This window comes from Cyprinus carpio, chromosome A21 (assembly GCF_018340385.1).
Source record: "Cyprinus carpio isolate SPL01 chromosome A21, ASM1834038v1, whole genome shotgun sequence".
NCBI lineage: Eukaryota > Metazoa > Chordata > Actinopteri > Cypriniformes > Cyprinidae > Cyprinus > Cyprinus carpio.
In genome coordinates, this window is record NC_056592.1 from 16,140,449 (window position 1) to 16,394,171 (window position 253,723).

The following is a 253,723-nucleotide window of genomic DNA, read 5'->3' on the forward strand; positions in this document are numbered from 1 at the left end:
CAACTCGACATTAGCCGCCGCACTGAATCTAAAGGGGTCGACTAGCTGTTAGCAAGCTAACAAGGCATAGAAGAGCAAGAAGTTTGGACTGCATTAAGTTCATTTTCTGTTGCGTTAGAATTGGATTATTTGGGGAGTTGTGTGGTTCTTTTAACGATTACAGGTCAGTATCTGTTCTCTCCAGAGTTATGGTTAATACTGAGTTAATATTACCAATTTATTTCCAATTGCATTTGTTACTCGAAATAGTTGTGTGGGTAACTTACACGTTGTGAATTTTACTGTTTTTCTTTTGCCAAAGGTGAATCTTTTAAATGCACAGTTTGCAACTGTAAAGGAGAGCAGCCTGGTATTGACTCAAATCTGGAGGTTATATTTTAGTAAAGCAGATTAGTAAAACTAAAATGTCATTATTCACTGAATGTGCAACCCAAATCAGTGCTTATGCAGATTAAACAACACTATGACAGTATTTACTATTGCCAAATCTCCTGATCAGTGGATATTGTGGTATGACTTCAGATCACTATACAGTGTTTGGATGGTATGGGTTGTGAAAAAGAATGTGCTTGTTAGTTTCTAATTAGATTTTTTACTTAATCCAATCATTTAATATATAACTCATAATATAAATACGGTATAGTGCTGATGAAGTAATTGGAGTCTTAAGGTTTCTCATTGAGATTTAGATTAACCTTCATGTGTCCTGAAATTTAGCACGTCTCGTCAAAGTGGGTTGCAGACCCACCAGATAAACAAACAATGTGCATGAGACTAGTCAACGTTGGTCAAAATTTTTGGGACATGCTTATTTAAGTGTAGTACACTGACTTTCTGTCTGAACAGGGTCTTTGGGAAATATAGGTGCTGAAAAACAGCGTTGTGGAAAATCAGTGCAGTGGTTGCGGTTGGAATATCTGTTAGTGCACAGCAAAACATGTTGCGGCAGCATGAGTTGTTCAGACTCAGAGTGGTTTGTCTCTGGGATTAGGGTGAGAGGCTCTTGTTTTGCTGGTTGAAAAGCTGCATCTGAATGGAAAAGTTAGAAGATTTAATAATGAGAAATGACGGGCATTCTTATCCTCCTCGCTGAATAGCCTGAGATGTTGAATGTCTGTGCTCACGCAGGTATTTATCTCTGGTTTGAATGTGAATGACGGAGTCAGATGGAAATGAAAATAGGTGGCACACAATTTGTGTGGCTCAAGATAAATATCAAATTGAGTTTTTCATTAAAGAAAGGAAAAAAACCTTACCAGCAATGCAGAGAGAACCAGAGTATGACCTCGAGTCAATAAAGGAAGATTTCAGACTACCTCTGGCTAGCGGCGAAGAGCTGAGAGTCTGCTAGTTGTGTGGCTCACTCAATATCAGATCTGCTGTTTGTTTTTGATTCATTGCACAGTGCATTTTGTCATGCACACCATAAAATATTTAAAGGTTCAACACAAGTTAAGGTCACCTGACAGCATTTGTCTAGGGCTGCAAATGATTATTTTAATAATCGATTAATCTGTCAATTGATACTGATTAATTGGATTAAAACTAAACCAAATTATATATAAAAAAAAAAAATAGTTATTACGTCCTGCCCAGTGTTGTTCTCCAAACATGGGCAAAATCAATAATACATGTAGTCTAGGGATGCTCCGATCAGGATTTTTGCAGCCGATACAGAGTACCGATTTCTTATTATGGTGATCGGCTGATATCGATCCAGATTCTGATGCGTCAAGCTTTATATAACTGATATGTAAGCTCTTTTGGTCTCCATTAACCTTTTTTCAGATAAAGTAATACTATAGTTGCCTCTTTTATGTCTTATTACATTTGTTCACAGTAATTATGTAATATATGTAATGTAACTATTGTTTTAACAGTACTAAATCAGAGCCTGGATTCCAACTTTTGGTGGTTCTTATGGGGTTAAATTGAGGGGGGAGTTAGGGTATTTTTTTTAGACATTTTTAAACTACAATCATCATTCACATTGTGAGCAAGATACTTAAAAAACTTTGATTTCAAATTCTGAATTTTTGATTCATATTCACATTGTGAGCAAGATACTTAAAAAACTTTGATTTCAAATTCTGAATTTAATTTATTTTAACTAAAAAAGACAAGTAAACAGTCAGTTATAAAATAAGAATAGATAAATAGCAAGCAACTAATTAAAATTAACTGTGCTTTAAGTTTTTTAGGTAGGTATAACAGTAATATTCAGTAATATTCACAGAAACTGAATAATCTATTTAACTTTAAAATAACACTGGTTAGTCTTTCATGTATGAATAAACATTAATGACAGACAGCAGCAGGTTTATTTAGGTTGCTGTCTCTTTAAGACCTCGTGCACGGTCTAACTGTTACACAAGTTTTGTTTCTCAACTATTTGCATTTACTATATAATAAAATTATCGGCCGATACCGATCTCCAACCAACCAATCGGTGAATCCCTAGTGTAGCGTTTTAAACATACATTTAGACCCTGTTTACACTAGTGTGTTTTCGTTTTAAAACATTGTTTTACGATCCTTGTCTTCACTTGCGTTTTCACTGAATTTCAGAAACATTCTCCGCCCACACTACACAACCGAAAATTAGGGGTGCACGATATATATCGGCCGATGATTAATGCGCATCTCGTCAGTAAAGCCCGTTCTCTAATCAGCGGTAAATTCCAACAGGTGCCCGATTGCACATAGAGCAGCGGTTACTACACAAAGCCGTTGATCACAGACAAGCTGCGCAAATCCACGTTCATTATAAGCTAGAATTGGCGCAGCTTGTCTGTGATCAACGGCTCCGTGTAGTAACCGCTGCTCTATGTGCAATCGCGCACCTGTTGGAATTTACCGCTGATTAGAGAACCGGCTTTACTGGCGAGATGCGCATTAATCATCGGCCGATATATATCGTGCACCCCTACCGAAAATGCTTGTCGCATGACTAGGGCTGGACAATAATTCAATATCAATATGTATCGCGATATAATTTTTTTCAATAACGGTGATATGGTTTTTAAACACATTTCAGATATTTCGATATACCAGTGTTTCCCATACATTGATTTATTTGTGGTGTTTGACTTCGTTTAATAAATATGAGCACTGCACGTTTCAAAATCAAAACACGTCGCGGGTGTTTTTCAGAAATGTTTCGAAGGCATTTTCATTTTATCTGATAAAGAAGCGTTCATAAGTGCAGCTCCTTTGATTATAGCCGTTACTGGAGAAACCGCTGGGTCTACCACTCTCACAGCGCCTCCTGCTGGCAGACATTGCATTTAAGCCCGGCTCCAGCAACATGCTTTTTTTTTTCCTGCAGCAACTCAAGAGCACTCTTCATACTCTTAATACTGACTAAAGTACATTTGTTTCAATCTATATCCAACGTACTGCAAAAACAGTTAAATTTTGAAATATTTTTAATATTTAAAATAACTGTTTTATTTTAAAATGTAGTTTATTCCTGTGATCAAAGCTGAATTTTCAGCATCATTACTCCAGTCTTGACATGATCTTCAGAAATCATTCTATTATGCTGATTTGCTGATTATCAATATTTAAGAGAGTTGAGTACTTTTTTTTTCAGGATTCTTTGATGAATAGAAAGATCAAAAGACCAGCATTTATCTGAAACAAAGCTTTTGTAACATTACATTTTGATTACATTTGATTTGATTACACTATTCCATTCAAAAGCTTTGAGTCAGCATCATTTCTTTCTTTCTTTGGAAAGAAATTATAGAATTTTTTATTTAGCAGAGATGCTTTAAATTGATCAAAAGTGATGATAAAGACATTTATAATGTTAAAAATATTTCTATTTCAAATAAATGTTCTTAAACTTTCTATTCATCAAGAAACCTACTCAGCTGATTTCAACAAATTATTTTTGAGCAGCAAATCAGAATATAAGAATGATTTCTGAAGGATCATGTAATCAGAGTAATGATGCTAAAAATATAGCTTTGAAATCACAGGAATAAATTACATTTTAAAATATTTCCAAATATAAAACAGTTATTTTAAATAGTAAAAATATTTCAAAATGTTACTTTTCTTGCTGTATTTTGGATCAAATAAATGCAGGCTTGGTGAGCAGAAGAGAATTCTTTAAAAACATTAAAAATCTTACTGTTCAAAAGCTTTTGACTGGTAGTATATATTAGCCTGCAGTTTGAAGTTAAAGATATTAATTTTAATTAGGTGAGACTGAAATGATTTTTTGACAGTGATTTCACATTTATTGTTTGCATGAAGGCTAAATACAAAAAATAATGTTTTTTTTGTTTGTTTTTTTTTTCAAAAATATTAAATGGTTTTAAATGAGGTGTCAGACTTGGCAAATTCATTTTTCATAAATTTATATACACTGACATCTGTTGTAGGCGTTCTTGGCAGTTTTTACGAGGCTTTTTATAGTGTTCATATCGATATCGGAATTATATCGTATCGACCGAAATTAAGAAATATATCGTGATATAAATTTTGGCCATATCGTCCAGCCCTACGCATGACCATTCATGCAGGTACAACAATGAGCATGATGTTATTGTTTACATGGTCGTCCAGGATACGCAGAGCGAATGTGGGCAGACACGACATCGTTTTCAAAAGTCTCCGTTTTGGTCTGTTCACACTGAAACACAACCCCAGAGTTTTTTAAACTAAAATGTTCCAAGTGCGGATATTCTGACCCTTTCACCTCAGGTTAAAACCTCCTTTACTAGCAGATTGGACCCGAGTGATACTGCAGACTGTAGCGCATCTAATGCTCTTGAGCTCTCGCTGTGCAGTGCCATGGGCTCACCTCTCATGACTGGATAGAGCCAGAGGGTGGTCTGCCACGAGCAATCAGACAAATTAAGCAGGGCACTGGGAAGCGGAGTGCGCTTAGAGCTGGATTTTACTCCTGCAGCACATCAATAGCTTAGCTTTCTTCTCTCGTTCTCTAAATAGCAGTGTTTTTGATACATGAAACATTAAGACAAGTGGATTTACATAACTGATAAAGGAAAATGCTTTGAAACCCAGTAGTTGCTGTTTACTGACATTACAACAAAGCTTTCAAATTACTAGTGATTGTTGTTTTTTGTGTAATGCTATCAAATCTGCAGCATAGAAATAGATTTGATCAAAATATCCCTGTGATCACTGGATTTCAAAAGGTATGATCAAAAAATACCCTTGTGATCATTGGCTTTTTCAAAATGGTATGATTTTAAAGGCATAGTTTGACAAAAATTTAGTTTATTGTGTTTGTTCCTGTATACTTTCCAATTTTCCCAGCAGTTATTTTCCATACTATGGGAGCGGTGGCTTTTTAAACTCTTAAAAAAACACATCCAGTCTTATGTGTCTTCTGAAGTCATATGATTAGCGATGCATGTATAGATCACTATTTTTCTAAGATTATAACTTTTTGATGTTGTCAGTGTGCTTTTGTGAAGTAAAACAGGCCTATATTTAATCTGATAATAGCCAAATGTTCATGGGATCATTTTTTCTAGTTGGCTTACCTATTTGATAACACACAAAAATAAAGTCCTCAGATTTTCTCCAGAGCTTTTCCATCACATTAAGGCAATATATCACAGGGTGGCTACGGGTCCTTAAAGTCTTAAAAAGTCTTACATAAAGTTTTTTTTCTAATAAAAGGCCTTTAAAAGCCTTAAAATGTCTTAAATTTAGATTCGATGGACCTTAAATATTTTCCATCCCCTTACTGCAAAAGAATTTCTTTGTTTTGTTACTGAATGATTCAGCGTTTTGAACAAATCAGTTAATTGAACGACTCAATGACTCGCACACTAAAAGTATGATTGTTTTCAGTTGGATTAGTACAAAAATTGGATTTGGGCTTAAGTGACTTACCGCCACCTACTGGTGCGTTTTGTGTATGTTTAAAAATTATTTATTGTCCCCCCCAACGTTTCTTATTTGTATACTTTAAAAAATTGTATTTAAAACCTTAATCTCATAACCTCATTTTTATTGCAGTTGTAATTGTGCAATATAAATTATTTTAATTTTGTTTGGTATAGAGCCTTAAGGCTGATGTTATACTAATGGCGTCAAAACTACGGCATAGCTAGGTTGTGCGTAGCACATGCAGGCTATGGTGTAGCCTGATGTGCACCTCTCCAAAAATGTCAGCGTGTCAAATCTACGCAGACCGCAAGGGCTGTGACTGGTCTGCTAGTACCCCTCCCTCCATATATATTTGAGTTTTTGTGTGTGTTTTGCACTTTAATGTATTTTAATGTTACAAAATAGAACAAAGCAAAGAACAAGTGTCTTATCATTTATCAAAATGTAGCATTACATCACTTTGTTGTCCGCGACAAACAGTTGTTCTGGCCATGGTACAAGTCCTTGTGTAGATTGAAATAATGCCATCTTCTGTTGTTCCGTTTTCATCTCTATTTTTGTAGTTTTAAATAAATGATCCTTTCTTTGATATTTATTTGCCGCCATCATGGCTGATGCTTCTCAGACAAGCTGCTGCTTGTTTCAGCACTTTTGCCGTGGGTCTGCGGGTTACTCAAGCAACATGCCCGTGGACACTGCAGACTAGCGGTTTGCATGTGTACTGCACCTCGGTTCCACAACTTGCAGTGTCCCCTCAGCTTTCTCGGCTGCAGCTCAATCTCATTATTTTCTCTATTAATCCAGCATCTCGGCTGCAGCTTTCTCTCATGGTGGGGGCGTTTTGTCCAGGTTCTGAGAATGTTCAACATCTGTATTTATTTTATTGTTTTACAATTGTTTTATTTTCTTTAGGAATCCTGCAAGAACTTTATTTTTCATTGATTTTAAGCAGATGTAATTTTTTTTGTTCAAAATGTTATGACATTGTATGTCACAGCTGTAAACTTAAACTGTGAACCTTTAAAGCAGGGTCTAAAAATATATATGGTCTTTTTATAAAATACATTTTATACATATACATTTAACTAAAGAATCCTGCAAGCACTTGAATTTTTCCACCTTTACTTGTACTGCACAAAGAGTGGTTCAATAACGTTGAATGTTACAGGGACTGATTATTGCAAATGCAGATCCCAGTGTGTTCTGGTTAAACAATTTTTATTTATTTTTGCTAAAGTTTGCATATGATGGTGTGTTCATAATGACAGCTTTCCTAAAAAATATATCCTATTCCTAAAATAAGAAATATCCAATATATTGCCTTACTTACAGTATCGCAATGTATCGCAATATATCGTGTCGCAACCCCTTTATCATGATGCGTATCGTACTGCCAGATTCTTGCCAATACACAGCCCTAGTTGATTAGTTGACATGAGCAGCTTCGTATGAAGAGCGACTCCTTGCCAAGGTCTAAAAACACAACCTCATAAAAATCGACACCCCTCCAAAACACCCATGCCAGCAGAGTTTGAGCCGGTGACAGAGATAATGTATTGAACAGGCTCTGGAGTACATCCTTTATCACTTCTTTTTATATTTCTTGACAAGTGAACCAAGATGGTGCTGGTTTCTGTTCTTGTGAAGTGTAAGTACACTTTGGGTCATTGACTGAAAGTTGGTTGAGTTTCTGCTGAGTGCCAAAGCAAAAGTTTTATTGACCGTGGTAATTTAAATGCTCAACTGCTGCCCTTGAACTGCCTGTTTCATTTCATTTGCTGTGACAGGCTTGCTTTTTATGAGCCATTTTTAGGGATGTTCTTTTCATTTAACTTATCATGAATATTGTGAAATTACATTGACTGAAAAACATTAAATATTTTAGGTGTTACTTTATGCCTTGAAAATAAATTAATTTAGTTTGACTTTAGCCTAGGGCCTTATGAAATCCTTTTCCCCCCCCCCCCCCCAAAAACCCAGTTTTTTTTATTTACATTTTAATGGTTTAATTATTAAAAATCACATCTAATCAACTGAATTCATAACTTTATTAATTTAATAAATTATTATATTTTTACAATAATAAGGCCCAATATCACTTGAGTTTTTCCCTTCTAACAGTGGAAGCACTACTCCTTTTAGTCATAAAGATAATTGGAATTGTAAAAGGTTTGCCTTTATTTGTGTACATTCACAAAAACAAATCTTTGTGCTTTTGTAAAATAAGCCGTTATAAAAAAATAAGATGCCGCTTTCTGCCCTCTGGTTTCCTTTCTGCAGCATGAAAATGAACCGAAACTCTGCATACTTGGCTACTTGTTGCACAATTTTTCTTTCATTTTCTTAATTTATTAAGTAAATATATATTTTTCTTGTGTAGGCATATTATTCATTTGCGAAACAAATGTTAATATTTTTAACGGGTCACAGACACTTATCCTTTCTAATTTCTAAATTCTAATTTAAAATAATCTTGTCGGTTAACAGTTAATAATCAGTTAACAAACGTTGGTTGTCAATTAGGAAATATATATATATATTCAAGCATTTATATGCACCCCCCCGCCCCACCTGTTGATCACACATTATTTCAGTTCTACAGTACACCACCCCTTCTAGTCCAGATGAAATTTCATTAAGATAAAGCTCAGTCCAATTGAGCCAGTAACTAACAGATTATTTGGTTGCATTTAAACACCTATTTAGAACCACAAAGAATTCCTTTTATATAATATTAATTTTCCACTCTTTTTTGCACTGCGGGAAGTCTGCACCATAATGCCATTCGCTACACTGCAGCGTCACCGTTGTTGTGCAGCATCATGACAGCGCCGGCAGCCAACAGCCGAGAAGCTCACCGGTGGTTCTGTAACGCAATCACTCTTAATGGCATTGAAACGTTTGGAATTCTCTCTAAATCTAAGGCTGATACATTTCAGAGACATTTCAGCAGTTAACTCTATTGCTCTGCTACACCGGTATTATCAAAATAATGGACACTTAGCAGAAACTCAACCAGCTGTTTTTCCACTGCTAATCTTTTAATGTTGAAAGGAGGCGAGGTAAAGGCATTTATTTTTCCTCTGAGTCCCTGAATTATCCTTCATTTTCTTTTCATAAGCCCTCTTACCATTAAAAGGTCCTACAATCTTTCAGTATCCATTAAACGTGAGTGTAATTGTGGGGTCGGACTAATCTTTCGAGTCTAATCTGTAGTATATCACAGAGAGAATGGGTTTTCTTTGTTTAAGCCTGATCCAATGAGAGAGAAAGTAATGCGCAATAGCAGTCAGGCCCTGTGTTTATGAGCTGATGTTGCCTCATTTAACCTTAGTGACATTGGGGTGGTAAAACTTAGAAAATGAGATGTAAAAAACACCAATCAGAGCCCGAGTGATTTGTGGAGGCCCCAGAAGAGCACTCGAGTGTGATCAAATCTTGGCTAGGGTTTCAAAAAACCTCATTATCTGTACTCCCACAAACACAAATTATCACTCCACCCTGAAATGAATTCTTACATACACGCTTAAATCACGCATTCCTCCTTCCATTTAGCTACCATTTAGCATTTCACCAGCTCTAGTGCTATAGTATCCCACACGCTTGTTTATACATCCAGGTACATAGTTGGATTTCATGTACCTTGTCATCCTGCTCAAGGAGTAAGGGGACGGCCCCAAAGAGTGCTCCCCACCTGTGTCCTCCTCTGCCCTCTCCGCCAGCCCCCAGGTCTCCTCCGACGCTGATTCTGTTGGATGTGCAGGGAAGAGTAATTAATCTCCAGGAGGAGTGTGTCAGATCGGAGTGTTGCATAACAATTTGTCTTCTTCGCCGCGTCGCCTCTCCGTCAACACGCCAGTGTTTGTGTTCGCTTCGCCTCAGTACCGGCTTCTCGTCATCCGAGCAGGGGTACATAATTGGCGGCCTCTTGAAGTCGATTCATTTATCTTTTGGCACCCCCTAGACACCTCAGCACGGCCAGTGTTTGTGTTCGCTTCGCCTCAGTACCGGCTTCTCGTCATCCGAGCAGGGGTACATCAGCAGCTGGATGCTTATCTTTTGGCACGCCTGAGACACTTCACTTCATTAATAGGTGCCAGTGTTGCTGTGATCGTGCCTGGAGGTCAGATCCGCATGCAGTCCACAGTGCTCGGAGATGAAAATAAACAAACTTGAGTTAAGATATAATCTAAAAAAGTGTAATGTCACCTGTTTTTCTCTTTTATCAGTTTTAGTTTAAGCAGTTCCTTTAAAACGTTAACCTCTCGTATTTCTTCTTTATTTGTCTCTTTTAACATTAAACAATTTATTATTAATTATTATTATTATTACATGAAGCCCGAGCACCGATGGTGTGAGGACCCTTATTATTATTATTATTATTATTATTTTCAGTTGGATTTGGTTCCTAAAACACCACCAGTGTGAATATAATGTGGACCTAGAGACTATCGCAACTAATAAGAGGTTTGAGTCCAAAAAACGCTTACTAAAAAAGATGAAACATTTTATCTGTTTACTTGCATGTCATGTCGCCATTAACTGACATCAGAGAACCATGAACATACAGCATTTCTTCAACAGTTCTTCTGTGTAACACAAAAGAAGACTTATTGAAAAATTTTGAAAGTCAATGGCTTTTATTGTTGTTTTGGACCTCATTGACTTTCAATGACTTTCAAAAAACAATTAAAACAATAAAAAATATCTTCTTTTGTGTTTCATATAGAATAAAGGAAGTCTTACAGGTTTGGAATGACATGAGGAGAGTAGATGATGACAGAATTTTAATTCTTGGCTGAACCATCTCTTTAATACTGAGCAAAATAGATGTTGCTATTTACATTTCTTGATGAAATTGCTCAAACCCACTACCATGTCTGAGAAGTATTAACTTTTCCATACAAGTTCCTCTTAAATTGTGCCATCTGGTCAAGTTTTTTTCCTTCACCACTTCAACAAACTTGCAGATTGAGTTCATCTGGAGAGATCAGACAAGTTTCTCCGTAACCAGCCCATTCTGGGTTAAATTTGTGTTAAGAAGGCCTGCACATTTCCTGACAGATGGACAGCAAAATAAACCAAAAACAACAGCCCTAAATCAAAACTCTTAAAAGACACCGGTTGTAGGACCTGGGTCTGTTAAAATGGGTACGTCTGTCAGGGCTCGCAAAATTTCAAAATCCCTGGTAACCCTTCGGGCAGGCATTCTTCAGGTTTTGGTAGCCAAAAAAGAATTTAACTAGCCCAAAAAAAAAAAAAAAAAGATATTGGCTGAACTTTACTGTGGACAAATCAGCATGATCAGCAAAAACTAGTAGCATATAGGGATGTAACGATTCACTAAACTTACGATGCAATAAAATTCACGATACAGATTACACAATACAATTTTCTTACAATTTATTTATATATATATATATATATTTTTTTTACAAAATGAGATTTAAGACAAATTATAAATGAAAAGGTGTCCTTTAATTATTTCTCAGAAAAAAATGCTGCATATCTATTTGTGTAATTGAAATGTTAAATAATAAAACTAACTTGAAATTTTAAAACAAATCCCAAATCAAATAAAAAAAAAAAAAAAAAACTAAAAAATCTCTTCATATAAACAAAGGCTTTGCCTGTGCTCTATTTAAAATCAGAGGCAACCACTGCATTTTGAATTACTATCCAGAAAAGATTCTAAATACGTGTTATTTGGATTTTGTATAATTTCAAAAGTTGAAGCAAAAACAGAATGGTCTGATTTTAGCTTTGTGAATGAGACGCAAATGTCCCTCTCTGACAGCAGGTGGCACTAATGGAACAGCAGGTATTTATAGGTTGCTGCCCCTTTAAGACCGAATGTACAGATCCAATATAATGATGCACAGAAGATTTCTTTCTCAACTGACTGTGTTTATGAGAATACTTGCAGAGACAATTATTTTGAGATCATTTTGTGTATGTGTTCATTCAGAAGCAAGGATACACGAAAGAGGAATCTATTCTGTGTACACGCATTGTCTGAAATGCGTCTCTCTGTGTGTGCTTTGAATGAGTGCACACAGAAACCAGAACGCTAGCTCCGAATGCTCTCAAATGTTTTAAAACATTTGAATGTTTAAATCGGCAAGACTTAGAAACAAGTGCAAATGATCAACAATGATCCGTTTCACCCCTACATGCGAGTGAACAACGCTAATCAAGTTAGGAATTTTATATCACTATTCAAGATAGCCTGTCGGGCAGGGCGGTGATACATTTTGGTAGCCCGACTGGAAAACACAATAGCCCGGGGACATTGGGCTAGTGATTTTTTGATCCTTGTTTGTCATCTGAAATTTTAAGGATTGTTACAGACAGCCACATTTCGACCCTGTTTCCATCAGCGGAAACAAACCAAAACAAACCTCCAAGTTAATAGGATTTCTGTGTTTCTTGCTGATGAGATGACACCTGCATTGTGAGGAGTGTGAGCATGTAGCTGTGTTGGCATCTGTTTGTGTTCTCTGATCTGGTCACACTTGTCTTTGGCGGGGCTCCAGGAAGGCTTTGCTCCTCTGGCAGCAGCGGTAATGCTTGGATGCTGAAGCATCTTTGTTTCAAGCCTATAAAACGCAACAAGCGGATTGGAATACAGTATCAAATGCACCGAACTGAAAAAACTGCAACGTTTCCAGCACACCTGCCTGCTCGTGGTTTCTCAGCGCAGTCTGATTGTGAAAATGCGCTGGAGACACGAAAGCTTTAATCTGTGCATGATCCTGTAATCCAGCAGGCATGAACTGTGCAGTGGTGCCGCTGCAGGTGGGCCACAGCATCTGTAATCACCACAGCTAAACAATCTCAGCTATGTTTAACATCCGACCTGATAAATGAATGAACCTCATTCACCAGAGCCAGGTATAACAATGACTCATTAGTGCTGTTTGCTACGTTGCTATTGCTCATACATGGGATTATGGTTTTTCAAAACCCCTAACTCTAAATATTTAATGTCAGCTCATAACTCATCCTGCACCATTTGTGCTACATACATTAATGAGACCTTCTATTTCTATGACCTTTCATACCAACAGTTTAGATGGTATGCAATAGAGCCCGACCGATATCGGTTTATCGATACTGATATTAAGGAGTAAAAAAAGATATGTTGGCCAATATTCTTTATGTACATTATAGTAAAGTACCAGTCAAAAGTTTGGACTTTTCCATTCGTGTGTTCAAACTTTTGACAAAAACTATATATTAGGGCTGGGTTTTGACACAAATTTCACAATTCGATTTGATTCTCATTCACAAGCTTTCGATTTGTTTTGATTACCAATTTGATTCGATTCAGTATCGATTATTTTGGATGTTTCCTTCGAACTGGAATCATGCCAGAATATCCTGTGAAGTCCACTTTGCAGGGCAGTTACGGTCAAATAGAACAAACATCTGAAGTGATAAGAGAAACATACAAAATGAACATATAAGAAGACCCGAAGAAACACATTTAAGAAGCGCTTCATAATAGCTTTGTGTCTCACCAACTAGTTGACAATGTAGCACTAAATCACCATTCAACAGACTCAAGCCACCAACGCACAAACTAGTTAGCAACTAATGAGCTGATGAGTGGAATCAGGTGTGTTAGATAAGAGAGACAGACAAAAGGTGCAGGGCAGGGGGGCTCCAGGACAGGTTTGGGAAGCACTGTCCTGTGGGATCTGTCTTTGATTACAGCCGTTACTAGAAAAACCGCTGGTTCTATACAGTCTATGGTTCTATCTCACTCACAGCGCCTCCAGCTGGCAGACAAACAGTTTGCATTGAAGTCCGTCTCCAGCCACATGCTTTTTTTTTCTCTGCAGCAACTCGGAACACTTTTCATACTCTTTATACTGCTAAAGCACATTTGTTTCAATCTATAAGAATAATCAGCTTACAATACCAGTCAAAAGTATTTGGACCGTAATATTTTTAATGTTTTTAAAGTTTTTTTTATTTTTTTTTATAATGTTTTTCTTTTAAAGAATTCTTCTGCTCACCAAGCCTTCTTTTATTTGATCCAAAGTACAGCAAAAACAGTTACATTTTGAAATATTTTTACTATTTAAAAGAACTGCTTTATTTTAAAATGTAGTTTATTCCTGAGATCAGAGCTGAGTCTTTTACTGTTCTTGCTGTATTTTGGATCAAATAAATGTAGGCTTGGTGAGCAGAAGATATTTTTAAAAACATTAAAAATCTTACTGTTCCAAAACTTTTGACTGGTAGTGTATATTAGCCTATAGTTTGAAGTTAAAGATATTATTATTAATTAGGTGAGTCTGAGATGATTATTTGACAGTGATTTCACATTTATTGTTTAAATGAAGGCTAAATACAACAACAACAACAAAAAAAAGGTTGAACATTAACTTATTTGTGCTGTTTTTTTTTTTTGTTTTTTTCCTAAAATATTATCTGGTTTTAATTGAGGTGTCATAGACTTGGCAAATTCATTATTCATAAGTTTTGCACAGAGATCTGTTGTGGGAGTTTTTGGTAGTTTTTATGAGGCTTTTTTAATTGTGTTCATACCGATATCGGAATTATATTGTATCGACCAAAATTAAGAAATATATCGTGATATAAATATTGGCCATATTGTCCAGCCCTACCGTCCCCTCTGTGTGACGCTTAAGTTTACTTCACTATTTTACAATTAAATCCTAATCTAATGACAAACTATATATCGTTGGAAAGGTCTAAGACTCCTAAGTAGATATTTTACCACTGTTTTCTGTTAAAAATGATGTAGGAAAAGTAATAGATTAATTTATGACTAGAGTGCACCTCAAAAAACTACATCATAATTTTGACCTTTGTCAAAAAAAAATTTCTTCTTCATTGCCTTTTTCTCTATCACACTTTAGAAATCATCAGAAATTATATATCAATTGAAAACTTAAAATCTCAAAATTCATCCTTTGAAAACCATTTTAAAATCAGACATTGCATTACCATGAAAATGGTACATCAAAATGTTTTCATTCATGAATTATAAAAAAATTAAGTTTGGATCATGCACTTTCACGTCTGTGTTCAAAAATGTGAGTGACAGTTAAGGGGTTAATACACTTAAACTTTAAAGCATTTCATCCAGAAACTATGTAATTACACAATTATTTATTGTGTTATCAATTAATTAAGCATTTTATCTGCATTTTATGTTCTGTAAAAAAAGAAAATTTCATTTCGGTGGCATGTTTGTGACATATATGCCGATACCGATATATCTGCGACAGGTTTTATGTAAATTGAAAATAAACCACTAGCATCAATTGTTTTAAATGTTACAAGTGAACTATGTGAAATGTAATGCTACAAGTGTACTGTATAAAAATAGATATTCATTTTGAGATTTACATTTGACAGTGTTATTAAATTATTAGTTAAGTAACTAATTGATTTACTTTAAGCAAGTGTTAGGAGCCAGTCATATAGAACGTGTTTTTGTGTTTAAAAACTAGGGTAGTGGAATTAAAACAAAAAAAAAACTTGAGCTGTGCATTTTTAGAACAGCTTGTCATGTGCGTGTCACTGCAAATGGCACGAGACACAAACGCAAAAGTCAATAATAATTGTTTCTTTATTGGTGAATATAACACTTTTTTTTCCTGGGCTTTCTAGTTCAAACAGTTGAGCGAGGTGGTAGCAATGCCAAGGTCATTGATTTGATTCCCAGGGAAAACAAGAACTGATCAAATATAAATGTGTACCTTCAATGCAATGTAATTTTAAATCTAAAGGTGTCCATCTAGCATGTTTACATATGAAAAAAAAGAAATGCAAAGCAGTACAATGGCCTTAAGGCCCATTCTCACAAAGAATGATATATTAGCATCCACAACATCGCACAAAAACATTGTTTATTATAGATGCATTTTGCAATTATGCCATTTGCTGCTTTAAATGCTTGAGGCCTTTAAAGTCGGGTGGATTCTGATTGGCTGTCAGTGTTTTTAGTGTTTATCAGCTGGAAAAAAAATCATTCTGAAAGTGATTCCAACAGTGTTGTTCCTCTGTGTTGTTATCATTGTAGTTGTAGAGTGGACTTACCTGTTCTCATGGAATTAAAACAGTTATTAAACCTTTACAGTTATAATCATCTCATGGGTTGTCTAAATGGTTTCCTATATATAAAACAGTAAAGCATATGCATAGCAGCGCCCTGGTGACCACATGCACATTTCAAGCATCATGGATTTTTTGCGGCAGAATTTGTTGAAATGTTGTTTGTTGTGTTGTTTGTTCATCTTGTGCAGTTTTTAGTTGGAGTTTGGCACTCTTGTCAAAACTGACAGGTAAACAGACTCAGAAATATCAGCACACAAGGCTGGGCTTCCACTCTTCACTTACAACCTTGTAAGGCTACTATTTGTCTCTCTCTTGTCTGAACATGTTTTTGTGTATGTGAAAAGGTATTAAAAATCGAATGCATCAGTCTTCGCAAATGAAAGACTGATGAAATGTCATTAGGTCATGCTTTGGCGCAGCCACGGCGTTGTTTTGCTTTCCCTTCAGGCAGTTGCTGCCTTTTGTTCCTGCTTTATGTTTGCTTGACTGTATTTAGGCATCAGTGTAGATTTTTTTCAGTCCGTTTGTTTTCATCAGGCCTCAATTTCATTCTGAGACAGAAATTTTTCACTAAAACATGTGCCAGTGAACAGAGACTGATCATCGCATTTTTAAATGGGCCTCCAACCAACAATTTTACATTCCCCTAATAATAAGTGATTCAATTCCCTAATGAATCCATTGGTATTAGAAGAACACTGGCTGCTTCATCTGTCTTTATATTAGAAGTCGACCGATTGATCGGTTTTGTTAATTAATCGGCACCGATAGTTAACTGCCGGAACTATCAGCAAAGATCCATGCTGATAGCTTTTCCGGGTTGTGTCTGGGTTGCTGGAGTGGCTGAGGAGGTACTGTACGCTGTCATTAGAAAGTAAAAGAGCGTCCTCTAGAGGCTGAAATCATTGACACCGCGTGCTGTTTATTTTTACACGTGACACTACATGCTGCACAGAGCAGGACAATTCAGATTTAAAACAGACAATGAAATGTATCTAGTAGACAGTATACCACAGAACATGTTTTCATATTACTATGTAGGCCTAATTAATTAGTTGACTAGATGTAAAATTAGTACAGAAAGATCAGCAGTTTGCTTTCAAGGCTGAGAGGACGCAACATTATTATTACCTCAAGCAGTTAAAACAATGTGACCAAAACACACACAAGTCTGACCCAAATGTTTAATGTCACGATCGTTATCATATATTAGTTTATATGCAGCTGGTTATATTAATGCATTTCTTAGACAGCAAAATTGCAAGTTTAATTAAGCTGTGACTTGAGAAAGCAAACTGATATGTTCATTCAGCCGACAGAAATCCTGCCGTGCCACTGAGCGCCATTCACACAGTTTTCCATTAAATTTTAATATATTTCTCACAAAATCAATGTTAATGTACATAACGACTTCACCCTAGGCTGTTAAATTGTGTATTGTGAATTTTTCAGCAAATCATTTGTCTTTCTTGGCTCTAGTAAAGTCTGTATGCTTCATATAGAGAGCTTTAATATAATATTTATTTTCTTTTCTTCTGTTTTTTTTTAAACACCGAACTTCAAGCTCATCTGTGCCACTTTGTTCATTCTTGAAGTGAACTTTTGTAGATTTGGTGATTGAATATAATGTTTTAGACTGATGCTTGAATTGAACGCGGTGTGTCCGGTGAGTGTGCGATACCTGTGAGTTGTCTGCGCACCGCGACTAACATGTGACTAACGTATTTCGTTACTTTGATTAGATAATCAATAGATCTAAAATAGAAGCAAATAAAGTGTGAGAGTATACATACAATATGTACGTAATTTAAATGCTATGGCCTTTGTGTAGATATTTAAAGAAGAAAATCTTTAAGCATGACTGTTAAAATGAAATGGTAACACACTGTTTGTAACGTTAACTGAGGTTGATAAAAGCTGTAGATTTATTGTTCCTTGTTAGTGTTCATTTCAACATTTATGAAAACATTTTTACATTTTTAAATTGCTTCTGTTAACATTAATGAACTGTAACATTAATGTTCAATGTATAATTGATAGTAATATTTTTATTCATTTGCAAAGTATGGTTCAGTACTGTTTTATTGTTTTACTGTTCTATTATGTTTTTCTCGTAGTAAAGCACAATTTTAGATATCAGTCAATATCCATTTTAAAAACAGTTGATTAATTAGTATTGGCCAGTGTGGTCCAACCTAGTTATTGGTATTATAAAATCCACTGTCGGTCGTCCTCTAGTTTTGTAGCTGATGTCAGCATGTTTTGTGTTTTAATTAAAATAACTTGCATATTCATCATATACCTTGAGATCATACCTTACCGATCAAAAATTTGGGTTCAGTAATACTTTTTTAGCAAGGGGATGCATTAAATTGATCAAAAGTGACAAAGACATTATGTTAGAAAATTAGCATCAACTCATATTAGAATGATTTCTGAAGGATCATGTGACTCTAAAGACTTATTAGACTTAGTTATGCTGAAAATGTAACTTTGCCATCACAAATTTTTAACAAATTAACGCATCCTATATAATATATATATATATATATATATATATATATAATTATATTATCTGATAATACAAATTAATTAAAAATCTTAGCAACACCTAAATGTTTTAATGGTAGTGTAACCTAGTTAAAAATCTTTTATTTACTGCTAATGCTCATAGTTATAATTTGCTTGTGAAAATGTTTTAAAATGCATATTTTATATAATTTTTATGTATTTTATGATAAATTATTTTATAAAATATTTTAAATTATTCTAATTGATTATGTTTTTGCTGTGCTAATAGTTAAGTAAAGATACAAAAAATAAACAGTGATTTTCAGTTGTTTTTATAGGTAGGTCTAACATTAGTTTTTAGGTACAGAAATTTAATAAAGTAATCAAATGTAAAACAGCATTGCAAATTGGATTGTATTATAGATTATTCTTTATTAAAGTTATAAAAACTTTTCAATCAAGAGCAGTGTTTTCTTTGTTGTTCCTGTTCGATTAATATAAAGACTGTCACTTTAATAGAATGCACTGATACAGTAGGCCTACGTTCAGCCGGCTATGTCTGCTATATGATACTTACCAAGATGGGCATTTTGACATAATTTTTGTGTGAATTTGTCCATTTAAACACAATACTTCAGAGAGAGATTAATATTTGCGCGTGTTTTGAGGCGCAGGTTTGCGCGCTTCGGATGAGCGCACGCACAAATCTCACTGCTCGCGTCCTCTGGTTCTTAAATGTTTAAACTGGCAAAGCTTAAATGTGCTGTTCAGGTCTCATCTGTGCGTGCGTGTTATCACCAACCGGGTTATAACGGAATAAATGACTGCTCATATTCCAGCATACGGCATTCGCATTGAACAAGAGTGAATGGTTTGTCCACTTTTTTTTTTTTTTCTCATCGCCGTTGTTGTAATGTCTGGGAAGACAGAATTCACATCCATCAACAGAAACGTATATTAGCTGAACCCTGTTTGTTTTACGTGTTATTTATAGCAAACCATATTACAGATGCTTTGTCAGATTTAAGTTGAACCGTGTATGAAAACCGAACTGTTTGATTTTTTTTCAGTGAACTGTCCCATCCCTAATATATATATATATATATATATATATATGTATATATATATATATATATTCTGTGTATATATTAGGACTGGGCAGTATATCAAATTTGTACGAAATATCGACATATTCTTTATAAGCAATATGGTATGAAGCAATACCGTTTATATTGATATACAGTAGTTTGATACGAGCGCAGCTGAAAAATATAACTGAGTACACAGACTGAGCTGCTGTGGAGAGTGCCTGAACTCCTCGCTCTTCAGAAATATTTTATTCGTAAGACATGGATTATATGCATCACAACCCATGAGAAGTTCACAGAGCAGCCCGCTGCTTTCAGGCATTGTGGCAGCATTGTTTTCCTTAGCATTTGACCTCTATCATCAGAATATCTTAACATTACAACCACACCCCACTGGCACGGAGGCAGTTTTGATTACTTTAGCAGAGGAGAGGAATTGAGTTCAGAAGTCAAGAGCAGTGGAAAAATGACTGCCTTGTTTTTCTCTCCCATTCACATTGTCTTGGTGGAGAGCCGACAAAAGGCCGCTTTGTCATAGAGAACGGCATTGAAACACGGAGCAGAGACAAGGGAATGGCAGAGCTTCAAGTCCAGCTGCCCCTGAGCTCCAGCAATTCTCCATTACTTCAGGATAGAACCCAGCAAACCTGGCTTCAGTCCTTTGTGCTTGTCATTCTACATGATCCTAAAAGTGTTTAGGATAGACCTACACTACTCAGCCATCATTGAGTCTGTCCTGTGCACTTCAATAACTGTCAGGGTTGGTTCAGCTACAAAATCAGACATCAGAAGACTACAGAGAATGGTTCGGACTGCTGAAAGGATTTTTTTTTTTTTTTTGGTCTGTGTGTTGTTGTCTCTGTGTACTGGAAGCTTATGTCACTAAAACAAATTCCATGTATGTGCAAGCATACTTGCCAATAAAGCTCTTTCTGATTCTGATTCTGAGTATGTGTCAAAAGTTTGAAATAATAAAGATTTTAAATGTTTTGGGAAGAAGTCTCTTATGCATACCAAGGCTGCATTTACTTAATTAGAAAAATAATAAAAACAGTAATATTGTGAAATATTACTTACAGTTTTAAAGAACAGTTATATTTTTAAATGATATTTATTTTTTAGCAGCCATTACTCTAGTCTTTAGACTCACATGATTCTTCAGAAATCACTCTAATATACTGTAATAAGCATTCTAATATACTCTAATATTTCTGATTCTTATCATCAATGATGAAAATCAAAAATTCTAATGATACCCTATCATTCAAAATTGGGGTGAGTAAAAAAGTAATAATAACTATAAGAAGAATAAGAATTAATACTTTATACTTAATACCAATTAATACATTTGTAAAAGTTGTTACTTTTTAATGTTACAAAAGATTTCTATATCAAATAAATGTTATTTTGAGCTTTTAAAATAATCATTAAAGAAACCTTTGATTTAAAAAAAAATAAAATTAAAAATAATGTTTTCCACAAAAATATTGAATTGTCTTCAACTCTGATAATAACAATATAATAATAATGTTTCTTGAACAGCAAATCAGCATATTAAAATGATTTCTCAATGATCATAAGACACTGAAGACTGGAGTAACGATGCTGAAAATTTAGCTGTGCCATCACAGGAATAAATTCGATTTTTAAAATAGATTTACATTAGGGCTGCACGATTATGACAAAAATCATAATTGTCGATTATTCCCTTGAAATTGTAATTGCGATTATTAATTACGATTATCACATTTTACATTTAATGATGTTTATACCATTGTTTGATGCAACTGCATGCCATATTTTATATGAAAACAAACAAGCTGAAAACACTTACTGAAAAAACCTTTAGTGCATTTCTATAGTAATAAGCCTCAAATGTCAAATATACATCGGATTGGTTTCTTTAAAAATATAAAAAAAGTTGTAAAAATATGAATGGTATTATAATGTTATACTAAAACTAAAAAAAATGGAAAGACCCTTAAGATAACATGTAGAAAGAAAAAAACATATCTTAAGCGTGCAGAATAAAATAAGTGGACTTTGAACGATTAATTGCAGCTTTGAACGATTACGTAATTGTGGCATCCATAATTGTAATCGCGATTAGAAATTCGATTAATTGTGCAGCCCTAATTTACATAGAAATTAGTTCTTTTTACTTATAATATTCACAATATTAATGTTTTTACTGAAAAATCAATGCAGCCTCACAGGTTTAATAATAATTAAAAATCTAGGGGGTGTCTTAATAATCTTCCTAGTAGTCAGGGCACTGATCAGGGAGTTGGCCATTTTAAGTCTCAATCACGAAATTCTTCCAGTGCACTGGAACGTTTGCTCCCTGAAAAATCCCACAATGCACCGCAAAAACTAGGGAGCATCAGTGCTCACTATTCACCCTTACCAGAAATTACGTCACATTTCTGAAGCTCGAAACATAAACCATACGAGCCAACTTAATAAATATAATGATATGCGATAGAAGATTTGAAAAGAATTTTTTTTTTTTTTTGTAAATTTCAACATAAACAAGCATCGCTAGACAGGTAATGATCACATCTTGTTAACATTTATAATTAATATTTGGCTGAAATGGTGTAAGAACAAAAGAGGATAAAAAATAATATTAAAAAGAAATTGGTCCTGCCAAGCGGTGACGTTCTACTATGTTGTCCGTTGACGTTGTATGTAGTCATGTCAATGGAAATTGAGTAACCACTGTCCCAATGCGCAGTGAGCCAGAGAACTTACCGATCGAATTTGTGTACACGATATACTGATTCATGAGCTCGAGAGCTGATTGAGACACACTCTTAATTATTCCAAATGTTTGACCGGTAGTGTACATTAGTGTAGTGTATCATCATTGTGTCTCTCCCTCTGATCTCTTCATTAGCTTTATATAATTATCACTAGGGGCATCTCTTGAGACATCATGTTTATGCATATTCAAGATTGATTAGTGCTCCGCTAAGTCCCCTGCTCCTAACACATTTCTATTCATGCAATTTTCCTTCCTATAGAACACCTTTAATGGCTGCGCCTTAAAAATGAAATTATTCTGAATAGCCATGTGTTTTTTTACCGCAATCATCTCCTTACAAATTGCTGACACACTGGCTGCTTTCATTTCCCCATCTGAATTTTTTACGTGCTTGCCTTTGTTGTTCCACTTTCTACTGCCTGGCACCCAGAGGCAAATCCGATACGTAGCATCAAACTCGCGTGGGTAATTTTTCCTTTCCTCTGCTGTCTGTATTTGTTAGGATAAATGTAGGCCGAGAGGAAGGGAACAAGCCCGGGTGTCTCTTTGTAGACGTCTCCCTTAGCTCACGAAGATGACAAGCAGCATTTCTCACAATATCTTTTACTCTGTCAAGCACACGCTGTCCTGGGCACAGATGGTGCTGGGAAAGCAGATGGGTCAGTCATTTTGCTCCCCGTTGAAGGATTGGTTTTATATAAATGAGGACTACAGGGTTTGATATGAAGAAGATTGGATAAGATTAAATTTGTGTTGTTGTGACTGTATCATCAATATAAAATGATATAAAAAGCACAAATGGATTTTTTCCATTCTATTTGCTAAATTACCATAGGTCAGCAGTGATAACCTGATAAACCAGATCACCAGAGTGGATATACGGGCTCCTTTGGAAGATTAAGTTAAGATGACCTGCTTACGGTCATCAGCAGGCCAGTTCCCATAATTCCTCCATGAGCCACTGCCATTAGCTAATAGAAATGGAGGATAGTTTGTCAAGGAGGCTGTTCAATGCAGCATGGAGTTCTCGTTTAGTAGCCCTATTCAGATGGTAATTGTTTCTCATGGGGACGTCTGTAAAAATTCATTTGCATGGCTTCTCGGTGATGAAGTGTATGTGAATTTTGGGATCCTATGAACCTGGAAATGCACTTCTCACGTAGACAGTCTCATATTCAACATTTATTTAAATATCCTATTTAACTCTTTCCCCACCAGTTTTATTTTAAACTATTTTATATGTATATATATATATATAATATATATATATATATATCTATATCTATATATATATATATATTATATCTATGTGAGTGTGTGTGTATATTAGGGCTGCTGCACAGTTATCGCGGAATTGTCACTGCATTAATTAATTAACACCAACATTTATTTTATCGCACATTAATGCAATTTTTATTATTATTATTTTGAAAGTCTGTTGCTCACTGGCTCTGCAGACAAACCATGAGTCACGGGAGGAGTGGGATGTTGATCAGTACTGGTTTGGGATGGGCGTCATCACACGTCTCAACCAATGAGAGCATTTTGGGTGGGCCTAAAGATTGCTGCATCGCTCACATGAACAGTGATCTGTCGATTTGTGCTACACTGTCAGATTTTGCTATCTCCCATTAAAACAGTAGGTAGTACAATTTGACAACGAAAAATGCTACTTGTCAAATTATGGTTATTAAAGTCAAAACACACACCAAAACAAAAAACCAAAAAACAGTAATTAAAACAAATACAGTACTTATGTTATTCATGGTTGTGGCTAGAATTGATTTAAGCTACGACACCAAAATAAACACAATAAACACACCTATACAACTATACGATTTTATTAACATCAACAACTACAAACACATAAACAAACAAAAAAAAAAAACATACATAATAAACATTGGAAACAATTACATGTATTTACATATATATATATTTATATTCATATAATTTATATCATATATATAAAAATATTTAATAGAAATGTAAAAACTTTCTTATATATACATGCATGTGTGCAAATACATGCAAACAAGCTTATTTAATTTGTTTTGGCCTGCGAAAAGCGCAACAGTTACAACTAAAATCACACAATACCCCAAATCTAAACATTAAAAAATATTTTAAAAAATTTCACATTACTCCAAAGCGCAACAGTTACGACGATGTTCACATTATGGCTGATATTTAAATTTGACAATATTTTGTATAAAGTAAGACATGAAATCAGTTGATTTTAAATGCTACAAATTAATTTGGGCATAACAATATCATAATGAAAAGAAGATTGTTAAAGGGTCTGTAAAATCATTTGTATGGATGAAGATTGTTAAAGATTAGCATAAAAGCATAAAATGATGATACATAGAGGAAATGAACACACCACAACTAAATATCCAATATCCAACAATACTGATAAATGAAAAAATCTCTAATATCAGCTGATGATGTATATGACATGAATATATCATGCATCCCTTGACTATACTCATGCAAAGTTAAGCAGGCATGTGTGCTGCATATTTATGTATGTATGCAAGTCTCTGAAAAATCCTGCTGGAGCTCACGCTCTTCAAATATGCTTTGAGAAGCTGTGGTTTGAAGTTCATGCCATCGCTGAGCAGCTATGCATTACTGTCTATTGAGCAACTGATTAAAATCCATCGTACCATAATCATCACACCACTTAGGATGCATGAGGGATCTTAACAGCCAAGCTTTAACTGTTCTAGCTTTATTTTTCACCACCCACTAGTCAGGTGCCTGCTGTTTGTGAATACCAGCAATGATGGGCGATTCTTGAGAGCTTTAGCCAAAGTACTTCTTCTAAAAAGACTTTGTGGTTAATAAAAAAAAAAAAAAAGTCCAAATTGAGGGGCGATCTGTGAAAGAATTAAAAAGCAAGCACTCGCGTACCCCTTTTAATCTGGGGAGGTTTTATTCATGGCAGTCTGGAGGTGGTTCTTCAGTTGAATTCCTCTCCAGAGATGTGCACCTACCTACACAAAACCCTCCTACTGTGAAGCGGTTATTGGGTGATGGTAATCAGTGAGCATATTTAGCCTTGATTCTCATGCATATCTCCCATCATACACACCTGCTTCTCTTCAAAATATAAACCCTCCAATCTGTTATGGTATTCTCTTCAAGGTTACAGTTTGATTAAATGGTCTTGATCTACCACGTCTGCTTTAGAACATTATGTATTAAAGGAATAGATCAGCCAAATTAAAACTCACATCTTTTGCAATCACATTCCCCTCTCTTTTCTCTTATTTCTTTTTCATGTTCTCTTATCTGTACCTATCAAAGGTGGAAAAAGAAAATCAGTTTGTTTCTTGGCTTGTTTATCTGCCTTTTATCACTAATTAATTCAAATTCATCTGCATGTTGTAATTCAATCTCATTGATGCAATTTCTAAGTGTGGCTCTGGTTTTGTACAATAATCTAAAAAGAAGAACTTTCCAGATGTGTTAAACAGATTGAAATTAAAAATCCGCTTGATTTTATTTGCGGTACATGAAAGGAAAAATTAAGGAATGTCAAGCCCTTTAAAAGTAGTTTATATGACTTATTCCAAGTTTCTAGCTTTGTGTGAGAAACTTAGAAAAATTGAATTATTGTTATATATAAGGTATAAAAAAAGTTGCTGCATTTTGAGCGGTCGCATGACAAAAGAACCAAAGGCATGTTTGTCACACAAAGCTTTCAGAAGACTTAGGCTACATCACACAAATTTGAATCATTATGAAATATTGTATATGATGCCATACTATGCCAAACTATTACAACTAATTATTATAAAAACAAATAATGAAATAATTAAAAAATTTATATAAAGTGTTTTAAATGTATTTTTATTAAAATGTAAACATTTATAATTTTTAATGTAAACATTTTTAATACGTTCAGTATTTTTTCTTTACCCTTTTGCCAAATTCTTTTTACCATTTTACCATTTTTTTATACCTTATGTTAATAACAATTTATGTAGATTATTTTTTTTTATAATCTTTAAAAATTATTTTTTAAGTGGTGCTTCTAGTCCCCCATACTGGTCACTGTATGTTTGCATTAATGCAATGCAGAATCACGACAACTTTAATTTTTGGGTGAAGTGTACAGATCCAGTGTGAGAGAGTTACGGGTTAGCTGACAGACTGTCTTTTGCCTCATTGGGCCTCTGTTGCATTGTCGCTACATCTTGCATTCACTGATCATACCCATGTGTTTTTAAGCCTTGCCAACTCAAACATTTGGTTTTCTGTGATGTACTGAACATTATTGTTGTGAACTCTGTTAACATTATCTGGCTGGCTGACATAGACGAGGTCTGGTGAAGTTGCAAGAATGACTTGTGATAGTCTTGAATGAAATGAGAATAGATGGGCCATAATTTATGTAATCAGCAAACTTAGGGTGGGTTTCTTTGCTCCAGCGTAATGCTCAGGAAGGGTGCTACATCTCAGCGCGCTCACAAGCCACCACCTGGGTTTGGGAAAGGACCTGGAATCATGCCAGGGTCCGCCGTGGAGAAGGCCAAGCCAGCGACACATGGATCCAGAGCTGTCAGGGCTCCAGCTCCTTCTGCTTTGTCAGCCTCTTCAGCTGCTGATCCAGTCAGACAGCTGTGAGCTGCATTCCAACCCGGATTTAGGGGGTGAAAACCATTACTTCTCCACTGATATCCAAGATGGGTATCTTGCACCGAGAAAGATTGGACCAGCTCTGTGCAATGACCCAAGACATAATGTTTACTAAACGTATTAATTCCATCTGTTCACATTCCAGTGGGCTGCTATAAGGGTAAAACAGTTATTACCACTAGCTGTAGAGTGAGAGATACCTCATGAAATTGAAGTTGGGTGGCTTTTAGTCCATGTCTGTTCACACTGAGGTGTCTATATGCTGGTGTACTACAACAGAAGTTGGCAAAATAAAACAGATTTGACACATTTTGGAAATATAAAACATTTTACACATTTTTACATTTACACATTTTAAAGAGCATAGTTTTTTCTTTTTAATTTTTTAAAGTTTTTTTTTTGTTTTTTTTTTTTTTTTTTTTTTTTATGGGATCTTTAAGTGAACATTGTCCTTTTTTTTTTTTTTGTGTTTATTATTTTTTTTTTTTTTTTTTTTTTTTTTTTTTTTTTATTTATTTATTTATTTTTTATATTTTTTTTTGTTTGGTCTTGTTTTTCTTGCTTTTTTTCTTGCTTTTTTTTTTTTTTTTTTTTTTTTTTTTATAGTGCTTTGTTTTTCTGTTTTGTTTTGTTTTAATCTAGATTTAGTTTCCACTTTGCATATTATGTCACCATTTCTTGCACCAAACACTGTAATTTAGAATTATCAAAATCTTCATACCTCAAACCCACCTTTAGAGGACCCTAAACAGGGTGTTTTTTCTTTGTGAATCAATCTTTTATGATTGGTTAAAATCTCGTCATAAATTTGAAATTCCTTAATACCTAAAACCCCAAACTCTTTTTTTTTTTTTTTTAAGACACAAACCTTTTAAATGCGAAGTATTGAATGGTATAGAAACTCAAAGCCTTGAGTTGCTGTCAGCTGTCCCCTGGTCACAGAATAATGAAGCGTAATGGAAATCTCGCTGCGCTGTTGATGGAATATTGAAGTCGTAGCCCAGGGACAATGTTTGTGACATTTTGTCAGTTTTTAAATGATTTTCTGTCTGATGCAGAAAAGCATAAATGCCTTTTTCTAAAGGTAATACTTCACTGTTGTCATTGTACAGAAAGAGCTCTAGATAACAAAACCACCTCAAAAATTTTGAGCAGCTGTTTAGTGAATGCTTTTTCTGTTACGTCTTGGCATTTGTGCGCATGGGGGAGCAGGGGAAATAGCTATATTGTGGTATGTGGTTCTATAGTGATATCCTGGCTTCAGGGATATGAACTGTGATAAAGAGTAAAGCAACTTCTGTTTTGGCAAGGGGCACAGGAAAAGAGATGAGGGGCCGAAGGCATGAATTTGATAAAGTTACTTTAAATGTGCAGCCATTTTAGGAGGGATTTGTCCTCCTCTCCCTGTCTTAAACTCTGTTCTGTCTAAACTACCTTATGACAACAAATCATATTCGGAAAATAGGCAGATGTTGGGCAGATTGACACACAATTTGCAAGGAATTTGATGCTGATGGGTCAGTGACAAACAGGAGTGTTCAAGATAAAGAACATTTTTCCAAGTTTAAAAATGAATGTGCAAAGTTTATAGAAAGGTATTCTATGCATTCATTTCGGCATTTTTATACCATTTTTGGCAAAAATGTCTCTATGAAAATGATTCTGGAAATGTTGTGTGGTTAAACCATAAAATAATATTTATGAATTAATAGAAATATATATATATATATATATATACACCGTATCATTCCATAAGTGTATGGAATATATACACCGTATCATGTGTTCCATAAGTGTATGGAAAAGGTTGTTTTTTGACAGCTACAGCTTAATTATTTTCTTAAAAGAAATTTACAACCTGAACCAACTTTACCTTGTCACAAACAGATTAAATTAGTTGATATATTAAGAGACTTATCGACCTTGACACAGTCATGATGTCAAATATATACCTACATGTATCTGCCCAATTAACTGATTTGACAGACAAAAGTTTTTAAATTTATTTATTTTTTACAAAACTGTTTTATTTCTCTCCCTAGTAATCGTAAGTGATTATGCCACACTACCTATGGTTTCTTTTTCAACAAAGTCATACTTGTAATGAGCCTTTTTATCTCTGCAGTACATTATATTCTCAGCCATCACCGCTTTGCTGAGGTAAAAAAAAAAAAAAAAAATGTCAGAAAGCTGTCTTTAGATGATTAGCTTCATGTAAACTTTTTTTCTAATTCCGAATTGGGATTTTGCATGTTTGTTTTCAGTGATTTTGCTCGCAGCAATCCTTATAAAGTTTCTTGTTCAGTCTGTGAGGGCTCAGGAACTCATGAGCTCCCTTAATAACCCACGGATTTGCATTTGTCCAGAAAGCGAGCTTGCTGCATTTGTGTGAGCCGGTGAGGAACGGCCTCAGCTGTTCAGACAGGCACCAGTGAAGTGTGAAGTTGTTATTTTTGGCTCCATTCCTTGCACTCACCTACACTGCGTTTTGATGCTCTTTTAAAGTAGCTCTTGCCAGCCAGATATATAAGGGGTCTTGGCCCCGAACAGCTGCAGTAACCATTCTTTCTGTCTGTGCTCTCACCTGTCACCCCTCAGGACCGATGAACAAAACCTCCTCATAATATACCCACCACTAAATGCACAAAATCTCCTGATTAGAGACCGGTCATTAGAGCAGAGAACAAAACATTATGTTAACCGTTTTCGGCCATCTGCTGGATATCTTGCCTCTTGGTTGGACAGATCAGCATTATGTTAACCCTTTTGGAACATAGCTGGAAAAGCATGTTGGTTCTCTTGCCTCTTTGCCAGGATGACAGACTGCAAGATATGACTTTTTTTTTTTTTTTTTGGAGAAGGAACCGGTTGGCATGAATCCAGAGCTGCCACTGTGTCATTGCCAATCCCTCGGTGACTCCAATCCAACTGCTCAGATTCAGCACTTTTCCCCTCCCGCTGCTGTAATGTGGCCTTGCTAAGATAATGTATATTTTTCTAGATAAAGCACACGTCTCAGCACTAACATTGATGTGAAGTTTACTCCATTTGTGAGAGCTCCTTGTTCTCGTTTTCTCCCGTCAGGGACTACAATGCGTACTGTAACTCATGCATGAAAGCTCAATTTAAAGAGTTTTTGCAGGCCGCGAGTTCCCTGACTGCTCTGGTAAGAACCAGATAAATTGACCTGTGGTTGCCGGAGCCGTGGAGCATCAAAACAGGGCAAACTCTCCCTGAATTATTCATATATTATATCTCGAAGCACACTGACTTGCTTTTTGGGGGCAGTAACTGGATTTAGATACTCTAAATGATCTCTTAATGCACTCTGCAGCTTCAGCCAGCCAGTGAACAGCAGTGACTCACCCAAGTTTAGTTAGTTAGTTAATCTTCTTATGGAGTGCTATGGTTATTTCAAACCTGTTATGACTTACTTTCTTCTGTGGAACATAAAAGACGATATTTTGAAGTATTTGACTTCCATTGTATGGACAAAAAAAAATGAAGATAGGAAGTCATACAGATTTGAAATGACATGAATGTGAGTAACTAAGGACATTTTTTAATCCTTTTTTTCCTTTTTTTTCCTAGGAGTGTAACGGTACACGTATTAATACTGGATTTTTTTTCGTACATGTCTCTTGGAAACAAAAGAAAAAGACCATTTAACAGTCATTCACAATCTAACATGAAAATGTCACACACCTCTAGTTTGAACTACTTCACATGTGGAACGTCTGTGTGTGTAGTAGGGCTGTTTGATAAATCCAAATTGTATTAAAATTGCAACTTAAACATATAAAAAGCGACATTTCTCCACCCCCCCCCCCCTTAGTGAGCAATGTGTTGTTGTTTTTTTAGCATTTTCTTTAAAACGGGTTTCGATGTTTTTTTTTTTTTTTTTTTTTGTACAGATTTATTGCCCACATTAAATTTTGTTGTGCCTTCTCTCTGTTCTATAGACATGATTAGACATTTTTACTTTTTTTGTCTTGTCTATTCTAGTCACATGTTTTTCTTTTGAAATATTATTCAATAATAATTATTATTATATTTCAAATTCATAAACACCGAAATGCATTTATGAATGTAAAGAGTGTATGAAAGGAAATATTGAGTCAAAATCAGGATTAAAATTGAAATCGCAATATAGATCAAAATTTTTTTTTTTTTTTTTTGAAATTTTAGGGTCCATATTGCACAGCCCTATTGTGCAGAACAGAACTCCCTATAACACCCCTATGTAATACACGTTAAATCCATCCACCCACTTTAAGTGAATGAATCCAAGCAAGGCCTGTTTTCTGCAGAAAACCTGGGAGGTAATCTGTCTGAAACCCACCAGCGTGTCCCTTATACTCTCCCCTGCTTGCTCCTGTTATTGCTTTGTTAATCGATGTGCTCTGATTCGTTTCGCAGGAATGCCTGCAGCGTCTCGGAAGACTCACCTGCAGATCCCGAGCCACTTTTGATGAGATTGTGGGAGGACCACACTGTCAACCAGAGGTAGGATAGGAGCCAGTCAGGGTTTATTGCTTTACCTGTAGGAACGTTGTTGTGTGGCTTTGGTTATTCATTCAAATATATTCAAACAACCGAATTACTATCAAAAAAAATAACACTGAGAAAACAAGATTTACAAAGTCCTCAAGTGGTCACATGGTTTCTGTTGTCACAGTCATTTTCTCATGCCTAATTTGCGACTAATAGGGGCAGTGTGTAATTTTTTTTAGTTTACCCAAAAGAGAAAAGATTATTCACTAAACGTTATGTTGTTTTAAATCTGAATGACCGATTTTCTTCTGGGAAACACAGAAGATATTTTTAAGACTGTTTCAGCTCTTTTTTTTTTCTTCCATAAAATGAAACTCAGTGGGGTCTAAAATAGGGGTGAAACGGATCGGAGTTCATACGTGACGCGTACAAAACAGGCCCTACAGTTCAGCATGCATGTAATTCGTGGATAAGTTAAAAGGTTAATTAATCATAGAGTAAAAAGTTAAAAATTTGCATACATTTCTAAGTTTTGCCAATTTAAACATTCACATGATTTTTTTTACCGGCAAGCGCAAACTGGAAAATTAGCTTTGGTGAACTACTACGAACTAATGAAACAAACTCCAAACGAACTTCAGTTTGGCCAGATTTTGTTTGAAATGACGGCACACACCAGTTCTTTGACTTCACTGGAAATATATCAGGGACTTTAGTTTGCAGGTATGATTTCCTGGCCACGCTCTGTTGTTCCATTAATTAAAAAAAGGCAAATTGACGCATTCTGTCTGTGTTTTGTTAGTAGGCCTTTAAGGGAAAATCTGTAGAGGCCTGTATCAAAGTTCATCTTTGGAATTGTGATTCGACAGGGTTTGAAGTAGGGCTACACGATTAATCGAAATTAAATCGCAAAGATGATAAATCGCGATTAGGCAGAAGCTGCGATTGTCATGCGTATCTTTCAATGAAGCACACTCAGCAGAAGAAATCCAGGAAATCCCTATAGCGGTTGCTGAATAAACAGGAGATTTAACTGCTTTCATTGATTCAACGTTAATAATAAACACACGACTGTAACAATACGGTTTATCTGAGCTGGTCTTATTATAATATTTATTATAATAAAGTATATAATAATGCAATGCTAATTGACATAGCGTTTATCACTGCTTAGAATACTATAAAAATATGTTGCGTGCCTTAATCTGTGTAAGAAGCTACATCATCACACAGAAGGATTTATTTCAAACACTCAACTGACGTTAGCACATTTGGAGTAAAAATGTTATTAAATGTGGTATTTTCACATGCTTTCAGATGGTACAGCATTTACTACATAGAGCCATAGTTCACTGAGAAGCTACACAAACAGCTTTCATAATCACAGAACGATTTCTTCGATTTCATTATCGCGCAATTATATCGACTGCGATTATGAACACAATTGTGCGACACTTGTCAGTGAACTTCGGCTCTGTGTAGTAAATGCTGAAAGCACATGATGGACATGATGGAGATTTAGTGAAGTGAAGTGATGTGACATACAGCCAAGTATGGTGACCCATACTCAGAATTAATGCTCTGCATTTGACCCATCCAAAGTGCACACACACAGCAGTGAACACACACACACCGTGAACACACACCCGGAGCATTGGGGATCCATTTATGCTGCGGCGCCCGGGGAGCAGTTGGGGTTTCGGTGCCTTCCTCAAGGGCACCTCAGTCGTGGTATTGTCGGCCCGAGACTCGAACCCACAACCCTAGGGTTAGGAGTCAAACTCTCTAACCACTAGGCCACGACTTGCCCGCTACTGATTACAGAATCGGCTTTACTGGCAAGATGCGCGTAACAATCACATTCGATTAATCGTGCAGCCCTAGTTTGAAGCATGAAGCATTTCCCTTCTGCATTCAAAGAGAGACAGAAAAGCACACGAGTCCACTGATGGCAGTTACCAGTGTTTCTGATAAGCCAAAGATTTGGAGAAGAGCCTGACTGTATCCCTCACACTGCTCACATTCCTGCCTGTGGGAATCCATGAAAAATGAAAACTTGGATTCCTTAACAAATTGAAATTCTGCCAATATGTTGCTTTGCTGCGAGCTATATTTCGTAATGTAGGTTAAAATGCCTCAAATTGTCGCTGCTAAACATTTTCAGGTGTTTATCATAGTGTAACGTACCTGCACATGCATGTCTCATACAGCTACTTCGGGCCTGATGGTGATGTGATGCTCACGGGCATCATTGATCTTTACATCAACTCCTCTTTTGTTTTTCACCTTATGGAAGTGAAGGTGGAAGATGAATTATAAACTTTCATAAATAATTGAGAGCCATCGGCAGAAGTGAATTATTAATAGGTGAAAAAGGCATCGCTCTAGATGTGTAGAGATGGGCTAACATGAGCTTGTTTAAGTTTCATGAAGCACAGAAGTGTTATTTTCTCTCGTTAATAAAAAGTGTGATTTTATCTGCTTTCATTGACTTTCATTTTAAATGTAATGTGTGAACTGTTTTCAAGAGTTTTCCTGAACACATATCCGCCATTCATTAGTCGATCAACAATTTAGCCCCGCCCTCGAGGAAACGTCGTTGGTTCGGCCAATGTTAAGTGTGTACAAATGGCTTACTTCTATTTGTCTCTGCACATTTCTCTGTTTAGACATTTAAATTTAGAGCACATATGTATGTATTGTTCCATTCAGTTTTGTCCTTAAATTTTTTTTTTACTTGGTCTTAAAGTCTTAAATTTACCATCATAAAACCTGCAGAGACCCTGAAAAATAACTGGCTGTGCTGTGTGGTTTAGTTGAGGAGCTTTGCCCTCGTTTTAAACAATTTGTGTCTCATTCATTTCATAACAAAATTAAAACGGTAGTATGACTGTTATAGACAATTTGACATATATTATAAATGTCAAGGGACATTATAATGAAAACTAATATAATAACACAAAAAAATTATTCACAGGACCTGTATACCACAACTTAAATACATTCATGGTTACAAGTTAAAAATTCTAATTTAATAATTTAATTAAGTTGCAAACATTATTTTGTTGAGTTCAGATGACATAATAATGTTGATCATTCCATTAACTTAATATTGTAAGAAATTTAAACTCAAATTCCTTCGTTAAATTGAATTTCTTAAAAAAATGACTCAATGAAATTGCATTTTCTAGTTCCCAGCATGCTTTGCAAAGGACTGGATAAGGAGAGTAAATGTGTTTTTATGTGTTTTTTTTTTTAGTGAAGGGAAAGGCCTGTTAGTGTTTAATATAACATTTAATATTTAATATACTATCGTTTTTGTGGTTACCATTGTGCTGAAGAGTAAATACTACATTGACCATATTAGCAATTACTGCGCTAATGCCAGTGACAAGTTATGTCTTACTTGTTCATTAAACATACATGCTAGATAAGTTACATTTAGTGTGTGCTATGATAGCTGTGGATTTGAATTGAAAAAAAGATCATATGAATTAGTTCCAGGCCCACAAATCCATTAGTTGGAGCAACTTAACTTAAAAATTGATTTATGTTACAAATTAAGTTCTTCTTACTCAATGTAGTTTGTTGGTTGAACATAATTTAATAAGAAGTTGTCATAACTCAAAAAATGTATGCAAAATATTGTGTTATTTTTTTTTGTGGAGCTAACACATTATTTTTTTTTTAGAGTTAAGCTGTTAATGCTATACATATCAACGATGGCATAGGTGTACTTCCTCCATAATTTGCATGAATTAACATGTTTACTAACCTTACCTGTACTCTCAGTGATGATTTGACATCACACCTGTCTTATCTAACATAAGAGAAAAAAATTATATATTGTGAGATGAAGGCCAGGTGAGCAGATTTCAGATTTAGAATGTGAAAAAAAATCCTTTCTAATATGTTTTGCTGTTAACATACATGCATCAGAATCTAGGCTGCGTTTCCCAAAAGCTATCATAAGCCTAACCAATGGTCTCTATGATCTACTTTGGGAACTGCAGCCTTGGTCTATGCCAGATACCAAGTAGTGGCTTGACTTTGACTCAATGTGAAATGACTCTGGAATTGCTTGGCAAGGTCTGGAGATTTTCTTCCTTTGTGGAACCTAATTTTACCTAATGAAAACTTAATCGTGAATCAATTCATGTCTTTTCTGACCTGTGACTAAACACTTGATCCTTAGCTGGATTGTTTGAGGTGAAACACTGACTTCATTTGTGTCTGCTTTGTGTGCACTATTACACACCTGTTTGGCAAGTTTAAAAAATACAACAATGGAAATAACATTTGACATTTGCAATTTGTTTTATTTAGCAGATGTTTTTATACAAAGCGACCTACAAAATGAGGATTACAACAAGTGATTTATCTTGAGGTTGTAGCATAAGAAGTGCTGTAATACAGAGTAGGGCTGTGTGATATGGGGAAAATATCTAATTGTGATTTTCTTTTTTTTTTTGACAGATATTGCGGCTGCGATTTGATTTGCGATTTTACATTTGTTGTCAATAATGTGCAGCACAGTATGAGTATCATTACCTGCTGAAAAAAAAATCACAGAAATTCTTACAGTTTCCATTAAACCATTACAAAATTCCTTTTTGTTTTTGCCATTATTAAAATAAGAATTAATGTTGTTCTACTGGTTGACATCTGCCAGATTACATCCCACCAATAGAATCCATCAAATAGACACCATTATAGTTTACATTAAAACCAATACAATTCCCATTATAACCCTGAAATCCATTCAAATTTCTATTGTGTTTTGGGAGGTTCTATTGTATTTTGGGAGATTATAATGGTATAACTACTTTTACAGAATTAACTTTATTACTGAATTTCACTGGAAAGATTTGTTTATTTTTTTTATAAATAAAGAACTGTATTTCTTTAGTCAGTTATTAAAGTAGGCTATTATATGTTACATTGTATTTGGGATTTTAAGAACAAGTGAAAAATGTTCTGAATGTTTCATTTCATCCAAGTGAAATTAGCAAAGTAGTTAGACAATTTATGGAGCCAGGCGCTAGTCGACACAGGTTGTGCTCGTGCGTCAAGCCTCATCCATATTGTCAGATGCGCTGATGGAGATTTGCGGTGCGGTTCCACACGCGAGTATAACCGAGTGTTATGAAACAGGCTGCGAGATTGCGGCAAGTGTGAACGGCTCATCCGTGACGCAGGATTCGCACCGTGTGGGGCAGAGAGGAGCGAGTATGAGAAGCATTCAGAGACATAGGCTGTGTATGCGGTCTTCTGAATTGGGAATAGCAAACGTGAATAATAAACTTATTTCAAATTAATCTGTTGGGGAGATAAAACGTGTAGGATAACGTTCATGTACTAACAAAACTTCTCCAGTACTGAAAACAGAACCGATAAGGGAGCTCTTAATATGCATTGTGACGCAGCTCTGGCAAATGACCCGTTTTGTTCCTTGTCTGTCATTTCAAAACTTAAGTTACATATGTTTTTCTTTAGTTGTAATTTGTCTAACTAACGATCTGACCCTGTAGACACCATAATCCCACTCTGTCTCTCTCCCGCTTTCTGTTTGTTTTTTTAATGGTGGGCGTTTACACAGTTGGCTTGAACAGTTTTCAAATCGTGGTATACCTTGAAACCGGTAATTGGCACATGCCTAGTCTCAAATCGCAATTGCGATCCGATTTCGATTAATATCCCCCATAGCCCTAATACCAGAGTACCATAATTGTTCAAAAGAGTACAGGCTAGAATAGAGCTGAATGTAAGAATTATAGAAGAGGATAGCTTTTATAGAATTGTATAGAAAGTGTATAGAAATATATACACATGCTACCATTCAAAAATTTGTGGTCAGATATATTTTTTTTAACAAATTATTACTTTTATGCAGCAAGAAAACATTGAATTCTACATTTAAATACATTTCTGATATTACAAAAGATGTATATTTAAAATAAATTATGTTTATTTGAACTTTCAGCATTGATAAGAAGAAGAAATGTTATTTGAGCACCAAATCAGCATATTAGAATGATTTCTGAAGGATCATGTGACACTGTAGACTGGAGTAATGATGATTACATTTTAAAATATAATCATACAGAAAAAAAGTTATTTTAAGTTGTAATAATATTTCACAGTATTATTGGTTTTACTGTATTTAGATCAAATAAATGCAGTCTTGGTGAGCAGAAGAGAAATCTTTCGACTTAACAGTAGTGTGTGTATATATAGTATTAGTGCATCAACAAGATACAGTCAAGTGCTCATGAAAAGCATGACTCTTAGATGTTGCTTGATAATTGTTCAGGTAGGATTTGGTGGTCTGTATATAGAAAAATAATTGGATTAATCATAATTATATGCCCATAGTGTCTGTACAAACAAACAGTGGGCATAGTGCAAAGAACCTGCACTAACAGATGGAATCCACGCTGCATCGGCTGCGGTTTGAACAACAACAATTTTAGTAGATAAGCATATAAACAACCACAAGGAGTTCTTTTAACACTCATTCTTTTGCACTCATGTAAATACGGTTAATTATGCACCCGAGATCATTTGCTCTACACAATGGCAGTGCTAAGAGCACTAGACTTGTGCCGTCCTCGCCTTTTGTGCGAGTGTTTTTAAATGTAAATGCAAACCTACAACTGTTGCGGCGGGCACCTGGATCGTGTCTATGAATACTAATGAAACTGCTTTTTGAGCAAATTCACCGTGATGCTTAAACATGGTTTACTCTCTTGGTCATCCTGTTTTTGCTCTCTCTCCGGATCAGCAGTGGTCAAGGTGAGGTTTGTGTCCCATTTTCAGAATGATTCTCTGTGGATGTAACATTGTCTGGGCTCAGTATATGGCCTGTGCTGCTTTGTCAAAGGAAATGAAGGTGAGACTTCAAACAGCTGACAGCTGCATATTGGCCAGGACCTCTGATGACTGTACCCGACACACTCCAGAGTCGCCCTGCCCTGCCAAATCATCACAATTCCACACTTCAAAGAGATTTTTCTGACAAAGCAGCATCCACACATGGTTCGTCCTGGGTCCTGTGCTGAGTTGAGTTGCGGAGTGCAGGAACCGGTGGGATCTCTCACACCGGCAGCTTAGCATCTGGCATTAACATTCAGTGTGAGCCATACAGAAAAGCAAGATAACCTACGATGCTTTTGTTGTCCTTTATCTCGGCGTGGAATTAATAATCTTACACAAACTTCATTACCAAAAAGACTCTACCTACAGAAATATGTATTAAACCAGTGCCTGTTTATGTTTTCTAAAGTGCAGATTCAAAGAAGAATATGGATTAGAGTAAATGTTTATGTGCATGTAATACTGGGTTTATGAGTATAAGCAATAAGCCATTATAAAGGTTGTTTCGAAGGTCTGCCACTGGAGCTATGTTCTCACTTTGGATATTCGCTGTCCATTCATTATAATGTTTGGAGAATGATGACGATGATCATTAATAGTGATGATAATAATAATTATATTATTATACTATTTATTAAATAATTTCAATCAACACCTTTTAAAAGTTTTCGTTTTTAATCTATACTATAATTATGATAATTATGACTGTCAGATTGATTGACTGATATTATATATTTTTATTATTAGTAGTAGTATTATAAACAAAACGATCACAAAATCGAATTGACTGTTTGATCTCAACACCAAACCATCGTTCTGGCTGAAATCCGATACAGTTCACCTCCAAATAACAGCATTCCTTCAGTAAAGCATGGAGGTGGTAATATCCTGTTATAGGGATGTTTCTCTGCAGCAGAGACTGGAGCACTTGTCAGGATAGAAGGAAAAATGAATGGGGCAAAATGTCCTGTGTCCTGCCAACTGGTGTTTTTACTGTGTATATGTGTACACGTCTCCATCCTCACTCAGTCCTGGTCCCTACACTTCCCTCTGTTTGTCTTGCACCACTGCCCTCTAACTGCTGATTGATCGAATCTGCCTGGAGACCAACACCCTTCTTTCATTTCCCAGCACCTTGGGAGACAAGAAGCAGGTTGCTTGCCAGCTCCACACAGCCTCCTTTGACCTGTGGAGTCAGCACGGATGCAGAACAGCAACAGGAGTGGTACTTCGACCCACTTTAGCAGACACAGAGGTACTTTAACTTTAGCTCATGTCCTTTTTGGGCGCCCTAAATGGAACAAGCACCTGGTATCGATCAGTCTCTCTCATGGGCTCCACATGCTTGCACTTTGTTGCTCGTTGCAGTCGTAATGCTACTAACATTCTCAGACATACGCACTCATTCACAATTAAACATCCACTGGTTTTCCTGGCAGCCCTCTCATGTTCCTTTCGTGGTCCCAGAACAATAAGCCGTCTCAACAATCTGAGTGCGCTCTCTTCACGATTCAGGGCAATCATCAGCAGGCCACATGTGCTAGTATGCTTCAAGTGCTCGAATGTTCTCCAAGTTGGGTGGAGACCGAGAAAGGAGCAGTCGACTGGGATGCTGGGTGGAAATGTATTCCCCCTGTAACGTTCAGCAGAGATGCTACTGCTGCTCTCTCACTCTTTTCCTCCCCAGCTGCTGTTCAACTCAATTATGTGATTCGCTGAGTAGTCTGTTCCGCTCTCATAATGTGCGGTACTATTAGGAATTCTCTGCATGCTGTGGGGGGAATGAGGCCTACAGGCCTTGTCCTCGGAAGCCATCTTTCAACCCAGAGAGCTTGGCGCTGACGCAATCCCTGCTTTTACCACTTAACCCTATATATTTTCTTCCATCTATCCACCTTCACTGTGCTTAATTATTGTCATGAGAGATAATCTTTAGGATATCGAACTAACCTTTTGAATTGGGTTCACTTTTCTTACTTCCTTGTGCTTCATCCAGAACACCTCAACTTAAAGTTACTGGTGTTTGTCCAAAGATGAACCTGTTTGTTTTCAGATAACTGTAACTATTGGGTCAATAATGTTATGCTCTTCTGCTTCCTTTTTTCTTTTTTTTTTTTCTCTCGGTTGTACCTATTAACTTTAATTAAATATTCATGAGTTATGATAACATTATATTAACTTTATTTTATTTTTTACATTTTGTGATTTAATCATTTGAATGTTTTAATCATAAATGAAAAAAATGTCAGTGCATACCCCTTTCCTGAATATAATGAAGAAATTCATTAAAAAAAATTATAATCTTATTCATTTTCATTCATATCTGTTCATATTTGTCACTCATATTTGTTGTTGTTACAAGATATTCTAAAAAATACTTGGAAAAAATGATTAGGCCATACTTCAATTAGGACATTTAAATAATTTTTATAAACATGCCTTAGCAAAAAATATTACTGGTTTGCATCTTGACACAAGACAAGAGCACTGGCACATTTTAAGATCAATCAGTGGAAGTTTCTTTCAATTGAAACAACGCAGAATTCAAATTAAGTCTTGGACTAGGCTTAAACCTTGTCTGTGAAACTGGGGGTTAATTTATTAAATTATTAAAATTATTATTTACCTTTTATGAAGAGGCAAATTTATTTCAGGATTTAAAAATGTCATACATTGTAATAAGACATAATGATATTTATGAATTAATAACTATTTTTTTTAAAAGAACATTCATTTTCAATAAAGTTGTAAAATGTCATGTGGCCTGACTCTGCTTAATAAAATTCATGAATTTATGACATTTGACAGAAAAAAAAAACCTTTTTACTTTTATTATTTAAAAAAATATTTTATTTATTATTATTATTATTTTTTTTAAATAATGACTGATAATGCATATTTATAGATCATCAAAGTGTAAATGTTATTCATTTTTACTTGATGATCACACCATTGAAACCTGGTATGTTTTTACAGTCAAAGTTATATGAAACCAACATCATTACAATGAGTACATTTCTAAAAATTTGACATTTTTAAACAATATTTTTCCACCAAAAAAAAAAAAAACCAACCTTTTATTTGCTGTGGACATCTTTATAAGTCATTGACCCAATTACTCTTGCTCTCGCTCCAGAATGTGGTCATCTTCTCCATCACTTGTTCCAGAAGGGTTATCATCCACCTTCCCTCCCTACCCCTCTGTTTGCTAAGGGAGTGGAAATGGCCCTCAGCTGGATCCGTATCCAATAAGTGTCCATCATCTCTTCCTCCCTATCACATGTGACTTGGTCTAGTACATTAAGACCATTCCCAACCTGACTTCTCAAGGGGTGATGACTCCATTTAAGCACGCTGTGCCGATGAAAGTAACATCAACGGCTCCTGTGTGTATAGATTCCCCCTTATCGAGAAAACATGTCCTCCACAGTAGCCATGAAAGCTGGACTCGACATAGCACCCTTACGTTGGAACCACTTAGTGCATTTTAGCCTCAAATGTCAGACAAATAACACAAATATGATTTTCACAAATAACATTATTATAAACTCAGTGATGTCCGAAATTTGAATTAAGCTGAAGAAATAACATTCGATCAAAAAAAATAGATTAAAATCAATTTGATCACCAAACTCAATTCTCAAACTGAACATTACAGCTCAAAACTTACAACTTATTATCGAAAAACGAGCCACATGCTTGACTGTCAACATGAGTGTGATTTTCTGCAAAATCCCGCAGTAAACCTTGAGCCAAGTCTCCCTGATGACTCACTGCGTCTCTGTGATTAGTTGCTAGTTGGACTTGATATCCTGCTGTGCAAAATACTATGGCAGTTCCGAAGTGGCTTTTGCTGATTTTTCAACAAAAAAAAAAAAAAAACAACTTTCAAAAACAAATATTATTCTATTATTCCCTATCCCTTACAAATAAGCTCACACAATAACATAATAAACTCCAATGTTGACATTTTAAGATGCTCATCTCTGCAAGAGTCTTTCTATGTCTGACAAATAGCGCTGCCAATTCCAGAAGAGATGCCAGCCAGAATTCCCCACTGAGAGCTTGGACACACACGCTGATGATCAAGGCAGAGCAAATGCTACACCTCACCTTCAAATGGCACTCGGTGCTCTGGCAGTTGGGAAGACGAGCAAGAGAATAAAGCAGAATAAATCAAGATAGTTTCAGGTCGATCTAGTTGGATTGGATATTGAAAAGAAAAGAATCTTTGTTCCAACTTTAGTTATTCCAGCATGAGTCAATGCTCTGGCAGTCAAACCGGATATCTTCGAGGCTGACCATAAAAAGGTAGCTACCAAGTATTAAAAACAACTGTTTTAGTCTTGAATAATGCTTACAGCTCTAAAAATTGTCTATATTATATTGTGCTATATTACTGGTCAAAAGTTTGAAATATTTACAGTGTGTTTTTGTTTCTAAGTATCTTATTCTCACCAAGACTGTTAAGTAATATTTTGAAACATTACAATTTAAAATAATTGTTCTCTATTTTAATATATTTTAAAATGTGATTTATTCCTGTGGCAAAGCTGAATTTTCAGCAGCCATAAAATATACCCTTGGTGATCTTAATCATTCCAATCCAAAAAAAAAAAAAAAAACGTGTATATAATGCCCACTTTGCACTTTTCATTAGTTTGCATCAGTTCTCTTTGCATAAAGTCAAATTATTATTTATTTTTGTAATTAAAAATCTTATTTCACATGGAAATGGGTTACAAACCGAATTTCACATTGACTTTGATTTGGTATTCTCCATCTCGTAACGTAGCAGCAACAATCTTTACAAATATGCAGCATTGGTTAATGTGACTGTATATAGCCATTACTTTGCTTCTAGTGAAGCAAAGATGCATATATTAGCACTCATCATTAGCACTATCCCACACTGCTCCCACACAAAGCTTACCCTGTGGCCCGGCTTATACCTGTGACTTTCACCACCTGGCTTACTTAGCAGGATTTGGCATCAGGAACGGGATACAAAGGATGGCAGGTGCCAGTGGAGTTGTGTGTGGTGCTGCCCTGTGAACTGATCGCTGCACTGTGGTGCACCTAACCTGTGGTGAAAAGGGAGACCTGTGGCTGAATGAACTTCAGAAGTCACTTGTTCAGATCCAAGATTAGGACGAGTTTCACCTTGGAGTATCTAAATGTAGCTGGACAAACCACTAGTGCAGATTTAATTTAGGTCACGAGTCCTCTGAGCTTAGAAGTGTAGTTTTCATCTAAAGACAAGGCTAATCAGACATTTAAACATGTTGGTCCGTTGGTCTTGGGCACAAAGTCTTTTGCTCAAAGTTTACATGTTTAAAGTGCTGATAGAAAAAACAAAAGCAGGTAGATGTGGAATTTTACTTGTCGTGTTTGATTGTATGTATTATGTACATCATGCTTCAGCAAAAAAAAAAAAAAAACATTTTTTAAAGGTGTTTCTATTAGGGACGGGTCATAGTAGTTTACTAGCTGTCGTGGGTCTCATTAGCAACAGAGATGAGACAAACTACAGGAGCGAGGTGAGCCGCCTGGCCGGGTGGTGCAGTGACAACAATCTCTCTCTGAACGTGGAGAAGACGAAGGAGATTGTTGTGGAAAGGGAGCGCACACTCAGCATGGTTCCTCTGACCATCAACGGTGCGACTGTGGCGAGAGTGAGCAGCACCAAGTTCATGCAACATCACAGAGGACCTCTCCTGGACCGACAACACTGCAGCACTGGCCAAGAAATCTGTCTCATATCCGCAAACTGAGGAGAGCCAGAGCCCTCATGAACCTTCTATCGACATTCTGACAGCTGCATATTGTGTGGTTTGCAGCGTGCCGGAAGACTCTGCAACGCATGAGAGCAGCTGACATTGGTGTCTCTCTCCCCTCCCTCCAGGACATTTTGGAACCCGTCTCACTCGAAAAGCCCTCTGCATTGCAGGTGATTTCACCCGTCACACAGCTTCTTCAGTCATCAGGGAGGAGACTGCGAAGTCTCCATGAAGGACAGCTTCATCCATCAGAGGAAGCTGAATCGCTCCCGAACTTACCCCCCCCGTCCCTCTTCTGCCTCAGGCACCACTGAACTATGAAACCCCCCTCCCTCTAACAACGAATGTCATGCACCAGTCACTTTGAGCAGTGGTGGCTCACTAGATTCAGGCACATCATTACCTCCTCACAGGATAACTGCTCTGAGCCCTTTTGTCCTTTGTCACTTTTAATCAGACTGAATAAGCTATATGCACTAAAAATCTTTTTATCTGCACTGTTTGTTCACTGGTTTGCACTCTATTATTTGCGCTGCTTTTATTTAACCTTATTTTTATTTTATTTTTTCTATTATGTCTTTTTTACATTTCCCTTATTGTATAGTTTTTATCTTATATTTTATATTTTATCTAGATTTTTAGGCTCTACTGTTAGTGTTATCTGTATGCACCGGGGGTCTGAGAGTAACGCAATTTCGATTCTCTGTATGTATGTACTGTACATGTGGAAGAATTGACAATAAAGCAGACTTGACTTGACTTGACTTGACTTGTAAGCTGTATTGGATTTCTGCCAGACATATAGTTTGGTGTTGAGGCCAAATAATTCAATTTTAGTCTCATCTGCCACAGAATCTTCAAGATGTGTTTTGGCAAAGCTCAGTCGTGACTGCATGTGGCCTTTCTTTAGGAGTGGCTTTTTACTTCCAACCCTCCCATACAAGCCACATTTGTGGAGAATTTGTGATATTGTCACATGCACACAATGATCACTCTTTGCCTTAAATTCCTGCAGCTGCTTCAGAGTTGCTGTAGGCCTCTTGGTAGCCTCTCGGACCAGTAAATACAGCTGGATAAAACAAAAACTGTTTTAATTTCAGGCTGCAAAGCAACAAAATGTTATAAACCCAAAATATGTCTGTGTATATATATATGTGTGTGTGTGTATATGTGTATATATATATATATATATGTATATATATATATATTTTTATATATATATATATATATATATATATATATATATATATATATACACATATACATATATATATATATATATATTAGGGGTGGAACGGTTCAACTTTCGGTTCGGTTTGTATGTGCTGTGTTTATGGAAAAACTATACTTTCAAATAAAAATAAAGAAAATAAGAACATTTTATCTAACTACAAGCAACAGCACAAATAAATACAAAAGAGGAAAGATACAAATAAAATAAACAGTGACTTTAGGTTTTTTTTTAGGTAGGTCTAGCATTAGTTTTTAGGTATAGAAATTGAATAAAGTAATAAAATGTAATACAGCATTGCATATTTGACTGTATAAATTAAAGATTAATCTTTAACCAAGTTACAAAAGCTAACCAATCAAAAGCATTGAGTGATTTATTTGTTGTTGCTGTCCAATATGACATATCTGTGAGTGGCAAAAGTATGTCAATCTCTAGGATTAGCAGTTAATTTGAAGGTGAAATTAGAGTCAATCTATTCGGAGGTGTTTTCGATCAGTGGGATGACTATACGCAGGGTTCCCACAGGCCTTTGAAATCCTTGAAAGTTTGTGCATCTGAAAAAAAAAATTTCATCCGTGTAACATATTGGTGTGTGGATGTATGTGTGTGTGTGTGTGTGTGTGTGTGTGTGTGTGTGTGTGTGTGTGTGTGTGTGTGTGTGTGTGTGTGTTGTAGATGTATATATATATGTATATATATGTATATATATATATATATATATATATAATTTATATATTATATATGTGTATATATATGTGTATAGTTTAGGTGAACCAACAAATTCTAAATGAGCACGTTTTTATATATATGTATATATAGTGTGTGTGTTTAGGTGAACCAACAAATTCTAAATGAGCACGTTTTGTATTCCTCAAATGTTTTCTTTTATTTGGTTTGTATACATAAAATATATATGAAATTATAAAATGTTTTTTTATATATGTATTTTAATATTTTCATTATAATATTATTAATTCAATGTATATTTTAGAATATATAAAATTATTAATTTATAGATAAATTTATTCTTAAGGCTGATCAGTCAATTAGTTGTTAGGCAACTTGCCAACTAGTCAGTTATAAAATAAAAATGCAGTTTTTCACGTCCCTAGTTTCTATTCACAAACTGCTGAACTGCAAAATGGCAATGTTACAGTGATTGAAATTTGTTTCTTGCAGCTCAGGCGAAGTACAACAAGGCCAATAAAACACACATATACACACAAATAATTACATTTGCAAAAAGTAGTTAATCTCAATACTGTGATTATACAGTTGTTTCTCCGTTTTTGCCAAGCTGCAGTCGTGTGAGCATCAATTAAGGTGTAACATAAATGTTTGACCCTTCAGAAATCGATGGCCCATCTAATTGGTAGTCAATGTGATGAATCTTGAGGGTGGCCAATCGTATTTGTTTCCTCTGAAATCCAATAGAGTAAATTCACTCTCCCTCTGTTCCTCGTTCATGTCAGCATGATGCATTGCTTCTGGCTTTGCTATAACTTCTAAAGCAACATCCTCTCTCACTCTCTCCTTCCTCTCGCCTCTCTTAACCTAAATCCCTCCTTCCCTGTCTTAAAGTGAAAGAGGAAATCTTTGTGTTCCCTAAAGCTATGGGGCATATAGAATATGCCAAAAAGATTAAGGCACTGGGTTTTTTTGTCTTCCTGTTGTGAAGACCCTACACAATAGCCTTTGCTCTCATTTCTGCTTATTACCAAGTAGATTCAGCCTGAAGTTCTATTTAGGCTACACATTCCCTTTTGAGCCGGTGTCATGTTTGTCCTCAGTGGGACAGTTTTTCACATTAATAGGGCAGAGTTGTTTTGGTAAGGGGTTCCCTTACGTCACTTTTTTTTTTACCTCTCTTTAAGTAAAAGGAAGGTTGAGGTGGGATAGTTGGTTACAGCGATCATGGAAGATGGATTATGTCTAAGCTTGCACATATCCTTATGGCTTTAGCTTATTACTTTTTCTGTACATGGGTTTTTCTACCAAAACCACTTTATTGGGAGTTTTTGCACTGGCTTTTGAGCAGTGAGCCATCTTCTCAACCATTGAGTCCTTTTGTTTGGATTCGCAGAGAACCGGCTATATGACAAATCCTTCATGGTCTGGAAAATGAATCTGTGTGATGCACATACATGATCTGTAGTAGTAGAATGGTTGGAAATATCTTTTTAAAGGTTCACTGTAATCTTTTCTTTATTAAAAAATAGTTTGTTGCGATTACATTGTCTTATAATTTGACTGAATTACTAATATACATAATATTCAGGCTTGAAAACTGAGGTTTTCTTTTAATGCCATTTGCAAATGACCTTCTTTTTCTTTTATAGTTCCTGTGTGCAGTCTTTCACTAATGCAAACACAATATTGTACTAAAATAGTCATTCAGGTTCAGTCATTTCTTTTTAATCAGCATACTAAAATGATTCGAATGGTTTCTAAAGGATTATTTAACACGTTTGTATGTGTGTGTGCATAGATAGATAGATATAGATAGCACAATTTAATTGTTATATGTGATCTAGATACCAGTGTATGTGAATGCTGTATAGAACAATAGACCGACAAATTGTCATTGCCATTATTTGCAATCATATCAGCCAAAATGTCTATCTCTACCAGTAACCTTAAGAGAAAAAAGAAAGGACTACTGCCTTATCAGAGACAGTTTTTTTTTCCCCCTTTAGTGAAAACTGAAGCGTCTTTTGTCCTGCCTCAGCACAAATGAAGCCTGGATAACAAGAACAATGAACAAGAACTGACACGGACACTCCATTGTTGTCTGTCTCTTAAGAGGAGCTTTACATAGACATCTCATTGTGTTTCAGACACTGGACTCCAGTGCAGAACTTCACGCCTGCGCTGATGGCATTCCAATAGGCTCTGTCATAATAAACCCCATCTAATCACAGCTAATAAAACCTGGTGCTTTGACACAGTTCTCTTTTAAACAAAGGGTTAAAAAAAGACATGTAAGCAGTTTGCGCAGCTGTCCTGGATCAATCGAGCGTGACCTGTGGGAGATTAGACAGCCTGTTATAGCCTTCCTTATAACATTGTGGTATTGTGTCTCCACTGATTTTGATGGACAGAATAAGAAAATACAAATATCCCAATGACATCAGTACAACATTAGAATCTAATAATTTAAAATATATGAAAAAATATAATATTATATTATGTTTTTTTCTTCTAGCCACACTATAACCACACTAGAAAACTATATAACATGACTGGAGATGTTATACAATCAAGCATCCCTTATCCCCTTTTAGATATGTTTATTCAGGGCTCTAAACTCATTCCTCGCACTGGTCGCTTTGGTGTGAATAACTTTCTCAGTTGGTCGCACGAGAACATGATTTGGTTGTTTGTTGTTGTTGTTTTTTTGTTTTTTTTTGGTACAACATGGGATTAATTATTGCATGCTGATGAATATTTTTTTCTTTTATCATATTTTTTAAGATTCAACCCACTCTTTTCATCAGTATTATTTATGATTTGAATTTTGTGAACGGGAGTTCGCATTCGCGAACTTGGTGTCACGGTTTACAAGAAAAGATAATTACACCTAGAAACCTTTCACTTTTTAAGACTAAAACAAATGCTTGAAAGATGGTTGGATTATTATTCTTAATTGAAAAGCACAACAACTAAACAGTAGGCTACAATGACAAACTAGCTTATAACGCTTATTAACAAAAACGTGTAAGACAAGGCATGGCATACACCACATGCTGTATTATATATTGACTAATAAATTATAGAACGTTTAGCAAACACTGAGTAGTCAAAAAAAATAGAAAATAAAGCCTCCATAGTGTAATTTGAGGTAAAGACAACAGGCTTTTCAAAATGAAAACAAAAAGAAAAGTAAAACTAAACTGGCTGTCGGTGAAAGTGCTTGCATTTTATTTAATTTTTTTTTTCCTTCATGTTCACCACCTCTGGTTTAAGAAGTGGTCTTTTACTTCACTTTTGCTCGAAAACCTAATCCTCCGTCTGCCATCGTTTCCTCATTATTCGCGTCATTTTTGCCACATGCACCTTTGTGCCATTGCCAGACAAAAAACAACAGCTGTGTTTAAACGCAATAAAACGAGAGGAATGGAAATGCTTGTGTTTGCTCCGCACACTTCATATCAGTTATCAGAAATGATTGCCTTTTATTGGTATAAATTATGAGTCTAAAGATTTTTCATGCATGCCCACCCAATCAGAAATTGGGGAATAGGTTAACTAATGACCAGCGGCTAAACATAAAGATATCCGTTTGTGTCGTCTCGCTTTCTACAGTTGCCATATGTGCAATTGTAGAGAGAGGGAACGGTGAAGGCCAATGTTATGTGTCAGGTGTGTGTTCAAGTAGTTGTAATTTTGCTTACAGTTGCCACTGTTAGTACATAGTTATAAGCATCTAAAGATTTATATGCCCTCAGTTTCTATTTACTATACACACTCTGATCTAGTAGAACACCTGCTGAATGCAAACTGCATACACTATTCTGTGTCAGCCGCGACACAAGGATGCGCTGTTTTCTTTCAAATCAAAGTGTAAATTCACGTAGAAAATGTATCCTTGTGTCACGGTTGACACAGAAGAGCATACGCAGTTTGCGTTCAGCGGATGTTTTCCAAAATGGCGCTACGGTGATGTGGGGAGAGATAGAGGAGACGACTTGAATAAAGTCGTTATTTTTGTTTTCTTCGTGTACAAAAAGTATTCTCGTCGCTTCATAACGTTACGGTTGAACCACTGATGGCAGATGGACTATTCTGACTATGTCTTTCATACTTTTCTGGACCTTGACAGTGTATTTTACTTGGCAGTCTATGGGACATCATCCAGAATATCTTAAATTGTGTTCCGAAGACAAATCCATAAGACGAACAAAGCTTTTACGGGTTTGGAATGACATGGGGGTAAATGATTAATGACAAAATTTTTATTTTGGGGTGCAGTACCCTTTTAAGCAGTTGGACCTAAAATAAAACAGGTGAAAGTGGTGTCAGGTCAGTTTGTATTTAACATTAATATTGTATAGAAAAGATTTGGAATCTGAAATAATGATATTTCATGGTAATATTTTAAAAATATTACTTTGCAATGAGGGGGAGTGAGTTATAATGCAGATAATATGCTTTTGAATGCGTTGCACCAGAAGGATTGTTTATAAAATGGAATATTTGATTTAGTTGAGTGGCTCTTTGAAATTGATTTTTTGCGACTAGCCTTCAGTGTAATCTCATTCTCAACATCCTAAAGATGAATTCACTGTTATCTTTGGAGGCAATTTCAGGGTCAAGTCAAAATTTTCTGACCGGAGATAACAAGCAACACGTCTGAAATGTATTTTTCTGACCTTTGTGGCTCCAGTGTCGTCTGAAATAAAGGTGACATATCTATCTCTCTCTCTCTCTCTTCTTGTTTCTACTCTCTCCTGGTCTATGAGAGCCCTCGGTAGTTAAAGGGGCTAAAAATAGCCTGGTTCCCTTCGTGTTGTGCAACCTAATTAAGAAGAGAGGGACGGAGGTGCTTCCGAGCATCTGGGCTCGATATGTAATGGCTGCCCTTGTTTTTATTTGCTAGTGGATGCACACCGCTACCAATTATCCCCTGTATCATGGCTTACCACTGCAGACATCCTTAAAGAAGCTGACAGAAGTGTTTCTGCCCGTTCCCAGCGCAGTCGCAAGAGCTTCGGTATAAGTGTTCCTGTGACTCAGTGGTAGAGCATTGCGTTAGCAGCACAAAAGGAGATGGGTTCGATTCCCAGGGAACACACAGACTAGTAAAATATATATATGTATATTTTTAGCATCTGATAAATGCACAAATGTAAATGTATATGCAGTTTCCTTTAGCATAGAATGTCATTTTGAACAAGTAGAATGACTTTATTTTAGGAATTCAAGAAGTTTGGTGGAAGTCCAGGTGGATACATACAAAGTGAGTAATTGCTTCCACTCTTAAATTTCTTCTAGTGTCCCTTAGCTTAAAGTCCACATGGGGCTTGAAGGCTAGTTAAATCAAAATATCTCTCAATTTTGCACTTTTAACCCTGCAGATTGTCGTTTAAAATTAAACTGAAGCAGATGACATTATAAGTGATGGGGTCAAGCTTGCATTGTCTTCTCTCGTATGAGTCATTGAGGCACACTGGGGGAAGAGATTGGGCTGACAGCTCATTGATTTCTTTCTGGGCCTGTGTCAAACATGTGTCTGAAATGCTTCTTTGTCTTAGTGCCATCTGAGAGGTATTTGGATATCAGCGACTGATGGAGGGGCATGAGAAAAGGATGGAGCTGCACTGATGCATCTCACGGTTAGCTTATGGATAAGAGGACCCCTGTAGACCCTGCTTCTTCTATGGTGTTTCATCCATTTGCAGTACATGTGCAGTTGCTCTTTATATTCTGCTCACTCTTTTTTGTTTGTTTATCACCAGGATTGCCCAGACTCTGTGTAATTAGCTAATTCTGCATGATTGTAGACTCATTTGGATTACACCTGCTAAAATGATTGTTTAGAGATTGTTAATGATGTTCATTTCTTTCTTTTTTCTTATTTTTTTTTCTTTTTTGCTTTGTCTTTTGAGCATTTTCTGTCACAGCAATGGTTTAAGCAACAGTCATATGAAGAGCTAAAAAATAAAATACTCAAGATATATCAGTAAATAATATAAATATATCTTTAATAATTGTTAACTAATATTATAATAATTTAAATCTGTTTTAAAAAAATCAATTTTAATTTTTTTCAATGTAGGGGTGTAACTATGCGCGTACCGTGTACCGAACGGTTCCCGGGCAAAATTCCAAATGGAAGTGATCATCCCTGTCCCCTTGGAGTGGGGACTTTTGGAGTGAGCAGGGCACGTTCATGCCATTATGTAGTCGTTTGGGAATGCACTTGGCAAAAGGAGCGATGTCATTTCCTCATTATCTTCAGCTGGGATGTTCCTGTGACAACTCTGCACGGTGTCCGTCAGCAGATGACGCTGTTTTAAAATAAATGACTTTTTTATTGTTGTTAGCATAACTGTTGCAAATAAACATTTTTTTTTATTTATTTTAAAAAAGTTTTTCAAATATGCTATATAATATATAAAAAATTATATATATATAATTTTTTTTTTTTTATGCTGGTGTCCATCAGCGAATCTGCTGACGGACGCCATGCATCGTTGTCACAGGAACATCCCAGCTGAAGATAATGAGGAAATGACATCGCTCCTTTTGCCAAGTGCATTCCAAATGACTAATTATAATCATTTAAATTAATCATTTGCTACAATGCACTTATTGTGTTACATGCATGTTTTTACATTGTACTTATATTTTAAAAATACCTGCGTGTAATTACATCTGTAATTAATTTATAATTATTTATAATTAAGCATCATTATAATTAATAATTTATAATTACACTGTTGACCCATCCCTTACACCAAACCTGTCCCTAACTTTACCCATATTCCCCCTCAATAGCAGCAAAAGTGTTTTGCAATACAATATGAACGCAATAAGAACATTGTAGGGCTGCTTGTTTATGGCAAAAATCATAATCACGATTATTTTGGTCAATATTGTAATCACGATTATGAGGGGGCCATATGACCAAAACTTTATATGAGTGATTTATTTAAAGATAGTGATACTTATCAAATATGTATTTCCTGTAAATAAGGTTGCTATGACATCTACATTGTAGAGACTCTTTACGTTCATTTATTACATGACCGACGAAGGTATACATGAATAATCACTAAGCGCTGTATTTGGACACATTTTTTAGTACCTTGAGCTAAAAGATGACTTTACATGTCCGTGTTCTGTCCCGTCTCCAAGCGCTTATATCTTCCTGAGGAGCAGGACAAGTTCTCTTTCACGCTTTTAAAAACATGAATAAATATACTTCTATAAATCAAGCACGTCCCATTTTGCAAAAGTAATGTTGCATGATTTAACTGATTTGCACGTGAAATTGGGCTGTTATGGAGGAACGAAAGCGCATCGCTGGAAAAGGGGGTGGAATGGAGCGCAACAATCATTTTATCTCGATTATTGTATTTTCATAATCGTTGGAGGCCAAAATCGAAATCAAAGCCATTTTTCAATTAATTTCACAGCCCTAGTACATTGTACATATTTTTTGATGTAAGTACATAGTAGTTAAGGCCACTTAATATAAAATGGGACCAGAAATTTAACTGAATCACCAAATTGGCGTATTGGAATCATTTCTAAAGGATTATATGATTGTGACACTGAAGACTGGAGTGGCTGCTGAAGCTTTAGTTTTGCTATCATAAATATAAAATAAATTTTGCAATACATTAAAATTTATAGATATTTTGCTATGTAAAAATAGTTCACAATATTTCTGATTTTTTCTGTATTTGGTCAAATGTCATATTGTGATCATATTATGTTTATTTATTTAATAATTAAAAAAAAAAAGTATAAATCTAACGTTTAAAACCATCAATTTTTATTTTGGAATTTGCTCAAATTATACCAAACCAAGTTGATATTAAAAAAAATGTACAAAACTAGCATTGGTTTTATTTTATTTATTTATTTATTTACAAAAAAATTTATTTACAAATGTTGCCTACTTATAATAATAACAATAATAATAATAATGTTTATTAATGACATTTAATGGATGAATCACGAATTTTCAGATTCCTTTTATTATCTGAGTTTTTGCATGATACTAACTTCTTGATTTTGTTTACTTGTTCATTAAAATTCATTTCGAGCTTTTTAGTCCTGCATGCAGAGCCCCACCCTACCCATAATCCAAACTCTCCAGAGTCCACACCATTACCCTAACAGCCTGCGGCCTCCACTGTTCACCCTCATTTTTAAGAGACAAGCCTCCTCCCTACCCATAATTCCATTTCTCCTGTGGTAAAGACAGACAATTGGGCGCACTATTGCATGTCTTTGCTGGCCAGTTTCTCAGGGTCAGTGCAGTCCCAGTGAAACAGGAGATTAAATCCACTGATTAGGATGGACATTAGAACAGCAGTGCTTTGGATGCACAGATACAGCTGAATGCAGCCCATGTTGTGCGTGGGGTGGGGAAGGATCTTTTGGCAAGTCAGCCTGTCCTCGAGCTTAGCACAGGCAGCAGGACGGTGGCAGCACACTGTGTGCAGACAGACTGGAGTGTTTACCAGTACAGTTGTATCAAAACTTGTGTGTGTGTGTGGATGGCGGGTGTGAGAGCGCCCAGAATGGAGCTCAGCACACACACCGTCTGGCCTGGCAAGGGCAACCGCAGTCTTCTGATGGAGACTGAGTGCCCTTGAGATTGGAGCCGCCAGCAGGGAAGTTTGATTTGTTGCTTTCTGCTGCTTCCACTGTGCCTTCATACATAATAGTGACTTCGAGTGCCCCCTCTATTTCTGCCACCAAAGTAAGCGAAGTCCTAACATCTCAAGTATTTCGCATCTGTCAAGATTTCTTGAGCTCCTCAGACATCAGGCTTGTTTATTTATCAGTATCAACCCATTAAACAGGATTTTCTAAGTGTGATTGGCCATAAAATTGAAATCCGGCTATGGTTATACCTGGACGGGAGGTATGTCTAGCTTCCGCATTCCCATATTTTTGTGCCCTCTCTGTAATGGCCTCTAATTGATTTGAACTGTTAACTGATCTGCAGAACCTTTTTATTTTATTTATTTATTTATTTTTTTTAAAGTCACATTTTGCACATCCCACATAAACAGGAATTCAAATTCCATCGAACCTCACATTTGGTCCAGCCCAGATAAACAGGATTAGGGATTTAGGATTATACTTCCCCGACCTTCTCCAGATTGTGCTGTGTCTAGACCCTTTGGACATCTAATGCTGTTTGTCAGTTCACTGTTTGAAGCCCTGAGGAGTTTACCTACCATTTGTCCCAGTGGCGTCTTTACCCTTTGAACCAAGCAATCTGCTCAATGGAGAAGCTTGTTTTTATGTAGCTATTGTTTGATCTCATCCTATCAGCCTCTTTATCTTTTGCTCTGTTTCTCTGACTGTCTGTTTCTCTTTCTCTCTCAGTCCTATCCAGTTTCATTCAATCTCTGACAAAGCACTAATAGAATCGTTTAACACCTATAAGGGGACATACACATTTGTAGCATTAGTAGCATCATATTAACTTGTAGAATTATGTTCTTTATATGAATTAGTATTATAATAATTTATATTATCTTTTATAATAATACAGTGCACAGCATAAATGAGTACACCTCCTCTGAATAAATGTAAAAGTTGTATTTTCTTAATGATCACTAATGGATCACTAATGGAAAGATGGCAAAATTGAAACGTACTAAACATATACTTAATAAAACAACAAAATATATGCCAATATTTTCTGTAAGATAAGTAAATTAGCCAATTTTGTTTAAATGAAGGATTGCAGAATTGAGTACACCCTAGATTTAATTCAGAAAATGTATAATATTCTAGTACTAAGTATGTCCTCCAGAACTTAAAGTACACTGCTCTGACCCTTCTTGGCACTGAGTGTACAAGTTCATGACAAATTTTCACATCTGTCCTGTTTAACTCCTGGACAACCTCCTCAAATGCTCTGGACTTTAATGGGGAGTTTTGCTAAGCTCGTCTCTACAGAATCCCCCACAGTAGAGATGTAACGATTCACTCAACTATTACAAAATGAAATTTAAGACAAATTATGAATTGTCTTAATTGGGTGTACTTTTATTATTGCTTGGACAAAATACTGTACATTTCTTTGTGAAATTGAAAAATGACTATAATATACTAATATAGCACTTACCACTTATTGCTCTTTTGTTGGTTTTGATTGCTTCTATTGTCCTCATTTGTAATTTGCTTTGGATAAAAGCATCTGCTAAATGACAACATTTAAATAGAATGTAAATGTAAATAACAAAACTAAACTGAAATTTTAAAACAAGCCCCTTCCCCCTCCAAAACAAAAACAAAATAAATCTCTTCATGTAAACAAAATAAGGCATAGTCTGTGTTCTTTCCATTTAAAATTAGAGGCAACCACTGCATTTTAATTGTGATCCAAACAAAGATGTTGCATGCAGTTTTTAATTTAAATTAGATTGTAGAATAAAAATTTTTTTGAAGCAAAATCAGAATGGTTTGACTTTAGTTTTTTGAAACTATACATAAAATTATCTGCATGAAACAGTGGACTAGCTGAACAACTCTCTGCCAGCAGGTTGCGCTTAAAGTGTTTCCTTGGTTTCTGCTGTAAACAAAGCAGCGCTGCACTTATTAACTATAATATGCATTATACAGAGGCAAGATGAAAATAAAAAATACCATATAAACTTTTCTAAAGACAGTAAGTTCCCCTCAGACATGCAGTCATTTAAACTTCTACCCCTAAATGAATCGCAATTTGTTTAGCATCGCAACCGATTTGAATCGTCACATATTTGAATCGATTTTCAAATAAGTTAATGTGCCTTCTGAAAATCTAAACAATTAAGACAGTAATATCTATATGTTTTAAATTGACATAATTTATATGCTTGATTTATCCCTTTTCATAAAAATGGTCTAAAGGCTGAAATGCTGTTGTATAAGATTTTTTTTTTTTGTGAAAACCTGTATCTGAACTGTAAATCATGTAATTTTATGGCTCAATACTGTATATTTTGACCTTAGACATTGTCCAACACCACTCATACGGTGTTGATTTTATTTGTGCAGCTCTTAAAATGGGTCATAAATTGCCTTAAAATTATTTACAAAAACCCTGCAGATACCCTGTAAATAGTGAAATAAAATTCCTTTCTTCATATTTGTTGATATTTGTGTATTAAAAATATTTTTGATTGACATTTAAACTGATTTTATTTATTTATTTATTTATTTATTTATTTATTTTAAAAAAGGTCCTTTTTTAATTTTGGCTAGTTAAATTATTTCCGGGCTACCAAAATCTCAAGAGTACCTACCCAAAGGGCTACCGGGGATTTTGAAATTTTGCGAGCCTCTTCTGTTTCAAGTTTTTGTATTACATCACACAGTGGTGTATGAATTCATGCCAGCATTGATAAAGCACAACTCCCTCACACTTTCAGCACTCATTCGTCCCTATATAAAAGCTTTACTACCACTGAACGTCACTGTGGGTACCAAGCACTTCACACTGTACTCCTCCTCTAACAACACCAGAACATTTTTGATGCTTTTGGATCCAAAATGATTGACATGGTCTCTTGAGACCAGAGTATGGATTCCCAGAAGTCTCTATTTTGTAAATATGGGCCTTGAAAGAGGTTAAATTAGTTTATTTTGCTTTGCTACAGTAGGTAATTCTAGTGGTGACAACAACCATGTCACTGTTTTCAAAGCTTTTGCCAGCTCTTAGACACTTGCAGGTTATTTGTCCTGCTCTTTTTCTAGCAAAAATTCACTCATCACTAAATGAAAACTTTAAGTGAAGACCTGATTATTTTAGGAGTCTTATCACAAGTCCATTGTTTTTGAATGTCGGTGCTACTTCTGCTATATTTTCACACTTAAAACAATAATTTGGTATTCCTCTTGTACCATTGTCCTCTTTTATGCTAAGAAATAAGATACCTGGCAGTTCTCTCCCAAGTGGTTCCATGGCTGCCAGCATTAAGTCTGAGTATGATTCAGTGGGCTACATACACTTTTAATTGGCAGGAAATTACTTGTCTTTAAAAGTTTTGGTTCAATATACTTACCTGTTGATCAAAAATAGCCTTAAACCTATACACCTATAATTTTTTTTTTTTAAGTTACTTTCAGTAGGGTGTACTCATATTTGCACAAACACAAAATGTTATCACTTTGATAAGAAAATCTCATTTTGATGAATAATTTTGGCATTCTTATTTGGTAATTGAACAAGCAGGCTTGTTGGAACATTATATCTGCAAAGAACCCTAACATGTCTTCTAAGTAAAGAGTAATTGCTGAATTTAAGTTTTAGAGGGGGTATACTCATTTATGCTGTGCACTGTATATCAATGAAATGATGTGTAAATAAAATATCTATAGGTAATATAATTATGTAATTGATAATTATTGAAATTCAATGACATAAAAATAAAACAAATTAATTTGAATAAGATTTAAAAATACAAATATTTTTTTTTACACATGAAATGTAACATACATATTTACAAAATGAGCGCTGCATTTCATTTCTTAGAAATGTTGCCTGCTTTAATAATAATAATAATAATAGTTTTTACATAACAAGTCCACTTATTATTTTAGTCAATGTTTCTTGCAAACAAAACAGTTGTTGTTTAATTTGGCATATTTTTTCACACTCTCAGTCCCCACTAGCTGTTTCTGCTACTGTACCTTTAAGACTTGTATATGTAAATGTGGTCTATTATGATTGGTTAACCTTTATTTCAGTCACAAATTAATCATTTTAAATGCTGGAAATTGAATTAAGGCATCACAAAATTATATGTGTAGTATAAAACAGTATAAAAATATAAACTTTGATATATCATAAAAACCTAAAAAACAAACATTGCTCCCCGAGTTGTGATCTCAAAACCTACGCTATTTCAGAAAATCATTACAGTGCTTTTTTTTAGTTTACCTTTCTTATAGAAGTAAGAAGAAGTGTGTCTATTTATTACATGAAACTCAAATTTCAAAATAGCTAGGAAAATCAATGAAATGGCCCCATTAGAACTATCATTAACTAAATTCATTTCCTCTGTGGGAATATTGCATGTTATGATATCAATATTTAGGCCTAGATCACATTTTTGAGACCAAAGGCAAAAACTCACAAAGTCATAATGTCACAAATCAACAAAATAAACCAAAAAGACCAAAAATACGGAAATATGCCCTCTTCTGCTAGTGTGGCATCCAATATTCGTTATTATTAGCTATTTATTGACTATAAATCTGAAAGCAAGAATGTGCTTTGAACACACAGGGAGTGGGAATTGCTGGATCTCCCTTTCAGACAGATTTAGATATTTCTCACTAAACATGGTCTTTGAACTTTAGAGGCTTTTGTTTGCAGCCCTTTGCCTTTGAAAAATTAAGATTTCAGCAAATTGTCTCCTCATATCTTGAGTTTTGGATTTGAGATTAGAACACAACATCCTGCTGACCCCAAAAATAAGCTCTGCATGTATTTATGTATTTATGAGGCAAAAGCAAGAATCCAAAACATTAAAAATTTACAACACGTTTAGTTCCTTTAGTTCCTTGGTAAGTCAAGTCACTGACCGGTATGAATGTAGTCATTTAATTGTGGTCAAGACGGATAACATAGCCACTTTCAGTCATGGTAATTGCCACTAAGTTGAAAAGTAGTTTATTATAAATCATTGCTTTGATAGATGTGTTCATAAATAAATTTGTTTGTTGGGTTTGTAGAGGAAAAGAGTCTGGTGTCTGTCATATTAACACGCGTTCTCAGATCTGTGGCCAGCCGTGTGCAGGTCACATTCACTTTGATAGCCATGATTAGGGCTGCACGATTCTTGCTAAAATGTGAATCACGATTTTTCTACATGGGAATTGAGATCACGATTCTCTTACACGATTCAAATTTTTTCAACAAAAAAATTATTGCACTCAAGTACAAAAAAAAAAAAAAAACCCAGGGCATTCAATATAATGAAGTGCTGGAGTAACAAAAAAATTGTTTCTTTTCTTTATTTTAGACCCCTTAAAGTGAACAACATAAAAGCTTTGTTGAACATAAGAGAATATTAACAATAATAAATAAAAATAACTAAATAGAACCTGTGCTTTTTCCTGGGGCTGAGGCTGGGCGCTGGGGGCAGTTGTGGGGCAACTTTGCTGGAAAAGAGAAAAGATCACTTAAAAATCTCAATATTCTACACTTGCTAACAAAAGTAACATGTCAGCAGTTAAAAGCTAAGGTGGGTTAGCTAAATCCAATTTCAATTATTTGCAGCTTTAAACAATGTAACCTATGTAAATTTCTTACTCTGTGAAACAATAAAGTGTATCGTGAATCATTTAAAGATATACTTACCATAGCAATGCTAGTCATCTCATTCTTCAGTCTGTCCTTGACACTGACTTTGTTGTCCTCGCCGACATAGTCCAGTTTAAACAGTGGATCCAATACTGTGGCTATGTTGAGTAGCTCCTGAGTGTGTGGATCACTATACTTTTCTTTAAGGTAATGCAGGATTTTTGAGAAGGGTCTGGCTGCAGACTTGCACTTGCACTCTCAGACTTGCACTCCCAGACACTTGTGCTTCCGCTAGCAACGTCACTTGCAGTCTTTATTATTATTATTTTTTTTTCTATTTATTGATAACTTTTTGTTTGAATCTTTCAACATTTTACAACAGTATCCAGGTGGTGAAGACAAGAAAAAAAGAAACAAAATTACAATGTCACTTGCAATTGCCACCTGCACTCACCGCTACCTGTGACAACACTTGCAATCAACACAAATCGTGCATGTTGCCAATGGAGACAAGACGCTGTGGTGGAGATTAAACGATTAAAACTAATTTAGTAATATAACGTACTGGATCCTGCAAGAAAAAGACGAGACTGGGTTCCCCATCTTCTGTTGGGCACTCCTTTTTTAAGCTGGTGTTCAGGCAGGTTCAGCTCCTTTTCGGCAATGGCAAACTCCCTCCTCTGCTTCCAACTGTGGCTGAAGTAGGCCACAAGCTTTTTGCAAAGACCCACAGCATGGTCAATCCGTGAATCATTCATTGCATTCTCTACAAATAAAAATATGCTTTATAACCCTTTTCCTTAAAATCTATTAAAAATTAAATATAACTTTTCTTGCATAGCTATTAAAAATGCAATATAATGGGACAAACATAAAGCAGGATAAACTTAATAGTGTGTTCTTATACTTTATTTTTTATTATTTTTATCTAAATGTTAAATAAAAGTAATAAGTTAAAAAGGAACAGGTTAAAATGTAGAAACACAATACAATCATCAATGTTCATTTAAGCCTCAGAGTAAAAATGGGACCATTTATACTTTTATTTTTTCTGCTTGTGTCTGGTTAATGTATGTATATATTAATTTAGGGCTGCACGATAAATTGAAATTAAATCGCAATCGCGATTAGGCAAATGCTGCAATTGTTATGCATTATCATCTTGTCAGTAAACTACAGCTCTGTGTATTAAATGCTGCTCCATCTGAAAGCAGGTTATGGAGATTTACTGCTGATTAGGGAACCTGCTTTACTGACAAAATGCGCATGACAATCGCATTTGATTAATCGTGCAGCCCTACTTTTTATAGTACCTTATGTGTTATGTGTTCTTATTTTATTCTGTTTTCTGTCATAGGTCAATTATTTAATTAAAAAATATGATTTAAATGAAAATATCACTGGGTGTTTAATACACAGCTCGACTATAACCAGATGTAGCCTATGGCCAAAACATTGAAGCCTTGTCCAGTAAATCAACTAAACAAACAAACCAGAAGAAAACTTTTTCAATACAATATACTTAAAAAACGAAACCTAAAAAAATTAGAAAAAAGCCACACAAATGCTGTTTATAAAATTAAAATGTGAAGACTTGGAAAACTATCTATGGAAGCTTATTTCTTCCATTAAAAGTTATTACAATGTTTTTTTTTTTTTCTCAAATTTTGTTAAATATAAACTCAGAATTGCATGATAGTCACAGATCAGCTTTTTTTTAAATTCATTTTCAATCCATTTTTAATTCAGTCTTCTGTAAAAGAAAAAAATAACTGAACTGCGAAATGTAAAAGTGTTTGGAATTTTGTGAAAAATTGCTAAATTGTAAAATGTAAACTCTGCTATGTAAATGTAAATGTAAAAAGAATTGCAGAGAAAAAAAAGTCAAAATTGTGAGATCAGTTGTGTGACGAAATAGTGTGAAACTTGTGATTGTATGGTGAAATAGCGTCAGAATTGTGAGGTGAAAAGTCACAATAACCATTTTTAGATCTTCATTCCACGGCAGAAATAAGCTCCAAAACTATAAGCCTGTCTAAAATAGAAGAAAAAAAACTTTTGAATAGCACTTTATTTTTCAACAACTCCCCACTTTTTACAGACGCAATCATCCTGAAGTCAACAACATTTTGAATGTTGCTCATCTACTGAGGCTGAGTTCATTCCCAGTGGCCTGCAGCTGGCGATTTGTCTCTCTAACAAATTAGACTATTTAGCTTTTTCCCTTGGGTATTTTTTTCTCTATTTTCTTTCTGTGCTCTATAAAGACACATGAATTAACAGAATGGCACATATTACTTTTCAGCATCATTCTTTTTTATGAAATTCACAGATATTTCACTGATAGGCAAAATCAGGCTTTAGTTTGCTCTTATTGTAGGTTTAGGCCAAGTTTGTAACAAAACAGAGGTGGTCAGAGACAGCATTAGTCTCAGTCTGACTACTTCCATTCATGAGCAGGAACGGACCCCACAGCAGTGACCATCATCATGTGCTACAAACAATGTCTGTCATTGTGAGCATTGAATAGCACTGTACCGATTTGGGAGGGGTTCTTTTGATTTTAAGGTCTGCCTGCGGTCATAGATCGGTAGAAACTAGTCCTTTGAGTCGAGCTGTACAGGGCAAACGGCCAGTTATTGTCCTGCTGTCCTGGCACACAGATGCACGCCACTTGCTCCAGGAAGTGTCCTGTGTCTCTGAGCAGCAGTGAATCTGGCCCTGGTGTTCCAAGCTATTCAAGCATGTCGTCCTTTTTATCATCCCATTCTTCCAGCAACAAATCTGTACTATCGCTTTGCTTTGACATAAAACAAGAAAGAGGAGACAGTGCAGATAAACATTTGATGGTTCCATATCTTTTTACCCATCAACAGATCCGTCAAAAACACCTGTGTATATTGATATCCTCTGCTTTTTCCACTCCAGACCTATAACTTTTTTATATGGTGCCGATCGATTCCGGATATCATGTATATGTCGCTATTCTGATTTGTTTCCCAGTCTCTTGGTTTTATTGCGCTCATAACTGGAAGCACACAAATCTCATTTTAACACTTCGACAGCAATCTGTGGAATTATAATGTGTCTAAACTAACTTTATCTTACATTTTGTATCTGTGTTTTGAAATATAGCAGTTGTCAAGCATTGTCTAGGCTCACAATTCAACCAACACTCAACAGGATTTGAAAGACCCAGAGCTGACAGTACAGTATGAGCTTTTAGGAATGAAGGTATGCTGTGCCCTTGAGATAGTAAGTGTTATGGAAGCTATCCTGCCATCAGAAAATGGCTTTTGAGACTCCCAGGCAGGGTGCATTTTTCACACGTCTTTTGGGTTTTGAGACTGAAAAAAAAGGAAAGAAGGATCTTGGACAGAAGAAACTTGCTGGCGTGGGTGAGATGGTGACGGATTTCTAAATGTCAAGGTCATTATTTTTCCATGTCACGACACTTGTTTCAACACCTTTTTTCATCCCTTGTTTAATCTATCAGCATTTTATTTCTTTCTTTTTAAAAACCAAAGAATACATAAAAAAATATAATATAAAAATTGACATCTACAACATGACCTTTAGTATAATTAAAGGGAAAGTTCACTCAAAAATCTATACTGTCATCATTTACTCAACCTCATGTCTTTGAAACCTACAGTCAGGGGAAAAAATTATTTGATCCCCTGCTGATTTTGTATGTTTGCCCACTGACAAAGAAATTATCAGTCTATGATTTTAGTGAAAGGTTTATTTAAACAGTGAGAGACAGAATTACAACAAAAAATCCAGAAAACTGCATTTCAAAAAAGTTATAAATTGATTAGCATTTTAATGAGTGAAATAAGTATTTGACCCCTTCGCAAAACATGACTTAGTACTTGGTGGCAAAACCCTTGTTGGCAATCACAAAGGTCAGACGTTTCTTGTAGCTGGCCACCAGATTTGCACACATCTCAGGAGGAATTTAGTCCTACTCCTATTTGCAGATCCTCCTAAATTATTAAGGTTTTGAGACTGAAGTTTGACAGCTCAAACTTGGGATTAAGGTATGGAGACGGACTAGGCCATTCCAGGACCTTAATGTGCTGCTTCTTGAGCCACGCCTTTGTTGCCTTGACCGTGTGTTTTGGGTCATTTTCATGATGAAATACCCATTCACAACCCATTTGCAACGCCCTGGCTGAGGGAAGGAGGTTCCCACCTGAGATTTGATGGTATATGGCCCTGTCTATCGTTCCTTTGATGTGGTGCAGTTGTCCTGTCCCCTTAGCAGAAAAACACCAGCAAAGCATAATGTTTCCACCTCCATGTTTGACTGTAGGGATGGTGTTCTTGGGGTCATAGTCAGCGTTCCTCCTTCTCCAAACACAGCGAGTTGAGTTAATGTAAAAGAGCTCAAATTTGGTCTCATCTGACCACAATACTTTGACCCAGTTCTCCTCTGAATCATTCAGATGTTCATTGGCAAACTTCAGACAGGCCTGTACATGTGCTTTCTTGAGCAGGAGGGGGCCTTGTGGGCGCTGCAGGATTTCAGTCCTTCCCGGTGTAGTGTGTTACCAATTGTTTTCTTGGTGACTATGTTCCCAGCTGCCTTGGGATCATTGACAAGATCCTCTTGTGTAGTTCTGGGCTGATTCCTCACCGTTCTCATGATCATTGAAACTCCACGAGGTGAGATCTTGCATGGAGCCCCAGACCGAAGGAGACGGTTATTTTGTGGGGGGGTTTTTTTTCTTTTCTATTTGTGAATAATGACACCGGCTGTTGTCACCTTCTCACCAAGCTGCTTGGCGATGGTCTTGTAGCCCATTCCAGCCTTGTGGAGGTCTACAGTCTTGTCCCTGACATCCTTGGAGAGCTCTTTGGTCTTGGCCATGATGGAGAGTTTGTAATCTGATTGATTGATTGATTGCTTCTGTGGACAGGTGTCTTTTATACAGGTAAAAATATTAGATTATCTCAGCTCGTTACCTGTATGAAAGACGCCTGGGAGCCAGAAATCTTGCTAACTAATAGGGGATCAAATACTTATTTCACTCATTAAAATGCAAATCAGTTATAACTTTTTTGAAATGCATTTTTTGTTGTTCTGTCTCTCACTGTTATAGACTTATCATTTCTTTGTCAGTGGGCAAATGTACAAAATCAGCAGGGGATCAAATAATTTTTTTCCCTCACTGTATGACATTCATTCTTCTTTGGAATATAAAAGAACTTTTGAGAAAATATTTTGAAGAGTGTTTGTTTTTGTCCAATGACAATGAATGGGGTTGGTTGGACCCCAGTGTTATTCAAAGATGCTCACACTTTTGGAATGACATGCAGCTGAATAAATGATGACAAAAATGATTTTTTTGGTGAACTGTCCCTTTTAATATTCTAATAATATTAATTGCAATTAATTATTTAATAATGTAATACTGTTGGTGTTTATCAATTTAGTTTCATTCTCACATAGTGAACATTTTTATTATCTCATAATAAAACTCCCCTTTTCTCTCAAGTGTAACAATACTGGATGCTACAAAGCCATTTCATATCCTTAGAATTTTATTCTGGGTGTGGGCTCTCTCGCCTCATGTCATCTGAGTCATACTGTTCAGAGTATGCAGTACACAATGGGGTGCTTCAGCCGTCTTTAGTCAGGACTTCTGCATATTAAAGAACCAGGCTCTGAATAGGAAAGCTCTTTGACTGTAATCCGACCTCTGACGACACGCTGATAGCTGTTCACGTTCCTCTGCCAGACACAATGAGAGGCCAGTGACAGGTATTGTGGCCTGAGAGTAATCCTGGTGTAAAGGAAAGGAGATGTGGAGCTACTGGGTGCAAAAACATTATTCTTGAGTGTCCCTTGTGGAATGCAGCCTTGATTAGCCTTTTTTCTTTATAAAACCCAATACCTCTCCACCCTACAGCTGAAACACTTCATGTACTTCTCTTAACACCATCGGCCCCTAAAATTTCTGATGGGGATTTTGGAACTCACAAGCAGACAGGAGAGTCAACAGCTGTGTTTCAGGATTGTGAATGTGGCAGGATTTTTACATTGTACTCCAAACAACCTTTTGAAGTTATAAAATTGCCTTCTCTAAGGCTCTATTATTTCTCTGTCAAGATTTTCTTTTCTTCTTCATCGTCTTGTTGAAGGCATATTATTGTGTCTTTTCCCTTTTTTGCGGTATTCATGCATTTTTATCCCTGTACCCCTGCAAGGCTTTGATTCTTTGTTCTCCTCTCCCTTTTCACACAACCCATACATGAAGTGAGTCTGTGATGCCTTTGAAAATTGACCTGTATTGCTTCTCAGACATGTTGTGTCTGGTTACTTCCCCATTGTTTGCTTCTCCTTCTAGTTAAACAACATGTAGGCCATTGGTGACATGCATGTATAAACTCTGCATCTTTTGAGATGTCATTGAAAGTCAACAAAACCGAAATCCAATGTGAGCATAGTAGATGTCTGTAAATGTCAGTCATATTGTTTGTTTAGGTGTCTACTTAATGTGAATGGCTTTAAATTGACTTTCATGTTTACTAACTTTTCAAACTTTCTATTATCCTTTTGTCTGAAATGGGGTTTTCTGTAGTTCAGAATGTCTTTGAAAGTTGTATAAGGGATATTTGAAAGTTTTAGATCAACATCTGAAGTTACACTTTCATGATCCCTCTTGCAAGGTTTTATGACTGTCATCACCATTAGCCTTCAGTACATCTTCCTGCTTTGCAATTGGAACTAGTTCTATCCTCATTCTGCAGAGGTCTTTACTTGGTTAGCACTAATCTGAATCCTACTCGACTCATTCACCTGTGCCACACTTTGCGCTAAACCCTTCATTTAAGATGAAAAGATTAAATGACTTTTGCCCTTTGAAGTGCATGAAGGATTGTGAGGATCACTTTTTAAAGCCCTTACTAATCAATACAAGCCGCCTCCATTATCCCCTAATCCTGGCATTGCCTTTGTAAATGCCTCTCTAGACGCTCTTGGTATTCAGTGAAAAGAAACCCAGGTTGTAGGACTCCCACGGCATCGTGTGGGTTTGGCTTTTGCAGCCAACATTCAGAGAGGGGTAATACAAGAGTTTCTCATCTGGCCTAGTCAAAATTCATGGCCTTTGGATACACAGTTGCACCATAGAGTTAAATATAGGATTGTTCAGTCCACAAGTAACAGAATTGATTGCTAAAATGGTGTGGGCTAGATTTTTTTGAATTAATTGCATTTGTACTTTTGTTAAATTCATGCTTTTTCTTTTTAGGTGAACTCAAGGAGGCTAGAATGCTCTGGGCATGATCTGTCTAGAGCATCCAGTGCCGAAAAACAAGAAGCCACCTTCAAGTCCAAAACCTAAAACCTTTTCTGCACAGGATAAGGAGATAAGGACTCAGAGAGGGTAGAAAAGGGGCATAGAGGTGTTGGGCAGGGGGCCGCTGGTGCATGTGGGGGCAGTGCACATCCCTTGCTGGAGAGTGGAAGCCCACCTCACCCATGCCGTCCCCTGCCCAACCCAGTCTCACCACCCTCTGCAATGGTGACATGAGCGCATACCTTACGGAGAAGCCCAATTTCAACCCATCTATTTTGTCTCTTTGGAAAAAACATACAATAGACTTATAAATAGAGGACTGTGTCTATCCTTATTGCTGTGGTCGCAAGGTGATGATGCTGATGTGTGGACGTGTGAGACGGCTCTTCCGTCAGCTCACGCTGCAGACCACCCTGCTGCTGCTCTTCATTTTCTGCATGGTCAGTGTCCTCATTTCAGCCTATTTCTTGTATGGCGTTAAACGAGAGCTCGAACCCGCAGGAGTTGGAGGTGTGGTGGTCCCAGAAGAAGGTACTGCTGATTGGGAAGATCCCCGGGAGACTCCTTCCCCTCCGTCAGCAAGGGTTCTGCCTGCCAGAACCGCCAAGCCAGCAGACATGTCTCGAACCGACCCTGTGGTACTGGTGTTCGTGGAGAGCTTGTATTCCCAGTTGGGCCAGGACATCGTGGCCATCTTGGAATCTGGGAGATTTCGATACCAGACCGAGATCGCACCTGGGAAGGGCGATATGCCCACACTCACAGACAAGAACCGGGGTCGATTTACGCTTGTCATCTACGAGAACGTCCTCAAGTATGTCAACCTGGATGCTTGGAACAGAGAGTTGCTGGACAAGTACTGTGTGGAGTATGGCGTTGGCATCATCGGCTTTTTCAAGGTGAGCCATTTGTGTTGTACAGCTTGACCTTTCACAGCAAATACACTAGTGTCACTAATGGGTGTTAATGTCTCTCTTAATTCCAGTGGGTCAGTCACCTTGCACTAAACGATCTCACAACTGACATTTCCCAGTCTGATTCAGATGTTAGCTTGCAGAAATATTGCCAGCAGAGGGAGGTTGGGGCATTATGCTAAACATTGCAGTTATAGCACATTACTGAACAAGAATGTCCTTGTTGATTGGCTCTTGTTCTATATGGGGGAGCTGCTCTTCAAAATCAGTCCGATGAAATAATCGGCACTAGAGTCTGCACATTTGACTATTACTCATTGCTGCCTGTCATTGCCAGCTTGTAAACCTCCTCTCCCAGTTCTAATGTATTGTTTGCCTAAGGCCAGGCCGCTTTTATTACCCTCACAAGCTTGAGTGCAGCACACTAATTGTTAGTGGAGGTTAACCCAGTTGATGAGATTGAGATTGTCTCGATCACCTGCAGCAGAAGGGCGAGGACATCAACACATCTTAAAAGGAACCGCATGAAAATTGCGCTCATTAATTTTTATTGACTCAGGCTGATACGATTCTCCTCAAAGCTGTTTTACCCCAGGCTCTTCTGCTTACACACTAACAGGAGCAGTTCAATCCCTGATTGGCTGGAAATGCTGTTTTCTTGTCCAGGCAGTTAACATCCTTGCCTTGCTGGATTTCATTGATTGAGAGTCTTGATAACAGACCTTGAAGGTACATGGTTCAGCAGACCAAAACTTTTTGTCCCCTTGAGTGAAGAAGCACTTCCTCCAATTCACTCCAGTAATGGAACATGCATAACTACCTTCACATCAAGCCTTGACTTGCACCTGTCAATGCCAAATGCATTTATCTCACAAGAGTTGGAGTATGTCTGAACACACACAAAGAAACATCACAGTGGACACCAGCAGTTCTTTTAGATATGCTTGCATGCATATACGTGTTCAAGCTCTTGTTTACCCTCCTATTAGTTTTCTAACCTAATCCATGAACTCTTATGTCTTCCTAAAAACAAACTCACCTACTACAACCTCCAACCAAAATAACAATTCTCCGGCCTCCAACCAAACGCCTACCAATACTACCCTGATGATTTTAAGCCATCATAAGGTGCTTGACGTGAAGGCTAATACATCATAATTTCCAAACACAAGAAAACCCACACTCTCTTAACTAAAAACTGTAAGGTGAGCCACCTTTTCTTTACCTAATTCAAATGCAGCATCACATGTGTCATACGAAAAAAAAAAAACACCACATCAGAAAAAAAAAAATGATTGTTATTAAACAAACATTCATGACAAACAAATAAATATATATTTAAATTAAGTATTCCTATTTCATTTAGTGCCAAAGATTATTGATAAAAGTAGTTGATTGTTTACCCAATGTAACGTTATTTACTTTGTTAGAGAATTGTGTTGTTAGCTTTGCAACATGCTAACATCAAACTACTGAAATTAATATATCCTGTGTGCGTCATAGTTACTGCCTGTTCAGAGTCACTTATGAAATTATGAAGCGACTTTCTTAGAAAGCAGTTGCCTATGTTGGCAGTACCCAACAATCTGGATTAATTTTTTTAACTGCTTTTTTGGGCTCAGACTAATTATCTAACATGGTTCATGAATTGTTCAGTGTCAAAGTAAGTTAAATGCTGATAAGCTTAGAAGGAGCCTTTGGCTTGCAAGTGTTGCTGTAACAATGTGGACCGGAAGATGGGATTAGGCAGAGAGGGAGAGGCTCAGGGAAGTTATTGATTGAGGCCACTGGTATGTGAGGATCTCCCATCCTTATTCTCCAAGTGCTGAGTGACATCACCACCTACTCTCAGTTTGTTTCAGTGTGTTGCCATGAAACCAAACAGATGAAAATGTGCATGATTCATCGGCCATTGCCCGTGGACATCACATTTCTCCAGAGGGTCCCAACTTCTGGTGGCAGAATAATGGCTGTGTTAAGAGATGAGCAGTGTAAAGGCCTCTCTCCAAATTGTAAAGCTCATTGTGTTTGTTCCACTCAGTGTGCAGTTCATCACCAATTGATCCAGCTTCACTGGGTCAGCTGGGCCGAGAGGAGAGTGGACTGCATGCAGATGAGTATGGTGTTTAAACAAATTTGGGCACCCATAGTACCACAAGGCCTCTAACTCAGGAGAGCACTAGTTTACTTTAGCTTAGAGAGTAAAGGAAACAATAAATTACTGCTATATTATAGGGGCCATATAAAAAAATATCCTTCACAGTACAGCCAGACCATTTATGAAATATGCTATGTCCAATTTCTAACTCCAGGTTACACTTACAAAACATTGTAGTAAGATACAAAATGGTCTTTGTCAACAAAGTGGTCTCCTAGCAACCAAATTGAGGCTGTGCTATGCTAGCTTCTAAGATTTCTGGATATGAACACGTTTCTATATTGAGTTCCATTGCATAATTCCAAATAGGAAGTTGGAAACTTGTGCTGAATTTAATTCAACGCAAAATCTAAACTGGTTAAAATAGGTTATTCAAAAATGATATAACAGCCGTGAGTACAATAGGCATGGATAATGGTCATGTAAAACAAAATGACTATGACTAACAGTATTAATGGGGGGGGGGGGGTTGCTCCTTTAATGTGGATTTTTATCCAAAAAACCTAAACACTAAAATAACTCCTCTAAAAACAATTCATAAAATACTGCCCATCCAAACATCTCTCCTCTCCTCTCTCTTCTTTCAACACTTCATGAAAGGCTAATGAGAACAGTTTGCAGAGTGCCCAGCTCAAGGGCTTTCCTCTCTTCCTCCACTCCAATCTGGGTTTAAGGGACTGTAGCGTCAATCCCAAGTCTCCACTGCTTCTCATCACCAAGGCCCGGGAGGTGGAGCACGGTCCCCTACCTGGAGACGACTGGACAGTCTTTCAGTCTAACCACACCACCTATGAGCCTGTGCTGTTAGCTCGGGGACGGAGTACAGAGGCCAGTGGAGCTCCTGGAACCCTTCATTCTGCTGTGGTTCAGGATTTGGGTCTTCATGATGGCATCCAGCGGGTACTCTTCGGCAACAACCTGAACTTTTGGCTGCACAAACTTGTACTGGTGGACGCAGTGAGTTTCTTGACTGGCAAACGTCTCTCACTGGCTCTTGAGCGCTACATACTGGTGGATATCGATGACATCTTTGTTGGGAAGGAGGGCACAAGGATGAAGGTTTCTGATGTCAAGGTGAGCGCTGTTTTGTTTAAAAAAAAATGTTTGTGCAGTTTTTCTTCAATGGTTTCCTAGTTTATCAGTTCTATCACATTTATATATTTTTAGTTTGACTCAAGTGTAGCTATCTGAAGTCTGGGATTAAAGGCCATAAAACCACACAGTATACATACACTTAGAACTAATGCACTTCTCCACTTTTCTTTATCGTATTACCTCTCTCACCCTCTCCTTTTCTGCTTATCATACATGTGATCCAGACTTGCGCATAGAGAGAAAGCAGGGCTCAATAGTAAGACCAGGACGTGTGTGAGAGAATTTCAGGCCAGTTGACTAATTTATGCTGCCCTATTGACCACTACGTCATATTATAGTTAAACACGTGCATGCTTTTATGCTTTGAGAACTTTCTGAGATGTACTGAACATTGTGAATTCTGCTAATTTAACTACATCAGTGTCACATTTGCTAGCTTACATGGATGAAGTTTTGTTGAAATAACAAGAATGATTTGTGATAGTCTTTGAGGCATCAGTGAGAAAATGAAAATAAATCACCAGTGCCCCATATTTCATCATTTTCCAGGAAAGTTGTATGCATTTGTAGCTGTCAAATAGTGACATTTATAGCTGTGTAAATTCCATCAGTTATTGTGATTTAAATTTGACATTATTTTATGTAATTTTACACAATTATTTAATTTGTTAAATGTATTCAAAATGTTTAAAATTATTTTATTTTTTTTGTGCTGGGACTTGATAAAATGATGACCTACTGGCTGACTGGACCAGCAGAAAGAAAAAAAAATCTTATTTGTGAATGAGACATAAAAGGAAATATGTACAAAAAGGAAATAATTTAAAATGAGGGAAATATACATATGGGGAAAGAAGAGGCCGTGAAAAAGGCATGGATGAAAACTCAGAAGAGAGATGCGATGCTAATCAGTCTGTAGCACCTCAGAATCAGAACATTGAGAAACTGGTTTGTTAGATCCATATAATTCACCAAAGTTTTCATGACGTGACAGCACTTTTCCTATCATCAGTTGTCTGTTTTTTCAATACTCCAACCTCTGCTGTTCTTTTTCCAAATATCTCCTCTTCTTTCCATTTCCCTTTTTTATTTTATTATTTTTTTACGACTCGCTGTTCAAAGGGCATCCAAAGACTCGCCGCAAGCATGAATATTTCAAACGCAGTTTTCTGCGTCCTCCTTGTGAATCTCTCATCTTCGGAGCGCCCCGATGCAGTCTTTTGATTGAAAAAATAAACAAAAACCAAACATAATCAAATCCACCTCTTCCCACTTAAAAACTAATCACAGTTAAATATGAATCAGGCGTTTGATTGAGTCACATTGGAGAGACAGGCAGTCAAAAACAAGCGCAGTAAACAAATCAAATGAGAGGCAGATGCGGAGCTAAATCTGAGAGGGGTAATGAAGAAAACACAGGAGACAAACAGACAGCAGAAATGCTTACGCTGTCCCTCTAGCACTGTGTTACCGTTGTGCTTGTGCGCATATGTGCGTTGGCGTACGTCTTTTGGCTGTGCATCTCTTTTGTGTTCTCGTCTGTTGTCTTTGTTCTTTTTGAATGCATTTAATGTGTTTACTGACTTTTAAACAACTTTTATTAAATTTCTAAACTCCTTGTTTCAAAGGCCCTACTGGAGACGCAGAATGAACTCCGAACCCATGTTCCCAATTTCACCTTTAACTTGGGATTCTCTGGAAAGTTCTTCCATGCTGGTAAGCTAATATCACACTGTTATCTTAGCAAAATGCTAACAACATGCTCTTTTGGTATGTGTGAGCTTTAATCAAGTGACAAACACTGTTTGTGTGAGTTGCTACTCATATAGAACATTTGTAATCAGTCACTTATGAGCTTCGGTGATGGTTAGGATGCAATTTTAGGAGGTGGAATTTGAAATAGAGTAAAGATGTCTACCATTTGCGTCCATGTAATTTTATTTTAGGCACAGATGAGGAGGATCTTGGAGATGACCTGCTTCTGTCCTACAGTAAGGAGTTCTGGTGGTTCCCCCACATGTGGAGTCACATGCAGCCACATCTCTTCCACAACCAGTCCAGTTTTGGTATTTTTATTCTGCTCAACATAAACATTCACATATAAAATAATCTAGATGAAATAACCAGAGAGATGATCTGAGTGTTCTTGAAAAATATGTATGTATATTTTTCTATGTATATATATAAATGGGGCTATTTAGGGCCCAAGCACCAACTGCTCCTTTTATTTATTTTATGTTTGTAGATAATATTTACATCTTTTTTTTTTTAGATTTCTTCCTTAAGCAGATACAATTTTATTTTATTTTACACTGTTTGTCAGAAAGAGAATTGTGATACATTGATATTTGATTGTATAATAACAGTCCTGCTTTATATGCAAGATTAAAAGTGTGACCCAAATCACATTGATTCTACATTGAAAGTAGTATGCCAAAAGTGCCTGGATAGTATATATATATATATTTTTATATTTATTATTATATTTTTTTTTTGTGCATCCATTCATGTGCATTCATGCTTGCTGTTTTATCTCATATTGCCTACAAGCACTGTTTGTGTCTTTTTTTTATTTCTTTTTGTTGTAAAAGATTAGCAAGATGTTGTAGGAAGGAGCTGCCTCAGCAGTTTTTAAATGTGCTTGCTTCTAAGTTAAAGCGCAATTAATTTTAAATTAACCAATAACATGCAAACCCACACAGTATGTGGCATCAAAGCACAATTTTACAGCACAAAATTATCAAAAACACTTTCTCATCACCAGGGACGTATATACTTTTTGCACCTAGTAGAGGTATAGAGGAAATTGGGATAAAGTTATGCACAATTAGTGGTTCATATGCTGAAGCACACTATTTTTGGGTATTAATGAGTTGTTTTTGCTGTTCCCTTTCAGGAGCATGGCATTCCCACAAACATGGGTTATGCAGTGGCTCCCCATCACTCTGGAGTGTATCCCATCCATTTGCAGCTGTACGAGGCCTGGAAGAAAGTGTGGGGCATCAAAGTGACCAGTACAGAGGAGTATCCCCACCTCAAACCCGCACGCTTCCGCAGGGGCTTCATACACAGTGGCATCAGTGTAAGAACACCTTTAATGGATAAAGTAAAGATAAAAAGTGGCAGAAATTCGCAGAATGGAATTTGGAAATAACACAGACTTGAACATGCATCCTTGGGACAAAATGCGTTGCTAACATATGCATTACCAATTCACCAAGGCTCCAGTTCTTCTCTATAAAAAAAACAGATGGCACATTTTTATTCAGACTGTAGCCTGTACAGCTGTATGGTTAAATGATAGTATGTTGAATTCTTATTCCGGCTGGAATAAGTACGATAAACCCCAGGCTATTTTGTGTAGGGTTTGAGCTTTGAATCCCAGTGGGGGGTTAAGGGCAAACTGTTTGTGAAAGTACAATTTTCTTTATTTCTTTTTTTATCAGCTGTGCATCGCTTCAGTCTACAAAACATAAAATATCACTTTCTGTGTGCATGTGAATGTAAGAATGTATGTAAACTTGCTACAATAGGCAGAAAAAAAATAACCTTGGGAATCATCTACGTGTGTTTGTGTGTGTGTGTGTGTGTGTGTGTGTGTGTGTATATGTGTGTAACTATGGTGTGTTTTTTTTTTTTTTTTCAAGGGCCATCTAGCATTTCTTATATATATATATTCATTTATTAAAGCACTCAAGGGCCATCTAACATTTCCTTATCCTGACATACAGTTATTATCCGTGGTTCATATCAGGGAAAGATGCTTATGAAGAAGCAAAGGCAGTCATCTCATCACGCAGTATATACATGTATTATGTAAACAGTCCTTTCAGAATGAGGGGGAAAGCATAATGTAAACCATCTTCATTCTACCATCATTGACTGTCAAATAAGATCATGTATGCAGATCACTTTACCACTAAATCAGTTTTCTAAGATCATAATGTAAGAGCTGAAGCATTCCAGCTCGTTACATGTCAGCTCTAGTGGACGTTCTCCAGTTATTGTACTTCATTTTTCAACACTGAGGTCAGACAGTCATTAATTTCCCACTCCAGTCAAAAATGACTCTCAAAAGAGATTACGTATTATGGGTGATGAAATACAACATGTTTCTTTATTTGCACATGTGGAGCTGTGAACACCTAAGCTAATTGGCCTTTTAACCAGAAACAAACATTTCTGCTTAGATGTTTTTTTTTTTTTGGTTTTTTTTTTATACAGCAGTAAGCCGTCAAGAACTGCTTAACAATGTTAAAATCTCAGTAACAGACAGTTTTAAGTGGCTTATACCTTCTAGAAAAATGCTAAATATGTGTAGATTGTGATTTTAAAAATTTGTTCTCATTTAGCATATATAAAATTGAATTTGAAATACATACACCATGTATTTTGACAGATGTACATGTGTGTGTGATATGTATATATATGTGTAAACATCTGTTACTATACATATTTTGTTTATATACATATATATATATATGTGATATATATGTGTGATTACATAAAAAAACAAATGTCCTCTTTACTCACACTAATCATTTTAAATAAAGTGATTACATAATAAAGGAAATGTCTTTGTTTTTCAGGTGTTGCCCAGACAGACCTGTGGTCTCTTTACTCACACTATCTTCTACAATGAATATCCTGGAGGCTCTAAAGAGCTGGACAAACTCATAAATGGAGGAGAGCTTTTCCTAACCGTGCTTCTCAACCCAGTAAGTAGTGACTCAGTGTAATTCACACACTGTTTTAGACATGATAAAGAACACAACAATGACTTTTGGGCCAAGATCTGTTGGGTGTTAAAAGTTATTTACGTTATTCACTGGAATACACCTAGCTCTCAAATCTCATTTGCATATTTGCGTGTTCAAACTTGCCATATCTCTATGGCGTGTTGGGAGTGCCATATTAATCTTACAGAAGTTAAAATGGTTTTATTGATGCATTTAATGAAAGATTTATTGATTAATATGTCACTCACAATCCTTTATAGCTGTTAGTACGTCTTGTCAGCTTTACAGTTGGACCATTCCTTTAAAGACTTTTTAAAATAATGCACACATTTTTTGGTTCATATATTGGTCATATATTTTGTAATTTTGCAATCTAACTTTGAAACTTTTCTTTTGTTAAACAGTATTAATTCTACATAATACGAATGTACGCATCTATTTGAAAAGTTTGGGGTCAGTAAGATATATTTTTTTTTAGTATTTATAATTTTATTCAACAAACAATTAAATTGATAAAAAGTGACAGTAAAGGCATTTATAATGTTGCAAACAATTAGTATTTCAAATAAAAGCTGTTCTTTTGACATTTTTATTAATCAAAATTAAACTGTTGATAATGTTGATAAGAAATAGGGATGCACAATATTAGATTTTTGCAGATATTTTTCAAATCAGTTTGGTCTGTAGCTGATGCCTCTCCTGTGCAGACATGCTAAACAAATTATTTTTAATTTTGGTTAGTCTGTTTACTCTATCGCACACCGGACAGTCATTCTGTACATATGTTCTCAAATTAAATGCAGTGATCCAAAACAGTGAATCTAATCATCATTAAGGCAAAAGTTTGCTTTAAGAATGACCACACTGCTGACATAATCTTATCTCTAGCACACAGTCTGAGCACATGTGAGCTATTCATCTTATCAGCAAGGAATATAATTTTTTTCAAATCGGCCAAAGTTCATATTTTAAGCCTTCATCGACCGTTTCCGATAACATTCCGGCAATATCGTGCATCCCTAATAAGAAATGTTTCTTGAGCACCAAATCAGCATATTAGAATGGTTTCTGAAGGATCATGTGACACTGAAGACTGGAGTAATGGCTGCTGAAAATTCAGCTTGTTTCAAAGTCAACCGTTCATTTATCTGACAGACTGGGCCCTTAATGACTTCTTACGCTTTATTTCAAACCAGATCAGCATCTTCATGACCCACCTGTCCAACTACGGGAATGACCGTCTTGGCCTGTACACCTTCAAGAACCTGGTGAAGTTCATACAGATGTGGACCAACCTGAAACTGCAGACTCTTCCGCCTGTACAGCTGGCACAGAGATATTTCCAAATCTTCCCTGAAGAGAGGGACCCCATCTGGCAGGTAACAGAGGAGATCTGTTGGGGGTCTGTACTGTCCAGGGATCATTATGGGAAACAAATACAACTCTATTTAGTGGGAGTGGATCAGCAGAGGTTGAGAGTGTTGAGCGGTGTTGCTGTCATTTGTGATGAAAGGTTTGGTATGGCTGTCTGCACATTGACTTTAATTTACAAAGAGTGAAAATGGTTTTCTGTGTAGCCTGCCAGGAAATCCGAGAATGCTATTTTTGAAATTGGTTCCTATAATTCATTTGAAAGTTAGAGGCAATGCAGAAGATCTGTCTTTCTCTCTGTATCCTTTCTCCCCTGCTCACCCCATTTCAATTTATCCAGCTCCTTTATTTCTTCATCTCACTCTTTCTAACTCGCTTGTTTTGTTTCACCCTTAGAGAAAGAGAAAGTGGGAGCCTGAAAGCTCTAAATCCCTCTTTTGATCTCTCTCGTTTCCTGTCAAGGTTGAGGTCCCATCTTTTCTGTCATCTCTCCAGCGTTCCACAGCTTGCCCTGCTCTGAATAATCTTCTTTCCTCTGCAGTTGTTTTCCCAAGAAATCTGCAAGCTGCTGTTACATGCAGAGGAAAGATACAACTTTGGAAAGAGTTTAGATTTTATTTTATACTTAATACAGCATGTCCATGGCTCTTTCCCAAAATCTATTGAGCTGTTCTTCTCTCTTCATCCTACATGGACAGCTATTTTCTAGAAGAGGTCATCTGCCACAGTGCTGGTAGATACGGCAAGTTTATGATAGATAAGGAAAGATCATGTCTTGGATTGAACGTGGGGTATACTGTATGTCAGATGTCACCTGACAAAACTCGCATCCGCTTGTCGGAGAAAGTGTTAACAGCAGTACAAACTGATGCTTATATCTGTGGACCTTTAAAGTAATCAGCTAACAGAGCTAGTTGTTTTTATTTTATTTTATTTTATTTTATTTTATTTTATTTTATTTTATTTTATTTTATTTTATTTTATTTTATTTTATTTTATTTTATTCAGTTTTAATATAAGTATGTTAGTGAGAAGAAGAAAAATAAAATCGATACCTCTAGATATCAATCAGCATATGTGAGGGACATCAGTTATGATCATCTTTGGTATCGTCTTGAGTAAAACAGCTCAATATTGAACAGAAGTGCAGGGGTTCTTCTTTCAAATTTGAATCGGATTTGATCTTTTGACACTGCATGGATATACATTATTTCCCTGCTGTTTTAAGATGTGTATACTAGCCATCCTCCTGCTGCTTTTATTTTTTATTTTTAAAAAGCAGACTTGATATTTATCTGTTACGTGTCCTAATTAGGAGCGCGCAAAGCTCTGTGCTGTGTTGTAGTAAAAATGCCACTTCCTGCACCCAAAACAAGGTGTCTGTGGATGAGTGTCCGAAGCAAGAACTGGTGAGACAACATTTGTCCTGAACCATTTCACAGATGACAAATGGAAGGAGAATTTCAGATTGACACGACAGTCATTTATGACACTTATGATATAACAACAGCAGCTGTTTTGTGCGTCATACATCATTACGTCATTGCACGTGCAACTCTCCAGTTTCTGTTTTCAGTCTAATCAAGTGTTTACATGTCCTATCAAAGATTAAAAACCTCCCCTTACAATCCAATAAAATTTCAATTGGATTTAGCCAATTCATTCCAATGTGACTTCTATTCGGAATGTGCTACAAGTTCAATTTGTTTCTACGAATTTATTGACAAATAGAAATTTTAAAGTAAAGAGCTTATATTTACTGTTAGCATAATACTGTGACCCCATGAATACATTAGTAATAAATTCACAAACCAAATGTGTTAATTCAGATTCAGTGTAATATTCCATTTAGCATTGGCAAGAACTCAAGCGAGGCTCTTCGGTCTTTAGTGCCGAGGTGCTATAATCTAATTGGGACGGACAGGTGTTGGCTTGCTTGTGGTTTGCAGTCTCGATGTGCCGTTTGACCATCTCGCATTTGTGCAAGATTTTAATTTAGAGGCAAGGGTTAAAGCTATTAATTCTGTTGCCAGCTTCTTCAGCTGTGATGGATGAAGGGCTCAAAATGGTTGCTGCAGGACATCTTTCTCCTGAGATGCTTCAAAGCTCCTGACAGGGTTTGGTTTATGCTTCTGATTTCTATCTGGTTAATCCCATAAAACGACCACCTCTGGGATGTTATTAGGGCAAGTTTAAAAGCTAAGTCTAAATTAGTCTAAAATCTGCTTGTTATAGGCTATATCTAAATTCCTATATTTTCTGAACATATCCTAAACTTTTGACATTCTTCTATTTTGGTGTACCCTACATATGAATACTAATACTTCCCTGCATAAAATGTACATCTCTGTAATTTTGTAAAACAGTTTGTTTCTCATATTCATGCTGGCTTGGTGAATGAGAACAATTTTTCCAGCTTCTTTATAATTTCCTGCTGGTTATTGAGGCACAACGATTGACTCACTGCAGTGTTTTTTATTGTGAATGTGCTCATTTTAGTGATATATGGGTAGCACTTCACTTTAGCTCATTTCTTACCCCTACAGGACCCCTGTGAGGACAAAAGACATAAAGACATCTGGTCTAAAGAAAAGACCTGTGACCGTTTCCCAAAGCTGCTTATCATCGGACCTCAGAAGACCGGTGAGTGTTTTGTGCTCACCACACATCCACACAAATGCACTTGCGCCATCTAGCTGTGTTGGCCAGAAATGCTCTCTTTTAAAACCATTTAAAGCAATTTTCCATCTAGAACTAATGTAACTAATAATGGTGCCTTCCAGCACATATCAGCAAATGTAAAGCTGTAAATTACAATATTACAATTTTCTGTAGGAATTCCTATTCTTCTTTTTCTAACTTGTATATATGTATGTATGTATAATAAATCCCCCTTTTTAGTGGCTATTGATTTGCTTACCAGAATTTTACCAGTAATAGGGATCCAGTATTTGTCAATTTTAAGATTATTAGAATTTGGAGATTATCTGTCTAGATCTAAATAAATTCTACAGAAAATATCAGATATCAGACTTTTTTTTTTTTTTTTTAATTTAATAAACAAATAACAAAAATCAGTAATTTTGCCTGCATTTTGTTTGCGGTCACTAAATTATATATATATATATATATATATATATATATATATATATATATATATATATATATATATATATATGTATATATATATATATATATATATATATATTAGAGCTGAATAGACATTAGAAAAAATAGAAAAAGGGGTTTAAAATAAGCATTAGTTGATTTCAGGAAAAAAACTGAATAGTGAAATTACTGAAATATATATATTATGAAATGATACTCTGAATATGAAACTAAAACCACTGTTTTAGTCACTGTTTTAATGAGTGTTCAAATGGCTGATTCATTCATAAACAAAGCAAGGGACTGAATCATTGGTTTCCTCGATTCATTGCCTCTTCTCAGTTTATTTGTAAACAGCTACAAAAATTATTTATAAAAGGGGGTGGATTAGTGCTGTGATTGACTTGCAACAGGTGTGTATTTTTTTTTGTTTGGTTTTTTTTTTTGGTTTTTTTTTTTTTTTCATCCAGTGCTCTTAAATAAAGCGTGCACAACAGGGTTGGTGGGCTTTTATTTCCTTACAGGCTCAGGCTCAAAGATGTATGCAGGCTTTCTACTGCAACCCTTTCTTCTCCTCGGGAAATGTGAATTCAGTTTTACAGCGCTGACTAATTAAACTTCTAAAAATGTCTTCAGGGAGCAATAGCCCTCTCTAAGAGTGGGTAGTAAAATGGCTGTGTTAATCTTTCTCAATAAAAGTTAGATTAGGGAGACCGGCATTTATTTATTTATTTATTTTTCTTTTTTGCAGTATTACTTCACTTCCTAGACTTATATATTAGCTAGCATGCTCATTTCAGTAAACTTTCACTGAAACTTTTTTCTTTGGCTCAAATGAAATCAGGGTTTATACTGCATACTGTTCAAACATATATTTACTTCTATAGCTTTCTATAGAATTTTAGGAGTCACGGTGAGGTCCAGAAGTCTGAGACTACTAATGAAATTGTTTTATTATTATCGTTATTATATTTACAGGATTTTTCTCATTTAAGTTTGATTTTCAATTGTTTTGTTAAAAATTATATAATTGACATATGCTGTCTTGTGTCTGTTCAGGAACTACTGCTCTTTATCTGTTCCTGGGCATGCATCCTGATTTGACCAGTAACTACCCCAGCAAGGAGACCTTTGAAGAAATCCAGTTCTTCAACGGCCGAAACTACCACAGAGGCATTGACTGGTATGTGGTGATATTGTGAAAGAAAATGTCTCCTCCATACTTAACCAGCTTCAGTGGTTGCAGTCTCCTTAGAAACATGCTTGATTTAAAGCCCCACCCCGACATATGTTAGCTTTGAGGTTGCTTATTTGCTAGTGTGCACATGCAAATAAACATTTATCAGATTGAAAACCCATTAACACCAAGGACAATAACTCTAACAATAACTTTAGCGATAACATTTTTAATAATTGTTTTTATTCTATTAGAATAGGGAAATCCATAACACAACTATATAATAACTTGATAATGTCATAGAGGAACAATATGGTTGGAATCACTTTCAAACCTTTTTTTTTTCCCAGCTGATTAATGATAAAAACATCAGCATTTTAAGTGGCAGGCATCAAAACTGCGCCATGTGCATATAATGAACAGAAAGTTTGCATGTGTTGATTTAGATGCTAATATAGTTATTGTTAATGTTATTGTTCTTGGTGTGAACAGGTCTTGACACATTTTAAAAAATATATGATCTAAAAATTTTATTTAAAATACTGAATCTTCTTTCATTCATGGGATGTATCCAATATGTCCAATATGGATGAAAATATCCTTTTATCCTAAAACAACCCATCTTTAATGCGCCCTAAGTTTCTGTTTCTATAGGGACTACATCAACACAGACAAGCAAACCACATGATTTCATGAGTTCTTTTCAGCTTTATTTTTTTGTAAACTGCTGTGAAGTACATTGATTGTGAAGGTCTGGCATGCTTTGAAGTTAAGAGCATTAAGAGACATGGAGGCTAATGTTCCCACGAGAGGAAGGGTCATTTCAAAACTCAACGCTGCCTTCACTACCTTCTTTCCCTCTTTCAGTAGTCTAAAATGTGACTAACAGAAAGCAAGTGTCTGATGCACATCATCAAGTGCCTCTCTCTCCCTTCCTTTCTACTGTACATAAACCTTAATCACTTCCAGCAAAAAATTTATCTTTTTAATAACTCAAAAAAAAAAATGTCGAAGGTTGATGGTTCATGTGGAAACTACGGTACAAAAAAAACAAGTGCTGGATACAAAGCTGATTATAAAGGCAGAGGTGCATTTCACCAAACAGAGATAAACAATGGAACAACAATAATGCTTTTTTTTTTTAAACGGGTGTTGACATGTCTCCCATCTGGTTTCACTCAGAATTGTGGATTAAATTTAATGAAATACTGCTTTTTTTTTTGTCTGTTTTTTTTTTAATGCTAGGTACATGGAGTATTTTCCTCTACCCTCCAACACTAGCTCAGATTTCTACTTTGAGAAAAGTGCCAACTACTTCGACTCAGAGGTCGCGGCCCGGCGAGCAGCTGCTCTTCTGCCCAAAGCCAAAATCATCACCATCCTTATCAACCCAGCTGACAGAGCGTATTCCTGGTATCAGGTCAGTATCTAACTACTCATGTCATGCAGTCACATCCAGGGGCAGTCAAGGCCATGATGCCTGCTCTGGACTAGGCATGGGTCGGTATGAGATTTTGATGCAAAAATATCACGGTTTCACAGTATCATTTGATTCATTTATATATTTAAAAGCCCCCAAACACCATTACTTTAAAAAACATCTGCATGTTTTGATTCATTGTTATATTGAAATGTCTCCTTACATTTTTTTCTTTGATTTGTTTCCTAAAAAGAAAAAAAAATAAACACTCACATCTTTATTTAACCTAAATTACATAACATTAAGTGTCATTTGTAAAATTATACTGCCTTTTATCTATTAACATTCATCATCTGTATGTTCTAATACAGGGGGAAAAAATACAGAGCCTCTGCGCATTCTTAAAAAATCTTAATGTCATAATTTAACGTCATTAAATATCTTAAAAGTAAAAAATTAAACAAATTATTAACCTACTTAAAAATAATTTTAAAATACTAAACTTAAAAAGTTTGTAATTTACTTAAAGCTGCAGTCTGTAACTTTTTTTGGTTAAAAATGATCAGAAATCAATATTTTGCTTCAAATCAATTTGTTTTTGGGGTTAAAATAATTTTTTAATATGAAATTCGAATGGTATGACAATCAGAGATTAGACTGTACAGAAATGTAAATCTACTCGCTTATACACACTATATTCACATTGTCACGCAATGCTGATGTTGTTAACATTAATAATTTGAGAATAAAGTATAACAGTAATAATAATTGGCATGGTTTGATGTGATATGAGCTTTAGATTTAATCAGCATTGGTAACGTGATTTATTGTAATGTTTTTTCTTCAGTTGGTCAGAACATACGGGGCAGACTTGTAAATTCTTATTTGGGTCGTATATTCCAAGACGTAGGCTAGAATCAGTGATTACGAAGTACAGTAAATATCCACACCGATGCAGTGACTGACTGCCACACATGCTTCTCAAAGCATTAGATTCATCTGCGCTGGAGCCGTGTCAGAGCACAACCCACGCAATTAAGATAATTCCGCAAAAAGCTGCAATTGCAGGTTTTCAAACAGAGATGGCGTCAAAGAGGCAAAACGTACAGACTGCAGCTTTAAGTAAATATGATCACTGCATGTTTACAATTAAAAACTTTGTACCTATTTTGCACTCTTTATTTTCACAGTTTCAAGCTATGAAGACCTTACTTTTTTGCCAAGCCATGCATATGATCTGACTATGTAATGAATGAAGATAGTTTACTTAATGGTTTTTATATTGGGTTGTAGAAGTTTGTTTTTTATCTTTATATGAGTTCTAATGTATTTTGGCTTTTTTTTTATATAATTAAAAATGATACATAAAATCATTTTACATATGTAACATTTTTCTGGTTATTATTGGTATGTTGGGTACAAAATAAGCTGAATGTGGCATTTAATTCAACATAAATCTCTGCCTCCCCTGTCACAAGAAAACTCTGCAGAATACTCAACCCAGAAATAAAATGCGCTTCATTGGGTGTACTTTTTCACAGCACTGTATTTTTATCTCAAAAATGTATTTTCATTCCATTTCTTTGCTGTTTTCCAGCACCAGAGGGCTCATGATGATCCTGTGGCTCAGAAATATACATTCCATGATGTCATCACTGCTGGTCGGGACACACCCATCAAACTGAGGGTCCTGCAGAGCCGTTGTTTAGTGCCCGGACTTTACGCCACACACCTACAGCGCTGGCTCACACACTATCACCCCAGTCAGGTATTGAGCTGAGTTTTTCTATGACCAAAGTCAACCTATTCATTTCATTTCATATCCCTGACCATTATAAACCATTTTGTTTCTATTCAGATCCTGGTCCTGGATGGACAGATGCTGAGGACAGAACCAGCTTCAGTGATGGACAAAATCCAGAAGTTTCTAAGCCTGACAAACACGCTCAACTACCACAAGATTCTTGCGTAAGAAGCTTGTCCCTAAAAGTTTCTCATTTCTCTTTTATGATTGACAATTAGAAGTCATTAATATGCAATACATTATTGAGCACCTGGAGTGTTTGGTTTAGAGCTGCTTTGAAGTGTTTCGCAGTAGTCTTCTTGTCCTGATGGCTCCCCTTAGGTTCTCAAGGGTGCTTGATAATTCCCTGCTTCTCTACCACCTCATGTACACTCTTTGTCTTTAGTCAACCCCTTCCACTTGTCTCTCTTTCTCTCTCTATGCGTCTCATTCTGTACCACATAATCTCATAAGCAGTAACATCTGTCAGCCACATCTCCCACTGGACAATGAAGATGGTTTGTCCTGTGGCAGCCTCTCAGGAGGCCTTGCTGTCCACCATCATTATGCTAATTTCCAAACATATCACTCTGATGTTGAAACATTGTCCTGTTTTCAATTTGTCCCTTCCTTCCTGCTGCAGGTTCGATCCGAAGAAGGGTTTCTGGTGCCAGCTGCTAGATGGAGGGAAGACCAAATGCCTGGGGAAGAGTAAAGGGAGGAGATATCCTGACATGGACGTTGATGTGAGATTATGATTCTGGTTCATATTCCTGTTTCAGTTAAAAACATTCCTGTCTTTTGGAGGTTGTTTGGCATTACAACGGGTGTTGGTAGACAAAGGGGAAAAGGAAGCTTGTTCAGACATTCTTGGTATAAATCACCCAAAAACCATAATTTTACAAAAACACAACAATACAAAATGCACGAAATTTAATTAAAATCAGATTTTTTGACATATGCTACCGTTCAAGGTTGGTCTTTTTTTTTTTTTTTTTTTGAAAGAGGTTTTTCATGCTCACAGCATTAAATTTGTTTTATCAAAAATACAATAAAAACATTTGTTTTGTTAGATTTCTCCTTGATGGCAAACTGAATTTTTTAGTAGCCATTACTACAGTATTCAGTGTCACATGATCTTTCAGAAATCATACTATGTTGATTTGGTGCTCGGGAAACTTTTCTTATTGTCAGTATGGAAAACAGTCCCACATATATTTGTGTAAACTGTGATTAATATTTTTGATGAATAGAAAGAAAAATATTAAACATCTTAACTGTGTGTTTGATCAATGTTAATGTGCCTTTGCTGAGTAAAATAATTATTTCTGTAATTAAAAAAAGAATCATACTGACCCCAAGCTTTTAAGGCAGCGGCTATTTGCACCGAGTGTAAATAGCGATAGTGGCTGTAAATAGCATATTTACTTAGCCATAGATGCTATTTACACTAAGTGCAGATAACGATAGATTGTATTTACACTGTTAAAATAGCAGGATTTTCTGCTATTTATAGGTCTACTATTTATTGCAATTAGTGGTAATTATCTGCACCTCATTATTATAAAACAGTATGCAGTAATAAGTATTACCGATGTTTTGCTTGGTGACTGTGGTCCCAACTGCCTTAAGATCATTAACAAGCTCCTCCCGTGTAGTTTGGGGCTGATCCCTCACCTTTCTCATGATCATCCTTACCCCATGAGGCGAGATTGTGCACGGAGCTCCAGACCCAGGCTGATCGATGGTTGTTTTATATTTCTTCCATTTATGAATAATCGCACCAACAGTTGTCTCCTTTTCACCAAGCTTCTTGCTGATGGTCTTGTAGCCCATTCAAACCTTGTGCGGATCTACAATCTTGTCTCTGACATCCTTTGACAGCTCTTTGGTCTTGACCATAGTGGTGGGAGAGGTTGGAATGGAAGATACAGATTTTGTGGACAGACGTCTTATACACCTAACAAGCTGATGTTAGGAGTAACTTCTTAAAGTGGCAGGACTAATCTGTGTTCCACATGGGCACATAACCAATCAGTGGGAGCCAGAATTCTTGCTGGTTGGTAGGGGATTAAATACTTATTTCACTTACTGAAATGCAATTCAATTTCTAACCTTTATATAATGTGTTTTTCTGGATTTTTTGGTTAGTATTCTGTCTCTATACGTTAAAATAAACCTATCATAAACATTACAGACCCTTCATTTCTTTGTAAGTGGGCAAACTTACAAAATCAGCACATCATCAAATAAACATTCTACCAACATCGTGTGTAAGTGTGTGTGTGTGTGTGTGTGTGTGTGTGTGTGTGTGTGTGTGTGTGTGTATATATATATATATATATATATTTGTTAAATATATATATATTTTTTTTACTATATATTATGTAAACACAAACTTTTTCCTAAAATCTATCTATATATACACAGAAGTACAATTAACTTGACATTCTATAAGTCTGTTTGCGGCCCCCAAATTCTTGTTACTTCAGGGTCATTTAGACTGGTGTAACAGACTATGATAAAGAGAAGCTCAGTCGGATGCCAAGGACCTTGAAGTTACCTTGAGGCTTCTTGGCAGACACATCAAAGTTAATGAGGGGTGAAAGAACAGGCTGATGTGTCGTGGCTTTGCAGACGCAGTAGCAGCACTCCTGAGAGAAAGAGCTGTACATAGAGCGGGACACTGTTATTTAACACACACAGTCACAGTAGTGGCTTAAGGTTCATGAACTTTTCTAGGTTGGAGGTGTTTGGTAGATGAGGGACTCTGATAATTTTTAAATGAATGAAAATGTAATGCTGTAATGCAGTGGTCGGCAACCTTGTCGGCATGACGTGCCATTTTTAATTTTAAAACTTATCGTTAAAAGTTGACTAGTATTAAATGATTTGCAGCTTCATCTTACCTCGCTCTCTTTAACATTACACTGACGCTTCTCGCTATTCTTCTGTGAACAGTAAACACCTCCCACTTTGATTTGATTAGCCATCTCAGTCATTTTGTCATTGACGGGCACTGTTAGACTGCTGAGGCTTTTGATCTGAAGTGCCTAGTATGTTCAGCGATCGCTTGTAGAGTTAATTCTCACACTTTAATAGTATTTTTTAGCTCCTAACAGGCTGTGTGACTATGAGAAGTTATTACCTGAAAATGTTAGTCAGTATGCAGTTTTCTCTATTGCTCACGTGCTAGCGATTATCCCTATGCGTGCCAGTGCTGGCACGCGTGCTGTAGGTTGCCGACCCCTGCTGTAGAAAATTAGTATCGTTAGTCTTTGGTATCGTTGCCTAGTGGTTAGTGCACATGCTTTTGCGTACATTTCCTTTCCACTCTATACTGTTCTTGTCAATAAGTGACAAAAATTCAAAAATAATTATAGAAAAAGCACTTTTATTTAAATAATCATTCTAAACAAATATGTATTCATGTGCTCAATAAAAATTTTAAATCTTCCCGATACAATAAGCTGATAATGATTTTGCTGTTGTTGTTATTGTTGTTGTATTTTTTGTTATTGCTGATATTAACATTCAATACTATCTAGTCTAAGTAAATTAAAAATAAAATGCTGAACAGTTTAAATTCTACAAGTTAATTTGGACATTACAACATAATGTACATTATGAAATTAAATTGTTGTTGAAGTGTTTTTTAAAAACAATTTAAGTGAGCAATCAGTAAATCCAATCAGTCAGTCTAATCTAAATGAAAGAAATTGGGAAATTGAATAAATGCTAGACATTTATAATAAAGCCACAAATAGCTTGAGCATGACTTTACATATTGTGCATTACATATTTGCAGAAAAACTAACCCCATCCTCTTCCTCCACAGTCCCGGACCTTCCTGAGAGAGTATTACCATGAGCACAACATTGAGCTCTCCAAGCTGCTGTACAAAATGGGCCAGCCGCTGCCTAGCTGGCTTAGGGAGGAGTTGCTCCACAGCAGGTAACCTGAAGAGGAGGGTGGGGACACAATGGTCAGACTCGGACACCCCTCCTTCTGCTATTGAGGGGACTCACCCTCTTGTCCACCCCTGTAAGCTGCTGGCCATGGTGGTTGGTCAAGCCTCCAGCGGCTTTGTGGACCTTCAGTTCAGATAACTGAGCTTCTAGAGGACAAGACAAAGAGGTAGAAAACAATGCGCTTAGGTGCGCTAGTGGGTCTGTTCAATTTTGAAGAACAGTGATGTGCCCAGGACATAGCCCTGGGGTATACCCGCTACAAACCTTGGCTCAAACATGGGATCACAACGAAGGCTTCCAAAAGACATACTACTTGTCTGGTGTTTTGAAGTACCAGGAAGACATAATGTCAGAACAAATGGACATGCAATATGGGAGAGGAGGGCATATATTTCTGTTGGCGGAGCTGTAGTACATACACAAGTCCGCAACAGATAATTAAGTGCCAGGGTGGTACCTTAAAGTCAGACTTTCTTTGTTTTCTTGGTTAAATATTCTTTTAACACTTATTTCATGTGTTGTCTTGCACAACACAAGGCTGTTTGCCTTGTAGTTTCATTCTTCTATTTTAAAAAGTTTTTATTTCATAGGATATTGAGCCCATTCATTACAGCTGCACCCTCCGGGCTTAAAATGTGACATTTAAAGGTGAAATTTCATTACGATGTATTTATGGCTATTAGTTGCGAATCCACAGGACAGCTTAATAATGTGTGATAAATTGTGGTACTAAAACACAGATAAGCTACATCCATAATCAATGTGACTGTAAATATGAAACTGTAAAAAAGCTGGGTATGTTTTTGGCCCGTTATATGTGCAGTAACTGCCTTAACGCAACTTAATCAAGCCAATTACGGTTAAATTCACTAAAGTATAAAAGCTGATGTGTTTTGACAGGCCTCGAGGGGCTGATCTTTTTAATCTCAATTCGAATGATGAATGTCGAGAACTGGACCCATGTGTTATTTTGGCATTATATCACAAAACTCACTGGAGCGTTAAGTAAGGGTATTGCAGTTTTAATAGTAATCCATAAAACCTGTCCACCAATAATCCTTTTATCACCTTTTTTTATCTTGTTTTAATGAATGTTTGACCCTTTTTCTGTTTTTATGTTATTTGTTTAGCATATCACAACATCTATTCACTTTTCATTCAGGGTTGTCATCAGAATGTGTCCAGGAATGTATCGTCTCTGCCAAGAGACCATTTTAAAAGGCCATTTTATATGACTTGTGTTCTGTGGGAACTGTTGACTGCTACTTGAACCATATGAATTACACCCATGAATGTAAGCAAGGATGCTATATAATAGACACGATGCCTTTTCAGTGGCAGGCAAGGCAATCCACGGAAAGCTCCACAAAGCCCCTTAACCCAGTCACTGTGGCTGGTTTAAACCACTGCGCTAATGGATTTCATTTCTCTTGCTGCTGAAATGAGAAGTCATTAAACGAACCCAAATCTCATTTTATGTATAACATAAAATTAATTGGATTTAATTTCGTTCCCTTCTGTTTTTCATTCATCTTTGAAAGGTTTTTGTACACTTTCTTCCGTACTTCCTTGCACAGTTACATCAGAGTCACTTCATGCAGCATGCATCAGTCTCCTCTAACAGCTGTGTGCCTCTACAGTCATTTGGCTTTTCAATTCAAGTGCATCCTTTAGTCAAGCATTTTCATAACACTTGTGAGTTCTGGAAAAAAAGGCGGCAAAGTACAAATTGAACGGTTTGATGATTAATCACCCCTGATATTCCCTGCTTTAGGATGGACACTTGGGAAGGGGTTTGGCAATATTACAAATGGAGAACTGACAGTATCTCAGAGCGTTTATTTTCTATAATACATATTTTATTTGTAAAAATTGTACAACCCTTAATTTTCTTCATTGACCTCAAAGTATAATGCTTGAGAAGCACAATGTTTGTGTTGTTGACCAAGGAGTGGAAAAGCGTACAATGCATATCTTGTGTGCAAGGACATCACTTCACACAAAGATATGTGCACCAGTCCACAGGAATACTTTTGGGTCCACAGAGCATTTTGTATAACCAGTAACTTTTACAGATAGTTTTACTTGGTTTTGGTTAAAATGCAAGTAGTTTACAACTGTCTGCAGTACAGAACCATGCACCTTACATGCTGCTCTCGGATTCATCATAATCATACACGGAATGTTCTTCTTTTTCTTGATATCATCATGTTTAGTATTCCTGCTCCCAAGCCAACAACTGACATCTAATAATGCAATATCATGTTTCCTGGTAAAATGGGAAGTTTTGCACCAAGCACAAAATTGTGTTTAAATAAAATTTGTCGCAGTGTACAGAAGCCGTTTATTTTGAGTGAATGGAACAGAGAGAAATTATAAAATATGAATCTTTTTTTAATGCATCAATCACTCTCACACAGACATGCAGAGAGTCCCCATGACTTTCACACTGCCAATATTGTGCTTTCTGTATAATAATGTAGGGTATGAATAGATAGAATAAAATAACTGTAAGGAAATAATCATCTGGACTGTACAATCAACCTACAGCCAATAATATTTTTAATAATTGCAAACAAATATAACCACTATCTAATTTACAAATAAATAAACCACATTAACAATCATAACCATAAACCTTTATTAAGTACACGTGTATTATTTCAGTGAGTAAATAATACACATATGTATGTGTGTGTTATGTATACATATGTATGACATTTAATATTTAAAAAATATGTTTGTATGTTTGGCTTTTTAATTTATGGTTTAGACATTGCAATGCAAAAATAGAAGATAGTGAAGTGAAATGTTATCTAAGGAAAGAGGAATTATGCGAAATAACATTTTTAGATAATACTAGTTAAATATAAATATTTCAATTATCGCCACTTTTCATATGCTGCTCAAATCACGTCTAAAACGATAAATCTTTAACCCTGTAATTCATATGATAGGTTGTTTTAATGTGTTTATGGTGATGCATACAATTAACATGCATCACCATAAACTTTTTATAATATTGTTTTTGAAATTAAAAGAAAATAAAAGGGACTATGCATGAAGAATTTAATTTTAAACTAAAGTACAAATCATTTAATGACAGCAACAATAAAATATCTCTTTAAAATGGACTAATTATATATATTTTTTATATAAATTCAGTGGCTTTGTTCACCTTTATATGGACATAATTTTTCTAGCAAAAAAAAAAAAAAATTGTATCTACATTTTTAAAAGAAGCATCTTTCCAGACAGATTAGCAGCCTCACAGTTGATCCTTGTCCCATGTAACACTGGTGTGTCACTGGTTGGTTTGATATTTATAATAAACATAAACTACAGCTGCATCTCAATCTGTCAGCGGCAGGGCATCTGTGAGCATGGCTTGCATCCACATCACACACTCATCAAAGCAGAGTGCATACTGGCCAGAGCCATACACTCCATCATTCTGACACTGCCAATGAGCCGCTACATTAACCACAGACTGTTCATTAACATTTGGAAGGCTGAACACTCAGCATGCCCACAGTATATATGGCCTGTGTGATTTGTTTTAGTAGATGAACATGCAACATTGATGCATTTACTGTCCTAAAGGACATTTGTCATTTTAATAGTCTCTTGTTACCGACGTATAGGCAATACAGAAAAATATCAGAAGACAGTGTAGCCTGTGGATAATGAAATCATTCAGTTGTTAGATATATTTTCACCAGGGGTACAATCTTCCAATGAGGATCATGTTTCAAAAGCAGCATAATTTATGATATATAATATACTTGTTGCCTTTGCAACATTATTCTAGGAAAAGAGAAATAGAAAACAAAGTCTGTCTCACTGCTGTCAAACTGTATTTTATTACCTTAACAAAATCACATAAACCATGAGTAGGTTTTACACACAAACTATAATAAATGTATAGTATAGTGAAAGTCATAGTAAATGCAATAGCAGTCACTCTAGATTATACTATAGATTTATTGCTATTGAATGTTTTTATGTTATTGTTATTAATTTCAACTGAAATAAAGTCATGTTTTTTTTTATCTACGATGTTGTATGTGTTTGTCTCAGTACAAAATACAAAATGACATTTTCACCAAAAAACAAAAAAACAAAAACAAAGATAAAAGCAGTAAATGGGACAAGAGTTTATGACTTAATGACTTAAATAATCGACATTGCAAAAAATAAGCTACATATTAAATACAGAGATTGTGTTTTAAACAAGTGGGAAAGAAAATAATAGAACATGCAGGTTCAGGGGACTTTTAGTATATACACACACACTATTACTTCCGCTTGTGGAAGTTGAACTTTCAACCCGGCAGCGTTTTTTCCTTCCTTTCCTGTTTCGGCCTCGATCAGAGACACACATAGGTAAGAAAACATAGTTTCAATCCATTCAAATCCTACCTTTATAAAAAGCGTTACATTTAAAATGTAACTTGGGCAACGTTCCACAACACCTCACGCACCAGTAGAATGTGATATTAGTCCCATTAATGGTGATAAATGCAGTATTTTAGGCGGACTATCAGTGTTGCTCCAGCGGGGTCCCGCTCCATATTGCTCTCGCTAGCGTATCTGCATGTGCAGTTATTGAGAGCTGACATGCATGCTAAGCGGTTTATTTGAGAAATACGGACAGTTTCTCGTCCAAAACGGTCAGTGTCTTGTTTTAAAATGTCCTCAGTGTTTTACTGAACTTGTGCTAATTTACAATATAAGTTTGTAAGCCCCCATTTGGCGTCTAAAGGAATATTGTCGAAGAAACCTTAGACTTTTCTGGATGCTTCGCTTGGTATTATATCATAATTGTTTGTCCGCAGGTGACGTTGAATTAAGTCTATAGTTTACAACACTATGACTAGCTAACTTCGATAAACGCTCAGTCGCACACCAGCAGGTTTGCAAGAAGATGCTAATTCTTTTTCAGTCAAGAGCATGTTGTTAAGAAGTGAAATCTGTTGAACTTCATTTTTGGACCTCAAGATTAATTATCGTAAGAACCTAGATGGGTTTTATAGTAAGTTGACCCAATTGTTGGAATGTTTTTCAGCAATGGCACCTCGCAAGGGTAAGGAAAAGAAGGAAGAGCAGGTCATCAGCCTTGGACCTCAGGTTGCAGAAGGCGAGAATGTGTTTGGAGTCTGTCACATCTTCGCATCCTTCAACGACACCTTTGTGCATGTCACTGACCTCTCTGGCAAGTAAGTACTGCAAGAACATGGGAGAGAATCAATGCACATGAAAGCACAGATGCCAGCAAAACAAATGAAGTGAGATTTTTAATGGCACAGTAAAGCGTCTCATACTACATTGATTTCAATTCATATTTTTCCTCACAAGAATATACTGTAGTACTTAATCATTACAAAAATATTGATATGAATTACAAAAGTATTTGAAAATCTAACAAAATGACAACGGTATAAGAATACTTAACCAGTTCATGTCCCTTTAAATAATACAGATGATACAATGAAATTAAAAATGGATAAACATAAAAAATATTGATTTAAGCTTGCTAATTGTGTCTATAGAAACTATATACAAATTTAGTTTTGGGAGCATAGGAAGATTGCAATTATAGTGCTTCATGGGTATGGGCAAGTGTTAAAATGATTTTGCATGATTTGTTTATCGGGATTCTTTGATTGGATGGGGGTTTTTTTTTGCAGAATCATGGGTAATGTGGTTTATCCCCAGGAGTTCCACTGTCAAACAGTTGATCCTCCTATGGAGAGAATAAATGGCGTTTTTACTTGTGGCCCTACTGTTGCACCTCATTCACTAACCATTTCTAGCCCTTTTCTCTGGTTATCAAATTGAATATGGCTATTAGATGCATCGGGTTTTACATCAATGACTTGTGCACAGTAGACACACAATAACTTGTGGTTTCCACATTTTAACATTTGTTTTAAGAAAAAACAACAACTTTGCTTTCAACAACTAAACTTTTGGTCTGCTTCTAAGACAGTGTGGTCTCTGCAGAAGTGCTACATAGCCTGCTAGTTGTCCTGGCAGTTTTATTTCTTGGAGTAATTTAATTGTAAATGGTGTCCAAGATTTTCTTAAATGCATTTTCTGTTTCATGACGAAAAAAAAGGGGGTACAGGTTTGGAACCACGTGAGGTTGACTTGTCATTTTTGGGTGAACAAATTATTTTCAGGTGATGTTTATCATTTACATTCGGATGGTGATCATCTTCTGAATGAGTTTTCCTTCCTCTTGATCTTCAGGGAAACAATCTGCCGTGTTACTGGTGGGATGAAGGTGAAGGCCGACAGAGACGAGTCCTCTCCTTATGCTGCTATGTTGGCGGCTCAGGATGTGGCTCAGAGGTGCAAGGAGCTGGGGATCACCGCTCTACACATCAAGCTGAGGGCCACTGGTGGAAACAGGTGAGACTCTGAATGCACAACACACATTTACAGACAAGGACTCAAATGTCATGTTCATGACACTGGGTATGAGTTTGTGGGAAGAAAGTGCATGTGCTTGCAGCATGAATTACTTGCTCTCTCTTTTTTCCTCCCTCTTAAGACCAAGACACCTGGACCAGGGGCACAGTCCGCCCTCAGGGCTCTGGCTCGTTCCGGCATGAAGATTGGCCTAATCTTTATTTAAGAACAAGCACCACCAACTATCGCCGTCTAATTCCTCTCAGTGTAAACTTGTTTTCATGAGGAAGTCTCACTTGCTTTCATTTTCTTCTACAGAGGACGTCACCCCCATTCCATCGGACAGCACCCGCAGAAAGGGAGGTCGCCGTGGACGTCGTCTGTAAACTATTGGATTTTTTTCAGAATAAAACATCAAATAATACTTCTGCCTCCTGTCTTCATTGAAAGGATTTCTTATGATAGCAGTGCCAAAAGCTTAGATTCTGGACTGTTCAGTTGCCTTTAAGCTGACTCTACGTCTAACTGGTTTGTGTCGGATGTGTACTGGTTTATTTTAAAACCGAATGAATGATAGGGGAATACCAAGAAAACATCCACATTCAAATTATGCCACAACAGTTAATTTCCTCATTGCAGTGTTTCAACCTGTGCAGCCACTTAAGTCAAAATTTCAGCTGCTTATTGCAAAGTAGTGTAGCAAGGGATACTCCACCCTAAAATGAAAATTTTGTCCTTAATCACTTACCCCCCGTCGTTCCAAACCTGTAAAAGCTTTGTTTCTATTCAGACCACAATTTAAGATATTTTGGATGAAAAGCGAGAGGCCTGTGACTCCCATAGATTGCCAAGTAAATAACAGTGTCAAGGTCCATAGAAGGTATGAAAGTCGTCAGAATACTGCCATCAGATTTGCAATCAGGGTTATATGAAGCGACGGGAACACTTTTTGTAAGCGAAGAAAACAAAAATAACTTTATTCAACAATTCCTTTGTCAACAGTCTGTTTGTCTCCATATCACCGTATGCTCTTCTGTATCCGTGCCACAAGGATGTGCTGTTTTCTTTCAAATCAAAGCTAAATACACGTAGAAACAGTGCATGCTTGTGGTGTGGATGATATAGAAGAGCATTCATAGCATACTGTGATATGGAGAGAAACAGAGGAGACTGTTGACAAAGGAATTGAATAAAGTCGTTATTTTTGTTTTCTTTGCCTACAAAAAGTGTTCCCGCCACTTCATATAACCCAGATTACACGTGAAATCTCAAACTAGTTGTTTTTAATTAAAGAAATCCGTTATTAAGAATAATAAGACATTTGGGCTATTACCAGGCAAATTAAATCAGTATCAACAAAATCCGTCTTTGCAATGCAGAGGAGGCATTTAGATGTATTTATACACTGATTAATGCATTTAATTCTGCATTTAACCTGCAGTTACAAATGCAGAAATAATGTTTTGATATATAAGACATAAAGTTTTGAATACTCATTTGAAATTATTTAAAAAAAAAAATCAAGATACTTTAAATGTGAAATTAAAACCGCCAGCAGGTGTCAGCAAGTCACTGTTAATAAGTGAGTACCACTGTTAATAAGTGAGTCGTTGCGATTGAACCGAATCATTCAAACAGTTGATTCATTCAGGAACAAAACACAATCATAATTGCTCAGAGATGCAAAACTGCTATGGTAGCTGTGTTTGGAATTATTTTTGTTATCAAAATAGCAATATGGTGTCTATGGTGCCTAAACGCAAATCCAGGGATTAAAGCTGACTGAAAAATTTTCCTCAGCCTTACCTTTTTAGGAGCGCTTGTCCTCCTAAAATAGGAGCACCTCCTGATCAATAATCAAAAATTCTGATCAAAAATGATCCTTCCTAATACGAGGTGACATTTGACTCCATAAAGTGACATACAGGGGTGCTTTCTTTTTACCTTTGTAATGGCATCATTTTAATCTGTCAAATTCAAAAAATGTATGTTTATAAGGTTTTTAAATGTTTATTTATATTATTTCTATATTATTTATATACGAAGCAGAATAAGACAAATAAGTTACCAATCATATGAAATTAGTATTAATAAAAAATGAATTTGTACTACAGAGGTGGCACAGAAGAACACAAAAGTGTCTTGTAGGTACATTTTCAGATGTTTAATGAGGCTCAGAGGTGGCATGAGTACAATTAAATTCATACATTCATTTCATTCATACATTCATTTCATAATCATACATTTTGAATACAGAAATATTAAACGATTTAAATGACTGAAATTATAGCTAATGAAACTAAATCCGCCAGCAGGTGGTGGCAAGTCACTGATTTTATCACTGAATCATTCCTTTAATTGATTTGGTCGAATGGCTGATTCATTCAGGAATGAAGCAAGTGACTGTCTTTATGAATGTGTAATCATGAATCACTGACTCACTAGATTCGTTCAAAAACTCACTTTCATTGAATGAATGAAACTTGGCTGTGCTGTTACTAAATTTGGAACTATTTTCATTAAAAAATAGAACATAATCAAGCAAAATCAAGCAGTACTTGTTTATTGAACTGTTGTATCAAATCAATATCACATTTGCAAACTCCCTTAATAACTATTAAAAGCTGTCACGGTGGGCGCACAGAGTGAGTTCTCAAGACTCAAAAGCAAGTGCAAATGATACATTTGGTCATCTGTCCTTGCGTTATAAGCGCGGAACCTGCGGGAATGAGTAGAATTGTTATTAATAGCCGCAATCCTGCGCCGAAATTCAAATTCAGAATGTTCCCTGTTAGTAACCCTACTGTGAATGATGCGAGCGGCATCACTATGTTGTCACCGTCACTGAGAAGCTGCGGCCGTGGCGGGGATGATTTTTGGTGTGCGTGTGTAGTGCCGAAATTTTGTAACCTGCAGATTATGCACCCCCTAGTATTGGTAGGTTTAGGAGTAGGTGTGGGGGAGGGGTTAGGATTAGGCAATCATGTAGCAGGGTGAGCGTGATTTCACCCAAGTACAACATGTTCCTGGATCAACGTCCTTGTACAAAAAATCCTTGGAACAAAATTCCAATCAGAACTGAGATATAACTATAACTTCAGGAAATATCTGTTTTAGGCTTACAATCAGGGTTAGGTGCTTCTTCACTCTAGTTTATTAGCTATCATTTCCCACTGATTTTAGGAATAAATGATGGGTAGGGTTAGGTTTAGGGGTAGGGATTGGGTTAGGTCTATATTTTTGGACAATAATGTTGATCCAGGATCATCAAAAGATGTTGAACCAGGAACATGTCTTACTTGGCAAAATCACGGCGACCTATGTGGCAGGGGATCAGAATTCGGCACAACAGGTGTCCCAACCCTAAACCTACCCTTAGGATAAATACAGTGTTGGTAGCATAATCTGATAGGTAGCATTATTTGTCAGAACAACAACAACAATGCGCTGCCACATGTTTATTTTCCCCTCAATTTTTCGAATAACGGAAATCAGTCGTATCGACGGAGAACTTTAATTTCTCTTAATTAACTTCTTTACTGAACTGTTGTAAAAATAAATAAATAAATAAATAAATAAATAAATAAAAAATCTATATGTAATCATGCTAATTTTTGGAGGAAAAAACGGCACTCTTCGTGTCGTGGGATGTTGATTTACTATACGAAATGATATAAATATGTACATTTTCTGCCCCTATATCTTCAAGTTTTTTGTGATCATTCTAAATGCATAGAACGCACTCTAAATGCGCACGCGCACTAGTCTAATCTACTAGACCACAGCACTCTATAGTGAGTGTTTTGTTTGGTTTTTGGCAAAATACTGATAATATCAAATAGCACATCGTTAAAACAGACGATATATAGGCTATCGTAAACCCTGCACCACTGTCTTTTTGGCTAATTTGAGCAAAACCTTTTGCCGAACTGTCAAAGCTTCATTTTAACCACAAATGCAACGATGCAACTATTTAGCTTACCTATACATGCTTGCGAAGGGTTGATTTCGAGATTTTATAAGATGTTAGTCTCCCTAGGCAAACACAGCTTACACTGCATAATAGAACATATGGCCGGGGCTTCACTTCATTTCCTTCGATTTCAACTTCAGCAGAATATCACGGGGTTTCGTTTTCAGATTAACGCCTGTCTTGTCCTTCTGCATATTTCTTGTGATTTTAGCTCCAGTTTTCTCTCCTGCCCATTATTAACTGCAGTTTCCAGGGAGCGTTTTTTTATTTATTTTTTTATTCAGAAGCCTAATTAATGTGTTTTAAAATGTAGCGAAGTACAATACTTCAAACAAAATATACCTAAGTTAAATTACAGATTAAAAAAAGGCTACTTTAAAAAGTAGAAGTAGACAAAAAAAAAAGATATTTAATTACAGTAACGCGAGTAAATGTAATTCGTTACTTTCCACCTCTGGAAATCGGTAACACTTTACAATAAGTTTAATTAGTTAACTGCTTTAGCTAACATGAACAATACTTCTACATCATTTATTAATCTTAGTTAATTTCAACATTTACTAATGCATTTTTAAAATCAAAAGTTGTGCTTGTTAACATTAGTTAATTTTAGTGCACTGTGAATTAACATGAACTAACAATGAACGACTGTATTTTCATCAGCTAACATTAAAGGGATTAATAAATATTGTAATAAATGTATTGTTCATTGTTTGTTCATGATACTTAATAATGGAGCCTTATTGTAAAGTGTTACTGACAAGTCTCACAAAACCGGTTTCGCACAAACTAACAGGTGAAACATGCGGAAGCGGATCATTCCAGTTCACTTTTGTCTGACAACTGATGATGCAGCTTAACACAACCAATCAAATAATAAACCCGCTCTGCTCCAGATATTTTCATCCGAGTGTTGCTGCTGGACTCTCAGTTCTTACTTTTTTATATTAGAGCGCTGTTAGAAAACCCCCTTGAGCAAATTGACAAAATTTTGAGAACTTTTTCTGACCATCGATCAGAAATGTCCACCGACGGAAACGACGCACCACTTATCAGAGCTCCAAGTGAGCAAACTTCAATCAACATGGGAACTCAAAGAAGGTGAGTTTTTTTGTTTGTTTGTTTGTTTTTTATAGATAAATCTTATTTTCGCCTAGTCATATATGTTAAAGGTAAACCGAATGCGACTGAGTGTAAACAGCTGTTTTTAATGATTACTTGAATAATTAAGCAGAAAAATGTGTAATGTGCGACTTTTATGATATATATGGGGCTATATATAGCCTATTTACAGTCCTCACTGTCGTGTTTCATTTAAAAACTGAACTAAAAAAAAAAATTCAATTAGAATAATTTATCACGTGTTATTATGTGTTCTGAAATATAGATGCTTCTGTGCTGCATTTTTATTTCTGCGTTGAAAAGTGCAAACTGCGTATTTGTCTCCATTATTACCACACACATTGCTCACAATTCATAATTCAGTACAAATTAAATGACCAGACACTCATATTCGATTTTCTTGTGCTCAAAATATTTAATAAAATCAAACATTTCTGCCCACTTGAGGAAAGGCAACTGTTTTTAAAGGAGAATTTGTTAGTGTTTTACATGTCATCATAGCATTTCACTCATTTAAATACACTGGTCTATGTTTCCTAACAGATCTAACAATCAGGCCCTTAAGGTGGCAGGAGTGACTCTGCTGGCTGGCATACTGATCGCAGGTCAGGCCTTCACCGCCTACATGGCCTACAGCCAGAAGGAGCAGCTCAACACCCTGGAGAGACGCAGCGACCGCCTGCAGGAGATCAACCGCAAGTCTGGTCAGTGAGCTTCATGGCTTTACATCCACTGTAATACTTTTATTTGATGAGTTTCTCATCATACTGCCTTTTAAATCACCCATAACCCATTACCACAGATGTTCTCTAATGAAAGCAGAATAATACTGACTTTCTTCCCTTTTTTGTGCAGTCATGCGTGCCCCCTTGCAAATGCATCTTCCCATGAGCTCTCTCGCTCTGAAATATGAGGAGGAGCCCAAGGAAAAGAAAGTAAGTTCTCCTCTTGAATGTGTTTTAATGTGGGCTGACGGCCACTTGATGTCAGGATTGAGTAAGAAAACTAAATCAAGTTTTAAAGCAGTGTTTCTCAAATGGTCTTGCTTTAGAAATTATGAATATCAAAGCAGGAAGCGATAAATGAAAATAAAAAAATCTATATAAAAATATGGAATATATAAATCCTGCCATCTACAGCTTTCTCATCTCATTCATGCATTTATTTGTCATTATGCTCTGTTTTTCAGGATTCCTCTACTCCCAAACCAGGTATCAAGAGCTTGTCATTTTGAATCAAAGTAGCAGTTTAATGTCCTTTGCTCACACATATATGTATTTTCTGTCCCACAGAGCTCACCCAGTGCCAGAAGGAGGCTTCTGGGGAGGTCAAGAGTCTCCTGCCATCCTTCCACCCCAGGTGTGATGAGAACGGAGACTATCTGGCTGAGCAGTGCTGGGACAAGACTGACTTTTGCTGGTGTGTGGACAAGAACGGCGTTGAGATTCAAGATTCCCTGACTAACACCACCGATACTAAGTGTCAGAGCTTCAATTCCGGTATGAGCTGAATATTTGTGTTATTAAATGGCCATGGAAGCTGAATTATTCTGTGGCATATATGACCTACTCATATAAATTATATTAATATCAAGAGTAGTAAATGTGCTACATCTTCAGTGAGAAATAAAATACAGTTTACCTTTTATATGTGTCACATAATTTAAAGCAGCTGTTTAATATAAATCATTCTTCACTGTTCCTTATTTTAGCTGATAAAGTGGTGTTGGAGCCTCTGGTGGGGACAGATGGCCAGTGAAAAGGAGCAGCGAGGAGCAGTTAAAACATAAATGTATTTTTCTGGTATCTTTAATACTTTATGTTACTTTACAGTTTGGTTTAAGGTAAACTTCTTCATTCAGCCTATTAAGATATTTTTGCTGTCACAATAGCAGAAATCGAAAATAAAGTTAATTGTTTTGTTTTGTACTGGTAATTATTACAGACTATAGAAGATTAACTTCAGCTGTGTTGACCTTTTATGAAAAGCTTTCACTTAATGATTGAATTGTACTATTGATTACTATTGCTTTTTTTTTAAACTAACTTTTAATGTGAATTTATTTTGAGTGTAAAATGGATCAAGAGAGATAAGTAATATATAGAAGGATAGCTGAAATCGGATGATGGATAGCTGAAAACGGATGATGGATAGCTAACAAAGAAGGACAATAAAATGAATTACTAACTACTTGTGTGCTTTGTGTCTGGTTTAGACGAATTCCTGTAACTTTAAGTTGTATGGCAATGTCTAAAGGCTGATTTTTCTTGCATGGCCCCAAAGATGCTTTGCAAATATTTTAGGATTTTTAAATTAACATTTGTAATTAAGCCTAGAACACACATAGAGAAATGACAAAAAAAGATGGACCTCTATGTACAACTGAAAAGAGATAACAAACCAGCAGCGCTGCGTGAGAGAGCATGACGTGAGAAAGACACTAACCAAATACAGAGTGATCACTGTTTGGCTTTTAGAGAGAAGGGATGGCAGCCGCCATTCCACAGACTGGGTTTACTGTGGAAACTGAAGAGCACTTCCTACTGCACCACTATCAGAACATTCCATCTACTTCCCAAAATTTCACCTAATTTTATGTCCCTACCAAATCCAGAAAAATTAAGACATACATTGGGAGAAAACTCCAGCTTGCCACAAACTAAGTCAGTCTGCGGACAAAATGACTTTCTTAATATGTCTCAGTGTATTTCATATACATTGATCACTTTCTTATTTCTTGTTTATAAAACATGATTCCATTTATTTACTTATTTAATTCATTGCTCATGAAATGGCCAATGCTTTGGCAATATCTCTGATATTGTTCTGATGGTATAAGAGGGGTGCATACGGGATTTTATCCTACTAAAAGGATACTGAATTGTATATCATGGTCAGACATTCCAAAACATGTTTAAGGATTTGTCTCTTTGCCTCTTATTTTATTCCAAATAAAAATAATTTACCATACATTTTCTTGACCCAATTTAAGGTTTTGTTCATTAAAATACTTTTAAAAAAATTCTTGTAAAAACAAATGCAATGTATGTAAAATAATATATCCAAAAATATATCACACATTATGGCAAATAATATCATAAGGCATGCCAAAAAAAAAAAAAAAAAAATTTTACTCACATAAAGCAAAGGAAAATAATTCTTATTACTCAAAAGTTTTCTTCTGAAATAATTCTTTAAATAGAAAAGGTATGCATTATAATATGGATTACACTTTAAAACCACACCACTGAATTCAATACTCCCATCTGAAAACCAACTGGATGAAAATCAGTACTCATCCTCTAACTGGACTGCTTCCTGTTTTCTATTTCACTTCTAAAATGCTGACTTCCATTCATATTCAATACAAGCGGAAGTGGAATAGTTGAGTGTGGAAAAGTGCAACATTTATTTATCCAACAAATGTATAAAAGGCTTCATCTACTCAAGTCCAGCAATCTCTGACATTTGACAGGTAGAGGAATTGCTCAATGCCAGACATTATATACAAAGTGTGTTGTGCCTGATTGTTCACCTGTTTTAGCGCAAACCTCTATTTAAAAGAAAAAATATTTATGTAACAGACAAGCATATTAAGGACTTTCAAAAAATAAGCTGCTGTAACAGCACAGACCTAACCCATTTTAAACAGAAAACTATATAAAACTGCTAACCTACTCAGTTGAGGTACATGTTGAAGTTTTTGGATGAGGCACCATTTCTGAGATTGTATCATTTTGGCTCTCTCTATCTCTTCTTGAATGAGCTGAAGTAATTTTTTATTGACTGCTCAACGTTAGGCACTTGATAGCTCTGAGCAGCATAGATGCCTGTGCAGGTTCCTACAAGAACTCCCAGGACTGCAGAGGAGCGGAGCTTTGCCACCACATACCCAGCCAAAAAGCCCTTGAGGAAAGGAGAACTGAGCACACTTCCACCCTAAATTGAGGAAGAGGGCAAAACACAGTGAGTGAGAGAGAAACTTGAACACAGAACTTAATTAAACAAAATGATCATATGGACCCTTTTCACATTTACGGGATTGGAACATATTCCAATGCTGAATTTGAATATTGAATTTTCAAGACTTTCCAATGGAGTAAAAAAGTAGAGAGTACAGCTGTTGATTAGAGGGCAACAGTCCAGTTCTTATTTTCATTGTCATATTTAACAGTGGAATTCCTAGTGATAAACAACATTGATATCTTTGCAGAAAATCACCAATCAGAAAATCAAAACAAGCAATTTGCACCAAAATAACTCTTTAGTGCCCTCCACTCCCATGAAGCACTGCAAATGACATATTCCAGTCTATATAAATGCATATCTTGCAATAAAATATATTGTTTCGATATACATAATCAACATCTTTGAATTAACAGTTTTAGATATATCCATTATTTTTATTACAATTATGTCATTCTTGGGAATGGGATTGGAGTTCTTTCCCTCACTGAAGTCGTTAAGTACGCAGTTTTGTATATTTGTCATTTTGCCTGATTTTCAAATACTTTTTTGCTTCAAATCAAAGTTTGTAGTGTTGTGATTCACCTCAGAGATGGTCAGTTAATGGCTTTTTGATAAACACTTTTTAAATCCCTATGGGAAGAAAGAATAGGAAAAAAATACTTCTGGAAACAAGGCTGCTCAAAAACCTGACTGGCATTGTTGCACTCTCACAGAAAGTGTATAATTTTTTATTTATTTTTTTTCCCTGATGAAAATATCCTCCTGAGAACCAGAAGGGAAAAAAAGGTTTGTAAATTTTGTTGTTTTTTTTATGTAATTCAATTGGCTGTAGCATAAGAAACAAATGGAGAAAAAAAACATCTTTGAATTCATATTTTATTTCATGTCCTTTGTAGAGAATGTCAGAACTAATTATTCAAAAAATAAATAGACATCGAAAGGGCTTGAATAAGCAAAAACAAAGTTTTATTTTAGGTTTCAGGCTATTTTTAACAAAACTTTGTACAATGATGATTCTCAACTATGTTATGAAAATTACAACAGAATGATTTGATATACTATTTTACTTTATGCAATATGTGCATAACTCATAACTCTGATTTGAAACCCCATAACATTTTTCTGAGAGGTTTATTTACGACAAACAATTTGAAAATTAGTCAGATTTCAATCATAATTACAAAACACAATCATATTTCCCTAAGAGGGCTAAATTTGTTCATTCTGTTAATATCAGTTATTTTTAAAGAACATTTGATGTCTCTAAAAAGCCCTGAATGGACATCCAGACTTACTGTGGCATGTATGGTCTCAGAAAAAATCACTAAAATATACAGAAGACAAATGTCTATGCCTGGGACCCAGGGGGAAATAAACATGCTAGATTTACGACGTTATTGTTGCGGAAATGCGTCATCACAGTACGTTAAAGAGGTCCATTGCTGACTTTGACAAAAATCTGAAGTCCTACAGTACCTGTGGAATCCCAACTCCGACTTCATCCTCCACCCGACGCTGAATGTTATCGAGCTGGTCTTTAAGCAGAGACAGGTCTTTCAGCTGCCTGAATGGATCCTGTTCAAGAAAGACAAATACTGAGAAACCAACAACAAGCCAAGCCCATCATAGCGGTGGCTGACGGGACAGTATGTGCCAGCAGAAATGGCCTTACAATTCGGCGCCATCTATCAAACGGGTTTCTGTAAAGTATTGTTAAAGGACATTTAAGGATACGATAAAAGCACAGGTTTTTAACATAACAGACAGACATTTGACAGATAAAATACATGGAACTGAGTGATGTCTGTTGCACTTGCAACAATGTGACCATATAAAACAGTACAAAACATCATATTTTGTTTTCTTTCTTTAATCTCGCTGCCCAAAAATGCTATGCAAAATAGCTAAACAGTAATCGAGGACGGTATCAAAATTAAAGAACAGAAAGTGACTTATTAAACAACGTCTATGTAAGTTCGGTGGCACACCAACCTTGTCAGCAGCCATGTCTGCTTGTGTGGGACTGAGATCAGAGATCCTGAGCTCGATTGAGCAACCTGAAACACATGTCCACTCCAGATAGCGGCATAGCGCTCTAATTTATAACACATTTCTCTCTCACACTCTACAATATTTAAAAAAAAAAAAACAAAAAAAAATATACACAAAAAAATAAAATAAAATAAAATAAAATAAAATAAAATAAAAAAAAAAAATATAATATAATATAATATAATTGTTTTATTATAGTGTAATGTACAAAATACAAGTTTCTTTGTTTCATCATAAAAGGGCACCAAAAGACAATTTGTGTTGTGCAAGACACATCTCCACAGTAACCAAAATTCTTTTCAAATATTCATTAATATCTGGTCGCTTAAAAATTAATACAGTTTAGCATACTTTTAAAAAATTAAGTGCGGACACTGAATTATTAGTTGAATGACTTATGAATTAAATGAATTGAATTATAAATTAAATGAAAATATATTATGTTTTAAAAAATTATATACATTTTATAACCTATTATTTTATTAAAAACATTAAAGGTACACTACAATGGCTCCTTTAATTTCAACTTGTATGTCATGTAGTATTTATATATATTTTCATGAAGTTGCAATTCAGTATATTTGAAATATATTAACTTTAAATGGAATATCAAACAACACAATTGTTACAACTGCAATTAAATACTTTATATGTGCTTTAGTGTGTTGTTGGTCAACACATCAAAATCCATGACAAAAGACAAGGCCTATTAAAACATCTTAATTTAATGCATACTTTAAAATACTAAAATGTTTAGGTTGATAATATTAGATATGGTAATAACACTACGCAATAAGTGCACATTCAAAACAATTTCACAAGGTTAATATTTAGGCTACTTTCACAAGGGAACTGAGACTTATGCTTCATTTTAAAGTATATTTCAACAGCGATTTTCATAAACCTACATATGGCTTAGACATGCAATATACATCAAATATAATTACGTCATTATATTATAGTTACATCAGTTTATTACACGGACTATAAAAAGGCGCGAGCCCGTCTCTGCTTGTGACTGTCTGCAGAAGCAGGCAGACGCTCGCGACAGAGAAGTCGTTGCCACGGCAACCAGAGGGATGATGCAAACGGAGGCTGGACGATGACGGACTTCGCTTGATCTCATAAAAACACAAATCAATATCTACCAACAAAAACGCAAACCAAAAACCTTTACACATCCACAGCTCTTTACTGACCACAAATATTTCCTAAATAATAGTTCCCGTGCGGCTGTATGAGTCATATTATTTTGTTATATAATACACGCCTCAGTATTTAGTAACATTAGCTTTCTTTTCTCAGTACAATGCGTCTTTAAATATTTCCCAGAAACCTTGTTGTGAAGTCTAATAAAGCTAGTCGGATCTATATTATAATAAATAATAGTATATAATAAAATAAAGGGCTTTTAAATGTACTGAAACTCAACCCCAGTTTCAAGAATGAAAATTTTACTCTTCACATTGCAGATGGTGATTCTCTGCCTCACTGTGTGGAGCAGATTGGAGACACTAATTCTTCTCAGGAACACGCATCACAGTTTATGCCCTGTTTGATTAATAAAATATACTATTACCCTTTTTGCTGTATATATATACATATATATCCATTTAAAATATTTACACCTGGATTATTGTATAGGGAACAGAAGGCTATGTTTGCTCAAGCAATTTGCTTTCATCAGCTATATATTCAGCCATCCTTAAGGCACCATCATCAGGCAGAGAGTGCGCGAGAGAGAGGGATGGAGGGACGAAGGAGGGGGAATATATGCAGGCATTACTGAATTACAGAATCCACAGAGAGACACACACACACACAGTTACAGAGAAAGATAGAAGCGATCTCAAAACAGCATCACTCTCCGCTAGACAGAACGACAGTGAACAGAATAGAGAACAGAACAGAGTAGCATGATCGCACAAGCATTAGACAGAAAGACAAAGATGAGGTTGATTGGACAGCAGTGAAATTACCTGAGGGCAAAATAGAAGTGGGGAAAAGAAGAGTGTGGCTTTTAATCCTCTTGGCATGCGAGTGTATTGCTGGCTGTTTGGCGCTGAGTGTGTGAGTGGTCACCCTGTGTGTGAGTGTGTGCCGCAGAGTTTGTCGGTGGTGCTGGGACGCTTTGGACTGGAATGTATCTGAGTTAACCGCTGGGGGCTTTCGGGAAGACACCATGCTGGGCAAGGATTACATGCTCGCCATTATCATCGTCAACTATGACGGTATGTACACAGATGCATCTGCACTTTCCTCTGCTCTTTGTTCTTCTTTGTCACTCTCTAGTTAGTGCAGGCTGGAGGTGTCGGAGTGAGCGGAAGAGTTTCCTATCCTCTACAGGATCGAAATCAGTCATTGTCTGTTATTAACATGCTCCACTGGTCACTCATGGACTTTACCTACAGGTGCTGTGTCATACTAGACCCACCCGACTGTTTGAAGACCGTGTTTTTGAGATGTTTAGTGAGATGGACTTGATTTTGCTGGAATTAATTACAAGGAGATTTGCATCAACTGATTTTTACACTCGAGACCTAAACAGTCTAAAAAAAGTTGCCTGTTGATATGGTTGAAAAATCCATTTTTGTAGATGATCAGATGCACATGGATAATGTCACCTGTGCGGTTCTGTTGGGATTATGCATCTGTTGCAGGATTAGATTAAGGAAACACAGCAGCATAATTTGCCCACACAACATTAAGCATCAGATAGACTAGTAAACTCCTCCCCTTTGTGAGTCCATGAGGTAGAATGTAGATATTTTTACAGTTTAGGATGCAACCAATTTGTAATGATTTAAACAAAGAACTCCAACCAAGAAAACATAATTTTATGAATAATTTTTGCAGCTGCCTGAGATGTAGTATTAAAGCTGATACATTTAGCGATGATACTATTATAATTAAAAGGACCTGCCTTGAGATCTTGCTAAAAGTTACTCCCCAAAGTATTTAAATGAAACTTCCTAGATGATGGAGTGATAGTGAGCTGAAAAATAGGACCTAAAAAATACAAGTACCCAGTATCTGTAAAAATGCAAAAAACGTCCACACAAAAATTTTAACCTAAAATGTTGATGTTTATATTAAAGATAGGACACCTTGTGAGTCAAGTACCCAGCATCAGTAGAAGGGCAGAAACTGTCCTCACCACATCCTCTCTACGTCATCACTCTTAAAATAACTTCTGTACACACTGAGAAGAGGTGTGTGTGAGGATTTGTTTGTCTGTTGTCTGTGTATGAGAGACAGTGAATGATGGAATAGCTTCTCCAGTATACGCTGATGACAGGAGCCTCTGTTTATACACAATAATCAAATGCACTAAGTGAATGCTGATAACAAGAGCTTCTGCAGATGTACAGAATCGATTGCATTTGAGTCAAATTTTCCTGGTTTAATCAATTTTATTGTACTTTCAGTTACTGAAATACTGCCTGCCTCGTAGACAAGTGCATGTCTTCATAAGGACGCCTCAAATAAAATGCTGTGTCTTGTCTCTTGATTTACTGAAGGCCCAAGGATTAACTCTTAGATTGTTGTTAAGATCCACCTCGAGTCTTAATCAGCAAACTTTAGTGGGTGAAATAAAGTAATTTCAGTAGGAATTAGCAGTCAGGAATTTTGTTTGAGGGCGAAAGATTTTGCAACAGTTTTAAATTGGTTACATAGATTCACCACACTGACCAACAGAAAGCTGCTTGGTTTTAAAATTACTTTTTGTAAGCTGTACTTAATACAATAGACTGTGCTTCTATTGACAATAGACAATAAACCTTTAAGGCAAAGCAAAATTTTGCCAAAATTGCACCGTTGTTTAGTGAATTGTTGCTGACAGAATTCAGTAATTTCAATAGGAGTCCACGTGACCTTGAATTTTGTGTGAGGGCAAAAGATTTCCCTATACAGATTTTGCAATGGGGTCCAGTTGGTCAGACGGATTCCCCATGATGACCAAAAGAAAGCTGTTTGATGTGAAAGTGACTTTTGTTCTGTGTGAGCTTTACTTCATATTAAGCCTGGAGTGGAGAATGGTTATAACTCAGGGATAAGAGTGACCCTAACCAAGGAATAAGAGTTGTTTTTAACGCTTTTCTGTACTCTCTCTTTCTCTCTCTCTCTGTAACGTGTGTTTACCTTATACTTCCCTTTTACTGTTAAAGTGGAAGGTGGAACTGGAAGGTGAAAAAATCTATTGATTGAAGTCAGTGCAGAATAGTGCCTTTTATTACAGTTGTTTCAGTGGCTCATGGGAGTCAGAAGAGGCACAATTCAGGCATTTTGTTTTTTAGACTCTGCTTGCAATGGTTTCTGAGGCGACCAAGTGCATCAAGGAAAACGAGGGATTGTCAGTGGAGAATTCCCACACTTCTTTTGTGCTTGTTGTCACTCTCAAGAGGGATTGGGTGTTGAGTAATGTGTCCTGTTTTACTGTTCAAGTAGATTTCCAGACTTGTACTCTTCAAGTAGGTTTCAATAATTAGTGGTGTTTGAGTTGCAAGCTTCAGTTTTATTATCGCTTAAACAGGTTTAACGCCAACTCGTACAGCTTGTTGAGGAGAGGTGATATTTCTTTTTCTAAGATTTTGTTCATGCTATAGAACACCCTTGTGATCATTCAGAACACCCTGATAACTGCAAAACAACATGCTAAAAACCATTCAGAACACTTTAGCAACTGCATAACATTATAACACAATGGCCTGGCAACCACCCAAACAGAACTCTGCAGGAAATGTACAAACCTACTCAAACATTAAACTCTGAGAAACAGAGTTCCAAATAATAAGCATATATCAAACTTTGCCAACATTTTAAGACTTAAAGTGATGGTTTACTACAACAAATTGGACTCATACACAAACAAACACAGTCCCTATACAGCAGTTGCTATAGGGACTGATCAGGCAGTAGAAGTTTTCTTAGGAGATCATCAATAATTCACAAACATCCTTTTCTTAACCCTCCACCCCTCTGCTGTTTTCAGCATTCAATCTGTTGTTATCACTTCATCCTCATGAAATAGCACTGGAGTTGTTAGTGGGTGTGTGGTGGGAACTGCGGCACCACCTACGTGTGTAAAGCTGTGATACCACAACTACAGGAAGTGAAGTCATATCTCAGTGTAACGGCATCCTACCCTTAAGGGCTTATAACACACACTTTTTCTTGAAACAGGCTTGTAATTGAGATTCATCCTTCTGAAGTATATTTTATGATGTATTGTGTAATATCATGTGTGCACATTGTATATTAGATGTCTTGTATATTAGCAGCCCTTTATTCTTGTAATATCCATCAAGATTTATCTTCTGGCCACTGAGCCTGAGAGACAAGCGATAACCAACAGGGCATCTATGTTTGGGCATGCAGCCACACATTGCACTGTTATTGAAGGGTAAGTTCACCCAAAAATGAAAATTAGCTTGTGTTTTACTCACCCTCGAGGCATCCTAGGTGTATATGACTTTCTTCTTTCAGACGAATCCAGTTGGAGTTATATAAAAAATTGTCCTGGCTATTCCAAGCTATCATTGCAGTCAGTGGGTGTTGCAGTTGAACAGTGCATAAGTCATCAAATAAAGCGTGTGCATCCATAATAAAACGTGCCTCAGACGGCTCCGGGGGGTGAATAGAGGCCTCCTGTAGCGTACCCATGTGTTTTTGTAAGAATAATATCCATATTTCAAACGTAATAAATACTTTTCTCTCACTTTGGGTATCTGTCATACGTGGAAGCCGTTCCAGCAGATGACGTTGTGGATTGTTCAACTGCAACACCTGCTGAATGCAATAATGGAGCTTGGAATAGCCAGGACAATTTTTTATATAACTCCGACTGGATTTGTCTGAAAGAAGAAAGTCATATACACATAGGATGCATCGAGGGTGAGCAAAACACAGTCTAATTTTCATTTTTGGGTAAACTAACCTTTTAAAACTGTCTTCAGCACCAAACACAGCCAGTCTGCAGACATAATTTCAGGTGCACTCTGAATGGGGACCAGAATTAGACTGATAATAACCTTTCTTTTTCCTTCAGCCTTTTTCTGTTTGTTTTATGTCAGCCAGCTGACAGCATAGCTAACCAGGCCAAAACACTAAAAATGTCATGGCAACACAGTGCGATTATTATGGCCTGTCAGAAGCAGAGGCGAGGGGTGGCTTGTGAAAAAGAAAGGAGTTCGATATGACATGATTGATGATCTCTGGAGAGGGCCAGAGACACACAAACACTCAAAAAGACAAAAAGAAAACATAATCCATTGCTATAATGCAAATGTGGATATAGGTGGAATTATATATATATAATTCCAATATATATATATACAGGTCCTTCTCAAAAAATTAGCATATTGTGAAAAAGTTCATTATTTTCCATAATGTAATGATAAAAATTTAAACTTTCATATATTTTAGATTCATTGCACACCAACTGAAATATTTCAGGTCTTTTATTGTTTTAATACTGATGATTTTGGCATACAGCTCATAAAAACCCAAAATTCCTATCTTAAAAAATTAGCATATTTCATCCGACCAATAAAAGAAAAGTGTTTTTAATACAAAAAAAAGTCAACCTTCAAATAATTATGTTCAGTTATGCACTCAATACTTGGTCGGGAATCCTTTTGCAGAAATGACTGCTTCAATGCGGCATGGCATGGAGGCAATCAGCCTGTGGCACTGCTGAGGTGTTATGGAGGCCCAGGATGCTTCGATAGCGGCCTTAAGCTCATCCAGAGTGTTGGGTCTTGCGTCTCTCAACTTTCTCTTCACAATATCCCACAGATTCTCTATGGGGTTCAGGTCAGGAGAGTTGGCAGGCCAATTGAGCACAGTAATACCATGGTCAGTAAAACCATTTACCAGTGGTTTTGGCACTGTGAGCAGGTGACAGGTCGTGCTGAAAAACAAAATCTTCATCTCCATAAAGCTTTTCAGCAGATGGAAGCATGAAGTGCTCCAAAATCTCCTGATAGCTAGCTGCATTGACCCTGCCCTTGATAAAACACAGTGGACCAACACCAGCAGCTGACATGGCACCCCAGACCATCACTGACTGTGGGTACTTGACACTGGACTTCAGGCATTTTGGCATTTCCTTCTCCCCAGTCTTCCTCCAGACTCTGGCACCTTGATTTCCGAATAACATGCAAAATTTTGCTTTCATCCGAAAAAAAAGTACTTTGGACCACTGAGCAACAGTCCAGTGCTGCTTCTCTGTAGCCCAGGTCAGGCGCTTCTGCCGCTGTTTCTGGTTCAAAAGCACACGCCTGTGCACGGTGGCTCTGGATGTTTCAACTCCAGACTCAGTCCACTGCTTCCGCAGGTCCCCCAAGGTCTGGAATCGGTCCTTCTCCACAATCTTCCTCAGGGTCCGGTCACCTCTTCTCGTTGTACAGCGTTTTTTGCCACGCTTTTTAAAAAACACATAAAGGGTGTGCTGAGACACTGAGGCAGTTAAGGTTATTATTCTTAGATTTATTATTCTTCGATTTTTGGATCTTATGGAAACTGTTGGGACTCCAAATGAAACTGAAATGATTCCTGAAGATAGAAACAGTTATTGTCAGCTCAGGATTGGGGTACAACAGAGAGACAGTGAGATGTGTCCTCATGGATCCTGGACAACAGCAATAAGCCATGTGTTACAGTGATTTTCACTGTGGGTATGGTGCAGGGTTCATATAACAATGTTAATTAAATAGTCAAATGTATTATTAATAATAATCAAAATAATATAATATTAATTATATTAATATTTATAGGTGCATCTCAATAAATTAGAATGTCATGGAAAAGTTCATTTATTTCAGTAATTCAACTCAAATTGTGAAACTTGTGTATTAAATAAATTAATTAAATTAATTGCACACAGACTAAAATAGTTTAAGTCTTTGGATCTTTTAATTGTGATGATTTGGCTCACATTTAACAAAAACCCATCAATTCACTATCTCAACAAATTAGAATATGGTGACATGCCAATCAGATAATCAACTCAAAACACCAGCAAGGGTTTCCTGAGCCTTCAAAATGGTCTCTCAGTTTGCTTCACTAGGCTACACAATCATGGGGAAGACTGCTGATCTGACAATTGTCCAGTAGACAGAGAGAACAGCAGCCTTATGAGGATTGTCAAGCAAAATCGTGAACTTTGAGTGAACTTCACAAGGAATGGACTGAGACTGGGGTCAAGGCATCAAGAGCCACCACACACAGACGTGTCAAGAAATTTGGCTACAGTTGTCGTATTCCTCTTGTTAAGCCACTCCTGAACCACAGACAATATCAGAGGCGTCTTACCTGGGCTAAGGAGAAGAAGAACTGGACTGTTGTCATTGTGTTTTTTTGGAAACCAAAGTCACTGCACCCGTTTACCAAGAAATTTTGGAGCATATCATGCTTCCTTCTGCTGACCAGCTTTTTGAAGATGTTGGTTTCATTTTCCAGCAGGATTTGGCACCTGCCCACACTGCCAAATGCACCAAAAGTTTGTTAAATGACCATGGTGTTGGTGAGCTTTACTGACCAGCAAACTCACTAGACCTGAACCCCAGAGAGAATCTATGGGGTATTGTCAAGAGGAAAATGAGAAACAAGAGAACAAAAAAATGCAGATGAGCTGAATGCAACTGTCAAAGAAACCTGGGCTTCCATACCACCACAGCAGTGCCACAAATTCATCACCTCCATGCCACGCCGAATTGAGGCAGTAATTAAAGCAAAAGGAGCCCCTACCAAGTATTAAGTACATGTACAATAAATGAACATACTCTCCAGAAGGCCAACAATTCACTAAAAATGTTTTTTTATTGGTCTTATGAAGTATTCTAATTTGTTGAGATTTGGTGGGTTTTTGTTAAATGTGAGCCAAAATCATCACAATTAAAAGAACCAAAGACTTAAACTACACCAGTCTGTGTGCATTGAATTTATTTAATACACAAGTTTTACAATTTGAGTTGAATTACTGAAATGAACTTTTCCACGATTCTAATTTATTGAGATGCACCTGTATATATTTATAATATATGCAAATATTATTTAATACGTTTTAAGCTTTAGCACTGTTTATTTACACCGAATATGTTTAGAACCACACAAGCAGGACTAAAGGTGCCATCACATTCAGCAAACTTTAGTGGGCAATATCAAGTAATTTACAGTAGGAATTAGCAGTCAGGAATTTTGTTTGAGGGCGAAAGATTTTGCAACAGGTTTAAGTTGGTTATGTGGATTTACCACTCTGACCAACAGAAAGCTTCTTGGTTTTGGAGTTATTTTTTATGAGCTGTGCTTCATACAATAGACCGTTCTTCTATTGACAATAGACAAGAAGCTTTTTTTGCAAAGCAAAATTTCTCAGTGGGATGGTTTTAAGATGTTTTAAGATGTAAAATAAAAAATCTAAATATAATTTATTTAAATCTTTTCTGGTAGCCATGTCTATTAAAGACACTGCATGCATCTTTTAAAGCAGATTATTAGTAAGCCTCAGGAGTGTGACAAGTTTGATTGGACTGAAACAGATTTTATATGTTGCTTTAGAGGTTAAACCCACAATCCTTTTACGTACCATAGAGATGTGATCTGTGGTCGAGTTGTTTGAAAAACTCCACATCGCTGTCAGCAATTGACAGATTCAGATTCCAGTAGCTTTATTGGCATGGTAAAAAGACTTTACATTGCCAAAGCAATGATAGCGCTCTGATCCAGTGCTGTTGAGCAAATTTACAGGCGGCAATGGGCAGCGAATCAGGCAGTGATCGAAAACACTCTGATTCAATGGCATTAGGCATTGTCAGCTTGACAGTACTCTAGCCCAGTGGTGTTGGGAGGGCACCGGGCAGGGGGGTGGTGTTAATCACGTTCATTGGGGGTGGGGGTGCTGGGGGGGTTCAAGAGGGGTACCTCAGCCAATGAGGGCAGAGGGGCAGTGGCTCAGTGGCCACCCCCTTGTGCACGGCCCTATCTGTCAGTCCTTTTTATACCTCACTACAGACTCATAGAAACTAGCTATACACTACTGTTCAAAAATTTGGGGTCAGTAATTTTTTTGGTAACACTTTGCAATACCCTCCTTCAGTGTTCGAATTGTGTCAAAGCTCTTGGGGGTCCCCCTAACCAGACCCCCCCAACACCCCCCCCCCCCACACACACACACACACACCCATAGGCAGAGTTTGAACCAAATCATTAAGCAAAGAAGAATTAAATATCTACCCATAGGCAGAGTGTTAACCAACTGCAGGGTAAGTCTAAAAGTAGCCTAATGTAAGTATAATGTATGCTATAAACTACACACATCATAAACCTGCCTGTTTAGACAAGTACCTGATATGATGTCAGGAAATATTTTAATATGACTGAATTTGTATTTAAAGTGATCACAACTCAATAAAAAGATTCTAAGTAACAAATTATAATGCTTTAGAATCAGATCAGAATCAGAAAGAGCTTTATTGCCAAGTATGCTTGTGCATACAAGGATTTTGTTTTAGTGACATAAGCTTCCAGTAAACAGAGACAACAACACACAGACAAATAAAATAAAATAATAATAATAATAATAATTGCTAATAAATAACTTGTATAAACACTTGTGCTATAGATGATAATGGAATTGAATTGAGTAAGATGCAGGGATATACTAGGATGGAGGGGTAACAAATAAATAAAAGGATATTGCACATTTTTATTGCATAAGTGGGGAACATTTAACTGTTCATGAGGTAGATTGCCTGGGGGAAGAAACTGTTCTTGTGCCTGACTGTCCTGGTATTTGAGGCTCTGAAGCGCCGGCCAGATGGCAAAAGTTCAAAGATGGGGTAACATGGATGTGAGGGATCCAGAGTGATTTTCTGAGCCCTTTTCCTCACTCTGGATGTATACAGTTCTTGAAGGGTGGGCAGGGGAGCACCAATAATCCTTTAATTTACTTAGTTATTCAAACTGCGAGTAAATAATGGAGAAAGCAAGCAAAGAACTTTTGTGTTAAAGAATATTATCAATGACTTCAGATTCAGAGATTAAGCATTTAAAATTCCTGTTATAATCAATGAAGCTGTCCATAAACTGTATGATTGTAATTTCAAAGTGAAGGCTTATAAAAAAGCCTAAAGCACTTTTTTTATTGGACAACCAACCAATCACAGTCCTCCAAAGACTTGTGTCATAAGTAGCAACTGGGGTCAGCCCCGCCTCCTCACTAAAATGAAAGTTTTTGCCTTTTCCTCACTCAGAGTTGCTCTCAGATTGGTCCTGAATTGCTCTTAAGCTAAGTCTCCTACGTAGAAATTTTAAAGCTAAATTAGGAACTCTCTGAGAGGATTCTTAGAATCTTTAAGAATATTGGCCCTGCACTTTATTGCTTATGATGAGAAAAATTGCCACATTCATGTAGCACGTGCACAAAAACTAAACTCAGCAGAAGCATGTGTGATTGGCTATAATGTAGACGCTGTAAAAACGCTTAAAAAATTGTGATGTGAGATGAGCAGGTCTAAATTTATTATAGCAATCAACACTTAATTTCATTTTGATTTTCATTAGTTTCATGATTCAAGTATTATAGTTTTTTTAAAAAAAACCCTTAATGCTTATGGGAGGGCCGGGACCCCCAGCCCCTCAATTTAGACATTGCCTTCCTTAGTTAACCATAGTTAACGCATTAACTAGCATTAAATAACAATGATCAATACATTTGTTACAGTATTTATGAATCTTTGTTAATGTTAGTTGACAAAAATACACCTGTCCATTGTTAGTTCATGAGAGCTCATGTTCATTAAATAATAACAGATACAAATTTTGATTTTAAAAATGTATTAGTACATGTTGAAATGAACAAACTATGATTAATGCTTTAGAAGAATGTTTCATTGTTAGCTCATGTTAACAAATTTAGTTACCTATAGGAATTTATTGTTATACCTTTATTTAGGAAGAAAAGAAAAAAAGCTATGTTTGAATACGCAAAGTGTTGTATTGCATTTTTGTAAGTTTAGACACTGATGTGTACAATATCATGGACTTATGATCTAAAATGTATTTTACATGTGTGCAACTTTAGACATATTTCAAAGCAAAACCATTCTACATTGCACACAGATATAAATAGTTAACATACAGACCTAAAAAAAAAAAAAAAAAAAAAAATCTGTTGCTGAGCAAAGGCAGGATGAGGTGGATCCACACGCAAGCTAAGTTTTTTTACAAATGAAAATACTAACAAAAACAAAGGAATACAAGAGATGACCATGAGCTGAACCATGAACCATGAGCTGGATACAATGACTGACAAACAAGCACTGAAACACAGGGCTATATATACACACACAGGGAAACAAGTTAACAAGTGGGGAGTAACCAGTGAAACACTATGGCCACACATGGGGTAACTAGGGCAACAAACAAGGGAGCAGAGGAACAAGGCAAACAGGAGGCGAGTACAGAAACAATGGGAATGGGAAAACATTTCAACTTAAAAGTCCTTTGTCACAAAACAGGGAAACGCAGGAGCGGTTTCTAGATGTTCCTAAAATGTTCAGGAGGGAGGTGGAGTGGAAGTGGACAGTGGGAGAAAGTAGAACTGGAGACGAGGGCAGAGCAGGAGCCCACCAAGGCGGAGCCAACGGAGCTGAAGACCAACAGAGCGGAGCCGAAGACCGCTAGGGTGGAGCAGAAGAGCACCAGGGAGGAACAGTTGGGACCGAAGATCCCCACAGTGGAGCAGATGTCCACCAAGGTGGAGCTGAGGACTACTTCAGTGGAGCTGATGGTGCAGGGGACAACCAAGATAGCTCAGGCTGAGAATGTCCACCAAAGTGGAGCAGAAGAGGCAGGAGACCACCAAGGCGGATCAGTCAGGACTGCAATAGAAAGCACAGAGAGCTTAACAATGGCTTCTGCCGCCATAAAAGGACAAGCAGACAGTTCAGAGACCTTAGAGGTGTGTATGGCCCAGATACACAATATGTTGACCTCCATTACTGGAAGGGCAGCGGAAGGTGGGAGAACCTCTGATCTCCAGGCTTGAAAGCACAGAAGCCGCAGAGCTGGGGGATGCCAGCCGTACCAATATCAGTGGTGGGTCCGCCAAACTGGAAGCCAGCCTCCAATGCCTTTGGAGCACCTGGGTGTCTTCAGATGCAACATTCATGATGATCGGGAACACTGGAGTGGCATCTGTGCTGGCTGAAGTCTGTGGTGTTACATCCATGATGGCTGGAGGCTTTGGCATGGAAGCCATCTTGTGGAGAAGCTCTAGGCTGGCAGCCATGACGCGATGTGGCTCTGGAACTGCAGCCATGACGGGACAAGGCTCCGGAGTGGTGGCCATGACAGGATGAGACTCAGGATTGGAAGATATTACAAACACTACGCTTGTGATCCTCAGTGTAGGGCATGCTGGAATCCGTAGTCTATCAAGCTCCTTGGCCACCGGAGCTTGCTGCCCCCTCCCAAAAAATTTTTAGGGGTAACATCCTCATCTACCACTCCCACAGTAAATGAGGATCTGCTTAACAATGGATAGTCCAGAAACAACCCTATATAATTAAAAAACATTAGCAATGTCTGAGCTGAGTTTATTTACAAATGAAAAGACTAACAAGATTAAATACAGGAACAAAGAAGAACAGGAAACTACGAGCATGAAACAAGGAACACGAGTATCTACAGGGAACACAACAACTGACAAACAAGCAGTGAAGCATAGGGGTATATATACACAGGGAAACAAGTTAACAAGGGGGGAGGAGCCAATGAAACACCATGGCAACACATAGGGGTAGCTAGGGCAACAAAGCAGAGGAACAAGGCAAACAGGAGGTGAGCCCAGAAACAATGGGAATGGAAAATATTTCAACTTAAAAGTCCTTCAACATAAGACGTGACAATATCATTACACAAATACAAACAAATTACAAAAACAAAAAAAAAAAAAAAAAAAAACTCAACAAAAAAAAACAGCCAACAACAAAACAGTAATCCTGTAGCAGTAAACATATAACTTTTCATAATGCTGGGAGCTTGTAGATCAACATAAAAATTTAACCCTGTTAAGGTGTGGTCACAAATTGATGGGGAGAAAATGTAGTGTCTATTGACAATATTGTAGCGATATACAGTTTCAAATCAAGAGGCTTTCTGTTGGTCAACTTGCCAAATTCGCATGACCAACTAAACCTGATGTGAAATCTAAGTGGGAAGATCTTTTGCCCTCACAGAAAATTCCCGACCATGTGGATTCTGACTGAAATGCTCACCAAATAATTTTAAGAAATTCACAGAACATTGATACACTAATTTGTGTGCATAAAACTATTCTGACCAGTGTATAGTAAACACAATAGTTTCTGCAACAAATTAGCAATTAAAATTTAAGTTATATATATATGAGACATGTCATATGTCATTATGAGACTCTCTGTCTGTCTTACTGTGTCTTGCTGTGTCATTGAATGTCAGAGGCAACTCTTACACTTGTGTCCAAGCAATCTCATGTCACTACTGACCCAGTTCTAGAACCACACACACACAATTACAGTGCTTTTTTCTCCCCAAACGTCCCCTCCAGCCTTCTGCACTGTGTTATTTGTGAGAACGGACAGGGCTCTCCAGATGCATTCTGTTAAATGATTCTCTCAGGCAAGAGATAAATTCAGGCAAATATAATTCAGCAGACACAGCTGCTCTTTCCTGCTTTCTGTTCTGCCATTAGCCCTATGCCTGTGTCTGAAGCACTAAATCATCAGGAGAGGACAAGACAGGAAAACTGTTTGAAAATGCCACAGTAAAAACCTGCCAATTATAAAGTGAAAAAATCTAGAAGCAATGTTTGTAACCAATTATAAAGTGAAAAAATCTAGAAGGTATAAAATTGCATGTAAATGTAATTTTACTGCACAGCACTGTAAAATGTGTTAGTTTTTTAAGTAGAAAGGATCAATTATATAATTTACTATTGAGCTATATAATGTACAGATTTAATTTTTGTGAACAGTTGGTGGACTGTGTTGATGAACTCTGATTCATCATGAATTATATGGTTATATAACTCTTAAAATATACAGAATAAAATTCTGTCTGATCATTTCGAAAGCATTCTCACCATATCTTTTAATGTGAATTTCTGCTCACCATAACTGATGAAAAGATGGATCTTAAAGTCTCATTATACAATTATACAGTCACTGATGGAAAGGGTTCAAATACGCAAAAGAAACTGGTAAACCAGAGAATTTTCGGGACCTGGAGCATTTGTCTGAAGAATAATTCATAAACAACCATCACAAAACAAAAATCATCTAGGTAACGACACACAGTATTAAGAATCAAGCATATGTAAACTTTTGAACGGGGTCATTTAAAAAAAAAATCAGCTAGTATTTTGTTTTGTGGACAATATGTAAACATCTTTTATGTAAAATATCATATTCAGGCCAGTACTAAATAAGAAATAACACATATTTTGTATGATCCCGCTTGGTAAAATAATTAACATTTTGCAGATTCTGCAAGGTGTATATAAAATTTGACCAAACTGTATGAAATGTCTGAAAGAGACAGGGTGAAGATAATGGAACATTAGTCCAGCCCTTTTTTTTAATAAGAGAGAGCTGCTTTTAGTTTTGACCTCATTTTAGGCTGTGTGTCATGTGGGCAGATTAGGGCCTGGTCTGTCTCTCATGAGTAGATCTGAGCCCGGTGACCTCACCTCGGGGTGTATATGCCTCACTGAATCTCAGTGTGTGTGTGAAGGCTGTTGGCTCTGTGTTACTTGGTGGGAATTGTAATATAGCACTTTTACAAGAATCTGTGTATGCTGCCCTCAAGTTAGTTTGCATGTGCAATGCTAATAACATATCATTTAAGAAGCAGATTAATCCAGAAATTCAATCTCTGTGCAGATAACATCTGGAACGATCAGAGTCTGGAGCTGGACTCAGATCTGCCTCCAGGATGGCGCACTATACGTGACAGCACTGGCACCTATTACTGGCATGTGCCCACAGGCACAACACAGTGGCAGCACCCCTCCTACAGCGCAGAGGAGGAACAAAATGCCATTAATGGCATCACTGCCAGACAGATCAAGGTGAGATACTCTGATCTATTTGTGTGTGTGTGTGTGTGTGTGTGTGTATTCATGTGGCTTTGTGAATGTTTTTGTTAGCTACCTTTACTCCCTTTACTACCTTTGGTACCTTTACTCTTGATTTCTTCAGACTGCAGGAGATGGCAGGCGAGAATCAGGAGGCAGACTGAGTGAAAGCCCTCTGCCCTCTCTGAGTGAAAGGTGAGGAAATCACACCTGCGCTGGGTGACTGTACAGCTGAGGACAGGCTGCAGATATATCTCTGAAACTAGACATTAAAACTTGTAAAGCAAAGTGTGTGAAGCTTAATGCGATTTAACGATTTAAGTTGGAAATTTTCTCAGTTAACATCCTTGTTGGAATAAAATCCTTTTTATAGAATTAGGATTATGGGCTTGTTAACAGCAATTGTAGGAGTTAGGAATATTCCAGTTTGATAGAAATGGCTGTTTGATTGGAATGTTGTTTTGGGATAATGAATGATTGTTAAATATTCCACTTATTACACAGCATCTTGACTTTTAGTTAAAATATTTTATTATGTGAGAACAAAGAGACTGTAGAGTTCTACAACAGGCATCTTTTATTTTATAAAAAAAATATCAATAACCAATGAGATGAGATATCAACGATTGTTTATTTATATATTTATATATTTTATTTCTAGGGCTAGATTTACTAAGCAGAGATAATTAGAGTGAGAGCGCAACCCCATAACAGCACTGATGGGAGTGAAGAGTTCTGCAGCAGATCTACTGACAATATGCAAATTAAAGAACAAAGATGCCGCCAGATCATTTCCATAATAATTAACGCAATCCACCAAGAGCAGCGCAAATTAGTTACTAATTAGTTACTAATTAGTTAGTTAGTTAGTTTACAAACAACACAGGAGCAAAATGGGTTAAGACATGCTTTTTTTTTGTTAAATAGTGGGGAAAAAAACAGTAAACCGGTCATAATTCATAAAGTATATATTCAGTCATAATTTTGACTCATAATACATTTTTTGTCATAATTTAGATATAACAATTTTTGATTTATTTTTCTTATATGGTAGAAATCGGCTTTCATAATATCAGTGAGAATAAATGGAGAGCAATTATTACTTAAATCTCCTGCTTCTCAGATTTTACTTGTGAGAAAAAGACCCTGGTAATTAACTATATTATATGTTAACAGTATTATATGTTATGTCTTCTGAGGAATTTGAGGAGAAACGTCTGAGGTGAAGTTGACAAAGTAAAAAAATGGAAGTATGAAAAAGAAACCTCTAAGCTAGACAGCTTTTTTCAGCTCAGTTGCACAGTTCAGTGATCAGTTTTTTAACCACACCATGCCATGTTTGACCAGTCAGAATTAAGTATTCCAGATCACAGTATAATAAACAGTTTCCATGTATCTGCATCCATTTTATGGAAGTCATTAAGGCATGGTCATTAGAACCATTGAATGTGGGTGGGACAGGACCGACCCAGTTCTTAAGACCAATGATATTGGATCCACTAACTTTTACCATCTTTAATTCACTGCATATGCTTGTTCACTTTTCAGAGCACCGTCAGTCAAATCAAATAGTCTTTGTTGCAGCACTGATTTACAGTTACACTTACAGTACACTATGTTGGACCCACCCACATTTTTGTTGCTTCTGACGCCCATGCATTAGGGACATGTCTTCACCAGAAGTTCTTTTTATATTACTGAATAATTTGTTAAAATGTTTCCATAGCAACAAAATAATTTGGGAAAATGTATCCCCAACTAATTTGTTGCAATTGTCTCAATGTGCTAACACAATAAACACATACCCATTCAACTTTCACACTTTACACAAAAAAACCAAAAAAAATCTTAGCACAAATTAAAAAAAAAAAACAAACACAAAATACTCCAAATTCTCCCTCTGAAGAACTGGAAGAAAAGAAAAAAAAAAATTTCTCTCTGTTTCCCCATTTGTTTTGTCCTCTAATGAAGCCAGAAGACATTTAATTGAACCAACACATTCTTATTCAGATGATGTTACTCACCTGGAGTTTTGTGAACAGATGTCGGTTCTGCTGGCTGCTAGTGGAAACAAAGAAATCCTCTACAAACCCAGACAGCCATTCACTTTTCAACTGTACAACTGTGAGATGGAGAGTAAAATAGGCCGTTTTGTCTTTGGCTAACCTCCAAACACTCTGATACCAGGCCATGATGCCCCAGTCAAACTAATGCTCGAACAAAAGTGAGCACTCAACTGGGGAATTGACAATAAAAACAATAAGAGATTCTCTCCACTTTGTGGTGGTTAACATGGTCTTTGCCAATGAAGGACAGAATACTGTACACACATTCGTTTAACAGGCTGGAATGGGCCTTTATTAAGTGTCAGGTTTGTCATTGACTGACCTTTCTACTGAATTTGTTCGGAGAGCTGAGATTGGCTGCTGCTAAGTTGTTTGGGAATTGTTGACAGCAACAAAGAATGCAATTACCTTCACTTATTTTGTCAGCACCTTCAGGCAGCATAACACAGCAGAGGGCAACATTAGATTCTGGTGCATTAAGTTTCAGTCCTCAGTATATGTTAAAGAGCACTGTTTGTGTATGGAATGCCAAGTCTACCAAAATAAAAAAATATATAAATACATAAATAAATATACAAATAAATGTAAAAAAGAAAAAAATAATAAATATATATATAAATAAATATACATAGAAAAGCAAAAAAAAACGAAAAGAAATAATTATTTATACATTTATTTCCTTATTTATGTATATATTTATTTTTTTTTCCATATTTATTTATTTCTTCTTTTATTTATTTATACATTTATTCATTTATACATTCATTTATTTCTACATTATTTATTTTTACATTTATTTATTTCTACATTTATGTTTTTCTACATTTATTTATTTCTTCATTTATTTCTTCCTACATTTCTTCCTGCGTAGGGTAATGAGGAGGGCGTGGTTTTTCCTCAGACATAGCAATCGAGCTCAGAGTAAGCGAAGGCCAAAGGGTCAAGGCCACAGTGACACCCTGTGGCGAAATACAATAAGTATCACTGACGTTGATACGGTCTGTGACTGCGAGGTATATGGTTAAAATCTTACTGTGTGACATGGATATGCTCGTCTTTATTCCGGACATGGTCGTAGAACATCGTTTGGTCTGGATTTGTAAAATATCCTGGGCTAACAAACATGAAACAGGGACTCTGAAACGGAAGCGCTTTATTTTTTCCATTTTTCTTTCGGTCAAAACTCACGGAAAGGAAGCAGGGCACATAGGCTACAGTGAAGTCAACGCAAGCATATTGACCAATGCTTTTTGAAAGGAGACCATTGCATTTGAATGTAGCCTAATTTCCAAAAAACAATACTGACAGCAACAGCCTTATTAAATGTATGAACATCACGTTAATCCACACTCGATAAATTCAGTTAGAGGATAAGACTGTAGCCTATAGGGCAGTTAGCCTACCACTAAAATCCAACCAGATCTTCATCAGAGCCATCAATACAGAAGAGATCTTAATGCATTTACACAGCAATTAGCCTACAAGTGCATACAAATATTATGAAGTGTCTTAGGCCTACATTTTGAAGACATAAATATGACATGATGGAATCAATGAAGTGATAGCCTACGTTTCATATGAAACTAAAAACAGACACCAGGTGGCAGAAAGTCACTGTCTTAATGAGTGAGTTCAATCCACTCGTTTGATACACCGAATCAAAAACAACTCGACGTGTTGAAGCGATTTGTTTCTGATCATTTATATTTTAGGCCTATGCGTTATCTAAATAATTATAATAGACTAATAATAATAATAATAATAATAATAATAATAATAATAATAATAATAATAATAAATAAATGACCAAATGTTCAAAAAGTTGGCAGAGAGGGGTCATGTTCGGGGAAACAACATAATTGTTGATAGGCTATATTTTTCGGGGCCATGGGTTTAATGCGCAAACCTGCGTGACCATATAGCAACTATTCAGAAATGGAAATAACGAATGCATTAATATTTTGTTTTGTATTTAAGAAAAGTTGATTGAATATTTACAGGTTTTATCTCGTTATTATTTTCAGAATAGTAACGTCTTTGTAACCAACCACAGAGATCAAAAATCTCTATCTAATAGGCTACTTCAAAGATCAAATCAAATTATATATTGTAAAAGTTTGTAAAAATTTATGTAGCCCAAAAACATAACAAAAAATAGCCTACATAACTTTTTAATTTGTATTATTATTATTATTATTATTATCATTCTTTCTTTCTTTTTATTATTATTATTATTATTAGGCTATTGTTATCATCATCATCAACAGCAGCTGGCAAACCATAATGGAATCTATTTAAAGGGAATGATTGTGGTGGGGAGTTTGGTCAAACTATTGCAGTGATAGCCTACTGCGAATATAGACGGTTTCAACGGCATCAACATAAACAAACGTTAATGCACGTGAGCGCTTTTGTGGGACCTAACTTATATATAATATATAATAATATAATATAAATAAAAAAAGACAAATCCCAATAAACTAAAAACTAAAATAAAACAAACAAAATATGTTTGCTGCGTGGATCAGGCGGACTTAATGAATATGCAAATTCATTCTTTGCCAGCAGGAGATGTTTTAAAGCATAGACATAAAGCGGGAGAAAATAGAGGGTTCCCCCAGTAACAGCTGTAAACAAAGCAGAGCTGGTACGCTCATACGCTGCTATCAGGCATATAACATGCAAGTCCTACTTCAGAAATACAGCGATATAAAAACAACTGTGCCTCGTTTTGATATTTAAACATAAATGTAAGGAATTATTATTATTAAACGTGCAGTACGTTACGTTACTCATGTTTATTTAACGAAGCCTTTTTGAAAATCGATCAGTTTTAAAATTGTGTCGAGTCTCCAAAAATAAATAAATGTATGGGAAACACATCCCGCATCACAACCACCTGAGCCCAACTTCAGTCTACTCATCACCTTGGCTTTAACTGCGTTTGTAGATGGCACCGCAGCCAGACCGATATAACACAGACCAGAAGTTAACTTAGGTCCAGGCGCGTGCGCCCGATGAAACCGTCTATAACGGGTTGAAATAAAAGACGGCGCCGTCCACAGAGACATTTCTATGTGCACTATTTCATCCGTGAAAACCTTAGTCCCCTGGCTATCATTTCAGAATCTGCAATTCAAAATAAATTTTGCCTGCCACTGCAGCAAATTCAGCAGCTTTTTAGATATTGTTGTTGGTCCGACTTTGTCAAGACAAAACCCGACGGAACTCAGCCCCGAAATTCAACTGCTGTCGCTCTTCTCTTTCTTTACTTTCCGCTGTAGCTGTTGGGTCCGTGTATATTTTGGTCATTCGATTTTCTATTTAAAAATTAATAAAGACAAATGTTAAGAAACGAAAAACGAAAATTAGTTAATACGAAAATTTTCGCATTTTTGTTTTTGGGTAAAAAATGAGATTATGCTTTAAAATTTGTTTGAATGTGTGGGTGGCGCTGAAACGCCCCTTTCATCCCTTCTGTACCGCACCCGACAAGCGGCAACCGCAAGCTCAGTTCATTTTCACCAGGAGAGAAGCGGCAGACAGCAGAGTTTATTAATCCTGCGGATTCTTTGCTAGGGGTGCTTGCAAGCTATATAATTCAAATGTCATTGAAATATATATATATATATATATATATATAATTCAATGTCATTGAATAAATTAATTTCTGTTTGGTCAAAAAAAAAAAAAAAAAAAAAAAAATATATATATATAAAAAAAAATTTGATTCATTATAATGAATCAGAATTCATTATAATGAATCAGAATTCATTATTTTTTATTTTTTTTTTTTTTTTGACCAAACAGAAATTAATTTATTCAATGACATTTGAATTTTACTGTAGGATCTACAATGGCATGAAATGTGCAGATTTTTAGCCTACTAATTTTAATCTATGCCTATTTAAGAAAAACCTCAGAACATGTTTTTTCATTTGCTATACAAACAACAGCAACTGAAGCTTTATCTTGTAGAGTGTAGTCTGCTGCACTTCTCCGATTGGCGGATCCCGATCCACAGCTTCCATCCCGATAACAGGAAAGAGCTTCAGCTCCGTCAGTTTGGGTCGTAAGACACCCTAATAACATTAAAACCTTACAAAACTCAACAGGATTTGCTTTCTGCCATCTCGGTCTACATTAACTTCTTTCTGAAACGTCAGAAATGAACCAGGCTCATGCATCAGACGAACCATGTCTAGCTGGACATGTCCTTTTTTAAATAAGCCATTTAAATAGAATAACAATAATAATAATAATAATTTTATATTTAGGCCTATGTAATTCAAATGAAACCAACCAGAGGTGCAGTGTTTCCCCGTCTGAACTCATTATCTGTAATTATGTAACACCATCACTATATTCAAAAAGGTCATCTACAGAATTCGTGAATTCAGTTCATAATTCTAAGTAGCCTATAGCCTATAATTAAAACATTTAAAGTAGACTAATTATGGGGAAAAACTTATTTTAATATACATTTTATTATATATGTGGGGTTGGATTTTTCCCATTTTATTTTTTTTATGAATGGCCTAGAATAAAATAAGTAGGCAAAAAATTAGTAGTAGCTAGGCCTATATTTTATTCCATGTCGTTGTAGATCACCGGCTAAAGTAAAATTCAATTGGTGTTTTATGAATAAAGTTGTCAAGTCTGCTTTGTCAATAACATGTAGCAGCCGGAAAAATATAATATTATTTTTTTTATTTTATTATTTATTTAATTACTTTATTATTATTATTATTATTTTATCTTGCAAGCACCACTAGCAAAGAATCCGCAGGATTAATAAACTCTGCTGTCTGCCGCTTCTCTCCTGGTGAAAATGAACTGAGCTTGCGGTTGCTGCTTGTCGGTGCTGTACAGAAGGGATGAAAGGGGCGTTTCAGCGCCGCCCACACATTCAAACAAATATTAAAACATAATCTCATTTTTTACCCACAAACAAAAATACGTAAAATCCAGCTACATTTTCTTTTTCCGTTAAAAAAAAAAAAACGAAAAAACGAAAATCAAACCGTTTCTCATTTATCTTTATTTATTAATTTTTAAATAGAAAAATCGAATGACCAAAATATACACGGACCCAACAGCTACAGCGGAAAGTAAGGAAAGAGAAGAGCGACAGCAGTTGAATTTCGGGGCTGAGCTCCGTCGGGTTTGTCTTGACAAAGTCGGACCAACAACAATATCTAAAAGCTGCTGAATTTGCTGCAGTGGCAGGCAAAATTTATTTTGAATTGCAGATTCTGAAATGATAGCCAGGGGACTAAGGTTTTCACGGATGAAATAGTGCACATAGAAATGTCTCTGTGGACGGCGACGTCTTTTATTTCAACCCGTTAATATTCGCAGTAGGATATCACTGCAATAGTTTGACCAAACTCCCCACCACAATCATTCCCTTTAAATAGATTCCATTATGGTTTGCCAGCTGCTGCTGATGATGATAACAATAAGCCTAATAATAATAATAATAAAAAGAAAGAAAGAATGATAATAATAATAATAATTAAAAAGTTACGTAGGCTATTTTTTGTTATGTTTTTGAGGCTACATAAATTTGTACAAACTTTTACAATATATAATTTGATTTGATCTTTGAAGTAGCCTATTAGATAGAGATTTTTGATCACTGTGGTTGGTTACAAAGACGTTACTATTCTGAAAATAATAACGAGATAAAACCTGTAAATATTCAATCGACTTTTCTTAAATTCAAAACAAAATATTAATGCATTCGTTATTTCCATTTTCTGAATAGTTGCTATATGGTCACGCAGGTTTGCGCATTAAACCCCATGGCCCCGAAAAATATAGCCTATCAACAATTATGTTGTTTCCCCGAACATGACCCCTCTCTGCCAACTTTTTGAGCATTTGGTCATTTATTTATTATTATTATTATTATTATTATTATTATTATTATTATTATTATTATTAGTCTATTATAATTATTTAGATAACGCATAGGCCTAAATATAAATGATCAGAAACAAATCGCTTCAACACGTCGAGTTGTTTTTGATTCGGTGTATCAAACGAGTGGATTGAACTCACTCATTAAGACAGTGACTTTCTGCCACCTGGTGTCTGTTTTAGTTTCATATTAAACGTAGGCTATCACTTCATTGATTCCATCATGTCATATTTATGTCTTCAAAATGTAGGCCTAAGACACTTCATAATATTTGTATGCACTTGTAGGCTAATTGCTGTGTAAATGCATTAAGATCTCTTCTGTATTGATGGCTCTGATGAAGATCTGGTTGGATTTTAGTGGTAGGCTAACTGCCCTATAGGCTACAGTCTTATCCTCTAACTGAATTTATCGATGTGGATTAACGTGACGTTCATACATTTAATAAGGCTGTTGCTGTCAGTATTGTTTTTGGAAATTAGGCTACATTCAAATGCAATGGTCTCGTTTCAAAAGCATTGGTCAATATGCTTGCGTTGACTTCACTGTAGCCTATGTGCCCTGCTTCCTTTCCGTGAGTTTTGACCGAAAAATGGAAAAAAATAAAGCGCTTCCGTTTCAGAGTCCCTGTTTCATGTTTGTTAGCCCAGGAGATTTTACAAATCCAGACCAAACGATGTTCTACGACCATGTCCGGAATAAAGATGAGCATATCCATGTCACACAGTAAGATTTTAACCATATACCTCGCAGTCACAGACCGTATCAACGTCAGTGATACTTATTGTATTTCGCCACAGGGTGTCACTGTGGCCTCAACCCTTCGCCTTCGCTTACTCTGAGCTCGATTGCTATGTCTGAGGTAAACCACGCCCTCCTCATTACCCTACGCAGGAAGAAATGTAGGAAGAAATAAATGAAGAAATAAATAAATGTAGAAAAACATAAATGTAGAAATAAATGTAAAAATAAATAAATGTAGAAAAAAAAAAAAAAATAAACAAAAAAAAGTAAAAAAAAAAATAAAATAAACAAATAAATAAATATGGAAAAAAAAAAAAATATACATAAATAAGGAAATAAAAGTATAAATAATTATTTCTTTTCGTTTTTTTTTGCTTTTCTATGTATATTTATTTATATATATATTTATTTTTTTTTTTTCTTTTTTACATTTATTTGTATATTTATTTATGTATTTATTTAAATTTTATTAAATAACACTAGGAATTCGTTATTTGTGTACTTGAGCAGAATAAAAGTGAATAATTAATATTTCACTTAAAATTCAGTTAAATTAAACATTTAGCTTAATGTGTTTAATGTATTATTTAGCTTTAATAAATGTTCATTTATTTTGATTTATTTTATTATTATTTGTTTATCATGAGATGAAGAAAATGTGGAAAGTTGAAAGTATGATCTCCAAACCAAAACTATTAAAATCATTATATATAAAAAAACAATATAAATTACCTCTCAGAGACAAATACCCATACAGAGGTATTTTATTTTATAGCTCTATACTATATAATTTTCCTCTCAGAGACCACTGTTTATTATAGGCAGGAAGTATACGCAAAATGTTCTGATTTGTTCATAAGAATTTATGCATAAAGCTGAGAGTGATAATTATAGGAGCTGTTTCTTGTTTACAGGTCAAACTACCCCAGTGGTCTGAATAGCCTTTTCTAGGGCATAGATGAATGTGCATTCAATAGAGCACCAAACAGAAAAAAAACCAAGTGTTAAGCATCTCAATGCTTAATTTCTATTCCCTTTTTTCTGTTCAAATGAGCCCAGTATTTAATTATGAGTCATTATCATAATGATGTGCTCTCTTACTCTACTTCAGGCCCTCCTGGCAGGAAGAGTATTTCTGTGCCAACATGGATCCAGACTCCAAGGTAGAATCTTGCTGTGTGCTGCCCTAATACAGTTCAACATGTAAAAATTATTACTGTTTTCTCTTCTATTAGTCACTGTGCCCCACAAAAATCAGAGCACATCATGAGGTAACCACTGAGGGTGAAAGGTCAGAGTTGGAAAGGAGCATCAGTCAGGGTATTTTAGTGATGCAGTAGGGTGTGTATGTGCATGTGTGTTGGTGGAGTGTATATAGAGAGTGGGGGTGGAGGGCTATGACCTCTTAAAGGGCAAGAGATGCAATTTTAAGACACAGCTTTATTGAGTCTGTGTAAAATGACCCTAGTAGGCTAGGTCAAGTCAAGTCAAGTCATCTTTATTTATATAGCGCTTTAAACAAAAAAGATTGCGTCAAAGCAACTGAACAACATTAATTAGGAAAACAGTGTGTCAATAATGCAAAAATGACAGTTAAAGGCAGTTCATCATTGAATTCAGTGATGTCATCATGCAGCTCAGTTCAGTTTAAATAGTATCTGTGCAATAATTTGCAATCAAGTCAACGATATCGCTGTAAATGAAGTGTCCCCAACTAAGCAAGCCAGAGGCGACAGCGGCAAGGAACCAAAACTCCATCAGTGACAGAATGGAGAAAAAAACCTTGGGAGAAACCAGGCTCAGTTGGGGGCCAGTTCTCCTCTGGCCAGACGAAACCAGCAGTTCAATTCCAGGCTGCAGCTAGGTCATAGATATATGCTCTGTACAAAATATTTTGACTTCCATCAGTCATCAGGCTGGTAAATGTTAGCTTGCTAAATGCTAAATGTAATTTAAATGTAAATGTAATTTTGCTTTTACACCAAAATTACCTGGAACAATTTGTCCCAGGAACTTTTTTTTCCCAGACCTGTTGCTGTCTGCATTTCCATCATGGCCTGAAGTACCGTGAGGGTTAGGCAAATAGTTTGGTGACGTAGGACTGTGCCCGACTGCTCCTCCCAGTCCAGGAGGGGGCGCTAATGTCGAACAACGATAACGTCATACAAAGTGAGGGACAGTCATATTTTTTGTCACTGTTTCCAGTTCCCACTGGATTTCATCCTCAGCACTGCACCGCAACAGACTTTTAAAATAGTGGTTTAAATACAATACTGAGTCAACCAATCCAAATTCTGCGTGAACTCAACCAGTCAGTCCCGCCCCTGAAAGTTCCGGACCTTTGAACAGTAAGCAGGAACTTTTTGAGGGGAAAGTTTTTATTTGGAACTTTATTTAGATCCAGGTTCCTGCAGTGGAAACACACGGAGTACTGCCCAAAAGTCCCTGGTTCCTGGGGAAAGTTCCTGCAGTGGAAACAGGCTGTTAGAAAGACACTTAACCCCAGGATGCTTACAGGAGCTTGTTGCTGTAATATGTCTACTGTGAGTCACATTTGATAAAAGCCTCTCCCTCTAAATGACTACTTGCTTACTAAGAAATATTTAGGTATGAAAATATAAAACATCTAAATAGATGTTGTCCAGAATGTCAACATGAACTGTAGGCCAAATATATGCAACACCACCCTTCTGATTAATGAGTTTAGTATAGAAGGTTGTCTCCAATCCAGATTAATAAACAAAAACTTTGCGCCAGATTCACTAAACAGGGCAAATTAGTGTGAGAGCGTAATTCCAAATACCAGTAATCTCCTCCCATAAATTTTGCTTATAAAAAGGAAACTCCTACATATGCATATTCAATAAGGTCAGGTGCAAAAATAACTGTATCCATGCCTTTTCAACACTAATTCTACACTGCGCATCTTTAGTAAATCCTGACAGTACTATTTCAACGCCAAAAGACGGTTTGCAGTGGCACAAGCTTTTAGTAAATCTAGCCCTTTATTTCTTATAGTTGTGAAATCACATCTCACAATTTTGACAATAAATGTCATAGTTGTGACTTTAAATATCACAATATGATTTCATGTATTGTAATTGTAAATTTATTTCTTGTAATTCATGACTAAATATCTCACAGTTGAGGCTTTATATTTCATAGTTGTGACTAAAATATCACAATATGACTTAATTACTTGTAATTGTGTATTTCTTATAGCTGTGGCTTTTCTTCACAATTGTGAGATTATTTCTTGTAATTGTATAACTACACATTTGGTCAGAGAGTCACCAGCATCTCCAGATCTTTCAGCTTCACCTACTTGTTCACATTCACCAGAATTCTGATGCATTTCACCTGTCAGCACCAACCAAGTCACCAGTTGATTGGTAAAAAGCCTGTAAAAAGCCACCTTCCCATCATCACCCCAGTGTCTGTTCTTGTTGTTCACTAGCGTGCATCAACTTACCTGCTCTACCTACCTATTTGCTGAATCCATCCTAGTTGTCTGCCATCATCTTCTGTCTTCCTTCCAGCATGTTGACTCAGCCTTACCCTGCAAAGAAATTTAAGTGACTGTCCAGCTAAGTCTTTGCTCAAGATTATGTACTATATTATCTCACCTGTGATCATCTCCTGAAGCCTGTAAATAAACTCTGTTAGACCATCATTTACCTGTGTTGACTCCTTCTGTTTGCTGACAGAAGACCAGACTAACAACATTCAACATAACACATAGTAAAGTGGTGATCAGAACCCGGACCCATTCACTGAGCTTGTGTAAGATATTTGTCAAGCCCTTCAACCTCTCACCACCTTTGCTTCACTATCTGCCTCTGCCAGTCCCATGGCCCATCCAGCGACATATTCTGGTGAGGTGGAGGAATGCAGCGGATTTCTTCTCCGCAACTATTCCCCAGTGAGAAGAACGTAAGTTTGCTTATGTCCTTTTGTTCTTGTCTGGACGCACATTGCTATGGGCATGATCCAAACGGGGATGCCAACTCACTCATGGCTTTTCCAACCCAAATCCAACAGATCTTTCGCCAAACAACCAACTATTCCCGTCAACAATCAACTCTTCTGGCTACGCCAAGGCAAATCCACTGTGAGTGACTACACACTGCAATTCCGCACTCTAGTGGCAACCAGTGGCTATCACCTCCAGCACCAGAACCAATGCAAGTTGACTCTTACCATCTCACTCGTACGGAGCATCAACAGAGAATGAATAACCTGTTCTGTCTGTACTGCGGAGCAGCGGGGCATCTGATATGCACCTGTCCAGCCCGTCCACCATGCCCAGCAGTGAGTATCCTTCAGTTACAACCCATGATCACTCCATTATCTCATACTACTGTACTGGTAACCACTGCCAAGCGATCTATCTCAATGCAAGCCCTGCTCGACTCGGGATCTGCTGGGTACTTCTCGCTGGACCTGCTTTGACATCTCAACTTCAAGAGGAAAACCTGTTCTCAACCTTTAAACATTCACACTGTACTGGGAAAACCGCTGGGCAAAGGCAAATCCAGTACTGCTCACCCATCATCACGCTCCACATCATTTGTCTGAATCAAGAGCCCATCTCCTTTCTGGTGCTGGAGGGTTCAACTGCTGACATCAGTGTTCGAATTGTGTCAAAGCTCTTGGGGGGTCCCCCCCCACCCCACACCACCCCAAAAAAAAACTAATAATATGCATTTGTATTTATTTATTTCATATAATAATATAATTTCATTTACTTTACTTGTGAATTTCATTTACTTTGTGTGTTTCAGAACATGTTTTTGCAGCTGAGCATTTACTATATGTAAAATTAAATAAAAATCTATATACTTTGAACAGTGCACATGTAGGCATTTTATTTCATTAAAAAAACTAATTTATCTTGAATCTAGTTATATAACCCTTTCATATTTTCTAGCGGAAGTTTTTATAGTTGGGTAAACTTATAGTGGTGAATGAGAGACTACATTAAATATATGTTTTGTCACAATAGTGTTTCTACAAGAGGGAAAAAAAAATAGAAAGAATTTGATACGATTACGATGATGATGACCATTAATCAATTTCGATCTCTTGATTCACTATCAATTCACATGAATAGGCCTACTGTACTTACTGTTCTTGGGTTAAATTCAGTATTTTCTTGCATTAATTAATATTCACTTGTGTGTGCTTATACGAGTATCTTTTTAAAATGTATCATTTTAAAATCTAGTGTTTGATCATGTCTAAATATTTATTCAAATGCAAAACCTAAAAAATAAGTAAGCAGTTATGACATGCAATACTCTTTTGAGCAACTAGACTAGATACATGTATATTTATTAGAGTGTGTAAACAATGGCATTGCAAATGGAAATTATTATTTTTCTGGCCACAAAATGACTTTAATTTGCCTCTTTGCATTGAATTTAAAACCCTTTTCTCCATTTAACCTTAAATACTACACTAATTGTATTAGGCTATACATAATACATAACAGAAAACAGGATACAATTCATAACAAAAACGGTTGATCTGCATGTTTGTCTTGGGCGTAATAATCAATGCATGTGTTTCTCAAGCACAATTTGTGAGAGTTATCAACCCTGCTTTGTCATTGTTGACACAAAAAAAGCCTTCACCTGATGAACATTTTCATCAGTAATAATTTCCTTAATTAAATTAACACTGTTTTTGAGCAGTTAAGGTTACTAGATTTAAAATTATTTGTTTAATTCAGAATGGGTGCAATGCACGTTTTTTTCTCAGAATTACGTTAGATGGCTAATTACAACTAACAATCCGATAGTGAGCTAGCATCATAAGATAAAAAAACAACTATTGACAGACCAAGATTATAATAAAAGTAACTGTCCGATTTTAAGATAAACACTTATTCAGTAGCAGTAAAATAGGTGTACCAAACACTCATAAAACAAAGAAATATTATCTTACCGTCATCGTGAGGTAAAATAATGAGGAAGGATCACTCTGCCAGCCAGTCACACAGCGACTTCGCGCCCGCGGTCTGTAAATTCCTTGCTTTTTATGGGAGCGGCAGCACTTGAGCGTATTTTCAGACGCACATCTAATTTGAAGTAGCTTTTTATGGGAGCGGCAGCGCCAATACTTCGATAAAAAATAGATAGGGCTATGTGAAATATTGTTTCTATTTTAGTTTTAATGAAAAAACCAGGGGACCCCCCCAAGGTCAATTTTTTGGGCCTTATGGGGGTTCCCTTGATGCTTATGGGGGGTCCCGGACCCCCCCAGCCCCCCCTCAATTCGAACACTGGCTGACATCATCCTGGGACGCTCTTGGTTGACTAAACATTCCCCTGAGGTGAAGTAGAACATTGGTAAGATCCTACAATTGAGTGATGACTGCATCCAAAACTGTATATCTTCTGTTGAAAAAATCATCTGCACCTCCCGTAGAACAACCATCATCCATGACAAGGAAGGTGGCTATCTGTTCTACCACAAGTGACAGTCCAGGAACCTCGAAAGCTCCAGAGATTCCACTGGATTACAGGGCATTCCAGGATGTCTTCAGGAAGCAGGCAGCCATGGAATTACCATCTCATAGGCCATGGGACTGTGCATTTGACCTGCTGCCTTGGGCCACGCTGCCGAAGGGTAGAATTTACGCTGTCCATCTCGTAAAAGAAGGCCATGGAGAAGTACATCAAGGAGGCTCTCAAACGAGTTCATCTGCCCTTCTACTTCACCAGCTGCATGCAGTTTCTTTTTCATCTGTAAGAAGGATGGAGGCTTGAGGCCCTGCATTGATTGCTGGGTCCTGAATTCACAGATGGCCAATTACCAGTATCCACTTCCTCTGGTCCCTGCCACCCTAAAACAGCTATGTGGGGCTTGCATCTTCGAATCTGCAAGGTCAATGAATGGAGGACCACATTTGTAACACCATTAGGCCACTATGAATATCAGGTGATGCCGTATAGCCTCTCCAACACACACCTCGGTCTTCCAGGGATTTATGAATGAGTTGCTCCGGGAGTACCTCCACCGCTTTCAGATTGTGTGCATCGACAACATCCTCATTTACTCCCAGAACTTGGCCAAACATCACCACCACATGACACAGGTCCTTCAGAAGTTGAGAGAGCGCCATCTGTAACTCAACTGGAGAAGTGTGAGTTCTACCGGATACCATCCCATTCCTCGGTTACATAACTGACCATCATGGCATTCACATAGACCAGAGGACGATATCATCAGAGATTAACCTCAACCTACCACCAAGGAACGTCAACGTTTCCTAGGTTTTGCCAATTTCTGTCACCGATTCATCTCCAACTTCAAACAGATCTGTGCACCTCTCACTTCACTCCTCAGGAATAAGCCCAAGTCTCCATCCCGGACACCCGACGCTATCAACACCCTCCATCAGCTCAAGGAAGCCTTAAGCATAGCTCCTACTCTGGCACACCCAGACCAACAACTCCCTTTCCTTGTCGAAGTAGATGCTTCCACAGTCAGGGTAGGTGCAGTCCTGTCCCAATGTCACTGAGAGCCTCCCATCCTCCCTCCATGTGCCTTATACTGCAAGAAACTATCCCCGGTGCAGCAATACTATGACATAAGAATTTGGGATCTCCTAGCTATCAAGCTTGCACTAGAGGAGTGGTGACACTGACTGGTGAGAGCCAAACACCCTTTCAAAATAATAAATGATCACCGTGATCTGTAATATCTTTGCGATGCTAAATGTCCGAACCCCTGACAAGCCTGCTGGACTTTTTTCTTCACGTGCTTCAATTTTACAGCCACTTACTGGCCCAGATCAAAGAATCAAAGAGCAGATGCCCTCTCCCATCTCCATCACCCCAAGGACAATAACACTCCTCCGAAACCCATCCTCCCTCCAGCCATTATTTTGAGTGGGTCATAGTTCATCTACATGGGCCTGGCAAGACTTCTTCAAACTCCTCTGAGTTTCCATCAGTTTATCATCTGGATATCATCCCCAAACTAAAGGCCAGGCTGAGCGTAAGAGACTGTGAGATACCTGAGATCCTACTGCCATGGCCACCAGCACAGCTAGAGCTGTTTCCTGCTCTGGGCCGAGTATGTACTCCCTATGGCAAAGTACTACCAGCCTGACAACTTTCCAGTGCATACTCGGCTTCCAGCCACTCCTGTTTCCTTGGTCTGGTGAGCCATTGGACCTTCCAGCTGTGAACCATTGGTTCTAAGAGAGCGAGAGGGTCAGGACTCAGCACATGTCCACCTGCAGCAGGCAGTTCTGAGACACAAAAGCCAGGCCGATAGTCACTACTCCAGTGCTCCACAGTAGCATCCAGGTCAAAAGGTCTGGCTTTCCACCAGGGTCATCCATCTCCGACTGCCTAGTCATAAGCTCAGTCACAATTTGACTTAATTTCTCACAGTTGCAACTTTATCTCTTATAATTATGACTGTATTTCACAATGTGACTTTAAATATCACAATATACCTTACAGCTTACATTTTTTTTTTACTTATGTTTAGCCATAGAGTTGATGGTCGTCCCAAAAGTGTTAGGGAGATTAATGGATTTAGCAACAAGTGTCAACTTATTTTTGTCATATATATTGTTTCTAAAGTACGAGTGCTATTAGGAAACACTCTTCATTTGTCTTTCAGTGTTTTGCTGTGCGCTCACTGGGCTGGGTTGAGATCCCGGAGGAGGAACTGACCCCTGGCAAAAGTAGTCTGGCAGTGAACAACTGCATCCAGCAGCTCTCTCACAGCAAAGCAGAGGGCCGAGACGCAGTGGGCGCCTGGGGAGAGGTTAGAACAGACTGGGCTCATACACGTTACTTAGAATAGATGGGGTGTGCTTAGCTGGGGCCCACCAGTGTCCTTGAAGGTCCGTTGGATTAATTTAGACAGGTGTAATAGCAGTACTAGTGTGCTGTTGTTACATACTGCTGAGTGTTGCCAGTATGTGTGCTGTAGTTACATTCTGCTGAGTGTTGCCACTATATATTTTGGTCATTTACCCATTAGCAAGTTACATACGTTTTATGCACTATTTTATGATCCAGTTTAAATTATATTAAATTACCTCAGCTTAGCGCAGTTAGCTTAGCTCTCACAGAAGGTCATGGTAACTATTCATATCGTATATGTGTGTGTGTGTTCAGGGTCAGGATATGATGATGGTCCTCAAGAAGGACACTCTCAGTCTAATGGACCCTGTGGACCGCAGCCTCATACATCGTCAGCCCATAATCAACATCCGTGTATGGGGGGTGGGCTGCAACAATGGCAGGTAGGCTGACCTTTGCACTTGTTCTATTTCTGGGTCTAAAATTCCTCAGTTTTCCCCATTTTCAGTGGTATCATAGATTAAAACTGGGTTTCTGCATAGACTGTTCACAACAATTTAACAGAAAATGTATACGTTTGGAAAATGGCCAGGACAGCCCTTCAGTTCAGTCATATTTCCTTATTCAATGATGGGCAGTGGCAGGTCTTTGAAAATGTAGAACTTCTTTTTATTTACAGCTAGAGTGAAGCCCAATGTAGTTGTCTTGAATTTAGTTGTGTCTTTCCTGTAAAACACAGAGACACTGAGGGTGAATATTTGCAATCCAAGCTAAAATAGGACATTTGTGTTGTTAAAAGCTGTAACTATCTAGAGAGTAGAGTAGCTCCCCTTGTTAAAAAGAAGTGTACTTAATTGTATTAAATGTGCACTTGTAATGTACTCAATAAACTGAAATTTACATTTAAAAATTATGCTAAACCAACCTCCTAATCAAAACATTTTAAAGTATATACTTTTTTAACAAGTACTCTTTTTAAAAATATGCTAAATGCACTTCTTTTTCACAAAGGTCTTGAGCTTGCTAAAATGCTTCTCGCGTTTTTGAGTTATTTGAACTTTTATTAACCTTTTTTCCTTTTTTTCTTTTTTAAACCACCACTCTTGAAAACAGAGACAGGTAATAACTGCACTTTTTTCTTTATTTAATTAGACCTAGAAAACATGTCTCATGATGTCTGGGTTCCATAGTTGTCCATGAAGTAGCACTCCTTAGCCATGTTTTCTTTTATTCCTGTACTGTCTTGCTTCATCCCAGGTTGTGTAATTTGTACTAAGTGCAAAAAATGTTTTGGATTAACTGATGACAAAATTATTTAAATGTTTGCTTTGCTCTGCATGTCTTCAGAAACACCTCCCCCTGTGTTCAATCAATATCCAATTAATAAATTCAGATGATTCTGCCATGATGAACCAATCAAAGCCTTATTTGTGGATTTATTCAAATTGTTTGGACAGAGGGGGGAACAAATTCACTAGTTTGTAATGGGACCATCAGTAGAGCATGTTGGCATGTGCCAATGAGAGATAGTCTTTGCTAGATGAGAGACATTTAAACCTTATTTATATTGTGACAATGTGCTCAGATCCAAATCCAAAAATAGACCCTTATAGTCTAAATAGCTCCAGCTAAGTGTGAGTGTAGAACCCTGGACTGTTTCAGATCTTTAGGGGCTGGTACAATAACTCTGTATTCACACAATGAAGGTTTCCATCTCTCTCTTTACTGCCCAGACAAATTAAACTGACAGTAAAAACGACCTGCAATTTATCTCTTTTACTCTAAAAATTAGAGTAAACGAGTGCTGGATTTCACAAGCATCAGTATGCTGTGTGAGCTTGAGCCACACGTTGTATGAAGCACCACTGCTCTATATTTCTCCAATGCAATATTCATGAATGAAATATTCTCTTTGATGGAGGCAGCATGCAGCATTAGCTGAAGAATCGGTCACTGCGTTGCATTTTGGAAAATCATACTGCCCAGAAATGCAGATCGATCTGTATTTATAGAACATTGACATCTGATACTAGCGAGTACAGTCAGCTAAAAGAGACTTTCTAAGGTTAATGTGAAGAGATTTAGTGAATAACAAGATAGGTTGAGAGATTAGAGATGGTTTAGCATTACTTTGTAAATATGCAGCTGGCCAATGTCATTTCCAGCTCGCAGTGGTTTTTGTCCTATTTTATTTTAGCATTTTACAGCCCTATTCTTAGAAGGGCTGCTCACTTCTGTGGCCTTTCAGCATGCTTATGGCAAAGTCATATACAACTTAATCATCATGGTGCCACATGATAGTTTAAGTATCAAAATAAGATTTACACTAACATAAAGTTTGAGGTCTGTAGTATTATTAAATATAAATTATTTTATTCAAGTATGCATTAAATTGATCACAAATGACAGTAAATAAGGCCATAATAATGATGCCAACGATTTTTATTTTAAATAAATGCTTTTGCTTTTGAACTTTCCATACATCAAAGAATCTTGAGAAAAATGTAACAGTTTCTACAGAAATATTAGGCAATTAAACGTTTCTTGAGCATCAAATCAGTAAATTAGAATGATTTCTAAAGCAACATGTGAGACTGAAGACTGGAGTAATGGCTGCTAAAAATTCAAGCATTACGAGAATAAATTACATTTTAAAATGTATTAAAATAACAAACAGTTAGTGTAACAATATTTCACACTATTGCTGTTTTGCCATATGAACAAATAAATGAGACACACATGTGTATGTGTGTGTTCGCGTGTGTGTGTGTGTGTGTGTGTGTGTGTATATATATATATATATATATATATATATATATATATATATATATATATATATATGCACACCAATCATGCATAACATTATGACTACTGACGGGTGAAATGAATAACATTGATTATCACTTCATCACGGCACCTGTAAGAGGGTGGGATATACAGTATTAGGCAGCAAGTGAATGTTTTGTGCTCAAAGTTGATGTGTTAGAAGCAGGACAAATGGGCAAGCGTAAGGATTTGAGCGAGTTTGACAAGGACCAAATTGTGATGGCTAGGACAGAGCATCCTCAAAACTGCAGCTCTTGAAGGGTGTTCCCGGTCTGCAGTGGTCAGTATCTATCAAAAGTGGTTCAAGGAAGGAACAGTGGTGAACTGGCGACAGGGTCATGGGCAGCCATGGCTCACTGATGAGGTATTGTAGCTCATATTGCTCAAGAAGTTAAAGCTGTTTCTGATGGAAAGGTGTCAGAAAACACAGTTTTCTGGACCACGGAGCAATAGAAGAAGGTGGCCTAGTTCGATGAATCATGTTTTCTTTTACATCACATTGATGGCCAGGTGCGTTGGCGTCACTTACCTGGGGAACACATGGCACCAGGATGCACTATGGGAAGAAGGCAAGCGGCAGAGGCAGTGTGATGCTTTGGGCAATGTTCTGCTGGGAAACCTTGGGTCCTGCCATCAATGTGGATGTTACTTTGACACGTACCACCTACCTAAGCATTGTTGCAGATCATGTACATGGAAACGGTATTCCCTGGTGGGTGTGGCCTCTTTCAGCAAAATAATGCATCCTGCCACAAAGATGGTTCAGGAATGGTTTAAGGAGCACAACAACGAGTTTGAGGTGTTGACTTTGCCTCCAAATTCCCCAGATCTCAATCCAATCGAGCATCTGTGGGATGTGCTGAACAAACAAGTCCAATCCATGGAGGCCCCACCTTGCAACTTACAGGACTTAAAGGGGTCATATGAAGTTGCTAAAAAAGAACATTATTTTGTGTATTTGGTGTGATGAAATGTGTTTATCCGGTTTAAGGTTCAAAAACTTGCGTTTGTGATCGGAGAAATGACAAACAACAAGCGCTAACGTTACTCTACACTGCTCAAAACTCGTGTTTGAATCATCAGTGGCAAATTCTTTAAATATGAAAACAGAGAGCAGGAAACTCTCCCAGGATCAGGAAACAGTCCTCCGTAAAATGCGCTGCACACACTCCTCTTTTGGAAGACCAAACAAAGTAGTTTTGCTTTCACAACGAAACACACAGTGTCTCCACGACATGGTGGCGGCAGCAGCAGCAACGATACTACAGCGAGAATCAAAATTACGCCTTCTTTCTTTGCATGAACTTTTGGGTTGTGTTATGAAAATCTTCCCACACAGTGACGTAGACATGTGGGGGCATATTTAAACGAAGCATTTTAGGAGGGCGTGGACGAGTCTTAACTTTTATAAAGAATATCTCCTTGGGTTTGAGACTTTAGTCTTTGCAACTTTAGGAAACATTATCTATTCAAGAACAGCTTGTAACACTCCAAAGAGAAAGGAAAACTTGAAATCGCATCATTTTTAAAGGATCTGCTGCTAACCAACACAACACCAACACAATATTAGGAAGGTAGTCATAATGTTATGCCTGATCGATGTGTGTGTGTGTGTGTGTGTATTACAGGTATAAAAATAAAAATATTTAATTGTGAAAAGCTCTTTTTCTTCCTTAACCATCCTTTTTATGTCCATAAATATATTCATGTTATTGATTATAGGGCCGTATTTAATTTTTTTATTTGAATATTATGTGTGTGTATGTTTAGTGTCTCTACCAGGCTGTTAGAATAATGAAAGTCACTGTAAAGAGTATTTACTGCATTCTTCTGGTCTTCTTTAGGGACTTTGCCTTTGTGGCCAGTGATAAAGACACCTGCATGCTCAAGTGCCATGTGTTTCGCTGCAACGCTCCAGCCAAGACCATTGCATCTGCCCTGCATGAGATGTGCTCCAAGGTAAAATCAAACAATCCTGTGTAAATTGTATTTATTTATTAATAATTAACATTAGCATAAACAATTTAAATTATGATAAACATCATTTAAACATAAATTAACATAAATTAACATAATTTCATATTTTAAAATATCCAGATTTCAAAGACAGTACATTACAGGTTAACATGATTGTCATTGGTCTGTTTCCACAGATCATGGCAGAGAAGACAGCACTGCAGCCCTCTATGGCCCGTTCTCTCACCATGGAGAGTATCTCCCCAGAGGACTTGCCCCGCCAGGGTATGACCTCTGCAGTCTTTTTGATAAAGTGGCATTTATTTAATTCTAATGGCTGTTTGACTACTATTGTATTCTTTCATGAGACTTGAGGTGTTTGTGTGGATTCCAGTTGACTTCCTGGAAACAGTGAGACAAAGGCTGCAGAAGTTTGAAGTGGAGTACATTGGAAACCTGCCTGTATCCAGAGCAATGGGTGAGTGGGATCTGGGCCATTCAGATACCTGATAAACATATTACACTTTATGAATGAGTATTTGTATTTAGTTGTGGTTTTCCTGTAAAACATAGAGCCACTGAAGGTAAATATTTGCAATCCAAGCTATAATAGGACATGTTTTGCATGAAATGTGTTGCTTTTGTTTTTGATTTGTGTGTTGTTAAAAGCTGTAACTGGCTAGAGAGTAGAGTAGCTCCCCTTGTGAAAATGGGATACTCTTAGAGTGAAAATGTAATACTCTTACAGTACTCTAAACTAAGACCAAATACTTCATGCTTGGCATATGATAGTATCCTGGCCCTCAAGTTTGAATTAAAATGTCACATTTAAAGCATTTTCGAAGTGTCAAATATGTGTAAAGGTTTACAACATATGGGGAACCAATTTAGACCAGTATAGCACAGTTTTAGGAGTAAAGACTTTCCTACTGAAGACCAGTTTTTTAAGTTGGCTAAAGATTAATATCTAAATTCAGGTTTTTAAAACCAGGTTAATTGTTAGTTTGGTGGATAATGTATAGAGACCTGGAAACCCTAGCTTAAATGTCAAAGAAAGTCATGGCCTTCAAATATGACCCTGGTAGTGAAATATTGCATAGGTTTGTGGTTAATGTTTCTTGTGTATATGCTGACAGGAATGGAAGTGTTGAACAGAGCTATTGAGAGCATCATGCACTCCAGAGACAGGGATGAGTGGGAGCCGATAGTCATCCATGTGTCTGATACAGTTCTGTCATTATGGAGAGGAGAGGTGAGAATATCTACTAATATTGAGGCTTTTTAGTGTACTCTGAGTTCTAACAGACTATATTCGGGATGGAATACTTGTGTACTGCATACTGCACAGTTTGTACTGCATACTGTACTTTTTTAAAGTATACAATTAATTAATTTTTATATTAGTATTTTTACCCCTATATATACTCTCTGGACATGTGGGTTTCTTATGTTGATGTTTATTTTAATATAGTATGCAAAAAACATAATTTGTTAAGCAACAATGCATTTCAAACAATAGTATGGTACATTGTTGTCACCTTGTCATATTTAATTCAGCAAGTGCTTTATACTTTTAGAAATTCATCTTATTATACATGTATATATGCATTTGTGTGTGTGTGTGTGTGTGTATATATATATATATATATATATTCTATATATATATATATATATATATATTTTTAATTCAAAGTTATGTAAAACATTTTTAACTTTTGGTAGTTGAAAGTAAATAATCAGTCAAGAATATATGACTTCTATTATTATTCATCATGTCTAGCGCACTGCATTTTGGAGTAGCGTATAGAATAAAATTGTATACTATGCATAGTACACACACTATGTACTACAGAAATAGAATGAGTTGCATGCTTTTCTTAATATAAACAGTCTTTCTGATTTTACTTTTTCTTTCCCATTTCATTTATTTCAGGATGGAGATGACCCATTTTGGGAATGCCAAGTACGTTACTTGACTTTCCTAGGTGTGGGTCATGACACACACACTTTTGCTGTCATAGTGGATGCAGGAACCCAGCGCTTTGAGTGCCATGTGTTCTGGTGTGAGCCAAATGCTGGGATCATCTCTGAGGCAGTTCAGGCTGCATGTATGGTGAGGCAATACTACAACTGACTTTCACCCTACAAATATCACACACAGCATTCATCAATTCTGCATTGATATATAATTTAGTTCAAAATCTGTTAAAGGGGTCATATGATGCGATTTAAATTTTTCCTTTCTCTTTGGAGTGTTACAAGCTCTTGGTGCATAAAGAAGATCTGTAAAGTTACAAAGACTAAAGTCTCAAATCCAAAGAGATATTCTTTATAAAAGTTAAGAGTCAACCACGCCCTCATAAAGCGGCTCATTCTAACATGCCCCACATGTCTACGTCATGATGTGAGAAGATTTGCATAACGCCGCCCAAATGTTCACGCAAAGAAGAAGGCGTATCTTTTTATTCTCGCTGTTGCTGCCAGCGCCATGTTGTGGAGACGCTGTGTGTTTTGTTGTAAAAGCGAAACTACTTTGTTTGTTCTTCTAAAAGAGGACACAACTAGAAATCAGTGGTTAAGTTTTACAACACTGTTCCAGAACAGTTGAACCCAAATATACAGATGTGTGCAGCAAATTTTATGAAGGATGAGGTGTGTCTCCTGAACCAGCAACCTACAATGTGTCTGTGGCACAAAGGCTGTTTCTATAAAGTGGGGGCAACTTTGCAAGGACACTCTGGTGCTTCTGACTCACAGCCTGTAAGTACGTTTTTTATATTTAAAGAATTTGCTGCTGATGATTCAAACGTGAGTTTTGAGCAGTGTAGAGTAGCACTTGTTGTTTGTTGTTTCTCCGATCACAAATGCAGACATGGTTTTATGTGTTTACGCAGCGTGATACGCAACGCAATGCGTAAAAAGACTATTATCATTATAAGACAGTATAAGTCATTATAATCAGTAATTATGTCCCCACTGGATGCAACAAATGCCTAGTTTGTAATGAGTTTTACTGGTTTTGTCTCATCATGCTGGGAGACGGCACCAAAGTATGGTAAATTTCCGTCACACGCTTGAGGTATTCAGCCAATCACAATGCACTGGACAGCTGGCCAATTAGCATATACCTCGCTTTTTCAGAATGATGAGCTTTGTAAATATCGACGCGTTTCAGAAAGGTGGGGCATAGAGGAGCAACAATAATGTACATTATATGGAAAATAATGTGATTTTTTAAACCTTAAACCGCATAAACACATTGCATTACACCAAATACACAAAATAAAGTTATTTTTAGCAATGTCATATGACCCCTTTAACGTCTTCTAAGTATTTCTGTTGTAAATGTCTGGTGCCCCCTTCAGGTTCAATACCAGAAGTGTTTGGTTGCACAGACTCCTCCTGTGAGGTCCAAAATGTGGAGGGCAGGCTCCAAAGTCAAACGAGCCAACTCAATGGATAGCTCTAGCTTCCCGTCCCGACACCAAGCACAAACACCTTCCAAAATGGTCTCCCCCAGCGTGAAGAAGGGCATGCTGGCATTTTTTGAGACATTCCAGAATAAACATTCTGCAGTACCCACACCCTAACAACAGCCACTCGGGGAGGAGGATGGGGCCTGATGGGCTTTAAGGAGGGGGATATCAGGAGATGGAGAGATGAAAGGAATGAATAAACATGAAACCTAAAAAAGCTTGAGAAATATGAGTATCCTTTGCCCTTGGCATTTTTAGAAAAATCCAACTTCATTTCCCCAGTATGACCTCACAAAAAACAACCCACTTAATTGCCCTTAATAATAAAAGTGTTTTAAAGCATTGACTGAATGTAGAACAGCAAAACACCTCTCAAAAGACACTGAAATTCAAATCCCTCAAAAAAAAAATAACTACAGAATGCTTTGCAATTTAAATGCGGTTATACAACATTTAGCTACTGTCCTCAAATGTGATTGGTATAAGGCTAATTTACACAGCACAGGCATCTTTTGGCTTTTGTTCTTGTTCAGCCTGGGACTTGAATCATTGACTCAGAAACACAACAATTGATTCTGCTTTTAACTTTTTTCATTGGCTAAGCAAGAAAAGTAAGAGGCAATATTGTGTCTGAAAAGTAAGTTCAAACTGTTGTATAAAAGCAGTATCACACTTGCAGAAGAACAGCTCTATTGCACGTGTGATACTGCTGACAAATGATCTATTTTGGAAAGAATAATAATGCAGATCCAACAACTGTGTGACTGAGAAACGTCTAATAACCCTGGATGCCGTACAACCTCAGTATCAGAAATGAATCATATCAACATCTAAAATTTCTACAACCAACAGTATGTTGTGCAATAAGATGTATATCGCAGCTGAATCGAATTGTGTCAGATATTTTGATAACAAGTAATGATGTACAGTGACCTAATTCATGTATGACTAATATGTAGACCGTAGAAGTTTTCCGTTTCGGTCACATTTATGTTAAAAAAGTAAATTTAGCTTCAAACCTACTAGGAGTGTCCGTATATATAAACAGTAAACCGTCTGTGAAAAAGGATGCTGTTTGCAGTTCTAATACACCTTTAAAATAAAAAAGCGCAGAATATTCAAGGTTGTAACTCCATCTTGAGCAAACAGAGTAATTTTCACACACAACAAAGAGACCTCAATAACATAATGCTATCATATCGAGAGCCCAGAAATACATATAACCTGATATATCATCTACCCCAAACACAAACAATACTTCATAAAACCATACCAGATGAGTCTCTACATTGCTTGTTATAATCTTTCCGGTTTGTGGAGTCCTCAGTTTAGTGAATGTAATTAGCTCTTTCAAAGCACTCAACCTCAGCGCATGTTGATCTGAGATGCCCACAGGCACTTGAGCACCCACACGAATGCAACTGAGGGAAGTTATGTGATGCTATATCTGATATATGCAACTGCTCCTTCCCTTCCCTAAAAAAAATAAATAAAAAAAATATTATATCACAAATGAACTCAGGTCTCTTTAATGCTAAAACAAAGGGGGAAATATAGAAGCGGACGACTCTCCAGCATGTAAGATCATTGACAAGAAGCCTTTAGAAGAAAGTTTGACTGATAGTCTTAGTTAACGGTCATGTAGCACCTTGTGTTTCCTATTTTTGTCCTATTTATACTCTCTGTAAAGAAATCTTTCTCTATATATTTGCAGTATTTCAGCACAAACTAGGATGTCATGTAAATGGTTTTGTATTATTCTTTGTGATTGTAGTTGTTATTAATCAGAATGACATGCCGACCTGAATCCACCATTTGGAGTGTTTCAGGACATTAAACTGCTTGAAACTCTGGCTCTGTTGTCATTCATTTGTGTACACCTGCTTTTTCCTCACAATTTCAGAACCCTCTCCTTCTCTCCAGAAAAAAAGTGTCCAGAACAAGCAAATACATGTTATTATGTGTATTACTCCATTGCGTTCTTTCAGATTAAAAGTCTTTGGCACTCGTAGAATCCTCATTTCCTGAGATAGACTACTCTTGTTTTGTGTCCAGACTCTCATAATTATCTTTTAAATGGAGAAAAGATGTTTTACTTATCAGACATTTACTATAAAACAGCATAATTTCAAGTATGAATTCCTAGAGTACCAACTTCCTCACGAAACAAACTAAAGGCTGACAAAAGTATAAAGGTCTTTGGTTTATCTCGTCTATGATGTTATTTGATTCCAGTGTACAGATACAAATTTACAAAATACATCCCAGATAAACAGCTCGTCTTTGTATGTCGCTCTAAGATCATTTATCTCAGATTGCGCACTTACCCTCATTTCTGTGTATAAGAGATTCATACTCTTCTGTTTTGCTTTGTTCGACCTCTGTGACAAATAAAGCAATCTCTTAAAATGTATCACAAAAAAATAAATTTTATAACTTAAAAGAAATTAAACAAACTAGCTGTTTTTCAACATGAAGCATAAAATGGCACTTTGCAAGTTCTAATACTGTTAAAGTTACTTTTTGTGACCAACGTGAATTTACTTATTGTTGTAACTATTGTACAATATTGTTGCTTGCCTTTTTGGACTGTATTATGAGTAATTTTTTCGGAATGTAAATTGTTCTCTTGCATCTCTGAATTATCTTGATATTAAACATGGACACTGAAAAAATAATTTGATATGCAAATGCAGCAAATTAATAATGCCTTGGTTTGAGATTAATGTGCTTCCAGTACAAGTAGAGAAAAATGCGATGACACCAAGCCACAGTGTTATAGAAATACAGATGAGAGGATCTTTGCCTGAGCAATTGTTCATTTTCACAGTTGCATTTTCTTCAATGGCAGAAATATTCACTGGGCAACTGAACAAGAATTAAATTAAAAATTAAATTAATGTTGCCTTAAACAATAAAAATGCTATTGTGTTGCTTTGGTATATGGCTGTTTTATGTGATAAAGCAAGGTGTAAGATATTCATGCACTTGGCCTTGAGTGAAATTAATACTAATTTATGAAGGAGGTGAATGAAGTTAAAGTCTTACCTGGAGAATCCTGAGACATCGTTCCTGGTATCAGCAAAAATGTAAGGATAATATCCATTATATAAACAATAAAATAACATTCAAATACATACAGTAACACAATAATGTATGTGATACAATTTTCATTTGCACAGCAAAGTGTCAAGAGTTTAAGGGTTAAAGACGTAAGAGAGAAGAAAAAAACAAATAACCAATAAAATTACATATTGCCTCCTGCACAGCATTAATGAAATGCACTTTTATTTTTAACTGTGAAGTCAACACCTCAGTTTCCTGAGTTCACTTTGTTTTCACATGTAGCAACAATTTAAATGCAAATAATTATTACACTTACTTCTGACCACATGTTTGACTCTGGATAATATTTTGGGGTAGGTTTTGGGCAATGGTATTCTAATTGTAATTAATAAATGGAAGAAAAATGTATAATATGAAACTTGTCCCAACCTAACATTTGATTACATGATTATGCCTTTCTGTTCTAACATACCAGTGCTATATTTTATCTTTTCTGAATGGGTGTTCACTTTGTTTTAATGTAGCATATTTAGATTGTTTAGGGGGAAAATGTAAAAATAGCCTAAATAAATAAACTAACAGGTGTTTGCACACGTTAGTTATACTTTTGACTCAGTTAAAAAATTAACTAAAAGCAATTTTAATTGTCTTGCATTCATGCAACTATTTCGCACTTCTATAACTCGAGACTCTTGAGACAAAACGAAAGCAACGGCACATCTCAGCAGAACGATCTGTAGACAATGGGACACGAGAACGACCAGAAAAGCAACCGCGGGGCGGAGAAGCAACGGAAATGGTCGAAGATCATCCTTCTAGCTCGTACGGTTAGAAAGACACTGAAAAGACATCGCGAGCAAACACTTTGGGTGCGAATAGCTGCTTGTTTGGATTACGCAGCAGTGGATTATTTTTTTATTTATTTTTCAGTTTTCATTACCTCTCAAGCCTTTTGTTTAAACATTTTGTGGGTGAATATCCATTTTAGTAATGTGTCTTTCGTGAACGAGTCGGCTTTTGGTTTTTATACCAAAAGATAATGTAAAACTATGGTATTTGGGTTTAGTATAATTACTTTGAATAATTTAAATTAGGCCTATATTAGTGCACACATACCAGTCATAGCCCAAAACATTGCTAAATATAGCTGAATTATATTGTACCAAATGAAGACTTGGAGCTGAAAGAGTCGGTTCTTTTTGCTGAGCTGAACCAAATGATCCGGCTCCCTAAAAAAGTATTTCCATCAACAACCCATCCAGCTCCCGCGTAGCCAGACCTTCAGACTGCCATCAGTCCGTGGGCTGAGACTAATCATACTGATGGAGAAATCGCTTCAGCGAGAGAGCGGTCGGAACCAATTCGATATGTTGGGCCAACTGACTGAAAAAAAAAAAATGATTCATGAATGATTGGCAAATCGATTCTCAGGTCAGTCGGAGCGGGCGCCACTGTTCACAGTAGTTTGTGTCTTTTGTCTGGCTTTTTTTTTGTGTGTGTGTGTGTACCATTTGAATGCGAAAATATGTTATGCACACAATGTTTACTAAGCCGGGACATTAGGCCAAAAACATGTAATTCTTGAGGGGGCACCCGGATTTGAACCGGGGACCTCTTGATCTGCAGTCAAATGCTCTACCACTGAGCTATACCCCCATCCGTACTGACGGGTAACACAGATACCTTCTCGAAGTTAACCGAGGAGCAGTGTAATAAATAATAGAGTGAAAGTATATTTGAGCATATTTATACGAGGATATTTAAACGACATATCTCCGTAATATGTATATGGTGTCATTAAAAATTTTATAATATATGTATTTTTTTAAATAAACTGCGACCAAAACATTGCATACGTAGTGATCACGTGATAACAATATGGAGACCGGAAGTACATAAGTAGTGGAACAAGGTTAAAGGGATACTCCACCCTAAAATGAAATTTTTGTCATTAATCACTTACCCCCACATCCTTCCAAACCCATAAAAGCTTTGTTCGTCTTCAGAACACAATTTAATATATTTTGGATGAAAACCGGGAAGTTTGTGACTGTCCCATAGACCAGTGCTTCCCAAACCTGTCCTGGAGGCCCCCCTGCCCTGCACATTTTATATGTCTCCCCAATCAGACACACCCAGTTTAGTTCTTGCAGTCTCTACTAATGAGCTGATGAGTGGAAACAGGTGTGTTAGATAAGGGAGACATACAAAAAGTGCAGGGCAGGGGGGCCTCCAGGACAGGTTTGGGAAGCACTGCCATAGACTGCCAAGTAGAATACACTGTCAAGGTCCAGAAAAGTATGAAAAGCATCGTCAGAATATTACCGTAATATTATGAAGTATTCTTGTCGCTTCATAATGTTATGGTTGAATCACTGATGGCAGATGGACTATTCTGACGATGCTTTTCATACTTTTCTGGACCTTGACAGTGTATTTTTCTTGGCAGTCTATGGGACAGTCACAAGCCTCCTGGTTTTCATCCAGAATATCTTAAATTGTGTTCCGAAGACGAACAAAGCTTTTACGGGTTTGGAACAGCATGGGGGTAAGTGATTAATGACAAAATTTTCATTTTGGGGTGGAGTATCCCTTCAAGGCTGGGGCACTGTGCACTAAATAAAACATTAAAGAATTGTTAAGGCTTGTAGAGTCTCACTATAAGAACAGCCTTAAGTATGATTGAAAGAGCACAGGTTATAGTTATTTTAGTCTTTTTAAGGGAAGATGGGCTTTATTATAGGTTATGATGGATAAGAAGGATTTTTCCTCTTCTCCCCTCCCTCTTCTTTATACCCTGTAATTAAATTCCTCAAAACTACAGGAATAACTTTGACAGCTAAAAATTGTCCAGACTTTATAAAATAAAGATTTCCTCTTATGTAAAATACACCTGTTATTCAAAATTATAACATTGTGTTGAGTAATAAGCTTGTACAACATTTTCCAAAACACCTGCACATGAAAATCAGATAACAAAGGCCGTTTTAATTAATTAATGGGTCAAAATCGCATCTTAAAATAAAAAAAATTCCGCCAACACTTTGGAAAAGATGAAAAGGAACACAAAACCATAAAAACTGTTCACTTACAAACATTGTAACCATCTTAACGTAATAACCTATAGAATTAGATTGTGAACCTACTTTTTGATCCACACTCCGGAACAGAAGGTGGCGGTAATGCGCCAATAAGCTTGATACCAACCGCCGTTAAAAAAAAAGAAGAAGAAGAAAACCGGAAGTAAATTTATGCTGATCGTATAGACAAACCTCGCTTGAAGATGGTAGTGTAGTGCTCCAGTTTGTTATTAAGCATTTTGTTCTTTTGTTGCACTTTATAGGGTGGATATGTGTGTTAATTTTATGCTCTTCATACAGTGTGTAACGTGCATGTACCGTTGATAAAGTGCTTATTTGTGCTCTGCCGTTAATTAGCTAGCTAATATAGCGTAGCACAGCAGCTCGTGTTTATTTATTTCAGGACAGAATAATTAGTTATAATTTACCCTTTGATGTCTCGATGTTTTATTCGTTGCCGTATTTAAATGTATAAATATCAGAATTTATTTAGTTACTAAGCTGCTAGCTCCTAAATAAATTGTGATACGTCATGGCCATATACTTTCAGTTTGTAGTCTTAACTGAAGAGACTGAAATATGCATTAATGTGATGTGGTGACTGTCTCATTCAGGCCATTTTAACGTTGTGTTTTTTTACATAAGCTTCCTTTTATGAAAGTTTCTATAATACTATGTGTTTTGTGCAGAATACCCGTGGCCTGCGCTCTCAGTTGAAGGACAGTGTCCCTGTGACAGGTCTGTGTCCACAGGCGGGTCCTTATGGGGTTCAGGACTCTCTACGCAGAGGGTATGTTCTGGCCACATAAACCTGTAAATGATTGTTTCTGCCCAATTTATATTCTAAATCCTTTATTTTGATGCGATCATAGGTTCTCAAGTGTAAAGAATGAGCTGCTACCAAGTCATCCATTGGAGCTTTCTGAGAAAAATGTGAGTAGAATTTAAGATTTGGCTTCTTGAGTGCATTGCTAATGTACATGATCCTACAAAAGACATCTAAATGTATAAATACATGGGGGAGAAATGATACTGTAGTAACTGTGTGTGTTCTTTAATTTTGCTCTGTACTTATTTTTGTAATTACAATGTAACAAGGACACCTTAAAACAAAGTGTAACACCAGCTTGTATTATGTGAAATCAGTTTCAGCTCAACCAGGACAAGATGAATTTCAACACATTAAGGAACATCCAGGGTCTCCACGCACCCCTCAAACTACAGATGGAGTACAGAGCGGCTAGACAGGTATTGTGAGCAAGTGTCATAAACATGTAAATTATACTGTAAACACCCTATACTCATTATGGAAGACTATTGTATTTAAATGTTTCACTTGCTTGCTTTCAGATTCAGCGTTTGCCCTTTCTGCCAAGCTCAAACCTGGCCCTGGATACCCTCAGAGGTACTGATGACACCATTGGCTTTGAGGACATCCTCAATGGTATGAAGAAACATTCGTGATTACTCACACGCTTCCTATTAAGTCCTCAAAGTTATGACCCATTTAGTTCCTTGCATGGTGTTGCTTTATAAAAATATGGCACTGATGATTGCTGGATGTTTTAAAGTTGTTTTTGACAGCTATTTTTGTGCAGTATACTAGGTCTCATGTAAATTTTTTTACCCCCAGATCCTGTCCAGAGTGAGATGATGGGCGATCCTCACATCATGACCGAATACAAGCTTGGTGTCCTGTGAGGATGCCGTTTCTGCACTATTTTCACCCAAGCCTGTAGATTGTGTTATATGCATTGTTTGACCACAATTTCTAATAAAATGTAAAACTTGAATTCAGAAATTGTTGCTGCAAAACATGAACATTTAACAGAACCTGGTTATGAATCTTGTTTATTAAAAGAACACTGAAACACTGCAAAATTACTTTGATACATTTACACAGAAGCATTAGAATGAGATTATTTATAAATGAAGGCATAAAAAATAGCATAAAGATCTCCGAAAGCACAATGTTCCGTGTAAAATACACTTGTCTTTTTTAATCCTCCCAATTCGGACAAATTTGTTAGATTTTGGGTTATATTATTGTTTGTATATTCTCAGTACTGAATTTAGAACTATCATGCAGAAGCAATTTACACAGTAGTATGATTATAAAATTGAAATGCTAGATCTTAAAGGCAAATTTTTCAACAACTCAAAAGTTAGCCATGCTTCATATGCCAAAAAATTTATATATATATATATATATTTACAGAAATAAAACCGCCATTAGGGAAAATTCAACACTTTCAATCCAGCTTTTCTTCCTGGAAGAAATCGGCAGAATTGAGATGTTCCTGAAACTTCTCATATTGCTAAATGGATAGAAAGAAAACATATTAAACACATACATATTTAAATAGCTTTTTAAAAAAACGTAAAAGAAGGTTACATATTCACACCTCACTGATCCATCCTCCATCCTGCAGTTTAGTAAAAACTTTGTTGACTGTGTCCTTAACTGGTTCATCATCCTCTACTGCATCTTCTTCCTTCTGAGCTTCTAAAGCTGTGCGACACCTCTCAAACAGATGGTATTTAAAGTGCTTCAGGGCATGGTAGACCTCGGTACGACTGGCACAGACAGAGCCAACAAAGAAACTCTGCAATTGTTAACAAATAAACATTCCATCAACAAGTGCTCGAAATTAGTCTTCAAGACAATTTATAGTTAAATTGTATATGTGATTTGCATGGAAAACAACCTGGGAATCATCAGGCATGAACTGGTCCTCCTGCAGGGTGTTGCTGTAGTACAACTGGCCAGAGAGCCGCACAGTGAAGCGCCCCGTCCTGTGAAGCTCACAGGCTTCGCATCCCTTCGTCTGGACCCTTGTCATCATAACCCGCAATCTGGGATAACATTCTACCCTTTCCTTTTAATAAACAAAAATGATAAAAAGACATGAAAGTAATCACCACACCACAATGTTTTTTTAAACTTCACATACAATTGACCAATAGTAAAGCAATCAATTATAAACATGACATCTTTTCATGAAAAAGACAGAGAGGCACAACGGGCTTACTTTGTAACGGTCTTTCCAGCGGCTCCTCTGCTTCAGGTTCTCCAGACGTGGAAGAACCAGTCGCTCATCAAAATGAAGCAATGATGATTTCATCTCCTGGGCGTATCGTTTTGTTCGTTCGCCACCTGCAGTCATTGACACGTCATATATATATACACACTACCGTTTAAAAGTATGGGGTCTGTAAGATTTTTTAATGTTTCTGTAGGCTGCATTTATACAATCAAATATATTTAAATAAAATTATATTAATATTGTGAAATATTATTACAATTTAAAGGAACTGTTTTCTATCTTCAGTCTTTAATGATCCTTCAAAAATCATTCTAATATGCTGATTTGGTGCTCAAGACATACTTCTTATTAATTATCATTTTTGAATATTCATATATTGCACAGATGTGCTGCTTAATATTTTTGTGGAAACCATTATTTTACATACTTTTTTCATAAATCTTAAATAAATGGAAGTTTCAAGTACAGCATTCTAAATGCCTTTACTGTGTCTTATAGAAAGTGCTCTAAATCCAGTGCTAAGAAAATAAGGAATAAATTGGTGAACATACTGTAAAGTGACTTGAGGAAACTTGAGTCCAGTACATTGATCAGCAAGGCTTTGACCACCACGTGAAAGTGGGTGAGCTGAGATCCTGTGATAACTGTTATGGGAGGTGAAACGAGATGAGATGGGAAAACAGGAAATGAGATTTTCAAATTTCAAATTAACTTAAATGTTACAGGCACATCTACACATACTGGGATTCCAAATTGTAAGCAAAACAAAAGCCAGAATCACGTGGTCTTACATTGGCGTGGCAGGTGAGAGAGAAAGGCCTTGTCTTTGGCCTCCCCCTCTTCCTCCTGATCTTCCTCCTTTTTCTGTTCATCTTCCTCCACAATAAAATCCTTCAGACTGTCACTACTATCAGCAAGTTTTTCCTCCTCACTGCTGTTAAGAGGACTTCCATTCTCTTCCACACTAGATTCATCATCAGAATCATCTGCTTTACTCTGCTCTTCAACTTTGTCCTCCTTGATCTCCTCTCTCTCCTCTTCTCCCTCTTCTTCTGAGCCCTGTAGAAAAGATCCAAAAGACAAGGTATCCAGTTATCAACCATTACCATTATTATTGTAACATAAATGTGTTCCACCTTACGCTGAAATTGCTAAAAAGTGGAAATTGTAAATGGCTGAAACTTTTTCATTTGTATTAAAAGTTACTCATGGATTTAGAAAAGTCACATGAATTAGATAATTGGTAGTTGTAGAGTAAAACAAAATACATTTGAGCTTTTCCTGAACCATGTGCCACAGAAACATTTGTTTTATATCCACAAATTCCTCAGCCCTAGAAATTCCCCATTAATTCTACAAGGAAAGTTATACATCATATTAGGTGTTGGATATTGTACACTACTCCTAGGTTTCCCCCAATCTTTATCAAATTGGACACACACGTAGTCTGTCTTGTCAAGCTGAATTCAGAGTTGATGATTATTTAAATTGTATGTATTTATATATATGTATTTGTATGCAATACCTCTGGACTTATAAACAAGTTGGTTTATGAGGGCAACTGCATATTTTAAAGCAATGGTCACCAGCAGCCAATCAGATTTCAGTGGCCAAAGTATAAAGTTAACAATGGCCAACTGTCACAAAACTTGTTGGACATTTTTTTTCTCTCAGTCACAGAAGACAGGATAAATAAATCAAATACATTACCATCAATATCACAAACACAATGAACTTTGATCAACATGTAAACTTCATAAATGAATCATTACTAGCCTAATTTATTTTTAATTAAATAAATTATGCACAAAATGACCAAATTTCAGCCCTGTGATGGACTGGCCACCACTTCAGGGTGTCCCCCGCCTGCGGCCCTAGATGCTGTGATAGGCTCCAGCCCCCCTGCAACCCTGCAGAGGATAAAGCGGTATAGAAAATGGATGGATGGATGACCAATTTTCCCAAAATTTGGCATACATCTGTAAATCATGCACCTGGGGTAACTTAACATGCTAAGTTTGATGCTGTTTGGTCAAATGGTGGCACTGTAACATCATGGAAATATGGAAATAGCAGTAGCTGCATGGCAAATGTAAATAATTAAAATATATGCAAACACAAGTGTTTTACTATGGACTAAAGTGGTTATGAAAAGTGCTGCTTGCTACTATTGTTCTTTTTCTTGTTCTGTCCTTAATCAACTTACCAACGTCCTGCGCCTGCGCCGCGGGGTGCCTGACTTTCTTCTCTTTGACAGCTCCATGAGTTTATTCTTCCTCTCTCTTCTCTTGGCGGCAGCTTCTTTCAGTTCTGTATCTCTCTTCTTCTCCCTCAGAGCCTCGTCCTCGGAGTCCTCCGGCAGCCTGAGTCGTTTTCTCTGCAACACTCTCCTGAGCGGCTCTCCGCCGACGTCGCTGGAAGAATCGCTGGAATAACTGTCATCTAGCGGAGGAGCGCTGGCGGATCTTTTCCTCTTTCGTCGGGGCACGGCGCATTTCTCGTCCGTCTCGCTGCTGTCATCCCCGTCGCTCTCGCGTGCTCGGTAAGAGCTGTCGGAGGTACCGGACTCATCCTCGGAGTTCTGGTATTCACTTTCTGAACTGACGCTCGTGGTGCTGGCGTACGAGCCCTCGTCGCTGTCATCCAGCATACGATCAATGGGATTCACGCGAGTCTTTTTCTTGTCAATGCGAGACTTGGGGGGCGGGCATTTTCGCCTTAACCCCAAAAGCTTTCCTACGCTTCTCATCATTTTTACGGAGAAAAAGTGACCCTTGATTTAACTACCGCGACAATTATTTTTATTTTAAACTTAATATATTATAGCCAGTTGTTATGTATCTAAAGGCACATGATCAGCAACAGGATACTTGCGTGCGCGTTGTCAATTTTACATTCCCGTCTCGTGGTTGATTATTATTTAGCTGTTTTTTTTTTCATACTTAATAATTGATCCGTGCATGCAGATGTTGATAAAGCTCTATAAGATCTATTGCTGTAATCAATATTTTACGAGTGATTTGAATAAATATGCTTATCAGCATGTATCATTCTGCTGTAGTCCTCCAAACGCGCCAATAACATGAAGGGGCGTGTCTGTGTTTTTGTATATACGCACTTCCGTCCTTAGCTTCACATCAGCTGGCACAAACGCGCCACCCAAAGACAAGGAGAATAATTGAATCCGATTTTTATTTGCAACAGGGGTTTTATCATTGTGTAATGCTTTTGCCTTTTCCTGCTTATTATTTTATCAAACTTTTTTTTTTAAGTGTGTACATGTGTATGTCTGTAATTTAATGTTAGTAGGCTACATCTGAAAAAGAGGTATACACATACACTTCCAAGCACAGTGAAAGAATATTTCAACCAGACTGTTATATAATACAAATTCAAACTAAAGGATGCACTATACACTTTTAAATACTCTTAAAGCTCCTACCTGCATTCAAACAGGTTTAATAATCAGGGCTTTCAGACCAAGTCACTGCAGCCTATAGTTTGAATTAGTAATATATAGCTAAACAGTTCGGCTGTAATATTCTAAAGAGGCAGCAGAGATTAAAGGTGTTCCCAATGAGTGCATGAGCACAATATATTCAAGCTTTGGTATATATAGAGTTCTCATCACTTGATGCTAACAGTGCTACTGACACTCTCTGCTTTATTCTGACATCTTGTTAGACACAGTCTGCCCCCGTTCTTTCAGGCCAGCCCATACCCGTACCAACTTAGTGTGTATCGTCACTCTTCTTTTCCTTCTTTGCTAATGTCTACACTGCTAAAAGGATATACTACCATAACAAAATTAACAATTTGTCTAACTCTCGCATGCTCTTTACATTTTCCTCCCCTCCTTCATTAACTCTAACAACTGACAACTTTCCCACATTCTTCATTAATAAAATGACAACCATCAGTCCACAATTATCCATACCACAAACTGTCAAACACATCTTACCAGCAAACATACACTTGCTCACATCCATCTCTCCACTCTCAGAGGCAGATGTCTCCAATCTGATCCTTTCCAATCATCCTACTTGTCCACTTGGTCTTATTCCATCTCATCTCCTTCAAGCAATTTCTCCTTCAGTTTTACCTACACTCACTCACATTATTAACACATCCCTTCCCACTGGTGTCTTTCCCTCAGCATTTAAACAGGCTCTGATAGCCCCACTACTTAAAAAATCCACTCTTAACTCAGGACTTTTAGAAAACCTCAGACTGGTATCCCTTCTTCCATTCATTGAAAACACTTGAACGAGTTGTGTTCAACCAAGTCTTTGCCTCTCTCACACAGAACAACCTCCTTGACAGCAACCAGTCTGGCCTCAGAAGTGAACATTCAAACGAGACTGCCTTGCTATTGGTTGTTGAAGCCTAAAGACTGGGAAGAGCAGATTCCAAATCTTCAATATTTATCTTGCTGGATCTGTCTGCTGCTTTTGGTATGGTTAACCACCAGACCTTACTGTCAACCCTCTTGGCAAAGAGCATCTCAGAACTGCTTGTGGTTTCAGCCAATCCATCACTTTATTACAATTTCTCCATGCAGCTAGGCGCATCAACCATAACACCTTCCAGGACAGCCAGGAACCTTGGAGTTGTGATTGATGATCAGCTGAAATTCACAGACCATTGTTAGAAATACCAGGTCCTGCAGATTTGCCTTATATAACATTGGAAATATCAGACCCTTTCTTATGTAACATGCTACACAACTTCTTGTTCAAGCTCTTGTTTTGTCCAGGTTGGACTATTGCAATGCTGTCTTGGAAGGTCTTCCCAGCCATTTCTATCAAACTTCTGCAACTAATCCAGAATCCAGCTGCAAAATTAGTCTTTAATGAGCCGAAAAGAGTGCATGTTGCACCTCTGTTCATCAGTTTGCACTTGCTACTGCAAGGGAACAACCTTTTTCAAGTAGTTGCATATGTGTTTTACATCTGTCCTGCAGTGGTTTCAAAAAAGTGAAAAAGTACAGTTCAGGCACACTTAAATTGTATGTGAAGATCACACCTGTGTCCTAACAGGACAACCACAGGTGCATCAGATTACATCAGGGACAGCAATGTACTGCTCTCTGGAGTATTTTGAGAAGGGCAGGTACCACGGAAAGCAGGCAGCAATGTGGTCGCTTGGGGTGCTGCTGTTTGCCATAATTACCAGCCTTTTCCCAGACAACAGTGACATCAGTTTGATGGATGCTGATGTCTGGTTCTAGCCAGGCTTCTCAGATGTTGAGAATGTCATTACAACAAAGTAGAATAATTGTATTTCTTAACCATACAAACAGAAAAAAAGAGTGTCTTAATAAGAGTTGACCTTATGGATAATGCAGGAATCTTTTCTGGTTTTACAGCTTAGAAAGCAGGTCTGAAGTTAAAGGTAAAAATCATACATCTCTCCCAATTTTCTGCACAGATGCTGAGGCTCCACAGAGGTTCCTGAATTGAAAGTCCCAGGATGCTCTTTTCATACCTTCAGAGTGAACTCCATCCCTAAATTTTCCTGATATTGCTGCTTCAGAACCTACTGAGGTCAGAGAGTTATAATGCGCCATATTGGCGGCATAAACTCAGAATCTTCCTCTGTTACGTATCCTACTGAAGACAGCTGTAGAGAAGATGCAAGAAGACGGATTTCCCTCTTGGCGTTCCAGCATGTCGAACATTTGCACGCTGTGTTCGGGACCCATCGAGGCCCCGGACACCCACGTGTACTGCATCCGTTGCCTGGGTCTCACCCCATTCCTCCCCGACATGGACATCGAAGGAAAGGCGTCACGGCTTCTAGAAAGGAAGCCGTCCCGAGGGAGCCCCTCTGTCAAAAGCCTAGTTCCTGACGGGAGGGTTCAGAGGAGGAGAGTGCTAAGCGACAAGCCCACGGCGAAGCATCTGAGATGTTCTCCCAAAGTCCCCTTGGCGGTTGCAGGCGACTACGAGAATGTCTGTGTTGTGTATGTTCAAAATGCAATAAAGTCTGACACCCTCAAAAAAAAAGGGTATTTTTTTCCTCCTCCAGTGATAACAGCTGATAACAATGTACAACAGGTAAGTACCACTGAAGATCATCAAAAAACAAATAAGTAATGGGTAAAGCTGGAAAAGATTTTTAAAGGGCTCATATGATGTCGCTTAAAAGAACATTATTTTGTCTATTTGGTGTAATGAAATATGTTTATGTGGTTTAAGGTTAAAAAAAAAACATTATTTTCCACATGCTGTACATTATTATCTCCTCTATGCCCCGCCTTTCTGAAACTTGTTGTTTTTTTACAAAAGCTCATCGGTCTGAAAAGTGAGGAGAAATGACAAACAACAAGCGCTACTCTACACTGCTCAAAACTCGCGTTTGAATCATTGGTGGCAAATCCTTTACATATGTAAACGTACTTACAGACTGTGAGTAAGAACAGCCGGCATTGTAGTCTTCTCTCCCAGGATCAGAAAACAGTCCTCCATATAATGGGCTGTACACATCAGAATATTTGGTTTGAACTGTTCTGGAATAGTGCTGTAAATACAACTTAACCACTGATTTCTAGTTTATCGTCTTTTGGAAGGCCAAACAAAGTATTTTTGCTTTCCCAACAAAACAGCATCTCCACAACATGGCACCGGCGGCAACAGCGAGAATCAAAGTTACTTTCGTTCTTTGCGTGAACATTTGGGCGGTGTTATGCAAATCTTCCCACATCATGACGTAGACATGTGGGGGCATGTTTGAAAGAGGCGTTTTAGGAGGGCTCGGATGAGTCTTAACTTTTATAAAGAATATCTCTTAGAGTTTGACACTTTAGTCTTTGCAACTTTAGGGATCTTATCTATTCACGAACAGCTTGTAACACTCCAAAGAGAAAGGAAAACTTGAAATTGCATCATATGACCTCTTTAAAACACTAGGCATCATACACTTACTGACTTTGTAAATAGTGTCAAAGGAAAACTGGCCATCATACACTAAATGACTGAGGATCATATACTACCAGATTTTCAAGTTGTTCCAATCAAAACCAAAGTCCATTTAAGGCAAGTCATGTCACTCGGCGGCCATCTTTGAAAAGCCTCTCGGGCATGCAAGTGCAGCTTCTATCTCTTTGAATGGGGAAACATCAAATTCTACAAAACTGTTCATCAAGTTTCCAATTAAATTTAAAATTTGAAATCACCAATGAAATCTGACAACATAAATGTTGTTTCTTTTGCTCAAACAGTGTTAAAAAAAGCTTATTTTTCAGGCTAGACCAGCCATTGCACATACAAAGTCATAAGTGTGCGTCTCAGAACTTTGACAGTTTCTATAGCAACCGAGACTTCTAACGGCAGTTGCAATGACTGACTTTACTGATTAGCGATTGGCTCTTTTATTCAGAAGGCGGGACTTCCTTTGATCGAGCGGCCATATTGAACGTTGCACTTTTCCACTTTCAAAACTATACTAGTGACACATCTTGGGTTTTCTTTAATCTTTGTCAAAACAAACTCATGCAGGGATATTGTGCCTTGTTGTTATGAGATGTGTGACAAATGAAAACAATATGTGTTCTAAAATTGGCTGAAAATATCAAACATGTTTGATCTCCTCCGACTGAATGGAATCACAGTCTGAAAATCATAGCTAAAAAATTGGAGTCTGTGACCATCATACACTATGCAATTTTCTATGAATTCTGTCAACTTAAATCTGTAGACTGGTTCTGACTTTCGGCAAATAGCATTAAAAAACCATAATGAATCCAAACTTTTGACAGGTAGTGTAAATTCACATTGCAGTGAAAATAACTAGAATACCAAGGAGAAAAGCTATATCAGATTTTTATTTGCCACAAGGGGTTTTACATGTTTAATTGTCTGAATTCAAAAACATAGAAAATATACAGAAAATATAGGAACAGGAAAATATGTAATTACAGACTGAGAGCAGGTTATAAAAAAAGGGTGAATACAAATTAAATAATAAGAACATAAATTAACTGTTGTCTACATTTATGATTATTATATGAGTAAATAAAGGTTCCCTTATGCCTGTGAATGTAAAGTTCCAATGCACACACACACAAACACACACACACACACAAAGAAAGAAGTTAAATATTTTTTAAGGAAAAAAGTATTTCTGTACATTGCTTTTAATAGTTGTTTAATTTAGTTATTTAAATCTTATCATAAACTTCTACCAGAATTTAGTGTTAGTGTTATCCATAGAACAAGAGGCCACATAATCACCACAGGAATGGAAGGAACAAGCCCAGGTGGTGTGAATGTGTCCCTCCAAACTGAGCACACATCGACCTTGAGCAAAGTCCCAAATTTTAACTGTGGTGTCCCCACTTGTGGTCCCCAAGTAACCACCGCTGGGATGGAAACTACATGATGACAGCCAATCAGTGTGCCCCTCGCCAGTCATGATCATCTCTCCCTCTGGTATTCCCCATAATCTCCAAAGCTGGTCATCACTTGAGGAGGCTACTATCATTTTACGAGGATGGACAGCGAGGAAGCTCACTGCCATCGTGTGCGCTTTAAAAGACTTGAAGAGAGAGAAGTTGGCTGATTTGGTGTTGAGTGAGGAAAGAGCTTTGATTTGTGGCAAGTAGGGATTGACTCGAGTGCTTGCTGGGAATTCAGAGTCTTTAGGATGCCTTGTGTTTTTGTTGGGGTCTTTTATAGCATCATTTGATGCAACATTGTCATATGACAGTTGTGCACATTTTTCTGGACTCTTCTGTATTTTTTCTCTTTGATGTGGCATTTTAGGGGATTCTAGAGCTGTTCGGGTTCCTGTGAAAGAATGTGCAGTACATAGAGAGCTGTCTGTGATCTGAACCTGGCTGACAGCTTTGTCTCTCTCCAGACTAACCAGCATCTTCTGCCATACAGCTGCCTGATACTTCTCATTTAGTTGTCTAATAAAAGTACCTCACATTTAAAACAATCTAAAAAAAAAAAGTTAAATAAACGTTACAAAAAAGTAAAACCAACTCTACATAGAACCATAGCATCCTGAAGAACCCCTTTAATGCTGAAATGCTTCCTTGTGTCAGAGTTTAGGGTTCTTTATTCCCGCCCTTTTGTTTTTCAAATTTGTAACTGTCAAAGCACTTCATTACTTAGTTTCTGGAGTTCAGTGATCCAACTACAGACTGTCAACACACTCTCAACAGGTAAATGATTTCATTCTTAAATTTAAATACAAATTTAACTTTAAAATTGCATCTGGTTTTCAAACAAACATGTTATTTTCTCTTCTTTTTTGATCACGTGAGTGTGAGCAGCTCTGGCTTCTCCACTAAATAACAGAGACATTGAATTTATAATCCATATCATTAGATTTTTTTAATATTTATTTATTTATTACTAACAGAGGCTACAAAAGATGGCTCAGTAGGCCTACTGATTTTCTGGAGTTCAGCTATCCAACTACACAGACTGTTAACACACTCTCAGCAAGTAAATGATTTCTTTCTTAAAATGTCTATAACTTTTAACTTTAAAATTGTAACTGGTTTCTTACAAATCATGTCTTTTTCGCTTTTCAGTTTAAGAGAACATAAGTGTGACCTGCCCTGTTTAGTTAAGGATACTTCTCTCCTCTTCACCACTAAGTAAGTAACAAAAATATTTAATTTATGGTCCTTTTTTTTGTTTTGTTTTTACAAAAACAAATGGAAGGACACACACTGTAACTCTGAACTCAATTGTGTATTTCAGATGCTGTCACATCCTACAACCTCATCATCTGCAGAGAGAAACAGTCACGCAATCACACCTAAATACACATAATGATGGACTTACAGGCATCATAGAGGATTATGAAAATACAGTATTTCACTGGAACTTGGTCTTTATTTCACTGTTTCAAGTTTCTATTTTGTTTTACTTCTTAAAGTATTTATTTATGTTCAGTGTCAATTGTCCTTTATTAATGTATTCTGCTAATAACTGTCATTTTTGGTACAAATTCAAGTCATTAAAAAATAAAAGAACTTAATTGACACATTGTTATTGTTTTTAGGGAAATCCTTACAGACACTGCAGGATATTGTAATGCCAGGCAGATAGAGGAGTAAAAAACAATATTAATAAATACATAAAGATAATATTAATAATGATACAAATATTTTAATATACTAATATTAATGAAAATAAACATTAAAAACATTAAATCATTAAAAATGCTATTTATAACACTATTAAGGTCCTATATAGCATTTTGAAGCATGGTTCTTTATGGAACCCTATAAAAAGGGTTCTATTTAGCACTAAAAAGGGTTCTGCTATTGTTACAAGCCGAAGAACCCTTTTCTGGTACTGTTTAGAACCATTTTTCTTAAGAGTGTAGTGTTTATTCAGCTTTTTAATGTCCTCAAAAAGTCTATTCTTCTCTTGAACGACACGCTTGTGCTGCATCCTATGAAAGTCCCTCTCTCTTTGAAGTTTTACTATGGTTTCTCCAGCTTCAAATGCAGCCTGTTTATAACTATCCCGCTCTCTTTGTACGTTTTTCAGCTCGTTGTCCAGGAGCTGGTTGTGTGTGTAGACATCAGAGACGAGTTGCATTACATCTGTTTTCATTAAGCCTTTGTGTCCCATCTCAAACCACTCGATTTGGAAGCAGTCTGATGTTCTTTTCATTCCCATTTGTACCAGATAATTGCGGAGAAAGTTGTCCACCACCTCTTTAAGTATTTTAAGAACTGTATGTTTCACCGAACTGACCCTCTGAGTCTGTGTTGTGATTTTGGTGGCATCAGTTTGATCCCGCACTGCTTTAACATCAGTTTCCAAGTCCTCTTCCCCCTCTGGTATGATGAGTTTGTCATCGACAGTCACTTCGTCGTATTTATAGTCACTATAGTCAGAGTCTTCTGGAATTAAAACTTTCCCGAGGTAATATGGGCCTTCAACGGCCTCTTCTGCTACCTCGTACCTAAATGCCATTTTTCACGTCTCTTTCTTGTGCCATACAAAGTTGTGTATTGTTTCCATGGTGACAATTAGACCATGACCAGGAGTATGTGAAGATAGTTCCATGTTATTTTTACGTGTTTTATTTCAAATGCACCTATGGATTAAATTATAAAATATATAAAATTGACACAAAACTATTAACTATGGTTTTATAAAAACTTAATAAAGCAATACACACAGGGATGGATTACTGACCGGGCCAATGGGGCCAGTGCCCAGGGCCCCTTGACTACCAAGAGCCCGAGGGGGCCCTGGGCTTTAATGTTGCGTGATCCAGTTTGGTACGAAAAACCCATAAACAATGAAAACAAATGTTTATTTATGCTTGAATATATGTGTCCCTTAGCCTATACAATGCCTCTTGAACAAGGCTCTTGGTCTGTGAGGGCTCTCTGGCACTCCTGTTACTATTGGGCCCTGTAAATATGAAGGCCTCCAAATCTTTTATAGAACCAGAGCTGTAGCTGGGGTATCCGGGGCCCAGTGCAGGTAGTTGCTGTGGGCCCCCTTGAAAACGTGTTCTGGAGGAGGGACCCTTCAAGCCCGGGGCCCCTAGAAATGTCACCACCTTTTGCCCCGCTAGCAACGGCCCTGTGAAGAACCATTGTCTGTCCCATCGTGTTTCAAATTTCTTTGTGTAAAGGGTATAGGGAAAACTAGGGTACAACGGGGCTAAGGGCGTCCCAGGGAAAAAGGCACCTTTGATATTATTTTCATCTAAACCACTAGATGGCACAAAAATGTGGCGTAGAACTTTCCAAAACATTTGCTTTTCAAGATGCACGTGTGTATTTGTCTAATCCTTCACACGATTGCGCACAGCAGCACAAAGTTGATTCTGTGCTTACTAGATCCAGTATTTTATGTTTTTTTAAAATGTTGTAGATTTAAATAAGAAACGGTAAAATTAATGCATATATTTTGAGACAAAGGTCTTCTTTATGATTTTCAGTTTTGTTTAAGATAATTAAAGCAACATTTTTAAATAACAAACAAATATGTAAAAGTATGGCATTTGGGGTAAAAAGGGCCCCTGCTGTTAGGGCTAAAGGCACAGTAATTAACATAATAATTAATAGATGTCTGACTTTTCCATTTGTTGACATGACATGGTTAAATTCAGATGGTAAATATCATATATTATGTTGGGTGTCCATATAAGATATAATCACCATGTTTAGAATGAAACCATATTATTAATATCATATAATAAAATATCATTTGTTTTTAGTACTGTAAATATATATTATATTATTGGATCTCCTTCAATACTTTCAGAATTTTTACTAATTAAAATTATTTTTGTTTCTGTATTTTAAAATATATATTTTTATTTTAACATATTTTAATGATACTATATTTATTGAACAAAAGATTTTATTTTATTTTTCAAAATAAGCAGAAAATAGAACAAACTTTGCTAAAGTGATAGTTTTAAACAAGTATTAACTTAGACATTATATATAAAAAAAAAAACATTATTTTAGCTGAAGTATTTGTATCAGTATGTGTGTGGGGTAAAAGACCCCTCTTGCCACCTCATACATTTATAAGATTTTTTAACAAAATAATCAACTTCAATTATTTATTTTCACACAAAATATTGCGCTCCATTAATGTTCAATACAACGTATATATATATTTCTGCAATTATACATTTTAGGCCCAGTGAATAGCACATTTTTTTCTTAAGGTGGGCCTTTAGCCCCATTGTACCCTGTCAGAATCAGAAAGAGATTTATTGCCTTTGCACACACAAGAAATTTGTTTTGGTGACAGAAAAAGCTTAAAGTGCAGACTCTGAGACAACAGCCGTACAGAGATAGTAAAATTAAAAATAAAGATAAAGATATGAGATTAAGGGGCATAGAGCCAGCAAGTGAGTCTGTTTTAGAACAGTAAAGATTTTAAATATTTTTTTTTTATGATGCATTAAATATGTGTATATATGACAGTTAATTAATTAAAGACGTGTTTCATACGCCTCAATACGCGCATTGTTGATTATTCGTTAACCGGGGGGTGGGTGGGGGTTTGGGGGGCTTGGAGATAATTGGCCCGGGGCCTTTGCAATTCATAATCGGTCCCTGAATACACAGTAGATGGCGCTCAAGGACCAGTGAATTTCTTTCTTTCTTTCTTTTTGCTTCTTTAAATGTGCACGTAAATTCAGGGGTAACGAATAAAAGCACGGTAGGTTTGTTAGTCAATACAATTGGAAGCAATACAAGCAATATTGAAATATATTTTAACTAGGGTGGCCATATGCGCAGTTCATATGGGATTAATATTACCTAGAATATCCAGGTTTTGGCTGTTTGCACTGTGCAGGTCTATCGTTGTGTGTGAAATTCATGAGAACAAAGCTGCTGGCTCCCTATGCTTTCGAATCGCTCTCGCACCCACCTTGGTGTCTTTTTGATCGGTGCGCAGCGACGCTTCTAGTCTAACGAACGAACAAACACGTGCGCATATTTGCATCGCTTTGATCCTTCCCTGTAGAGCTCACATTCTCACGCGCAGCCCCACGATTGGTCAACTATATACAATACCTGCATGTTATTGGTCAAATTGCTTTGGATGTTTTAGGCAATATTAAAATCCTGGCGAGGACGTAGCCTATCCCGTATGAACGGCGCATATTTCAACATATAACATACACAAAAAACAAAAAAAATAAAAAAAAATAATATCAAAATTATAATAAAATTATTAATTACATATTATTAGTGACAGTCTAAAGTAGTAGCCTAATGTTTACTATGAAATCTGATAAATGTGTAAATAAGTTAAGAATTGAAAAAAGTTAGAATTTTTCAGACAAAATGATAAGTAGGCTATCTTTAAACTGAATCACACAGCCTGAGGCAGAGTCTTTCATCGGTGAACCAATCAGATGCTGTATGAGTTTTGGAAGACTAATCACCATAACAAACATCAAAGCCAGATAAATTATCAAAGAATCAGTCAGCGAGAGCACCGGGACGCGCGCCCAATGGATCACTGGTTTCTGTAGCCTTCATGAAAGCCAGAGATATGAGCAACGAAGCAGAGGGGGATAATCCAGACCAAACAAACTGCAAATGTAAATCACATACCCTGTTATCCTCGTACTGCATCGACAGTATTCTAGGAAGGAAAAGTCCCTTAAAAGTTAAAGGTTAGTAGTTTCTTCTTTAATTTTGTGATTCTGTTTTAATTGTTTTTACATATGCTATCCACTGAATTGGATTATTTTTGTAAACTCAACAATAGTTTTCAATAGCTAGAAGCTACTGCCTTACATTAGAATTCATTTTAATTGTCTACTTAAAATAGCCTAGGTTATAAGTTCATTACAGTGTATCAACTACTGCACACTATTTGCTATAATTATTTGCAATAACAATTTGCAGTTACAAGTAGGCTGTAGCGTACTCTTTAAATACGAAACAGGCAGGTTATTAAATTATAGTATAGCCTACTATGGACACTAAAAGTGGTCTAGCTATTAGAGGAGTAGGCTATTCTATGGAAGTTTAATTAGATTTTCAAAATTCTTACCTTTAACATAATTTATCCTGTTGATAATTATTTAGATAAATTATTTTTGCTCACAGCAACACCAAACAGTTTGTGGCCCCTTCAACCAGACATGCACCTGCCGCCGAAGCTCCGCCGCCCCTTCGCCCAGTCCACAAACCACACAAAAGAAATACAAACAAACGAAAACAAAACAGCTGGCCCACACACACACACAGCTTGTGAAAAATTAAAAATTACAGAGGCCTCGCTAGTAAACATCAGTCGTGCTAGATCGTACCAGGAACATGCTTCTCTGCTGTCCTGTAGAGACGCATCCAGTCCCACACCAAGACCAGAGGAGGAAGAAACCGACAGTGAAAGACTATGTAGAGAGACATCTGTGTCTCCAGGTCTAATGGGACTGCAAGAACGAGAGGCATATTTGAAGAACAGTGAGGAAACTACTTTATCAGTGGGAAGTGACACTGAAGATGGGATGTTAAAACGAAAACAGAGGAGATACCGGACCACATTTACCAGCTATCAGCTTGAGGAGCTGGAAAGAGCTTTTCAAAAGACTCACTATCCAGATGTTTTCACAAGGTAACGCAACACCAGGCACAACTTGTAGACGAAAATGCTTTAATATTATGCAAAAAAAAAAAAAAAAAAAAAAAAAAAAAAAAGTGATTCGTTGATGGCTGTAATGCCATTTTAAGTAGCCTACTAGTAGCCTATTAAAATCAGCCATATGAAAATTGAATAGACTTAAATAAAATAAAAATAAAAATCCTACAAAAATAATTTAGAGTTTATCCGTTGTATTTATTTTTTATTTTAAGCCTATAAATTATTTTTTGTCGCTGTTTCTTTTCGTTACATGAACAGTTTCAATAGCACAGGACCTGTTAGAATTTGTATATTTGTCACGAATGTAAACGAATAAATTTTTTTTTAATTTTAGTAAAATTCATTGTCAAACTTAGTAAAAATCTAGATAAAGACTCGACCTAGGCTACAACTTGTTTTTTCTCTCTAATTTAAGGAGGAATTAGCAATGAGACTTGATCTTACAGAAGCACGAGTGCAAGTAAGTCACTTACTTATTCATTTCACCCTTTTCATCATTCACTATTAATCTGTTCACTTTCACTGTTCACGACTGGGCACAACATACTTCAACAAGAAGCATAAAAAAAATCACGTCAATGAATTCTAAATTCTTAAGGTCACCGTTAACTCTATTACATTTATATTGCAAGCATTTTTTATTATTAAATTCTACATTAAGCCAGCAAAAATTCATGCGCGACAGGCTATCAGAAATATAAGATTCATATTAAACATACAGCCATTCGTATCTGATCGTCGCTACAATTTAGGCTACTTGTGGTCTTGAGTTCAGAAGCTTTTTTTTCTCTCGATACACTGTATATAGCCTATATGGAAAAAGCACTGTAAATCTGTTATAGTAAGTCAGATTTAAACCGGGAAAATGGCGCAAGATAAGATGTTCGTTTATTTAGCTGTTTTGGAGAATCGCATTTATTTACTTATTTATTTTTTTAAAGAAACTAAAGCACGCCATATACTTGCACACATTTTGGCCTAGAAATTTATTAATGCGTTAATGCTAATTTCGCTTAACATTTCCACTAAATATATATTTTGGACCCCCTTTAACTACCTTCATCAGTAAACAACTCCGTGTTAAAAGGGACCGTTCACCCAAAAATGAAATCATCATTTACTCAATCTCCAAGTATTGCTTTCTTTCTTCTTCGGGATTACAAAAGAATATAGGTCTACTTTATAAACATTTTAACTGGTTTTCCCCCAAACAATGAAAGTCAAAAACCTTGGACCACGCTGACTTTCATTGTAATGTTCATTTTCCTGTGTTCCATAGAAGACATCGAAGCATCATACAGGTTTGGAAAGACTGTGAGAGTGAGTAAATGGCAGAATTCTTCTTCTTCTTCTTTTTTTTTTTTTTTTTTTTTTTTGGGTGAACTGGTCCTTTACAGATATTCTTATAGATACAAAAATAAAACAAATTATTGTATTACTTGTTATACCAAAGATTTTTCTATTTAAGACTAGTCTATAAAACAGCCCTTAATTTTTCTGGTGACTCTAAGGGGACAATAGCTTGTTGTGACAATATTTCTTTACTAAATTTACAATTAAAAAAAAAAAAAAACATAAAAAACTCCTAACTACTTGTAATTGACAAAAGCATTGTTTCCTCTCAGTCTGGTTCCAGAATCGACGAGCAAAATGGAGGAAAAGGGAAAAGGCGGGGGTCCAGTCACACACTCTAAGCCTACACTATACTGGAACCCCCCCTGCTGCACAGTCCTTGTGTCATTACCTGAGTGGGAATACTTTTGTCCCAAACCCACATCCAGCTATTGATTCTTCTTGGCCTGCCCCCCTCCAAAGACTGGCTCAGCCTCCCCCAAACCCTGCCTCCCCTCATGGCTTCAATGCTGTGTTAGGGGCGGCCATGTTTAGACATCCCGCTTTCATTAACCCCACTTTTGGAAGGTGAGGTTCATCTGCATATTTAACACAAACCATTGTTTATTTATCTTTACCTAATACATACCTTTCAAACATCATAATGGTTATAATATATTTTGTTACATTTCTCATCAGACTTTTTACAAGCTTAGGTCCAATGGGACTGCAAAGGATACCCCTTCCTGCCATCGAGGGTCCAATTCAACGCTCCCACCTCACCAACAACCTTCTCTCCTCTTCCCCACCCTTACCTTCATCTCCAACGGTGGACCTCCGCGCTTCCAGCATAGCAGCACTGCGTCTCAAAGCAAAGGAGCATTCTGCTCAGCTGACTCACATCACTGCTGGAAAGGCTGGAAAAGAGGAGTGCTAATACTCACTCCCACTTGAGAGATGGCAAAAGACCAAAGTTAAGCAGACACACTGATATCTGGAGATTTATTAATAGATACATTAATAAAAACATAGGTTTCGGTTTGTGGAAGTTGAGCATTAGCATTCTAAAGCTTTTTTCATTTGTTTATTGTTGGTTGTTAAAGAGTACTGACTGTTTGTTTTTGTTTGTTTTTTTCATTAGTGAATGATCCTTTTAAGTTATTTCATCCTGTTTTGCATTAGTAAATTGATACAACAACCAACAAACAGGCATACGGGACAAGCTGCTTTTAATCTGTTACAAATTTAACACTTTTTCAAGATTTGTTCTGTAACAGTAAAAAGGATGTGTTACTCATGTATTTATTCTGCATCAAACTGTATTGGGAATTTTTTAAGGCTGCACTTTCTGCGTTTGCAAAATAGTACTAAAATAGTTTTGGTATGGTTATGTTGCCATTACAATAAGCTTTATTTATATTTTGTTAACCCAATGAGCCACGATTCAGGGAAATAAACAAAATATCCATATGCTTCTCTTGATGAATTAGCCAGGGAAAATAAGATAATGTGAAAGTAAAAAACAGAAACGTTTTGGGTTGTCTTAAAATTCTTTCTGTATTTAATGCTTTAAATAAATGGAGGATGGACAGGTAACATAATTTATAAAGGGTTACTGTGTAAATTTCTGACCTTGTAATCTGAATTTTTTAAACACTTTGCATCATCTTATAGCTAAAAGAAAACCAATTATTTTTGGGGGTTTTTTTTGAGCGTTTTCAATCAACCTTTCTGCAACCACAAATGTTGTATTTCAACATTATTCCGAATTGTTCGCTAAATACTCGTCTTTAGTTGGCGGATATAGGCTATCAGTGTTTTGGTTGAGCGAGATAGGCTACTGAACAGATTTCGCTCCGAAAATTATTAACGGAATTTAGAAAACATCTCGGTTACGTATGTAACCACAGTTCCCTGAATAGGGAACGAGATGCTGCAGTGACGTCACCGTATGGGAACACCCTTTGGTGTGACGAATGTCTGAAGCCCTGTGCCATCTCGCCAATCCTATTGGCCAAATAATGCTTGGCACTGCCTTACGCATGCGTAAGCATAGTATACCCGGGCGCCGCGCGCTATTTCGCTCAGATTTCATGAACTGAAGAGAAGAACGCTATCAGGTATGGAACGGGCCGGGAACGCAGCATCTCGTTCCCTATTCAGGGAACTGTGGTTACATACGTAACCGAGATGTTCCCTTTCATAGGTCACTTCGATGCTGCGGTGACGTCACCGTATGGGAACCCTATACCATAACGCCTGACGTACCTGATAGCTGGGATCCAAGGAAGCATCTGCTCAAGCGGAGAGAACCCGGGAGCCAGGAGCCGTCCTTACATCCAGACTGTAAAACTTGATAAAAGTGCTCGGTGAGGACCATCCTGCCGCAGCACAGATATCAGCCATAGAAGATCCACTGAGGGCCGCCTGAGAGGAAGCGACTGCTCTAGTGGAATGAGCTTTGACTCCTAGAGGCGAAGCGAGACCGCGCGCCTCATAGGCTAAAGATATTGCCTCCACCAACCAATGGGACATGCATTGGTTTGTGACAGCATGGCCTCTATTCTTGTGTCCAAAACAGACAAACAGCTGGTCGGACTCACGCCATGAGGCTGATCGATCGACATAAGTCTTAAGCGCTCTGACAGGGCAAAGACTTAGATCTTCTGATCCTGTCCCAGCAGGGGGTAAAGCCTCCAGGACCGTCTGCTGAAAATGAAAGGGGTTCGAAACGACTTTAGGGACATAATTAGGCCTCGGTCGCAGCAATACCTTCACAAAGCCTGGTGCAAAATCCATGCACGACGGGGAAACAGAAAGAGCCTGTAAATCCCCAACTCTCTTGAGGGAGGATAAAGCCATAAGAAGAACTGTCTTCAAGGTCAGGATTTTATCCGGTACGGTTTCCAAGGGCTCAAACGGATGTCCTGATAGACCTTGCAGTACAATAGATAAATCCCATGAGGGAACTCGCACAGGGCGGAAAGGCCTCAGCCGTCGCGCACCTTGTAAAAAGCGAGAGACCAGCGGATGACGGCCCACTGAAGCACCATCCATATATACGTGGTTAGCTGAAATGGCTGCCACATAAACTTTCAAAGTTGCTGGCGTTACTCCATCAGAGAAACGGTCTTGAAGGAACTCCAGTACTGAAGCCACTGGGCAGTAAACTGAGGTCTATACTACGAAAATCACACCAGGTCGTAAACAGCTTCCATTTGAAAGCATATAAGCGTCTCGTAGATGCTGCTCTGGAATTCATAATAGTCTCGGAGGTTTCCGCAGAAAGACCGGGACATATTAACTCACTCCGCTCAGAGGCCACGCCCACAGTTTCCACAGATCTGGCCTCGGGTGCCAAATCATCCCTCGTGCTTGCGATAGTAAGTCCTGTCTGAGGGGAATCTCCCATGGAGAGCCCACTATTAGACTGACCAGTTCCGCAAACCACGGCTGTGTGGGCCACCACGGAGCCACCAGCAGCAGCTGCTCCACTCTGTCCAGCCGTATCCTGGACAACACCGCTGGAATTAAACGAATTGGAGGAAAAGCATACAAGCTGGTCCTGGGCCAATCGTGAGCTAACGCATCCAAACCTAGGGGCGATGGAGGGCATAGGGAGAACCACAGCGGGCAATGCGTAGTCGTGCTCGACGCGAATAAGTCCACTCTCGCCTCTCCGAATATCCGCCATAAAAGGCTCACCGTCTGTGGGTGTAATCTCCATTCCCCCTGCTCCAGAGTCTGTCTGGATAGCAGATCCGCTCCGACGTTCAAACGTCCGGGGACATGAACTGCTCGGATCGATAGAAATCTGTTCCGAGACCAAAGAAAAATACTCCTCGCCAGCCTGCACAGGGGGCGAGAGCGTAACCCTCCTTGATGATTCAGGTATGACACAACCGCCATGTTGTCTGACCTGAGTAGTACATGACGGCCGGTCAGCAGATTTGAGAAATACTGGAGAGCTAGAAAAACTGCCAGTAGTTCCAACCTGTTTATGTGCCAACCGCGTTGTGTCGCTGTCCACACTCCATGAGCTGGGCGCCCTTGACAAACAGCTCCCCAACCGGTCAAAGACGCGTCCGTCGTGACAGTCTCTCGGGAAGCACAAATCCCCCAGCCGAACTCCGGCTAGAAGGAACTCGGTTGACATCCACTGTTTTATTGACATAACACACCTCCGTGTCACCGAAATCGTACGATGCGGAAAACAACGGGGTGAAATGTTCTGACTTTTCGTCCACCACTGAAAAGGGCGCATGTGAAGTAAGCCCAGACGAATTACAGGGGATGCCACTGCCATCAGACCTAACAGCCTGAGACACAAACTCACCGTCACTGTGCGGCCTACTTTGAAGTGACGCACGCATGACGTGAGAGACTGAACGCGCGGGAGAGATAGTCTGGCTGTCATCGCGCGAGAGTCCCAAATCTATTCCCAGAAAGGTTATCCGTTGAGAGGGGATTAAAACACTCTTCTGGAAATTCGTGCATAAGCCCAGGCTGCTTAAATGATTCAGCACTAAATCTCGGTGAGAGAGTGCTTGAGTCTGTGATTGAGCTAGCACCAGCCAATCGTCCAAGTAATTCAACACACGAACGCCCTGGAGCCGCAACGGGGCCAGAGCTGCGTCCATGCATTTTGAAAAAGTTCGGGGAGCCAGGGCTAAGCCGAACGGAAGAACACGGTATTGATACGCTTTGCCCTCTAAAGCGAATCTGAGGAACTTCCTGTGTCTCTTGATGATCTGAATATGAAAAATATGCATCCTTCAGATCGATCATGACAAACCAAGTGTTTGGTTGAATCTGAGACAAAATGGACTTTACCGTTAACATCTTGAATTTGCTCGTCCTGAGTGCAAGATTCAAATGGCGTAGATCCAATATGGGTCGCAAACCGCCCCCTTTTTTTGGTACAACAAAATAGCGGCTGTAAAAACCTGACTCCATCTGAGAGGGGTGTACTTCTTCTATAGCCCCTTTTTTCAGCAGAGCTGTCATTTCTTGCCGCAGCACCGCGACTTCCTCTGGTTTCACAACCCGTGGGAAGAATTCCGCGGAAAGGAGGCGGGCCTTTTCGAAACTGAATGGTGTATCCGAGACGAATCGTGCGTAACACCCATTGCGAAATGCCGGGCAAGCGTTCCCACGCGGCCCGAAATAGCGTCAGTGGTTTCAAGGTTTCCGCCTTTTTCAGCGTTTTCATACGCGTTAACATGCCCGAATACGGAAAGCTCGCGGCGTCCGTCCGGGGAAGCGCGTGCGTCAAATCCGTTGCATCTCGTTGTGTATAATCCTGAAGCGTGTCCACGGCAGGAATTAATCCAACAAGATGAACATCGGGCTCTGCCGCTAGCGAAAAAAAAAGCGGCGGCTGTATGAGCCGTCATAAACGGGCCGTCTTTGCCAGACCCTTGTAGCGTTCCTCGGATTCTGAAGGCTGAATCGCGCAGAGTGTCTGAGGAAACGCCTGACATGGTTGCTCGATCCAATGCTGCTCGAAGCGCCTTTTGCGGCGAGACAGTCAATGTTAGAGCGTGGGGACTGCAGTGAGAGGGTTGTATGCGCGGGGGGAAAACGGTCCAATAGCGCTCTCTAGCGGAGGGCACAGTCCCTGGCAAGCAGCGAGAATATCAGGAGCTGCTATTAGGAGCCCGAGAGCGAGAGGCATTAGCCGTCGAACTCAGGTCTAATCTTTTCTGCTGTCGCTGGCGAGCTGGTGGAAAAGCCTTAGGACCCCAGTCCTTACGAGGGGGCGCCATAGGCGAAGGCTCTTCCCGTGAGGCAGCCCGTTGGCGGTTTTGAAGAGGTTGAACGAGACCCCGCGGGGGCGCCTGCCGCCGTTCAGTCTCTCTGGGTCTGCGTGGAATCAGCTGGCGGAAAGCGGCTGATTGCTGTTTCGCTGCCCTAAATTTATCCACCACCGACGTAACTGCCTCTCCAAACAAACCGTCCTTAGAAATGGGCGCGTCCATGAGAAAAGATTTATCCTTTTCCTTGATATCGGTGAGATTCAGCCAAAGGTGGCTCTCGACCGTAATCAAACCAGCCATGGAACGGCCCACTGCCCGAGCAGTATGTTTGGTAGCGCGTAGCGCCAAATCCGTTGCTCGACGCAGCTCTTTCACAGCCTCGGGTGTGATGCCCTGCCCTCCCCCTCGTCGAGATCCTTTAAAAGCTCCGCTTGGTAGGCCTGGAGGACCGCCATAGAGTGGAGCGATGCGGCCGCCTGGCCAGCAGCCATGTAAGATTTCCCGACGAGGGCTAGACGTGACTCGACACGCCTTCGAAGGAAGGAGGGGGGGCGAGACTTCCATGCCGTGGCCGACTTAGGCGCCAGATGTTCGGCGAGAGTCTCCTCAACCGGAGGCATCGCTGTATAGCCACGGTTCGCCATATCTGAAATGGTGGCGAAATCCGCAGCCGCAGCGTTCGTGATGCGCGCCGAGTAGGGCTACTTCCAGGACCTCGAAACCTCCTGGTGGAGGTCCGGGAAAAAAAGGCAGGGGCCTACGGGGCTGCGCAGGAGCACGACTAGTTAAAAAAACGGTCGTCCAGCTTAGATGAAGGTTGGGCCTCGGCCTTCTCAACCTCCCAATCCAGTCCCAGCTTACCCACCGCACGAGAGACCCACATCCAACAGCTCGCTGTAGGAGGGGGAAACGCGCTTCTCCTGTCCGCTAGGAGGGAGAGGGCTGTCCGTATCTGCCACGAAGTCCTCAGACTCCGAGGCCGCGGTGGATAAGACGTAGTCGTCGAACTGCCCACAACCGAAGGAGATAGCATCGTATGCCTCCGGGGTGGGCTGTAAACCCCCGTCCGAGAACACAACGGGTTAGACGAAGGTGGCATCCTGCACTCGGGTAGGGGAGAGCGAGCGATGTGGAGAAAACTCCAGCGCCGCGCTGTCGTCGTGAGGTGAGTGAGGTCGCACATGTCTCCCCAAGCCATCGCCTCGTGCGGTGCCTCGGCAGCCGCAGAAGCGACATGGCGGGGGTTAGACGCGGGGGGGACCGCGGCGACCTTGGAAAACACTTCTACCCTCGAGCGCAGTACTTTAAGTCGCAGGCCATCACAGTGGGGACAAGAGGAAAGGCCACTAAGCGCAGACTGCGCGTGATGTAATCCCAAACAGACTACGCACCTTTCGAGAGTGTCTCCCTTAGTGATGAACCTGGTACACGGTTCCTTGCACTTTCGAAAGCTCATCGCGTCCGCGAAGAGGAGTTAACACTGCTCGAGAAAAAAGCTATGAACGCGAGATGATTCCAGGGCACAGATGATTCTCTTTCCTGAAGGAAATGAAATCTGAGCGAAATAGCGCGCGGCGCCCGGGTATACGATGCGTACGCATGCGTAGGGCGGTGCCAAGCGCTATTTGGCCAATAGGATTGGCGAGATGGTATAGGGCTTCAGACATTCGTCACACCGAAGGTGTTCCCATACGGTGACGTCACCGCAGCATCGAAGTGACCTATGAAAGGGAACCATAATAACCACGATAAACAAAATGATCAGCATGGTTTATTTTATAATGAAGGTTTCTTTTTTTTTTTCTAGCCGGGAACGACTTTCCAGCTCTTTATAGGAACAAATGGTCATTTTTGCAGACATGGGAATAGCTGTGAAGAAAGGAGAAATTCAGAGCTTTAACACCTCCATAGGTGTCCATGTAATCTAGACATTAATGTCAAATACTTGTTTTCACTATTCACGCAAATTAAGAGGCTTCCCTTACCAAAAAGTAGTATACTTCAAGTTTATTTTATTAAGTATACTTAAGTGAAGTTCAAGTATATTTAGACTTTTTGTAAGTATAAGTCAAGTATACTTAAATGCCATTTTAAGTATATTTCTGAGAAGAACATAAAACCCATTTCTGAGAAGTACATAAAAAGTAAACTAAAAGCATACTTTCCTATTTTTTGTTTAAAAGAAGTATACTAATAGCACACTTGAATAAACTTCTTTTTCGTAAGGGTTACGCTTACCTCAGCTTCCTGCTTTGCGTTTTTCCTTGTCAAAGGAGGGTCTTAAAGTCTATGCCAGTCGCAAAACACTCTATTAACTAGTTTTGATCAGTGTGGGGCTATGTATAGCATATTTGACCTAACATCGAAAGCAATGAATAATATAGAAAATAATGTTCTAGTTAAAGGAGCATTGCGTAGGTTCCACTGATCTATATATGACTGGATCGCTCATCGCGTTCTAAACTGCCAGCAGGCAGTGAAGCCACCAGAAGTGTTCGATCCGCCATTTTACTAATCCCTACCGACAGAGAGCACCATTGAGTCACATTCAAACCGCTGTCCTAAAATCACCCGATTTGAAGCGAATCAGTCAAGCAGGACTAGTTTTTATGTTATTTCAAATTAAATCAACATTTACTACAGACTTTACCTGCAGTATAAACAATATATTTAAACAGTATAAGCAATATATCTAAACCGCACAAATGACACAGTCCTATACTCACTGTTGGATAGTGTAACTATCCAACACAAAATATAGCCTATTTCTTTATGAACATAATTATTCAGGAATTATTAAACATGAACATAAGTATCAGAAATGGATTTGAATATATTACAATGAATAATACAATTATGTTGTTAATGTTGCTCTATAATGAAATGAAAAGCTTAACTTAGGCTACTATCTTGGAAATAAAGCATTATGTCTTTAAATCCGTACTGTATATAGTCAGTTATTTCTCTGAATAAATTCAGATTTCACAATGAGCACTTTGTCGTTTGTTTTATGTGTTGAGGTCATGTCCGTCTGATGTTTATCATGTTCATAATGTTCGCTACTGTAATGAACGTAGCTTTTTAATAAGTAGGGGAAATTCCCGACATTTAAAAAATAACCGTTTACATGCCTAGGGTGTTTGCATTGTAAGAATGTACAGAGATACTTCAGATTTATAAACGCTGACTTGTTAGGTGATGTTTTCTCATTAAAATCATACAATTTCCTATTAATTCAATACAATGTTTAAGCACACTAGGGATTACCAATATGGCGGCGCGGCGGCTTCACTTTCATGACGTCATGAGCAATCCAGTTCTCTATTATAGATCAGTGGTAGGTTCTGAAATTTCTAACCGTTACTGACACCAGTGGCCGTTAGAGGAACTGCAGCCAGTCTCATGCTCGTTCTCAGTGCGCACGGCTCTCTCTTTTTGCCACACTAGATACGTTTTTTTTTTTTTTTTTTTTAACTTACGAGGAGTGTCCATGGGTGTCTGAATTGTGCTGCCGGAGGCTGGTCGCTTCTTTCCATCCACAGAGTCCATCTGAAAACACTATTGCCGCTGCTTACTATAAAGGCTGGCGTGCCGTACGGTTGTAAGCCCAAGTAGACGAGAACGCGCATGACGTCACATTTTGTTCAATGGTACTACTTTTGTGCCAGAGGTCTACCCTTAATGACGTGGTGCTTAAACCTTAAAATGCTTGAATGGTCAATTTAAACCACTGATTACCAACCACGGATTAAGAGACTTTCTATAGGCTACAGAAAGGAACTCAACATTTTCATGGTTGGCTGTTGTGAGACCTGTAGTTCTATATGACTTGTTGAGGAGTAGGATTATAGTATTACCATTGAATTGCAGGTGTCTTTAAAGATTTTTTTTTTTTTTGATTTTTCAGTTCATAGTCAAGTCAAGTCAATTCAAGTAACCTTTATTTATATAGCGCTTTTAACAATAAAGATTGTGTCAAAGCAACTGAACAACATTAATTATAGGAAAACAGTGTGTCAATAATGCAAAATGACAGTTAAAGGCAGTTCATCATTGAATTCAGTGATGTCATCATCCAGCTCAGTTCAGTTTAAATAGAATCTGTGCAATAATTTAAATTAAATTAAATTAAATTTATGCATTTAGCAGACACTTTTATCCAAAGCGACTTACAGTGCATTCAGGCTATCAATTTTTACCTATCATGTGTTCCCGGGGAATCGAACCCCCAACGTTGCGCTTCGTAACGCAATGCTCTACCACTTGAGCTACAGGAATTTGAAAATCAAGTCAACGATATCGCTGGAAATGAAGTGTCCCCAACTAAGCAAGCCAGAGGCGACAGCAGCAAGGAACCAAAACTCCATCGGTGACAGTATGGAGAAAAAAACCTTGGGAGAAACCAGCCTCAGTCGGGGGGGCAGTTCTCTTCTGACCAGACGAAACCAGCAGTTCAATTCCAGGCTGCAGCAAAGTCACATTGTGCAGAGGACTCAACTTGTACCTGTGGTATTGTCCCGGTGGCCATCTGATACAAGGTCTCTACAGGAGATCAATAACCTTTCACCATCAAGTTATAAGTTTCACCGCTGTCTTTCAGGCAAATTGATACCTGGATACGTACTGGATCTGAGTGACTGCAGTGACCATCTGATCTGGATACAGACTGGATCTGGTGGCTACGGTGACCTCTGAATAAATTATATTATATTATATTATATTATATTATATTATATTATATTATATTATATTATATTATATTATATTATATTATATTTTATTATACTGAACCTTTGTCACCTTTCCCCAGAAGAAAAAAATTGCTTCCTCTGTGATTGTATTAATCACTGATGCAGCAACATTAACTAGTTCTCTGTAATTTTATACATTTTAAAGAAATTAAAATATAAAAACTACAAGAAATTTGTGAACCTCACTATTAAAGGGATAGTTCACCCCCAAATCTATTATTTTAATACACTCTCAAATTGTTTTAAACCTGAATGCGTTTATTTCTTCTGTTGAATACAAAAGAAGATATTTTGAAGAATGTTGCCAACCCAACAGTTGCTGTTAGCCATTGACTTCCACAGTATAGAAAAAATACTGCTGAAGTCAGTGGCTACCAGCAACTGGTTACCCACATTCTTATTGTCTTTTGTGTTTAGCTACAGAAAGAAATTCATACAAGTTTGGAACAACATGAGGATGAGTAAAAGATTTTACAAAATTTAAATATTTGGGTGAACTTCTGGGTGAATCTCTTTAAGCTGTCAAAAACAAAAGATAATTGTAACTGCAAAGAAACACAATGAACCTGCCTTGCTATAGAAAACGTTTTATCTAACTTGGCATGCAAGACCATATATTTCTTAACAAAAATACTGTATGTGGAAGAAAGTAAAACTATGTAATTAACAAAGAAAGAGTGAAGGTTTGGATAACATAATATTGAACAGACAGCATCTGACTGTAGGTTTTCATTCAAATGTTCTAAAATCACACATGAAATAGTGCCTCATGGAATATAGATGATGGTATATCTTTAAACATATATGCAACCTTAACCACTTTTGATGTTTCTTTTCTTTTCTTTTCTTTCGCTTTTAATGACCTGTTAGGCCTACTTCTCATCGATTACCACTTTACCACATCTGCTGAACTGACCCATCTGCTGTCTTTTGAAAATCTTTAACCCTGCAGCCCTTTCTGTTTCCCTCGGTAGAAAGTGCTGCATGTAAATTTCTCCCCAATCACAGCAATAGCAGGTATCTCCACTGGCTCCACTGCGAAGGGGAGCAATCAGGGATAATTGAGTGCCTTTCAGAGGGAGCCTGGAGCGTTCACTCCCATTCAACACCCGTCCATTCACCACATAATCACCCTTTAAACACACCCAATTTTCTAGGGAGCAAAGTCCTGTTATAATTTTGCTTAAGTGCATACAGAAATCATACCCCCTTTGAGCCGAGATAATTGAAATCAAATCCTTTTCATGGCTACTGACATTTTTGCACTGCCGATTCAGTGTAATTAATTGTTGAAAATTGAGCCTGAATATCGCTAAATAGAAGGCTATTATGTTTTGAAAGGGGTGAAATGATCTACCACTCAGTGTAGAGACGTCAACGTGCGCTTCAGTTAAAATGTCTTTGTTTCCCACACAGTTTGCTTTGTAAAGATTAACATAAATTGACTCATAGCATAAGTTTTACTTAAGTCTTAGAGGATAGACCCCTTCTTAATACTTATTCTTTGAGCACTTCAGATTACAGCTATTCCTGTACGATTTTTCTTCATGAATGTCCTGTTCTGTGCAGCTGTGCTTAGGATGGTCACAAATGGCAGAATTCATTAGTTTACAACTAAACTTATTTTTTTATCAGTTGCATATGAGGAAATGCTACATAACATGATTCATTCTGTCATGATCTAAATAAGTGAATGAATAAAAGTGCTCTGGGTTGCTAATAAGTTGTAATTTTAAGTGTACCAAAAAAGAATAATATTCAAAAGTTTAAAGAAACATTTTATTTTAAATTAAATTATATTGTATAGACCATAATTACATTCTGGGTTCTCTTTTCTGGGGTTTATTTCTGACTTATTGATATGATTGTTTATGCATTTAACATATCTTAAATATGATCACATGTACCTTTTTTCTTTTTTGTTTTCCCCATAAACCCTTTTCTTTTATGTTTATTCATTTGTTTTTGGTTGGTCAGATCCGCACTTGGTTTTCTGTATTCATATGTTATAAATTCTGATAGCTTTGAAGCTGCATTCACACTTCCATCATTCCACAATTTGGTCATTTACTTGTGTACTCTAGCTCTCACTCATTCTCTCAGCGGTAATTCTAGAGTCATTTGAATTCTGATGTGACTCCTGCTGGGTTGAAACTATTCATAGCAAACGGAGCAAAGCAAATTCAAAATTTTTCATCATACCATATATTGTTGACACCCATGCTTGGATAATGGCAAGGCAATTATGTATAGCTAGCTACATCTGAAATAAAGAATTAGATTTGTACACAGACAAAATGGACCAATCAGTAATCAGCTGACTGAAATCAAGATTAAGATTATGGACAGGGCCATTTAGGCCAGTGCTGGGGTCTCTGAAAATAATTTTGCTGCACCATTACTAAGGTTCTTAAAGCCGTAAGACAATTTTCTGATCCCTGTCTCTGAATTGTTTTAGGGTTAACTCTGTGTGTTGCTTCAGCTGGCCATTTCTCAGGTCAGAGGACAGAACCTCATCACCTTTATGCAATTGTTTCACACAAGAAAAAATCTTTCTCACCCTCTTCCTTGCTCTCTTAGCTTCACCTTCCTCAGTCATGCTTTGTTCTGTGTCAGTTTCCATTGTAACAAATTACACCATAGCTCTGATATGAAGTCATTGTAAAAGTGATTGCTAGCCTTTGAAAATCAGTGATAGCAAGTCAATCAGCTGCAGCACTCCAAACGTCTCTAGTGTGATTACCTGAGAGTGTAAAGTGTGAGGGTTTAGGGCCTAGATTATGTCAGATGTTAGATAATGTCTCTTTTGAGGCCTTTTCTGTCCATCAGTGTGAAAGTGATGGAAATGACAAAAATGTGGATTGCTCATTTAGGATTTTAAAACACTCCCTCATTGGTCAGTTGGTTACAATCATTTTATGTTTGTCAAATTTGGATTACATGCAGGGCATAAAATGGAAAACAAAAGAAGATAGGCTATTTTATAAAACCTTTTAACTGTTTTTGTGCATACATGAAAGTCAGTGGAATCCAAAATGTTGATTATAAACGTAGATTATACACAACGGGCAATACATACATATATATATATATATATATATTAAATATTAAACTTATATCTACTTTGCATTACTATCACTTTAAAAGACAGCTACCAGTGCACACTTCCAAAGAAGAGTGAACAAGAGCATTAGGGCAAGGGCAGTCTGTGAAGAGGTGGAAAATAAGGGGAAACTTTATCATCAGACTGATAATTATAATACCCAATGATGAAAGTGGCTGAAATGGTGAACAAATTAAAAAACAAAATATTTCTGTGAATGTATGCAATCAACCACTGAAATAATGCACACAGTAATATTGTGAATATGTGAGAGTGTGTGAGCTCTGTGATGGACTGACCATCTGTCCAGGGAGCTTCCTTATCTTCAGACTAAGATGCTGGAATTGGCTCCAGCATCCCAGTAACCCTACACAGGACAAGCAATTTGGAAAATCGGCGGTTTGGGATGGACATATGTGTCGATTGCTTCTGACAGCACATGAAAGGCTCCTGTGTCCCTATATTATATCTACTTCGCATTACTATCACTTTAAATTGAGTGTGTGCATATATGGCTACATTCACACTGTCAAGTGTTTGGGATTAAAGGATTAGTTCACTTCCAGAACAAAAAATTCCTGATAATATACTCACCCCTATGTCATCTAAGATCTTCATATTTTTCTTACTTCAGTTGAAAAGAAATTAGTTTTTTGAGGAAAGCAAATTAGAGGATTGTTCTCCATATAGTAGACTTCAATGGTGGCCAATGGGTTGAATGTCCAAATTGCAGTTTCAGTGCAGCTTCAAAGGGATCTACATTATCCCAGCCGAGGAATAAGGGTCTTATCTAGGCAGTTATGAGCATCACGTATAACTGAATCAAACTCTGCTTAATTATTAGTAAATCTTTTGGTGTTTGCTTGTTTTTCACTACATCTTATTTTGCAGTTTGAGCATCTTTCTCCATCCTTTTATTTCAACGTATATGGTTTACATTTATACAATTAAAAATTACCTCTTTCCTCCATCAGCTTAGCAAGCAATGTTTATGTATCTTTTGTGGGTTGACAATATACAAGCTAGACAGGTCTAACCACTGTGACAAAAAGACTTTTGCTTGAGAGGCAGACCATACATCCAATCTAGCGTCCTCACTTTCAATCCCCTACTCACTGTGTCATTCAAATGAAATTACACCTCCTTTCCCAACCACTGCTGCCCAGCTGGTACCCACGGGCAATTAGCCCAGTAAGCATAATTGCAGTAATTTGTTAAGCACTATGGCAACCTCCATTTAGGCAAGAGGTAAATATATGTCTCCATGTGTGCAAGACCTTTATTTATATGCTCAAGACCGACATACATAGAGCCCAGAAATGTACATATTCTAATGTAAATTTGTTTTAGTCCTAGTAGAGAACAGAGAACTGTTAATAGGAACCGGAACCTTATGTCCAGTACAGTTAATACCAACACTGATTAATGAGTGTCTTTAGATAGTGTTCTCATAAAACGTACTGGCTGTCGTTATGCAAATGCTACCAGCACTATGAAGATTACTCTTGTCTTTTTGTCAAACAAAAAAATAAATCATATTATGAAGAGTGAAAAAACGATTCATCTTAAAAAAAGTGATAACATTACTTTACACACCTAAATTTCTAATACAACCAAAGCTAAACAAAACCAAACACAATATCTTACCAAACATAAATGAGTAATTCATCCAAAACTGACCCGTTTACTGACCCAAATGTTGTTCCAAACCTGCATGACTCTTTTATTCACACAATGAAAGTCAATGGGGTCCAAAATAACACTAGGCCCCATGGATGTTGTCCAAAAGTTCCATAGAACAAAGAAAATCATATTGATTTAGAACAACGTGAGGGTGAGTAAATGATTACAGAATATATTTTGGGGTGAACTATCCCTTTATGACAATTGCTGTGTTTGAAACAATGTTGCATACTACCTACTATTTCACCACTTTGCACTGTTTAAAATAATTTTACACAACGAAGAAAACAGATCACCACACAAGATGTATTATCTTGATGCTGGATCAAGAATCCAAGTTGATAGCGTTAAAAGACAGCTATCAGTGCACACTTCCAAAGAAGAGTGAACAAGAGCATTAGGGCAAGGGCAGTCTGTGAAGAGGTGGAAAATAAGGGGAAACTTTATCATCAGACTGTTAATTATAATACCCAATGATGAAAGTAGCTGAAAAGGTGAACAAATTAAAGAGCAGGTCATATGGTATTTTAAAGTGTCCCAATATTGTAATGGAGTCCCCTACATCAGGTTTAAATGCATCTAAAGTCAGAAAACATTGTAATTTTCTCAGAATATACATTTAATATTAGAGTCATTTGCCAATGATTAGCAAATGATTCGTTTCAAGCAAGTTTGGAGCAAGCCCCTCCCTTCCTCAAGCCCACTCTGCTCTGATTGGTCAGCTGGCCAAACCTGTTGTGATTGGCACAGAGATGAGTCCTTGAGCCAGTTAGCCAGCGCTACCATTGACAAAGCACCTTTACATAAAACAATAATACAGTCAATCCGTTCTTATAATGACATAAAATACATAAAAACACTTATGCAAGCGAATCGTGCCCACAGCTAAAGTTTAGCTGCTAAACTGTGAACACTAGGTGGATACGTTAGCCGAGTCCTAACGTGACTAAAACTGATTAAACAATACAGTTTGTAAACCAAAATATGTCTACGTAATGTTTGAAGAACGACAGACAAAAGAAGCTTGGTCTTAACTTTTAATCAGAACGCAGAACAGTTGTATCACAGGAGCCCCAGCCGAAATCACTCATCTCTCCCGCATTAACCCTGTAACTGCCAGTGCAGCACAATAAACAGCAGTTTCACAATTATTATAAAGTCTGTGTGCTACACTACATTCTTTATTATTAAACAAAGTAATTAGAACAACGTCAGTATACAATAATCGACATATTTTTAGGTTCACTGCGAATTTTTAGAACTACTTCAGTAAGACAGTAATATCGTGCTTTACCTGGAAACCTAAAGCTGCACTAGGTATACATCACATATTGGCAGAAAAAAATTATATTTTGAGCACTCAATTGAAAATGTACACCTAACGTATCAGAGCTTGTTAGTCCAAATTAAGAAGATTAGAAGCCAACGAAGATAAAAGCCCAGATTATAGAAGCAATTCTTGATAAAATGACAAGCACACAACAAAAGGCTCGAATTGTATTTCTGTGGTATCCTTGAACACCGCGTCTTCTCAAAATGATGTAAACGCACTAATAGCGAAAGTGTTTGTGGGCAGATCAGACTCTGTTCGTATTTCGTGGGCAGGCGGAGATTATGCAAATGTGTTACCCAGTGACGTACACCGGTAACAGGCAAAAGAGTCGAAAATATATCGACTCGTTACGGCGATTCAGAACCGACTCTCTCTTTTGAGAGACAATATCTTTATTTATCATGCACTTTTTTGATTAACAACTTTGCAGATTGTTTTCATTTAAGGATAGCTACGTTATAAACTGCAAAAGAGAGATTTTTCAAAAACCCATATGACCTGCTCTTTAAAAAAAACAAATATTTCTGTGAATGTATGCAATCAACCACTGAAATAATGTACACAGTAATATTGTGAATGTGTGAGTGTGTCTGAGCTCTGTAATGGACTGGCCATCTGTCCAGGGTGCTTCCTTATCTACAGCCCAAGATGCTGGAATAGGCTCCAGCATCCTCATAACCCTACACAGGACAAGCAATTTGGAAAATCGCTGTTTGGGATGGACATATCTGTCGATTGCTTCTGACAGCACATGAGAGGCTCCTGTGTCCCATTTGTAGACACTAGATTAGCACCATTATTTCTGAACAAACAAATCTCACCTGTCCAAATCCCTCTGCTGTAGAGGTCACTACATAACAAATAAACAAATCACTTCCAATATCTGACACACACACACACACACACACACACACACACACTAAAATACATCTAACACATGAATGAATACATGTAGAAATGTTTTTAATCTAGATTTAAACAGAGAAAGTGTGTCTGAACCCTGAACATTATCAGGGAGGCTATTCCAGAGTTTGGGTGCCACATGCGAAAAAGCTCTACCTCCTTTAGTGGAATTGGCTATCATAGGTACTACCAAAAGTCCAGCACTTTGTGATCTTAGGGAGCGTGATGGATTGAAGCATGGTAGAAGACCAGTTAGGTACACAGGTGCTAACACATTAAGGACCCTATAAGGATGTAATAATATTTTGTAACTGATATGGGACTTAATAGGTAGCCAGTGCAGAGACTGTAAAATTGGGGTAATATGATCATATTTTCTTGACCTGGTAAGGACTCTAGCCGCTGCATTTTGGACTACCTTTAGCTTGTTTATTGAGGGTGCAGGACAACCATAGCAGTGCATTACAATAGTCCAGTCTAGAGGTCCTGAATGCATGAACTAGCTTTTCTGCATCAGAAACAGGTAACATGTTTCGAAGAATTCTGTTTTTGTAACATGGGAAATATGATTTTAAAAAGACAAGTTGCTGTCTAATATAACACCCAGATTTTTGACTGTAGAGGAAGTAACAGTACATCCGTCTAGTTGCAAAATGTAATCTACGAGATTCTGTGTACTGTTTTTTGGTCCAATAAGTAATATCTCTGTCTTATCCAAATTTAATAGGAGAAAATTATTGGTCATCCAAACTTTTACATTTTTAACACACTCTGTTAGCTTAGATAATTTAGAAATTTCATATGGTCTCATTGAGATATATAGCTGAGTATCATCAGCATAACAGTGGAAACTAATCCTGTATTTTCTAATAATATTATCAAGGGGCATCATGTATATTAAAAATAGCAGAGGACCTAGGACAGATCCTTGTGGCACTCCATATTTTACTGGTGATAAATAAGATGACTCCCCATTTAAATAAACGAAGTGGTAGCGATCAGACATGTAGGATCTAAACCATCTTAAAGCCTGCCCTTGAATACCTGTATAGTTTTGTAATCAATCTATGAGTATGTTGTGATCTATCGTGTTGAATGCAGCACTAAGATCAAGTAAAACCGGGACAAGACCACAGGAAACAGATGATTCTTCTGCACAACCTGACTTTGCTGAAGCCTGGAATTGAACTGCTGGTTTCGTCAAGCAAGCCAGAGGCAACAGCGGCAAGGAACCAAAACTCCATCGGTGACAGAATGGAGAAAAAACCTTGTGAGAAACCAGGCTCAGTCGGGTGGCCAGTTCTCCTCTGACCAGACAAAATCAACATTTCAATTCCAGGCTGCAGCAATGTCACATTGTGCAGAAGAATCATCTGGTTCCTGTGGTCTTGTCCCGGTGGTCATCTGAGACAAGGTCTTTACAGGGGATCTGTATCTGGGGCTCTAGCTGTCCTGGTCTCCGCTGTCTTTCAGGGCTGTAGAGGTCCTTTCTAGGTGCTGATCCACCATCTGGTCTGGATACGTACTGGATCCAAGTGACTGCAGTGTAAGCCAGGTTAAAGAGATCTAGATTTAAACTGCAAGAGTGTGTCTGCATCCCGAACAGTGTTACGTAGGTTATTCCAGAGTTTAGGTGCTAAATAGGAAAAGGATCTGCAGTTGATTTTGATATTTTAGGTATTATCAAATTGCCTGAGTTTTGAGAACGCAGCGGACGTGGAGGATTATAATGTAATAAGAGCTTGTTCAAATACTGAGGTGCTAAACCATTCAGGGCTTTATAAGTAGTAAGCAAGATTTTAAAATCTATACGATGTTTGATAGGGAGCCAGTGCAGTGTTGACAGAACCGGGCTAATATGGTCATACTTCCTGGTTCTAGTAAGAACTCTAGCTGCTGCATTTTGGACTAACTGGAGTTTGTTTATTAAGCGTGCAGAACAACCACCCAATAAAGCGTTACAATAATCTAACCTTGAGGTCATAAATGCATGGATTAGAATTTCTGCATTTGGTCGTAATTTAGATATATTTCTGAGATGGAAAAATGCAGTTTTACAAATGCTAGAAAGTTGGCTTTCTTAGGAAAGACTGCTATCAAATAGCACACCTGATGATGAAGAACTGACAGAGCAACCATCAAGTCTTAGACAGCGTTCTAGGTTATTACATGCAGAGTTTTTAGGTCCTATAATTAACACCTCTAATTTAGCATTAAGAAATTACTCGTCATCCAGTTTTTTATATCGACTATGCATTCCGTTTGCATGAAGAAATATAGAGCTGAGTATCATCTGCATAACAGTGAAAGCTAACACCGTGTTTCCTGATGATATCTCCGAAGGGTAACATGTAAAGCGTGAAATTAATCATTTGTAATTTTAGCAAGTGCAGTTTCGGTGGTATGGTGGGGTCTGAAACCTGACTGAAATTCTTCATAGAGATAATTTTTTTGTATGAAGGAGCACAATTGAGCTGACAAAACTTTTTCTAACATTTTAGATATAAATGGAATATTTGAAATGGGTCTGTAATTTGCCAGTTCACTAGGATCTAGTTGTGGTTTCTTAATAAAAGGCTTAATAACCGCCAGCTTGAAGGGATTTGGGATGTGACCTAAAGACAACAACAAGTTAATAATATTGAGAAGCAGTTCTTCTGCTAAATTAGTTGTCAGAACGTTTTACTAACATTTCCCTTAAATTATGAAAACATTTTCCCTCAACATTACGACAATATATTTTAACTATGAAAACATTATAAGACTGTTCCAGAAACATTATGTCAGGAACATTTTTTCTAACATTTACATAACTTTTACATAATGTTAGTGAAAGTTATGGGAACGTTCCCTGTTAGCTGGGAACAACTCTTTCAGTAATTTAGTGGATACATGATCTAATTAACATATTGTTGGTTTAGATGCAGTGATAAGTTTATTTAGCTCTTCCTGTCCAATAGCTGTAAAGCACTGGAGTTTATCTTTGAGTGCGATGGATGAAACTGAAGTATTACACGCTGTAGAATCTACATTTGTTATTGTATTTCTGATGTTATCTATTTTATCAGTGAAGAAATTCATAAAGTCATTACTATTTAACTGTGAGGGAATATTTAGTTTGGCTGGCATCTGGTTATTTGTTAATCTAGCCACTGTGCTAAATAAAAACCTTGGATTGTTTTGGTCATTTTCTATGAGTTTGTGGATATGCTCAGCCCTGGCAGTTTTTAGAGCCTGTCTACAGCTGGACATACTGTTTTTCCACACAATTCTAAAAACATCCAAGTTAGTTTTTCTCCATTTGTGCTCAAGACTATGAGCTTCTTTTTTGAGAGAGTGGGTATTACTGTTGTACCATGGCACAGTACGTTTTTCTCTAACCTTTTATTTTTAAACTGTGATGCACTGTGTTTTCTGACACCTTTCTATCATGGTCAGCAATAGGTTTTTTAACAATTTGAGCTCCAGCTCTTCTGTGTGATGGGACCAGACGTGCTAGCCTTCACTCCCAATGTACATCAGTGAACCTTGGGCACACTTGATTGGTTGTCCTTCCTTGCACAACTTTCGTTAAAGACTAACCAACCCATACCATCAACAACAAACAATAATTTCCACCTTTAAAAAGCCACTAACAAGTCATCTAACCATCATTATCATTGGCCTTTCCAATGTCACTCAGACCTTTTTGTTTGACCTTTTTTCTGCTTCCTACATATGAAATTCAAGAACCGACCATTCACTTGCTGTCTAATATATCCCACCTCTTGATAGGTACCATTGTTAAAATATAATAAATGGTATTCACTTCACATGTCAGTGATTTTTATGTTGTGGCAGTTTGAAATTATGATTAGCATGTACCTTAAACTGTAAACTACAGTTTCAAAGCAGCTTACCTAAAACTGGTGCTGAGTAACAAAGCAACACCCGAGTCTTCCAGTTTTAATGAGTGGGACACTTATAGTACAGAGTTGAATGAACAGAGACTGAAAGACAAGCAGTTGTTTGACCGTGACTGTGGGATGACCCCTGTCCCAGGGGTAAGTGAGGTGCTGTTACTTTGAAAATGCACAACTGACAGGTCTTCAACTGACACAACAATCACAGTGGAATGAAGAATGACACACTGACACACACACACACACACACACACACACACACACACAACTCTGCATAGCTATCTTTGTGAGGACATACATTGACACAATGCAATCTCTTAGCTCCTTACCCTAAACCTACCCATCAGAACTAAGTGCCTCACCCAAACCCTTACCCTAAACCTACCCTTTACCCAATTATAACCTGACCCCTAAAACCAAGTCTTGACCCTCAAACAGGCCTTTAAAGGCCTTTAACAGACACTTTAGGTAAGCAGACATATTGATGATGCTTCAGAAAAAGCAAAATGTAAGATTATAATCTGGTTGTACTGGACTAAACATTACATAGAATAAAGCAACACTGCACATATTTTTCTGATTACAAAATACTTCCACAGTGTTACAGAGTACCTGACTGGATCTGACAACCTCTACCATTGAAAATCATCTGGTTAAAAAAATTTTTTTGGTTCTTTCAACATCCCCAAACCCTACAACTACCTGTTTCTTTGCCTGTGTCCCTGACTGAGAAATAAAAGGCCACTAGATGCATGCTCAGGCAGTGTGCTCATGGAACTCAAACCTTCTGTGCCTCCACAAATCCCCAGAAAAGCCCCCTCTTATTTAATACAGCTGCCCAGGATGGCAGCAATAGTTATAGCAGTATGCTGATACTGACACCTCAATAAATCAAGTTGCTTCTATATTTTACTACCATGTCACCTACAATGATCTGACACCTACCACAAAGAGCAAACATCCACATGATAGGAATGCCACAACAATTATTCAGTAATATTCAACTTTTGGCTGAAAAAAAGAAGTATTATTGAATTTTCACATAACAGTAACGCAGAACATACTACTCTTTTCACATACTGTTTTTTGACTAAAATAAATCATACAAAAAACCAAATCTTGCACTCAACTGATTTATTCAAAGTGACTCATTAAACCTTTCGCTCAACTGATTTATAAAAAAAAAAATTGAGAAAAAAAGTCACTGATCTTACGAGTAATTAAATTATTCCTTCAACCAATTCTTTCAAATATTATTTATTTCAAAAACGAAGTGACCTTATTAGGTTAATTAATCATTCTCTCATCCGATACATTCAAAAACACTGAATCATTCAGGAACAAAACAAGTGCTGTTTAGCTGCATAGATATATTATATTACTTATTTCATAAGATTTGATTTTATTCAATTTCATTTATTGTCATTGCATGATATATATAGGGGAGAATGGGGTAATTTGGGCCTGTGGGGAAGTTGAGCCACCCCTTGTTTCTAGGCAACATTAAACAAAATTGGTGATCTGACCACAAATTAAGAGTTATCCATTTTACTCACCCTGTGACGAAGAGAGGAAGTTTTAATATGAGGCTATATTGTTTGCATAATGTTAGCTCTAAACTTGAGGATGATACAAGTTTGTTAAAGGCGCATATGACGCATTTTCTATTTTTCCTTTCTCTTTGGACTGTTACAAGCCCTTGGTGCATAAAGAAGATCTGTAAAGTTGCAAAGACTAAATTCTCAAATCCAAAGAAATATTCTTTATAAAAGTTAAGAGTCAACCATGCCCTCCTAAAATGACTCATTCTAACACAATCCCACATGTCTACATCATGATGTGGGAATATTTACATAACACCACCCAAATGTTCACATAAAGAAAGAAGGCGTCACTTTTATTCTCACTGTTGTTGTCATGGAGATGCTGTGTGTTTTGTTGTGAAAGCGAAACTACTTTGTTTTGCCTTCCAAAAGAGGACACAACTAGAAATCAGTGGTTAAGTTGTATTTACAACACTATTCCAGAACAGTTCAACCCTAATATTCAGATGTGTGCTGCGCAATTTATGGAGGATGAGGACTGTTTCCTGAACCAGTAGCCTACAAAGCGTCTGTGGCACAATGGCTGTTTCTATAAAGTGGGGCAGTTCCAACCCTATCGCTTCTGACTCACAGCCTGTAAGTACGTTTTTTTATATTTAAATAATTTGCCACTGATGATTCAAATGTGAGTTTTGAGCATTGAAGAGTAGGTTTGTTGTTTGTTGTTCTCCAATCACAAATACAGAACAGCTGGACTTAGTATCGTCCTGCTGGGAGACGGCATCACAGTATGTTAAGGGGCATAACATTTCCGTCACACGCTTGAGGCATTTGGCCAATTAAAATGCACTGGATAGGTGACCAATCAGCGTACACCTCGCTTTTCAGAACCATGAGCTTTGTAAAAATCAACACGTATGGAGTTTTGGTTTCAGGTTTGCTTAGTCGGGGATACTTCATTTACAGCGATATCGATTTGATTGCAAATGATTGCAAAGATACTATTTAAACTGAACTGAGCTGGATGATGACATCACTGAATTCAATGATGAACTGCCTTTAACTGTCATTTTGCATTATTGACACATTGTTTTCCTAATTAATTGTTCAGTTGCTTTGACCCAATCTGTTTTGTTTAAAGCGCATTATAAATAAAAGTGACTTGACTTGACTTGACTTTAAACACACTGTAAGTAAAAACTGGATCAACTCACCCTGCTCTCCCCTACAATGAAATTCAGGTGCACTACCGAATACAAGCCCAGTTATTTTATTACTAAAACAGTAATATTACATACATATAATAACCTACACTTATAATACTTAAATAGTGTATTATTTTGTTTTATTTTTGTTAACAATTTTAAGCCATTTTTTTTTTATTTCCATCACTTCCTTGTTGCTGAAACAGACTAGCATGTCAATTCAACCTGCCAATCAACCCACTGTGTTAAATGCATTGACTTCATTCAGTGTATTTATTATTAGAGATAGTATAATGCCATTTAGTATTAACAGCCTGAATCATTTCCATTAGCAGTGTGTCTTCTAGGAAAATGTCAGTCAAAGCGGCCACCCTTTTGCACGTCCAGAACTTTCCATGAATAACAAGAATGAATGAAGCTGTTTCCTCATTTTATGTTCCTGGAAACACACCAAAACTATGTTCCTGGAAACCTGGAGAGCACTGAATGTGGTTCTGAAAAAGTCTGTCACTGAATATAGGGCACTATGAGGTGCCACCTTCTTTCCATAGCTACATACCTGGTCCTGCAGCAGCTGACCCCAAACCTAAAAGGCATTTTCACACACTAGCTACTGAACAGATAATGGGGCTCATTTAACTGTGCACCTGCTCTTCAGTATACTAGAGGCTTAAAAAGACACATGGTAGGATTGCAAACAGTAAACTTCAATTATTAGCTAGCTAACACATTGACGACTCATCATACAGCACCAGAAACTTACATGAAAATCAGTATAATACATTATATACATATATTTTTTCATCTTACGGTCAATAACTGATAAATGGCTGATATTAAAATAAATAAATAAATAGAAATCAACTTTTATTCGCTATTTATAAGATTACATTTTAGTGTTTTTTAAATTATTGTTTTAAAGAGTGTTAGATAATGTCTCAATGTAAAAAAATGAGCATGAAATAAATATAGAATATCAACTGCTAATTATATTATATTATATTAATATATATTTTAAAAAAAAATATATATAATGTACATAATATAACAAGGGCAAATGACCATGGTTTCTGTGGAAATCTCGAATTACATTTAACTATTCCTTCCAAATAAACTTCATTGCCTAAATCTTCCTGGCAACACACCTGAATATCATTCTATTAATTTTGAGTTCATCACAGTTCCCGGAAACTGATTGTGTCCTGTGATGATAAGGGTTGGAGTCTACTTCTAGAGTATTTAGGATCAACAAGGCTAATAAATAGAATTTGGGAAATATAAGTTTATTGATTTATTTGTTTAGAGGTTGAAACTTTTTTGTTTGTTTGTTTGTTTTTTGGTGTTGTGTATAGTGATTTAGATCCTTAGTCCACACTCCAAATCAGTGGGTGGCGGTAATGCACCCAAAAGCTGTTTGCCAACCACCAATAAAAACAAAAGAAGAAGAAGAAGAAATAATAATAATAAGAAGAAGAAGAAGATTAACATTAACAAGAAAATTCTATAATCTATCAACCAAAACCTAAACGCTTACTTACACAAACAAATTGGAAAAACCTTCCAACAAAATCCCCAACGCTTCAGAGATGTCTCTAAGAAACAGTGAGGGCTGTCTGCCATTTTACTTCTGGACAGTAGCCTGTACAAGACCGTTGACTATATGCTTGAAGTGATTAAGTTTGCTTCAGACAAATGAGTGGGCTACCATGTATTTATAGAGCAGCAAGTGGTGAGTGAAGTGATTTATTACTCTAACAACTTATTCAATCAGCACAACAGTTTTTTTTGGCAGACATCAGCAGACAAGATTACTGTAAAGTATTGGGCATCCATGGACACATATATCAGTGAGACTAAAATAGTTTTTTCCCCTGTTATTTCTTTCTCTGTCCTTTTCCCTCTATCAAATGAAGTGCCAAAATTAGACAGTGTTCCAAAGTCTCAAAGAGCAGAAAAGCTCTATATATTACACGTACATAGAAACACAACACATTTCTATAATTGCATCATTTACAAAGTTTTATGTTTCCCATCAATTTTTGTTCAAAATGTTCTTCCAGTTCTGTATGGAGGGAACAGAGGACACTAAATGCTGACTAATGCAGCTGGATTTGCTGCTAAATATAAGCTCATTGATATTCTTTTTAACCGCATCCAAAGTAAAAGTGGTTGTCTATACTGTTCACTAGTCTCTGCCAAACATATATTAAATTTAGCAGATAAACCAAAATTGTAATATATAGACAGATTATCAAAGAGATACATCACATTAAGGAGGGTGACCCACCAAGAGGAGAAATGTTTAATATAACCTGTTGTAATTTAATTTGTTACACTGACCTCTGCTGGTCTTGATATATATTACATTAAGGAGGGGGACACACCAAGAGGAAACATTTTTAAGCTTAACCTGTTATCATTTGTTATACTGACCTCTGCTGGTCTTGATGTGGCTGCACACTCATTAATTATATGGAAAGTCTTGCCATTTACAACTGTAATGGCACGAAACCAGGAAGGACTTCTGTATACATTGTAGTTTATTCTGGCCCAGTAGCAGACCATTTTGAAAGATCTTAAAGGCAGAGTTCACCAAAAAATGAAAATTCTGTCATCATTTACTCACTCTCATGTGGTTCCAAACATGTACAGCATGTCTGTCTTCTGTGAAACATTAAAGGGTTACTCCACCACAAAATGAACGAAGCTTTTACGGGTTTGGAACAACATGGGGGTAAGTGAAATGTGGTTCCAAACCTGTATAACATGTCTATCTCCTGTGGAACATTAAATATATTTTGAGAAATAACTCTCTCTTAACATCAAAAATAAAACATTGAATACCATCGTTAATAATTTTCTTCAAAATATCTTTGATGAATGGTAGAATGCTAGTACTAAACCTTTAATCCTGTGGAAGACATTGACTGATAATAAATCACAACATTCAAACCACTGGCCTAATAGTGGAAATTAAAATTAGAGAACAACCTATAATTTCCTAAATTTCAAGGTCACTAATATTTGATGTTATCCTAACAGGAGTCAATGGGCAGTTTTTTAAAGCATATTTCATAAATTAATTGTATTCTGAAGCACAGTATAAAAAACTTAAAGGGTTAGTTCACCCAAAAATGAAAATTAGCCCATAAATTACTCACCCTCAAGTCATCCTAGGTGTATGTGACTTTCTTATTTCAGATGAATCCAGTCGGAGTTATATTAAAAAATTGTCTTTGATCTTTCAAGCTGTTTAATGGCACTTACCGAGTGTTGCAGTGCATCAGTCCAAAAAAAGTTAAATAAAAAGCGCCCATCGATTTAAAAAAAAAAAGTGTCTCACACAGCTCCGGGAGTGAACAAAGGCCTCCTGTAGCGAATCGATGCGTTTTTGTAAAAAAAAAAATCCATATTCAAAACATAATAATCACTTTAATGTAGCTTGCGCCAACAGTTGTACGTGGAAGCAGCTCCGAGTGGATGATGTATGAGGTCAGCGTTGCGCATGAGCCGGTGAGTCTCGTGAAAACCACCATTTGTTAACAAGAGCAAAGGAAGCAAAGTTTCCTTACTTTAGCAAAGGAAAACCAGTCTACTCTTGGCTTATATCGAAATCCTCCAACATTCTTTTTTACCAATCCTCATTTCCGACTTCTAATTTGTGACCGTTGTTATGTTTTGACCTCTCCACTGCGCTTCCGCATTTGTCAATTCTGAGCAGTGCATGCACAAAGCCAACCTCATACGTCATCTGCCCTGAAAATGCTTCTGTGTACAACAGTGAGCGCAAGCTAGATTAAAGTGATTATTAAAACGCAAATATTCAAAACATTCTTACAAAAATGGATCGATTCACTAGGCTTTTGTTCACCACCCAGAGCCATGTGAGACACTTTTTTGTATGGATGGGCATTTTTTTCTTTTCTTTTTTTTTTTCTTTTTCTTTTTCTTTACTTCTTTTGGACTGATGCACTGCAACGCCCACTGAGTGCCATTAAACAGCTTGAAAGATCAAAGACAATTTTTAATATAACTCTGACTGGATTCGTCTGAAAGAAGAAAGTCATATAAAACCAAGAATAACTTAAGGTTAATAAATTAATGAACAAATTTCAATTTTTGGTTAAACTAAACCTTAAATTAGATATTTGAAAAAGAACTGTAAGAGAAGTAAAATAATTGTAAGAGACGCTGGTCATTCCAAATCTGTGATTTCAAGAATATTGCAGCTTTACAGTGACCCTAATTCATTCAAGTACCCCCAAAAGACTAGTTATCCATGTAAGACAACTGTGTGAGAAGACAGGATAATGTGGAGGCTTTCAGTGGGGTATCGGTTCAACACTGCAGCTGGAATTGCTTGCCAGTTCAGCGCTGAACAGGGAATGGATCTGTCTTGGTACGTTTAAAGTCAGACTGAAAGCACACTCTGCAGTGTCCAAGCCTCTCATCAGCAGAAAGTATCAAAAAGCTATGCTCACCTTTGCTGAGAAGCATGTTATGTGGAGAGAGGAGAATTGGTCCAAAGTTCACTTTAGTAATAAGAGCATGTTTAATGCATTTGGGTTTGATGGGAAACATTTTGTGTGTCATTAAACTGGGGAAAGACTGAATTTAGGAGTTGGGCCTCTTATTCAGCTACTGTACATGGCAGCAGGGTGAATTCCTTCAGCAACATGTGGAACCTTTCTAGTCAGCCTGCAGTTTTCATGCAAGACAATGCCCCCATCACACTGCAAAATGGATAAAGCAGTTCCTTGAAGTTAAGACCATTGAAATGAAAAAATGAAACGGCTGGCCCAGAGATCTAAACGCAACTAAAAAAAATCTCAGGAAAATGCTTGGCAACAAAGTTATGGCTAAGAAACCTACCACAGTTACTGAACTGTGGAAGAGACTGGAAGAAGATCACAGTGCAGTGTGAGAAACTAGTGATGTCCTGCAGCCGCAGATGTGCTGAAGTCATTCAAAGCAAGAGCCTCTACACTTCCTACTGAAGTCAGAAACACCTGTAACCCTGTAAACTTTTAGTTGTAATCTTCTTTCGTGCTACAGTGGTGAGCGTTTGGACCAATCAGACACACAAATATTCATTATTATTAAAGAATAATCCTGCAAATCCCCTCACCCAAATAGGCAAACTATGTATTAGAGTACTGTGGACAACCCCTGAAGAGCAACTAACACCCCAAAATGGCAGAACAGGCCTCTGGTTACCATGGCAAGAAATGAAAAATCATCTGATAACACTGGTTTTGTGGAATGTGGGCTGAGCAAATCTTACTCCATTCACCCATAATCATTAAACATGCATATTCATCATTGTAACAACACACAAACACTTAATCTTTAGACACATAATTTACATAAACTCTGATCAAAAATCTAAATCTTTAGACACATAATTTACACATACACTGAGCAAAATTATAAATGCATCACTTTTGTTCTTGCCCCCATTTTTCATGAGCTGAACTCAAAGATCTAAGACTTTTTCTATGTAAACAAAAGGCCTATTTCTCTCAAATATTGTTCCCAAATCTGTCTAAAAGCTGTGGCATATCAAGATGCTGATTAGACAGGATGATTATTGCACAGGTGTGCCTTAGGCTGGCCACAATAAAAGGCCACTCTAAAATGTGCAGTTTTATCACACAGCACAATGCCACAGATGTCGCAATTTATATGGAAGCATGCAATTGGCATGCTGACTGCAGGAATGTCCAACAGAGCTGTTGCCCGTGAATTGAATGTTCATTTCTCTACCATAAGCCGTCTCCAAAAGAGTTTCAGAGAATTTGTCAGTATGTCCAACTGGCCTCACAACCGCAGACCCCATGTAACCACATCAGCCCAGGACCTCCACATCCAGCATCTTTACCTCCAAGATTGTCTGAGACCAGCCACCCGGACAGCTGCTGCAACAATCGGTTTGCATAACCAAAAAATTTCTACACAAACTGTCAGAAACCATCTCAGGGAAGCTCATCTGCATGCCCGTCGTCCTCATCGGGGTCTCAACCTGACTGCAGTTCGTCGTCGTAACCGACTTAAGTGGGCAAATGCTCACATTCGATGCCGTCTGGCACTTTGGAGAGGTGTTCTCTTCACAGGTGAATCCCGGTTTTCACTGTACAGGGCAGATGGCAGACAGCGTGTATGGCGTTGTGTGGTTGAGCGGTTTGCTGATGTCAACGTTGTGGATCGAGTGGCCCATGGTGGGGGGTTATGGTATGGGCAGGCGTATGTTATGGACAACAAACACAGGTGCATTTTATTGATGGCATTATGAATGCACAGAGATACCGTGATGAGATCCTGAGGCCCATTGTTGTGCCTTTCATCCATGACCATCACCTCATGCTGCAGCATGATAATGCACGGCCCTATGTTGCAAGGATCTGTACACATTTCCTGAAAGCTGAAAACATCCCAGTTCTTGCATGGCCAGCATACTCACAGGACATGTCACCCATTGAGCATGTTTTCGATGCTCTGGATCGCCATATACGACAGCATGTTCCAGTTCCTGCCAATATCCAGCAACTTCACACAGCCATTGAAGAGGAGTGGACCAACATTCCACATGCCACAATCAACAACCTGATCAACTCTATGCGCAACAGATGTATTGCACATTGTGAGGCAGATGGTGGTAACACCAGATACTGACTGGTTTTTGGACCCCCCACCCTCCCCCAGACCCACCAATACAGTAAAACTGCACATTTTAGAGTGGCCTTTTATTGTGTCCCGCCTAAGGCATACCTGTGCAATAATCATGCTGTCTTATCAGCATCTTGATATGCCACACCTGTGAGGTGGATGCATTAACTCGGCAAAGGAGAAGTGCTCACTAAAACAGATTTAGACAGATTTGGGAACAATATTTGAGAGAAATAGGCCTTTTGTGTACATAGAAAAAGTCTTAGATTTTTGTGTTAAGCTCATGAAAATGGGGGCAAAAACAAAAGTGTTGCATTTATAATTTTGCTTAGTGTAATTTACCTTTGGATAAAAGATAATGGTTTCGCCGGCTTCTGTCTGCACTGCACCGGCATGACCACGTGAAGTCAAAAGCAGGTGCCCTCTGTCTGCTTTGTTTGGCTGACACAGCGTTTAGCAGCTGAAAGACCAACTACCCCCGACAAATCAACAAACAGATTAAGACACAAGGACGAAACACGAGACAAGTGGATTTGTCACAGCATGCTTATGATAGAACTACTAGTTTGTGTAACCCCACTTATACCATATTTGATACCTATTGTATTTGTGTATATGTGTATATTATGTGTTGAAACATAACTTCTAAGACTCTTTATTAGTTTGTTTCAACACCCAGTCCAGTTACATATGCAAAATACCATGTTCGAAGACAAAGAGTCCTAAACTTTCCCTCCGGAAGTTTAAGTCAATATTGGCTCACTGATCCCCTGGAGGTGTGACCTCCATAGAAGTTAAAGGTTTAGTTCACCCCAAAATGAAAATTTTGTCATTAATTACTCACCCTCATGTTGTTCCAAATCCATAAGACATTTTTGATGAAATCGAAGAGCTATCTGACCTTCCAAGACAGCAATGCAACTGATATGTTCCCAGGTCCAGAAACTTAGTAAATACATCAGTAAAACAGTCCATGTGACATCAGTGGCTCAACTTCAGTTTTGCGATGCTACAAAAATACTTTTTTCTGCACAAAGAAAACAAAAATACCAATTTACTCAACCATTCTTCTCCCCTGAGTTACATCTTCCACCATTTTAGAGAGTATTACAATGCAAACACATGCTTTCCCCTAAGTGTAAACAACACTTACTACGCAGATTACGTTCATGTGTACTCTTTATCCCTGAACATAAACAACACTGATTATGTCCAATATGTTATTGAGTACTTTCGTAATTTGAGTAATTAATGACATAATTTTCATTTTGGGGTGAACTAACCCTTTAAAAGGCCTCACATCAGTGATCCACTTTTCTTTGTTCTCTCTTCTTCTGCGCTCTTACCTTCTTGCCTCTCTGACATCCAGTCTGACCGTGACCCGTGGATATGATCGCAATTTCAACAGGACCGAGCCTTCAAAACTTCAAGACTCTCATCCGAGACTGCATCCGGACACTTGTTCAATGGCCAAGGCAATGCAAGTATTGTGGTTAAACTGACTCATTTTCCATTGCTGCATTCCCTGGGTTCTCTAACCATTTGATTCATCCACTTTAACTCCCCTTTGTATGTATGCGTGATTGTGTGTGTATGTTTGTTAGACTAGTTAATTCTGTCACTGTTTGTGGATAACGTTCCTTTAACAAATTACATGATAACCTTACTCTAACAATCCTGGATAATGTCCCTTTAACGGTCCGATCTTGTTAAATGGGACTCAGGTTGTATCCATTGCCAGAGGAACCTAGGAGACAGTTCATAGATGCATGACAAATAGCAAAATAAAAACTATTTATTGCATTAAAAAAGTGATGAAATTCATGTTTTTGTATGTGCAGTAAGACTGCAGTTTAAAAGATCCTGGAGGACCTAATGTACATTAAAATAACCCCTCTTAGTCTTGCAAAGCCAGACTCTTTTACTATTGACATAAAGTTGGGTTAACTCTTGCAAGTTTATGAGTAAATTGTTTGTCTGTATGTGCTGAGTTCAGTTATGAACAAATAAATAAAAAATAAAAAAATCTGTTAAAAAATATATTTAATGAAAAACAAATACCGATTCATTCACATACATTTTTTTTTAAATATTAATATTTTTTTTACAGGCATATGTAAATGAATAACCCAAAGCATCTTTATCAAGGTCTTCCACAGGGAAAGGATTCATGGCTAATCAATACTCCTTCACCCTCTGGATTCTCCAGGCATTAAACAGAAGCCTGAAAGATATAACATTGGTTTTATGTAAAACGGAACTTAATCTGCTCCTAACCATATTTATTTAATTTGTACTGTCAGTTTTATATTTGACAACCACTTTTTTAAACTTTACCCTGACCACAGCATTAGTATTATTTCTACTAACTGTAATTTCAGGTCAAGCTTGTAAATCCTTTAAATTACATGAAAGCATAGCATCAATACACATTACAAACAGGGGCGGACTTACCCATTAGGCAAAGGTAGGCGACTGCCTTGGGCCCCCAAAAGCCAAGGGCCCCCTAATGCTTTTCATATAGGAGATGCGCATTAAGCGCGGACACGCGAACGGTTGCTGTTTACGGTGTTTTATGCACGACAAATCGTCTGCGCGTCCGAGTTGAACGTGCTTCTTGTGTATCCAGCTTGTAGCAAAATAAAAATTTTATGCATCTAAAGCTGACTTCCGCACGAGCGCGAGGTCCCTCTTTCCCAGCGCGCGCACACTTCTCTCTCTGCGTTCAGCGTGCGGCTGAAAGGAGCTGCGCTTTCAGTTAAAAACACTGATATGTTGCTTCTCTAATTTTACATATAAGTATAGCTGAAATCACAGCACAGCTATTGTCTTCAAGCTATTCTGTAGCCTATTTGATTTTTATCAGACGACGGCACGATTATATATTTTTGTGCAGATTAACTTCTCGGAAGGGAGAGCTGGTTAGTCTTAATGGGTCGCGTTTCAGTCACTATTTCATATTCATCCCGTTGTCTGACAACAAACAGTCAAATGTATCAATGAAAACAGTTTTGAGAATTTAGCTGCATCAAAATGCAGTATGTGGCACAAAGAGGCAAACAAATGTAATAATAAATAATAAATGTACATTTTGCATGTTCAGAAGTGAGCTGCCCTGTCATGCGAAAATGCAAACAGGTTTGTGTAAAGTGCTCAGTGCAAAGAAAGAGAAGTAATGGGAAGCTAGTATTTCTGTTTTTTTTTTTTTTTTCTCATGTGTCTAATAGACATGAACAAGTTCTTTGAAAAACATCTATGACCTATGAAACATGTCTACTCTTCATGCTCTGTTAACTGGTTTCACTAATAATAAACATTTTATTGCATAAATTAATTTTTGCATTACAAAAATGCCTTAAAGAAAGTGTTACAGGTGTGCATATTGACACAGAACAATGAGATTTTAAGATGTGTCAGAGCAAGATATTTTCAGTTGAGACAGCTCAAACATGCATTTTAGTCTGGGACTAGCTTAAGCCTTGTCTGTGAAACCATGGGGAAAATATTCATTTAAGGTACATTTAGAACAGATAAAAATGTGCAATTAAGTTGCGATTATTCACAAATTAACTCATGACAATCATGCCATTAATTGTGACTATATATTTTAATTGATTGACAGCCCTAAGTTAAAATGACTAAAATAAAATGTAGGCTTACGCTGGTAACTCACATTTTCATTTTACCTGATAAAGTACCATTTATGAGCTGAGCTGTTTTGTTTAGAGCTGTTACCGGGGAAACCACTATATTTCTGACTCCAAAAGCACCTCCTACTGGCAGAGAATGAATGTGCATTTTCAATAATCCAGTCTGCAGTTTTTGTTCAGACCAATGCGAATATTCACTCACATAAATCTGTTTTAAATAATATAATAATTTATACTTCTGACTCATCCCAGAAATATAAAGTTTCAGTTGTGATGTTTATCATTTTATAATTTATTTTGTTTTATGTTAAAACTAAAAAAACGGTAAATCAATTGCTATTTCGTGGTCTACAACATGAAATAATAAAAGTATCTGCTAAATGAATAAATGTAAATTAAAGAATCCCATTAGAACATGTACATAAAAAATGTAGAAACATTGGACACAACAATCTGGCACCATTGTGCAGCAGCAAGCATCACGACAAAAAAAGGACCTCGAGGGTTGATCTAGGTAAATGTGTGCAAATGTATAGGGCCCCATTCCTATATTTGCCTGGGGCCCCCAATTCACTAAATCCGCCCCTGATTACAAATTAACCAATTATGATAAATTTAAGCATTATCAGGCTGAATTAATTATCATTACATACATTTGTTTAACCAGTGTAATGGAAATGAATGGGAAATGATTCTGACTCAAACACCACTATTCCATCATCACCCTCTGGATTCTCCAGGCATTGAATAGAAATATGAAACGCGTTACACATTACAACACTTCAAATGCATCTACCAATATTTACTTAATTTAAATACAGTTTTTGTAATTTTTAAAGCACTTGAAGCCATGCTTGTGACATGAGTATAATATGGCCAATATGTGATATAACATGCTGGAACTGTTTATCCATGACCTCTCGTACCATATTTTTAAAATAATACAACTAAGCAAAACCAGGCTATGACTTACATTTGGTTGACTGATGGAATGGAAATAATTGTGCAGTGAGTCAAACACCACTTGTCCATCTCGACCATCACAGTTGCCCACACACTGGACAGGATACTAAAACACAATGAAATGGATATAATATGCAAAATAAAACCTTTTTTATGTTTAATGCATGAATGGTTTGAATACCTTATACCTTAAGCTGCCAAGATTAATGACAGCTGGACACAACCTCACATCTTTCAAGCAGGAGAAATTGCAGCATGTGTTCCCCTAATTAAAAAAAAAAAGAAGTTTATCATGATGTATATAATTAATGTAAAATCTCACGCCAAAAATATGAAGAACAAAAGATCTCTCAGTCAAGAGCAATGCAGTCTTTATCAGACTGAGTGCCTGTTCTGTGATGTTAATGTGTTTGCATTCCAAATAACTTCATTTGTGCATTTGCATTGTTTAAAGTTAAAGTTGCAAGTTAAAATCTGTTTTCAATCTTTATTTATCCTAATTAATGAAAGAGACTGATTATTAATTATTAATCATTAATGAAACTTTTACGTTACAGAGAAGAGGAAAAGTGCAGAACATGACACTTGCCAGCATGAAGTACTGCTAGAGCCTCTTTACAACTTTTTCAGACGTTTGAAAACTAAATCAAATTGTAAATAGTATAAACAGTAGTTCATAATGAATGTTAGGATTAACTATTTTATATTTTGTTCTGTTCTTGTTGCCACTTGCATGCTCATCTCCATTTTACTTTCCCCTGTTGGGCATCTTTGCCAGTTCTATAGCCTCGGCATTTGTTTTTTTTTTAGGTTTTTTTTTTTAGGTTTATAAATCTTTGATCTTTGCCATATGCAATTGCAAGCTTATTTTTAGATTACATACCATTGAAAGATCTTGTAGGTATGTTGCTGTTCTTGATCATGCAGATTTGATCTTCGTAACAATGATTAGCTTAGGGACGCTTTAAACGAAAGCCCTCAATTGATATATCTAGAGATTTGTGATGTAGTGCGATGTAGACCGCTCAGCCCGTGATGAGTAGGCACAGGTGTGCCTGTGCTGTTGCCAGGCTGACGCTGATGAGTGCTCGGGACACGCGTCACAATATATTAATTATTATACAATTAAATAATTAAACATCTCATAAAAATGTGATTTACAGTATTTGAACACTTTTGTACCTATAAGTCACTTAAGTGACTAAACATTTTAAACAATGTATCCATTGTTTTAGAATTTGAAACCAAATTAAAAATGTATTTATTAAAAATTTTAAAATTAAAAAATTGTTTGATTTGAAGGTGTTCTTGTGCTACTTTTTTTCACAATAAACATATATTTTGATTTATAATGCAAAAACATTTATACATTTTTAAGTTTGCATAAAGTGAGCATTTTTTAGGTTACATTTTAGGTCCAGTGTATTACTGTTTAGCATTATGTAGGCCTACTGTTTTAAGTTCTTACAATATTGGAGTTATTACAAAATATTAAGTTATTACAAAAGTTATTTCCAACCAAAACTACAAAAGAAATCAACAATTTAAAGCTTTCTAACAGTCATTTATCACAGCAAAAAGTTCATGTCACCTTTTTGGCCCAGGGTTCAGCATGGCTAAATGAAGACTTGCCATTGTGAAATTCCAATCATCCATCTACTCCATAATGCAGTCAAAAATCCAGACAAAAATAACCCCAAATGGTAAATCATACTTCCATAGCTGACTACTGACTTTGAATGAACAACTTAAATGAAAATGATCACACCTTATATTTAATGACTCCCACTCCAAAAATGTGAATACGCTTCATATTTTTCATATTTCCTGATGTAATTGCTTACCAAAAAAAAAAAAAAAAGTTGACAGGCTTGGCAAGCTTCTCAACTAAAGGAATGCACTGCAAAATGTACCGGTATAAGAAACAACGATCCAGGCGGGGCTAGGCAAATTAAAGGAAAAGGAAAGCCCAATATTTCCTTGTTTGTACAAGTAGTATGAAGTTAATTATTATAAGTCAAAGTTTTTCCAATGAATAAAATTTACTATAAGTTAAATATTTACAACATGCATTTCTTTATTAAATATACTGATTACAAATACAATATTAGTACAATAAACATTCAACACTTTTGGTGTATGATAACAAGCTTGCTGGGGGATTAATGAAAGCTGGTCTACCACAGTCCACAGTGGATAAGGTTTTACATATAAGGCCATTACCAACTTTAGTTTACTACCCGCAACCCAGCCACAAGCACTAATCCAGTAGGGGTTCAATCCCTAACTGCCTGGCAGCACCAGCCACTGGCAGTGGTGGTAGGCAGTCATCTTTTATTTTTAATTAATTAATTTATTTATTTATTGTGCAAGTGAAAGACTCAGGAACCATTGATTTATGGCATATTTTGTGTTTTGTGCTACTCCCACTTTAGCTCCAAGGCATACCATCTGCATATGACTCTTCTCTTTACCTGATCAAAATTTTATGAAGTGATAGGGCCCATGTTAAACTCAGAGCTCAATATAGTGCTGCAGCCGTGACGTCAAAACCCTGAAGACTAATTTTCCTGTGGGTCAGAGCCATTTGGGCCTATGGGTTTTTATAATGGGGTATTCATTTTATGAGTAAAACAAGGTCTGTGGTAAATATAAACTGATGATAATTAGACATTTTGCTCTACAATGTGAATTACACATCCATACTAAAAACACAACTTTTAAAGCGGTTATGTTTAGTTTTAAAAATATATATTTGTAATATGTAACTACAAAAAAACTTCTGGGGTGTGAGTATGTGCAGTTTACGTTGTACACCAAAATAACCAATTATCATCAATTTATGTTAACCATAGACCTTGTTTTACTTAATTTGTCTAGTTGTTGTCTGGATGAAGTTGACATGAGCAGTAGTCAATACTTTTTTTGTATGTTTGCATTTATGTTTGCATAATTCAGTTCAAGATATTCAATTCAATTCGAGTTTATTTGTATAGCGCTTTTTACTATACAAATCATTGCAAAGCAACTTTACAGAAAATTAAGTTTCTACAATATTTAGTAGTAGCTTATCAATGATGACTGTCAGTTTATGTGTATATGGCAGAAATGTTCGGAAAAATCAATAAACAACGTAAACAAACAGACGATTAACACTATTAACAGCAATTATGCAATCAAACTTACAGCAAAATGAGGTAGTTCTGTATGTTGTCTCTGGGTTAGCATCATCTGAGGTCCTCTAAGGAGCTGGCATCATCTCTTCTCAGGTGTTCTGGATCCAGACTGGAGCTTGTGTAAATCCTAGTTACCACAGGATGTAAATCCCGTGGCAAAACAGAGAAACAAATAGAGACATTATTAGCGTAGCTAATTAGTTTAACCCAAGCTAAAGAATAATAATGCGCATTTGATCAGATATAACTGCAGTCCAAAATTATGAGATGCATTATTTGAATGCTTGGCCAAAGAGGTGTATTTTTTATATAGAGTTTGGGAGCCAAATGCAAAAAAGCTCTACCTCCTTTAGTGGACTATGCTATCCTAGGTACTACCAAAAGTCCAGCATTTTGTGACTTTAGGGAGCGTGATGGATTGTAGCGTGGTAGAAGACTAGTTAGGTATGCAGGAGCTAAACCATTAAGGGCCTTATAAGTAAGTAATAATATTTTTTAACTGATACAGAACTTAATAGGTAGCCAGTGCAGAGACTGTAAAATTGGGGTAATATGATCATATTTTCTTGACCTGGTAAGGACTCTAGCCGCTGCATTTTGGACTACCTTTAGCTTGTTAATTGAGGGTGCAGGACAACCTAGCAGTGCATTACAATAGTCCAGTCTAGAGGTCATGAATGCATGAACTAGCTTTTCTGCATCAGGAACAGGTAACATGTTTCGTAGCTTGGCAATGTTTCTAAGATGGAAGAATGCTGTTTTTGTAACATGGGAAATATGATTTTCAAAAGACAAGTTACTGTCTTATATAACACCCAGATTTTTGACAGTAGAAGAAGTAACATCCGTCTAATTGCAAATTGTAATCTACGAGATTCTATGTAATCTCTTTTTTGGTCCAATAAGAAATATCTCTGTCTTATCTGAATTTAATAGGAGAAAATTATTGGTCATCCAATCTTTTACATTTTTAAAACATTCTGTTAGCTTAGATAATTTAGAAGTTTCATCTGGTCTCGTTGAGATATATAGTTGAGTATCATCAGCATAACAGTGGAAACTAATCCCATATTTTCTAATGATATTACCAAGGGGCAACATGTATATTGACAGATCCTTGTGGCACTCCATATTTTACTGGTGATAATTGAGATGACTCCCCATTTAAATAAAGAAAGTGGTAGCGATCGGACAGGTAGGATCTAAACCATCTTAAAGCCTGCTCTTGGATACCTGTATAGTTTTGTAATCTATCTATGAGTATGTCGTGATCTAGGGTGTCAATCGCAGCACTAAGATCAAGTAAAACTAGCAATGAGATGCAGCCTTTGACGCAAGAAGCAAGTCATTTGTAATTTTAACAAGTGCAGTTTCTGTGCTATGATGGGGCCTGAAATTCTTCATAGAAATTCTTCATATTCTTCATAAAATTCTTCATTTTTTTGCAGGAAGGAGCACAATTGAGCAGACACAACTTTTTCTAAAATTTTAGACACAAATGGAAGATTTGAAATGGGTCTGTAATTTGCCAGTTCACTAGGATCTAGTTGTGGTTTCTTAATAAGAGGCTTAATAACCGCCAGCTTGAATGGTTTTGGGACATGACCTAAAGATAACGACGAGTCAATAATATTGAGAAGCGGTTCTTCTGCTACAGGTAACAACTCTTCCAGTAATTTAGTGGGTACAGGATCTAATAAACATGTTGTTGGTTTAGATGCCGTGATAAGTTTATTTAGCTCTTCCTGTCCTATAGTTGTAAAGCACTGCAGTTCTTATCTTTGGGTGCGATGGATAAAACTAAAGTATTAGATGCTGTAGAATCTACATTTGTTATTGTATTTTTGATGTTATCTATTTTATCAGTGAAGAAATTCATAAAGTCATTACTATTTAACAGTGAGGTTAATATTTAGATCAGGTGGCATCTGGTTATTTGTTAATCTAGCCACTGTGCTAAATAAATACCTTGGATTGTTTTGGTTATTTTCTATGAGTTTGTGGATATGCTCAGCCCTGGCAGTTTTTAGAGCCTGTCTATAGCTTTTCCATGCAATTCTAAAAACTTCCAAGTTAGTTTTTCTCCATTTGCGCTCAAGACTATGAGTTTCTTTCTTGAGAGAGTGGGTATTACTGGTTATTTGTGAATCTGTCTTTGGTTGCTGGAACAATAGTTCTGCCCGGACGATAACGCGAAGCCATATAGTTATTATCATCAATACGCAGAATGCACGATACAAGGAAATGGTCAGTAACATCGTCACTTTGAGGTACGATATCTATATCAGTAAGATCGATTCCATGCGATATAATTAAATCTAGCGTATGATTAAAACTTTACTCCAAAACAGTTTAATAAGTCAGTAAACACGAGTCCTAATGCATCATTTGTATTATCAACGTGAATGTTAAAATCTCCGTAAATTAGCGCTTTATCAGAGGTAACCAACAGGTCAGAGAAAATCTCCAAATTTTTTTTTAAATTCTGTATACGGCCCTGGTGGTCTATACACAGTAGCCAGAGCAAGAGATACGATAGATTTCTTTTGCATATCTAACAGTGTAACATTAAGCAGAAGTATTGTAACAATGAGAATACCACTATACATTTTTCACTATAAAATTGAGAATATCACTATATATTGTTGCAACACCTCCCCCACAACCAGTCTGACGGGGCTCATGTTTATAACAGCAGATTGGTGGAGTAGGCTCATTTAGACCAATATAATCATTTGGTTTTAGCCAGGTTTCAGTCAAGCAGACTACATCAAAACTATTATCTGTGATCATTTAAATTTACAATAACTGCTTTTGGTGTGAGTGATCTAATGTTTATGAGTCCAAACTTTAAAAATTGTTTTTGTTCATTTATTTTACATTTTTCTGGTTCAATCACGATAAGATTTTTTCTATATCCTACATTAAATTTATATTTTGACCTCATTATTCGGGGAACAGACACAGTCTTAATAGATTGGACAGCGCAAGTACTTCTAACATTTAAGCGGGTAGAACAAAAGCCATCATAGCAGTTATTTGAGAAATAGCTTACTAGTCATGTGGAGTGTAGAGTCCTGGAGATGCTGTCCGAGAGGAGCTCCGTTCCTACTTGGCTGGGGTGCAGGCCATAAGTGCGAAAAAGCCTTGGACGCTCCCAGAAAAGATTCCAATTGTTAACAAAGAGAAGTTTCTGTTCTTTACACCATGACAATAACCATTCATTTAGAGCAAAAAGTCTACTGAACCTTTCGTGTCCTCATCGATATGTGGGCAGTGGTCCTGACACGATGATCGTCGCCACGGGCATCTTGATCAGGCTCCTGAAGTGCCTCTTCAGCGTCTCCGTCTTCCGCTGCGTGGTGTCGTTAACCCCGGTGTGAAGCACGACTGCTCTGGGGCTCTCGTCGGCCTTCAGGATTGCGGGTATCTGTGCAGAAACATCGAGAACACGAGCACCAGGGAAACAGTGAGTGTGCACTTTACCTTCAGCTAACGTAGCATGGACGTGTCGGACTATGGAGTCTCCGACGATCACAGCGTCGCATTCCGTCTCGCGGAGGGAAGCAAAGTGGTTTCCATGTGGAGATCTCGAAGACCGGATGGGGAGAGGTCATCGCCCGGGGCCTGGCTCACATCCTCCGCTGCGAATGCACCCAGGGTCCATGGTGTCCCAGCGCCAGAAGTGAAGGACATCTGGGCAGATCGCGTCCTGGGTGCACCAGGCCTGTGCAGAGAAACACACGGTGTAGAGGTGGTGGGACTGTTAGCAGCGCACTGTATACTTACCACGGACTCGTGAGCGTCAGCCCGGGAGATTTCCAGCGTGGCTCTCTGCTCTCTCAGCTGGGCCTGCCTCTGCTCCAGGACCCGAATCTGCTTCTCCACCGAATGCAGCTCGAACGTGTCATCACCTGCACTCAAAGGTAGACATACATCCGCCATTAAAGCAAGTAACAGTGAGTAAAGCAATGGTAATATGTGTGCATAGAGTATTAGCAATGCACACGGGTTTAGCGACAACCATGTATAAAATAGATTTCAATAATAAAAAATAGATGATAAAAAAAATAACATAACAGAGCTCTAAACTAGAGGCATACGGCAGCAACAAACAGCTATCAAATATTTTATAAGATATGTGCCTCTATACAGTATAAATATCTTTGTTGCTATTTTAGCCACTCCCTGTGCAGAAGCTGTCCAGAGGCTTCCAGTAAACAAACAGAGATTCACAAGGATAAATAGAAAGAACATACCACACAATATTTTTTAAAATAAAACATTTGTTTGAGCTTACAAAGGATTTATGTCACAAGAAAAATCAACCTTTGTACTTTTGTCTCGTCACAAGGGTCAGTATGACTGGCCAGTTATCAGTACAGGAGTAAAAGCAAAGGCTTGTCACACATCTGGCGAGTGCAACCAGTGCAAAGCCAAAAGCACGGGACGGTAAACTAAAATCTCTACCATGGTGAACAGGAGGCGAAATGGGTCCCGTGCTAACGGACGTGCTGGTCGAGGAGGGGTTCAAACACACCAACAGCAGCAATGCAAGCGGTCACCTGTTAAGGTTAGTTTAAACAACTCTTAATATTATAATTTTATAATTTGACTGTGCAGCCACTGTTTGGCTCTGACTCATGGACTTTTCCTGCCCTTTCTGAAATATTCTTAACTATTAAGACTAACTGCAGTGATATATATATATATACATATATATATATATATATATATATATATATATATATATATATATATATATATAAAATTTTAGATTAGGAAATTTAAAAATATGCATATCTCTACCAGGACCATCCAGCCAAAGATTTGTTAAATCACCCATGAACACTTTAAAATGCACTGAAAATCTCTTGGATGAAAATAATATGAAACAAAAAGAGCAGAACGGTGCTTTACATCATTGCCATTTCTATTACATAACCTCTGGAGTTCGATATCTGAGTGCATGGTGCAGATTCCATGCACGACCCCTTCCTCTACTGCATTCATGGCAATTATTATTTGTTTTATATGCAGCTTGTAGTTCATATCAGATGCATTAAGCAGTGGTGTGGTGTGATTAGGGCTGTATTACTCGAGTCCGGACCACATTTGCATGTCGCGACTGAAAACGTGTGGAAAACGCTAGGCGCGCCGCTTTCTCCTTTTTTCCAAAGCACTCTGTAGCCTGCGCTCTATGCTTGCGCTCCAGTGGCGTCTGCTGCTGCTAAGAAACCATTACCTGCTCTTCATGAAGACGCAGAAGTTTCAGCAAAAAATAAATGGATTTCCAGCACTAAAAATCCCTTGCAGTAGCTCAGTTTCTCCATCTTGGCTTAGCTTTCAATTTTGTTATGGGAAAGGATGTGCATGACCAGCGGCGCACTTGCTGCATTCTGAAAAGTTTAGATGTTTCTAATTTAATTTTCTACCTGTTAGATTGTGTTTTATTTACGTCTACACCTAGGTAGCCTTAAACTTACCCTTTACAATAATGAAATACTAATTAATGTTGTACAGTATAGGGGTTGCAAGACGGATTTCTACTAATCGATTTTTTATTTAAAAAGTTACTCGACTTACTCGACTACTCGTGGTTCATGTTATTGTAAATGAAAACATTAAATAGTTTTTTTTTTTTTATCAATAAACGCTTATTAATTTATAGCCTTATGCAACAATTACATATGTAAATTTGCAAAACTTTATAATTATCACATTACATATTTAAATTTTCATGTATCAGCCAGTATTTGTATCTGTAACAATCACAACATTTTTCTTATCTGCATCCGGATACAACGTCGTAGAGTTACTTGACAAGACCGTTATGACTTTTTATCTTTTTTTCCATAGTTATCACTGAACAAGTATGTCGTGTTAAACTAAAATAATTATTAATTTCTTAAATAATATTTATCATGCAAGCAGAGAGATGTCATGACATACGTTTAGTGATCATTTGAACACGACTGAATCCATTCAATGCGCACATTTTCATTACGCAGAACTCTTTAAGCGAGTCTTAATGTTTAGTGAAGTTCACTAAACAAATGTGCGTGTGTCGCGCAAAACAGCAAAAGATAAAGATGCAAACATAGGGCAAGTAGAAAATGTATCCGTATCTACGCTGATTATTCCCACTGCGCAATGTGACGTCGGAGTGACGTCTTTTTCATGTAATTTTTGGACGTCCAAATTCGGTCCATTGAAGGGGTTGTTTTGTAACGCCAGGCGACGTCTTTTTTCGACGTCTTCCGCACGTCTAATGTTGACGTCCGTGGGACCTCCGTGTAAGGGCTATTTATAGTCCAAATGTGGTCGTTTGTGGACGTCTTTTCGACATCAAATTTAGACTTATTTTGGACGTCGTTTTTATAACTTCTATAACTGTGGTCCCATGTTCCCAGAGAGTGGAGGACTCCATTTGATTGTCTCAGCAGCAGGTGATAACTGGAGACGCATACGAAGGTGTAATGCATTTACTGTTGAAACTAGCTGTTGAGCCAAACAAAGCTACAGGACAATTAACTGGCACAGAAAACATGTCCTCCACCCTCTGGAAACATGGGACTACATACAACACTACAGTTATACAAATACAAATAAATCACAATGCAATATCACCATTTTCATCTTTATTCAAAAATAAATTCACCAGCGATGCAGACTGAAAAGCTGTGCCGTCCTTTTGCAATGGTTGAACACTCGCGCAAAATGTCTGTCGTGTTGCCTCGGCCAATCAGAGTGGTGTTTACTGGTTGGGTTATGATGATGTGCTGCCTCAACCAATCAGAGTGATGTTGACTATTTTTTGTCTCTTTGGTTGAAATCCAAAACCCTTGATAGAGAGTTGTCCTCGCCTGTCCTTTAGCTGCTGTTGGTTCTTTTTAAATTAGAAATAAGGAGGATAGGCCTAATATATGCTACAATGAAATTATTTTCTGAACTATAATTTCCCACAAATTGCATTTCCAAATAAATAAACAGATACATGCAAAAATACATGTATGCATAAAGAAATAACTTGATTAGGCTACTTTAAATAAACCATTTAAAGAAAAACAGGAAAATGTGAAAAAAAAATGGCCTGAATAAATAAATAGGGATTCACATAATAAATCGTGTTTGTTCATAAATAATCTGTATGTGAAGAGTTCAGATGCAAAAGCCTCTAAGTGCCATCTGAAATTCTTCTAGAATGATCATTTTTATAAAGCCTGTATAGTTAAGTACTTTCACTTAAATGACAATTAATAGGTAATTTGCATTGCCATTTAAGTGAAATTATTGCACTTAAATATACAAGCTTGATAAAAATGATCATTCTAGAAGAAAATTTCAGATGGCACTTAGAGGCTTTTGCATCTGAACTCTTCATGTATTAATCATGTTGATAGGCCCTATAAAACAAATATTACATATTAATCATGTAATTAATCATTAATCATGTAATTCCTGCACCTGTTATAGACGTCCAAATGACGTCCAAAAAAATTACCCAGTTTAAAGGTCAAATGTTGAACGTCAAGATGACGTCCAAATTGGGTCATGGTTGGACGTCCAAATAGTGGACCTAGTTTAGACGTCGAATAGATGTTCAGAAATGGTCATGGACCGACGGACCTAATATAGACATGATCTGCACGTCTATCCGACGTCCAGTGTTTAGTGGGTTAGCCTACTTTTGAGAGAGAACTGGTTTGGTTTTTGAGAGACTGAGACGCACAACGCGGCTGTTTGATTGGTGAGCGCGCTGTGCTTGTTTCATTCATTCGTTTCATATCGTAGCCTAAGTTTTAAATCATTGCCTTTTAAATATATACAAATAATATAACGTGTATGGTGTATTATTATAGGTGATATTACTCCTGCCAAGCTCTGATTTCTGAGAGATGCACGGAGAGGAAACACTAATGCGGTGTTTGATTTGCACTCTTTTCATTCATAAAGTTTACATTCATTCACTCTATTACGTGACTTTAGAGGTCTGTGTATAATATTGCGCTGATCCCTTGACTCAGCTGTTATCTAGCAAACACCGGACTGTGCCAGCTTCAGCCGAATATTCAGGCAGAATTATTCCTTGTCCGTTATTCGTTTTTGAAGCCATTATCCATGCCATTCCGAATAAGATATTAGGCTTTAGGCACACCCCTAATTATTACATTACATATTTTATTTTTACATGCAACATAGATAAGGTCATAGAAAGTAACAGCTCCACGCAATATTATAATCCTAAAATTCACGCACTTGCAAACTCTTTGTATGCATTATGGTTAATACATGCTCGAGTAGTCGATTATTTCCGACAGTGCTCGACTAGTCTATGCAAGCCCTAGTACAGTATGACAAAAATTTCGCTGTATTTATGTGCGCATGCCCAGTAGAGCCAAACATATCCCTTCTAGCCTTAACTGCACGCATTTGTCAAATCCTGAGCTTTGCATGTGTGTGTGCTGCACCAAGGCATCAGTCATTTTAATTTTTGACCACAAACATAAAGTCAGCAAACAGCAGCATTATAAAGTAAATAAAATGGTAATAAAGTACATAAAAATAATTTGACCCTACAGCTCCAAACTCGGTCCTAGAGGGCCGGTGTCCTTTAGAGTTTAGCTCCAACCCTAATTAAACACACTTGAACCAGCTAATCAAGCTCTTACTAGACACACTAGAAACATTCAGATAGTGTTAAGGCCAGTTGGAGCTAAACTCTGCAGGGCACTGCCCCTCCAGGATCTAGTGTGGAGACCTCTGTCCTACAGAGTTGTGCACATGCTTTTTGATCATTACAAATAATAATGTAAAATTATTTTCTTAGAATAGGAAATATGCTCTCTCTCGCATCACATACATTATCAATAGTTAAGTATGTGGTCTTGAAGAGGATCCTTTTTTCTCTCTCATTTGGACTCGGTCTTGACTTGGACTCGAAACTTTTGGACTTGGACTTGACTTGGACTCGAACCTCTTTGGACTCGGTCTTGACTTGGACTCGAAACTTTTGGACTTGGACTTGACTTGGACTCGACAAAGCTGGACTTGACTACAGCTCTAGGTGTGATTATAATGTCTATATCAGTGCACCGGTGGCCCTCTGAACAGCTGATGGTTCAAAGGGCAATTAAACATCATAGATTATTGGGAGTTCATGCACACACTCATTCATACAGGTTTATTGATAGCTGACTGCTTATGTTCATCGATTCTTATCACACAGACAAGATAATGGACAAAACATTTGATTAAACATTCAACTTTGTTCAAAGAGGTATCAAAAACTTGTTTGTTTATTCTGCAATCACATTTTTATATAGTGTTTCATTAAAACATCTAATTACTGTAATTTTTGTCAATTCAGACAGCCTCATCTGTTCTGTTCAACAAAACACCATTTATGTGGCATACATGTGCTTTACTTGACTTGTTGCCAATCATTTTCTTATGAAGCATAATAACAGCCTATATTTCCAGCAGGCTTTTAGAGAACCAGCCATCTTTGCTAAACAATCAGGCAGCTCCTCAGACACCCCACATGACAAAGTGACTTTAGCCCAGGCTCACCGTGGCACTCCAGGTGAGTGACAGAACAGTGCAGCTCCAAGAATTCAGTGAATCTAAATTGCAAGTAAGTTTGTTTGCTTTTGTGCAGCTCATCGGCCCGTACGAGTGTATGCTGATGGAATCTTTGACCTCTTCCATTCAGGCCATGCCCGGGCTCTGATGCAGGCCAAGAACTTGTTCCCAAACACACAACTGATTGTTGGCGGTGAGTCACACTGGCACACATACAACCTACACCATTATCCAATCAAAAAATAAAAAATACACAACACCCAAAAAAGTTTCCAAAATTTGAAAAGCCAAAAGTTTTATTTGCTTTGTGTTTGTATGGTATATGTCTGATGACTGCTACAAACATGGTGTGTATCTCTTTCAGTATGCGGGTTACACCAGCAACATGCTTGTAGACACTGCATACGAGCAATTAGCACATGTACTGCACGTCGACGCGGACAACAATGCAGAAGTATATATGAAAACTGACGCATAGCCTATGGCGTAAAGGCTACAGCGTAGGTCCAACACAGAAGTATAAATCAGCCTTTACAAGTCCGAATCTATAACCATTAGGCCACAACTGCCCCTGAAAAAAAGAGAGGTTTAAGCTTATGGAAAAGCTCATCCAGTAACTGGGATCCCTGTGTCATTGTGTCATACCTGTTTTTTTTCTCCTATTGCCCTTTAGATGGACTTTGTGGCACATGATGATATCCCATACACCTCTGCTGGATCAGAAGACGTCTATAAACATATCAAAGAAGCAGGTAAAGACTTTAACAGCAACCAAAGTGTACATTTATAGAACTGAGTCAAAGACTCAGTTATAAATATGAATTTCTTCTAAATTGTTTGTGGAATGTTTGTGGCTACTTAAAGAACGGAGGGGATTTCTACCTCTGATCTCATCACGCGTATTGTTCGAGATTATGATGTCTACGTCAGAGGTAACCTCCACAGAGGATACACAGCACGGGAACTCAATGTTGGCTTCATCAATGTAAGAAAGAAACTGTATGGCTTCAAAAGACTATGAACAACTATTCTGGGTTCCCAAAAGAAAGTGTAAAGAATATTTTAATAATCTAAAGAACATTTTTCCATTATAAAGAACCTTGTGTCTAATGGAAAGTTTGATATTAAATAAAATACACTTAACCAAACAATACATTAAAGAACAAAAGAACATCTCGGTTACGTATGGTAACCCTCATTCCCTGAAGGAGGGAATGGAGACGTCACGTCGGACGAATTGGGATATTGCTTCGATAGACCAATCTACTTCGAATGCAAACTAAATGAGCCAATGCACATTGGCATGAAATAATTGCATCCAGCTGCAGCTGATCACAGCTTGAGCATAAAAAGGCAGCAGGTGCAATGCATACCAGGTTTTCGCTGAGGAGCCAAGCCGGCGACAGGACATCACGTCTCCATTCCCTCCTTCAGGGAACAAGGGCTACCATACGTAACCGAGACATTCCCTTTGAGTCGGTCACGTCGGATGACTGAGGAATTGGGATTCCTACCAAAGCGCCATTGGATGCTGCTCCTTCCAGTGCCCTGTTTGAGCCACCTGCACCCCTTTTTGGTGTAGGCCAGGGATTGCAACAACAAGTTCCACAAGAAGCACTACCCACTCAGTGAAACTGGATAACACTGGGAAAATGTACCTGTTCCACTTGGAACAGGGACCCTGAGGAAGCTCTATCCTTCCTGAAGGTCTTCTCAGAAGCAAATACACATATGAACTTCCGTTTAGGTGCATATGGAAAATTGGAGGTGATTGTAACCCTCTTGGAAATGGCAGAAGTCTGCCGGGGAAACACGGGCTCTGAGGCTATACCGTGGCTTTACACATATGGGATCCACTTAGGTCTCACATATGGAATACAACCTTCTACCGGTTCTACTGTGCCTGATAAGCCAGGGTGATGGCATCTACAATCCAGTGGACCCTGCTCTGCTTGGAGATAACATTCCCCTTCTGCCGGCCTCCGTGACAGACAAAGAGCTGGTCTGAGGTCCTGAAGCTTTGTGTCCAGTCAACGTAGCATCTTAAGGCTCAGACAGGACAGAGCAAAGCTAGGGTTGGGTCTGCCTCCTCCGGGGGGAGCGCTTGCAGGTTCACTACCTGATCCCTGAAGGGAGTAGTAGGAACCTTGGGCACATAGCCAGGCCGGGGCCTCAGTATTCCCTGGGAGTCAGCCAGCCCAAACTCTAGGCCCCTACACTCTTGATGGAGGCCAATGCAAGCAGGAGCAGAGTTTTCAATGAAAGAAACCTTAGCTTGACTGAGTGCAAGGGCTCAAATGGGCCCTGCTGTAGTGTTTTAAGCACTAGAGACAGGTCCCAAGAGGGTATGGAGGGGGGCTGGGAAGGATTTAACCTCCTGGACCCTCTAAAGAACCTGATGACCAGGTCATGCTTTCCCACCAACTTCCCTTCTACGGGGTCATGGTACACAGCAATCAGAGCAACCTGGACTTTGAGGGTGGAAGGAGACAGCCTTTGCTCCAGCCCTTGCTGCAAAAAGGAAAGCACACCCCTGATTGGGGGCATATCCGGGGGTCTTCTCGAAGGGAAGAATACCACTCAACGAACAGGTTCCACTTCAAGGTGTGGGTATGTCTCATAGACTGTGCTCTCGCCAAAGTAATGGTGTCCACTACCTCTTGGGAAAAGGTCACCAAGAACCACTGCATCCTGTCCAGGGACCAGACATAAAGTTTCCAGAGGGGCTGTTGCGTGGAGCACTAGTTCGAGGAACCAGCTCCAAGTGGGCCATTATGGCACCACTAGCAAGACTTGTTCCTCGTCCTCCCTGACCTTGCACAGAGGAAACACATACTTGCGCAGGCCCCGCGGCCAGCTGTGTGCCAGTGCGGCCATGACGAGTGTTCCCTCGGTCAGAACAACTGGCAGTGAGAGGTCTCTGGAGAGGCAAACAAGTCTACCTGAACGGCTCCGAAACGTCTCCAAATCAGCTGGACCGTATGGGGATGGAGTCGCCACTCTCCCAGGAGCGTAGCTCGAGATAGCTTGTCGGCCGTACAGTTGTGCAGGCCTGGAACGTGAATGCCATGAACTGACTTCAGAACCTTCCGACTCCAAAGGAGGAGGTGGCGGGCGAGTTGTGACATACGACAGGAGTGCAGACCATCTTGTCAGTTGATGTACGCAACGGTCGCTGTGTTGTCCATTCGGACCAGCACGTGATTACTAGTAAGCGCCCTTTGGGACGGTTCAAGGCAAGGTGCACTGCTTACAACTCTAGGCAATTGATATGCCAGTGCAGATGCCAGTGCAGATGGGTGCCTGTTGTACGTGGCCCCCCAGCCGGTGGTGGAGGCATCCGTGTAAACCAAATCTTCCTCAGAGAACTCTCCCTCCAATGCAGTGATTGACATCCGGTCAACGGGTGCAGCACCGAAGGATACCGCTGGTACACTCTTTGAAGAGGGTCCAGCACATTCCTTTTGCCGCTCAACTGGATCGGAAAAGCTAGAGGAGCGGTGGGCCCCCAAGGGTTGGTTCCCTGAGGGGTTTGCCACCACTGTGATCCTCAAACCACCCGTGCCACTGCCGGAAGTAGTTCTCGTCTGTCGGCCCCCACGATGAGCCTTAAATCGTGGTAGCGGCAATGGAGCTCCGCCTTCCTGGAGGAAACTGAGCCTCGCCCGCAGCTCCGAGATGGTCATCTTCCCGCAATGGTAACATGATTCATCCACGAACGCGGCCTCAGCGTGTTTGCCCAGACACGTGAGGCAGTGATCGTGACCATCACCCAGTGCCAGGTAACGACCGCATCCAGAAACACATAGGTGAAACGGCATCTTTAAAAAGACGATCCATCATCTTTACAAGGACCCATTTAGTGCAACCTGAAGTGCGCAACCCACTTGACACAGGAATGACCTGAAGCGCCGTACCGCCAACACCAAAAGCTTCCAAGAGCACGTTGAACTCATAGCTCACTGAAGACACTTGGATGGAGCAGAACGATGTTGTCACTCGGCTCTGAAGCGAAAAGCTGGTATGCATTGCACCTGCTGCCTTTTTATGCTTACGCTGTGATCAGCTGTAGCTGGATGCAATAATTGCTTAGTTTAGTTTAAACTCAAAGTAGATTGGTCTATCGAATCGATATCCCAATTCGTCGGTCATCCGACGTGACATTGAAAGTGACCGACTGAATGGGAACCTTTATTTATAAGATTGTATGGAACTTTGGAGCACATGCAGCTCCCATTTAGTTTTACGGTACAGAAAAGAGTTGCGAGGACATTCAAAAATATCCTTCAGTGTTCAGTGAAAGTAATGAAACCATATGGGTTGGGCACCATATGAGAGAAAGGAAATGAAGACACAATTTAAATATTTAGGTGAACTATTACAGCTGTTTTTATTAACAGGAGAAGAAGTATCGCCTGCAAGAGCAGGTGGACAGAATGAAGGAGACAGTGAGCACGGTGGAGGAGAAATCCAAACATTTAGTGCACCGTGTTGAAGAGAAGAGCCACAATCTCATCTACAAATGGGAAGAGAAATCTCGCGAGTTCATCAGAAACTTCCTGGAGTTGTTCGGTCCAGATAAAGCCTGGGTAAATGAGGGACATTAACAAAGCTGGGGCATTACACGTGCAGTGTTATTAGGGGCCGAGCACCGATGGTGTGAGGACCCTCTTGTATCTGCTTCGTTTCTTTTTCTTCTTCTTCTTCTTCTTCTCCAAAATGAATCGCATTTTTGAGGGCCTAAACATGCTTGAAAAGTCATGAAACTTTGCACACGCGTCAGACCTGGTGAAAATTAACGTCTGATATAGGTTTCAGAAGAGGGTGTGGCAAAATGGCTCAACAGTGCCACTTATTCTAAAAACATCAGCAGCCCTCGAGCTGTGTTTCACGTACATGCACGAAAATTGGCACACATATGTAAAGCATCAGTACCATACAAAAAAGACTCTTGGAGCAATATCCGAAACCCAACAGGAAGTCGGTTATTTTTAATTTTATGAGCAAATTTTGCATCATTTTTGTCATTTGCATGCCTTGTATTTTAACGAACTCCTCCTAGAGATTTTTTCAGATCAACACCAAATTTGGTATGCCTAATCTAAAGGCCTTTGCGATGTTAAATTGCAAAGATCTTGAGTTGCTATAACTCAGACATACAATGTCCAATCTGCCCCAAACTTCACATGTTTGATAAGACTCCTGACCTGAACAGATTGAAATGCCTATATTCAGTTATAGTCATATCGCCACCTACTGGCAACAGGAAGTGACATATTTTACGCTGTAACAAACTACTCAGAGAAATTTTATGATATCAAATTTTTTTTTCAGTCACTCTATTCTAAAGGCATGTGCGTTGTTAAATTGTGAAGATCTTGAGTTTTCGTTAAAGGGCGTGTCCATGGCGCCGTGACAAAGTTCGATGTCTCGCCATGGGAATAAATGTTATTCTAACTCAGGCATAAAATGTCCGATCTTGCCCAAACTTCACATGTTTGTACTTTATGTACTTTTACTTTAACGAACTCCTCCTAGAGATTTATTCAGATCAACACCAAAGTTGGTCAGTGTAATCTAAAGGCCTTTGTGATCTTAAATTGCGAAGATCTTGAGGTTTCGTTGAAGGGCGTGTCTGTGGCGGCCATACAAATTTCGATGTTTCGCCATAAGAAAGGAAGTTGTTATAACTTAGACATACAATGTCCAATCTGCCCCAAACTTCACATGTTTGATAAGACTCCTGACCTGAACATATCTACATGCCCATATTCAGTTATAGCCATAGCGCCACCTGCTGGTAACAGGAAGTGAAATTTTTACACTGTAACAAACTACTCCTAGAAATTTTATGACACTTTATAATTTTCTTTGGTCAGTGTAATCTAAAGGCCTTTTACAAAAGCCACCCGCTGGCGGTGAGCCCAGGTGTGAGGGCCCGTTCATCGCTGCTTGCAGGTTTAATTTTGCATGTTTTTTCTTTTTTGTTTTGCATTTCAAATTGATGTTCTTTATGCCCTGTAGCACATGATCCAGGAGCGGAGTGGCCTTGTTCTCCAGGCTCTGTCTCCCTATCAGTCACCAAGTACGTCGCCCAGCTCCAGTCCCACCAGAGGTCGCTCTACATCACCTGTCTCCCAATGGCCCCTGCTCCGTTTCCGTTCACCGCCACCTAAAGGAGCCTCTGTCAGCAGCAGTGAGGGTGACGAGGGGGAAAATTAGGTGGAGGCTGGCTCTACTACCAACTGCACATTTGCACAGGCACCTTCTAGTTTTGTTTTCTGTTTTTTATGAATCAAAATGCTTGATCTTCAAATGCATGGTGCTCAAAGATCCAGACTGGCTTCATAATTCTGTAGAAGAAAAGCGTAAAAAGCATTTACTTTTATTATAGAACTGAACACTTCATAACTTGTCTTTCAAGTTAAAGGGCTGTTCACACACACTACAACTATATATACAGTGGGTACGGAAAGTATTCAGACCCCTTTAAATTTTGAATGATTTTGAAAATGAACTTAAATGATTTTAGCAAATGGCTGGACAAAGAGTGAAAAATTTAAGGGGGTCTGAATACTTTCCGTACCCACTGTATATATAACTATGTAAAGCTTCCACACCAACACACAATAATATTATGTTTACTATATGCACACACTGCAGTTATGCCATTTTAAATGCTTAAGCTTGATTCTGATTGGCTGTCAGTGTTTTTTGTTCATCAGCTGAAAAAAAAGTCATTTTGAAAGTGATTTTAACAATATTGTTTTTCTGTGTTGTTATTGTTATATATGTGACGTGGACTACCCTATTCTCATACGATTAGAAAGATCACTAAAACTTCATAATTATCATTTTTATCATTTATCATTTTTATCATTTTTCACATCAAAGATACTTTTGGGACCAGGTCAAGACGCTCTGCAGGTTAAGGGTTTGTGCACAGTAAAAACAAGAACAAAAAGTAAAACCACAACCCAAGATATTTATGTGATCTCAGGATATAAAATGGCTCTACTAGGAAGGCCAGCAATCCATGCTCTTGGGATTATATCGAGAATCGATACAGTGAATCTCGATAGTCTTGAGTCAGTTAAAAGACAGTTCCCTGATTTATTCCAGGGCCCCTATTTTCAAAAGTGAAATAGGAATTGGAACGCATAGAGAATCAGGATGTGATTACCAGAGTGGAACAACCAACTGAATGGTGTGCAGGTATGGTTGTTGTTCCAAAACCCAGTGGCACAGTACACATATGTGTGGACCTAACCAAACTCAATAATGCAGTAAACAGGGAAAGAAACTTCTGGGTCAGCTCAATCAGCTCAAAGGAGCCAAAGTCTTATCGAAATTGGAATCCAATTCAGGGTTTTGGCAGATCCCTCTGTCACAGAATTCAGCCCTTCTCACAACCTTTATTACCCCCTTTGGAAGGTTCTGCTTCAACTGACTTTGTTTTGGGATATCTTCAGCCCCGGAACATTTCCAGAAGAGAATGTCACAGATGCTGGAGGGTCTAGAGCAGTGGTTCTCAACCACATTCCTGGAGGACCACCAACACTGCACATTTTGCATGTCTCCTTAATCAAACACACCTGATTCAGGTCACCTTCTCATTAGTAGAAACTCACAGACTTGTTATGGGTGTGTCAGACAAAGGAGACATGCAAAATGTGCAGTGTTGGTGGTCCTCCAGGAATGTGGTTGAGAACCACTGGTCTAGAGGGTGTTCTGTGCCACATGGATGATATATTAGTGCTCTTTGCGGTGCTGCAAAAACTGCAAAAGGAGTGACTCTTAATAAGAAATGTGAATTCTCCAAGAGGAGTGTGAAATTTCTTGGACACACATATGACTGAGCCAACAAACACGAGTGAAATGCAGAGATTCCTGGGTATGATAAATCACCTAGGAAAGCTTTTACCTAACCTAGCAGAGAAAACACAGCCTTTGAGAGATCTCCTGCAGAAAAAGAATATGTGGGCATGGGGAGAGCCACAACAGAAGGCTTTTGAGAACATTAAACAAGACTTGAGTACACCACCCAGGCTTGCTCTGTATGACCCGAAAGTGCCCACAGTTGTCTCAGCAGATGCATCATCATATGGGCTGGGAGCTGTGTTGCTACAAATTCAAGATGACAAACAGCTTAAACCCATAGCCTATGCATCAAGAGCACTGACAAACACAGAACAGAAATATGCGCAAAAAGGAGGCTCTAGCTATCACATGGGCTTGTGAGCTTTTCTCAGACTTTCTGGTGGGTCTTTCTTTTCACATAGAAGCAGACCACAAACCCTTGGTAGAGCTCCTTGGTTCTAAAAACCTAGACAAATTACAACCACGTATCCAAAGACTGCGTATGAGACTCATGAAATTCACTTACACTATTTTACATGTTCCAGGGAAGAACATTGCAACTGCTGATGTCCTCTCCAGAGCACCTGGAGAAGTAGAAGGGGACAAATGGCAAAATGATGAAGAGTCGAACCTGTATATAAATTCACTTGTCACAAGCTTGCCTGCTACTGAAAAGAGTCTTCACGAAATTCAGCAACATCAGGAAGCTGATCCAGTTTTACAGCTGGTGAAGAAATACTCCCTAGAGGGCTGGCTGACCAAAAGAAGAGTTGAAGCCATGGTGTTGCCATACTTCCAATTTGCTGGGGAGTTAACGGAGTTAGCAATCATCAGTATGGTGGCCAGGTCTCAGTGCACAGCTTCAGCGGAAGGTGGAGAAGTGTGACATTTGTGCAAGCCATCGGAAGAACTTCAAAGAGACATTGATTCCCACTGAATTCCCTGAGAGACATTATAGCAAAACTGTCATCAACAACTGCTGCATGTGTAGTAACCCATCTCAAAAGTATGTTTGCTCGTCATGGAATTCCTACTGAAGTGATGTCAGACAATGGCCCACAGCTCAGTGCAGAATACTTAAACAAATTCGCTAAAGAGTGGGGTTTCTCTCACACAACATCCAGTCCCAGATATCCACAAGCCAATGGGGAAACTGAAAGGGCAGCGAGGACTGTGAAGGATTTTCTTAGCAAAGCAGCAGATCCATACCTTGCTCTTATGGAGTATCGGGCAACACCATTAGCCAATGGATATAGTCATGCAGAACTGCTGATGGGCAGAAAGCTGCGAACTACAGTCCCAGTCATACCATCAGTGTTGAACCCAGGCTGGATGGACTTGAATCGTCTGAAAGAAGAAGAAAAGGTTAGTAGAGAGAAACAAGGAAAACAATTAAATAAAAGACACAGAGCATATGATTTACCACAGTTACACCCAGGAGAGTCTGTGTGGATCAGTGACACTAGAGAAAAAGGGACTGTGATTATGTCAGCAGAGACTCCCAGATCTTACCTTGTGGATTCACCTAAGGGTATTCTTCATCGAAATCGGAGTCCCCTAGTACCCACACCAGTGGCACCACCATCAGTGGCAGCAATCTCAGGATGTATACCAGCATCCTAAACTGGAAAACAAAGCTTCTGTAGTGGGACCAGATGTTCTGCGTTCAGATAATGTTCCAGGACTACCCAACACTCCTGAAAAAAGATATCTTTCTAGAGAAAGGAAACCCCCAAAGTACCTGAAGGACTTCGTACATAGTTAGCAGGTGCTATTGGGAAAACTGAGTGATTTGCTACAGGGCAGAATAAACCCCCACACTCAGTAGAAGGGATGGGTAGTCTACCCCACCCTTCTTAGTTAAAAGGGAAGAAAAACTGTTCTGTTCCTATGGATGTAATGTGTATGTAAAATTTTTTGGGAAAAAAAAAAGATGTTGAATAGATAAAAAGTTTAAAATGTTATATGTAGTTATGGGAAAAAAAAGTATTGTATGGTTACATCTAGCTATTTGTGTATATATGTTCTTGATGTAGAGAAGTGATCTCAGAAAGGGGGATGTGGTGATATGGTTAACTACTAGTGGGGGATTGAGAAGCTTGAACAAAAAAGTTGCATGTCATTACGTTTGTCTCACCTGGCCTGTTTTAATACAAACCTCGACAAATAGCCATTCTTACGCAACACATATAAAATACTAATTACATATTTAATATTATGCTAATATTATTTGTTGCCAGTTTCCAGACTGATTGATGGATACTGACAATGACATATACAGCACAAATACAAAAATATTTTAAAACTAGTACAAAAATACTATTATAAATGCCTAAATTGAGAGGTGTGCTTAAAACATTGCTCTAAATACACACATGCAACAAATTGTTATCAATTAATTACCCCAGTCATGAGTCATATATCGCCCCATTGTGCATAAAATGGATCCAAAGCTTACTTTAAAGTGCTACCAGTGCTTGGGTATTATGTGTTTCTTCAGTAAAATTAAGCAATGCTCTGAAACGAAAATATTTGAAATGCATTCTGAAATTCACAATACACTGGGCAAAAAAACTGAAACTAAACAATTTAATCAACTAATTATTGATTTAATTATTTGCCAATATCATTGCATAAATAGAAGAAATATATTTGATAGTAAATTTAATTTTATAATTTATACTACAAAAGTTTGGGTTGGTACGATTTACACATTTATGTAAATATTATTTATGTAATGCATTTATTCAGAATCTTTTGTAACATTGTGGGTCCTATTTTAATGATCTAAGCGCATGGTCTAAAGCGCACGGTGCAGGTGTACTCAGGGCGTGTCCGGATCCACTTTTGCTAGTTTAATGATGGGAGAACGTTCAACGCGCCCAGGCGCATGGTCTACATATGGGTTGTCCCTATTCTGTTCATGAGTAATGGGTGTTCTTTGGGTGTAATTTGCAATAAACCAATCAGAGTCTCATCTCCCATCCCCTTTAAAGGCAGCTGCACTTGCACCATGGCAGGTTCACTATTTACATGGCGGGATGTCATTTTTTATTTTTAAAAATGTTGGTGTGCTGCACGTCCCTGTGTGTGTAATAAGGAAAGTGTATGCACATTGTGCACCAGCCTATAGGGGCATATTATTAACTTGCTCTTTAAAGGGGTCATATGATGCGATTTAAAATTTTCCTTTCTCTTTGGAGTCTTACAAGCTCTTGGTGAATAAAGAAGATCTGTAAAGTTGCAAAGACTAAAGTCTCAAATCCAAAGAGATATTCTTTATAAATTTGAGACTTGTCCACGCCCCCCAAAAATGGCTCGTTCTAACACACCCCCACATCTCTACGTCACTATGTAGGAAAATTTGCATAATGCCGCCCAGATGTTCACGCAAAGAAAGGAGGTGTACCTATTATTCTTGTTGTAGTATTGTTGTTGCCGCCGCCGCCATGTCGTATAGACGCTGTGTGTTTCACTGTGAAAGCAAAACTACTTTGTTTGGCCTTCCAAAAGAGGACGATATCCACTTCATCATGCCTGGGGCTGATCCATGCTGGTCACTGAGGAAATACATTAACTTTGCACTGTGGATAGCCGAATCGGCTTTGACCATGGATGAAGAGGAGTCCAGCCCGGGGTCATTTGGCAGACGCTTTTATCCAAAGCGACTTACAGTTGAGGAATACAACAAGCAATGTATCCTAAGATGCCAATAAACACAGGAGTGCCCATTATACAAGGTTTCAGTCATCATTCAAAATACTAAAAAGCTAGGACAGGAGGATACTTAAAGAACAGAAAAGGTGAAGACATAATTTTTATTAGTATTGTAATAATTGGAGGCAATTACATAATCACAGAAGAGATGAGTTTTCAGTTGTTTCTTGCTATATTCTCCACATAACATCCTCCACACTCTCACTAATGTAAAACTATTATTTTCAGACCATTATAAATGGCAGTAAGCAAGTCCTATAAAGGCCTGATATCAAGTTTCCTTATGTGGCAGTGTTCTGTATAAGCTTGGCTGCTGTAACTCCATCACTATTGGAAGCAGTAGCAGATACAATAAAGTCATCTTTTGGCTTTATACATGGATGCATCTCGTGGGTCACTGCTCGGGTTACTCCAGTCATCATCCTCAGGACCTGTCTGATAATGTCACCACGCTGACTTACTGAAGACTGGAAGACGCTCAAAAGACTCACTAGAAAGAGCCTGGAGAGAGTGGGAAGAAAACCATTCAATGCAAATACCTAAATATTAATTAATTACTCACAAAATGAAATGTCAATGTAAATACCTTAAGATGAATTACTGCATCTGTCCCAAACCCTTCAATCGAGTACAGGCTCAAGTCTCCCTGAAAGTAGTGTTCATAGAGTCTAGAGATTGGCAGTAAATAGCCAAAACCAGCCTGCAGAGACAATATAAACAGGTTGCATGAAACCACATACAAATACAGACTTATTATTTACCAGTTGAACAGCAACCAGTGAAACATCAATACGTGGTATTCAATCAGACAAATACATGTAACATTGAAAAAAATATCGATGAAAAGATGATCAGTCTTTTTAAGGGGACACCTTCACCTTTGTCACTAATCTAAGACGCATAAACATCAAATTAATAAAGTGCAGAAGTCGGCATAAATATTTATGTTTTTGTGAAACAGTGTGGAACCTTTGCTGAGAGATCCTCTTTTCCCAGAGTAACCATTGCTTTCACTGGAGGAAGCCTCTCACTGCTGTTTTCATAGAGCTCCACTGTTGCCTGCATGGAATTCTGCAAATGTACGCATAATACAGTAACTTACCCAAAAGATGTATAGAAAGTAAAAAGAATAAAATAGCTGACAAAAGTCCACCTAAAACATGATCACTTGAGAAACACTTCATTGCATTCCACTTTACAGATCACCTAAAAATATGAACAAAGTTTTGGTGACACTTCATAATTAGGTTTAATTCATTACCTTAAGATACAATGAACTACCAATGAAAAATACTTTCATAGCATTGATTTACTAATCTAAGTTGATGGTAGGCAAGGCAAGGCAAGGCAAGTTTATTTATATAGCACATTTCATTCACAATGGTAATTCAAAGTGCTTTACATAAAATAAAAAAAAAAAAAAAATAAAAAAAAAAACAACAAAAAAAAACCAAATAAAAAAAAAACTAAAAAAATTAATTAAAAATTAATTAAAAGAGGTTTAAAATGGGTTTAAAACAGTTAAGAATAGAAAATGATTATATATAAAAATATAGTGCAATCAGTTCAGACATTGCACAGTGCTCATTCAATAAAAATAAAAAATAAACAAGTTGAAGTGATGTGACATACAGCCAAGTATGGTGACCCATACTCAGAATTTGTGCTCTGCATTTAACCCATCCATAGTGCACACACACAGAAGGGAACACACGCAGTTGGGCAATAAATGCACAGCTAAACAAAGGAGTTTTGTTTTAGCACATCTGATCTCTTCTGGAAGCTGGTTCCAACTGCGGGCGGACTCCCCTTGTTTTGTGTGAACCCTTGGTATTTCTAAATGACTCAATCCTATTAATCTGAGTGGTCTGTTAGGTTTATATTCAGTGAACATATCTGCAATGTATTTATGTCCTAGTCCATTGAGTGATTTATAAAATTGAGTAAAAGTACTTTAAAATCAATCATAAATATAACTGGAAGCCAGTGTAAGGACCTGAGGACTGGTATGATATGCTCAGATTTTCTAGTTCTAGTCAGAATCCTGGCAGCAGTGTTCTGGATGAGCTGCAGCTGTCTAATGGTCTTTTTTGGAAGGCCGATGAGAAGACCATTACAATAGTCCATCCTGCTGGTGATAAAGGCATGAACAAGTTTCTCCAAGTCTTGACTGGAAACAAAACATCTAATTCTTGAAATGTTTTTTAGATGATAGTATGCTGATCTAGTTACTGATTTGACATGACTACTGAAACTAAAGTCTGTCTCCAGAATCACACCAAGATTCCTGACTTGATTTTTAGTTGTTAGACCCCTAGAGTCAAGGTACTGTATGCATTCACCTTGAGAACTTCATCTTTGTTTCCAAATGCAATGACTTCTTTTTTGCCTTTTTTACCTGAAAATTTTTTTGGCACAGCCAACTGTTAATTTCATCAATGCATTGGCAGAGGGAGTCAATGTGGCTGTAGTCATTTGGCAATAAGGGTAGGTAAATCTGGGTAACATCTGCAAAGCTGTGATAGGCAATTTGGTTCTTTCTAATTATTTGACTTAGTGGGAGCATATACAGGCTAAACAAGAGCAGTGCAAGAATTGAGCCTTGTGGGACTCTGCATGTCATGGACGTCCACTTAGACTTATGCTCTCCTATACTCTCTACTATTCTCCTATACAGTTTTCCAGTCTCTCTAGTAGTATGTTATGATCGACAGTGTCAAACGCAGCACTGAGATCTAGTAGTACCAGCACTGATAATTTACCAGAATCAGAATTTAAGCGAATATCATTTATTATATTAATGGGTGCTGTTTCTGTGCTGTGATGCAGTCGGAAACAGATTGAAAATTGTTCAGGTATCCATTTGAGATTAACTATTTGTTCAGCTGATTAAAGACTACATTTTCAATAATCTTGGAAGATTTGATATTGGTCTATAGTTGCTCAATATGGTGTTATCAAGATTGCTCATTTTCAGAAGGGGTTTAACAACTTCAGATTTCAGGGAGTTTAGAGAAGTCCCAGAAAGAAGTAAGGCGTTCACCATTTCTAAGAGATCTGCTTCCAAACAGTTAAGCACCCTTTTGAAAAAAAAATGTGGGAAGTGTGTCAAGATAACAGGTTGATGATTCAAGGTGCTGTACTATTTCTTTCAAAAGTTTGCTATCAGTTTCTTCTTTTTGATATTGCGGTCGAATCTGTCTGACCTCTGCACAACTTGGGGATGTGCTAATCGCCTTCCTGATATTTTTGATCTTCTCAGAAAAGAAGGAAACAAACTCATTGCATTTGCTGTTGGAGAGCATTTCACTTGCAATCTGACTTGGGGGGGGGGGGGGGGGGGGGGGGGGGGGGGGGGTGCTTGTCAGTCTCTCAACAGTAGTAAAATGTGTGTCAGTGTTGTTTAAGTTGCTGTTTATAAGGTTTCAAAAGAAAGTTTGTCTAGCTGCAGCTTCACATTAAAAGCATGAAGGCTGCCTTTATAGATGCTATAGTGAACTTCAAGTTTCATCTTCCGCCACATCTGCTCAGCTTTTCTGCATTGTCTTTTCATACTATACTGTTGATTTTCTCCAAGCTGATTTCTGTCTGCCAGTCTTCTTTGCTGACTTTCACAGGTGCAATGTCATCAATAACATTCTTAACTTTTGAGTTAAAGGAATCAATCAACAGTCTGCAGAAATGATTGGTGTTAGAGATATAGCCTCCATAAATAGCACACTAATGTTTTCATCAATGCATCTCTTTCTGACAGAGACAGATCTAGATTCAGTGGTAGCAGAGATCAATATATCAAAGAAAATACAGAAGTGATTAGATAGTGCTGCTACGTCCTTAATAACAATGGATGAAATGTTTAGACCTCTACTGATGATTAAATCTAGAGTATGCCCATGTTTGTATGTGGGTCTATACACATGCTGAATCAGGTCAAAAGTGTTTAAAACCGTTATAATTTATTTTGTAGTTTTGTTTTTTGCATTATCTATGTGAATATTAAAATCCCCTGCAATAGCAAAACAGTCAAACTCTGAGGAAATCATTGATAGCATTTCTGTGAAATTTTCAACAAAGGCTGGAGAGTATTTTGGAGGCCTGTAAATAATGATAAACAAATGTGTGGAGCACCTTTCAACACAATCCCTAGATATTCAAAAGACAAGTACTGACCAAACGACAATTGCCTGCATTGATAGACATCTTTAAATAGAGCAGCTACACCTCCACCTCTCCTAATAGTCCTGCAGACACTCATTAAAGTAAAGTTAGGAGGGGCTGTTTCATTGAGGACCATTGCACTGCAGCTGTCTTCTAGCCATGTTTCATTTAGAAACATAAAATCCAGGTTGTTTGTGGTTATTAAGTCATTGATTATAAATTATAAATTTTTGGTGAGTGAATGTTTAAAAATGCTAACATGATGGCATTGCATTTTGTCTCAACAACAATATTAGTTTGATGTACTGTATAACAGGCCGCAGATTAGACAAGTCAGCCATGTGGCTTCCCTTACGAAAAAGAAGTTTATTCAAGTGTGCTATTAGTATACTTCTTTTAAACTAAAAACAGGAAAGTATGCTTTTATTTAACTTTTTATATACTTCTCAGAAATGGGCTTTATGTACTCCTCAGAAATATGCTTAATATGACATTTAAGTATACTTGACTTATACTTACAAAAAGTCTAAATATATTTGAGCTATACTTGTGCTCCTAGAATCTGTGTTTTCTTTATATACGGTAGAGGGCGCTCGTACACATCTTCTGCACAGAATTTCCACAAAAAAATTTAAAAAATAAAAACAAGTGAAGAAGAAAAAAGAAACAACAGATACTAACACATGTAATCTAACACGATCATCTGACATAAAACAGCATCAAAACTGTAACGTTATGGAATATAATGTCGACCGATGAAGCAGTAATAATTACAGTCAAGCTTTGGGGTGTTGATCGACTCCATCTACGTTTTGATTATCATTCTGACTCCAATTCATAGTCTTTATTCAGTGTTTTGTTAAAAATGTTATTTCTTTATTTTTATAAAACTTACCCACATTAAAGTGTTTAAAAAAAGAATGCATGAAGCTTGAATAAAATGTTTTTGTTTACAAGCAGATACCCTGTTCTTTCTTTGGATGTTTTGTATGTTCAGATATTCATATAACAAAATACATACAAATTAAAACCTAAATAGGGACATAGTAGTATACTTAAAGTATGATGTGAAGTTCACTTAAAGAAAACTTATGAGTATACTTGCAGTATAAAATTACTAAATTAGTAGTTTACTGAGACTATACTTCAAAGTTTACTAAGTATTTAATTAGTAAATTATCAGTATACCTATAAGTTCACTTTTAGTATAATTGCAGTACAAACTACAAACATAGAGGTAAACTAGTTGTGTACTCTAAGTTTGCTACTGTTATACTTAAAGTATACTTAAAAGTATACTTTCATACACTAGAAAGTGGGCCAATTTAGTCCCAAGGAGTATTGAAACAGTACACTTACAAGCAGGGGCGTCGGACTGGGGTACTGATTACCAGGGCCCCAAAGGAAGAAAGGGCCCTTGAAAAGTCTGGAATATATTTTATTTTACCTGGATATTTTCATGGGGGCCCATCAGGACTGCCTATGCATAGGGCCCAGGATCTTGTGCAACGCCCCTGCTTACAAGTATACTACTAGAACACTTATATTTGTATACTTGCTAAATAAAGTATACTTAAAAAATACTTGAACTTTACTTAAGTATACTTAATAAAATAAACTTGAAGTATACTACTTTTTGGTAAGGGTTGAGAAGGCCTTGGACTTTCTATCACATGATAAAACAGAAATAGAGAAAACTACAGGCACACTGGGTTCCGGCCAGAGAGCTCTCACAGGATGAGGAGCTAGGCCCACAGGCTTTGGTGGTTGTGGGGCCCACCGTTTTTTAGTTTATATCTGGGGGCTTGCAGCAAAAGAGTGGGAGAGCTTGGTCCCAGCATTGGTCCCAAGACACTTCCTCCATTTTCTTTGAGAAGCTTAGGAGATGATGGAGAGAGGGATAATGTGTCTGGTGAGCAGGGGTGTGTCTCTGGTGTTTCCGGGGGCTGTGATATGTTGTCCTGGCTTCCCTGGCTGTTTTCCAGAAAGTCGTCCTTGGGTGCTGAGTCTTGGAGCTTTCTGATACGTCACAGTCTGTCTGTGATGAGCTCTGTAGGCAGGGCTCAGCTGGGATGGTGTCTATGAGTAGTGCTTGTTGTGGCTGTGTGGTGTTATCAGTGTCCTTGTGGGATGTGTCAACCACATGATGACTTGGAAGCTGATATGAAGTCCTGTGGTCAATCATACTCTGTCCAGGTGTGTGTGTGTGTGCCATTCAGTTTGAGTAGTCTGGCACACACTACTGAAGGATGATGGAGGGAGAAGTAGATATTGTCCTTTAGCACTCTTGCACCAAGTTTGTTCGGGTGGAGGCCATCCAGTTTAAACAGTTGTCTATGGCCCCAGAAAAGATTAAAGTTGTCAATGAAATTGACTTCTTTTAAACTGCAAATTCTTTGTAGCCATGTGTTCAGTCCAAGCAAACGTGAAAACATATTAGTTCCCTTTGCTGGGAGTGGTCCCTGATGAACAACTGAACTTTAAGTCTTCAAAGTGTTTCAAAGAGTTCACTGAAGTCCTTCTTAAGGAGTTCTGACTGCTCTTTCCAAATAGCATTCTTCCCCACATGGATGATGATTTGATTTGCAGTCTTGTGCTTCATTAGAATTTTCCAAAGTTCCTGATGTTTCTGATGATGGAGTCGCCCTTTATCAGAGTCCTGGGCTCGGCTGCGCTCTGAGCTGAATGCAGCTGTCTGCTCGACCTCAAGTGCCTGTTAGTAGCGATGTTAGCTGCTGGCTGATCCGATCCATGTTTAATCACATTTGGGGATTCCTCACCCACATTCATTAATGCTTCAAATCTGTTATCAAGATGTATAGGAGGTGGTAGAATACCAGTATTCACAAGCATTGTCATAGCTGAATCTGGGGTAGAGGATGCTACGGTAGCAATATGAGAAACTTGTGACAATCTGATGTCTCATGTGCCTTTGGGTCTTGCTCCCTGTTTGTGCCATCGATTTGTGTGACAATCAGTTTTGGCTTGTTCCTCTACACTTAGTATAAACTATTGAGATTCACTAGATTCATGAGATTCATCGGCTGTATGCTGAGGGGGTCCGTGACGACGGTCTGCTGAGTGTTCTGCCTGTTTTGGAAGTCCAGCAAGTAACTTTGTTTCAAGAACCGCAATCCTTTGTAGAAGTTTGCAGCAGTTCATGCAGCAAGTAGATTCAGCAGGAGACAGTTTCTTTCTCTTCTGTTTAAATGTAGACAGCTGTGTTTTCCCCTATCCGGAATGTAAGCTACTGGCAGTGTGAGGCAAAATCTTAGAAAAATCAGAGAAAAGTACAGAAATAGGAAGCAAAGCGCAGAGCAGTAAGCAAGAACGTCCAAACGGTAGTGAAGCCAGAAGCAATCAAAAAAAAAAAAAAAACATTTTTTATGGTAATTTCTACATATGCCAATATTTGGATTTAAATAATAAATTAACATAAATTATTATTTCTTTGCAACTAGCTAAAATAGTTTATATATATATATATATATATATATATATATATATATATATATATATATATGACACTATCAATGTTCAATATATATATATATATTATATATTATATATAGTATATGTTAGTATATATACAGTACAGACCAAAAAGTTTGGAAACATTACTATTTTTAATGTTTTTGAAAGAAGTTTCTTCTGCTCATCAAGCCTGCATTTATTTGATCAAAAATACAGAAAAAAATGTAATATTGGTGATATATTATTACAATTTAAAATAATTGTTTTTAAATTTATTATACTTTAAATTATCATTTATTTCTGTGATGCAAAGCTGAAAAAATTTTAGGATCATTATCACATGATCCTTTGGAAATCATTCTAATATGATGATTCATTATCAAAGTTGGAAAACAGTTCTGCTGCTTAATATTTTTCAGAACATGAGATACTTTTTTAGGATACTTTGATGAATAAAAAGAAAAAAAAAAAAAAAAAAGAAAAAAAAAGGTATGTTTTTAAAAAATTAATATTTTGTAATAACAATATACACTACTGGTCAGTAATTTGGGGTCAGTAATTTTTTTTTCTTTCTTTTTTTAAATAAAATCAATACTTTTATTCAGCAAGGATGTGTTAAATTGATAAAAAGTGATAGTAAAGAAAATATATTATTAGAAATATATTATTATTAGAAATTTTTTTTATTTTGAATAAATGCAGTTCTTTTTTAACCTTTTTTATTCATCAAATATATTAGACAGCAGAACTGTTTCCAACACTCATCAAAAATCATAAAATCATAACAATACATAAAAAAACATAAAAAACACCCAATGCTACATGTGACACTGAAGGCTGGAGTAATGATGCTGAAAATTCAGCTTTTCATCACAGGAATAAATTATTTTTTTTAAAAGTATATTCAAATAGAAAAACTATTATTTTAAGTTGTAATTAATATTTCACAATATTACTGGTTTTTTCTGTATTTTTGATCAAATAAATGCAGGCATGATGAGCAGAAGAAACTTCTTTCAAAAACATTAAAAATAGTAATGTTTCCAAACTTTTGGTCTGTAAAAAAAACATTACACACACACACACACACACACACACATATATATAAATTATTTCAGTTAACATTTATTTCAAGCAACAAATATGTTAATTTGTTATGGTTTTAATTTTAGTTTTAGTTTGCTATAACAATCTTGATGTTTATTAATAATATTCATACTGCCCTCCTTTTGATGAAAGTATACCTTGAAAAAAGCTGAGTAAAAAATGTTTGAATAAATAATTTAGTTTTTTAAAATTCCTTCTACTGTATTATTACTAAACACCAATTAACCATGAATAATTGTTTATTTATAAAATAGCATTAACCTAGATTTTTAAATGATATTAAATGCTCATTTGTGTTCAATTCATGTTAAAATTTGTTGTTTATATTTATTTATTTATTTATTAACTAATGCATAAATGAATGCTAACTAATTGAACCTTATTGTAAAGTGTTACCGGGTTTTCTTTCTCCTTTTAAATTAGCCAACTGTCAATTTTTCTTGCCTCGAAGAGCTCAAACAGCATGTGGGAGGGCACATAGACCACCTGTATAGGCTTCTTTGGAGCTTTGGCTAGCAGACAGAGGGAAAACAAGATAGGAAGGCACAGATAGATTAAAAGACAGTTCAGTTCAGGTGCTGTCATGTAGTACTGCTCACACAGCATCTTTGCTGTCTCATATGCATCTGAGCTAAGAGATCAGAATCTTCAGAAGTATGTTTATTTTATGTATCTATGCATTTTAGGTATGTTTTTCTCACCTCTCACCACCTCAGTCACATTGGATCCATGCTCCATACTTCCTATGTTTTCTCAATACAAAAGACAACACCAAATAAAAAAACAAAAAACCAAAAATAAAACAGAAAACTGCTTTACTTAAGTACTTAAGTGGTGTGAGACAATATAAAGACATGTCTTATTTAGTTAAAAGGATAGTTCACCCAAAACTGAAAATTTGATGTTTATCTGCTTAGTACTCCCAGGGCAACCCAGATGTAGGTGACTTTGTTTCTTTAGTAGAACACAAACTGAGATTTTTTAACTCAAACCGTTGCAGTCTGTTAGTCCTATAATGTAAGTGGATGGGAATCATGACTTTGAGAGTCATAAAACATTCACACACAAAACCAAATTAAAAACCTGCGGCTCGTGATGATACATTGATGTGTAAAGACACAAAACGATCGGTCTGTGCAAGAAACTGAACTGTATTTATATCGTTTTTTTTACCTCTGATTTTCACCACAATGTCTGAACTGTCCTGACCGTGTTCGCGTCTTCTTCTTCAGCCTGCAGGGTTTAATTTGGTTTTGTTTGTGTATGTTTTATGACTTTCAAAGCCGTGATTCCCATCCACTGTGTTCTACTGAAGAAACAAAGTCACCTACATCTTGGATGCCCTGGGGGTAAGCAGATAAACATAAACATTTTATTTATGGGTGAACTATCCCTTTAATGTAGTCTAAGTGATGAATGGAGCTTAAACGTCGTTCAGGCAGGCCACCTTAAGTCAGCTTTAGTTATGTTGCACAAACATGCATTAAGACTTTCAGCTTTCAGTCACTAGTGTGTCACACAGACACTCACTTCTAGCTGGGCGCCAGACAGCTTCAAAATTTCAGTTATCACGCAGCTACTCACTTTCATCACAAACACTCACACAGCCAGCTTTCAAACAGATGAAAGGATTTGTTCCCCACCGAATTTCACTTCAGATTCAGTTTAGTGATCTTGATCTCACAATTCATCACATTGCAGCTTGACTGGAAGTGACTTGAGAACAATATAGTCAAGATCAACCCTCCCTACATGAAGGAGTGTGACATCAGTAAGATCAAGCATCTTCACCACACCTGGATATACTTCACTCTCCATTCATCTGAATGTGTCTTCATAAGCTAAGCTAAGTTTTCCTTTTATGCTCATACTAAAAGTCATTATTGGAAAATATACTGTTTAGCAAATTATGTTTATCATTGGAACATTCTTGTTGTTTGGCTAAGGTGTTTTTAGGAAACGTCCTGATGATCAATAGGGATAATAAATTAATCACCATTCTTGTGAATCTGCACCCTTCAGAGCAAAGCCTGCCACCAAAATAATGTTCAGGACCTCTACAATAATTTTAATCAAACAGGGTGGTCCTGACTGAACTTTTATCACCCTTAAGAAAAAGAAGTTTATTCAAGTGTGCTATTAGTATACTTCTTTTAAACTAAAAAATAGAAAAGTATGCTTTTAGTTTACTTTTTATGTACTTCTCAAAAATTTGCTTTATGTACTCCTCAGAAATATACTTAAAATGACATTTAAGTATACTTGACTTATACTTACAAAAAGTCTAAATATACTTGAACTTTACTTAAGTAAACTTAATAAAATAAACTTGAACTATACTACTTTTTGGTAAGGGCAAACAGAAATGTGATGTCACCCACTGTGCTGGTTGATGAGCATACGGAAAGAAATGCGGTTGGTGTAGAAGAGGTCAAGAAAGTACTGTACATTGCTGCTGATGAAGGGGTCAAAACCAAACTTCTCTTTGTATTCGATGACACCCTGGGCCATAGTGGGCACCACGTCATTGTGCCTGCTCCGAATCTTAATCAGGATCTCTAGGAAGCTGAAGCCCACATTAATGAGTTATTTACCACTGGAGGACTTCAGCTGTTGAGACAAAATCAGGTTCGAACTGTTATACCAAATTATGAAGCGAACATTCATATTGAATATAAATTCACGTTTAAAGGAATAGTTCACCCAAAAATTAAAATTGCTGAAAATGTTGGATTCGTAATTATGGATTTGTTTATTACAAAGACACAGCTTTTCACTTCGCAAGTGAAGTGTGGATTGTTGTGATGGTTATTTTAACCTTATTGAACTCTCATTCTGATGGCAACTATTCACTGCAGAGGATCCAACGGTGGGCAAGTAATGCAATGCTAAATTTCTCCAAAAAAACATGCATTAAAAAGTAACATAATACAAGACTTGAATTAAAGGTTTGTATTATATAACATATAAAACTTTGATATGGCTCTTCTCTGCTGACTATGGGCTACTCTGTTATTCCTCTCATACCCACTAGGTGGCATATGTGAATCATTTTCCAAACCTAACGCTGCACATGTGCTATTCAACACAGCACTGTGGGATTAGCATTCGAATTAATGCACCACTCTTAGTATTTAACCAGTTAGCAGCATGTATACTCTGCAGAGTATACACTAAATATCTAGATTTGCGAAAATGAAGCAGAATATGTCTACTGCACTAATTTAATGTGCTCAACTTTTTCCAGTCTGAGCCACAGTTTTAAAATTTGATTAGACTGACATAATCTAAAACATTGCTTTAAACAAAAGGCAAATTTTTTTTTATTTTTTTTTTTTTTATTATTATTATGCCACTAACTTCATATCAATGTTTCATACTACTATATGTCAGTCGTGTAATAATTAAGTCAAGTCACCTTGAGTGTCACCAAAATACTTGATTACTGTAGGCTACTTAAGTATCACTTTGGGGGATTTGTATTTTTTTCGAGTACAATTTAAACTGACTACTTGTACTTTTACTTGATTACATTTCTGAAGGAAAAAACAATACTTTTTACTCCTTATAATTTTATTTCATTATGAAAAGTCATTACATTTTAATTTTATCTTATGCACAATAAATATGGTAAATGGAAGCTCAAATGTGTGCTTGATGTGAAAACCAATGATCAAGGTTTTCACGCATCAAGCACACACATTTCTACTTCAGTTATGACTTTCATCAGATAAATGTCTGGCTTCAAAATCAAATCTTCAAAATTCACCATCATATCTGAGGAAGCATATTGAGGTAACAGTTGCGTTTTCCCCCCAAAAAGTTTATTAATTATTCTTTCTATTTATCCATTATTCTATTATTATTCTGATAGATCCATTAGTTGGAATTAATGGATCACAAAGTGAACACAACGGTCCAGTTTAAAATAATAGTATTTGTAATTTTTGTATTTATTTCACTTGATAAAGACACTGATTAATTTACAGGGGTTGTATGAGTTACTGAAAGTCAAAAATGTAAAAAATGTGCGCACATGCCACGAACCCAAATAGGGCTCAGGTGCAGGACAAACTGAAGCAAAATACAAAAATAATGTCCGCATACTGATATAACTGATCCATACAAAATTGTTTTGAAACGTTGCAATAACATTTTGTATGGAGCAGTTATATCAGTGTGTGGACATTACTGTTGTATGAGTTACTGTCATATTCATTTTTGGACATCCCATACACTTGCATTATAGAAGAGAGAGGATGAAGAGAGATTATTTTTTCTAAAACTCTTAGTTTGTGTTCATATATTAAATGAAATGTTGCACTAGATATGTGTTTGACCTGTGCCACTACAATTTTTTTTTCGTTTACTTCCTTAAACCAAATTTCTGTATGATAGAAAAAAAGAAATTTTTTAATACTTGAGTAATTTAAAGTTGTACTTTTTTACTTTTACTCAAGTATGGTTTTGGACAGATACTTGTACTTTTAACTGAGTAAAAATTTCACTGAGTTACTGTACTTTCACTTGAGTAAAATTTTTTTGAGTACTTTTTACACCTCTGAGCCACCTTCACGCAGTTCTTTGTACATTACTGATTGTTTCAAAGCAACCTCACTGTGTTAACTGTGTGGGGAAGTCGTGGCCTAATGGTTAAAGAGTTTGACTCCTAACCCTAAGGTTGTGGGTGCCCTTGAGCAAGGCACTGAACCCCCAACTGCTCCCTGGGTGTCGCAGCATAAATGGCTGCCCACAGCTCTGGGTGTGTGTTCATGGTGTGTGTGTGTTTTCACTGCTGTGTGTGTGCACTTTGGATGGGTTAAATGCAGAGCACAAATTCTGAGTATGGGTCACCATACTTGGTTGTATGTCACGTCACTTTTAAACAGGAAAGTAACATAATCAGTAATGCAAACTCCAAATAGGAAGCAAATCCAATTTCTGCTGTAAAGCAGCTTTCATAATATTGTTATTATTCAGCTCAAAACAGTTCAGTGTTGATTAAGTTCGGTTCAATAACTATAAAGTTCAAAATCCTGAAACAAGTTCAGTTCAATGATAAGCTGCTATAAAAGAAGACAGCTTAAGTCAGTTTGAGTCAGTTTAATGTTGATTAAACTTAATTCAATAATAGAGCCGATGTTGCCAATGTCAGCTATAAAGCAGCTCTACTGAAGACAATACAGTCATTATTCAGATCAAGTTTTCTTCTCATCCGAAAATGTCAGTGCAGTCAAATGAATATTAAATGTTGTTTTGACCCAACAAAGCAAGTAAAAAGCAACAGTGGCGAGGAACCCAAATTCTGTTAGCTGACACAAACCTTGAGAGAAACCAGTCTCAGTCAGGGGACCAGTTTTCCTCTGTCAAAATGAACAAAAAGAGTGTGGAATAAAGCCTTTTCACAAAATAGTATGTTGTACTCTAGGGCCCATATTCTTAAAGCTTCACAGAATCCTTTCAGAGAGCACCTAATTTAGCTTAAAAATTTCTAACTAGGAATCTTAGCTTAAGAGTGATTCAGAACCAAACTGACTGCAACTCCGAGCAAGGAAAAGACAAAAATGTTCATCTTAGTGAGAGGGCAGGCTGACCCCGTTACTAGATATGACACATTCTTTTGAAGATTGTGATTGGTTGTCCAAGAAGAAAAAAATAATAGGAGCATCGGTAAATAGGGTCCTATTTTACCCTAATCACTCATACACACACACAGACACAGACACAGGCACACACACACAAACACGCAGTGCTTAACAAATTTATTAGACCATCTGTCATAATAAAGAGAGAAAACACATATTTTAGAAATCTGTCAAAAACTTTTTTTTAAACTATAAATTGCATTGGTTTTTTTGGCAAATAAACTAAAACAACTACTTTTTATTCACACATAATAACAACAACAACAACAACAAAACATTTATTTTTTATATTTTAAATTTTATTTTGTATGGCTTCCTTTGCCCTTGATAACAGCTTGCATTCTTGCTGTTATTGTTTTTATGCACATTAACACAGTCTCTGTTGTTATTGACTTCCAAATTCAGTAGTTTCTAGTTGTTCCCAAAGACTTGCTTTTGATGAAACTTTTGTGCAATCTATCTTTGAATCTAATTAAATCCAAACAATAATTATATTTTAGCATTAGAAACACTACTGTGACTAATATATATGTATCTATTTCAAATATCAGTATTCAACGTTTTTATGTTAAAAACAAATACAAAACAATAGGCCTGTTTATGCATCTGTAACTGCAGTTTAAATGCATCCATGTCCCCTCTGAGATACATAAACTGTGTAAATACATCTAAATGCAATTTCAGATGTAGATTCCAGAAATGTTTTCTTATGTTGGAATGAAAGACAGTAAGTACCAGATAAAGTGCTTCTTATTCTTACCCAAAAATACAAAATCTTGCTACTCAAGCTGTGTATAAACATTTTTTGTATTTATTTATTTGCTTCTTTTTCCATTTTGCATTTACTTTTACTTTCAATACTTTAGTACATTTAAGATTTAAAAATGTACTTTTCGTACTTAAGTACAATAAATATTACATACTTTAGGACTTTTACTCAAGTAATATTCTAAATGGTGACTTCAACTTCTACCAAAGTCATTTTCTGGTAAGATATCTGTACTTTTACTTGAGTATGGCTTTCTTTAAACACAAACACAACTGCACCCCCCACCATAATCAACATCTCGACCAGCTTGATGGATGGCTGGCTCTGAAGACTGGCTGGCAACAAGGTGACTTCCCTCATCGTATTGGCCAACCTCACTTCCAGTTCTTTCTGCAGAAACATGTAGGAGGTTTTTTCACATGCATTTTCCCTGCCTGGTTAAACAAGAGGCAAGAACAGGTGATTTTTTTGTTTTCCGATGATGCGCCTGTTGAGTCTCTGTATGCATGAATGTGCACTTCTACAGCAGAATTACAACTATTGTATACTGTATAGTATACTGCAAAAGATTAGAAAGACATAAAGAAGTCATTATAAATAATCAACAAATAGATAATGACCATGGGTTATAATAATCAATCAAGGGCAATAAAAAAGGAATGTTACACCTAAAATATTATATATATTATACACACTACCAGTCGAAACAATTATTATTATTATTATTATTATTATTATTATTATTATTATTATTATTATTATGCAGTGACAAAAAAATCTTAATGTAACAGCTATGCACACACTAGCCATACATAAAAAAGAAATGTGTATTTTTTTAAATAAATGTTTTTGTGAATGTATTAAAGTTTGATAGGCTATATTTAATATATATATATATATATATATAGGCTATATATATATATATAATATATATATATATATATATATTATATAATATATTATAATATATATATATATCTAGCAAACTTTAATACATTCCCTTTTGAGTTATGGGTTTTTTTATTTTATTTTTTACCTTCTATTGTATCAGTAGCGCTTCTTTAACTCTCTGCTCTGCGTTTATCTCAATATTTCATTACTCACCAAAATCCAGAAATTGCTTGATTGACATCGGTGAGGGCGAGAACCTTGAATAATATTCGATTTTGTGCGTGACATCTTTCAGTAAGTAGTTAAACAGTTTCATGATTAGAAAACAGTCTATCAACGACCATAAGCTCGAGTACAGATATACCAGAAATACAGAATAAGTAACTAATGTGATATTCTTTAAAAAGTAAAGATCTAGGAAAAAGAGCAGCACAAATTTGTTTTATGTGTAGTTTTAGGTCCATACAAATAATAAAACGTTGGTTAAAATGAGCCATAAAAAAGTAGATATTTGTTAAGCAAATAAACAACAATAATAACAATTTTAATAAAGTTAAAAGTCACTGCAGAATATGATACCAAATGAGAACATATCACTGTGTACATACATAATTATTAGTTAATAGAGTAGAAGTTATAGAGTACTAGGAGTTACTAATAAAGTACTGTAGGCTATTGTAATGTAAGTCACATTTGTAGCAAAGTCAAATAAATGTAGATTTGATGTTAAATAATCTTTGTATGTAAACATGTAAGGTTAAACCTTATATGAAACATTGGCTACATACAGTATGCTTAAAATACATACTTTAAGCCTATTACATTAATCCCAAGACTGCATAAGCATCCTCCATAGTCGTTTAGACAGTTACATGAGAGATGATAGCTATGGGCAGTCTATAGAACTTACTGATATCTGCAACCTCAGCAACCACAGTAAAAAGAAAGATAAAAGAACATGGATCAGCTGTTATTTAGAAAGTTGATAGCCAGTGGAGCTGTTTGTAAACATTCACCACCATTATGTCTGGAAACACAAAAAAATCAAAAACAATGGCAGCAAACAAATCATACTTGCATGCTTTTGCTTTTCATAGTAAACATAATATACTTTTGTAACACACCCCCTCCCCAATATTGTAGTTCAAAGTACTGTGGAGATTGTTCTCAAACTGTTCCAGACACCAACCTATCAACCACCAACATATACATAGACAAAAGAGAGAGAGAGAGAGAGAGAGAGAGAGAGAGAGAGAGAAATAAATAAAGAAAGAATACATCTTAAATAAACCAAGGAGCTTATAAATCTATGTGCTCACTGTAATTTAATGAACACAATCTGTCAAACACCACCTAATGAAAAAATACTGTATAATATAATTATTTCATTCAAGTGCAATATTTTTTTTTATTATTATTAAAAACTATATCAAAAGGAATCAGGAAAAAAGTTGTTGAAGTTATAGGTCTATGGCAAGAAACCGTGCACTTATATAATATACAATAAAAAATAACAAACAACCCTTGAATATAATAACAATCAACCCTAATCACAACTGGAAAGCAAGATATCTACAGGATGAATCACAAATTCCAACAGTACAAGAGACAGTGTCAAATTTCTCTCCATTTTTAATTGAGAAATTGTTTGTTAATATGCAGCTTTATTTTTCACTTTAATTTATTTTGACAGATCTTATTTTAGCAAGTAGCTAACACAATGAAAAAATGAATGCCTGTCAACAATAAAGTAGGCTACAAAGAAATATTCACGGATGCGTGCCGACTCATTTGTGTCAACCAACAGATCTCAAGTTCATAAAACCAGTTTTGCCTGTCTGTCACATTTATGAGACAGCCCAGGCATGTTTTACATAGGCATGGATACTTGTTATGCCACATTATACTGTACAGTGAAGCAGAAAGAAAAAGAAAGCAATGCTTTTCGGGTTTGGCTTTTTGAGTGGGTTATTATTTGGGCAGTGTGGGAATATATGAATTTGTTGACCGGCAGGTGGCTTAGAGCTATTTGTGGAAACCAAGCCTAATGTTACATGTTAATCAGCTAAGAAGCTCAGCACACTATATCTGCAGTCTCTCACTCTCACCAGGATAAAAGCACTGAACAAGTCCTCTGTTCCATACAAGACCAAACATTTCCTGCAAAAACAGTAAGCAACATCTAATAGCTTGGAGCACATTGATTACATTTATAACATGGATGATTTTGGCATACACTGTTTTTTCATGGATTAATTGCTTAGAGCTTTTTTTCTAAGCCTATCTATTTTGAGATTCCATGACAATAACGATTCTGTAATAACTTATACAGTTCAGTTACTACTGAAGAACACAGCTCACCTCCAAAAGTTGGTACTTGTTTTGTCCCCGCCCAGCTGGTTGTGAACGCCTCACTATAGTGATGTGAAGTCCGAATCATTCCCACGAATCGGTTCTTTTGATTCAAAAGAGTGATTCAGCGATATTTTTTTTCATCATGGCATCATGCATATCTGACATCCCTGCGTTTCATGCTCCAAATAAAGCCACCAGCAGGCGCATACATATTTTTAATGTTTAATAGTAAGAGTGTTTATTTGGCCTAATTTCATGGGTATCTTACCAGTGCAATTTGCTATAGACATGCATCGTAAATAAAAGAGTAATTTGGAACCGTTTTAAATTTTATGTGAATGCTAATGCATTCTAATGCATGCTAAAACATTTTAGCATGTTTTAGCATGTTCAGAAACATATTTTTTTTTTAATTAAAACGCTAAAAATTAAAAACGTTATGCCTGTTGATAAAACGGACACACAATCTAGTTGTATATTTCACTAGAATGTTAATATTTTTCAATAGAAATCCCCGTAATCTGGAATTTCGCAAAAGATTTCCTTACGCAGATTTCGCAACATTTTCCAGCAAAAACATGCTTGGTTTGAAAGTGCCTTATGTATATCGCTATTGGCAATACTAGACAAATAACCTTTTTTGACCGTGGAATTTTGTTAATGTGACCGCACCATAATATTTCCACTAATCAGCTATTAAAGTAGTTTAATTCTCGCTTCAACATTAGGTCTCATTAACAATTGATAACTGATTTAAGATCCGCTCGTACCGATTCAGTCCGATTCGTTCAGACCGATTCAACTGTTTCATCCAAAAGATCCGATTCAAAGGAACGATTGGTTCACGAATCGAACATCGCTACTACACTTGCGTTAACGGCCGCTGTGCTGTTTGGATTGCAGTAGGAGAGTGGATAGAGAGAGGGAGGGAAGGAGAGAGAGATGAAAATCACTGCCCGGCCACACGACAGACACGCCACGCATGAAGAACTTTAACG

The 253,723-nt window shown here is 37.2% G+C and overlaps 11 protein-coding genes and 1 non-coding gene across 13 annotated transcripts; 7 read left to right on the plus strand and 5 right to left on the minus strand.

Moving 5' to 3' along the window:
- The first annotated feature begins 31,367 nt into the window (after window positions 1-31,367).
- Window positions 31,368-90,131, plus strand: ndst1b (N-deacetylase/N-sulfotransferase (heparan glucosaminyl) 1b). Its single transcript, XM_042711058.1, is given in 15 exon segments — window positions 31,368-31,497; window positions 67,627-68,573; window positions 71,347-71,820; window positions 73,470-73,557; window positions 73,788-73,907; window positions 74,673-74,923; window positions 76,431-76,559; window positions 77,777-77,959; window positions 80,498-80,594; window positions 82,119-82,242; window positions 83,482-83,656; window positions 85,254-85,424; window positions 85,515-85,624; window positions 86,083-86,185; window positions 89,278-90,131. Coding segments are annotated over 14 exon segments (2,691 nt in total). The 5' UTR covers window positions 31,368-31,497; window positions 67,627-68,027; the 3' UTR covers window positions 89,398-90,131.
- Window positions 90,132-93,661: 3,530 nt separating this feature from the next.
- Window positions 93,662-96,251, plus strand: rps14 (ribosomal protein S14). The gene is made up of 5 exons (XM_042711056.1): window positions 93,662-93,796; window positions 94,479-94,629; window positions 95,666-95,828; window positions 95,970-96,043; window positions 96,144-96,251. The coding sequence occupies exons 2-5, from the start codon at window positions 94,481-94,483 to the stop codon at window positions 96,211-96,213; spliced, it is 456 nt and encodes a 151-aa protein (XP_042566990.1). The 5' UTR covers window positions 93,662-93,796; window positions 94,479-94,480; the 3' UTR covers window positions 96,214-96,251.
- Window positions 96,252-100,703: 4,452 nt separating this feature from the next.
- cd74b (CD74 molecule, major histocompatibility complex, class II invariant chain b) lies at window positions 100,704-103,112 on the plus strand. The gene is made up of 6 exons (XM_042711059.1): window positions 100,704-100,901; window positions 101,466-101,626; window positions 101,778-101,857; window positions 102,112-102,133; window positions 102,215-102,421; window positions 102,634-103,112. The coding sequence occupies exons 1-6, from the start codon at window positions 100,822-100,824 to the stop codon at window positions 102,678-102,680; spliced, it is 597 nt and encodes a 198-aa protein (XP_042566993.1). The 5' UTR covers window positions 100,704-100,821; the 3' UTR covers window positions 102,681-103,112.
- Window positions 102,952-106,976, minus strand: LOC122134692 (SLC35A4 upstream open reading frame protein). Its single transcript, XM_042711060.1, has 3 exons — window positions 106,884-106,976; window positions 106,368-106,466; window positions 102,952-104,861 (listed from the first exon to the last, which is right to left on the minus strand). The coding sequence occupies exons 1-3, from the start codon at window positions 106,896-106,898 to the stop codon at window positions 104,670-104,672; spliced, it is 306 nt and encodes a 101-aa protein (XP_042566994.1). The 5' UTR covers window positions 106,899-106,976; the 3' UTR covers window positions 102,952-104,669.
- A 1,605-nt stretch (window positions 106,977-108,581) lies between these two features.
- On the plus strand, window positions 108,582-149,250 carry apbb3 (amyloid beta (A4) precursor protein-binding, family B, member 3). Its single transcript, XM_042711061.1, has 13 exons — window positions 108,582-109,174; window positions 122,870-123,057; window positions 123,188-123,258; window positions 132,911-132,962; window positions 140,443-140,589; window positions 140,946-141,073; window positions 141,744-141,749; window positions 145,301-145,415; window positions 145,610-145,697; window positions 145,807-145,890; window positions 146,549-146,664; window positions 147,346-147,525; window positions 148,778-149,250. Exons 1-13 carry the CDS (start codon window positions 109,126-109,128, stop codon window positions 149,000-149,002), a joined length of 1,449 nt encoding a protein of 482 aa, XP_042566995.1. The 5' UTR covers window positions 108,582-109,125; the 3' UTR covers window positions 149,003-149,250.
- Window positions 149,251-153,538: 4,288 nt separating this feature from the next.
- On the minus strand, window positions 153,539-153,610 carry trnac-gca. Its single transcript has one exon. It is a non-coding gene; the product is annotated as a tRNA-Cys (tRNA).
- Window positions 153,611-155,106: 1,496 nt separating this feature from the next.
- LOC109083572 (proteasome maturation protein) lies at window positions 155,107-156,827 on the plus strand. The gene is made up of 6 exons (XM_019098355.2): window positions 155,107-155,240; window positions 155,724-155,824; window positions 155,907-155,967; window positions 156,181-156,282; window positions 156,385-156,478; window positions 156,668-156,827. The coding sequence occupies exons 1-6, from the start codon at window positions 155,238-155,240 to the stop codon at window positions 156,733-156,735; spliced, it is 429 nt and encodes a 142-aa protein (XP_018953900.2). The 5' UTR covers window positions 155,107-155,237; the 3' UTR covers window positions 156,736-156,827.
- Window positions 156,828-156,869: 42 nt separating this feature from the next.
- Window positions 156,870-161,180, minus strand: ccdc82 (coiled-coil domain containing 82). The gene is made up of 7 exons (XM_042711062.1): window positions 160,288-161,180; window positions 158,873-159,140; window positions 158,633-158,725; window positions 158,067-158,191; window positions 157,743-157,913; window positions 157,440-157,640; window positions 156,870-157,352 (listed from the first exon to the last, which is right to left on the minus strand). Exons 1-7 carry the CDS (start codon window positions 160,831-160,833, stop codon window positions 157,287-157,289), a joined length of 1,470 nt encoding a protein of 489 aa, XP_042566996.1. The 5' UTR covers window positions 160,834-161,180; the 3' UTR covers window positions 156,870-157,286.
- A 5,082-nt stretch (window positions 161,181-166,262) lies between these two features.
- Window positions 166,263-169,045, minus strand: LOC109083562 (sperm-associated antigen 16 protein). The gene is made up of 2 exons (XM_042711504.1): window positions 168,412-169,045; window positions 166,263-167,008 (listed from the first exon to the last, which is right to left on the minus strand). The coding sequence occupies exons 1-2, from the start codon at window positions 169,028-169,030 to the stop codon at window positions 166,263-166,265; spliced, it is 1,365 nt and encodes a 454-aa protein (XP_042567438.1). The 5' UTR covers window positions 169,031-169,045.
- Window positions 169,046-172,031: 2,986 nt separating this feature from the next.
- LOC109109235 (aristaless-related homeobox protein) lies at window positions 172,032-176,113 on the plus strand. 2 transcript variants are annotated; one of them, XM_042711064.1, is made up of 5 exons: window positions 172,032-172,220; window positions 172,660-173,167; window positions 173,609-173,653; window positions 174,818-175,114; window positions 175,226-176,113. In XM_042711064.1, exons 1-5 carry the CDS (start codon window positions 172,082-172,084, stop codon window positions 175,461-175,463), a joined length of 1,227 nt encoding a protein of 408 aa, XP_042566998.1. In that variant the 5' UTR covers window positions 172,032-172,081; the 3' UTR covers window positions 175,464-176,113. The 2 variants fall into 2 exon arrangements, with proteins under 2 accessions (XP_042566998.1, XP_042566999.1); XM_042711065.1 differs by having other exon boundaries at window positions 175,243-176,113.
- A 41,378-nt stretch (window positions 176,114-217,491) lies between these two features.
- On the plus strand, window positions 217,492-229,216 carry pcyt1bb (phosphate cytidylyltransferase 1B, choline b). Its single transcript, XM_042711505.1, is given in 8 exon segments — window positions 217,492-217,737; window positions 222,651-222,750; window positions 222,826-222,974; window positions 223,114-223,203; window positions 223,423-223,501; window positions 223,592-223,734; window positions 227,150-227,338; window positions 228,774-229,216. Coding segments are annotated over 8 exon segments (1,050 nt in total). The 5' UTR covers window positions 217,492-217,635; the 3' UTR covers window positions 228,972-229,216.
- Window positions 229,217-234,663: 5,447 nt separating this feature from the next.
- On the minus strand, window positions 234,664-250,715 carry pdk3b (pyruvate dehydrogenase kinase, isozyme 3b). The gene is made up of 11 exons (XM_042711506.1): window positions 250,584-250,715; window positions 249,765-249,913; window positions 248,389-248,428; window positions 245,447-245,653; window positions 243,767-243,817; window positions 243,629-243,691; window positions 243,510-243,577; window positions 235,296-235,397; window positions 235,150-235,217; window positions 234,913-235,075; window positions 234,664-234,827 (listed from the first exon to the last, which is right to left on the minus strand). Exons 1-11 carry the CDS (start codon window positions 250,684-250,686, stop codon window positions 234,771-234,773), a joined length of 1,071 nt encoding a protein of 356 aa, XP_042567440.1. The 5' UTR covers window positions 250,687-250,715; the 3' UTR covers window positions 234,664-234,770.
- Window positions 250,716-253,723: the final 3,008 nt, after the last annotated feature.

Coding starts and splice junctions, on each gene's coding strand:
- cd74b (XM_042711059.1), top strand. CDS start 100,822: ATGTCCACCGACGGAAACGACGCACCACTTATCAGAGCTCCAAGTGAG. Junction 100,902..101,465: donor AACATGGGAACTCAAAGAAG/GTGAGTTTTTTT, acceptor GTTTCCTAACAG/ATCTAACAATCAGGCCCTTA. Junction 102,134..102,214: donor TTCCTCTACTCCCAAACCAG/GTATCAAGAGCT, acceptor TCTGTCCCACAG/AGCTCACCCAGTGCCAGAAG.
- rps14 (XM_042711056.1), top strand. CDS start 94,481: ATGGCACCTCGCAAGGGTAAGGAAAAGAAGGAAGAGCAGGTCATCAGC. Junction 95,829..95,969: donor GGGCCACTGGTGGAAACAGG/TGAGACTCTGAA, acceptor CTCCCTCTTAAG/ACCAAGACACCTGGACCAGG. Junction 96,044..96,143: donor GGCATGAAGATTGGCCTAAT/CTTTATTTAAGA, acceptor ATTTTCTTCTAC/AGAGGACGTCACCCCCATTC.
- ccdc82 (XM_042711062.1), bottom strand. CDS start 160,833: ATGATGAGAAGCGTAGGAAAGCTTTTGGGGTTAAGGCGAAAATGCCCG. Junction 158,726..158,872: donor CTCTCACCTGCCACGCCAAT/GTAAGACCACGT, acceptor CTCCCATAACAG/TTATCACAGGATCTCAGCTC. Junction 158,192..158,632: donor TTTCCTCAAGTCACTTTACA/GTATGTTCACCA, acceptor CAATGACTGCAG/GTGGCGAACGAACAAAACGA.
- LOC109083572 (XM_019098355.2), top strand. Junction 156,283..156,384: donor AGTACAGAGCGGCTAGACAG/GTATTGTGAGCA, acceptor GCTTGCTTTCAG/ATTCAGCGTTTGCCCTTTCT. Junction 156,479..156,667: donor CTTTGAGGACATCCTCAATG/GTATGAAGAAAC, acceptor TTTTACCCCCAG/ATCCTGTCCAGAGTGAGATG.
- apbb3 (XM_042711061.1), top strand. CDS start 109,126: ATGCTGGGCAAGGATTACATGCTCGCCATTATCATCGTCAACTATGAC. Junction 140,590..140,945: donor CAGTGGGCGCCTGGGGAGAG/GTTAGAACAGAC, acceptor GTGTGTGTTCAG/GGTCAGGATATGATGATGGT. Junction 145,416..145,609: donor TGCATGAGATGTGCTCCAAG/GTAAAATCAAAC, acceptor CTGTTTCCACAG/ATCATGGCAGAGAAGACAGC.
- pdk3b (XM_042711506.1), bottom strand. CDS start 250,686: ATGAAACTGTTTAACTACTTACTGAAAGATGTCACGCACAAAATCGAA. Junction 248,429..249,764: donor TGGTCGAGATGTTGATTATG/GTGGGGGGTGCA, acceptor TCATTTTGACAG/AGGAAAACTGGTCCCCTGAC. Junction 235,398..243,509: donor TGCTGTTTGAGCTCTTCGAG/GCAAGAAAAATT, acceptor GTACATTTGCAG/AATTCCATGCAGGCAACAGT.
- LOC109109235 (XM_042711064.1), top strand. CDS start 172,082: ATGAAAGCCAGAGATATGAGCAACGAAGCAGAGGGGGATAATCCAGAC. Junction 173,168..173,608: donor TATCCAGATGTTTTCACAAG/GTAACGCAACAC, acceptor TCTCTAATTTAA/GGAGGAATTAGCAATGAGAC. Junction 175,115..175,225: donor ATTAACCCCACTTTTGGAAG/GTGAGGTTCATC, acceptor ATTTCTCATCAG/ACTTTTTACAAGCTTAGGTC.
- LOC109083562 (XM_042711504.1), bottom strand. CDS start 169,030: ATGGCATTTAGGTACGAGGTAGCAGAAGAGGCCGTTGAAGGCCCATAT. Junction 167,009..168,411: donor CTACACTCTTAAGAAAAATG/GTTCTAAACAGT, acceptor TTTAAATGTGAG/GTACTTTTATTAGACAACTA.
- LOC122134692 (XM_042711060.1), bottom strand. Junction 104,862..106,367: donor TCGGAGTTGGGATTCCACAG/GTACTGTAGGAC, acceptor TCCTCAATTTAG/GGTGGAAGTGTGCTCAGTTC.